The 223,646-nt window shown below is 45.0% G+C and overlaps 28 protein-coding genes and 2 long non-coding RNA genes across 37 annotated transcripts; 12 read left to right on the plus strand and 18 right to left on the minus strand.

The window, feature by feature from the left end:
- Positions 1 to 3,919: 3,919 nt before the first annotated feature.
- Positions 3,920 to 4,731, plus strand: LOC129582485 (uncharacterized). The gene is made up of 3 exons (XR_008689628.1): positions 3,920 to 4,020; positions 4,219 to 4,273; positions 4,352 to 4,731. It is a non-coding gene; the product is annotated as an uncharacterized LOC129582485 (long non-coding RNA).
- Positions 4,732 to 23,720: 18,989 nt separating this feature from the next.
- Positions 23,721 to 26,402, plus strand: LOC129582466 (uncharacterized). Its single transcript, XR_008689625.1, has 3 exons — positions 23,721 to 24,031; positions 24,112 to 24,267; positions 26,230 to 26,402. It is a non-coding gene; the product is annotated as an uncharacterized LOC129582466 (long non-coding RNA).
- A 529-nt stretch (positions 26,403 to 26,931) lies between these two features.
- Positions 26,932 to 27,823, minus strand: LOC129582210 (uncharacterized). Its single transcript, XM_055473661.1, has 3 exons — positions 27,358 to 27,823; positions 27,198 to 27,285; positions 26,932 to 27,122 (listed from the first exon to the last, which is right to left on the minus strand). Exons 1-3 carry the CDS (start codon positions 27,559 to 27,561, stop codon positions 27,073 to 27,075), a joined length of 342 nt encoding a protein of 113 aa, XP_055329636.1. The 5' UTR covers positions 27,562 to 27,823; the 3' UTR covers positions 26,932 to 27,072.
- Positions 27,824 to 28,074: 251 nt separating this feature from the next.
- On the minus strand, positions 28,075 to 33,677 carry LOC129582209 (uncharacterized). 3 transcript variants are annotated; one of them, XM_055473660.1, is made up of 7 exons: positions 33,089 to 33,677; positions 32,027 to 32,946; positions 29,676 to 29,914; positions 29,503 to 29,613; positions 29,177 to 29,354; positions 28,280 to 28,657; positions 28,075 to 28,204 (listed from the first exon to the last, which is right to left on the minus strand). In XM_055473660.1, exons 3-6 carry the CDS (start codon positions 29,771 to 29,773, stop codon positions 28,481 to 28,483), a joined length of 564 nt encoding a protein of 187 aa, XP_055329635.1. In that variant the 5' UTR covers positions 29,774 to 29,914; positions 32,027 to 32,946; positions 33,089 to 33,677; the 3' UTR covers positions 28,075 to 28,204; positions 28,280 to 28,480. The 3 variants fall into 3 exon arrangements, with proteins under 3 accessions (XP_055329635.1, XP_055329634.1, XP_055329632.1); XM_055473659.1 differs by lacking the exons at positions 28,075 to 28,204; positions 28,280 to 28,657; positions 29,177 to 29,354; positions 29,503 to 29,613; positions 29,676 to 29,914 and adding an exon at positions 30,599 to 31,625 and having other exon boundaries at positions 33,089 to 33,440; positions 33,534 to 33,677; XM_055473657.1 differs by lacking the exons at positions 28,075 to 28,204; positions 28,280 to 28,657; positions 29,177 to 29,354; positions 29,503 to 29,613; positions 29,676 to 29,914 and adding an exon at positions 30,599 to 31,625.
- A 5,917-nt stretch (positions 33,678 to 39,594) lies between these two features.
- Positions 39,595 to 41,606, minus strand: LOC129582426 (uncharacterized). Its single transcript, XM_055473939.1, has 8 exons — positions 41,423 to 41,606; positions 41,241 to 41,354; positions 40,829 to 41,006; positions 40,638 to 40,751; positions 40,440 to 40,485; positions 40,307 to 40,378; positions 39,732 to 39,940; positions 39,595 to 39,669 (listed from the first exon to the last, which is right to left on the minus strand). The coding sequence occupies exons 1-8, from the start codon at positions 41,524 to 41,526 to the stop codon at positions 39,595 to 39,597; spliced, it is 912 nt and encodes a 303-aa protein (XP_055329914.1). The 5' UTR covers positions 41,527 to 41,606.
- Positions 41,607 to 59,097: 17,491 nt separating this feature from the next.
- On the minus strand, positions 59,098 to 63,384 carry LOC129582427 (uncharacterized). The gene is made up of 6 exons (XM_055473940.1): positions 63,226 to 63,384; positions 62,741 to 63,000; positions 61,501 to 62,306; positions 60,020 to 61,421; positions 59,807 to 59,963; positions 59,098 to 59,742 (listed from the first exon to the last, which is right to left on the minus strand). The coding sequence occupies exons 1-6, from the start codon at positions 63,382 to 63,384 to the stop codon at positions 59,098 to 59,100; spliced, it is 3,429 nt and encodes a 1,142-aa protein (XP_055329915.1).
- Positions 63,385 to 84,535: 21,151 nt separating this feature from the next.
- On the minus strand, positions 84,536 to 85,993 carry LOC129582386 (uncharacterized). The gene is made up of 2 exons (XM_055473898.1): positions 85,705 to 85,993; positions 84,536 to 85,137 (listed from the first exon to the last, which is right to left on the minus strand). Exons 1-2 carry the CDS (start codon positions 85,834 to 85,836, stop codon positions 84,655 to 84,657), a joined length of 615 nt encoding a protein of 204 aa, XP_055329873.1. The 5' UTR covers positions 85,837 to 85,993; the 3' UTR covers positions 84,536 to 84,654.
- A 755-nt stretch (positions 85,994 to 86,748) lies between these two features.
- Positions 86,749 to 88,230, minus strand: LOC129582309 (probable glutathione S-transferase 9). The gene is made up of 2 exons (XM_055473810.1): positions 87,785 to 88,230; positions 86,749 to 87,156 (listed from the first exon to the last, which is right to left on the minus strand). Exons 1-2 carry the CDS (start codon positions 88,083 to 88,085, stop codon positions 86,822 to 86,824), a joined length of 636 nt encoding a protein of 211 aa, XP_055329785.1. The 5' UTR covers positions 88,086 to 88,230; the 3' UTR covers positions 86,749 to 86,821.
- A 1,160-nt stretch (positions 88,231 to 89,390) lies between these two features.
- LOC129582236 (synaptotagmin-16-like) lies at positions 89,391 to 99,884 on the minus strand. Its single transcript, XM_055473703.1, has 7 exons — positions 99,580 to 99,884; positions 97,024 to 97,367; positions 93,547 to 93,792; positions 92,403 to 92,749; positions 91,176 to 91,619; positions 90,234 to 90,548; positions 89,391 to 89,698 (listed from the first exon to the last, which is right to left on the minus strand). Exons 1-7 carry the CDS (start codon positions 99,606 to 99,608, stop codon positions 89,504 to 89,506), a joined length of 1,920 nt encoding a protein of 639 aa, XP_055329678.1. The 5' UTR covers positions 99,609 to 99,884; the 3' UTR covers positions 89,391 to 89,503.
- Positions 99,885 to 103,240: 3,356 nt separating this feature from the next.
- LOC129582312 (uncharacterized) lies at positions 103,241 to 105,905 on the minus strand. The gene is made up of 5 exons (XM_055473815.1): positions 105,625 to 105,905; positions 105,257 to 105,420; positions 104,906 to 105,053; positions 104,006 to 104,169; positions 103,241 to 103,663 (listed from the first exon to the last, which is right to left on the minus strand). Exons 1-5 carry the CDS (start codon positions 105,676 to 105,678, stop codon positions 103,594 to 103,596), a joined length of 600 nt encoding a protein of 199 aa, XP_055329790.1. The 5' UTR covers positions 105,679 to 105,905; the 3' UTR covers positions 103,241 to 103,593.
- A 2,366-nt stretch (positions 105,906 to 108,271) lies between these two features.
- Positions 108,272 to 110,958, minus strand: LOC129582205 (uncharacterized). The gene is made up of 2 exons (XM_055473653.1): positions 109,287 to 110,958; positions 108,272 to 108,411 (listed from the first exon to the last, which is right to left on the minus strand). The coding sequence occupies exon 1, from the start codon at positions 110,834 to 110,836 to the stop codon at positions 109,322 to 109,324; it is 1,515 nt and encodes a 504-aa protein (XP_055329628.1). The 5' UTR covers positions 110,837 to 110,958; the 3' UTR covers positions 108,272 to 108,411; positions 109,287 to 109,321.
- A 2,176-nt stretch (positions 110,959 to 113,134) lies between these two features.
- LOC129582494 (uncharacterized) lies at positions 113,135 to 116,229 on the minus strand. 2 transcript variants are annotated; one of them, XM_055474007.1, is made up of 5 exons: positions 116,138 to 116,229; positions 115,689 to 115,882; positions 115,414 to 115,540; positions 113,342 to 113,523; positions 113,135 to 113,256 (listed from the first exon to the last, which is right to left on the minus strand). In XM_055474007.1, exons 1-5 carry the CDS (start codon positions 116,195 to 116,197, stop codon positions 113,202 to 113,204), a joined length of 618 nt encoding a protein of 205 aa, XP_055329982.1. In that variant the 5' UTR covers positions 116,198 to 116,229; the 3' UTR covers positions 113,135 to 113,201. The 2 variants fall into 2 exon arrangements, with proteins under 2 accessions (XP_055329982.1, XP_055329981.1); XM_055474006.1 differs by having other exon boundaries at positions 115,414 to 115,552.
- A 2,345-nt stretch (positions 116,230 to 118,574) lies between these two features.
- LOC129582366 (uncharacterized) lies at positions 118,575 to 119,591 on the minus strand. Of its 2 annotated transcripts, none has more exons than XR_008689622.1 (2): positions 119,173 to 119,237; positions 118,575 to 119,036 (listed from the first exon to the last, which is right to left on the minus strand). XR_008689622.1 is itself a non-coding variant. In XM_055473880.1 (2 exons), the coding sequence occupies exons 1-2, from the start codon at positions 119,453 to 119,455 to the stop codon at positions 118,621 to 118,623; spliced, it is 435 nt and encodes a 144-aa protein (XP_055329855.1). In that variant the 5' UTR covers positions 119,456 to 119,591; the 3' UTR covers positions 118,575 to 118,620. The 2 variants fall into 2 exon arrangements, 1 of the variants encoding a protein (XP_055329855.1); XM_055473880.1 differs by lacking the exon at positions 119,173 to 119,237 and adding an exon at positions 119,437 to 119,591.
- A 443-nt stretch (positions 119,592 to 120,034) lies between these two features.
- On the plus strand, positions 120,035 to 122,379 carry LOC129582299 (ornithine decarboxylase-like). The gene is made up of 2 exons (XM_055473794.1): positions 120,035 to 120,885; positions 121,085 to 122,379. The coding sequence occupies exons 1-2, from the start codon at positions 120,681 to 120,683 to the stop codon at positions 122,128 to 122,130; spliced, it is 1,251 nt and encodes a 416-aa protein (XP_055329769.1). The 5' UTR covers positions 120,035 to 120,680; the 3' UTR covers positions 122,131 to 122,379.
- A 378-nt stretch (positions 122,380 to 122,757) lies between these two features.
- LOC129582187 (uncharacterized) lies at positions 122,758 to 126,042 on the minus strand. Of its 2 annotated transcripts, XR_008689599.1 has the most exons (3): positions 125,375 to 126,042; positions 123,789 to 124,723; positions 122,758 to 123,255 (listed from the first exon to the last, which is right to left on the minus strand). XR_008689599.1 is itself a non-coding variant. In XM_055473628.1 (2 exons), exons 1-2 carry the CDS (start codon positions 123,853 to 123,855, stop codon positions 123,017 to 123,019), a joined length of 306 nt encoding a protein of 101 aa, XP_055329603.1. In that variant the 5' UTR covers positions 123,856 to 123,980; the 3' UTR covers positions 122,760 to 123,016. The 2 variants fall into 2 exon arrangements, 1 of the variants encoding a protein (XP_055329603.1); XM_055473628.1 differs by lacking the exon at positions 125,375 to 126,042 and having other exon boundaries at positions 122,760 to 123,255; positions 123,789 to 123,980.
- LOC129582186 (bone morphogenetic protein 7-like) lies at positions 125,859 to 129,962 on the plus strand. The gene is made up of 7 exons (XM_055473627.1): positions 125,859 to 126,489; positions 126,659 to 126,867; positions 127,862 to 128,051; positions 128,282 to 128,430; positions 128,502 to 128,738; positions 128,858 to 128,934; positions 129,342 to 129,962. Exons 1-7 carry the CDS (start codon positions 126,320 to 126,322, stop codon positions 129,600 to 129,602), a joined length of 1,293 nt encoding a protein of 430 aa, XP_055329602.1. The 5' UTR covers positions 125,859 to 126,319; the 3' UTR covers positions 129,603 to 129,962.
- A 1,539-nt stretch (positions 129,963 to 131,501) lies between these two features.
- Positions 131,502 to 134,832, plus strand: LOC129582266 (uncharacterized). Its single transcript, XM_055473756.1, is given in 2 exon segments — positions 131,502 to 131,830; positions 132,313 to 134,832. Coding segments are annotated over 2 exon segments (1,263 nt in total). The 5' UTR covers positions 131,502 to 131,613; the 3' UTR covers positions 133,359 to 134,832.
- Positions 134,833 to 136,603: 1,771 nt separating this feature from the next.
- On the plus strand, positions 136,604 to 138,913 carry LOC129582429 (olfactory receptor 11A1-like). Its single transcript, XM_055473941.1, has 2 exons — positions 136,604 to 137,482; positions 138,740 to 138,913. Exons 1-2 carry the CDS (start codon positions 136,604 to 136,606, stop codon positions 138,911 to 138,913), a joined length of 1,053 nt encoding a protein of 350 aa, XP_055329916.1.
- A 9,580-nt stretch (positions 138,914 to 148,493) lies between these two features.
- Positions 148,494 to 151,463, plus strand: LOC129582376 (uncharacterized). Its single transcript, XM_055473889.1, has 5 exons — positions 148,494 to 148,591; positions 148,662 to 148,929; positions 149,243 to 149,346; positions 149,417 to 149,668; positions 151,243 to 151,463. The coding sequence occupies exons 1-5, from the start codon at positions 148,529 to 148,531 to the stop codon at positions 151,306 to 151,308; spliced, it is 753 nt and encodes a 250-aa protein (XP_055329864.1). The 5' UTR covers positions 148,494 to 148,528; the 3' UTR covers positions 151,309 to 151,463.
- Positions 151,464 to 153,413: 1,950 nt separating this feature from the next.
- On the plus strand, positions 153,414 to 155,610 carry LOC129582430 (octopamine receptor beta-2R-like). Its single transcript, XM_055473942.1, has 2 exons — positions 153,414 to 154,295; positions 155,368 to 155,610. Exons 1-2 carry the CDS (start codon positions 153,414 to 153,416, stop codon positions 155,608 to 155,610), a joined length of 1,125 nt encoding a protein of 374 aa, XP_055329917.1.
- A 1,028-nt stretch (positions 155,611 to 156,638) lies between these two features.
- Positions 156,639 to 160,670, minus strand: LOC129582431 (ornithine decarboxylase-like). Its single transcript, XM_055473943.1, is given in 6 exon segments — positions 156,639 to 157,237; positions 157,489 to 157,623; positions 157,982 to 158,074; positions 158,076 to 158,536; positions 159,810 to 159,985; positions 160,352 to 160,670. Coding segments are annotated over 6 exon segments (1,332 nt in total). The 5' UTR covers positions 160,471 to 160,670; the 3' UTR covers positions 156,639 to 156,889.
- Positions 160,671 to 162,647: 1,977 nt separating this feature from the next.
- LOC129582432 (galactosylceramide sulfotransferase-like) lies at positions 162,648 to 166,005 on the plus strand (the record flags this gene model as incomplete). Its single annotated transcript, XM_055473945.1, has 2 exons — positions 162,648 to 162,829; positions 164,842 to 166,005. Coding segments are annotated over 2 exons (1,002 nt in total), but the record flags the coding sequence as incomplete, so codon positions are not given.
- On the minus strand, positions 164,101 to 168,277 carry LOC129582433 (beta-1,3-galactosyltransferase 5-like). The gene is made up of 4 exons (XM_055473946.1): positions 167,841 to 168,277; positions 166,673 to 167,258; positions 166,371 to 166,582; positions 164,101 to 164,143 (listed from the first exon to the last, which is right to left on the minus strand). Exons 1-3 carry the CDS (start codon positions 168,229 to 168,231, stop codon positions 166,447 to 166,449), a joined length of 1,113 nt encoding a protein of 370 aa, XP_055329921.1. The 5' UTR covers positions 168,232 to 168,277; the 3' UTR covers positions 164,101 to 164,143; positions 166,371 to 166,446.
- A 2,432-nt stretch (positions 168,278 to 170,709) lies between these two features.
- On the plus strand, positions 170,710 to 171,855 carry LOC129582434 (galactosylceramide sulfotransferase-like). The gene is made up of 2 exons (XM_055473947.1): positions 170,710 to 170,946; positions 171,139 to 171,855. The coding sequence occupies exons 1-2, from the start codon at positions 170,710 to 170,712 to the stop codon at positions 171,853 to 171,855; spliced, it is 954 nt and encodes a 317-aa protein (XP_055329922.1).
- Positions 171,856 to 173,711: 1,856 nt separating this feature from the next.
- On the minus strand, positions 173,712 to 184,904 carry LOC129582486 (integrator complex subunit 2-like). The gene is made up of 16 exons (XM_055473998.1): positions 184,582 to 184,904; positions 184,348 to 184,507; positions 184,087 to 184,258; positions 183,366 to 183,480; positions 183,184 to 183,297; positions 182,402 to 182,532; positions 182,070 to 182,294; positions 180,494 to 180,958; positions 180,026 to 180,094; positions 179,173 to 179,307; positions 178,203 to 178,551; positions 177,394 to 177,627; positions 176,667 to 176,853; positions 176,456 to 176,578; positions 175,072 to 175,414; positions 173,712 to 174,500 (listed from the first exon to the last, which is right to left on the minus strand). The coding sequence occupies exons 1-16, from the start codon at positions 184,634 to 184,636 to the stop codon at positions 174,018 to 174,020; spliced, it is 3,360 nt and encodes a 1,119-aa protein (XP_055329973.1). The 5' UTR covers positions 184,637 to 184,904; the 3' UTR covers positions 173,712 to 174,017.
- A 243-nt stretch (positions 184,905 to 185,147) lies between these two features.
- On the plus strand, positions 185,148 to 188,491 carry LOC129582488 (probable serine--tRNA ligase, cytoplasmic). 2 transcript variants are annotated; one of them, XM_055474000.1, is made up of 10 exons: positions 185,148 to 185,541; positions 185,609 to 185,675; positions 185,780 to 185,902; positions 185,993 to 186,151; positions 186,219 to 186,359; positions 186,480 to 186,635; positions 186,773 to 187,124; positions 187,597 to 187,754; positions 187,834 to 187,963; positions 188,030 to 188,491. In XM_055474000.1, exons 1-10 carry the CDS (start codon positions 185,402 to 185,404, stop codon positions 188,104 to 188,106), a joined length of 1,503 nt encoding a protein of 500 aa, XP_055329975.1. In that variant the 5' UTR covers positions 185,148 to 185,401; the 3' UTR covers positions 188,107 to 188,491. The 2 variants fall into 2 exon arrangements, with proteins under 2 accessions (XP_055329975.1, XP_055329976.1); XM_055474001.1 differs by having other exon boundaries at positions 185,150 to 185,541; positions 185,786 to 185,902; positions 188,030 to 188,488.
- A 6,371-nt stretch (positions 188,492 to 194,862) lies between these two features.
- On the minus strand, positions 194,863 to 196,007 carry LOC129582435 (uncharacterized). The gene is made up of 2 exons (XM_055473948.1): positions 195,642 to 196,007; positions 194,863 to 195,600 (listed from the first exon to the last, which is right to left on the minus strand). Exons 1-2 carry the CDS (start codon positions 196,005 to 196,007, stop codon positions 194,863 to 194,865), a joined length of 1,104 nt encoding a protein of 367 aa, XP_055329923.1.
- Positions 196,008 to 197,286: 1,279 nt separating this feature from the next.
- Positions 197,287 to 200,868, minus strand: LOC129582436 (uncharacterized protein K02A2.6-like). Its single transcript, XM_055473949.1, has one exon. The coding sequence runs from the start codon at positions 200,866 to 200,868 to the stop codon at positions 197,287 to 197,289; it is 3,582 nt and encodes a 1,193-aa protein (XP_055329924.1).
- Positions 200,869 to 211,105: 10,237 nt separating this feature from the next.
- Positions 211,106 to 211,906, plus strand: LOC129582492 (uncharacterized). Its single transcript, XM_055474005.1, has 2 exons — positions 211,106 to 211,249; positions 211,325 to 211,906. The coding sequence occupies exons 1-2, from the start codon at positions 211,130 to 211,132 to the stop codon at positions 211,898 to 211,900; spliced, it is 696 nt and encodes a 231-aa protein (XP_055329980.1). The 5' UTR covers positions 211,106 to 211,129; the 3' UTR covers positions 211,901 to 211,906.
- A 6,501-nt stretch (positions 211,907 to 218,407) lies between these two features.
- On the minus strand, positions 218,408 to 221,609 carry LOC129582491 (uncharacterized). 2 transcript variants are annotated; one of them, XM_055474003.1, is made up of 3 exons: positions 221,320 to 221,609; positions 220,213 to 220,613; positions 218,408 to 219,289 (listed from the first exon to the last, which is right to left on the minus strand). In XM_055474003.1, the coding sequence occupies exons 2-3, from the start codon at positions 220,578 to 220,580 to the stop codon at positions 218,533 to 218,535; spliced, it is 1,125 nt and encodes a 374-aa protein (XP_055329978.1). In that variant the 5' UTR covers positions 220,581 to 220,613; positions 221,320 to 221,609; the 3' UTR covers positions 218,408 to 218,532. The 2 variants fall into 2 exon arrangements, with proteins under 2 accessions (XP_055329978.1, XP_055329977.1); XM_055474002.1 differs by having other exon boundaries at positions 221,311 to 221,609.
- Positions 221,610 to 223,646: the final 2,037 nt, after the last annotated feature.

A 223,646-nucleotide genomic window follows, 5' to 3' on the forward strand; every position in this document is an offset into this window, starting at 1 on the left:
CTCAACGCTCTCCCTGCACCAAGTCTCCATACATTCTTGCGTGACGATGAAGTAAGAATTGGCGTCGCATTACGGTTCGGACTTCCTGTGGTTGAAGAGCACGACTGTGTCAATTATGCTAGCCACGTGGAAACTAACGGCCAGCACGGGTTGTCATGTTCCAGTAGCAAAGGACGATGGTCCCGGCATCTCGAACTGAACAACATTGCTAAACGCAGCTGGGAAACGGCAGGCTTCCCCTGTCAGAATGAGCCATCGGGATTGTCAGACAAGGATAACAAGCGACCGGACGGCATGACACTGATACCCGTGCGTGACGGAAAGGCGGTAGTGTGGGAAGCCACCTGCTGGGACACCGTGGCTACCTCGCACGTAAAAGCCAGCTCAAAGAAGTCAGGTAACGTGGCACGGCTGGCGGAAGACTTCAAGCGCGGGAAGTACGGATTTTTGGAGGATATGGGGTACCTGTTCTACACCCTCGCAGTCGAAACTCTTGGAACTTTTGGTTCGAAATTTGCTGAGATGATACGTTTTGTCGGGAGGAAGATTCGCGAGAATGTCCAAGTTAGGACATTAGTGGTTCACTGGTTCTGAACCTAGAGAACCACCATAGAACCAAGAAGGCGACATGTAAACGCTTACTTGCCGACACATACTCACATAGTCTCGCTATTCATTCTATCCTGCAAACCAGGTGAACCTACAGAACCACACAGAACCACCATAGAACCACTATAGAACCACAGTGAACCAAGTCCACTGACAGTGGTTGACACGCTGCCGCATTACCCCTATCCTGCTTTAAACCGGTGAACCTATAGAACCACACAGAACCACCATAGAACCACTATAGAACCACAAGTGAACCAAGTCCACTGACAATGGTTGACACGCTGCCGCATTACCCCTATCCTGCTTTAAACCGGTGAACCTATAGAACCACACAGAACCACCATAGAACCACTATAGAACCACAAGTGAACCAAGTCCACTGACAATTGCTGACACGTTGCCGCATTACCCCTATCCTGCTTTAAACCGGTGAACCTATAGAACCACACAGAACCACCATAGAACCACTATAGAACCACAAGTGAACCAAGTCCACTGACAATGGTTGCCACGCTGCCGCATTACCCCTATCCTGCTTTAAACCGGTGAACCTATAGAACCACACAGAACCACCATAGAACCACTATAGAACCACAAGTGAACCAAGTCCACTGACAATTGCTGACACGCTGCCGCATTACCCCTATCCTGCTTTAAACCGGTGAACCTATAGAACCACACAGAACCACCATAGAACCACTATAGAACCACAAGTGAACTAAGTCCACTGACAATGGTTGACACGCTGCCGCATTACCCCTATCCTGCTTTAAACCGGTGAACCTATAGAACCACACAGAACCACCATAGAACCACTATAGAACCACAAGTGAACCAAGTCCACTGACAGTGGTTGACACGCTGCCGCATTACCCCTATCCTGCTTTAAACCGGTGAACCTATAGAACCACACAGAACCACCATAGAACCACTATAGAACCACAAGTGAACCAAGTCCACTGACAGTGGTTGACACGCTGCCGCATTACCCCTATCCTGCTTTAAACCGGTGAACCTATAGAACCACACAGAACCACCATAGAACCACTATAGAACCACAAGTGAACCAAGTCCACTGACAATGGTTGACACGCTGCCGCATTACCCCTATCCTGCTTTAAACCGGTGAACCTACAGAACCACACAGAACCACCATAGAACCACTATAGAACCACAAGTGAACCAAGTCCACTGACAGTGGTTGACACGCTGCCGCATTACCCCTATCCTGCTTTAAACCGGTGAACCTATAGAACCACACAGAACCACCATAGAACCACTATAGAACCACAAGTGAACCAAGTCCACTGACAGTGGTTGACACGCTGCCGCATTACCCCTATCCTGCTTTAAACCGGTGAACCTATAGAACCACACAGAACCACCATAGAACCACTATAGAACCACAAGTGAACCAAGTCCACTGACAGTGGTTGACACGCTGCCGCATTACCCCTATCCTGCTTTAAACCGGTGAACCTACAGAACCACACAGAACCACCATAGAACCACTATAGAACCACAAGTGAACCAAGTCCACTGACAATGGTTGACACGCTGCCGCATTACCCCTATCCTGCTTTAAACCGGTGAACCTACAGAACCACACAGAACCACCATAGAACCACTATAGAACCACAAGTGAACCAAGTCCACTGACAATGGTTGACACGCTGCCGCATTACCCCTCTCCTGCTTTAAACCGGTGAACCTATAGAACCACACAGAACCACCATAGAACCACTATAGAACCACAAGTGAACCAAGTCCACTGACAATTGCTGACACGCTGCCGCATTACCCCTATCCTGCTTTAAACCGGTGAACCCATAGAACCACACAGAACCACCATAGAACCACTATAGAACCACTCGTGTCCTGGTCTATAGGTTCATTCCCATAGAACCACTAATGTCCTAACTTGGACATTCTATGGCGATCTGACCGGGGAATCTCGATCTACGGCTTTCCTTAGACAACGTTTTAGTCTCGCTGTTGTTAAAGGAAATGCGGCTGCTGTCTTGGGTACATTAAACGCGCGACCGAAAGTTGGATGTGACAGTAATGACTTTGGTTGTTTTTTCAATGTGTAAATTCAAACTTTAGTGTCTTTCGGCGCAGGCTTTTTGTTACGTTCAATTGGCTATTGTCTGAATAAAAGCAGTAGTATATGAATTAAAGCTACAACAGTAAAAAGAATATGGATTCACCTAACTTTTGACTGGGTTACCAGCGAAATCCCCCACCAATGCCTAAGCCAAGGCTGGGTGCTTCGAACCAGAATAAAGGGAAAAACCCAGCGAAATGCTGCTGCTTAGGAAATTATTGACTGCTTCCATAACTGAAGCGGTACCGAATTCGGGGCAAAACTTCCGGACACTGCCGTTCCCAGCGCCGCTCCATAAGTCACCCCGTTAGAGAAGCCCCCGTTGAAGACGGATATACCCACACCCGCACTGTACAACAGTCCACGGTATTGGGCTTTTGATCGTTGGGACTCAAGGAAAAGTCGTACCCGAGCTACAACCAGTTGAACATTTTGCAACCGTACACGCTTGTTAAAATACGCTGCTGTAGGGAATGAGAGTCGCTTGTACAGAATGTACAGTACAGTACGAGTATCTTTAATGCAAAGAGTCGATGCAAGCCGTTTTACCGAACATTACAGCATGTCGAGAAGGCAATAAGAAAAACGTCGAAAAGATATTTTTGTAGCTGTCGTTTTACCTGAAGCGGCCGAGTGGTGCCGGTTGCCGTGGTTCCAGCAATATTGGCAGCAGCAGATTATTAGCAGCAAGCTGATAGATAGAGCACAGACTGGATAAAAGCGACGAGCGACAAGCAACTGCCACCAGAAGCGCGTTTGCGCAACGTCACAATTCTGAACTACACACGCTGTGTGCCTTATAAAAGTGACGTTATAAACACCTTTGGCTCTTTTGCAGCAAAAGCAAATCGACTAAACTTGCAAATGTGCAGGCTTAAGTTACTGGGCACTTTAACTTTATTTACTGGATAGGCATTCTCCGAGCACTGATGCAACCGATGTACAAGATGGACACCTGGGTTGCATCATGCGCGCGGTGTTTGCGGAGTGCCGCTTCTGTAGAGCCGGCTGTTTGCCGGGAAAATGCAAATACCGTATGTAAAGCAGCACAATGGAGCTATCTGTATTCTGTTTGTTCCGGTTTGATAGCTTTGTATTTTAGCGTGGCGCCATTTCGTGGTTGTTGTGGCGCGGCGACAGTCACATTCCAACGAGATAAGGAACTTCGCAAAAAGCTGCCGCAGTGCGGCCGTACTAGGGTAGGAATTCAACTGTCACCCAGTCGTCGGTCGGGTATACCGCCATGCCGGCTTGCCGACTGAATTTACCTTTTGATTAGTGTCGGACGATCTATGCAACAGGTATACTTTTCTGTGCAGTGTTGCAGTGCCTCACGCTATACTATACAAATGTACTTTTACTCTTATGCTTTTATAATTTTCTTGTTTGTACAGTATTTGACTATAACTTTAAATATGATTTCCATTACAGTTTCCGTTGTGTTGTAGTTAGTGCTAGTGCGTATGAGGCTTCCCTCAATTCGAATCCAATATTTACAGGGTACAGCGCTAGCTAGTGTGAGCGTTTGAACGGAAGCTTCTTCAGCAGCATTAGGTATCACTCCTTTATTTAAAAAAAACGATTTAGGCCGACCCCACTTAATCATCTTTGCTGGAAAATGTGTTGTTTTAGTCATCCGACGTTGCCCATATGGTGTCAGTCCATGTTTGGAAAGGAATGGTTCAGCGTTTGACCTCACAACAAATTGCTCTCCATAGAACGACCAAGTTAGGACATTAAGTGGTTCCATAGGAATGAACCAATAGACCAGGACAGGAGTGGTTCACCAGGTTCTGAACCAATGGAACCAAGTGAACTTGAGGGACCACGATGGAACCACCACGGAACCACAAGTGAACAAAGTGCGCACCCTCATGCCGAGCCCTATCACACTACCTCTGTACCCAGTTAACCAATCGAACCAATGCAACCACATGGAACCACAATGGAACCACTACCCGTAGTGAACCAAGCGTGCTCTCGCATGCCTACACGCTGTCACACTACCTCTGTACTCCCTGAACCTAACTTGCTGGCCGAAATTTTGCTAAAACTCTTTCTTCGATCGACAGCTCACTTGTCAGTCAACAAAATATCGGTAATCGACAAATCGCTGACCGACACATTGCAGAGGACACAATCTTGCTGATCGACAGTTTGCTTACCAGTTGAACATAACGAACTTTGCAAATCTCATTTCAAACAGAGAAGGAAGTCAACCCAATGCAAACAGTTTTCTTAGGTATTTTTTGGTATCTAAGGTTTCTTAGGTTCTTTAGGGTTCTTAGGTTTTTTAGGTTTCTCAGGTTTCTTAGGTTTCTTAGGTTTCTTAGGTTTTTCAGGTTTCTCAGGTTTCTTAGGTTTCTTAGGTTTCTTAGCTTCTTAGCTTTCTTAGGTTCAACTTCGGCTGAACGCTGAGGAATCAGCATAGAAACAGTCGGCTTTAGACACGATTAACTACGTGAAGATAAATCACAACAATTGCATAAACACTTGTTTACCAATGAACGCAACTGTACACGTACGTGACTTTACGTCACATAGCACTCCCTTATTGAGTTTGAGGCACTGCGAAAACCGAAACACTGCATCGCTTCGCAAAACAAAACAACAGAAAAACCATAGCAAATCGCGAGCAAAAATCAAAACAGACGTTATGGCACGGCAAGGTTACGGTCACGCATTCCGCTTGTATGGTCCCGGTACGAACGCTTTTGATCACGGTTTGGTCTGAATCCTCCACGATAGTACACTGCTAAAGAATTTGGGAAGGCGGAAACTGCTCCGTTGACCCCATTTCCAGTGAACGAACCATGAGAGGTGACGAGGCGTTGCACAGTTGGAAATCAATACCAATGGATACCGACATTTTCTATAGCGCACTTAACATGATGGCTTGTGGCAAACTGCGAAACAGCACAGTTTTCGATTTAACACGATCAGTAAATTTGGCTACTGTAGCCGCTAGATGAAGTGGCTCCACTTTTAGATCCGGCCGCTGCCTGCCTCTGGCCGGGCACTGAACACGAGCCTTCCTCCCACCGGGAGACGCACACTTTGCTTTTCGATATTAGTACTGTACTGTTGCCTGCCCCTGCCAGGGGCAACCCAAAAACCACAACAAACCAGGTTTATAAATTGAAAACTATCAGAGCTCTGACATTATGCTCTAACAATAATTATTGTCGTTGCTAAAAATAAGAAAACTCGGTAAAACATGTAGAACGTCAGCATCAGAGTCAAAATTGTTTGAAATCAAAAACAAGTCTGCACGGAGCAATGTGTGTATATTGGGCTTGCATTTTCCCGTATACCAGACTCTGTGGAGCCACTTCATCTAGCGGCTACAGTACGTTCAGCCCGACCTTCACCCACGCATTGTGGCCAGCAGGGAGTCTTAATTTGCAGCACGCAATACAGTTCCATGCAGTAAACGGCAGAGGTGGTGTGACAGTGTGACGGCATGTGAGAGCGCTCTTGGTTCACTCGTGATTCCATTGTGGTTCCATGTGGTTCCATTGGTTCAGGGAATACAGAGGTAGTGTGACAGCGTGTAGCATGCGAAAGCACGCTTGGTTCACTAGTGGTTCCATGGTGGTTCCATGTGGTTCACAACCAATCCACTAATGTCCTAACTTGGACATTCTCTCACAAATTGTCTTTGTGATTACGCAGCTGAATTGCTTGTGCCTAGTTTTAGTTTCGCGAACCTACAGTAGAACGCATCTCTTCAAATGAACCCGGCTGTGGCTAACAAGTGTTTTTCGGCATCTTGGATTTTACCAGTAAACCCAGCCGCACGCTCGCTTTTGTTGCTGCCGTTTCCTTGTATACTATCGCGTGCTTTCCAAAATACTGGAGGTATCACTGAGAATGATCATATAAACTTCCTGCAGAAATGAGCCAATCCCCGGCCAGACCAGTAGCGGTAGCGTCAATGATGCGATTTTTTTAGCGCTATGGTTATTTGCGGTAGGTACACAAGCAGTACAGTCATAAGTTTCGTATAAAGTAAAAATTTGTACTGAATACACAGCGATGCAATTATACTCGTAAATCCCGGCTCTTCAGAAGGCGATTGTTTATCCTGTTTTGATCAGACTCCTAGGTTAACCCTGAAAAATACGGTGACCTTATACCGTACTGTACAGCGGCATCGGATCGCTGCCGATTATGCGGATTACAAATTTAATTTCCGCAACGGTACTGTGTCGGTTAGCATGTGCTAACCGACACAGTACCGCTGCGGAAATTAAATGTGCACACAAAAGCAGATCAGCTAGTCGGTTTGTATCGTACGCTGCACAGTACGGTGTACGGTTCTATGAATACTTACAGTTTTTTTTCAGATTGGATTATTCACCATAACATAGGTTAAACGCAAAATTGCACAGTTCATCATTTCAACACGTAATACACTTCATCCAGTTTCTTACCGATACAAAACGTTTCCTGAACACACGCGGCATTTTCTCGCATTAAAGCAACACTGATTCTCTGCTTCAGAAACTGAGTGGACCGTTTCTCCTGTATCCGCTCAGAAAGCATCTTAGTGATCTTACCGAGCGTAGACATCTTACATTTCGATTCACTACTCCACACGCCCATTGTTACAAAAACCAAAGCAGAGCAATTGAAAGCAGCTTACAGTTTATAATACCGCGATAGGCGACTGCAGAATGCGTTACAAGTATAAATCCTGATTACAGTATGGCTTATACCACATCCGGTCATGGCAAGACAAAGCAAAACCTACAACTACCTTTCGACAGTAATATTATGGAATCGCTACAGCGATCGTTGTTGCAGGTACTGGATTATGTAATAATTCTGGTAGTTACGACAAGGGATCGAAAGATGTTTGATAGTTACGACATATGTAGGTACATCGAGCGGCACGCAGCAACAACTCGGAAGAATAATCTCTTGATGATATACAGTACATTTAAGCGCTTCCTTGTGCTTTATAAACAAAAGTACAAAACTGATATCTCTGCGTAATTAATGTCAAGGGCAACAATGATAACCGACCGAACTATTCTGCCCTTCCTCATAGTAGCGCTAGCACCGGTAAGGCGTCCGTCGCAACGAATGTGCTACCTAAGTAGGAAATATTCAGCTAACATGGTCCGTAACCGGTACCAGCATATTGCTACTAGTATAGAAGGTCGTAACCGCCCTTAGTGCAAGCGAGCGAGCGTGTAAATTTTTTTGTTGTAAAAGACTTGGCAGGGTGAGACAACAACCTAACCAAGTAGTTGAGAGTCTACCTAGCTTTTTGTATCTTTTGCATATGCCGAGTTATCAACAGATCTGCTCAGATATCAGTTTGTTTTTGCCACCGCTGCGATGCCGACGCGATACCATCATTTTTATGAGGTTTTACGGAATCATGCTGACACGGTATATTAATTTTAAAACGATTCCTTCAGCAACTACAGCGCGGGCACTGCTAATGCTTTACCGCACATGGCCGCCTATTCCGCTTGTTCTCCGCCGCACCAAATTCTTTACATTGGGATACTGGTCTTATTTCTTCAGTTTCTTATTCCCAGTATCGATATTTCATTCCCAAACCGATAAGACTTATGCCGGTCACCGCCAGAGCCAATTCAGTAGCTACGCTCAGCTTGTCCGTTTATACTGCTTGGGAAGCTTTCCAGCCTGTTCAAGAACCCCAGCCACGGCCATCGTCAGTTCAGATAAATCATTTTCACGATTGAAATTCGAAAACCACCGCTTGCAAAGGCAAAAACGATGAATTAATTACTGGAGAGATTTTTGAAAAGCACCTGCAATTTAGAGCAATTTTTTTGCTGCGGATGCATTTGCACAACGATTTACAAAAGAAGACTCGAATGCCGATGGAACCGCACTGGTTCTGAAACGCACCGGCGGAGATTTCAAATTTTTGTGTCCAATAATTTTCCACTAATTTGCTGCGGAAACGATTTATCGTTTCAGTACTTCATTCAGTGCTTAGTGGCAATAATCCAAGAATTGGAGTTTTACCAATTTTTTTTTCCGTGAAAAGTGACTATTAAATGCGACGCTTTCTGTAATAATAAAAACCCTTGACATGGATCTTTATTATTTTTTCTCAGTAAAGGAACAAAAATGTTTATCAATTAGGTTTATCTCATTAATTTTCAAAATAAACTGATATGCAATTCTATAAATGAGCTCATGTTAGAAGTTGAAAATAATGGTGTAGCACAAAATGAGCAACTTTGATCAATCACTCAAAAAATTCCCATTTTATTTGCAAGAATTCAGATTTGAACTTTGATAGAGTTATCTTTAAAATCTTGTTTTTTTTTAAAACAAAGGCTTAAAGAAAGCGAAAAGAAAAAAAAGTCGTTACGTTCTACTTGCAGCTTTGTTCGCTTCGCAGCGCTTAGTCTCTCTCGCGCTTACTTTTGCCGCTAGGCGTCGCTTCGGCCCCGCTTCCGATTTCTTTAGAAACAGTTACTTGCTACTGTACAGTATCATCACGAAAAGTAAACATTTAAACTGAACCGTAGACAAAACCGTTTCCGAAGCAAAGGATCAGACCTGGGCAGTTAATTTTAACTATTTAACTTAACGCAAGTTATTTTCGAGTTATTGAGTTATAACTTAACTCTTTAGCGTAACTCAGAAGAAAACGTAACTCTAACTTAACTCTCTTGAAAATATTATATAATGTCTATGGTAGCGTAACTCGTGCTGTAACTCGAAACTCGGTTTTCCTGCATAAATAATTTAACTCTAGGCGTAACTCGCACGCTCCCTGTAACTCTTAACTCTAACTGTGGGTCAGTTTTCTATAACTGCCCAGGTCTGCAAAGGATATAATAATCCTTTGGTTTTACTTGCTGCTCCGCTCGCTGCGCTGCGCTTGCTCACGCCGCAGCTCGGCGTCGCCTTCGGCTCCGCCTTCGATTTTCGTAGAAACGGTTATTTGCCTCTGTACCATCGCTGTAATGGAACGCTCGAAATACACCCTAAAAAATATTTTTGGAAGAAAGAAGAATCGAGCCGTTTGGTTTCACTTGTTGCTCCGCTTTCTACGCTGCGCTTGCTAAGGCCGCTGCTCGGCCATCGGCTACGCTTTCAGTTTCAACAGCAAGGGTGACGGCAACCCGCTAACAATAGTTGTTACGGTAGCCCTTACGGTGACATAAACTGAGATAGTTACGATAACATGTTATTGTTATGGTAAGGTAACATTTATTATTGGTAACGCTTTATTAGAGTGGTGAAAGCTGGTAACGCGTTACCATGAGTCATTACAAAACGAAGGCGGTTCAATTGGTCCTGTAAAGTCAGCGCTAATGAAGGTAAAATTGCTAACGATAGTGGCGGTAGTGACGGTTCCTGATTTCGATTAGCATGGTTTCCTACGTCATCCTTTCAAGGTAATGTTACTCGTTATGATCTTATGGTGACGTTTGGCTTGAATGACCGAACTCAACTCCACTGGTCTACAAAGTTATATATTGGTGGAGGACCTTCGAGTTTTTCCAACATTTGTTGAAGGCCTTATAATGTTGTGAATCATGTTACAAAGGTTCCCATCGCAGGAATGCGTTTCCCAGCCGTACCTCTACAATTACACACACAACATGCAGGCTTCGGTAGGGCGCAAGCCGCAAAATTCCCCTTTAATGAATACCGTGGTTGTACATTCAGTTAACTTTTTGGGTTTCGTATTACTTTTTAGAAACAAAATTTTTTAAAGCCAGCGAAAAGAAAACAAAAATATTTATAAAAAAGGAAAAACGAAGTGGTTCCGCTGTACTTACTGCGCCAGGTGCTTTGTTGCGCTTATTCATGTTCGGCGTCGCCATGAGCCCTTTCTTTAAAAACGGTCAATTCTTAAAGCAACAGCATTTTATCGCTGTATCTCCTTACGTTAACTGTAACAGTAACGGTAATACGTACGGTAAACCGTTACGGTAACGGTAACAGGTAACAGTATAGCGTATCAGGGTAACCGTCGAAACGGTTATCTGTTACGCTAGCAAAAAATCGTTACAACAATTTTGTAATGGTACTCCGTTGCGAATAGTGGTTGCCCGTTACAATGCACGGTAATCCGCGGCAACTGCAAATGTACTGCGGATGCGGTAGCGGTAGTGACTGAACCGCTACGGTAACAGCGATGAATAACTTTTAACGGTTACGATATTAGCTACAGTGTTTAGGTAATGATAATATAAATCCGTTACGCTAACTCTTATACTGAAAATGTACCGAGAGGGCCGGATAAAATTTCCGGACAGGGTCCTAAATACCTGACGCCCTATTCATATGTACGGAAGGTTCGACAAAACTGTCCCGGTGGCTTCCCGCATTTCGGTTCCTCAAAAACGATCATCCCGGGCCGCGCAAAATTCCCAGACCGGGCTCTAAAAAACGGACCCACCATGAAAAATGCCCCGGTGGTTCCCCGCATATCGGTTCCCCAAACACGCACCAAGCGGGGCGGGCAAAATTCCCGGACCGGGTTCTGAAAAACGGGCCCTCCATACTTTATGTATGGCGGGTTCGTGAAAAATGCCCCGGTGGTTCCCCGTATGTCGGTTCCCCAAAAACGCACCAACCGGGGCGGCCAAAATTCCCGGACCGGGTTTAAAAAACGGACCCACTATACTATATGTAAGGCGGGTTCGTGAAAAATGCCCCGGTGGGTCCCCGCATGTCGGTTCCCCAAAAACGCACCAAGCGGGGCGGGCAAAATTCCCGGACCGGGTTCTAAAAAACGGGCCCTCCATACTATATGTATGGCGGGTTCGTGAAAAATGCCCCGGTGGTTCCCCGCATGTCGGTTCCCCAAAAACGCACCAACCGGGGCGGGCAAAATTCCCGGACCGGTTTTAAAAAACGGACCCACTATACTATATGTAAGGCGGGTTCGTGAAAAATGCCCCGGTGGTTCCCCGCATGTCGGTTCCCCAAAAACGCACCAAGCGGGGCGGGCAAAATTCCCGGACCGGGTTCTAAAAAACGGGCCCTCCATACTATATGTATGGCGGGTTCGTGAAAAATGCCCCGGTGGTTCCCCGCATGTCGGTTCCCCAAAAACGCACCAACCGGGCGGGCAAAATTCCCGGACCGGGTCCAAAAAAACAGACCCTCCATACTATATGTATGGCGGGTTCGTGAAAAATGCACCGGTGGTTCCCCGCATGTCGGTTCTCCAAAAACGCTCCACCCGGGCCGGTCTGTATGAGTGTACCGGGTCCAAATTTACGATCTCCTTTGCATTTACTGCACCAGGTCCGTCAAAAATAACCCGGTTAGTTTTTCGATTTTTTTACTACCTTCTCAATTGCTTTCAGGGCGCAGCCCCCGCACCCCTACTATTGGGGCTCCGCCCCAAACCCCGGCCAGGGGCTTCGCCCCTGGACCCCGGCGACCCAGCTCTCCGCATGTCGCACCGCAGATTAAAAACGCTCGCTCGCTTCGCTCGCTCGCTTGACTATAGGGGGAAAATTGTGTCTAGCCGAACCAATCCCTTGTACTTCTGATGTAAGCCAGCTGGTGGTTTACGTTGTGGCTTGACAGTGTTTTATGTAAAGCGCTGCTATTAAGATTGGAGGTACTGATAACAGGTAAGCTGCACACGTACAACTGCAGGTAAACAGGCTAAAACTGTATTATAGCCCGGACCTGCCTGGTGCAGTTAATACCACATGTACCGTCAATGCCGCACAGCCTTAATAGCAGCGCTTTACATAAAACGCTGTGCAGCCACAACGTAAACCACCAGCTGGCTTATATCAGAAGTACAAGGGATTGGTTCGGCTAGACACATTTTTCCCCCTATATACAATTAATTTAGGAGGATGCGTTGACCCAACGTTACGACACCCAGTACCACGTGCAACCCGGCATGTACCTCTCTCCGTACGCCGGCTACGACAATCGGCCACCACCGCCCCGGAATCTGTATAAAACGCCTCAATACGAGCCGGACACGCCCAGTTATGAGGACAGCCCGGGCGCCGGCAAAGGCGTAGAATGCAGTGAATGGCGTAGAATGCAATGAATGCAGAATGCGGTTTGGCGTAATTAATTGTATGGCGTAGAATGCAGTTTGGCCTAATCCGTGAATTTGGATTTTTCACAACACTGTGCAACACAAAGTGTAAGAAATTACGGGACAGACTTGTGTGTACAAGTACGGGAACTTTCGTCTTCGCGCACTCCCAAACACTATTTTGCATTGTTTTTGGAAAAATTCGATAAAATTCCCCATGACCTGTCTACATCAGCGTCAAAGCCGTTTGTGCGCGCAACATTTGGTCGGGAAGTTATGGCTGACATAGAGTTAGGAAACGCTTAATTATGTATTAACCGATTTCACAGATATACGTAGACGCATATAAACACTGAAGAGAGGTGTTAAACCACACCGGGCGTCCAAAGAGTGTGTAAACAGACACACTTGTGCAGGCTGTATTTAACGGACACCGCTTCTATCTGTAGAACTGTAACGCCGATTACACAATTTATGCCGCATTTTTTTTAGGATTCGAGAAAGGAAAAAGCCGCTCTCCTTTTTTCAACAATGTTACGGAATCACTGCAACGATAGTTAGTGCCAGTAACTGTAATACTGTTCTATTTATGACTAATCGGTTTTGCTGGTTACGAGTACGAGTACCCAGATGCCGTATACGGAACGAACACTGTTCAGAAGATAGTGTACGCTCTTCTACGTGACAAAATAAAGTCAGTTACGAGCGTGCTCCCGACGCAGTCCCGAGGTATACCAACAGTTTATATCTTAATTGACGCAATTACTGTAATTCCAATACGAATAATGACAACTGTCCGCGCTTTACTGCTGTTCTTGGTTGGAGCGCTGACGGCGGTAAGTGTTTCTCACGGCCTGGGAGTTTTAAATACTGTCGATGTCGATATTTTTGCCTCAGACTTACTGCAGTGAGAGTGGTTGGATCACTTTTATGCGCACTGTGTTCGCTGTGCTAGGGGACGTAGTATTTGCTGTACATAAATTACATACACAGGGAACCAGGCAGGAAGGGGTCCGGACCGCTACGAAGGGGGAGGGAGGGGCGCAATTGCAGTTTTCTGGGTATGTAACTCACCGATGCCCCCTCACCCCCTACCGCTGCCCACTGATTTTAAAACTCTGAAGAGTTTTAAAATCAGTGGGAATGGACTGTAAGGGAAATTGTGAACGCACAGACCTGAAACAGTCTCATGCTCCGATAAGTCTGTGTACGAGCCACACTTTTTGTTTTTCCCGCTGGGTTAAAAATACTCAAGTAGGCTGTACTGGTACATGATGCATAACAGCACAATATTACATTGATTTAAATCGATTTAGGATGCCGTATTTGGCCAACGTTATGACAACGAATACCACGTGCAACCAGGCATGTACCTCCCTCCCTACGCCGTCTACAACGATCGGCCACCACCGCCGCGGAATCTTTATAAAGTACCGCAGTACGAGCCGGACGCGCATGACTATGAGGACAGCCCGGCGGCCGGTTACGGACCGAATTACTGGAAAGGTCAGCACATCCGGCCGACGCCCACCACCAGCACCTGCCCCTCCACCACGCCCGCGCCCTGCAACACCCTCCGGACCACGGTGACCGGGACGGTGGTGGGGGCGGTGTGCGCGCAGACCACCATTACCCTCTACGCCGGCGGCGTCATCGGGACGCCGGTGCGGTTTCGGCGGGCGGCGCCCCCTCAACCCACATCGGTGGTCGCAGTCACCACCACGGTCTACACCACCCGGACGACGATCCCCTGCTCGGCGGTGGACATTCGCACGCCGGAAACGAGCACACCAACGCCGACCGTCGTCCCCTGCTGTCCGTTGACGCTCTCAGAGACCAAGACCAAAACCTGCACGCTAGGGGTGCAGGTGACGTCCTACCGCGATGTGGAGAACCGCGGCGGGACCCTGTTCTCGGCCCTGGGCCAGTCCTACCCCCCCGTCACCGTGTCGTCCCGCTGCACGCTCCGTGGCTGGCAAGGGTAGCGACGTTCTTATCCAACGGCGACGGTTATGCCCAGCGTTTTTGGCCGATTGGCGGTGACCTTTACCAGACTTCCTCTATATTCTCCTGTTAGTGCTGCCAAAATTCGTTGCTGCGAAATTTCGAATTCCCGACCAAGTGATGCCGAAATCTGGGATGGTTAGCTTTCTTTGTAAAAAAAGACTACAGTAAGTGTACAGATTTCCTGTGCGTTAAAAGAACAACCCCAGTAAAGTAAAATAAACACGGAGAGTGCTTTTTAAATATTCTTCTGTACCGATTATAATATCATTCTTGTCAAAAACCCTGTACACCGTTTTAATTTTCGTGAAAATACGGCAGGGTGACAAGCATTTATTGTGTGCTCTCTACGCACAACCACAATATGACCAACTAAAAGTTTTGTGGTTTAAACTGCAGCGTTTCTTGGAAGCATGTGCCATGTGGCCCCATCCAAAATGACCCAACTGAACGACGGATCTGCAGAAGTAAAAAAGCTTTCAACATAATTCTTAATATTTTCACGTTAGAAATATTTGTCATCACACTGTACTGCACCTACTGTCTACAGATAGATTGTAGTGTGAGTATTGTCTATCCAACTTACGTTTCCCTCGTTCGCTGATCGCACGAAGCCGAGCGTACCGAAACAGGCCCATAACTTGCGCCGGACTGCCTCTCCTACTTCCGTTGCAGAGCGGGCGCACGCTTGACGGTTCGAGACGCTTCTGTGAACACCTGAAATGCGCAACGTAGTCCGCGGCGCTGAATATCGGTTGCTTTGCAGCAGAGGTTGCCCATTTCTGCTTTTTCCATATCCCATCCATACCCCATTTTCTTACAATTTTTCCCACCCATCTCCGCTCCATAATTTTTGGATGAGACCCATTTTCTTCCATCCCCATTTCAGCGTCCCATTTTTTAAAAATAAAATTACAACGTACAACCAAAAACTTGCTTGACGCCGGCTTACGGAATACCTTGTTGCCGTTGGCAAACAGCCATTCACGTAAAGCGTGAATTCAGCGCTGTTTTTGCCAAAATTTTCTCCATTCTAACGTGTAAAAATTATTGCGACCTTCGTAATCTTCGCGCGAAGCGCGAAGGTGTCGGGAGTTTTTGTGAATTTTGTCAACCAAAATACTTGTAGAAATGTATTAATTCGTCATTTTTATCCTATTTTCTAAATTTCCCATTTTCGCCCATTTCTTCGTTTTTCCCATCCATCTCCATCCATAAATACACTTTTCCCATCCATACCATTTTAGAATGGAAAAATGGTAAATGGGGAAAAAATGGGATCCATTTCCATAATAAAATGGAGATGGGCAACCTCTGCTTTGCAGCAAGCATAGCATCGGCAAAAGGGCACTTACTGTTTTCCTGAACTTTATTGGTCAAATCAAAATGCAATACACAAATTATTAGAAAAGACACGCAGACTACAACATAAAAATTTCGTTTAGTTTGTCCAGCCCTTCCATCGAGCACTGACGCCGCATTTCCCCGTTGAATTTCTGTAGACAAGCGCTGTCGTAGAAATTCATGCGAACGTAATTCTCCGGTGTAGTTGTTGCAGTCTTCTGCCCAGTTCTTTAACGAATGCGATCGCTGACAGACCCCACGTGCCCATCGTTTCGAAAGCGATCGCAATGAAAAGGTAGCGGCCGACCAAATAGGAGTACAATCTGGATTTCTTTTCCTCTGCTACAAGTACAAGTCCCAGGCCTTCTGGGACTTCCGAAATAAAGCTTCTGGGGGCTCCGGCTGGCGGGCTTTCAGCTTCCAGGACTCTACTGCATCTAGGACGTCAACAACACCGTAGTTTGGCAGTAATGCGGACAGCAAACCGGATACGGAATGAATCGAAGTTGGTGTAAAAACGATGTACATTACAATTTCTAAGGGGGTACCGGTTTCCTCACGTTCGAAATGCCACCCGGCCACGGACAACTTACTACTTACCGCTACAAGAAAACGAAGACGATAGGCAATAACAATGCAATAACAGCACCGACGACTGGCAATAACAACGCAGACATAAACAGTCGGAATTGACTTTACCGATACAGCCACTCGTCTGGCAGCATCATGCGTCTATTTACAATTGTCATGCAGAAAGTTCGATTATCGTTGTAAAAAACATTATGCGTGGGACATCAACAAAGACGAACAGGGAGGCGCTTGTTTTGCGCTACAACGAGGCAGGGAGTTATTCTTTATCATACGACGATTATGCATTAATGAACGGCGTCATGCTCATGCGAGCGGGTGCCATCGTCTGGAACGAAATTAATCAAGCTGCATAAAGTATTTATGTGTCTCGCTTATGATTCGTAAAGTAGGGGCCAGCTGCCAACCTCTGGGAAAACAAACCATTAGAACCCGGTAGGAAGCTGCATACTAATCGCCATTAAGTGGAAATCGAGGGGAATCCCATAACAGCGGAAAACGCTTCGGCGCGTCGGCGCGGGGACTATATTAACTGACCGTCCTAAATGCCACGTTACTGTCTCGAATTCCTCTTCTAACCATTTTCTCCAATAGCAGCAGCGCAGTCGCTGTCTTTAAGAAACTTTAGCGGTATAGTTGCTCGACTAGGGTCAATCATGCGCGTTTTCATGCTGGCGTTTTTGCTCGTGCTGTTGCTCAGCTACAGCGCCGGCCAGTTCATCGGCTTGTGCGCCAACCCGACACTGTGCAAACCCGGCAACCCGGCCTGCGACCGAGGCTCCGTGGAGTGCCTGGGCTGCGGATGTGGAGGCGGATCCGGAGGTGGAGTCCCAGCGTGCCGCTCGTGCTGTTTGTAATCCCTAAGCAGGTAACCGACAAATTCTGTGTACCGTTTTACAGTTTTAAAGTTTTACCACAGGTTTTCTGCATATACAGTGACGAATTCGGAAACCTAGACGCTTTTTAACGCCTGCGTAAACAAGAGCTTTTCGGTTAGAGTCACGTACTGGCGATTGCGCTCTGAATCCGCACTTTCCGTTGGCTAAATTTTCGATTTCGTTGTATCTGTGGCTTGCTGCTAAGCAACTTACCTTAGTCTATATTGTGTAGGTTCTAGCGGACAGCTATCGCGAAATCCACAGCTTTGTCACATCGGCCGACATTGTTCAATAAAGATTTGCGCATCGGGATTGCCAGCGTTAACTGCTTACTGTATTTTGCTGCTTTAACCGAGTGTGGGTGTGGACTGCTGTATATATTACTAGCCGACATTGTGACCTTGTAAAATTCCCAATGTATGTTAAACGATAATGATATGGATTTCAGTGTGGCTGTTCGTCATGAGTGGTAAAAAAAAAGTAGTCTTCACGGCAGCTGGGGCATTTCCATGTAATACGCAGTTCTGGAATTTAATGGCCAAAAAACAGAATCAAAACAAACATGAAACTGTTCCAGTTACCGGGTAACAATGCGCGATAAAATGCCCAAAAAGACGTTCGCCCGTCTAGGCACTGTATTAAAAAACACTTCAACCGTGATTAAAAAGCCTTGATGATGTATCGCGAAAATAAAGAACATTAGCATGAATTACGAGTACTCTTTTTTTAGGGAATTCTGGCAAAACTGTGGGTGATATTTTGCTGTGTGGTGAGCATCGAGCTAATAGCACAGATTATGTGCAATGTAGCGACACTACACCAGACCCAGACCCAAGCCAATGTCCAACAAATTCTTGGCAGCGAGGCCCTGGCCCAAAGCGAAAGCCGGATTGCCGGCATTGGCCGCCGCCAGCGGCTGTGTTTTTTAAGGTCACTGTTCAAATGAAAATCCTCTACAATTTTCGGTGTAGTTGTTAGGAAGAAAACAACCACATGACTGTACGATGCAATAAAATTCCACCCGCCTTCATCTGATGGCATTTACCATTCAGCATAATTGAGTTTTCTTCTGCACGTTCACCGCGCAGTCAGTATTCATTCTTATGTGACGGTGAAAACAAATGAAGGTGGAAGAACTTGTAAAAGTGACAGAATACGGCACACATGCACAGCAAAAACAAGACAATCAATCGCCTGCAACGTGGGCCAGCATCCTTCGAACCTAGGAATAACAAAAGCAGTTGAGAATTTCCAAGTCGTTAAAAATGGCATAACAGGTGAACAAGTAGTTGTAATACAACTGCTAGAATTTGACTGCATGAATGTAGTGCAACTAGAACGGTGCTTAATATCGGTTTAGTAAGTAAAAGTAAAAGTTTATACACGAACGGTTTCACATAACAAATAACCACTGAACTGCATCCGTCCCTAAATTAATAAACTGTTCATTCCGAAACTCCCAGCGGACGTCACTAGTGCAGTACGTTTACCGTAAAACGTGGTCGGGGACTACAAAGACAAAGCCTAACCCGAAAAGGAACCTTATCGGCAAATTTTGTAGCAGAGCAAATTACGCAGCTAATTCGTTGAACGGTATGATATATCGTTGATCGCTAATGCAGTAATGAGCAGTTCAGTTAGCGCGCGCACAAATTCAGGTGACCTTTCGAGTTTGCGGTGTTTTTCAGTTCGTGGTTATGAGGGCACAGCCAAAGACGCAATCCAACGCGATAAGCTTCCAAAAAAGCTGCTGCAGTGCGACCGTACCACCGAAATACCACCGGCGCTTGCTTGGGAATTACGAGCCAGTATCCCAGGTATCGGCACAAGAGCAGTTACTGCTACATAGTATAAAAACGATGCACATAAGAATGTCTAACGAATTTCGAAGGCGTACTGGTTTTCTCTCGTTCCGATTGACACCGTTCCGGCCACTTAACTGCTACAAGGCTACCGAGAACGACGTGCAACAACACAGCAATAACAACACAGACGATTGGCAATAACAACGCAGACATAAACAGTCGTAACTGACTTTAACGATCCACAGCAACTCGTCTGGCAGCATCATGCGTCTGTTTACCATTACCATGCAGAAAGTGTAATTATCGCCATAAAAATCATACCTCGGGCATGAGTAATAACGAACAGAGCAGAGCTTGTTTGCGCCAAATAGAGGCGTCGAGTTTTTTTCAGTTCTACATCGTACGCTAGTTATGCAGTAATGAACGGTGCGACGCTCATGCGAGCAGGCGCAATCGTCCGCAACGAATTATTCAGCTATCATGTGGCATAAGAGATTTATTTATCACTTGGAAATTCCTTGGACAGGGGCCACGCAACTTCTTGGAAACAACCGAACAAAAACCGGTACAGAAACGGCATACTAATCGTCGTTAAGCGGAAAACCGGGGACATTCCCAAATTAGCGTGAAACGCTTCGACGCGTCGGCGCGGGAACTATATTAACCGACCGTTAAAGCCGCGGAGTTACTGTCTTAAGTTCATCTTCTAACCAGTCTCTACATCAACAACAGCGCAGTCGCTGCCTTCAAGAAACTTTTGCGTACAGTTGCTCGATTATTGTTCATCATGCGCGTTTTCATGCTGACCTTTCTCCTGGTGTTGTTGGTCAGTTACAGCGCCGGCCAGTTTGTCGGCTTGTGCGCCCGTCCGGAAGTGTGCAAACCCGGCAATCCGTTGTGCGACAAGGGCTCCGTGGAGTGCCTGGGTTGCGGATGCGGCGGATCCGGAGGTGGCGTCCCTTCGTGCCGCACGTGTTGCTGAAGCCCGTAAAAAGGTAGCGCATATCTTCCTGTACCGTTGTGCAGTTTTACCACAGTTCTGCATATACCGTGCCGAATTAGGAAACCTAGACGCTTTGTTTTGACGCCTGCCTGCAAATCGAGACCTTTTCGGTTTGGGCTCAGTACTGGCGATGCGCGCTTTCCGTCGATTAAATTTTTCGATTGCGTTGTATGTTTGGCCATGACGCACTAAATTATGTTAATCTGCTTCGTGTAGGTTCAAGCTGCTCGGCCATCGCGAAAGCCACAGCTCTGTCACATGGGCCAAGATTGTACATTGAAGATTTATGCAACGGAATTGCCAGTGCTAATTGCTTAGTGCATTCTGCTGCTTTAACCAATTGTCGGTGTGGAACCACTGTACTGTATATTTTATTAGCCGGCACTGTGAGCTTCTAAAATTCCTACTATATATGAACGATATTGAAATGGATTTAGTGTGCCTGTTAGTTATGACGTTATGACTGCTAAATAAAAACGTAATCTTCACAACAGACTGTGGAAAATGCAAGTTCTGTGAATTTAATGGCGAGAAATAAAATCAAAACATACAGCAAACTCTTCCAGTTATCGGGTAACAATGCGCGATAAAATGCCCAAAAGGACGTTCGCCCGTCTAGGCACTGTAAAAACACCTCGACCTTGTTTAAAAAGCCTTGATGATGTAGCGCGGAAATTAAGAGACTTAGTATGAATTGCGAGTACTATCTTTCTTGAAGGAACTCTGGCAAAACTGTGCGTGATATTTTGTTGTGTGGTGAGCATCGCCCTGAAGAGCACAGATTATGTGCAATGTAGCGGCACTATACCAGACCCAGACCCAAACCGATGTCCAACAAATTCTTGACAGCAAGGCCGTGGCCCGAAGCGAAAGCCGGGTTGCCGGCATTCATCGCCGCCAGCGCCTGTGCGCGCCGGATGAGGATGTAGCGGCGACGCAGACCGCGGTCGGAAGGGTGCAGGCTCTGCCAGGGCCCGAAGGAGTTGAGGTACAGGGACTGCAGGCTGCGCTCCACGGGGGCCTCCGTCGTGGTTGTAGTGGGTGGGGTCGTCGTGGTGTTGGGCGGGGTTCGTGCGAGGAAATTCGCCAAGTGGGTTCGTGCGCGTTCCGAGTGCAGGCGAAGCATCGTGGCGGCCGGTGCCGGCCACATGCGAACGGTTGCGTGGGTTGCATTGGCCATAATTAGCAGATAAAACGCGACGGAGAGGATCATGTTGCGGCGTAAAGCTGCGTCTGATTGCTGCTGTGATTGTCGTTAGACGAAGAGATACCGTTTTAGATGTATTATTAATAGTTTATGGCATTCAGATGATGAGAGGTTACAATAACGGGATCAAGAGTCGCAACAGTAAAACCAGGCAGAACGGTTTCTGGCACAAGGTCAATCCGAAGGAATTATGTTACGGTTACGAGCATTCGTCAGCATATACATGTACACCGCTGGTTGAGCTGGCTAAACAAGAAACACGAAAATTCTGATCAGCCAGAATTAGTAGAACTATACTGCGTAGAACGAATATCCGAAATCTAAGAACGTGCCGAGTAGTGTAACTCGACCATAAGAAACTGAGCTTCAATTTCCGTAGAGTGAGAATGGATAAGCTGTCGTCCATGACCAGGGTTCAATCTGCGGTTATAAGACAGACAGTCGTAACCTTTTCTTTGAACCACAGTCAACATAATCTACGAAGCGCTTCATTATGCAATTAACGCTGACAAAGTAGACAAAGCGTACTTACGCAAATAGGCCCTGGAGACCAGACCCGTTTAGCTCTGCTTTTACTGGCATCGTGTGATGCCATTCACCGCCGCATCCTACGCTGTCAAAGTGGGCGGATTCCCGATATACCGGTTCACAAGGCGGTATTAAAACTCGGTTCATGGCGATGACGCGGCTCCTTTTCACCCGCGACCCACTCGCGACCCAGAGCGGCCCTCTTATTTTCTCTTGGTCAAGAACAAACCGTGTATCGCTAAAGTGTAATCATAGAAAAGAATACAAGTAGGGAAAAGCTTCGTGGAATCGGCGGTGTTCGTCACCGTACAACTACGTATTCGCACCCGGTTATTTGTTCAGTTTTTGTATTTTGTTTGTGGCTATTAAGATCTGAAACTGCGTATTACTTGGTACTTCTAGGTCGCCGTAAAGATTACTTTATTTAGCGAGCATAACGAACAGCATCACTGAAATTCATGTTATTACTGTATCGGTCATTATACAGCGGGAAGTTTCGGTTGGTGATACATGCAATAGTCAGTCACACACAGACGGGTTAAAGCAGCAAAATACAGTAAGCAATTAACAATTAATAGCAATCTCGAATAATTCCCGAAGCAAATTTTCCATATCTTGTCAATGTTGGTCGATGTGATACGGCTGTGGATTTCGCGACGGTTAAGCAGCTTCAACCTACAAACACGGTGGAGGTCACGTAATGTTACACAGGCGCTAATATATAACGCTAATAAGTATTGTACAATACATGTTTGCGTAGCAATCGTTACAACGAAGCATCTGACTTTACACTTTATGCGTATGAACTGTGGTAAAACTGCACAACGGTACAGGAATATATGCGCTACCTTTTTACGGGCTTCAGCAACACGTGCGGCACGAAGGGACGCCACCTCCGGATCCGCCGCATCCGCAGCCCAAGCACTCCACGGAGCCCTTGTCGCACAAGGGGTTGCCGGGTTTGCACACTTCCGGGCGGGCGCACAAGCCGACAAACTGACCGGCGCTGTAGCTGACCAACAGCACCAGCAAAAACGCATCGACAGCGATCGAACAAACGTAGTGATAAAGTTTCTGGAAGACAGCGACTACGCTGCTGCTGTTGTAGAAAATGGTTAGAAGAGGAATTCGAGACAGTAACGTGGCAGTTGGGACGGTCAGTTAATATAGTCCCCGCGCCGACGCGCCGAAGCGTTTTACGCTGTTCTGGGATTCCCCCCGGTTTCCGCTTATTATTAGTAAGCAATTTTCTACCGGTTTCTGTTTGGTTGTTTCCAAGAGGTTGCGTGGCCGCCATCCCAGCTATTTCCAAGCGGGAAATAAATATTTTTGCAACTTGACAGCTGAATAATTTCGTTCCGGACGATTGCGCCTGCTCACATGAGCGTGCATAATCATGTGTACGATGTCGATGTGGGACTTAAAAAACTGGTTGTTTCGATTTAGTGCAAACAAGACCTCCTCATGTTCGTTATTATTAATGCCCAGTACATAATTTTTATGACGGTGATTAACACTAAATGCATAGTTATCTTGACAGCTGCGTTGCTGTTGAAATCGGGTTGCTGTGGATCGGTAAAGACAGTTACGACTGTTTGTGTCTGTGTTGTTTTTGCAGGTCGATGTCGCTGCATGGTGCCGTTCGTGCCGTGCAGCAATAATTTCACCGAGATCAGAAGAAATTTTACCGCGACCTGATTTCTATCCGCGCAAGAGAAAATCGGCTGATTTTGGCAATACTTTGCACTCATTGGGACATTTCGAATCACGCTGCCTAGTACGACGGCGCTGAGGCAGCTTTCGCTGCGACCTAACAACCATACAGGGAAACGGAATAACTGGAAAGGTCACCGAATTCTCGTGCCCTATATTTAGCGCTTACTCTGCCAATGCCGCTGGGCAAAAATGTGTCAAAACCACTCAGTCTGGTAGGTTACGCAATACCTCGGCGTTTTTCCGTTTCGTGCGACGTGCAGCTGTAGTCTTTGACCATACTTTACATTTGTAGCACTACACTAACGAAGTTCGTGGGGAGGGATTGACGGAACCGTCTAGTATTTGGAACTCGTGTTAGTTGTGATTGTTTGCACTTCGCATGTGACCTTTTACTCGGTTAAAACTCGAAACCAAGAGGCATTTCAGTATCGCGTAATACAGTGTACAGGTACGTTGCAGGTTTTAACGTGGAAGTTCTTTAATGGGATTTTTAGTAGTACTGCTCCTTGTGGTCGCGAAATAAAATACTCTTTACGGCAACCGTAGTCCATGGGGAAGCTGCATTCCGTCAAGCACAGTTCTAGATTTTAATGGCAGCAAACAGAATCTAAACAAATAATATTGCCGTTAAAATTATCGGACTGAATTCTGATTTCTGCATCATGAAGCTTCCTGAACGACGACCATATTTTTACCGTTGTTGCAAAAGAAAGCTTAACGAGGTAGCAATGAAACGGGGCGAATTGTTCGTCTAACACGTACAGCAATATAAATAGCCATCTGCGACAGGGAAACGTAAATCCGTAATAGCTTTGTCACAATTTACTGCACGTGTAGCACTCAGGCTAAAAATACTTTCTGTAATTGTATTGTATAGTAAACAGTCGAGTATGGTGCAGTATGCAGTGCAGTGCAGTATGGTGATCACTTCTAAGAGAGTAACATAACTGGCAATGGTCAATGGTCAGCAAAAGTCATTAAGGAAGTTGTTGTTTGGTTCGTTTGTAATCTACATAGGTACTGGTCATCGGTGACCTGTACATAAAGCTCATACACACACAACGCAGTAGGTACACACACAGGTTATAGAACCCAGTCAACCACTACTGTTGTGACACTACCTGTTCAAAAAACTGATAGCCAAGGCTTAACACGAGGACGTAACATCGACACCGTTCAGGTAGAACGCGTATCCGCACCGATTACAAAAGTCATTACAACACACCGCCGACGGAATCTTCGGGCACGTCTGGCAGTCGCACGGCTCCCGAAAACACTGGAAGTAGGCCTGATTAACGGGACAGCTGGTAACCAGCGGGCAACCGGGTTTCGGTGGCAGAAGCGGAAAGCGAGGAGTATCGGTAACATTGCAGCCGACCTGGAACCATCCCGCGGTTTCGGTGGACTTGGCCAGAACATACCAGCGGACACTGCAGCTAGTTCACCATTTGGTTATGCAGTGGGCGGTGAGATAGGCCGGGCAGTCGTTGCTGTACGGCGGACAGAGATCCGGGCACTCCGGGATGGGATTCGGGAAGAGGGGACACAGTTGCGATAGGTCAGGTAACGCTGTAAAGAAAAGCAGTAAAAAGAGTGCACTGCAACCGCTGGAAAAGAGGACTACAGGGGGAAAAGACCTACTGCATTGTGCGTACTGCGATGGACTTTATTGGTGACATTCTCGACTCCAAACTCTCAGTTAAAAAGCAGCTTCAGACGCGAGACAGTCGCGCTTATATTCGCGGCAAATGCCAAACATTAAAGGTTTTCGAACATGGCAGAACATCCATTTCCGATTCTACCCGCCGATAGCACCTTCTGTGGCAAAACTGTACCAGCAAGCGAAGTCGACTTTTCATGTTGGACTGCGAAACTGTGGAATGAACTGAATTTTGATGTAACAGCGTATCGCTCGATACGGACCTTCCAGAAGGCCCTGGATGAAGTATCATGGGAAAATTTTGCTTGGATTAAGGAACAGCTGCCTCAAGATCAGTTTTAAAGATTGGTTTTCGATAACGCTTAATGTTTGCAAGTGTCTCTTAATTTCAGTGTTTTTATGTTGCTCTTTTAATTCTCCTTTTGCACTGATTGTCTGTAGATCACGATAACGAGTGATTCCTTGTATCTAGAGACGTTAAACAATAAACCTGAAACCTAAACCTGAAACCTGAAAGTTTCAGGAGCAGCAAAAGACTGAAGGCTGTCATTATAGCAGTCCTTACCTGGGCATATTTCCGATGATGAGTTTATGGTGGCATTCTGACCGGCAACCTGAACCATGCAGAACGTAGCTAAGGTTAAAACGGTGCCAACCAGTACTGCGAGCGCGCTCTGAGTCTGAGTAGCCATTGCGAAGAATTTTCGACGTATCTCCAAACTGTAAATCTAACTGTACTCTATGTTTTAGATATGATTGCGATGCTCTGTTTTGTCGGCAGCTCGACGTTAACTTGACTGTTCATTGACTTGGCGCACATGATGGACAAGATCGGTGGATGTGTTGCGAAAGAAAGCAGCGCCGGGCCGCTGTCTTCTTGACAAACGAACAATCGAATATATAACATGTACAGCTAGAGAAAAGCAAGAACAGTAGCTTATTATGACAGCCACTCGTGTTGCGTAACGAAGCGCGTTTGTGAACGATTCGTATTTTGTACAGCACCATCAAAAGCGGATGCCGTTTTGACCAAGCAAGCCCTCCGTCAAATGAGCAGAAAAATCCTTTCGGTGTCGTTTGTTAGAAGCAGCGGCAAGTAATGCTGATATCGAGATAATTAAAACGGTCTGTATACAATAATTACTGCTAGTCTGCTACTCGTAGTCGATATTATAAAAGTGAATAAAACACTTTAAAGCTGTAGCGTAGAACACCAGCCAAGACAAAACTGGTACGATGGTAGTAAGATACACTACAATTCCTTCATCAAACTCGTACGCTTCCATCCATGGATGAATTTAATAGCCATGTGTTGCTGCCCATCACAACTGCCCGCATTATCAACCGCGATCCACGAGTATGTGAAAACGTTTCTCAGTTAGGACGCCAGTCTAGCAGTCGGCAATAAAGGCCACATGTATCAAATGCTTAATTAGATAGCAGTTTCCCTGTTCCTTCACAGCCAATAAAATCCGGGATTTCTTTGCGTCCGTAGCAACCAGAACGCAGCGCTTCGGTTGCCGCCGCCGCGCTCCTTCTGGGCGCCGCTGTGTGAAGCGCCGGTCACGCCCACATATGCAGCGACATTCCCTATTATTCCTGCTTTATCAATGGCAATGGAGAACCGAAAACGCTCCGCATGCCTTGATCCAACGTCTGGCTTTATTATTTCAACAAACAAAAAATAACATTTACACAATTACTTTACGGAGGCATACTAGCGTTATTAGAACCATGGTTCATCGGTGTCAAAGCCGAACACTGGCAATGCCGCGTGTCCAGGGCGAATAACAGCTGGCACGCCGCCTAGAAAATGGTCCGTGCTCATTGAATTACTCAGCGATTAAACCATATTGGGTCGAAATACGTATGCCTGACCTTGCGTCGCAGGGCCATGCCGGGATGCAGACTGTCATCGTACAGATGGATGTGCTCTTTGGAGTCGTGGTACACGGTGTCCCACAGCACGATCCCGGCGTCCCGGGCCACCTCGGCCACGATCTGTCCCAGCTGCTCCGTCAGCGTCACCCCGTTGCTCCGGTGCGTCCTGCGGGAATCCGCACGTTGTGGCTCATCGTGCATCGGCACTGGCAATATAAATTGTGCGGTGATCCATCATTTTCGTCGACAGAAATTCGTCCAGTGTCACCAAGTCAATGTGGACACGGTGTCGACCCGTCACGAAGCCGAACTAGCGTTTTGCCAGCTCTTCTTTGTTTTTCAGGTTCCTTAGGTTATTCTTAGGTTTCTTTATTGTCTTAGTCGTCGCGCTCGGTAGCGGTCGACATCGTGTGGTCGACTATGTGACGGTGGACGAATTTGTTAGTCGACATAATCGATAGATTTCTTAGATTTCTTGGACTTAATAGATTTTCTAGTCTTACTTAGGTTCTCAGTTTCCTAGCTACAGTCTAGCTGTGTTATTTTCTAAACTTTCTTGGGTTCTTAGGTTTCTTAGCTTCCTTTGCCCGCGCCCCCGTGACAATCGACTTCCAACGGCTGATCGATTGTCGCTGGACATAGTATCGGTTAGCCGAATCGGGTGCCATAGCGGCCTTATAGAATAGAACACTACACTGGTCTGGTTTTTCGGACGTCATGGAAATGATGTCGTAAGTGGTCAGTCACGGTGTCACCAACTACACAACGTACGTGTTCGTATCCAGATGACCGTTGTGCGATTGCGCAGGGCGTTACAGTCCCTTAGCTACGGTGCTCAAGTTTCCTGCGTAAAGTATGACACCAGGCATTCATGAAACCGCAGTAAAAGGAAGTAAAGAAAACCGCTTGGTTCACTTACGGCGAAACTCAGGCAGGAAAGCGTCGCCGAGGTAATACATGGTCCACTGTAGATCGACAACATTAACACGGTTTCCAAAATTTGCAAGTGTCTGTTGTTTGTAGGCTGTTACTATCTGCCACCAGGCAGTGCGAAAAGTCCGAACATCGCAAAACTAATGGTGCTAATTACAGTGTTACGGCTGCGTTTTCTCGCGGTTAATTATAACGATAAGATTGCACAGCTAAGTACCGGAGTATTCGGGTACAGACTACAGATACATACGGCACCGGTTTCCATGATGACGTAATGCGGTATCCCGTTGACATTCGCGGAGACGCTCCACTCGTGCAACAGCGCACGCATCGCTTCATCTGGATAACGACGAATGTAATAAGCCTGCAAAACCGTTTCGCTTAACACATCTTCGACAAGCATTGTTTCCTACATACAATGTCTGTTTCCCTTTCTTAGTTATTAATTTTTCAAGAAATAATACTGACAGCGTTACAGCGTACTTTATACAATTTAACACGTTTGTGTCACTTCAAAAAATGTTTTGGTAGAACGATGCAAAGGAGAAACGGTGTGGTGTATGATTTGTCTGGCGTACAAGCCTGTCCGGTAAGTTCGGTCGTAAAGATCGCGAAGTTTGCGCTTAAAACGATGGCCACTTCACTACGTTTGGCGTAACACGTAAATTTGTATATTTCGCTGTTTCGAAACAGGCAGAAATTACCGGACATGCTTGTACGTCTTCGCCAAAAAGACAGCATCACATGTAAACAGCGGTAGTGCATGTGCATACATGTATAACTGCTTAAGAAAGTAATGTTTAAATATACATAGGTCAACGCGTTAACTATATGTGTTTATTTATTATTTATTTATTAAACAGTTTAAACTGTTACCGCTGACCAGTTGGATATTGCGCTGCGCATCCCAGTACAGCGTGCCGTTGAAGCCCAACCTGGACTTCTTAAGGATGACATAGCGACCGTCCACTAAACTGCGGACGTAGGCGAACAGGTAGCGAATCCGAGAATCACCGATCAACGCGATGGACTTGTTGCTCAATGATGCCGTCAGCTGGATTCTGCAGAAGACAAACATCACTTCATTACGACTACGTATACAGTACGTACGACTGCGTACTGTTACTGTATAGGTTAAAATAAGTAATGATATTATAAAATAAATATGATAATATTACTGTATGATTAAATTAATATTATAATGCTTACTGAAAATTCTGGTCGAGATTGTGCAGGGAACAGTGCTGACACGAATAACCGCGGGTCAAATGCAGTGCGCACAGCGGATTCCGCCAAGAAGACACCACAGCGTTGGCCAAGCTGCAACAGATGCTCAAAGCAGGCTGATTACACGAAAGCGATCTCGTCATACTTCGACTTACACGGGCGCAGCGCGATCCGTCGCGTACGGACCAAAAACCGCGATGGATATTATGGATACACCGATGACCGTGACAACGACAATTGTAGCGATCCTCATTTCCTTACGCACCGGACGTAAATCGGCATGGCACTGTTAAGATGCGCGCATGCGGCAAGTTGCGCAGATTAGTAATTACCTCACTCTAATGAGTGAATGCACAGACATACAGACGGTGGAACACAGCCAGTTGGGAAAAACCTAAGAAGATTACAACAGACGTTTAAAGAAACCAAAGAAACCGGTGTACTGCAAAAACCGTCAAAGCGTGACAGTGTGCAGTCATGCAAATGGTTGCTTAATTGCAGTCTGTATTATCTGCTATACGTTCAGTCAACGGTTGCTTGAATTACAGTTTGTGTTATCCGCTACACGTGCCGTCTCTACGCAATACATTGCGTTGACTCGTCGCAGTGTTGTCACCCTCTTGCGCCACTACCCGTCTTGTGCATCGTAACGCTTAGCCATTTAATTTTTATGTTGACAGAATTAGACGCATGTGAGTCCTTCCGCTTTAAATACTTAAACAAACAAACAAACAAAACCAGTTCAGCTCCGTACTGCAGCAATAAACATACTACTACTCGTCGTGCTTTGACCAACATACCACAACAAACCGAGTACATAGCTATAAACCGTTATACAATTCTGCGCCGCATTTTTAGTTGGCCCACAGAGAAAGCGTGCATCTTGCATTACGCCGTGATTGTCCCGCCGGCTTTACTTTGGCTTTGCCACTGAATGCATTATGTTCGCGCCAACTTGTATGTATAATTAGCTATGTATTCATCGCTCATTGAGGATGACCTGCCGGCTCGATTGAGCATATTTGTTATTTATTAAGACAAACATTTGAAGTTCAATTCAAACGAAATTTGCGCATAAACTCGCTCCGAATTTAATTTAGCTTTTTACACTATACATAGCAGGATACAAAAAAGAAAATTCACACATTTTACAGTGTGCTCCCAGGATCGGAAGGTTATCTCGTAAGCTGGCTTAAAGCACCGTTTTGTGAATTTAAAAGAGAGCGCTACAAAAGTAAACCGCGAGCAAAATTTTCAAATGACATGGCACAATTCCAGTACTGCGGGATACGGTGGAGCGGAAAATAGAGCGTGGACCCATTAAAAATACGGGACGCTGTCGGATACGGAGCGCACCGCCGTCCCGCATCGTTTCACGGATAACCACGCACGCGCACCGGGAACCGACGGGCCATATCGCCGATTTGATGCTCCGGGATGGTGGTGTCCTGCAGCTGACATAGGCTCGGTAGACGGGCCCAAAGCCTCCAGTGCTTCTAATACAGAACCCGAGGATAGTCTTCTCTCAACGTCGTGGCACAAACAACTTCTGATTATGCTGTGAAGTTCTTCATTTGCCGGCTGCAGTAAACGAGGTGCGAATCCTTCAGCTAGTTTGAAAATGATGGTTAATCCAGCCGTTGTATCAGTTCTGGAGTTTCTCCATGGTGTCGTTTTTGTCGAACCAGTGCTTATTGTTGCCAGAATGACTGTCGGCGAGATTGACCAGGATACATCCTAAGCTCCATACGTCCGTCTTCCTACCCGGCAGCGCAGTGTCTAATTGTAGAAAAAATCTGGCCATTTTCTGGTGACATGTACTTTGCCGTGCCTACCAATCGCTTATGGTCTTTATTAGTCGTTTGACTATGCTGCATGAACACACTGGTGTCCAAGTCGGCAATGTACAGGTCATATTCCTATTTCCTCTTGGCCAGTCTGTCGAAGGAGCAAATTTGATGGCTTGATATCAAAGTGTGCAACTTTGTTTGCATGAAGGTATGCGATGCCGCTTGCTGTTTGGTGTCCAAGGTGTACCACATTCTTGAAAGAAAGCCTTTGCCGCTGGGCCATTAACTGCTTCAGTACTCCCGCAAGGTCGCCACCTATTACACGATTGTCACTTGTGCTACATGCATCCCTTAAAACTTACCACGAAATAAAATACTAATGTGTCTCCTCACTCATTAGGGCCCGTCATCGGATATAAATACAAAAAAATTCATATTTTGCTAGAAGACAGAGTAACACTGGAATAGGCAACAAAAAATAATTTCATCTGCCATGGTCAATGGGCGTGGTCAGAATAAAATTGAAAGCTACATCCTCAACTGTGCTGTAAGTGTAGCCAATGGGCAGTGCAGCGCATCATACTATGTACCGTTACTGAACAGTATTTTTAGGTACTTGAAGTACTCGTTCAAAGATTTTATGTGTTACTCTCCCATGGTAATTGTTGGTCACCGTTTTACTTTTTTCCGAAGAAATGAGATGTAAGTGCACAAACCTGAGATGTAGTCCATCATTACTTCGATTATACTGCCATATTCTGCACTTTCAATGGTAATTTTGTGGTAACTAACGATATTTTTATGCGTGAACTGGAGCATTCGTCTCCACCGATTTAAGCTTTCGGTTCTTAGTGATTCGATTGATTCTTCCCGCAAATGGATTTGCTTGACCGCTGCTAAGTTAGGCCCTTCATAATCCTCTGGAACTGTTATAGTTGCTTTGTAAACAGTAGCAAAGCCGCCTTGACCAATCCAGTCAGCTTTATGATCATATTCGTAAGTGCAGGTACTTCCAAACCGTGGTTGTACCTCCAGCTGTGTAATCATCTGTAGAAATTCATCAGCAGATATCCTGCTAGCGGCGCTGTGCTGCAAACATCGGCGAATGCACTCCGATAACGGCTCAGGTATGTCATCATCAATGCAAGGAAGGTAACCGCGTATTATTCCTACGGCGTACCGTATCGCGGATAGTTCTTGCCCGGCGTCGAAAAACTCCCCATCCAGTTCGAGATGATCAGCGGTAATGCCCAAACAATATTCGGCTATCTCCAGAATGATACATCCCAAACTCCACATATCGGTTTTTCGTCCTGGCGTTTCTTTTTCCGATAAGATGAACTTTCTCAATATTTCTGGTGATATGTACCGCAAGGCACCACGGATAGTCGAAACATCCGCAGAGCAGGTGTGGTTCTCTTGCATCAGAAGCACACCGTCCAGATCACCGATGACAAGCCTAGCGCAATGATCCGGCAGAACTTTTGCAAGTATTTTTTTCGGTTGTAGATCTCCGTGTATTATGTTTTTATCGTGTAAAAATAACAATCCTGTTGTTATATCTGTCGCAAAGGCCAGGATGGTCTCAAATAACTATAATTCTTCTCCATGTCTTTCAAAAGAGTGGTAAGATTACCTGGAAATTTTTAATTACAAATCAATTGTGTACCATAATCAGACAATGTTAGTGAGCTGCTAATGCGAGGAAGCCAACACAAAAACTTTACCATTAAGTCATTAACTGCTTCTGACCGTGAGTAGAATAATTAGTTTCTTACAGTCATAGAAATCCATCATCGTTTCGAATGTCATTCCCTTTAGGTCAATGGTTACGCGAATCTGATGGTAGGTAACAATATGAGGATTAACCAGCTCGACTGCTCTACGTAGTTTTTTAAAAATTTTCTTATAATATTCTGCATTGCGCGATGGAATTATGGAAGGGTCGGCCAGATGTTTCACTTTGACAGCCACCATCTCTTCTCCGGTGTAGTTTACACGTTTTGTGACCAAGGCTTTGTAGACAGACGCCGATGATCCTGTTCCAATGATGGCCTCTTTTTTGTAATCATACTGGCAATTGCTGCCGAATACAATATCGGCTTCGTTGGAAACTAAGCTGCCCATGTCCTTAACCAAAAAAAGGAACAGTTGTGGAAGTGTTTGCCGAGCAGCAAGCATACAGTTACACAACGGAAATTTCGAAAACGTTTACCCATGTACCTGACGACTGGTTATAAAGCAAGGAGATTTCAGACTTCTGTACGCAGCCAAAGCGCGGTTAAATACAATACAGTAATATTACACCTTTCCGGCTCTCCCGGTCTTTGACCCTTACGCACTCTCTATCGGCATGGGAAAATGCAGCCTGTGTGATAAGTACTGTTAATACTGAATAATTAACGATTACAGTGCATACGCCGTTATACGGTTTCATAAAGTGCCCGAGTGCTTGAATTAGTTGAATAGTGAGCCATGCAAGAGCCCATCCATAAGGTAGCTTTATCGCTCATGTTAGGCAACAATAACAACATGACTTCCGAGATAACTATATTATTCCTCGTAACTGATAAAACTAAAACTAGGTGTACGTACGCTCTCTCTGTTGCGTAAAGCAGGCGTCGCGTGGAGGTAGCATTTTCGCAGTGACTAGCGCCGCGCCGATTATAGGGAGCTTATACGGGGCTTCGAAATGGTGTTAAGACATACCCGCCCCGACCGTACAATTGTACAATTGTACACATAGCTTTAACGACTGCTACGGTAGTGTCACCACTTTTATCAAGTTCACTGTGAGTTTAAGTCCACTTTTATTAAGTCTGTAACTATACCGGTCTGTTTGATTGTTACATAAAAGTAATAATCTTTGCAACAATTGTTGCAACTGCAGCTTTGCAAGTACTTTGAAATACAAACCCACGATGTGGTTGTATCTCGATAGCGGATACCAAAATGGTATCCGTGTAAACAAAATTACTGCAGTACTTCCCATCATGTGTGAATGGTTCACACTGAACCGCTTGGTTATATACGAAAAAGATGTAAATTGCTCATGATTACTTACTTCGGCCTACAGTCGGAAAGACAGCCGTTTAACTCGCTTTAATGCATGTAGGCGATGTTAATGACAGCCACCCGTCCATGTCCAGGATCCAATCCGCGGTTTTAAGACAGATAGTCCTGGACTAACCTTTCTTTCCCTGCACAAACAGACAATAATACAAAGAGCGCTTCATTATGCTATCAGCAAGAAACCGGGACGAAGCAGACAAAGCGTACTTACGCAAATGTTTTATGTGACCAGCAGTTGCCTGCTTCACTGCCGCATCCTACGCGGTCGAAGTGGGCGGATTGAAGTTGCCGGCTTCCAGATGTACCAGGAAGACTGTATTAAAGCCTGCTGCATTGTGAATGACGCAGCTCCTTTTCAGCAGCGAGCCACCCGGGACCCAGAGCGGCCCTCTTATTACCGCCCGGTCGAGACAAAAACAATGCAGCGCTAAAATGTAATTGTAGAAAAGGTCACGAGTAGGTGACAGCGTCATGGCTGTGCTTTATGTTCGACAATTCCGCAGAAGAATTATCACGCATTCTGATTAGCGTGAAAGAGAATTCCAAATTCGCTGTTCAGCACAGGCAGTATCATAATTTCGCCTGTTGTCATCCTGTGATTAAAGCTGAGTTGCTGATCCTGGTGTAATAGCGCGTGCTTTACTCATATTGTAGTGCCTGCCACTACGCGTACAGTAAATTGATTTCAGGGCGTCGGTGCCATCTGATTGTGACAGATTTATTAATTCTCCATCCGACACCACAAAGCTTTTGTCTAAGTTATTAATTAGTTTGGTTTGATTGATGCAGATAATACAGCGACAGCAGACGCAACAGTTTTGCAGTGAAACATGATTGGCACCACTCTGATACTGTTAATTGTGGCCTGGGGAACCCATGCAGCCGTTCGCATGTGGCCGGCACCAGCCGCCACGATGCTCCGCCTACACACGGAACGCGCGCGAACCAACTGGGCTGATTTTCTCGGCCGAATGCCGTTTAGCAACACGACGACACCGCCCACTACCACCACGACGGAGGTCTCCGTGGAGCGCAGCCTGCACCTCAACTCCTTCGGGCCCTGGCAGAGCCTCCAGCCCTCCGACCGCGAACTGCGGCGACGCTACATCCTCATCCGGCGGGCACAGGCGCGGGCGGCGATGAATGCCGGCAACCCGGCTTTCGCCTCGGGCCAGGGCCTCGTTGTCAAGAATCTGGTGAACATCGGCTTGGGTCTGGGTCTGGTGTAGTGCCGCTACATTGCACATAAATGACATAATTAATCTGTGGTGTTCCGGCTGATGCGCAGCACACAACGAATATCCTAGCAATGCAACCACCCTAGCAATGAATACTCGTAATTCTGTTATTTCCGCGATACATTATTAAAATGTTTTAAACCAGGTTTCTACAGTGCTTGGACGTGCGGTCGTCGTTTTGTGCATATCATCGCGCATTGTTACCCGGTAGCTTAAAGAGTAGGTGTATGTTTTGATTCTGTTTCTCGCCATTAAAATTCGGAACTGCGTTTTTTTGGGAATAACCCAGTTGCCGTGAAGATTTGTTTTACATTTTATTAGCAATCATAGTGAACAGCCACACGGAAATCCACTTAAATATCGTTCATTATATACATACCGACAATTTTAAAAGGCCACAATGTCGGCTAGTAGCCTAGTACATAATACGAGTACATAGTACCGTACGAGTACCTAGTATCTGTAGTATTCTGTAGATAGTACTCGTATATATAGTTGTCCCATATACAAACACACGGTTAAAGACTTAAAAGAAGCAATATCAAGCAGTAAACACTGGCAATCCCGATGCACAAATCTTTACCGGACAATGTCGGCCGATGTGACAAAGCTGTGGATTTCACGACGACTGAGCAGCTTGGACCTACACGATGCAGATACAATTTATTGAGAAAAGTGCGCACCCTGTGTCCAATCGCCAGCATTAGTTTGCGTAGGATGCGTTAAAACAAGGCGTCTACCTTTTCTAGTTGGACACTGTGTATGCCGAAGAACTGTGGTAAAACTGCACAACGGTACACGAAATGTGTTCGCTACCTTTTTACAGAATCAACAACACGTGCGGCACGCTGGGACTCCTCCTCCGGATCCGCCGCATGCGCAGCCCAAGCACTCCGCGGAGCCCTTGTCGCACAAGGGGTTGCCGGGTTTGCACACTTCGGGACGGGCGCACAAGCCGACAAACTGGCCGGCACTGTAGCTGACCAACAGTACGAGGGAAAAGGCCAACATGAACACGCGCATGATGGATAGTGTCAGAGCTACTGTGCCACGAAAGTTTCCTGAAGACAGCGACTGCGCTGCTGCTGCTGTAGATTGGTTAGAAGATGAAACTGAGATAGTAACATGGCAGCTGTGACGGTCAGTTAACATAGTCGCCGCGCAGACGCGCTGAAACCTTTTACACCGTTTTTGATTCCCCCCGGTTTCCACTTAATGGCTTTTAGTTAGCAGTTTTCTACCGGTTTCCGTTTGCTTGTTTGAAGGGGTCTTGTGGCCCCCTGCCCAATGAATTCCGAACACGGGACTCATAAACATTTTATACCACTTGATAGCTTCAGTTCCGGACGACTGTGCCTGCCCGCATGACCGTCGCGCCGTTCATTACTGCATAATCATCGTGCCTCGTTGTAACGCATATAGCGCAAACAGTGGTCGGGTGCTCGAACCAAAAACTGGCGGCTTGTGTGCACTCGATGTCTGTATTCTGTTACCCGTATCTTTACACGGCTACGTCTATGACCTTTTACGATATCCCGTAACAACGATGTTTAGTCGTTTAATACCGTAAGCTGTATTCTGCACAGATCGTAAAGTCAGAATGATTCCATCATTTCCGCCAGAAGCACACTACCACAAAATGAGACCGTCTGGCCACATGCCAATGCATTCAGTTCATAACATTTCCAAGGACCGTTATCAACATACCACCAAGACTATCGATACACTTCCCATGACAAATGAAAGTTAGTTATGCAACAGCATGAACAACAGGTGCACGCGCCGGTCATGCGCATCCACGCATCCACACGCGACTGGCAGCGCGTTGTTAGTATTAAGCGGTTCCCCTTGGGACGCGTTATCAGCGTTATACGGCTAGCATTTCCAGCGAAATGCACCAATAGATATCACATAACAGTATTTTATTATGTTGTTATTACTGCTCAGTGTAGTTATTACTGCTCAGTAATCACTTTCATGACAGTGATTAAACTTACTGCATGGTAATCTTGTCAACAGATGCATGCTGCTGCCAAACGAGCTGCTGTTGATCACTACGGTTAGTCTCGACATACGACATCTTTAATTGGAAATTGTTGTTGCTTTGTTTATTACATGGCGCATTTTCTGCCATGCAGCTTCTTTTGCCGAGGCCCGGTGTCTAACCAAGTGGGAGAAACCGGGACATCTGTTTGTGCATCGGATTTGCCGGTTCCTCTATTTTGCTGCTTGCCTTCTATAATTGCTTTTGAATGCTTTATTACCGTGCAGTGCTTACATTCGCAACGGTGGGCCTTCGTGACCTTTTAAAAGGAAAACCGGAGAAATGTCTGTTCGACGTTACCGGAAAACATAAATTCGTACTACGAGAACAACAATAACTTTTACATAATCTGTATTCTGCTCTCGTTAAAACATTGACCGAAAAGGCTTAGCACGAGGATGTAACATCGACACCGTTCAGGTAGAACGCGTATCCGCACCGATTACAAAAGTCATTACAACACACCGCCGACGGAATCTTCGGGCACGTCTGGCAGTCGCACGGCTCCCGAAAACACCGAAAGTAGGCCTGATTTACGGGACAGCTGGTAACCAGTGGGCAACCGGGTTTCGGTGGCAGAAGCGGAAAGCGAGGAGTATCGGTAACATTGCAGCCGACCTGGAACCATCCCGCGGTTTCGGTGGACTTGGCCAGAACATACCAGCGGACACTGCAGCTGCTACACCATTTGGTTATGCAGTGGGCGGTGGGATAGGCCGAGCAGTTGTGGCTGTACGGCGGACACAGATCCGGGCACTCCGGGATCGGGTTCGGGAAGATGGGGCACAGTTGCGACAAGACGGGTTCCGCTGCAACAAATGGTACATGTACACGCTTATCCCGTAATTCCTATCGAAAAGGTACGGATCACCCGAATTTAGCACGAAATTTGTGCTCTGAAAGAATATCCTTACACTGCGTCTACCACAACGACAATATTTAAAACATTATAAACGAGAAAAGTTAATATTTATCTTACATCAGTAGCTTACAATTTAGATGAATATATGGCATGCAATTTAGCTATACCAAAAGCATTAGGAGCGTAGTGTGGCGTAGCGCGCCGTAGTTTGGAATTTAGCGTTACCCGTAAATTTATATTTGCCGCTGTGTTAATGCGATAGTAATTACGGGACAGGCTTGTACTAAGAACTTATGGCCAGTTGGTCCACGTTTCGATCAGCGCTTGTTTTAGCGGATTGTAGGTTCCGGTAAACATTCACACAATCCTTACCTGGGCATCTTTCCGATACTGAGTCGATGGTGCCGTTTTGGCCGGCAACCATGCCGAACGCCGCTAAAGCAGAAACCGTAGCAAATAATACTGTGTCCGCAATACCCATTTTGAACCTTGAATTGAACTGTAATGTGCTGTGCGGGTTTAATAATGCCTCTGTCAGCTGCTCGTTAACTTTACGAAGTGTAGCATTTATTTCACTGTTAACGAAATCACAGCGAAGCTTCCAAAGAAAAACAACATCGGGCACGAGGTTTACTGTGCATTCACTTGCCCGATCGATCTGTTGCACAACAAGCCGCTTGTTGTGTGGTTCGGTGTTTTCTGGCGAACGGACAGACGGATGGATGCATGATACACGTAGCTTTACAAGCGAGCTAAAGTAAGCGCTACTGAATAGTGAATACCTCGTTTAATGCAGCAAATTGTACTACAGTGGGTACAAGTTTGTCGACAAATGCAGCATAGCGCTAATATCGCTCTATATGATAAGTACCTTTACATGCTCAATTTGTCGACAAGCTTGCACAGTGCTCCGCCGCACAGAAACACGCTCCACCGACCACCGTTAACCCGCTGTTGTGGAGGCTAATCTTGCGTTGTCTTATTTATCATTAATTTGTAAAAACAAGCATTACTGACAAGTGACCGCATCATTGTATGACAGCACACTCGCATCATTCGGCAAAAGGTTCAAAACGCCAACGGAGCAAAAGAGGAACACTGGCAGTGGCGCGGGTCCAGGGCATACAACAGCTGGCAAGCCGCCTAAAAAACAGACCAAATTGCGTTCCATCACGCAGCGTATGTTGGGTGGACAATATTTGGACCTTGCGTCGCAGAGCGAGGCCGGGGTGTAGGATGTCGTCGTACAGTTGGATGTGCTCCCTGGAGTCGGCATACACGGCGTCCCACAGCACGATCCCGGCTTCCCGGGCCACCTCCGCCACGAGCAAACCCAGCTGCTCCGTCAGCGCCACACCGTTGCGCCGGTGCGTCCATTTGGGGTCCACGCGCAGCCGTTCATCGTGCATCGGCACTGTGAACCAACGACAACTTGCTCGTTAATCTTGATATGTATGACAATAAGTACTATGTTATTATTGTTTAAAGAGTAACAACCATTAATTCTGTGTTCCTGCAAAGGCCAAAGCGTACGCATGTGAGACTAAATGCACAAAACGGCTTTCGGAGTGATGAATGAGAAAACCAGTGGTATTCTATGCGGGCGACGTGTGGGTCGGCACTATCGTTGATAGTTAGCCAGACTGTTAATGTGACGGTCAGGTCAAGAGAAGACAGATTAAGATTAGTACATCACATCAAGACAGATAGTGATGTCCTCAGGATGTAACTTGTACGTCAACAGCGAAGCTGCGAACTACATACTTATAGCGTAACGTACGTGTGCGTATCCAGATGATTGTGGTGCGGTTGCGCAGGGCGCTGCAATCCTTAGCTACAACGGTCAGATTTCCTGCAGTTGAACCCGGTTATGCGATACATATAAGAGTTACAAATACTCGGACTTTACTTACGACGGAACTCCGAAACGAATGCGTCGCCGCGAAAATACACGGTCCACTGCGTATTAAGAAATCAATGTATCATGTGGATATTGTAAAATTTTTTTACCTTTGTAAATGCAAGATTAATTGCGCGAACACTACAGGTAATTGTTAGCTGCGTTTGTGTAGAGCAAATTAACTACTCGCGTACTGCGCAACACTGCTTACCGCACCGGTTTCCATGATGACGTAATGCGGTATGCGGTTGGCGTCGGTTGCGTTGCGCCATTCGTGCAGCAGTGCACGCATCGCCTCATCTGGGTAGCGCCGTATGTAGTAGGCCTATAAAACCGGTTTATTGTCGACATTCTAATAAGTACTACAGATTTCCCATTTCGGACGTATGTCATCGGGCTCACCAGTTGGATATTACGCTGTGCATCCCGGTGCAGCGTGTCATTGAAGTTCTCCCTGGATTTCTTTAGTATAACCTGCCGTCCGTCCAGCATACTGCGCATGTAAGCGAACATGTAGCGAATGCGTGAATCACCGACCAGCGCGATGGATTTGTTGCTCAGCGTTTCCGTCAACTGGTTGCTGCAGACGACCATTTTTTAGCCTCTACTTTATGTCTTAATAGGGCAGTAGATTAAGATGTGCTAGTATCCAACACTATTCGCCGGATTCAGTTTTTATTGGATGAGTACTTAATTTCTACCCAAAATGGTACAAGTGTATCATATCCAAAATTTTCAATTTAATAAGAAGAATAATTCTCTACAAATTCCGTCAGCGCTGGGGATGGCCGGTGGTCAATGATTGCCTGCTTACTCGAAATTCCGGTGCAGATTGTCCATGGAACAGTGCTGACACGGCTGACCCCGGGTCAGATGCAGTGCGCACAACGGATTCCGCCAATTAGGCAGCAGTGGATTGGAAAGATTGCTGCACACAACCAGGCTCTGATTACACATTAATACATCATCAGATGATCGCAGTAAATCTTGACTTACATGAGTGCGGTCGTGTCATTCAGGTCCGTCGCGTCCGGGCCAATCACAACGAGGGATATCATGTAAACACCAATGCACGCGACAACGACAAGAATGACCCGCATTTCCGGACTAACAAGTGCTGGATTACATCGGCATGCTGTTTGTACCTTTGTACGATCACTTGAACAAATTAGATCAACCAGTGAAGGAAACTTATCGGAACAGTGATGAAAGAAACCTAAGAAACCAGTCCACGCTACAATAGCGTGCAGCGAGCAGTCATGCATACAGCATACTGTATATCAACAATCATGCTATACGTTGCGTACACGAACTATAGCCGCGTAGTCGTCAAACCAGCAACGGCGTCACTGCCCACACACCCAGTCAGGTGCATCGTAACGCTTGGTCAACTGACTGGGGCGGCGTTAGAACCAGAAGTACAGCTGCATTATGTAATGGTATGACGCTGGTTTCCCTTCGATGGTACGCTAGTTCAGCGTCATGCTGCAGTCATAAACCTCGTACTTTGACCAACATTCCGCAAAATGCCGGGTGTGAAATCGGGGTAGGTCAGCGTGTTTGCCAACGTCGAGCAGCAGTCAACGGCAGTCTTGCAAGTTGCAGATGGGCCACTACACAGTGAGTGCGCGTTCATGCCATCTTGCATACGAGTATAATTATTTCGCTGCTAGACGAATCTCGTTCGGTATTGTATATCCCTTGGTTGTTCCTGGAATAACCGTTACTACCGTGTGCTTGAAGACCACATGGAAATTATTTATGGTGAATTTGGTAAAAGATTTTCTTCGCAAAATGACGTACGAACATATACCAACCGGCAACCGTAATGCACGTACTGTCAAGAATTGCTGGAACTCCACACTAACGCGTACACACTGAGATATGAAAAAGCAACCGTGCAGCTATCAAAAATAATAACTGGATCTAGGAATTATCTGTATTTTGGCTTTTTTTATTCACATTCACACAATTCTAACACAATTCGTCACGCCAACTTGATGGCATGACTGGAGAAATAGTTTAATGGCCGAAAAGAGGAACACTGGCACTGGTGCGTATCCAGGGCCAGCAACAACTGGCATGCCGCCTAAAAAATCCCATTTTGTTCAGTTCGTAGTGACGGTCGTGCTGGTAGTCGGAAATACGGACCTTGCGTCGCAGAGCAAGACCGGGATGCAGGGCGTCGTTGTAGAGGGTGATGTGCTCCGCGGAGTCGGCATACACGGCGTCCCACACCACGATGCCGGCGTCCCGGGTCACCTCCGTCACAATCCGCCCCAACTGCTCCGTCAGCGCCGCGCCGTTCGGCCGGTGCGTCCAGCGGGGGTCCGTGCGCAGCCGCACAGGGTCCAGCGGAACTGAAGCGGACATTATTTTAGTCATTTTCAGTGGCGACAGTGGGGTGCCGTAATCACCTACGTGTTCGCATCCAGATGACCGTGGTGCTGTTGCGCAGAGCGCTACAATCCTTTGCTACAGCGGTCAGGTTGCCTGTTTAAGCGGTTCCCTGAATAAACAAATTTGCCAGAGGGTGCGAGTTGGTAAAGTGACGTACTGCGAAACTCCTCAAGGGCGGCCTCTCCGTGAAAAAGGGCGGTCCACTGTAACAGAAGAAAGAGTTTGTCGCCTGTTTTTTTTTCTTTTTTTTTGCTGGCCGCTGTTTTTCGTACATATCACCTTCACGTTCATTTTACCTCAAAGCGTTTATAGTGCTGCTATATGAAGCAACATGCGAATTACGAAGCAACCACGCGGGCCTGTCCACGCCCGCTATAATTATTAGGCGGGTACTTGCACAACACCACAAGACTGTTATTTGCATACTACTTACGGCACCGGTTTCCATGATGACGTAATGCGGTATTCGGCTGGTATCGGTTGCGTTGCTCCACTCATGCATCAGTGCGCGCATCGCGTCATCCGGATAGCGACGCACGTAGAAAGCCTGCATGCAACCAAAACCGGTTATCGGCATGCCAATACGCATTTACCAGTACAATACTTTGCATTCTTTCATATTAACCGAATAGTAACAATTTCGCTCGTGTATTTCCAATTATTAACTGTACTTCTGGAGAACCCATCAGATTTTAATAAAACATTTTGTCTCGACTGTAGACATTAACAAGGTACAGAACAGGCAGCTATTTCCAGAATAAGAAAAATTATAAATCAATATCACCGAATGGCATTGCAAGTATTTTTGCTTTATTTGTTTTATGGTTTTATACTGTAACATCATAGCCACTTACGACCTGGATGTGACGCTGCATGTCACGGTGCAGGGTGTCATTAAAAACCTTCCTGGATGGTTTGACTTGCCTGCTGTCTAGCATGCTGCGTAGGTATGCGAACAGATAACGCATGCGCGAATCACCGACCAGAGCGATGGACTTGTTGCGCAACGATGCCGTCAGCTGCTTTCTGCAACCACATCCATATCGTTCGTTAACGCCATTGTGGCGCTGGCTACGTCACGCTTACTGGAAATTCCTGTGCAAGCTGTCCAGGGAACAATGCTGGCACGGATGACCTGTGGTCAGATGCGCCACGCACAGCGGGTGCCGCCAGTGGCGACGCGGGTGGATGGAAGCGCCTCCGTGCAAAGATTGCTCCGAATCTGATTCATAGTTGTATGCGATGTACGAAAAGTCTACTTACACGAAAGCGGTGATCTGCGCCGTATGCTTCGGGATTATAATGAGGGATATTATAAAAATGCCGAGGCCCAGGACAGTGGCGAAAATCATACGCATTTCCTTACTGCGCGTTCTCCTTAACGCATCAGATTCACCTGTGCAGTCACTTCCACTGATTATCTAACGCATTTACTTGATTACTGTCCACTGCAAGCTGCCATGATACGGAAAGGTGGTGAAAGATACTGAAGAAACCAGCCTATGCGCAGCGGCCTGTCAAGCGAAGCAGTGCGCTCAAGCGTACTACGTAGCAGACCTGGGCAGTTATGGAATTCGGACTCATAGTTAGAGATAATAGTTAATCGCAGCTCGCGAGTTAAGTTACGAGTTGAGTTAGCGGCAATAACTCGAGTTAACTCGCGTTAAAATAAATAAATCGCTTTTCAATAAAAAAATTTTGCACTTTATTAACCATTTTCAACTAATCTTTTACGCGTACCAGTATCACTATTACCAGATTTGAAACACATTTCAGAATTAACTTTTTTCGAGCAAGTGTTTTCAAAACTCGCATCAGTGCAATTAGCTCGTCTGGGACCCAGGGAAGCGCCCGCAACGCTGGACTTTTACACTATGGTGTATTACTGTATGGTTCTCTGTACATGGCTGCCAAACATGGCGTTACACGGCTCGGACTGTTTTCCCAATGGACAAGTAGCAGAAACACACAGACAACAAATTCCCTTGTGGTTTTGCTGCAGAACATTGGTGTCCTCCTACCGTTGACCAAAGTTTGTTCCCTAAAAAACTCCCCGTCTGTTCTCTGCCCGCTGCTAGAGCCTGGACGTGCATTATGTTAATTAAGCTCAGATGATGTATCTGTAAACGACTACAATCACAGTCAGAATACACTGATTGCACTCCCCAATATTTACGTAGAAGGAGAGAAGCGTTTTGCTCGGACTGTTTCCCTCTATTGCTGCTGTCACCCGCCTGGATAGTGATGCGTTACCGCAGTACATCTGATTAAATCTGGCGCACTAAATAAGTGCCGTGTTTAGCTACAACGTAGAAACTCCAGCCAGGTGACGGCAGCAGTACAGGGAGACGGTCCGAGTGTAATGGTTTTCCCCTTATATTCATCTAGCCAATGCCTTGGGCGGTCGTACTGTTCGTCGGCACGAGCAGTTTTGAACATATCTTTATCGAAATTTATGCGATACACGGTTAGAATAATATTCTTTCTGATATTTCTGAAACTCAATTTCATTTTTAACATCAACTAAAATCTGCAGAGTTACGCTAAACTCGAGTTGCGCTAAATCATTTTTGAGTTGCGCTAGAGTTAAGTTTTCGTCCTCGCGAGTTAAGCTTCAGAGTTAAGTTATAACTCGTTAACTCGAAAAAAACTCGCGTTAAGTTAAATAGTTAAAATTAACTGCCCAGGTCTGCTACGTAGTATGCATATCAGCATATGTAACGATTTACCTGATTGAAGTTGAAGCTGTAGAATCGTTAGCCGGCTTTAACGTCACGCACCACACCATTATCACACACTGGCACCACAAAATTATCGCATTTTTGCTTCTTCCTCCATAATAAAGCCCCCCTTCGTAATTAAAATTGTAGTGTATGTGAGAGAGCGTAGTATGCATGTATTGTGTAATATGTATCTGCATTTATAGGGAAGTACGGATCTTACTGGACACTGGCGAATCGCAACTGAATTCATGACCCAGCAACCGTAGGAAGTACAAAATAGCGTTCATAGATGGGTAGTATCGCAGAATCTGGAGAACCTCATGATATGTACGTACCGTACGTACACCCGTACATCAGAAAATTCATTTCATCCGTTTTTTTCTAAATTAATTATTGTATAACGTTAGTTTGGCTAACTCAGACTGGGACTGCGATGTGCCGCTTCAGGAAGCTTATTAGATTACACTAAGTGGGTGGTCGTCGAAGAACAAGAAGAAATGTCACAGACTTTCGTAGGCATTTTATTAACCACTCATAAATAACTAAGAATAGCTCCTAAGTCATATTAGCTCGTACAGTCGACAGCTCGTAAATCGTTAGCTCCTACAATGTTCGTTTACAAAAACATAACATAGGTTTTTATACGAGTACATGAATCATAATAAATCAGATAATCAGTCAGTTTAAGCAGCGAATATCTATCCAAATACAACGTGGAAATGCAATATGTGTAATGGGAACAATCCCTGACCAGGATAGCATAGAGAAAGTGTTTCTGTTATACAATAAATTTTGTTATTGGTACTCAGTTTGTATCCGGAATGTGATACTTATTAAAGGTGAACAGAAAGTTAGTTTATTTCATCTAAATTTCACAGAATTTCATCTAAATCTGCGTCTGCTTCCACTGTTCCCAGCGCGGAATCAGGATTCCCTGGCTGAATTTCCATAGACAGGCGTTGGAGGAGAAACTCATGGGACCGAGCTTTACCCGTTTGCCGTGTAAGCCGCTTGCCGATTTCCTTCACTACGGTGGTGGCCGACGTACCCCATGGGGGGCGTGTTTCAAAATCTATTGGAACGCAGACGGATCTTCCCTCCAGATATGAACACAATCGCGCTTTCTCGTCCTCAGCTTGTGCGGCGTCCGACTGGGTAGGGAGTATCAGCTCTCCCACTGGCTCGCCGGGTTCCTCGACAAAGTGCTTCCGCGGTCGGCCTCTGGAACGTTTCTTTGCTGGCTCCTTGACTTCACCAGTTGATTTCGGTTCTGATTTTTGTGGGCTGCTGGTACCGGAATGTGATGCTTTCCGTTTGGCGCCTGTCTTCGGTGAAGTCGGCCGATTTCGTGAGTTTGTATCGGTTGTACATTTGGGTGACGATCTGGGGCTGCGACAGGGGGACGGTGTTGTCTGAGTGGACGTTAGGGGCCGTGGAAACGTTCCGGATCCATCCTTTACAGTTGCAATATAACTATTAATGTTCTGCTTCAAAATACGCTTTAAAAACAACACGTTAAACACACTGCAACGCGCTATGATTGTGACTGATACGTAAAATTACCTATGTCACTGACAATGCAGATTCAGAAAAACTTCGTGTGGTATGTACAGATCAAGAGATAACGGACAAACCTTCGCGCAGGCATTAGACAGGAAACGGCTCAAACCATCCATCAAATCCGGGTGACCTCCGAATAATTGACCAACTTCCTTATAAATGACCGTTTCTTCCAAAGGACGCTCTTCCGTAGCTCTCGATTTACATATGCAAAGTGGAGTCTTAATGCTGTTAAGAAAAACCGGGTTTTACAAGTAAAAAATATTCCTAGTCTTCCCACCTTTCCTTGAGAAGCACGCAAGCATATTTCGCGAAATCGCTTGTAACGAGCGGGCTCATCCTTAAATCGGTCCTAAAACAATAAATTTCTACCGAGCGTTATAAAACCGGCAAAACTAGATAAGTAGTACTGTAATAGTATAAGCTGTATAACTAACGCGCTATGTGTAGATTGCGTGTATTACGTACGTACGTGATAGGACGTACGTGTTGTCTGTTCTGTTACGTACGTCTTGCCGTTCTTAGACATCTAACAGATGATTGTAAACATTCTGGTTAAACTAATCAGTTCGCAGTTTTAAGTTCAACAAAAACTGCGAACTTGTTTCTAGCTGAAAGGTCGGTGTGACTTTAAGTGAGAAGGAAGTTGATTTTCGTAATGTTCTGTTCTGTTTCTTAGTTTGGTGATTAAACGTTCGGGAAGTTCCTGAGTGCTTTGGTTTGGGTAGCTTTCCTTAGGTCCGGCGATCCGCTTATACCTAGCGGAAGTAGATAATTGTGTGTACCATTCACGGAGTCACCGATTCAGTAGGTTTAGCCATCTAGTGCGCTTGTCGCGGTATGGCTTCCGCCTAGCATGTCACAACTGACCTTTATCTTTTTGTCGTAACTGACGGCGTAATCGAATTCCACATCCTTTGAGCCTGAGGGCACAGCTGACGCCCCTGATCCGGCTCATCCGCTGCCAGGCAGCAACGCGTTTGTCATCATAGCGCGCGCTTCAGTATCTTGTACGGAAAGTACAGGAATATCGGCTGCACGAGGTGGTCGTGCATTAAGAACTTCATCATCCATATCATCATCAAAATCCACTTCATCATCCAAAGGAATATCCATATCGTCGAAATCCGCAGACACTGTTGAAAGTTCGTCTTCCGAATGACTATCCATAACGTCGGAATCCGTAATCACTGTTGAACCGGGAGAGGACGACCTGGATGAATCCTGTGTAGCGGATGGGGGTTCAGGAGAGGATGGTGGTGAAACTTCCGAAGCACTGACAATCTGATTTCCAGGCACCGTCACACCAGCCTACATTTCGAACACCCATGCTGTGAGATTTAGAATGTTACATTCTATCCGGGACCGACAATTTAATAGCCAAGACCAACAGAAAATAAAACAGAAACACGACAAATATATCACAATTTCAGTTGCTAGACTCTAATTCCGAAACTCCTAGTCACCGCTGATAAAATCACTAGTAGAAGCACATGCGATTTTAAACTTCTTTACGACTTATTTACGACCGGCGGTGATAGGGAACAGGGAGAAGTAAAAAACTCTAAGTAAACAAACTTTTGATAGGGAATAGGGAGACGTAAAAAAACCTATGTACACACACCTGTGCAAACACATTCCACATTTTATTGCCGTACATTCCGTACTTTACGAGCACGCTGACCGGTAATAAAATCTTTCTCGAGACACAGAACAGAGAGAAGATCATTTTAAAATGTCATAACATAAATCGCAGAAGAGCGTAATTATCTTTTTCACAACCGTCATGATCAAAGAAGAGTAAAACTATAAAAAACTAACAAAAAAATCACAATTTCGTATGGCTTGCAGCGTTAAACAGAATACTGACTGTAATTTGGTCAACAGTTGAGATTCATAAAAGTAAAAATCTGTACATAAATCTTTTGTAAAAAAAACATCTACAATTCGTAAATGTTCTCATTACGGACGTGCATCTGCATCGTATCATCGGGTTCAGCAAGTCGCTCCAGAGCGGGGCCGTTCTGTTTCTTGGCACACTTTTTCACCACAAAGCAGGCACACGCGACGAAAGTTCCGACACACGCAACCGCACCAACACAGAAATACAAAATGTTAGTGGTACTCATCTCCGCGTCTTTATCCACAATTGTGCTCGTCTCTGACGGCAGAACACTCGCAGACGATCCAGCAGTTTCGGTGGTGGTGTAAAGGGCATGTGTAGTGGCTGGAATCGTCGGAGAACCAGTGCCAGCCGATCTGCCAGTTCCACAAACAGAGATGACACGAAATTTTACAAACGGTGGCGGAGTAACGCACTCGTCGATAGGATTTCCAGACAAATCAACAGATATGAGATCAGAAAAGTATACAGACAGTCCATAATAAGGGATGACACGAAGGGAATTGCCACTAAAGGCGATGTGGCGAATCCAGGCCTTCGGCTCGGTGGGATAAGGGATTGCTGACAGTTCTCTACCTGCACAGTTCACAGTCCCAGTATCATAACTGCACAGACATTTCCCGTAGCACTGGATCCATTTTCCACACTCCACACCACTGCATGAGCACAACAAAACAAAAACAACAGAAAGAAACGCCATTTTTGGTAGAAATCGGAAGATAATAAAGAACTGAAAAAAATCACCACTAGTCACCACACACTGTCAGTGCAAAGCTTTAGTCTGAACAGTCATTGCATGTGCTGTATGGTATCGGCGCTGCCGGAAATGTATTTCGCACATCGTACTGCTGCCTAGTGGTAGGCCAATGCACACAGACTGCGTTTAGCGTCAAAATGGTAATGTTAATTCAAGTCGATATCATGGCGTCAAAAATGGCGTCAAAACATAAATCGCATAAATAATACATATGGATACATTTCGTGCATTAGGCGTTGCACTATCATAGTCCACATTGATGACCATTTACAAAATTCGTGCATGCGGCTGCCATGACGATCATGATTATAAAAGGTGCCTATCACGGCATATACTCATGTATTTGCCATGGTATGCGCCTTTATAAACAGGAAAGCGAATAATCAAGCAGTGATGATGTCGTAAAAATAATTTAGCAATACCACTTGATATAACATCTAAGCGCACCGATGCTATAACCATGCATTCGGCGAACTGTACATAAGTATGCACAGGCCACGGAACGCAAGGCTATAGTCATGACGGTTAGTGATCATTAAAAAAGAAGTCAAGTGCATCGACGAAAGTAATGCATCCAAATTTAATCCATCTCGCGCACTGGTAGACTAAAATGTTGTTTCGAAAACTTATCTATCGGAAAGGTGCGAAGCGGTTGCTTTTGCCTGATCCCACGCCACTTATTGTCGCTGCTCTTATCCTAGCGGATCAAGAGGCGGGTATACCGGTCTACATTATTCTAACAAATGACCAGTAGCCAGTATGCGGTGCAAACCATTGGCTGCACTATGTAAACATGTCGCATTTATGTTCTGCCGCATAACCGGCTTTTCATTTCATTCTTTTTTCAACAATCATTTGAACTTTTTCTTCGATTGAATTTTTGAATATTTCACTTCAAAATGGCGTTCAGCGGCGTTGTTGGTGCTCTTTATCCAACGGGTCATGTTATGGGGTTCCCTGATGGAATTACGTATTTCATGCCTGCAACAGCAGCGGAGGATACCTACATCTGTGAAATTTATACTGCATTGAAGAATCGTTTTGCCCTTGCAGCTGAAGATTATCCGTTTTTGAACATGGCAGTTAGAGTGCAGTTTGAGCGTGTTTCGGAAATGCAACGCCTCGCCGAATTGGTTTTTAAATTTGTCAAGCCAGTGGAACAGCTCGCCGAGATTCAGCAGCGGTTTCCTGACCGTACGTTCAACAAGGTGGCTCTTGCGTCCTGGAAGTACATTGTCCGCGACTTAGCCCACGGCCGGATGCGTAACTATCTAAAGTGGAAACTGCGTAAGTGGGAAGGTGAAGTTGAAGAACGGAGGCTGCAGCATGTCCGCGTGTATATCAGCATTACAGCGGAAATGCCGGACAAGACTGGACTGAAGATCTACGCATCATGTGGCACGGATGACGAACAGCTGCAGTCGTACCAGAACATCGATTTCTATTACAACGTGTGCCAGGTACACGAAGCAATGATTCGTCTAAATCCTATCTACGGCTTTCCAACGCAGGACCCGGAGTACGAAGAGGAAGAGCCAACCAATTCGAACCGGGTGTGGCCACCAATGGACCCAGCTTGGGGTGATTACGGCATTCTGAACAACCACTGTCACTATATCAACAACAACAACGACTGCTGCCACTGCTGGTAAATATTTCATCAGTCATTTGTCATTTTGAATCGTACAAAAGAATCAATTTTTTCGTAGAATTTTTTGCCACAATGGATACACCGTTGCCACCAGTTTACGTGCCGGACGAACCTAATGGGCAGCCAAAGCCACATGGGATGCTGTTCTGGATGCTCTTTTACGTTGTGCCTTTTCTGTTTTCTCAAACAATGCGCATTATTACTGTTATCGCACTAAAAGTTACTAACCGCATTCCTTTAAAATCAGTTGTTATGCCGCTTGTTACTTTTTTATTTGACGGTACACGTCAGTTATTAGGATTTGGCAGCAACAATCTCAGCAATGGAGATCCTTCTACATAACGAATTTTTACATCCGACTTCGATGCTTATTTCTGGTAATTCTGGCTGCGGCAAATCAACGTTCGTGGCTAATTTGTTACGTTATAATAAATTCTCAGCAAAAGTTGATCGGGTTTATTGGTTCTACAAGCAGTACCAGACATTGTACGACGATTTACTTAGAGAAGGCGTACCTATTATTTTCATCGAAGGATTACCGGATGAAATTTCTGAACCAAGATATTTTGATAAAAATTTCGTTAATGTATGTATTATTGATGACCTACATCTTGAAGAGAAGACGAGTAAACACGTAGCCCAATTATTTTGCAATGGTGGACGTCATTCTAATACCACTGTCATTTTTCTGACTCAAAACCTTTTCTTCAAGAATGCTTATGCTCGTGACATCAGACTGAATGCCAAAATCATTATCTGTTTTAAAAATCCGCAAGATAGACAACAACTTCAAATTTTGGGAAGGCAATTATTCCTCAAAAGCAACAGTATTTTGAAGCAGCACTTGCCGGATGTTTAGATAGACCGTACGGCTACATTGTAATTGACTTACAGCACACAACGCCTGATAAATATCGGCTGCGTACGGCTATTTTTGGGGAAAACGAAGAAAAATTACCGGAAATTTACATTCCCTCATAATGGAGCGCAGTCACACTGTTTCAAATCTGGACTTACTATCATCTATTGCAAAAGGCAAACCAAAGCTGATCAAAGCAATCATCAAAAACTCTGAAGATACTCTCATTGATGCTATTTCTGAGTGTGCGTTACAAATTGTTGAAGGAGTAGTTCCTGTCACTGAAACAAGCAAATCTGCACGGCTTAAACGTGTGCTGCCGTATGTGAAATTATTATCAAAGCGCAACGTTTCTCGTCGCAAGAAAAGAAATTTCCTTCTAGCAAAAGGTGCCGCGTTATTATCTCTGATTTTACCTCCTGTTCTAAGCTTTGTTTTGGGAAAAATTTAAAACTAATATGGCTGCACGTAAAATGTTTCTACTTAACGCTGACCAGTTGGCACAACACAGAGATGCCCAAGCAACAAACCTCTTCAACTTTCCTTCAACACATGCGCATACGGATCGGTTCGCTCAACCATTATATAATGCATATGCGGATGGTAATAATGCTTTACATAATCCTAACTTAACCGCAAAAGAAAAACTAGCTGTGCACGATGATGCTTTTACACGCTATGGAAATATGTTATACCAAGCTACTGCAATGCCACCTGGAAAATTATCTATTCCACAGCCTGTCGACACCACAGACGCAAGCGAACACATTACGAGCAAAATTAAAGATTTATTGCCAAACAAGCAGCAAGGTAACGCTCAGAAGATTTTAAATCATCTTTTGGAACACACGAATTTGAGTGTTGCGGATAATTGGAATATAATTAACGATGGCATGGCGTTACCGGGGATCAATATCGTTGATCTTCTGCGCTGGGTGACAGCGCCAACAAATCCAACCAGCACTTACACACCAACTGGTTTAATGACGTTAATAAATGCGATGAAGTACTCAAACGTTCCAGCAAGTTTAATTTCTAACGCGCAACGGCGTCGACTGTATGAAACGGCTGATGGGGATGAATTTGAAGGTTCGGGAAGTGGAACCCGTAGTGGTCGCGGCAACGTAAACGCTACACCAAGTACATCATGGCGACGATACTAACTTTATTATGCTTATTGTGTTTGATATTTTGCTTACTATTTGCTAAATTTCCAACAGCAACATGAAAATATGTTTTTCACTTTATTACTTTGTACATCGGCAACGAATATTGCAATTTTTTCGGACGACGTTTCAAGCAACGTTCCGGATGTTTACATATGTGTAAAAATCGTCGTGCAAACTTATTTAATAAAACATCATTGCGCTTCAGATTTTTCGGATATTCAAGTTTATCAGTAATAGCACGCAACATAAGACCACGACAAGAATGATATAGAAAATAAATACAAAATAAACCACAAGTTTTAGAGTTAAGATCTTGAAGTTGTATATAATTCTCACGGTAATAGCCATTACATTCAGGGAAGCTATCAGACAAAAATTTGTCGATTTCCACGCCATAGAAGAGCGATGTTTTTCCAAAAGAGTCGAAAAATGTAACGTTGTTTCTGTTTTTTGCGAATATGGCAAGCCAGTGCTCTCCGGGCATGTTATATTTGTCCGAATTAACAATGAGTGCACAAGGAAACCTAGTTTGAATGCCGGATGGCAGTGTGTCCCGTGAATACACGCCTAAAAAGTGCTTCGACAGACAGGCGTCGTGTTGAATTATGTCCAGTATTTTGTAGTTATTCATTGTTTTTGTTAGGCACGCTTATAGGGGCAGTAAACATTCCGGCGAGAATCAATTTCTATCAGCGCGTTTCTGTTGTGGTAAATTAAAATTGAATAGGTCTCGGTTGTTGGTGTGGAAAATGTAATTGACAATCCTAAAATTCCTTTGCGAGGTGCATTAATGCATGAATGATCTCCGACATCCGGTTCTAAATTGAACCCGTAAATTGCGAACCCACGTCCCCAGTCGCCTTGCATAAAAGACAGGCACGAATTCTTAAACAGCATTCCGGTCGTTTCCATTAAGCTGAGATAACCATCGCGGTAATTGTGATCCCCTAATTCTAAAGGCTTCTCTGGGAACGGCTCCGAGTTGATATAAGTTACAATCTGACCAACTCCAGCAAGAACGAAATTATATGGGTTTCTTGTTAACACGCCGCCAACAGCTTGCGAATGTACAATACCGACAAGAATTTGTTTGGGAATTGTCCCGCGGAATAAATCGTCCCGCGACCAATGACTACTTCCGTTCGGGATAGTCATTTCCATAATGTTAGATTCAATGAATGGAATTAAGGCATTACGTTTTTGCAACATAATTTCATGAGCCAGCAAAAATTCTGGGTCCAACCTAATTTTTTTCAAACGTAGTGTTGCTCTCTGAATAACGATTTTTAAATCTAGGGCTGGAACGCTTGACATAAGAACAAATTTATCTTTAGCCCGTGTTAAAACAAGTTTCATGTCCACTTTAGTCGGAATCAGACGCTGCTGATTAGCCAAATCAGACGGAAATTTACAAAACAGACGCAGTGTGATTCCCGCTTTAAGAGCCAGATTTCGGACAACATACGCTTCGTTAACTTTCAAGTCATTATCATTTGGGTCGGGTACTGCTAGCAACAACGTGTCGAATTGACCCGGGGTTTCCGGAACCCATCCAGCATGTGACAGCTGCTCATGGCCATGCTCTCCATAATTAAATAAATTCTCAAAGTACGATGCGTAATGTGATAACGATGGTATCGATGAAACTGATTCGCCGTTAAATAAAAGTTCGTGTCCGCTAAATAAACTACGCGCTAAATTATTCACTGCACCAAAATTTAATGCATCCGCTGGTAGTGCGTTTCCTGAGGTTCGTACACAAACATCCAACAAAATTACACTGTGAGCCAAATCAATCATTTCATCGGGAGTCCCAGCGATTTCCCATGAAAGGGTATCAACATCAAGAGTATTCCCAATTGGGTTATAAGATACATATTTTGCAGATTCGATAGCCGTTTGGGTAGGCGGAAATGAAAAGTGGTCCAACTCAGACTTTAAACATAGAGGCGCTGATTGAAGATCCATGATTGCCACGTAGCTTTCTATGGAAATTATTTCTGATTCAGTAGATTACTCAGAGGAAAACGCAGCTTTTTCTTCTTCGAAGATTTTTTCACTTTTGATTTCTTGTGACGTTTAGCAGCTCGCTTTCTCGGTTTTGCTGGCTGCTTCTTTTTTCGATGGCGACGCTTCCGCTTCGTGATTGGCTTTTCTATATTTTTGACAACTTTTCTGGAGCGAGTTCTACGCTTTCTTCGCTTTCCGGACCCTCCCTGAATTTTACTAGCGATGTTTTGCATAGCTTCCACAGTATGATTCCGAGCCGAATCCAACAGAGGCGTCTTGTTATGAAGAACGTCGTTAACAACATTTTTCCCTAACCTTACGAGGTTTGGAAATATTATATTTTTAGCCGTCCTAGCCAAACTACCAAAAAAATTCCCAATAGCGCCATATCCAGTTTGTGCATGCCCTTCGCTGTGGCTATATGTTGGTGATAATAGCTGCACATAAACCTGAGCAGGTATGCTGAACGTTTGGATATCATCCATGATTATTTTTTCCGAAAATGTAACTGAAGTACAGTAGTAGCGCCTTTTTCAAATAACATGTTTTTGCCACTTGCATCCGTTATCGAAAATGAAATTCTGTCAAACTGATTGACGGCAATGTCAGTGTACGATCCACGTTTCGATGCGTTTCCGCCACATGCTTCCTTGACGGACAGCAAAGCTAATAGTGAAACTCTTGAATTATTTAAAATTTGACTTCTTATTAAATCAGAGTGCACAAAAAGGGTGGTTACATCAGAATTTATTGGCTTCGGACATTGTATAAACGTTAAAGCCATTTCATAATCTGACGAGAGTTGCATATAATCGGGTAAATACACGGTAAACTCAGAGGCAGTATTGCCGTTCAGCTTATCAGAAGTAGCAGTAATAGTAAAATCCATGATTGATTATTTAAACAAGCACAAGACCACGTTTAGCTAACTCGGAAACTGAAATCCATTCATCAAATTTTTTATTCCAACCAACATAATGAATAAGGACTTTGTTTCTCTTTTTTCCAATAACAGCGATTTCAGCGGATTCATTCGTTTCTTTCGCCACTTTTTGCAATTCTTCAAGGTAAAATTTTCCTTCTAATTGCTCACCTTTCAAATCTTCCACAAAAAATACTTCAACGCCGTCTTTCGTATCTTTGCTTTTTATTCTGTACACTTCAATGGTCCACCCAATCGTGTATCCCTTTTCATGGGAAGTTTTCTTTAAACTTAATCGAACGTAGTCTCCCACATTAATGTTGTTTTTCGAATTTCTTGTCAAAATATGATTAAGTTTCCACGTTTCTTTCATTATTTTCACGAACTCTGCTTCGCTTTCTTTGTTTACTTCTTTAGGCGTATGGTTCTTTAGTGAGCGATGTGGAGAGTTATTGTATGAATCCAAAATATCTTGTATAACATCAATCCATCTCTTTGATTTGTTAAATGTGAGATAGCGAAATAATTTTGTTGAAATTGTTCTGTTAAGACGTTCCACTAAACCGGCTTTAATTTCAGCGTTCTGAGTAGAAAAATGATCAATATTATACTCTTTTAACAAACCGGAAACATGTTGGTTGTAAAACTCTTTTCCCAGGTCCGTTTGCAGTCGCACTGGTTGAAAACCGCAACGTTGTAAAATTTTTTGAAGAGCATCCTTTACTTGAATACCAGACTTTTGCCGGAGAGGTTCCACCCACGCTTGACGTGAAAAACAATCGACTACCACAAGCAAATAGTTATATCCGTCATTGTGTACAGCTAATGAACTGTAGTCGATTAAATCGGCTTGGAGTTGTTCACCAAATGACATAACAACAAACGGTCGGCGAGCAAATTTTTTCTTGACAGGTTTATGCAAAGAGTAAGCTGGCTGAGCTGTGAGAAATTCACGCACATCATTTTCAGAAATCTTTTCACTTGATTCATTTCTTGCGGCATGAAGAAGTTTTCTGATGCCACCGAAACCCCCAGGTGATGCTGGGTTAAGATAAATTTTTTTCAACAAAGATTCCATGAATGATTTTAACCAATTTTTTGTCCAAACCTTTAGGAAGAGCGTTATCCAAAAACTGTTTACGCATCAGCGGTCTCCAGATAGTCAGGCATTTATAATATAAAATACAAGTGCAGATTTTATTCTTTTCGCCTGTATATTCCTCGAAAACCTGGTTGAAAATTCTTTTCAGCTTTCTTTTGTTGAGAGTGTTTAATAAAATATAAAAGACTGAAGACTTTAAATTACGATCATTGAGTCGGTTTTTGCATGAATGCTCCAGTGACACAGAATAACACCCCTTGCAGGCCAAACGCTCCGATTGCATGAACTGTTGGTTCATCAAATACGCAACGATAAATTTGAAAGCAGAGACACTGCGTTTATACAAAAGGGATTTTTGATCATGTACTGGTAAGCGAGAACTTCCGGAAGAACAAAGCCCTGACACAAGCTCGCTTTTCAAACGCCCATTATTTTCGGCTCTCAAATGCGACATTTTTAGGTTTAAAAATTGAACAAACCAACTGATGAGTGAAATGTCAAGCACGTGGCGTTGTATCTGTTGCGCGTCCATCTTGGCAACAATTTTTTATTTTTTCTTTCTGACCAATCGCGTGCGGCCTAAATAGTTGGGGCTGCCCACAAGTACACTGATGATAATCGGCTGTGTCCGGCTACCAACAAAAGATTGCAAATTTTAGATCTCTCCATTTGTATTTGATTTAGTAAGGGATTCTTATATTTTTTGCAATGGACGCAGCATTTGAAATTAGATATAAAGAGTACATTGAGGCTCTGAGGAATGAGTTTCGTGAAATCGGTAGTATTGATGGCGCGACAGTGTATTATTTAAATTGCAGTGTTATGGTGTTAGTGACTTGGTGTGACCGGAAGGTGAAAATGGTTACAACCCTTGAACCAAACGTTGTCGATTTGGACCTCATTGAAAAGAACGGCATCTGTCTACACGATCTAGAAATGGCACAGTTATTCCGAATTTTTGAAGATCGCTCGGTCATTGATAATATGCATCTGGCTCGTACGGTTGGTACTGCTCAAACGATCTCTTTCCGTGGAAAGCGAAAAACCACCGTGACGTGTTTTCCAACGCCACTTGAAACTAGTGTCGACAAAGAACAATGTATTCGGATTGCACAAGGGGTGAAGTCTATCGCTGGAACTTGGTCAACGTTGTGTTACTTACTTCACCGTTTGGAGAATGAACTAGGACAGGAATTGCCGCTGGGACATTTCAACAAGCCGGAAGCCTGGGATATGGAAATTTCTGCATTGCACATGGCAGAATGCATATTGGAATAATTTGTGTGCACTCATTGGTATTGCAAATTTCATCATTCTTGTTCGATCTTATTAGTTTGACATTATTTGTGTAGAAACGGAAAAGCAAATAATCTCTGTGTGCACTCAGTTTTGAATAATTGTAAATATTTCTGCGCTATCGCTTTTTGCTCGGCTTTACTTTGAAAGAAGACAATGTCCACCGATGTTTCACGTTTTTTAATACAATAAATGCAAAGAATATTCAGTTGTTCGACAGAAAAGTAGAAAATAAAAAGAACACAGTACACATTTTGACGCCGTTTTTGACGCCATAACACAAATAAAGATACGCAAACCAGAATTAGTAGAAATTATGCTAATCCACTAAGGATTCGAGAGCCACATCATCGTCAATGTTTTCATACAACATAGCAGGGGTGTATTTCTCAAGCAAATTAAATACGAGATCCATTTCCTTCGAGCCGATTTTAGGAAAGGGAATATTTTCATATCCGTGCGGGTACGTTACAAAATTTTCTCCGATCACCCTGCTGGTAAATGTGCATCCCACGCGCCGCTGCAAAGGCACAGTTTGGATGGTAAAGTCAGTGGTGTTCCGTTTGAACGTTATGTCATCGCATGCTTGGACAGTTGATGGGCCAGTGCTGAATAACATGTCCCGTAGCACCGATCCATGGAAACGATCCTTCAGCGCTTCGGTTTTTGGAATACCTTTGCATTTGATTCGTTCTTCTCCGGTAGACATCATTTGGCAGTACGTTTTCTTTGCCAGTGCCAACCATTCGACGAAATAATTACCACCCAGATCATCGGAAAACTCGCCCAACAGATCTCCAAGAGGCGGATCTGGCTTTTCCGGTTCACTAACAAACATAACGGAGTCCGTGTCGCAATAAAGAAGACTATCCTCAACTAGCCGTAGTTGTTGCAACAGCTTCAGTTGAGCCAAACCAGTAGTGAAAACACCAATGTACGGATTGCATCGTTTGTTTGGCGCAGCCTAAAAGAAATAAAATGCGGTGCTGAATAAAACTGACAAAATCAATCCGAAATAAATATAATACCCAGTTTTTCTTTTCCATATAGGTGACATCCAACGCTTTGCCGTTATTCACGATCCGAACATCTTTTGTTTCGAACGATGTATTGAAAACGATGTCCTTCATTTGCTTATAAGTAGTGCAGTATTTATGTTGCTGGTACAGCGCTTTCATAACAAATCTATAAAAATTTACTATAACAGCACCTTTTCAAAATATTAAATTTATTGTCTTTACCTGCCCCACACGGCGTTCACCCAAATTTTCGCACAGTACTTGGCGCCTGGATTTAGCTGCACTTCGTCAGGTTCAAAAACAATTCCTAGCTTTTCGGCGTAGTTGCGGCAGTACTCCCATTTCTCTTCCTCCGTCACGATGTGCGCCGGAAACCCGCTGTTCACAATTTTGCCACGGATTAAGTCGAGAATAAACTGAGCAAAAATTCCTCCGTCTTTGGTTTCAGGATTGAATTGCGATGTTTCTTCGAAATGGTGGATTTCAAAAATGTTGCTGATTTTATACCCGTCTGATACCGCTTGTTCCATCAAGGGAGTAATCCATGCACCTTCAAGTTCCCGTTGTTCATCTGTGTGCTCACACTGTTTGGCAATATTCACTTCTTCTGAACATGATCTGCATAACGTGTAGACGGTTCTTCCATCTTTCAGTCGCATTGGCAACGTCGGCACAAACAAATTCTTAGGGGGAAGTACACGACAGTAAATTACGCCATAATATTCCGATAAGTCGAACGGGTCGCCGAAGTTATTGTAAAGAATCGTAGGATGACCCACAGGATACTTTCCGTACACCATTATTGATGGGTACAGGGATATGAAATCGAAAGCTTTTCCTTTCAGCGGTGGCGGAATTTCTTTATACATGGCAAAAATTTCAGTCCTTCCGCCGAACAAGTGGTCACGAACGTTCAGTGGCGGTCGAAATTCTTTTTGCGGGATGATTTTTCCATTTTTAACCAATTCGTCGTACTCGCATTCCCAGATCCCCACAAAAAACCGGCCATAGCTCTCAATCCTCCTTTTAATTCTCAGTGTTTCCTCTCGCAATTCGCCATACGTACGCATTCTGACAGAGTTCATTTTCCGTTGGTCAGGAAAGCATTTCTTGCAACCGTGCCAAAAGCAACCGTAGAACTGATAGCACGTTCCGGTGGGTTCCCAAAATCCATCAACACATATTTTGTCGTCTAAGAACTTTTCGCCAGCAGCTGAACGAGCAGTCTGAAGGAATTCCCCGGGTTGTTTCTTTTGCAACTGTCTTTCGATATGCGACAACCACTGAAATCCTTTAAAACTTTGATTTTGTCGTCCGCCGTAACCACCTGGAGGAATTATCCCGATGGTGTTCGGTTTCAAGTAGTGAACTTGGAAAGCCAAAAGCACTGCTGAAGGATTTGTTACAGAATCGAATGGATCAATACCAGGGAACATATCCATGAAGTTTTTGCGAGTGATCCGGCAACATTCTCTTAAAACCAAAACATCGTTCACACAGTATTTCTTGCATTCCTCCAGGAGGTTGTAGTTACTCCCAAACGTATTAACCGATTCGTCATACCACTTTTCAAATTCCTCAAATTTCTTGCGTGACATCCTTGAGCAGTCGAAGTATTCTTTTCCTGAACAGAAACTTGAGTTCAACATTTGACGCCGTTTTTGACGCCATGAAAATAAAAAAAAATTTTATATTTTTGTTACCTGGCAACGGTCCATGATAATTTTGGTTTGCTGGTGTGTTGAACGCGTACGGAAAAAATCCTTTCAGTACTAAATGGTCAATTCCCAAATCCTTTGGAAGCTCGGAAAGAGAACGTGGCATAAAAGAGAGCGTGTCGATGAACTTGCACTTCAGCCCGGGAATTTTCAACATTGTAATACTGGAACCATCTTGAATTTTTTCAACGATGTGGCCTTCCTTTTCTAATCCACTAAGGATGAAAAAATTGTCGTATCGTTTTCCGTTGTGTGATAAAAAGGTGCACGATCGGCAGTTTTTAAAAATCCATTCAAGTAGCTCAGAAACACATCCGTATCCACTGAAACAAATCTCGAACGAATCATCGTCCAAGCACATCATGGCCACGACCATCGGCTGGTGATATCGACTGTTGTCGAGACATGTTTCAAAATCAAAAACAAATTTTTTGTTCTCGAAACGGGCTTGCTGTTTTCCGTCTGCTTTGGAAATCATAGATCCGAAATCTTCACACTCATCATCAGTGTCATCGCTAACGTCTTCCTTTGCATCATCGCAAAACTCTTCGCTAGCTGCGTCACTTTCCGCATCATCGTCCAAAAAATCCGACACGGCATCATCTTCAGATGCGAAAGTTTTACTTTCTGCAACCGCATGAGTCTTGGGTTTTGCTTTCTTGTTTTGCGCTTTCTCTCCGTTTAAAATATAGCACAAATGGTTAGGAAGAACAAATTCTTTACAATTCAGGCACAGCGTCGCATAGCAGACATGTGGGTCCGAGTACTTCCGGCCAGGCGGATTTATATACCTGAATAATTTAGCCTTTAACGTCGCAAAATAGAGTTCAATATAACTGTTATCAACTACGTAGAAGAGGGTTTTTATTAAAATTGTAATAATTACCTGTTACAGTCTTCACATTTTTTCCAGGCGTTGCAGATTGTCAGATCTTTCGTCCGGTGCGCAATTCTTTGTTTATGCTTTTCGAAGCACTCATCAGAAGAAAAATTCCGGTTGCAATCGTTACAAACTTTTTTAACATAATCATTAAGATGACAGTCGGACTGCATGCAACCGTAGCAAGGGCGAAAACACTTGTGATCTTTTTTCTCATGGTAAAAATTCCCGCAGGTGAGACATCTTCCTCTGAATCCGAGAATAACCCATGGCTTCGTCACGCAATCAAAATGTTGATTGTGGTAAAGAATGGCGACAAAGTTCTTTCGAAACGGCGTAGAGTACGTAACTTCAAACTGCACTTCAGCGTCGATCACAATTAACTGTGTGTCATAGCGGTCTAATAAAAGTTTGCCGAATTTTTCAATGGCATCGAAGTCCACCGGTCCATCAGGAACACCCGCTTCCACCCGCAGTTGCGCAGCTAGGTCATGCTGTTTGCGTTGATAGGACTTGTGGACGCTTTTAAATCCAGGAAGGCCAAGGGTTGTTGCCAACCCCACCACAATTGCTCGCGAGGCACACAATGTTCCTTCAGGATCATACTGTGTGTTGTTTTTTATGGAAACAATACTTTTCGAACGCTCAAGCAATTCATCGACTTTAAACATTAATCGACCTTTTTTGGCTGATAAGCGACCGTGTCCAAGAATATTACGGCAGAGCGTGAAAGTAATTCTTAAATCGTCGGTAAAAAGATAAAAATTTGCTCCGCTTTGCATGATGCGTAAGATTAATTGGATGATAAAATCAGGAGTTAGTTGACTCACCGGCATCACCGGCGTTGAGAATGCACGATTCGCTAATTCGGGGTGCTCAAAAACGAGACGCACTCTGTCATTGCCGTTCACTTGATGGTAAGCTAAAAGCTCCTCCAGAAGTTGACTGAAGAGTTCACGTACTTCCGCCGACACCGCCATCAGAGACATTGGTTGAGGATTGAGCCGAAATATGAGGGTAAAACTGTCTTCCGTGGTGCGAAAGTTATCTGCAGTCGTAATGCGCCGTGTGTTTTGGTTGATTTGGTACAGTTTTCTGTTTCTAAAATAAACTAAGATTTTATTGCGCTGTTGTTGCTGTTTGTGCTAGCGTGATATGCATACAGTTACAGATCTCCAAACAGTACAGTTTTATTTAATTTTATCTTGAGGCATAAATATAATGTCCAGCATATGTATCATGCATATACATGCATCGAGCCAAATATCAATATTCAACATATGAGAATAATAACACAATTAATGATAAACAGAAACAGCACACAGTTCTGAAACACACGCTGAATACAGATCATAAGCAGGTTAACATTGAGCAGTGAAACATGCATAAAAATCAAATATCCAGCATCAATATGTTTATACAGTTTCACATAAACCACAGAATTAATTTTAGCGGCTAGATCATAATATCGTACGGTCAGTATAAATAAAACGATAACAAGCAACTAAACATAATTATATCGCATAGATAATAACAGCGCTGAGGCAAAATAATTAGCGTCGCCGAAACTTACTGAGTTCCATTATTATTATTATTATCTCCGTTGACGACGCTTCCATGCCCATGATTGTCGTTCCCGTTATTATCGAAGCGATGCCCATTGTTGTTGTGGTTTCCGTTTCCGTTCAAACCGAAGCCGTGCCCATTGTTGGCATTCCCGACACCAAAACCGTGCATGATGTTCATCATCATGTCGTACTCCCGCTGATACGCATTCGGCTCATACCAGTGCCGAAATGGTTGTCCAAATCCTGGCATACCGGGATAGTATCCAGGCATAGCCGGGATATATCCTGGAACTCCCCACGGACGTACTAGCTGGAGGGGCACGTTCGGCCTTATCGTCATTTCGGCACGTGGAACTGCTGCTGCTATCTGCGAAGTGCTGGGGCGCGGTCCCGGCATGACCGGTGGACGCCTCAATCCGGGTATAGCCACAGGCGGCCACGGCCGCGGAGCAGGGGGAGCGCTAAGCACACCTCGAGGAAGTCCAGCTCCGTACTGTACGGGCGATGCTGGCATATTTGCGAAGCGCTCATGGATCGCCTTTCGTTTTTTGTACGGCGCCGGTGGCGCTTGCTTCCGGTTGCCAGGTGGAGCAACATACGTCTGCACAAGAGGCTTCCGTTTCTTAGCCTGAGATGATGAAACGATGACAATATCATCATCGTGCTCGTCGGCTTGATCAGGATTTTCCCATTGCGCTGAATACATATAAACATATTATACATGGCGTCAAAAACGGCGTCAAACTTTTTCTATGTGATATCAGAATTTATATGCGGCATAAGAAGTTGTACGTTGCGTTAAAAAACCGATACTGTACTAATTTATACTAAATATAATAATATTAAGTCAGTTTACTTACGGCTGTTGACCGGAATTCGACCGTTGGATGGCTCCCCGACCGGATCATCTACGAGAATGACATCGCTATCATCCGCTTTTAATTCCGGTCGGGTGTTCTCGCTCTCTAAAAACAGTACATGGTTGATAAATGTGTAAATGAATTTGAAAGAAAACATATGGTACCCGCAGAAGTGTTTGTCGAAGGCGTTGAATCACGGCTTCCGCGATGTTGCCCACTTGTACCGTCAATATTGGCCATGGCTACCAGATAAGCGAAATAAATTTTTGTTTCACCTAATTTTAATGTAGTATGCACGTACCAGCTTCAACTTCGGTGTTGGTAATTTCCGGCCATGCTTCTTTGGCCATAGCTGACAAAAACGTTCGGTCAAAAATAGCGCTTAGGTTTAAATCGTCCACGTCGATGTCGTTGGTACAGCCGGTATTCGGCGTGGAAGTTGCACGAGAATCCATGTCCAGATAAAAACTCAAAACTTACAACGGCTTTGAAAATCTAAACTGAAAGTGTGCCGTTTGTCGGCAAACTCACGTCTGGTCAACCATCTTACAAGATTGCAATTTGAAAATTTTATTGCATTTTGAATCAGTTTATTGGTTACGCTTTGCTTTGCGTACGCGCCATGCCTGGTCAAGAGCAAACAACGGTGCGATGTGGTGCACGTGTGGTGAAAGCCGATCAAAAGCTAAAACAAGTGTCAATTTCCCCTTGTAAATTTTATGACATCCAATGCAAAGAGAGCAATTGCTAACGAGTTCGTATGTCACACCTTAACTGGTTGTACTTGAGAACATAAATGATATGTGTGGACAGAAACTTTGTGTGTGAGCAGAAAAATTTGACTTAATATTTTCCGTGCGAGTGGTAGTACTAATTTATTGTTCGTTCATCGCATTTTTCGTTTTTAAATACCATGAAGTGAACATTTGTAAAATGAGGCAATGCAATACATGCGCTTGCAGATTTATATAAATGTACTTAAAAACGTGTGAAAATGGAACGTTGAAATTTATGCGTTGTTCAAAATTTACACTGGCATAAAACGTGGCATGACAATTGTAAAAACCACTTCCATGATACATAAAAATATGGAAGCATTAAGCAAAAACACTTCATGTAGCAGCAAACAAGTGCGAAAACAACAAAACAGGCAGTACGACATGAAAAACGTTTCATTCCTGGTTGATCCGTCCGTAATGCTTGCCATTGTGCTGGAGAATAATGCGTCCGCCCGGCGCGAACTTAATATAAGGACGTTGTGGTTCCGTCCGGTTAGCAGCTGCGTCAGGTTCATCGCGAGCAAAGTAGTCGCACGGATCGCGTGGATCATTGCCCAGTTGGCCTCTCACATGGCGCAAGCACTCCTGCCGGGCCTTGGAGATGGTTTCATGACAGAAGATGTGGACTGCGGATTTGTCGGTGGCCTCGTGATAACAGTAGCCGCATGAATAGCCGCCAACGTTCAGCACTTGTTCCATTTTTCGCTTAAGAGCAGCGCGCTTCTTCGCGTCGTCCTCACGCCACTTTGGCAGAAGGCGATCCGGATGGTCGGGAGCAGCCAACGGGATCTTACTGGCATCAAGATCCCCCAAGTCACACAGCTCCATCAAGAACCGGCCGTACCAACTGCCGGAAACAAAAATTCGTCCATTGGGACCAATGATCTTGACGGATTTGGTCAGATCAAAGTAGGCGACGGAATCATCGTACACCACGGTGGCGAGCTTGCCTTGAGTACGCTCCACCCCAGGACCGCTGGTACGAGCCCTCTTGGCGGGATTCTTCAGCTTTTCAACCTAGAAACAACAAGCACTCAAATTGACATACGGTGTGGAAATTTATATGTGGCGTCAAAATTTATATGTGGCGTCAAATTTTGCTTACCTGTTTTTCATAGTACGCGAACTTGCTGGGATCGTCAGAATCACCCGCGTCTTCTTCTTCTTCGGTGTCTTCTTCTTCCGAGTCTTCTTCCTCCTCCTCTTCATCATCCTCCACGGGTGCCACAGGCATTCGCTTGCCCACATTTACACGGTTTTTGATCCGTGGGTCATGCGGGGGACGTCGCCATGGAGCCTTCTAAACCAAGCAACAAAATGTATAACGCAATAAATAATTATAGCACGTATGAAACGTAGTTGTTGATCATACACAGCTAAATTTAATCATTTTAAACAGTTAAATTTGCGCAAGCTTCTTGTCATTGAGTACAGGTTGTTGCCAAATAAAAGTACAAGGCTAAATGTGCCAGCACGTACAAAAACCACAAAAAAATAAAAGTTTTAAATTTGTGTACCTGTACACCACTGGTCCCGGCGATCGGTGCTGAGGATGACGGCGGGGCCACAGGTGCTGCAGCAGAAGACGCTGGAGAATCATTGCCCGTAGAAGCGGAAGACGGCGGTTCAGCATTTGCAGGTGCGGCAGTTGATGGTGCTGTGGCCGCAGTTGTGGATGCCGATGGTGCAGACGGTGATGCGCGTGCAGCAATCTCCTGTATACGCGGGGATCGACGCTGGCCGTCAGATGCAGCTGCAGGTGTGTCCATGTTGCAGGCGAGAATGAGAACGGTAAAAAAAAACAACCAAATCACAGCCACACAAAAAAAGCACGACGAAATATCGCGAGGTCAGACTTCGCTAAAATGCAGGCCAAAAAGCAGACCGTGTGCAGATTTGCGGAAAATCAGAAATGCCAACGCTGATGAGTGGTGAAATGCAAATGAGCAGATCGGCAAATGCACGTGTATCTGTACAGTAATTAAGACTGGCAGCAGCAGCACATCCTGGTTCTGCGCTTATCAGATCGGCTGATCATCAGTGCCTTCTCTCTGTTCTGTGTCTCGAGAAAGATTTTATTACCGGTCAGTGTGCTCGTAAAGTACGGAATGTACGGCAATAAAATGTGGAATGTGTTTGCACAGGTGTGTGTACATAGTGTTTTTTACGTCTCCCTATTCCCTATCAAAAGTTTGTTTACTTAGAGTTTTTTACTTCTCCCTGTTCCCTATCACCGCCGGTCGTAAATAAGTCGTAAAGAAGTTTAAAATCGCATGTGCTTCTACCTCACTGTATCACTCACCCTTCCTTCGCTCCACCGAAATAATTCGCGCTATAAATTTGAAATTGTGACCGCTATGTAAAATTTTCTGATCGACAATGCTCTTTCAAACTTTTGCTGAAATTATATAGTACACGCACATCCAGAAATAACGACAAATCTTCGCCCTGGCATCCGACAGGAAACGGCTAAAATCATGCATCAAATCGGGGTGATCTCCGAATAATCGGTCAACTTCCTGATAGACGCGAGTTCCATCTTCTGTAGCTCTCTGTTTTACATATGCATAGCAGAATCTGAATGCTGTTATGGACAACCGAGTTTCACAAACTAGCAAATAAACCTAGTCTTCCCACCTTTCCGTGACAAGCCTGCCAGCATATTTCGCAAAATCGCTTATAACGAGCGGGCTCATCCTTGAATCGGACCTAAGAAACCCAACTTCTAACGAAACTTATAAAATCGGCAAAATTAGATAGTACAACTGCAGACCTTTATCTTGTTGACGTAATTGACGGCGTAATCGAATTTCACATCCTCTGACGGCACAGCAGTACACGCTCCTGATCCGGCTACTCCCTGTTAGGCTGTCACGCGTTGGCCGACACGGCACGCGCCTCAGCATCTTCTACAGGAAGTAAAGGAAGATCGACCGCACGAGGCGGTCGTGCATTAAGAAGTTCGTCATTTGCAGACACTGTTGAAGCGGCAGACTCCGACCTGGATGGATCATGTACAGGCTGTACAGCGGATGGGGATCCAGGAGATGATGGTAACACCTGCGTAATAGTAAGAACCTGATTTTCCGGCTCCGTCACACGAACCTACGTCTCGAAAAAACCTACACCGGGCTTCATAAAAATGCTACATTCGGCCATACAGTTCGGCCATACATACAATTGAATCTGGGTGAACGTTTGTGGTTTTTTAAAAGGGTTCAATCAAATATGTGAGCAATTATCACCCCGAGTCCCCGACCAAGTATAAAATGTCGAGATCAAGTGCAGCACCGGGTAAGGATTGCCTACTTACAATTCCGTCGTCGTCAGTGTCAATTATGTAGCCGTCAGGCAGGAAGGCACTAAATCCCACAATCAGATCACTCTGTCCCGTGAAAAGTCTGGCCACTCGTCCAATAACCCCCGGTATGTCGAGGCTTTGGGATTGATATTCCTGCATGATGTCCAGGAAGTCACTATACACCTTCGGCTCATGGCTGAAGGTAACGTTCACTAAATCCAGATAGTCCAGAGAGTCCATCGCTTTGGGACGCAGTGGCGCGGATGTCAGGCCGTGCGCCCACGCGGCCCCACGGGGCCTGCCGTTGATCACCCATGTCACTGCTGCTTGCCGATGCCGGTGGCATCGTGAAATCCCCCATTAAGCTGTTATCATTATTAGACTGTTATCATTTTACTGCACATATTAAATCAGTCAGTGGTTATACAACGGAAATGAACTTAAATTATTATCAGATTTTCTCCCGCTCTTCCTATCATATGCGGTGCAGCCGAGGCTTTGGCGCCTTATCATTGCGGGCCTTTTTGGCCACCCATCACTTCAGCTACTGGACATCTCCGCCGCCGCCGTCATCTCCACCGTCATATTAATATTACTCGTAGCAAGAAGTTTTAAAATCCTGCGAAAATCACAGAATTCAAAATATTTTAACCAGCTCAGAATAACCTGAAAAAGACCAAAGAAAGCCTATGAAATCTAGGAAAATAAGACAACTTAAGAAACCTAAGAATAAGCAAAGAAATCGTACTTCGAACGAATTTTGCTGATAGATACTAGAAACAGTGAGAGAAATCAAAAATGCGCCATACTGCTGGGATAAAGCGACTATCTTAAGGCCCGCGCTCAAGCTTGGACTTGGACTTGGACTACTGAAACTTGGACTCGGACCACACTTGGACTTCATAACTTGGAATTGGGCTTCCAAACTTGGACTTGGACTTCTCAACTTGCATTTCTAAATCGGACTTCTTAACTTGGACTTCGATATCAAAACTTGGACTTCTCCTCAGAAATAAACTAGTAAGCCTAAAAAGAAACCTGAAAAATCTAAGAATACCTAAGAAAACCTAAGAATAACCTAAGAAACCTCATAAACCTAAGAAAACTAAGAAGCCTAAGAAACCTAAGAACCCTCAAATACCTAAGAAACCCAAGAAAAGTCCAAGTTGAAGAACCCAAGTCCTAGTTTAGATCCAAGTTGTAAAAGTCCAAGTGAAAAGTCCAAGTTGAAGAGTCCAAGTTTAGAAGTCCAAGTTTAGAAGTCCAAGTGTGGTCCGAGTCCGAGTTTTAGTAGTCCAAGTCCGGGTTTGAGCATGGGCCCTATCTTAAGTACGACGTCGTGTTGTTCGGGAAAAATATCACTCGCAAGTCGCAAGTTCTAGGCTACAGCGCCTGGCACAAAAGCTGAACCTGAACTTCACAGCTTCTGTTGCACGGAGCGCAGCCGTTCAAGTCCGGCGTTTACCACTAACGCTTTTTCGAAATTACCTTCCAACGGTTGTCTAAGAGACGTGAGAAAAAAACCTAAGAAACCTAAGAAACGCCAAAGCGTAAGAAACCTAAGAAAACTAAAAAGTCAAATGTTTTATCCGGACGAGTCAGACTCTGACCTTCAGTCCTTCATATTCAGACTCAAAGTCATACTCAGACTCAGCCCTACAGCGACTATCATTGTCGCTTTAATGCTGCTGCGTTCGGTTTTCAATTTTAAACTTATGCTTAAATTTTCAACTTAAAATTGAAAATCGAACGCATTAACCAAATCTATGGTGCTGAATTGAGTGAGCACGGTGGCGGCACTCATTACAAAAAATAAAAAAAACTTACCGTGCAGAGATAGATGGCATTTACAAAACGCTTCGAAAGAAAAGAGCCGATAGAACGGAAAGACGCCTTGTTTGTGGGTTTAAATGGCGAAACTCACTTGTTGTTGTGTTCGGTTCCCGGTCCCGTTTCGAGCATGCCAGCCACCCTGAGAGTGTGCGCCGCGCCGAACGTCGCACAATCTGGCATGATCGATTCACCCACTACACTAGCCACCGTCATGCCTTGCGAGTAGACCGAAGGCATGGAGCTGGTACCAGGATGACTGGGAATCGCGGGTTCGAAAGCCGGCGGCATTCCCCCTTCCTTCACTGGAGACCAGTACGGGAACGGGCAACGGCAGGGGCTCGTCACTGTCAGGCGGTGCGATGCGCAGAGCACCGGCTGGCATGATGTAAGAGGAGAATCCTCTGTACCCACAGCAGCCGCCCATCCGCCGCCTACCTGGCTGGCTCAAGCTCAAGCACAAATATCTTGATCTTCGCCAACAGCGGCGATGGCACAGTGGCTGTGCTACGTGGATCTCACTCGGTAGCCAGCGGCGCGTGGGGAGGCGGGGCCATACTGCGCTTCTGCAGTAGGCAGTCTGGTACCGTCCGAGCCCACGCTGCTTGTTCTGCTACCATATCACAGAGGCAGCCATAAGTCGGCTGCCCGTGGTGATCTCAGCGAGGGAGGGCGGTCAGATGAAGTCCTGTCTGTTGAGGAAATTCCGAAAAATGACGATGGAGCGGAATCGAACCGCGTAAAAATCAACCCGTAGCGCAGAAATTCCAGGCGAATTTAGAATATTAAACAGCAAACAGCTTAAAATCCGCGCGGAGCGCGGAAATTTTTATTTTTTTTCTACTGAAAAGATGAATTTCCGTGAGTTTTTAGCTAAGAAAATCATGAAAATTTTAAAAATTTATTTAAAAATCGTTTTATTTGATCCCATCCCATCTTCCAACATTATCAGCCCATCCGCTGCTTGTCCTCATCCCATCCCCATTTCATCTAAAAAATGGGATGGGCTGGAAAAGATGGGGAAAATTTTCAGCCCAACCAAAAGATGGGCAAAGTCGACGATTCCATACTCCATACCGTTCGTAGACAGTCACTTTGAACTTCTGATAGGTTTTTTGGAGTAGGGGCATCCCTTGGGGATTGTCCGTCCGCAGCTGCCTCATCGTTATTCATGGTCAACTGAGGACCCGAGCAATCGAATTGCCAGTTCTTTCAATGCCGATATTACAACATGCTTTTGTAGTCGGCTTAGTGCGGAGTGAAATAAGTAATGGACACTAGTCACAATACGAGGAGGGAACAAGCATCTTCGGTAGCGCGTTCGAATAGTCAAGACACTTTGAACACTCGTATGGCTTGTAACGCCGCGCGTTCTCTGTGCACGTGTACTTGTGTACATACAGTACATATGCGCCTGCATAATATATCGGAAGTGGATCGATCGATTATCGCATCGATTACGTCTTCAAGGGCGCTATCCCACATATCCGCATATCCGCATGCATATTCCCTTATCTAATTAGGCCTAAGTGCCGATGTGAGAACTGTGTCATTAACCGTCACTTAGCGCGCATGTTCTATATGTACTCTATATATGAGTTACTACCGTCTTAATGGAAACTGGGTGTGTTTGTGCAAGTGTTGGCATTTTATGACTTTCCATTTTATCCTGTGTGTAGAATCGTGGATTTTCTCTTATAAGTCTAATGCTTTTCTCAGTTGTGAAGTCAGAAGAGTTTTCTCAAGTTTTGCTTTGGATGTGAGTTTAACATAATCGAATCTTTCTTGTTGTTGTCTTGTTAGTAAAGCTTACAAAAACCCCGTTGTCGCCGCCGTATCTAAGTGTACACGGTACACTGTAGATAGATAGTTACACAGAGTAATTATCGATCCATCTTTATTCTCCCATTTCCCTGCGTGGATAAACGTTATCCAGCAGTCAGCAATTACACACTGTATCCACCACGTGTAAAGACTTACAGGCTGCAAATCTGGCTTAACATTTAACCGCGGATGGCTGGCAGTCCACGTTTAACTTGGCCACTGTCAATCAGGCCCAGGGCACCCATTCACGGTTGACGGTGACATGCACGCAGATGGGTAGCACTCCACGGGCGGCTGTTAAGTGAATCATGCTGTCGCACACTTGACGCACAGTGTTCAAAGTGTCTTGAGTCTTGACTATTCGAACGCGCTACCGAAGATGCTTGTTCCCTCCTCGTACTGAAATATCTGTACAGAAACAAGAGTAAAACGGAATTTTCGAACCATTAATTTAAGTTAGCTGCACAAGACACATGTCTGAAATTTCGACTTGGAAAATTATTTGTTCTTGAAAAACTTTAAAACTGCGGCGACTTTCATCGGCGGCGACGGTTTCGTGACGCTGTTTATGGCTTCAGCTTCTGCCTTCAGGCGCCTTCAGCCAACGTCATAGTAGGTACTGTCACGGTGTACACTGTAACCGCCCCTGACGGTGGCAAGACAGAGAAATGCCCCTGCTAATGGATTTTTATCGGGATGATCTGAATTAGAGCCCTGCCGAGCCGAGCGGCTCGGCTCGGGGCAGGGTGTAAAAGGTGGCAGTGGCACCTGCCACTGGCACTTGCCACCGGCAGTGGCAAGTGGCATTTCGCGACTGGTAAGCGGTAAAACATGGCAATTTTTCGAAGTGCAGAAATAACTACGAATTTGCCGCCTAGAAAAGTGGAATATAAAGCAGAGTCGATTTCTATTAAATAGCCTTTCTCTACTCTGGGGCCAGCCAACGGCCTATACTCGGCCTACCAATGCAATGAGCGCTGCAACGCCGCAAAGTAATATTTATGTAGCACAAAATCTTCAAATTTTTAATTTCTTAAATTTCCAAAATTCCTTGAATTTCCTAAATTCCTCTTATTTCTTATATTTTTTTATGTTTCAGTACGTTTTTTTAGGATTCTTAGTTTTTCTTCTAATTTCTTGTGTTTTCTGTTTTGTTTACTTCATTGCATTGGCAGAACTACACTAGCAGATTACAGGTTCGGGTACTTAGCTTTGGCCGTACAAAAATGTGAAGGCACTGGTTTCCTAGGAATTCGCGTTTTTTCGGGCTCTGTTTGGCCTGAGGCCTCCCGACTTTTTGTTCAACGACATATCTATGGTCAACCCCAACCCGCAGACCGACAGAATACTGACCCACAAATCGCGTTTCTCATTTTTGTTTGCCCGAGGTGTTCAAAAACGTTTTTGTTGAACTACAGTTTGTTTTTCGGTCTGAGAAAACCTAATAAAAAAGTAAGAAATTCTAAGAAACCAAGAAGTAGCCGTTTGAAGTCAAAAAGTGAAGAAAACCGAACGACAGTGTTATAGAGTACTGTAGAGTAACCCTGCACTTGGCACTTTTTTCTGCAGCATCAGACAGACGTACGCTGTACGAGCGCATTCACCATTCACATATCCTGCCTGTGACTAGGCAGGCAGCACATGTGAGTGCAGCGCAGTCGGCTCTGAGCCAGTTGAACATTTAGCAGTTGTACAGTGTAGTACAGCTCATACCGTACAAAAAAGGTGCCAAGTGCAGGGTTACTCTACAGGTAAGGAAAACGGAAAAACACGAGAAAACATAAAACCTAAAAAAACATGAGAAAACTCAGAAAACAGAGAACGCAATAAAACATAAGAAAACAAAAATTCAAGAAATTCCAGAATGTTAAGAATTATGTGTGCTACCCATAAATTTTTTTTTGCGGCGTTGTAGCGCTCGCTGCGTTGGTAGGCGCGGTACAGGTAGTAAGCTGGCCGCTGAGTGTAGAAAGATCAATTATAGAAGTTCTTCGCATGAGGCCTTAAGTTTTCCCCTCAAACAGTACGGGAAATTTTGGTTTCCCCCGCACATGTGCCGCTTAGTCGCTTACACGCTTAAAACTGAATGCAGTTTAAAGCCGCGTGCGCTGCGGCAACAGTCCAGAGTTGCCCCATTTCTGAGTTTCCCATCCCCATTCCACTTTCCACTTTTTTTCTCAATTTACCCATTTTCCGCCCCATTTTTTATCAGCTATTACCATTTCTGGTTTGGAACATACAGAAACCCCATTCCGATTTCCGTTTTACTATTTTCGCAATTACACAGCAGACACGTAAACAGAAATTACGTTAGCTGTTTTTCGCGCGAAGCGCGAGGCTGACAAATGTTTTTCTCTTACAAACTCAAGAAATTCCATTGAAATAAATTTTAATTATAACTTTTACTTAAAATGTATTTTTGACAGACTGTTTCCGTCAGTTAAAACATTGTAATTAAAAAATTTCATTTGAACGGTTCCCATTTCCGCCCATTTGGCGTTTTCCTATTTTTTCCCATTTTGCAAATTTCCCATCCATAAATCAAAAATTCCCATCCATACTATTCACTCAAAATAAACGGACAATGGGGAAAAATGGGGACCATATGCATTCAAAAAGGAAATGGGACCACTCTGGGCAACACTTTTGCCGCTATCTGAGTTGTCTCTCTTGTTCAGTTGCGCAACTGGATATGCCGAGTTGGTCAGAAACCGGTTTTTAGCTGCAGCCAGCTTTAGGCTGCATTCGTGTATAGCGACTAAGCGGCACATGTGCGGGGGAAAACGAAATTTTTCCGTACTATATGAGGGGAAAACTTAAGGCCCCATGGAAAGTATAGCAAGTGATTTTGCGTTATAAATTTTTTTTCTTGATGGCAGACTGATTTCTAATCATTTCTGCATTTTTGAAAATTGCCACGTTTTACCGCTTGCCAGTCGCAAAATGGCACATGCCATTGCCGGTGGCAACTGCCAGTGGCAGGTGCCACTGCCACCTTTTACGCCCTGCCTCGGCTCGGCTCACGAGCGCTCGTGCTCGCGAGCGCTTCGAGCGAGCAGACGCCGTTTTTGGTTTATGCGAACGAGCTGAGCATCAGGAAAAAAATAGCGAGCGAGCCGAGCGAGCAGGATAGTCGGAGCCGAGCGAGCAGGATAGTCGGATGCGAGCGATCCCGAGCTGACCGCCTCATATTGGGCGATCAAAAGAAACTACTACAAAAACTTGCATAAACAGAGCTCCAAAAGCCTTAATCCACCGTCAGCTTCGCGCGATCACGTTTTCATTGTGGTTTTTGTTAACACGATGCTTGCGACAGCCAGGTATCTAACATACAAATACAACCTTACGGATCTTTCTGTGGTATCATTCCTAATGCTACTTAGATAAAGGTTATAGATGTTGAGTTTTTCGAACTAAAAGCATGTGAAATGGAATCTGATTTCGAATCCAAAAAGTTGTGTTGGCAAAAAAACTAAATCAACTTAAAATAGGAAGCCAGTGAGGAGGTTAAGTAGAAAAACCATAGACCGGCCACCGTAGTGCTCTTAGCTGAAAAGCAAAATTTGGTAAAAGGTAGTCGCCCACAAAAAAATTTTAATTTTGGTGTAAGTGCAATTTGTTTTGTCGAGCTTACGAACGGGTCGATTTTAAACTATAATAGATACGAGCGAGCTGGGACAATTGAAAGACGAGCGAGTTGAGCGAGCAGAGGTTGAGCGCGAGCGAGCTGAGCGAGCAGGAAACTCTGAAAAGCTCAAATGAGCGAGTCGAGCAGCACTTTAGCTGCTCGTGCAGGGCTCTAATCTGAATTTAGCCATTCTTATGTATTTTTTTCCATTTCTCCCCTTTTATGAGTAAAAGCTATTATTTAGTCACCCCATGCTTCCCCATATTATACGAGTAGATTTAATAGGATTTAGGTAGGACTACCTATGACAGTGCTGTACTTGCGGATGCGGAGTGATGGATGACTCATACTGAGTAATACTGTACACCAAAAAGGCGGTACCGTTATAATGAACAAAGCCATTCTTCTAAAGTTCTAACCGCCCCTGTCTGCTGGCTTCTTGGCGAATTTCTTCCGGGGTGTCTGCGTTTTACTACGGAATTGTTCTGGCCTAGAGTTTCTGGGTCAGCTTCTGAGCGTTTTGTCAACAGTGCGAGTATGTACGGTCCCTTATTGTAATTTGTGCTCACTTATCCGTTGTTGGTTGAGAATCCCATGTGCAAAATGTACAGCTGGGATACTCCAAGTTAGGGCGCCGTGCAAAATAAACTCTTCCGTTTTCCTGTGCGGTGGGTACGTGTTGGTTTGCATTCGCTCAGTGTAAGGTTTTATTGCACATCTATCAAAACCGGGATCTCTATAAATTAAACAGATGCCATCAAAAACCGAAACCCATCACCAGTAGCAGAACAGCTCAGAACGAGGACAAGCAGCTGTATATTGTACAATGGTTTGTCAATGGCACCCGTTGAGATGCAGGCGAACCAGCCGAGTCCCCTCAGAAACAGTAGGTGGGACACGAAGCGATGCATACTGGCTGCGTGCAGGCTGATGAGCCCCTGGGGCACGATACATCACAATGTCCACCCGGGTTTTCATTACCCGGATGGGGCGGATTGGGTAGGCTAGGCGCTGGAACAGCGGGCAGAGAGCCGCCCAGTAGACAGTTGGTGGGGCAGGACAGTACGCATGCGGAATTGGAGCACTGCGAGGAACCGCGCGGGCAACTGGTGTCGCAGAAATCAGCCCACAACCGGCCAGCGCCGGCGATAAGGCAAAGTGTAACTAAGACCAGCCGAGTGTGCATGACGGATGCTGGGTGGTCGTCGATAGAGGTAGCGTTGGCTACTGTGTAGGACGTGTGCTAGAGGAAGTCAAAGTACAGAATTAGACAACGAAAGCATCTTTGGCAGTGGCGTTTGTTTATATATTGCTCGGCGTTGGCTGCATTTCTACGTGGTGGAGACTGCGCGAAACCGTTCGGTATGCGCTTGGGATTGTCCCCGGATTCCGCTGTCATGTACCGGTTTATTGTGCTTTCCGCTTTTCAAACTTGCACAAACACTTTCTAGAATGGCCTACAATTAGAAGCCATTTTCCTGATGCCGCCGACTCCGTTGTTGCTGTTTGTGCAGACTGCAGACGACTTAATTCACGGAATGGCTTGCGGCACTGTGAACCAAAAGGTACAACTGTTTACGTTCTTTGTTAAGACATTATTGACAGCTACAAAGGGGTACCAAAAGTTTTTTCCTTATTTTTTAACTTCCCCCCCCCCCAAACTCACTTACTGTAGCCGCCCGCACAAGTTGCTCCACTGACGGCAGGCCGGCCGTTATCCGGATCCGGCCGTTGTCTTCACCCTGCACACACTACGCTGAACAGCGAGCAATGTGGGTGCAAATATCCGTATACCCCACTCTGTGGAGCAACTTGTGCGGGCGGGTACAGTAACCCTTTCCACCCATATTTTTACTCATGCAAATCATTAACTAATTAATGGAAATTGTAATTTAGGTTTTGCTCATTCCGGCTGGGGAAATTCGCCACAAAGACTGTTGGCGGCTTCTGGCAGCCCATTTTCTGGTCTCCTCGCAGCATTGTGCTGTTATTAAAATTCTTCTCGTTCATTCTTCGGGAAGCACAAAAAGCTTTTATGTACAGAATTCTTCCCTCTTGCAGTGCAAATCAAGAACGAAAAGAGTCAGCCCCTACTATTTAAAAAAAATTAAAACTGTTAGTTACCAGTTGTCATAAAAAGAAACTTGTCCATATCCAGATGGCAAAAACGTGAAAAATCTAGAATAAAAATTTGTGGTTTACAAACTCGCAATAAATTTGAAAATGGCTAGCATGCGCTGGAGTGGGCCAAGGGTAAAAGTTTTTATTGAGGAAAAGGATCCGAAGTTCGGAAGAGCAGGAAAGTGGAAAGTCAAAAAACTTGATGGACTATAGAATAAAATTATTATTTTAATTGGTGAAAGTTTAAAAACGTTTCATCAGCACGATAATAACTAGGGAATGGCAAGCTTTTAATATTAGAAATTATAGGCAAAAACGTTGAGAGGGAGAGAAGCGGCAATAAAACAAATGAATTTTTGGAAAGGGAGTGTTTGGCTGCCCAAAGCATCAACGACTAAATGATTTTTCGTCTGGTTCGTTCTTCATCGACAGCTAAAATTATTTTTTTCTTTCGATAACTTAGAGAACAGGTTATGCAACATAAAATATATCGTGGATGTATCACCTCATCTGAAAAGCGGACAAAATAGGGGAAAAAACTTTTGGTATGTCCTTTGTATTACTTTATGTCTCTTAACAGACAGCGGCCGATATGGAATAAGTCCCAACTAGAAAGCCGTTGGTTCTTGATCCCAGCCTTCCGAGTTCCGGCTTTCTACACTGCATGTCTTGGGGTTTTTGAAGTGCAATTTTGCAATTTGGAATCTTCATCCAACTTGTAAAAGCACCAATATTCGATAATAACTAACAGTTGCAGAGTATTGACATGCTATACGGAAGTTGCCCTCAACTACCGTACTCGATGACCAACCATACACAGTCGGTACAGTGGCAATACACTCTGGGCTCCGATGAGTGGTCGTACACAAACAAACTACTTCCGCTAGGTACAGCGGATGTGCCTAACGAAAGCTACCAAAACCCAAACACTCAGAAACTTCCCAAATGTTTAATCAACAGAACAGAACGCACTTCTACCAGAAGGTCACACCAACTTTCTAGTAAAAGCTAACTTCTTCGCAGTCTTCAGACTCTTCTCACTCGTCAAGCCAAAGACTCGAACACATTGAAACATGCAACGAGAATCGGTAATGGAATTAGTGATCAAATGCGTTAAATAAGAACAGCAGTCGTACGTAACAAAACAGATAACACGTACGTCACAGCACGTACGTACGTAATACACGCTTTCTACGCATAGCGTGTTAGTATATATGTACTGTACGTGAGTATATACGTAACAGCTGATATGTCGAAAGTCACTCCAGAATATTGTAACGATAGAAAGTTGTAGTACCGCCAAATGGGATTGTTAATTGCTTTTCTAGATCAGTTATTGGTTCATTCATTGCTTGTCTTCCTCATTAAGATCATGTGGATCCGCATCTCATTGTCTTACTGTTTACCGCTACATTCTCGATGCTCTTGACTTATACTTTGGCGCACTAGAACCATTCTTGGATTTGCTTCTTGCTAGCTAGCTAACCTTGCTTTTTGCCTTCTTGCCCAGTAAACTTGCTAATAAGAATCTTGCCGTGACTGCCATGTCTTGCGCTGTTTTTTTTTAATCACGTTGAGATGAATCGTCTCATCTCACACAGAGTAGTTCTGTAATTGCCACCTTACTTCCGGTCAGCATCTCGCCGACCGCGCCAGCCTTTTGCCTATTAGTTAGACTTTACAGCCGCTACATCGTGGTAAAGACTGATCGTCAACCCACTAGAACAGCAGCTTAACCGGCTGCTGTTGCAATATCACTCGGATGTCGTATTTATTATCTTAAGGTCATGTGCCTTAGATGCCTGTTGTCACTATCTAGAGCTGTTGTGGTTAGTGCGTGTTCCTGACGTACTCGTACGAGTTTAATCTTATTAAATCAGAAGGGTACTGTAGTCCTACTCTAGATGAAGTGGCTCCACAGAGTTGGTGTACGGGAAATTAGCATTGCAAATGTGTGAAATTAGCATTTGCAATTGCCTTTCCTATGCATTTGTGAATACGATCAGTACACCATTTTCCCGTACACCAACTCTATGGAGCCACATCATTCTGCAGCCACGGTACTGGTCGCCAGTTTGACTACAATGTACGACAAAAAGAGGTTGAACCGATCAGTCGGTCCGCGGTTCAAAATAACCTCGCAACGACACGCCACCACTAAAACTTGGATGCTTACTCACTACTTTCAGACGCTCGCGCTCCGTGAATATCAAAGTGCAGCTATACTAGTTGCATATCAAAAGGTGTAGAAAAAAATTTTAAACTTTTTGATACTAAACCTGTGGCTGTTTATGGCGAACAGCACAAATTCTAGCCATTTTGCTTTCCCATAGACTTAAGCATTGATTGCAAGCCAAACGGTTATGCGCACAGATCCTATGCTGTGCCTACGAGAAAGCAAAATGGCTAGAATTTGTGCTGTTCGCCATAAACATCCACAGGTTTAGTATCAAAAAGTTTAGAATTTTTTTCTACACCTTTTGATATGCAACTAGTATAGCTGCACTTTGATATTCACGGAGCGCGAGCGTCTGAAAGTAGTGAGTAAGCATCCAAGTTTTAGTGGTGGCGTGTCGTTGCGAGGTTATTTTGAACCGCGGACCGACTGATCGGTTCAACCTCTTTTTGTCGTACATTGTATAGTGGTAAATGTCACTAAATACCACAACAACGAAAGTGCGCAATCATGCTACCAGTTGCAGCTCTCACGTTGCTGCGTTATTTATATTTTCGACCCGGTATCCTTTGGTACCTTCTAATTTTTACACATTTTTACACTTCTTCAACCTTTTAACCTTTTTTTAAAAATTGTTTAAGTTTAAACTAGATGTACCCGCGCTCGCAGCTACTGCTATTTGGGTGGCTATTGCCTTTATATTCACATTTTTACACTTAAACACAGGAGCAGCTAGACAAAGTACAAAATCGACGTTTCTGGTTCCGGCAACACAAAATGGACGCTTTGGCAGCCTGGCGGGTAGAGAACGGCTGCTGGGTGGTGAACCACTGGGCCCAGTGTGTACATTTGTGCGGGCGACCTTTTCCCGGGGCAGGTGCGTTCCGCAGGAAGGGATTGCAAGCGGTTCCTCTTGACTGCCAAGTTCGTTTCTTCCAACCGCGCACATAGCCAGCGTAAACTGGACAAGTGCAAGCTGAACACGCTCTCTGGAGCAGTGTCCGTTTGCAACCCCGACCGTACCGATCTGTTGTCCTCGCTATACAGTGCATATTACGTACACTATACATACGTACGTACCGTACAGGAATACATGGACAGAAATAACGCAGTACACGCTCGTAAAGTTATACAACTGTCACAGGAATAGTCAGATAAATTTAAAATTGATAATCTTGCTTCTGGCAAACCTTCGGAAGTATTAATTTGGCTGCTAAGAATTTGGTGCTTCACGGTAGATTGCCTGACATTCACGGTAGATTACCATATATATGGCCTTTTTCCGGGTCCAAGTTATAAGCCGACATTTTTTGACATTTCGCCTTTAATGGCACACCACAAATGGGAAATTGGCAGCTTTCCTAAAATTGTCAATTTCCAATTTCTTAAAATTCGGTTCCTTGGCAGCGTGGCATACAGTATATCAACTCGATGACCTCAACAAAAGACTAGTCTGAAGATGCGACAGGGGAGCAATGGCATTGGCGCGTATCCAGGGCCAACAGCAACTGGCATGCCGCCTAAAAACAAATCCCGCTTTACGTTTAATGGAAACTGATGGGCGTCCATAGTCTCTTGGGGACCTTGCGTCGCAGAGCGGGACCGGGATGCAGGACATCGTTGTACAGTGTGATGTGCTCCCTGGAGTCGGCATACGCGGCGTCCCACACCACGATGCCGGCGTCCCGGGCCACCTCCGCCACGATCTGTCCTAGCTGCTCCATTAGCGCAGCGCCGTTGGGCCGGTGCGCCCATTTGCGGCTGGTGAGCAGCCGCTCACCGTTCACCGGGACTGCATTGAACAAAAACGGCAGATTTTACTATACAGGTGCTTCGGTTTTTCTCATATTTCGGTCACTTCAAGTATGCGTTCTCATGTTTGGTCTGCTGGTGTTCAAATTTTCTGTTAAACATAAATACCAGCAATGAATATAGTAAAAGCTCAGCTTATCCATTTCGAAGCATGAACTTTAAAAAATTCCATAAAAGAACCAAAGGAAGAACAGGAATTGGCCCGGTGCAGCGTAAAAGAACCGTTTTAATTGCGATAACAAATGTCAGAAATTTCAAATTTTAACACTTTCAATTTTGTTTAAATGACGACAGACCAGTGATAAACAGTAGGGGGCGATGGGGGGGGGGGTGACCGGTGACCACAATTTGAAACCGTAAACTTAATGTGACCGCCCACCTACGTGTTCGCATCCAGATGATCGTGGTGCGGTTGCGCAAGGCGATGCAGTCGCCGGCCAAAGCGGTTAAATTGCCTGGACAGAATGAACCGTTCACGGAATACCAGTACGCGAGGCTTTTCTGTGCCAGTAGATTGACGTACTGCGAAACTGCCCCAGGACGGCGTCACCGTGGAAAAGAGCGGTCCACTATAATAGAAAACTGGTTTTCTTCCGGCTTTCTTGCTGCGCCTACTTACATTGCAAGTTAGCAAGAACGCGAAGCATGCAGCGTGATGCCATAGGAAACTACCTTTACGCTTACAACGCAATATTACGCACTGGTACTTACGGCACCGGTTTCCATGATGACGTAATGCGGTATTCTGTTGGTAATGGTTGCGTCGCTCCACTTGTGCAGCAGCGCACGCATCGCATCATCCGGATAGTACCGCATGTAGTAAGCCTACATGACAGTAATACCGGTTATCGACCGGTTATTATAGAAGTATTTCGGCCGTTACAACCACCAAACTAATTTATTTTTAAAAATTTATAAACCGGTCGCCATTAAAATTAATGTTCATGCACGACACTATGGAGGTATCTAGTTTTTTTATTTAATTAATAATTGTCAGATTATGTAGCGGCTTACGAGTTGGATATGGCGCTGTACATCACGATGCAGCGTGTCGTTGACGATGGCCTTGGATTGCCTGAGGACACGCTGACGACCGTCCAGCATACCGCGCATGTAACCGAACAAGTAGCGCATTCGGGAATCGCCGACCAGGGCGATGGACTTGTTGCTCAGCGAATCCGTCTGCTGCCTTCTGCACACACCACAGAATCGTATAGTATATTGTAGTCTGGCAATACAGTTTCTGCGCTGGCTACGTAAATGGCGCCTTACTGGAAATTCCGGTGCAAACTGTCCAGAGAACAGTGCTGGCACGGATGACCTTTGGTTAAATGCGCCACGCACAACGGATGCCGCCAGGACAGACTGGGATTGATGAAGACGCCCCTACCTCGCCAACACAACATTGCCTTACAGCGACAAATTGTCCCGCAACCACCGCACACTATCTAGCTATCTCCACTTACACGATGGCGGCCATTCGAGGTACATGCTCCGCAATCAGGACGATGGATAATAATGAAATACCGATGCGGAGGAAAGCGGGCAAAAGCTTGTGCATTTCTTAAGTACTGTGCAGCCTTCTTACCGAAAACAAGAAACATTTACGATGTACAGATACACCTCTGCGCATAAGACCCATCCTTCGGATTAAATGACCTGATTAATGATTGCGCAATCAAGCTGCACCGGCGCGGAAGTTAAGTGCGCTGAAGAAACCTGAGAAACCTAAGAAAACCGGGTCTATACAGCGTCTATACAGTACTTCTGTATACGTACACAGTTGTTCAGCAGAGAAATATGCGGTCAAGCATATGATCATGCGTAACGATGATACGTAACGGTTGTGGCTGCGTCGTGAGCCGGTTTCGACGTCACTGACTGAATACATCACTTGTTTCGCCGTTTGGCGGCACTCCTGTTCAACATATCGCATTAACGTATGATGCAGATAGATCGTACACTATCAAGTTTAGTACTCTGCAGTTTTGATGATATATTTGGCAGCTCATGAAACAGATGATGCAGAGATAAGTTCCACTTCGGTAGTCAGCACGACAAACCGGTATTTTTGAATGCGAACACATGGAAAGTCAGCGGAGTCACAACACAGCCTCTCCATTCAGTTGACAAAAAAAATAGTACTGTATACATTTTTAATGTTACACACAAAAATAGGCAGACGTTAATTAAATAATTTAACAGCCGATTGAGTCGCGCGCTGGAATATTTAAGAAAACATCTAAGAAACAAAACATAAGAAAACACAAAAAAACCTACGAAAACTTGAGAAAATCAAAGAAAACATTAGAAAGTCTAAGAAAACGTAAAAAATGTCCAAACAGCGAATCCGACAAAGGTCACGTGCACAGCGTGCGGAAGATCCGGCGATCACAGTCTTTGCCGCGCGGCTTCAACTCCGTCGGGCCGAGCGGCGACGCCATGGCCGCCACGGAGAAACCGGCACCTTGGCCGTTCTCCACGGGACCACTTCCGCTATTCACCGGCATCGCGCAACTACAGGAATACGACACCACCAGGTGTTTTAGCCGGCCCGGACAGGGATTCCCGAACCAGGCGCTGCTGACAGCGATCTGGCACTGGCTGCGCGATTGCGCCGCACAGGACTGCCGGACAGGGGCGGTGGCGTCGGAGGACTGCAGGCACATGCCCAGGCAGTGCTCGAAGGTGTCGTTGCACAGCTCCCGGAAGTGGGCGTCGTAGATCTCTAAAACACAGCGGCCGCTGTCGCAGCCGATACGGCCGGTGAAATTCTCGGGGATGACGGTGAAGCGGACGGCCGGGGAGTAGAGATCGGGGAATTCCGGGTCCGGATAATCATCCTATCGAACAAAATTAATTCTGGCAATTTCATTACTTTATTTTAACTCCAAGAAATCTCGAGATAAATAAGGAAAATACAAAATAATGACGTATGCGTAAAAAATAATTTAAAATTATTAATTATATAAAAGTATGGACGTAGAATTTAATAATAAAAAATTATTTACTATTTTTTAATTGTTACTATTTCTGCAATTAGAAATATTTAGGGAAGAAAAGGAATTCGTTTTCTAAAAGCATTAATAGCTCAAAAATAATTTAATAAAAAAATCATTATTGTTTAAATTATATGTTTCTATCTAAGTTTTTTTTTATTTCGGCAGCAGCCAGTACATAGAACAATTACAAAATGCTCGCGCAGATTAAGACTAATTAAAATGATTAAATTCAAAACGTTAAAAATTTCAAACGTTCTATCTAAGTTATTATTATTTTTGTAATGGAGAACATTTAAAGAAAGCAGTTCGATAATTATATCGTTTAATTAACTAAATATTATAGCCGAAGTAAACAAAATATCCTAGATTATTCCGAAGATTAATTTATGGTTTTTCGACATGTTGTACCTGTGAATGAGAAAATGGCAGACATAAGAGCAACATAGTTGATAGTCCCAAGAAATAAATTGTGAAATGCGCCAGCATCGTGTACATGTAACATTCAAGTTCAAGTTTGAGCAATATTTTGTTTGCTGGCATTACGAGTGTCGATATCCGGCGAGTGTCGACGGCGTCCGGTTCGACCTAGTTATACGCGGGAAAACTGCCGACGCCGGTAACACCGTAACAATGCCGGCGCATGTATGCGGATCTGGTGTTACGCAAAGGTAAACAGTTTTGACGATGCGGTCGATACCAGACAATACAACGGCCGCTATATGTCGTTCACAGCGGTATCCTCTCGGGCCGGCATTTTACAGCGCCAGAGAATGTTCTTAGTTGTGCATTATTTGGGGATTAACATTGTGCGGGACATGCCAGGTTTCCGTAGAAATAAATGACTCATTTTTCCGCGGAATTTTATGGCTATGCAGCTTTTATATCAACGTACATTGTGCATTCGTCTAAGACGTTTTTAGTTTTGTTAAAATGATGTTATAAAACAGTAACAGTTTTCTTGTATACAAAGTATTTTTAATGAGATATTTTAATTTATTATTATATTTTATACTGTTTTAATTTTTTGCCTACCGCCATCATTACCTGAATTTTTTATGCGACGGCCGCTTTTTTAAATTTTTGTGCTTTTCCTTAAATTTTTTTAAATTTATTTGTTATTTATTTGTCATTTTTTGATTTATTTTACTTTTCATTTTTTATTTATTAATTTTTTTATTTATTTTTTATTTATTATTTTTATTTTTTTTATTTATTTTTATTTATTATTTTTATTTTTTTTTATTTATTTTTTATTTATTATTTTATTTTTTTTATTTATTTTTTATTTATTATTTTTATTTTTATTATTTATTTTTTATTTATTATTTTTATTTATTTTTTTATTTATTTTTTATTTATTATTTTTTGTTTATTTTTCCTTTAGTTTTTATTTGGCAACTTCTTATATATCGTTTTAATTTTTTTTCTTTAATAGATTTTTTACGTGTTCTATGCAGTGAAGGTCCCATTTTCCGCGCAAAGGTCACGCTAATAATTATTACAAAAATTCGCCACTTTGTGTAAATTAATAGGCCGTTGGTGGACGGCGCTCCAGCCAGTGTGCCACGCCCTTCAGCCCGCAGACCCGGGCAAAGTAGGCCTCCAGCACCGGGCGCATCTCCAGGAAATCCGTGTCGACCGTCTGGAGGTTCTCCAGGAAACTGCCCAGCACAAAGTCCGTCCAGCTGGGCTCCCGGCCCATCAGGAATCTGTCGCCGCCAGAATTCTTCAGCAGGATGCCCTCCAGCTGGCGCACGGGTGCCGCAACATTGCTAATCAGCACTTCCGGTGCCGGGTCACCTTGCGCCGGCTTTCCCAGGATGCGCCGATCGATCCATGCGTACAGCGGCCGGGCGGTTTCTGTGAATTAATTATTTATGCGGCGACTGTTTTCTTATATATGCCGATGTACTTGTTTAGTGCACGTATTTTATCGGCACGAAACGATAAACTACAATAAAACGTTTATATAATCTTGACAAATTTGTAAAAATACAACATAAAGCGCTAAAAAATACGTAATATAAGCATACCGACATAGAAATAAAAAATAAAAAATTACAATCAGTAAACAAATAAATTACTTAACAAATATTAAGCAACAACCAATACAAATACGAGTACATAAATGCCCGCGCTAATAGACGTTAATTAAAAGGATTCAAATTTAATTACGTAGGATTCAAACATTGGAAAAACAGCCAAAATCGTTATGCATAAATTAGATTGAGTATAAGAGCATAATTCATAATTTTTGTGATTTCTGTTTAAGAAAATAATTTCTGTTTAAGAAAATTAATATTAATTACTAGTAGTGCCTTTCTAATCTTGGGCTTGTAAAATATATCAGCTGTCATATAGCGCTAAATAAAATGAAATTAATTAGCAACAGAGTTAAGTTAATTAAGGCTACGAGCAAATTAAATTACGTAAAATGAATTATATAAAACTAATAGCGTAAAAATCTATTAAAAAAATACCGGTGTACCGTGTATAAATTCTACGACCGAGTCCATCTGCGCCGCTTGCCAGGCGTCTTTCCCGGTAAGTCCCAGTCCGAATTGGTGGGCCAGGTGGCGACAGATCGCGGCCACATCGCCCAACGGTCGCCGGTCCACCTCCAGATACGGGACCCCGCCCAGCGGCGCCTGCGCACACGCCCGTCCCAACTGCCCGGCCGGCAGGCGTACATCCTCCCAGTCCTGCCCGGCATACGCGAATAACCAGCGGATACTCTCGGCGCGCCCGCGGGCGTCCCAATAAACCAGTTTGTAATGACGCGATGCCATCGCTTTCAATTAAAGTTCCTGGTTGAATCAGTGTTGTTTTAATGCCAGGTAATGCTGCTTGCGTTCAGGAAACGTTCCGTATTTTATTAGGCAGCTGGATGAAGTGTATTACAGTATGTGCTGAAATGATGTACTGCGTGACTGGGGAACAATCTGGTAACACTCGGATTGCTTTACGTTCGATTTACGTCGCAGTTTTCTATGCGTTTGCTTCCAAACGACAGATTTAAAACTTAGAAATGTTTTTTGTAATTTATTATAGATTTCTTAATAGTAACGGTGAAGAGAGAATAATTTTTCATGGAGAAAATCAAAAAGAAAATAAATGAGAATTTTTAGAAAATTTCAAGATAAAATTCGCATTATGCTGCCACATTGGGCGGTTGCAATTGCTTCAGGCGCCGGCAGTTTCTAAATTTCCTTCATCTTAAATTTTCAGCTTAGAGGTTTTCGTGAAACATAAATTATGTTCGACAGGAAAGTGATTTCTACATGAACAAAGTTTACTCTGAGGGAAGTCGCTCATGTCCGTTAGCGGCTGTATATGCGTCTAGCAGCGCAGTGTTAAATCACGCGTACATCACTTGGCAACTGCATCCGTTTGCGAATAAGTAATTCCGTGCGTAAACGCCTTTTGTTTCTGGTTTGTTTACGTGTTCACAGCGCCGCTGAAGAGGCGCGATAATACTGTAAAAGGTCACGTTTGTCGCTGCGGGAAAAGCCGGTGCAGCCGAGCGGCGATTGTAGCGTGTATGACATGAAATTGTGCATTCACGTGCGCCCACTCAGCTGTGCGGCAAGTGGCGCCCGATGACGTCAACTGTATTGTATCGTTGCGCGTCGACACGTGTCACAACAACCGGATGCCACAATACTTAAAAGGAAGGCACTTAAGCCCGACAGCCAGGTGGACAACACTCTGACGTCAGCGCCGTGACGCCCGTCCGGGCCTTCGCGTGTCGCCGCACGTGTCTTTCTCGTTTGCGTTTGCCCGCATTTGTACGTTTCAAGACATGGTGAAAAAATTCTGGAAGATGAAAAAATTCTGGAAGAACCTGAGATTTGGCTAACAAATGTGTTTGTAAGGGAGTGGGTGTACTGAGTTGTGGTGTCTAAATACGCTACTGTATTCTGGTTTAAAGCTTGATCTGAAATACTGTGTATTCTGGAGAATTGTTGTTGTTGTGAGTTCTACTGCCTCGAATTGGGCTCTCGCCCTGAATGTGTGCGGACGTTAAAACATTAAACCTTAAACCTTTATCGCTTTTATTGTGTAATCCGTCTAGCAATTCATTTCAGTAGAGAATACTCGGGGTTTAATACAGGTTTCTCGGGGAATGCGTGTGCGAAAGCCGTGTGAATAAAAAACAGTGATTAGCACGATTATCAAGAGAAAGGGGGTGTTTTTGATTGAAAGGTCAGGAGGTGGTCAGCGCGTGCCAGCGGCACACTTGGTCGTGGGTCAGCTGGAAATCCCGCCAGTGAGCGTTGCCGTCGCGCGACGTGTTGTTGTAGCCCATGGCCAGCCAGCCCAGCAGCTGTTTGCGCTTCATACTGCGCCGCATGTACACACTGCAGAGCAGCGTCACATCCGACAACTGGAACAGGGCCACCTAAAACAGATTTAATGCATATACAGGTACCTGCTCACTGATTCTTAGGTTTCTTAGATTTCTTAGGTTTCTCAGATTAAGTAATGCGGTACCTCAACGTTCCCATTATTTTAAATTCGACCAAAATAATTAAATCGTGTTTCGATTCATATAAGATGAATAACAGCCGTACTTTGCGATTGCTTTATTCGGCTAGTTGTTTCGGAAACGGCTCGGTTTACCGTTTACATAAGTACTCATTACTCAGCAATGCATTAATTAGTTGATCTAATGTAAATTTTAATGAGATAAATTTATAATATAAGATAAACTGATTAATATACATAATATAAATTTGTACAAGATGAATAATTTCGCGATATGTGTTATGGGTACAATCCCCGAGCAGGATAGCATTGAAGAAGTGTTTTTGCTTTAAAATTCGTTTGTTTTAGTACTCATTTTGGACTTACATGTGATACCCATTAAAGGTCAATGGGAAAAATAATTTTTTTTCCGATTATAGGCATTTAAACGGTAGCTGAATAGCGCTTACCGGGAAAAGAAAGGTCTCCCGGAAAATCGGGTTAGGCTGGGCACGGCGGACGGAGGTCTTGGCGCGGGAGATCTCCTGGCCGTTGGAGGAGAGCAGACTCAGTTTGATATAGGTGTCCACGGGACGGTTGACGCTGGGACTGCGGAACCGCGAGCCCTTGATGACCTCCACTTTCAGGTGGCCGGTGATGTCGTTGAAGGACAGTCCCAGCAGAAGCTCCGGCGCCGACGAGCTCAACGGCATGGACTGCGCCGATAGGGTGCTGTCGCTGCGAGATAGACTGCGCAGTTCACTGCCGGTCGATGACGAGTCGAACTGTATTAAGGAGAGAGGAGATTTCATTAGCCGGTTCAATGGAGATATAATGCCGGTAGAATACGTGGTTATGATTAAATCATTTATTGGAAGCCGGCTTAATCAGTGTCGTATGACGGATTGTGTGTTTCGTTAGGGATATAAACGGGAAATTAAGGGGTATATTAGTGTATTAGTATATTGGTATATATGCGGTCTTTCCACTCGAGCGTATGGCGATTACGTCCGCCCGACTGCCTCACCAAAGCGCCTTATACGTACAGTCCATACATAGAATACATTATACCATTATATATATTCGTATGTATATACCAGCTCCATACATATGTTTTCGTATGTATTCGTATATAGACTATTCGTATATACATTCGTATATATTCGCCTTAAATATGTACACATTCGTATGTATAGTGTATGTATATATGTACGTATCATGTATTCGTACACCTTGTATGTACACATTCGTATGCGATGTTCCCTTATATCGGTATACACTTTCTATAAGCGGAGTACGTGCTTCGTTGCGGATGTAAGCGGGAAATGAATGAGGGATTACATTGGTGTCTTAGTATATATGCGGTCTTCCCACTCGAGCGTATGGCGATTACATCCGCCCGACTGCCTCACCAAGAGCGCTTTCCGCGGCTCCAACGTCAGCCACATCATGGTGTCCAGGTCAAGATTGATGCTGCCCAGCGCCACGATGGACTCCCCAATCAGCTGGCCGCGCACCAGCTTCTCGTACATGTACAGGCGGATGCGCAGCGCCATGCCGTGGACGTCGTCCGGCGGGATGTTCTTCATGTGGAAGCATTCGTGGAATTTAGGCTGCTTGCCGGGGCGCACTTTGGTCTTGAAGCGGAGCCGTTTGGCCGGCAGCAGGCACAGTTTGATCTGCAGGCCGGCATGCGCCACACTGCCCACATTGGCCGCCTGCACCACCGTGACGAAGAGCGTCTTCTTCAGGGGGTCGTAGAAGAAGGACACCTCCACGCTGCCGCACACCGGCACCATCTGCGGTCCGCTGCCGGCGCTCAGCTGGCTCAGGCCGCTTGCCGAATAAGGCATATCCTAGATACACACACTCTATAATTACAGGTATGCATAATATTCAGTACATGTAACGAAAGTTATAGCTTCACAGTTTACAAAGGTCAGCGATAGGAATATTTCAGGCAAATACATAATGTTATTTTTATTTATTATTTTAATTTTTAAGAGCGTAAACATGTAGCCAGAGTTGTGCCACTGCCAAAGCAACTAAACTCCGCTTTACTGATTTAGTAAATATCAAAACATTAGAAGTTTTTACAAATTAACGCAATCTGAAAGTTAGAGAAACATGGGTTACAGAACAAATTTACGATTGATTCGGAATAATTTTTAAAAATTATTTAAAAATTGCAGTAATCGGTGGAATATTAAAAGTCACAATTTTGTTAATAATTATATATGTAAGAAATTTAGATAATAATTTAATATGTTCGTTATAGTGTAAAAGAAGTTCTGTACTCGTAACAGAAGATGTAAGTAACAACAGTCTGTTTCGGATTAGGCTGTAAAAAAAACTACTCTAGCGTGTATAGCAGATATTTGTGATTCAGCGAATCTGGGTGATGAAGCCCACCAAAAGCAAAGCTATCACGCGCCACTGGATAGCGCTTAAACCGATCAGCAGTTTAAAGCGTTGAAAAAACAAGCCTAAATCGCTAGAAAACGACGGCAATTATAAATCTATCGATTACGCCGCGCCGGCATCGTATTGAGCAATCGCGTCGAGTCAACATGATCAGCCCGCTATAGAAAACCGCCGGCGCGATGATAAACATCGGCCATGTATACAAGCCCACTCACACTACTTCCTTCCGCAAAGGAAATGGAGAAATCGGACGGTAATGGATGATCATTGAGGAGCGTGTGCGCCTGCCGCTGCTCCTCCACGAAGCGGCGCTGGCGGCGCTCGCGACTGCTGTTGGGCGGCGGAGGGGCTGCCGTGGCGGCGGCACTGCTGCCGACGGCCTCCAGATCCTCCTCTTCGACGACGTAGTTCTGGCTGGACATGGCGTCGTAGTCCTGCTCCTGCTCGTCGCTCTGGATGGGCGACGGGATGTCCAGGGCGGAGGCGTTGCTGCTGCCCACCGTCTCTTGGCGCTGCAGTCGCGGCCGCTCCGTCGGCAGCGTGCCGTTCCGCATCTTCCGCTCTGAAAGGTCAAGAATGTAGCCAAAGTTGTGTTACTGCCAAAGCACCTAAACTCCGCTTAACTGATTTAGTAAAATTTACAACAGCAACGCCGATAATCATGATGTAAGCGCGGGTGATGTGACTTGCTAGAAAAAAAGCCGGTAATCGAAATCTTTGTACTAACAATAAAAAAATAAAGATAAATAAAAAATAAATATAAATATAGTATAAATATAAAATATAAAAAAATAAAAAATATAAATAAAAATAATATAAATATAAAAATTAATATAATAAAAAAATTAAATAAATATAAATATAAATAAATAATATAAATATAAATATTAAGAAGCATCAATATGTCTACATGCATATATAAATGTACAGATATATACGAGTACAACACAAAAATATGTTGTACGGATAGATGTCTATGAATAAATTTGTTAGTGTACGTGCTACAAGCGCATATAAGTACGTCTGCTTTGAAATTTTTACAATGAGCCAAAATCAAGACCGTCAAAGCCACCAAGCTCTGGTTTACTGATTTAGTAAAAATGGACGGAAGTAGTGATATTTCACGGTAGGGCGGTAGTGAACTAGTGATATTTTACTGCCGCACTGCTGCTCCCACTTATGACGGAACTCTCGTGCCTTATGTACCGTATATAGAAAACACAAGTATAGCTGTTGTAGGTGTAGCTGTACTTACGTAGATATAAATATGCTTGTATACTTCTACATAATAATTATATGAGTGTAATAATAACGCGATGCCAGCGTCTGGATCGATAACGATAGTTAAATAATCCTTACCGGTACGATGGCGCTGGTCCTTGTGCTTGGAGCGCCACTTGGAGCGGCGCAGCCGCGGACTCTTAAGGCCGCCCATCTCGCCGGTCCCATCGGCCGTGCCCGGGTCTCCTCCTCCGCCACCGCCGCCCGGTGAGTGCTCCTCCTGGTGCGACTGCAGACAGCGCACGATGAGATTGTGCGGGTCGGCGTTGTCGCTGTCGCTGGAGGAGTTGGAGGCGTCCTGGCTGTGGTAGGAGAAGGCCTTTCCTAATCAACCCATTCAAGCATTCCACTTAAAGCGCTCAATACGATAGTACTTACGTGCCACAGATGTTCCCCATTCGGCATATACAGATAAATGCGCAATACATTCACTACAAATTTCACTGCCGATGGTTATTCAAATATTTTACCGCATCGTAGAATAAAAACCGGCGCGTAATTAAGTGCGAGCGCTGCTGAATTATGGTTCAGAATTTAACTAGCACAAAAACACGATTAAATGAATTACCGTACTTTGCAAACCGAACCTTGTCATCTGAATAATAAACTGCTAAGTATCTAAACCGAACCGTTTTCGAAAGAACTACTCGTAGCCGAATAAAGCAATCGCAAAGTACGACTTTGATTTTATTCAAGTAAAATACAGCCAGACTTCGAAGCATGGTTATTATACTCGCAAACTGCGCCGTTTCGCTAAAAAGCTGCGCAGATAAATTGGATAAAATCTTCATTAAATTAGCCAGCGCTGTTTGATCGGGAAATGCCATTTTCTAAATTTAATTAAATTTTCTAATTTCGCTGTTTATGAGAATTATTGCGGTTTTAATTGGGAGCCCTGCTAAACAAGGAATTCGCAGCAATCAAAAGGCACCTACATCCATGTCATGCGCCGGAATTTCCGGTTAATTAGCCACATGTTATATAAGCCCGCCGTCATCATGTCTCCCTTATAAATTTATTTCCGAAATCAGCCTAATATTAATTTAATGTCTGGTTTATATAACAAATTGAAATTTTCTCCACATCCAGTTTGTTCCTATGCTTATTCAACACTGCGCGAAATGCGCAATTGGTCTAACGCGATCTTATGAAGAAATTAACACTGCGGCAGATTCTACCGAGAATTTTAACCAAAGGTGAACAGACGGTAATTACTCGGTTATTTTTGGCTTGGAGAATTAATTACGAATTCGCTATTGGAATTTTGAATCATTTTAATTAGCTTCTACCAGCGCCGGCTTGTTGTTATGTGAACTGGCTATGGCCGAATAAAACCATTTTTTCAGGAATTAAATCTGCATTCGGGAGTGAAATTAACGCACACTACAGCGGTTATGTATACATAGGTAATAAAATGTGCGCTGGAGCGCGCATAATCGGCATCCGGGCGCGCATGGGGATCGGCCCCGGTCGTGGTGGAAAAAGCCCGGCTTGACGGGCCGCCATTAGGGCCCCGCTGCGGCCTCCTGATCGGCCGGGATTACCCGGCATATACGTGTATCCACCCGTGCAGCACGGCCGGGAGAGTGGGTAATTAGCGGGCCGGAAATGTCACAATAGCAGCTAACGCGGCGCCACGGTCCCCCCGATTCGCCATTAATCGCGGCAGTGGCGCTGACAGGTTAACGCGGCTAATCACTCAAACACCCGCCACGCAACGCCAGGTTATGGCCCGGGTTGGAACTATAGAGTAAGCGTTGAAGCATCGATTGGCACTTGGCCCGGGTCCGCGGCCACTTTGCAGCCCACTTGGCCGAGGCCGAATGGGCGCTCTTCGAGGCCTCGATAAAATAATTAACGCGCCGCGATCGATGCCGGTATTGATCGCGAAAGGTCACTGGTCAACAGGCGCTCGCGGACGCTGATTAAAAAAAAACTAGAAGTTTCGTTTTAACGCATACTGCGCAAAACAAACACTTCTCTGTTCGAGCCCAGTGCCGGCGATTTTTACGCATCAGATGGGTTCTAATAAACTCAATTTTGTTATTAACTCTTCGCATTTTGCGACTAGGCCTGGGAGCGCAGACGCGTTGGGAACGGATGCAGCCTCACTACAGACAGAAATACAGACATAAATGCACTTCACCGGTCAGTTTCGCTTCCGAAGCCACATTGCAAAAGTTAACGCTAGCTCGAACCGGCAAACCTACTATTTTGTCTCGACGGGGTATTTAAAAATGCAACGTAAATCGAACATGAAAATGTAATATTAATATTATTGATATTAATTATTAAAAAATTGATTTAATGTTATTTTTTTAAACCGCGCGGACACACTGGCCGATTTCCAGATTTTTGTTAGCCCTAAAATTGTATGACGTGAGATGGATGGGCAGGCGGGGTGTAATGGCCGGCCGGGGGCGGTCGCCGGGTCGGGTGGCGATTTGTCACTTGTCAGGCGTTTCCGCTGCGTGTCAGCGCGCGTCGTTCCCCCTTTTGGTGACAATAGCCCACCGTTGCTGGCGTTTAACCGGAAAGGCCCATTAAATCTTGCCAGATTCTTGGCGCGGGCGGCACTCATTCAGCCAGGCAGTCAGCTGAGGCTAGGCCCGGCGCACTTTTCACCTATAGTTGTTGCAATTTCGCCGTATATATGCACTGCGAACTGTGCCCTTCCCTGCACGCGCGCGTGATCGATGGGAAGGTTGCCGGCGTAATCAGTGCAATTAGTTCAGGCCGGGCTATTGTGTTCCGCGGCCGCGATGAATGCTTATGCAATCACAGCCGGCCTATCCATTAAAAATAACGAGCCGCCTACCTTGCCGAAGAAAGTCCCGCAATAAAAGAAAATTAATGGGGTCTTTTATTTCCACCGTTAAACATTTCGAATGTGCCTTTTTTAATCGCCGCAAATTCCTGCTCCATGTTTTTCCGGTAAAACCATAAATAAAGAGCCAGTTTGAATTTAAATTGCGCAGTCAGGAGCTCCAGGAAAATATTCTTAAGTTGAACTACAGATAGAAGTATAGAAACAGGGAACCGTAATTAGTTGAGAACTGTATTGATTTACGGGCTTTTTAGTTGGCGTGCCGTACCGGCTTTTACATACACATCCTCACAGATTTATTTGCCTAACAATTACTGGAAATTACTTATTATCGACCGTAGCCGGTTTCGATTTGAAGGTTCGTCTAGCGGTGTAAATATTCGCCGGTTCGGTTATCCGTCGTATATATAGCGTATGAAAATTGCGGAGAATGCGTGCAGAGGTTCATGTAAATTTGCAAAAGATATCATTATTATTATTTAACTTATTCGGCAAAAGGTTAATTCAACGAACACGCCTGCGCTGGTTTTGCACTACTTAAAATGATTTGAATTTAAACATTGAAAAAACAACCAAAATCGTTTGCAGTGTCCGACGTCGTAAAAACAAAATGAAAAATTGACCAGAAAAATATTTTAGTGGTCTGATACCTGGAGTAATGGAGTTTGGATACTGTAGTTCGATAATAATAATAATGATAATAATAATAATAATTAAGACGGACTTACCCCATCGAGGCTTGGGTACGGCAAGGCACTGTAGCGCCCCGGAGGCGGTTGGCACGGCCACGACGGCGGTATCGCTGGCGGACGCCGCCGGCAGCACTCCGGCCGGCGGCAGCGGGGACGGGGGCGCGGCGCCTGGGCCGTCCGGGGCCGGTGGGGGCGGGGCCGCGACATCCGGAAAGTAGAAGACACGCTCGGACAGCAAGACAAAGACGATGGTGGCCACCACCAGCACCACCAGACTCCAGAAGACGCCGTTGACCAGCAGGAAGTACAGCTGCCACACGAGCCACAACACCAGCTGCAACATGGAGGGCGGACAACGCGGGGACGATGGCGCCGTCAGCCTGTGTGATGAGATAACAACGTGATCATGACGGCGTGGAGGCATTTAGCCGGAAACGCATAACAGCGGCTATAACGCCCAATTAATGGCCCATGTAATGCCCATCAACTGCCATTTCCGCTCGGGGCCCATTTAGCTACACCCGGCGTCTGACCACGGCCGGGACGCCGGTCCGCCGCAGATGCCCGATCCCCGGCGCTCCATCAAGCCCACAGTAAATGAGCAATTTATCGATCGGTGCCGGCAGGCAGCGCGGCTGATTGTATATATACAGTATAGTCGCATATACAGTGTAGGACTAAAAAAAGTCGATGCTTCGTTTTAACGCATACTGCGCAAACAAACGCTTCTCTGTTCGAACCCAGTGCCGGCGATTTATGCGCATTGAACGTGTTCTTGTTGCACACTGTTTGCTGTTTTATTATTCAATTTTGGAACCGCGAACCGACCGGCCGAATTTCCACTTTTTTAAGGGAAACGGCCCGGTACGTGGCGTCAAAAATGGGATACAAACACTAAAACTTTCGCTTTCGCGCCATTTTCCTTAAAACATTAATCAACTTTTTTCCCGTTTTACCCATAAAACCGGTTCGCATGGAAAACCCGGTCTCCCCTGTGTGCGCTTTGTTTGAACACAGAATCACTTGGTTGCGCTTGAAGTGAAAACTTTCTGCCGGAAACAGAATATTGTCCTGATTTGTACCCGGCATCGATCGTTATATACGCATGTCTATCGGCATTTTGATTAGTATACACGGCACAACCGTTCTTTGTTGCCCGGTTAGCATAATCTCCACTCCTGACCTCATCGCTGATCTGTTGCGCTTGTTTAGACAACAACCGGCGCAATTGTGTATCAATGGAAACGATACAACATGACTCTGACAATCGCCAGTGTAATTGGAGATGATCGGGCCAGTGTGTGTATGCGCGATGAGGCTAAGCGCCAGCTCGACACACAGGACGAACGACAAGCGCCGGGGTCATGTTTGTTGATTTATGATGCTTTATTTAATTATGCGTGATACAACGTATCGACCCGGCTGGGGCTGCCTCTTCTCCCATCGTTTTGTCCCTGTACAATAACACAAACTCCCAATGTAAACGTATGGACAGATAGGCCGGCAACGCGCACGACGGAAAATCAATGCCGCATGAAGAAAACGGATCTATATACGTATATGCGGGAGAGTTGTTAGTGGCGTGTTTAAGGGAGAAAAAACCGGTCGCTATTACTTAGGCGGCGAGTGGAAGATGAACGGCTAATTCCGGCGCCCGGATCCCCGTGCTCCGAACCGTCTCATTAATCCCCGATAAAAAGCAATTTCTCCATGTTGCCGCGCCGCCGGCGGACGACGGCGTACAGAGGCAGTGTTGTACAGTTGAGCCAGCGTAAGTACGTTTGCCGGCCTTTTAGCCTGTGCAAACAAGAGGGGGCATTTAAGAGACGGCACGTGCCCCGCATAACCAATGCCGGGACGGCCGCACTGGGAGCGTTTTATATTGGCGCGGCCTCGCCTCTCTCCCGTTCGATCGCGGCCCATTACGCCGGGCGATATTCGATCGCGGGCGCTGTGAGCGATATTGCCGGCTATTAGCGCCGGGATGATTATGCGTCCGCCGGCTGTCGCTCGCGCTTGGGATCTAAGAAACCTAAGAAATCTAAGAAATCCCCGGGATAAACGTCGCGACATGGTCCTTTTTTATCGATTAACACCGGCCACTGCTTATGTATTCGCCGTTTGTCCCTCTAAGAAATTTATAAGAAACTCTAGGGAAAAATGTACTTTTTATCGTCTAGAAATATATTCCCCGGCTGGCTTTCAAGGAAATCTGCGAAATCTCCGCGAAAACGTTCGCGGCTTTGTCGCATACATCGAAAATTGATCAGGGATTTTTATCGCCTGTTTATGTATTCGCCGGTTGTCCCTCTAAGAAATCCGAGAAACCCCGGGAAAAAAGTCGCGGTGTAGTCGTACATATCGGAAATTGATCGGGCTTCTTTATCGCCTGATGACACTTTCACCGGTTGTCGCTCTAAGAAATCTAAGAAACCTAAGAAGTCTAAGAAATCCCCGGGACAAATGTCTATAGATCGGCAAGCGATCAGCGTGATTGCGGTATGGATATATCGATTGCACACACACACTCGGTGTGTGTATATGTATTTAAGACACAAGATAATGTTACCAACGTGGGCCGATGCGTCTTACCTGGTGAATATCGTAAGATGGAGGTTCATTTGCACAGTCGAATCCGATGACAATCCGCAAACATGATCACGGCATCGCGCGTAGCCACAAATTCCCGCCGCATCATAACATCATTAACTACCAAGCTTGTATAGAGGAGAGAGAAAACTATATCTTCCCCGTTTTTCTTCAACTTAATCGGCCGTGGTGATGGAGCATTGTGGCAATTGTGCCGGTTAACGCGAATATAGACAGTGTACGTCGCGATGCCTGTGTATACATGTACAGCGCGATCAGGGAATGTCTGTAAGGGAATGCGTTCTTTAAGAGCGGATATGGCATCTTAAAGAGCGGCTGCACGAGCAGCTGGTCGAACCCGCAGCCGCAGTGAACGGGAAGGGCCTGATCCGGCCCCCCGTGTGCACCGCATCGACCGGCAACGTACGCTACTGTACAGGCTTGTCCCGTAATTTCTAACGCATCAACACAGCGACAGTATACAAATTCACGGGTTGCGCCAAACTCCACACTAGTTACGCTCTATATGCATTTGGTACGGACGATGCCTGCCAAATTTATCGATCTAAATTATAAACTATACTCTGTAAATTACATTTTATATAAATTACATATGCTATATATCCATACAAATTATGAAACACAAACTTTAAATCTTGAGAGGAGTAAATTTGTCGTTGTTTTCGACGCAGTGTACTGAAATGCGGTTAATGCGTCTTCTTGATAAAATTCTTGCTGTTAACCCTAACATTCTCGAAGCCAGTTCTGTATCTGCTTTCAAATTTCTACTCAGATCTGTCGATCTGTCCTAAATGTTTTTATAGCAGAAAATTGTTTTCGTTCAACCAGACTTGAATTCCCTTTGAGGTTGTCTGCTCTTGTGCCGCAATAATAATAATGATAATAATAATAATAATAATCGTGCAGATCGCAAAATGCGCGCAAAACACGTGCTCTCTGTACCGATACGTTAGATATTACGGGACAGGCTTGTACACACCACTGTATTACAGCGCCTAATGATCTTGGCATGCCATTTGATTGACTGCAGTGGTGCATGTTGTTGAATTGCCATCTCGGGCGCTCCTGTCGTGCCCGGCGCAGGGCCGTACACTGGCTGCTGCTCCCCACAGGAAGAAGTCCCGCTGCTGCTGTTGCGGCCGTCCAATAAGCGCCCCGGTTGCGGGCATAAGCTGTGTAGTACACAGATGCTGATCCACTCGCCAGCGCCGGGCTGTTTAATTATTCACGCCGCGACTGCTAGCGGTACACATTCGTATATAGACAACCGCGCTGTACAGGTGCTGTATTCGCTTATCACGGAGCGGTGTAGCGCGGCTGCGCGCGCTGACTGTCCTGGATCGGGATCAGCCTAATCGGCCACTTTATCTCAATTTAGAGCCCTTTTTTACACAGACAATCACGGTAAAGTGGCAGTTAAATGCGCACAGATTGCTCAACAGCACGATTATAGCCCTTAACTGCATATAAAACGTTTAATATACGAGCGTCTTATTAGCCTTTATTACAATATAAAATTACATATAGTGTAATGTATATATTCTATTTTATTGAAACATTTTTATTTGTCAGTTAAATATATTGTTTATTATAGTTTATTACAATACAAACTGGTCATTTATATATATGTCTTTTTTGTTAAAATACTGTTATTTATTATCGATTAAATTTATTGTCAATTATATTTTTATCAAAATATTATTATTTATTAATTAAACTGGTTCTTTTTTAGTACATCCATCGCATCACTGAGAAAGCATAAGAAAGCATAAGAAAACATAAGACAACTCTACAGCATTTAATGCGCGGAAGAAAGGTTACCTTCCTTTCGGGAAAAACATTAACGCTTGTTACGCAACACTTGTCAGCGTTGTTGGCATATATGTCATGCCGCAACACACCGTACAATACATGTGCGTGTATCCGCCGAGATTTGTTGCAGCGGGAAGAAAGGGAGCCGGGGCGGGATGAAAAACGGGACGCGGTTGGGCCGCTGCTTAGTGCGGCGCCCGCGGCACTGTATTCCCCTACACAAACGTTGTATATCCCGGCGATTTAAACGGCCATGCACGCGCCACCACCCGGCACCGACAATTACCGTCCGCGCTGTAGACATGGGGGCGCAATCAGAGCGTGCTCGTACAATATATACCGTGTTGCACAGTGTTATGTGATATTTTCTACTGGTATGTATGCAGCTGCTGCTGCGGATATTGGAGAAACAACAGCCCGAACCAACCGGCATGTAGAGCGATCAGCTGAGGGAGTTTGGTTAAATGTTGTCAGTTTAAACACCCGCACGGTTTGCGGAGGTAGAGTGGGGAAGGGAAAGGGATGCTGGATCGATATGTGCGTATAGTGGCCGTGCCGGCGGGGAAGCAGTGCGCATCGCTTTGTATATGTACGTCGACTTTTCTCAACAACCGATCACTTGCGCTATACTATACTGTGAGCCATGAAACAAAAAACAAGTGGAGCGGCTCTTTTTGTTTCAACGTTTAAGTTTGGAGATTATGCGTGGTAATGCTGTGAGTGTTGTGCACAGTCTCTTCCCATGTTAACTGGGACAAATTCTTCATTTGATCATATTTGTTGTGCGATGCTCGCCTTGGACATACATATATATTGTATTGAGAAATAAAGTACTTGTGAGCCATTATTCACCCCACGTATTCTGACTTCCGGAAGGTACAAAAACTTTCAAAAAACATTTTTTTACACTACTTTGTATATGACCTTTACACGTAAATGCGTCAAGCACAACTAACTAATCTCAGAGTCTGACACTCAGACTGAAAGTAAAAATGAAATTAATTAAAATCAAATACTGTAAAAGCTGTGTAATGAAGCTCTGACCGGTTGCCAGACGCATGTAAGTGAAAACCTGCTCGGATTGAATTATATACAGATTCAAGCGTTTCACATTTCAAGCTCCAAATCAATTCATTTAAAAAAAAACGAGGCTTTAAGAATCTGAAACGACGCATTTCTTTTTCCAGATTTTTATATACTGTAAGTCTGTAGGTAATTTAAAAATTTATCAAATTAAATGCCGATTTTAAGAGATTTATTTACGAAAATTGTGCACCTTCCGGAAACTGGAATACATGGGTGATTGACTGTTCTGAAAATACAGCGGTTGGGATTGGTTGTTGATAAACATGGAACTATACGACCGGGATGGAGATGCGAGCGTTATAAGCGAGCAGCAGCACAGAACACAGGGAAATCGCGGCCAGTGTGTAGCAGTGCCGTGTGTGTGCGCAGTGTAAGGTATACAAGACCGATTAATTGCCGGCTTTTATTGTATTTGCATTACATTTCCGCTGCACACACAGCCACACTCCCGTGCGTACAGAGATCCGCCCCCGCAGATCATCGTCCCGCAGCAGCGGGGTTTCCGCAACGGTCACGTGATGCTGTATTGTTTTTCCGCGAACCGGTGATTACAGTTGCCGGTTAAAGGGCTTGTGCCTGGAAACATTTCTTAATTCGTTTTTTATTGGATTTATTTGACTACGCTGCTTTTATTTCGGGCTAATATTAATCAAATACATGTGTTCCAGCGCAAAGAAATAAAATATATCCGAGCGCCGTTTTACTGCGTGTAAGGGAAATATTATTAAGGATATATATTTTTAGCGTTACATTTATTTATCGAGATTTATTTATTTTTGTCCCTCGTGCAAAATTATTTTTACCGGATGAGAAAAACAGATCGACCCGGTGACTGTATATATCAAGGTATCAAGGGATACATAAGCTCGGTGTGCGGATAAATTAATATGTGTACATATGATGCAGCTAAGAATAACAATTTTCTATGAATTTGTATAGGCTTGATACGCTGTGCATTGATTGCATGGCATTCATAGTTAATTAAAAATATACCGAGTAGGTTGTCATAATTAAACGGTACGATGTGTTGGAAGAGGTCATGTTGCCTGCGAAATGGGGAATACTAGGATACAGTTGAGAAGAGGCCATCAAGAATTATTAAGCTGGCACCGTTTCCTGTCCGCATTGCTCCGGCGTTATGGGAATCACCCTCCATTTAAACCGTAAACTGCAATTACAAAATCACACCGGTTAGTGTGCTGTCGCGTAAAAAAAACTCGGGTTTTTTATTGGGTTACATAAATGAACCTTGGTTATTCGTTAAATCACGCAGTACATTATTTCAGAACATAACTGCGGTAAAAACGCCTTGAATATCTATATATTATTATATCCTTTACTTTATATATCAACCGAAAGACGAGAGATTACTGTATGAACTGATTTTTTTAGAAAAAATAAGTTTAAAAATTATGCAGCAAAATTCTCGCGGAGAATTTCAGTTGTAATGCGCGGGTAATAACTGTCAATTAAATTCAGTGGTGTATTGCAGTGGACGCCGGTAACTCGCCTGATATCTAAGGGATGAAAGCGCGCTTTACACGGCCGCTCCTCGGACCAGGCGTAGTCGCCTTCCCAGCTGGCGCGGAAGACGAAGCTGCAATTAAATTCCTCCATAATATCGTGCCCGGTGAAGTAGTCGTGGTCCCGCGCGTCCACCCGCGCCGTCACGTCCTGCAGCAATTTTCTTATGCACACAACGGGCTATTGGACACATGTTTCAGATACATGTGTTATGCAAGTATATCTATATACGTGATGTATATACATCACGCATATAAGGGGAAAAATGTGTCTAGCCGAACCAGTTCCTTGTACTTCTGATGTAAGCCAGCGGTGGTTTACGTTGTGGCTGCACAGCGTTTTATGTAAAGCGCTGCTATTAAGGCTTTGCGGCATTGACGGTACATGTGGTATAGCTGCACCAGGCAGGGCCGGGCTATAACACAGTTTTAGCCTGTTTACCTGCAGTTGTACGAGTGCTGCTTACCTGTTATCAGTACCTGCAATCTTAATGGCAGCGCTTTACATAAAACACTGTCAAGCCACAACGTAAACCACCAGCTGGCTTACATCAGAAGTACAAGGGATTGGTTCGGCTAGACACATTTTTCCCCCTATATACATGTGTTACATGTATGTATAGACATATACGTGTACAATGTATTACATGTATAGATATATACAATACATGTACATGTATATACGTGTATTTATTCATGATTTACGTGATGTATATATGCATGTATTTTACAATAATCCTTAGCGCAATTACTTGTTATCTTCAATAATTATATAAACGTCCTTTTATATATAGTAGTATGAATCGGTCACCTATACTGTTCGGTAAATCGATGATTATTTTCCCGATGGAATTGGATAGAGACAAATGTATTTATCTGTACTGTACCGTGGGTAAGGCTTGGGAAGAGCTGCCGCAGATGGTCTTGGATAGACTGCGGTTGATGGTCAGTGTGTCGCTGTTGTACTGACTTGTCAGCACCGTGAAGTCCTCCTGCGAGCGGGCGCCCCCCGGGAACGTCTCCCGCGGCTTCTGCCTGTGGGAACACATACACTGTTTATTTTTTTCCACTGTACAGTTACACATACACTGTACAATTTTCTCGTATAATTTCCAGCGCAGAAAGTATATCGGCTTTTATACAATTTTCCGGTGATGTTGTTTGCTGGACTCGATGTCCCGCCTTATTACAACAATTATGCGAACAATTCAACAACGTTACCGCAGCGGTGCACTCACGTGTCGATGTAGACGTAGAGCAGGGGATCGCAGGCCGTGAAGACGTCGCAGCGCTTCCCGTTGTGGATGAGGGATTTGGGGTTGTGCAGCTCCGTCAGCATGACGTCGATGCGGTAGTAGTGCCCGGACAGCGCTCCGCACCGACACACCAGCGACGCGCAGCACTACGGTACAATCAAATTATCTGTGTGTTATTTGCACTTTGAATTTTCTCAACAACCGCTACACTTCGGGGTTTTTTCCTTTCCGGACATTATTGTCACAAGATGGCTTCGCGTACCGGATACCCGAGACACGTACGGTATTCTCCGCGTTGTTTCACATTAGAAAACTTGGATACATTTTTTATTAACCTTGGGTACACTTACGAGCAAGAACCAGCACAGTGCACTGCTCCGTCGACAGAGTCGTGAGTGGATCATTCTGAACTGACTATCCACGAAGCCGGGATAAATTAATAAACGTCGAACTGCTATATAATTATGTACAATTTATTATAATACACCGGGATCACAGTAATTAACAGTCTGGCCAGTGAACTCGATAAACAGCAAGCACACTCTAGATAATTTTTAATGGAATTGCTAAATCAACTGCAGTTCTTTTACTAAAACAGTATTATACTACAAGTGCATCGTTTCTTCCAGTCACGTTGACCGCGTGCGAAATGCGCAGGCAGCACGCTGCAGCTAGCGTCGATCCGGGCTTGCAACCGTGCACACCTACGTACATACACATACTGTCACACACTGGCACCGGAGCAAAGGTCACTGCCGGGTAGGCTTTCGTGGAAACCCATACAGATCATAAATGTGATAAATACGTGTATTAGTTAAGCGTATTGTACTGCTGCAGTCTTAATTAACTGCAGTATTATTTATACCTTCCAATTAATTTCAGGTAAGTACCCACTGTAAGTAAGTGTTTACCAAAGAGATTTTCCGCGAAGGGAGCAGCATTATGTCTGCAGCGCATAACGTGCCTTCATTACTAATCGGCTGTATACGATGCGTATTATTTGTATTTAATTATCCTAAAAATTCAAGATACGTTATTTCTGTTGTACTTGACTGTCGTTAAAAATAATATTTTTGTTTTTAATTACCGATAAAAATAATATTTTTATTTCTGTTTAATTAGTAATATTTTTTTTACATCACTTATTTTTTTACATCTCTTTTAGTAATATTTTTTTTACATCTCTTTCTTATCTTTTTTTACATCTTTTTTTTTACATCTCATATTGTTTCATTACGAAAATCTTATTTTATTCCGTTGTAGCTACTTGTACAAGCTGCCACTGAGCGATATTATTATATATAGGATAAGGATAATGTACGAGGTAATTACGTCTTCTGATACGCAGCGGCAATTTATCTCCACCGATCGGTGAACTGAGAATGCGTACAACTGCAAGTCAGTTCAATTTATGGTCCGATACAATCAGCATCGCGATAAAAATTCCACTTTCGTACAAATGCACCCATACATACAGCAAAGTGCGTCATCGATGATGGCGACTTGCGCAATTAACTGGCTAATTAAAACAAGCAACTTCCGGCACAATCGTCAGGCAAATGCGAGTCAACACTTTGCAACAGCAACATAGGTAAAAATCCATAAGAGACAGACCGGCGGCGCCGTGCAATGCGAAGTTGAATTAAGGAAAGGGCAGCGCCGTAGTGGTCGGCGCTTGGGTCGTGGTGGTCACCGTCTTCGGGTCGCCGCCGCACACCTCCACGTCCACGGGGAACACGCGCCAACGGTAGAATAACCTGCCGAATAAACATACATAAATAAAACCACAAATATGTAGAGAAATTAAAAAAAAAGAAATATAAAGAAAAATTAATATTAAAATTATAAAAACGGAAATGTAAACATAATAGTCAAAAATAAACAAAATTTATTACAAATAAATATATAAAAAATATAAAGAGATAATAATTAAAAACATCCAGACAGAATTTAGTTAGCAGTATAAATTAAACATTATTACAAATAAAACTATAAAAAACAAAATTATAAAATACAAATAATAACAGAAAAAATTGTAAAAAACTGTGGCCAACCGGATTTTGGTGGGGAGGTGCTTGGCGGCGCACTCCTCCATGGGGGACCAGCTGCGGAAGGCGTCGCGCTCGGCCTCGTCCTGGTTGGTGGCCGTGTCGGCTACCGGCGGGAAGAACTTGCACTCGAACTGCTCGATCAGGTCGTACTTGCCCAGAAAGTCCTCGTCCATCACCTCCACGCGCACGTTCACGTTCTGCAACCGGCGCAATTAATTATTTACACGTTTGTTAATTAACGCTTTATATACGCGTATATGTAATGTTGCAAATAATGATCGGAAATAAATCTTAAAAATGGAAAATAAATTAACAACAACTGTACGAGTATAATAAATTGCAGTTAATGGAAAATAAATGGTATTAATTACATACACTGAGGCCGCCGCCGCAGATGTCCTTGTGGATGGTTTGGTTGACATCGTAGGAGTTGACGTTGCGCCGCCAAGTCAGCATCGTCAGGTCGCGGTCCGCGCGGACGGCCTGGGCCCACGGCGCCGACGGCCTCTCACTGACAAAGCGAAACGGAAATCAGAACACCATGTTCTAAAATCTAAACCCTAGGGTACTACAAATGCCTCTACACTAGTAATTCCACCGAAACATTACACAATATAATGTAAGAAATTTTGTAAACTTTTTCACTGGTAAATGAGGTACAACATATTTATTGCAGCGCAAAATGTGAAACTAGCGAATTAAAATAAATAATTATTAGTAATAAGGCGCTGAATTTAGGACATAAGAATACAAAAAAATTTAAGAACGAATAAATTTGCGAGTGAATAAATTAAAGAAAATTGTTTGGAATAAATTTTCCCATTAATTTTCAAATTTAAAAATGCGGATATTCTGCCTGCTGTTTAACACGCCGCTGAAAAATTCTGACGGAAGACCGGAAGGGGCTTACACGTCGATGTAGGTGTAGATGATGGGGTCGCAGGGCGTGACCTCGTCGCAGCTCTGCGTGTTGTGCAGATGGCCGTTGATGTTCTCGTACTTGCCGAATTCCACCTCGATGCGGTAGAAGCCCGTCACGCTCGTCGTCTGCAGGCCCCGCACACTGCCGCCGCATCCCCATAACACCTAAGATAATCACACCAATAACAACCATTTGGGAACACGTAAATATAAATAATAATTTTGTAATTTCTGGATAAATTTCGGCTTTACCGTTAATACGGCTAAGTATACCGACATCATTTTTATTTAAAAGTGATAATATTTATTGCAAGAATTAGCGATGGAGGTGGAAAATGGTGAAGCCAGGAGAAACTTTAACACGACTGAGTTCTCTCGTGCATCTGCGAGCGCACACTGAATTTAGCGACAGCGTTCCGACATGGAGCAGGCTGGTGTATTTAATTACACACAGGAATTTCGGCGAATATCACTGCCATCTCCGATGCCTATCGCGATTCGCCACACTGTCTCGTAACACTCACACGGGTGCGTCGGCCCTGACTCAGCAACACTGTGAAATTCCTCTCTACCCGCAACTTTCTGTGCAGTCTGTCTTGCCTTCTGTTGTATTGCTTATTAACAAATTAATTATCCGTTAATTAAAACCTAAAATAGTCGAAGCAGATTGTATATAGTGAAGGTGACCTTTGTCGGAAACAGAGTCAATGTCTAAATCGACAAAAAAATTAAAGATACCGATGACCTTTCCAAATTAATTACTAATCTAATTAAATTTGGCTGGCCCATATATACATAAATACTTAAACGTGACCTTTAGCGACGACACTGTTAAATAAATTGGTCACGAAAATTAAAACTACTCTTGCAAATGAAAGCGGATCATATTTACGTATGACTTTCTTAATTCTTGCTTGTTTATATCCTAGTTAAAGGTGACCTTTAACGGAACTGAATTTAGTTGACAAGAATTTAGTAAACAGATTAACTATGTAATTTAAAACATTTGTATGACAACGGTGACCTTTTCTCGAACTTACCCTTCATTACCGGCAACGCCGAGAAACCAACGTCGTCACTGCACATCTTCCCGCTGCAGTTTACTGCACTCGTTAAAAAAATCCCGGTTGTTCTGCATGAGCCGGTCGACCTTGTCGGCCACCTCCTTGACATCCTCCACCAACACCCGGAACTCCTCCTCCATCCCCGCCACCTCCCGATCCACCGGCCGCGCCGCAGCGGCCTCATCCAGTCCGGACAAAAAGCTCACGGATTCCTCCCGCTTCTGCAGCCACGCCCGCCACGTCGCCAGCGGCGCGGTCGGGAACTTCTCCGCCGAGCGCAGCCGCGGCACCGGCCCCAGAAGCCACTGCAGCTGCTGCTCGGTGACGAAGGGGACCAGCGCCAGCCCGTGCTCCACGGTCAGCTCCGCCCGCGCGCTCGCCAGGGCGTCCTCGATCCCGGCGCGTTCCGCCAGCGGCCCGACGGCCTCCGGGTCCGCCAGGACGCGCGTCAGCATCAGGCGCTCCTGGGCTTCGAGAGCCTCCAGGCGGTCGGTGATGGCGGTGAAGCGCCGGCGGACGGCTTCGTTTTCCTCGCGGGCGGACTGGTAGAAGCCGAAGGGGAGGTTTGCGGCCTCGGAGGTGCTGGCGATGCTGCTGGAGTCCGGCGGGGGGTCATCGGCCGGTTGACCTTTCCGCCGGATGGCGGTCAGGGACTCCTCGATGCTACGCAGCGTCCGGAGGTCGGCGTCGATCAGCTCGAACGGGTTAGTGTGGGAAAGGGTCACGGCGCCGGACTCTTCGGGGTCTTCCGGTTGGAGGAGCTCATCCAGCCGGGACTCCTCCTCCGGTGTGTAGTACTTCCCGGCGCACTGAATATTCCGCTTAACATGGTCGATTTTCGGAAGCGTCGCTTCAAAATTGAAGGAAAACGCCGGAGATTTTACAGCCTCGTTAACAGGAGCTCCGGGATCTGGGAGATCATCCGCCAGGACCTCCGCGTCCGGTTCTTCCGCTTCCTGGAGGTCATCCCCCTCCGGCACCGGGACCAACGGCCAATCCTTCTCACAATCCTCCAAATCGGAGTCGGTGATCCGCCGGGGAACCGAAAGCGACCCCTCCGACCGCGAGCCTCCAAACAAACTCGTCCCGGCCGACGCCGGCGTCTCCAGCCCCCCGAGGACTTCCTCCTGGAGCGCGGTGGCCGACAGAAACTTCCGGGTGTTGTCGACCTCCGAGCGGTCCTCCTGCCGGAGACTCTCCGGCACCGGGTACTCGGACAGCGTCTGACGGAGGGTGTGCAGCTGTTGTTTGCGCTGGTGGCGGATGCGGGCTTCGCGGTGGAAGCGCTCCTCCAGGAGGATGTCCAGCTGGCGCATGTCGGCCAGGGCGTGCTGCAGGAACTGCGGGTCGCCGGTGTCGTAGCGCTGCAGGGCGCCGGTGGCGGCGGCGTCGTCCTCGTCGGAGTCGAGGAGCTGCGCGACGTAGGCGTCCATGTCCGGGCCGTCCTCGAAGCCGTCGCCGTCGTCGGCCGGATGTTTCTGGAAGCCCTCCTTCGGGAAGTCCCGACAGGTCGGCGTTTTATCCATTTGTAGCGAGAGGGACGGATTTAGCGGACCGTTGTTGGCGGCGTACTACTATTTCGCCTTGTATTAAGCGAAGAAATAATGCTATATAATTATTCGAGTACTTTGAATAAAATTGATTTAATACTGACTAATTGCTTTGTTGTACCATACGAGTCGTATTTCTGCGTCAGCTGATGCTGGATGGTGTCATGGATACGAAAAGTATCTCGTACGTATTTTCACAGTACTGTACTTATACCATAATTATTAACGTGGTATTGCTCGTACAATCAGTGCGCTTTCGGTACTTTGTTATGTTACAGTAAATCATTATTATTATTAAAATAAATTATTATTAATTTGAATTTGTCAAATACAGTATTACTTTAATAGGAAATTTTGCGACCACATTACTGTGAATATTACTATTATACAAGTATCGGTCGCGCTAGCGCGCGACCAGTTGTGTTCGAGGTATGGAAGAATTAAAAAAAACACAAAATACACATCGTACAGCAATAAAAATGATTTGAGAAATATATCTATATTTCAATTATGGAACCCCCAGCGAGGCCAGCTACGAAAATATTTTAACATGTAGAAATGAGGACAGTTTTCAAGCTTTCCGGTTAAATTCGACCACTGGTATAAAAACTGTGAAAGCCTCCGCAATTTTTCTTTTTGTTTGCATTTTTCACGGTTCTTTTTCACGTTTTTAATAGTTTTTAATATTGAAAATTCCATTGAAAAAATGGGCGTAAATCAAATTAATGGCGCATTTTGTATTTTGTCACGAGCGGCAGATTGTCATCGCACGCACTCTAATGTAACTTTATATTGCCGATCTAACGAACTGAAAACTTGAATTTTTTTGTACGACCGATAATAATTATTTAAACGGTGATTAAATGAATAGAGTGGGATCATTTACACGATGCCCACAAAAACCATTCAACCGATATTTTAGCGCAGAATAACGGTTGCCCAAGGTGACCTGGGAGGCTGCATCTTTAGCTACTAATTGTAAGATTTTCAGCCATTCAGTCAAGCTCTTGAGTATTTATAAAAATAAAATAAATACATATTTAATAAATTTTGAGGTTAGTGAATACCCAAGCTACCGCCAGTATTACAGAGCAACGTAGGACTTAGTGAATACCCAAGCTACCAGTATCACAGAGCCGCTATGTGAGTGAATACGGTAAACGGGCCGCGGGCTGGCTTTTAGATATTTAGAAATTACATATAAATCAGACAATTTAGACCGTGAGATATTGAGGTACTTAGATTTCTAGATATTTTTAAATTTCGAAAGTTTGGAGGCTCAAAAAATTAGAGGTAACGGCCCCGCTGCGCGGGGCCGAGTCGAAATATTTAGAAATTCTTGAAATGTAAAAGCTTTGGAGCCGACTTTCAAAACATTTATAGTTATTTTGAGGTATTCAAACAGATTTAAAAACATCTTAAAGGTTTCAAGAATTTAAAAAAATTGTAAGTTTGATAGGATTGTCAATTTCAAATAACTATAGTTTAGGTTGCTAAGTTGCGAAACCTGTATTTGCTCATTCGAGACGTTTGTAGAATTTACTGGAAATTTCTATGAACTTTAAACGCTAAGTACGGAAAGTTTGAAAGGGTTTTTGAAAACGTTCCGGAAACCAAAATTTGTTTCGAAGCAGCAGATAGGAAGCTTTAGAAGATGCTGGATTTTATAAAATAATCAAAAGCTTCACCAATGGAATCTCGAATTAGGAGATAATTTACAAAACTAACAACCTTTAAGTACTAACAACCTTTAAGTACTACAGCTTCTAAAAATTTTGTTAGACCTTCTCCAAAACTTGAGATTTTTTTAAAGATAAAGGTAGGAACGTTTGCGCGATGCTCTATTTTACAAAATTATCACCTTATTAAAAAAATCAATCTTGATTTAGAAGATAATTTCCAAAAAATAAGGACGTAAGGATATATGAATCTATTGATATACTGCATACTTTTTGATTTTGGCGATAATTAATTTTAATATCACTAATAAAACCGAAGTTGTGTGAAACAAAATCACAGAATGATCCGTTATAATATTAATTAATGGCTGTTTTATTTACTTACGTATTTCGCATATAATAGTTAGTGTTTCTTGCGCCACTAGCAAGATGCAGATACGCTGTCATTTTAATTCAGTTAAGACTTATTAAGTACACAGTACATACTGCAGACGACAGTGATATCTCGCATTTTTTAAATATATTTCCAAATTTTTATATTCAGTTGATGTGCAATTTCGTTGTCATGATGTATGAACAAGACACGAACAACATGGAACAGCACCCACAAGAAAACATACAAGAATGTTACGGCTCGTAATTAGCGCTAATCCCGCGAATTATTACAGGCACAACGTCGTCGGTTTGGCCTGGAAGTAGCGGTAGCGAAAGGTCAACCTGCCGAATAAATTAAAATTAACCCTGACCTTTGAAATCAAACGCTGAGAATTTAGAATGTAAGTGTTTTGCGGCAGCGACCGACCTGACTTTGCTGAGCGGATGCACTTTGCCGACGCAGTGCAGATCCTCCGACCACACGGCGTTCTCCTCTTCCACATCCGCCACCGGGAAGGCGTGCTCGGGGATCAGACAGCTGAAGCGCTCGATGCTGTCGTCGCGCGTCAGCACGTCGCTGTCGTCCACTTTCACGCGCAGATTCAACATCTACACAACGTAGGCCGGTAATTTAATATCCTATAGTCCTTTTTTTAATATCCTGTATTATTATTTTTAATATCCTATCAAGGAAAAGATCTATATTACAACGGAAAACCCCGTACGATCTGGTCAGAACAAACCGATAAATTAATCGAAAAACTGCTAACGCCATTCGATTCAGCATGTCTGGAAACTGTGTCACATGCATTTTCTTTTGGTAATTATCCGCTCCGGCTCCCGTGCACAGACGCCGGTGCCGGTAGAGCTGAAAGCTCAAGGTGACCTTGAAAAAATTTCATAGCCCGGTTGCATGGAGCAAAAAATCAGTAAATTCAAACTGGTACCTATTTAGATCAGCAAATTAAAAAGGTTTTAACTTTACTCCTATAAAACTAAAAATAGCCGGTTAGCAGTAACACGAACGAGGCTGCTAGCGGATGGCTTCGTTTCCAATAGATCGTTAACAATTCAAAGCGTTCAAAAACATGACTTATGAAGCAGAGCGCTCGTTTAAAGTTATTTGAAGGAAGCTGTAAAAGAAATTGACCATAGTAATCGTTTAAACGGGCTGACCATTCACTACAGTCCGAGCAGTACTAAGGACAGACAGGACAGTGATTAATCAGCATACTTCTGTAGAAAATGCCAAACCAATTAAACTGCTCAGAACGAAAAATTCATATTCTTATAAGAAAACACCAGAAAAATAAACGGCATACTCGTCGCAATGACTTACAAAGGATAACTTCGTAATATTAATGATCACAATCAATGCAAAAAGGCGTGTTCACATTGGAAATAACCATACAAAAAATTTTACTAATTACATGAATTTCGAAAAGTGTTACCGCTACCATGTATGTGCATCGTCTCAAAGAACAGTTTAGAAAAATAAAAATTGCTTCATAAACAACTATCATTCCTAAAAAAACGAGTATTAATTTGGCGGCTACGGTCACACAGGTTCGGATGAGCGAGTTACCGAACTATTACCACTATTTAGTGTATCGATTGAGTTGTTCGAATTACTCTGTACTAGCGCGATAGAATGGGTGAGCAACCGCACTACCGCTACTCTCCAGTGCACAGAGCTCGCTAGGTGATGGAGTAATCAAACGAGTGGTGAAGAACGAGTGAACTGCGCTACCACCACTGAAAATGAGACTGAACATATGCATTATTCTCGTGGGCAGAGCCCGGCAAGTGAGTGGGCGACCGACTACTGAAGAGAACCATAGCGCACCGCTCGTTTTGGTGGGTACGTAACGAAACGAGTGGTAATGGGTAACTGATGTACAGTACCACTAATGTTCACTGCACATAGTGTATGACCAATTTCCACTACTGTCCAATGCGCAGAGCCGACTGTGAGAATGAGTAACCAAATTACCCTTATCGTCTGGAGCGCAGATCGTGATAGATGGTAAAAGAACTGAAGTAACACTACGAGTACTGTTTAGTGTATAGTATTACTATATTTGCGATCACTAAGTGATCGCAAATATAGTAATACTAAATTAACGAAAATCAGTCGAGAATTCCAACCGTAGACCACAAGAAGCGCGGAGGCAAAGCCGAAGCCGTTTCTTGTATCCTATATTATTAGTAATAAAATATTCAAAAAATATACGCAATTATGAAGCTACATGTACTGTACTTATTATAAAAAATGTGTATAACAATACAGTACGGTACGCGAATGCAGAAAAAATATATGTATAAAAATTTATATATATAAATATTATATACCTATAAAAAGTGAATTATATACAAAAAATGATCTTGTATATATAAAAAATTTAAGCAAAAATAAATGTAAAGGTTACTCACCTAATAAATGTAAAAGTAAAAATATATATAAAAATTTAAAGTAAAATAAATCTCAAGATCACTCACTGGAATCTGGGCCGACTTGGCGCACACCGAATAATTAAGGATCTTGTCGATCGTGAAGAGATTATTATTGGCGCTCTGATGCACCAGCTGCAGGTTGCTCTTATTGGCGGATCCCGGCCAGACGGCGCTGGCGTTCTTCCTGCACCAGGAAGCAACTAGTCATTCATGCAATACTGATGCAAAACATTCATACAACATTTCTTTATATATAAAGGTCAGTTATCTTGAAGAAGAACTATGTCTGGGTATTTAAAATAAAAGAGCGGAAAACTCACGCGTCAAGGTAGGCGTAAAAGGTCACATCGCACTGCGTGGCCAGATCGCAGCGGCGGCCGTCAATATCGATGCCCTGGTCGTTGGAGAAATTGCGCAGATTGATCTGCAGCGTGATGGTGGTGCCGTTGACGGGGATCACCGCCAGACCGCCCGGGGCGCCAGCATCCTGCGGTATCGTCACAATTGCCGCGCTCTACCAGTAAAAAATGTGTATCAATTATTTCCGTGCCTGGATCATCGCGGAATCATAATACGCGGAATTAGCCATATAATAACTTTAAAATAATGCGAACTGCATAAAGCAAAATTTAGAAAAATAGCAAAAAATATTTATATATACAAATTAAATAAAAATATGCTAAAAAATAAAATGTTTATAGAATAAATTTATTAGGGAAATAAAAATAATGATAATTATGTTGTTTAGTTGTAATAGCAAATTACGTACCAAAAAGGTCAACTTAATCAGCGCGCCGATGATGGTGAACACGTTGTGAAGAATCGGCATTTTCGTGATTATAAGAAAAACGGGAAAATAGAGTAACTGAACATGCAGTGAAGTGGGCTTTATACTGAGCGACTGACGTTAATATCCAAAATTTATCTGCAAACACTGAGCGACATGAAAGCAGATGAATAGTGGAAAAATCTGCTTTCCAGTGCCAGAACTAACCGGTCAGCGAGAATCGCCCGTGTGCCAGTTTCCATCCAGCACTTTCTCTGAACACCGGCACAATCCTCGCAGACATGTGGCGTTTTGTTTGCTAGACGCCTTTTATTCTACAGGTAGATCAAACGGTGTCTAGACTGGAATCGCGATGTTATGGGGTGTCGTTTCTGCGTGAATATCTTTGTAGTTTGCAAGAAGACGAAAGAGAGAAATACAGGAGATTCCGGGCTCAGTAAAATTGAGGGGCGGGGCATGCCCGCTCACCAGGCCAGTTTCTTTGTATCCCTACTGCGATATACTTTGAAGAAATTTTTGATTTTATTAATAAACCGAACTGATTTAATTTTTGTATTTACAAATATATTAATAATTAATTTAATATTAAAAAATACTGTTGCTTAAATTAATTTGCTTTACTATTACTTGTTCTAAGAATTCAAATTGGTTAAAAATTGTTTACTGTTCTTTATAGTTTAGCGTGTTTTTTCTGGTATTTGTGTATTGCGTTTTTGATTGGGACAATAAAGTGCGAGATAATTGGGTTACCGGTTACAAACAGCGATCCACAATCCGGGCTAATTAATATACGTACAAGCCCAGCACGGATGAATAATGTCTTAGCATTTCGAGCAGTAAAACGGTTAACTGCATATGTATTAAATAATGGAACGATGTTTATTACATTAAGGAGGCACGAACAAAATAAACAGGCGTGAGCAGAACCTGTTATTTTTGCTAATTCGCAGTTCGCTAATTTCAATGACAATTCGATATAATAACACATAGTAACAATCTGGGGATTTACAAACAGCCCATGTTAAGCTAATGGCCACCATGGTAACAAGCTTTTGAGTGACCACTGGACTGTGGGAATTGGGCTTTTCAGAAATTTGAAGATGCAGGATTACTCTCGACACAAAATCAAATAACGTAAACGTAATGTCGTTCGATACAGTTCGATTAATTATTTTTATTATTTAAAATGCCGAATAAATGCCGTATGCTGCTGTGAAATTATGGAAACGCCACTTATACCGGTCCGAAACGCGCCATGTTGACGTGTCCGAAGGATCCCGTAATTCGCGCAACATGGGAATCCACGATACCCCGCGCGCGTAATACATTCCCAAAAAAGATCTCCTGTTGCGAAATTCACTTTTCCCCCGACGAACTCATGCGAGAGGATGTTTGCCAGGATGGTTTAGGAAACAGCGTGGTCCGTAGAATCGACCCACCCCGACCGGTATTGCGGACCACGGTACCCACGCGGTTCCCCGGGTTCCCGGCGTATTTCCAGAAATCATCTGCTACTCGACTCGATCCGGAAGTTAAACGAGCGAGGCGAGCGGAACGAGCGTTCCAAGAACAGTTGGCAGCAGTGGAAGTGGAGAAGCAGGCGGACTGTATTCGCTGCGCGAAGGGCTTTGAATTGAGCGGGTTCGTGGGTATTTCCGCTCGCGAAACACATTGCGGGAATCCGAATCGTCGAACAGTGGCCACTTCCACCGGGTGAACAACGAGCAGCTGTTTATGTACGGGAAACGTTCTGTATCGGCAAAGGTTCTGTATCGTTCTGTATCAGTTTCTCTGGATCTGGTCAAACACATTGCTGGCGATTTATGCGCATTAGAGGCTTCCCTGTTGCACACTGTTTGCTGATATTCTTATTCACTTTTAAATCGCGAACCGATTGGCCTCGTTGTACTGTACTCAATTTTCAGCTGGCCATGGAACACTTTCGGATCAGGATAAAAGCTTTCAAACTACCTAAATTTCTGTTGCAGGTATCCCAGTGTCATTATCCGCAACGGTCACGCAGCCGCGGCGCACATCCACGCTTGCCGGGTGACGGTGGCTCCGATACAGTTCACTGCATGGTCCCAGTTTTGCCAGTATATGTGCAAGATTGGCGAGAAAGGGGAAACGTGGGCATTGAGCACGCCGTTCTACATACCCTCTGTAAAACTCTAGCGTCGGCACTTCGCTGACCACTGACCTCTTACTTATATTAAAGTGGATGAATGTTGACTAAGCGGTTCAACATGTTGTGGTTACCTGTTCTGCCTGTTTAATTACTATAGCGTAACATACAGCGCAGATTTAAATACTTCATTAACAGAAACTATAATTTTTTATATCTTTTCTATATGATAATTTTATATGCTATAAGATTACACTAGTATTTTATAAACAGAAACTATCATTTTTTCGGTTCCTCACGTAATTGTACAAGTTCGATATTGAGTAAAACTCTCAGGTAATCAATGTTGCAAGGTCCGTCGTCGATTGTCCATCTTCTGTGGTTCCCCCGGGAGGCGGGGACGAGGCGCAGGGCGTTGGCAGGTATCCATATCGTACACGGACACGCCGCACACCATACAGTCGGCCAGACACACGCAGCTGCCGGCTGGTAGGTGGCTGCAGTTGAGGTGGGGGTTTAGCGCCGTCAACTCGTCGACGCGCGCTCCGTGGCGGTCGGCTAGCGACTGGCAGGTGTCGTTGGGCAGCGCACGGGTGGCGGTTACGCAGGCGACCGGACGAACACGGGCGGCTGCCGTGTGCGACAGCGGTAGTAAAATGCTGATTATCGACACCCACAAATAGGAGAGCATGGTCGGTCTTCCGGGTTGATGCTTCCACGTTAGCTTCCTCAACAGCGTCTTCATCTTCCGGGTAACTAATAAAGACGAATTTCTAGTCAAATAACAATTACTATATTCACGCGTTGTAAATGTAAAGTGATCACTGATCACGCAACACAAATCTAAAACGACAGTATTTACAAGGAAATTGTAGCAAAAATTACCGCTTACTTTACGATTGCTGTACTCGGCTGGTTGTTTTCGAAAACGGCTCGGTTTACATACTCAGCAATGCATTAGTCAGGTGACAGACCGATCAAGCATACGGTAGCTCGACTTGGTAATCTCGTGGGCGACCATAAGGAATTTTTTATGGAACACGCCTATCTGAATCACTTACGTGTACGAATTGTGTACATTTTGAAAAGTTTTTCCAACTTTTTGGACTGCTTACATTTACGATTTACGAGCATTATGCTCATGTGATCTCTTTACCTCGAAAAAGAACAAACATGAGACGCCGGTAAATTATTCTGTCGGCAGCGATGCACGCAGTGACTTATTGTTGCTTTCTAATAAAATTAAAGCCAGCCTTATATCCGCCCTTGTGAAAAAAAAAAACAACACAGCCGTACTTTGCGATTGCTTTATTCGGCTGGTTGTTTCGAAAATGAAATTATTGTACTCGTACACTAGTTGTGTTTATGTAGTGCGCAATATACTGGTAAACAACTGCTTAATGCTGCACAGATATTTATTGCAACTGATCTGGGTGTGGCAGCCTATATACCCTTCCACAAGTAACGAACAGTAATAATTAAAGACGCCGCTTTATACATAAATCAAGCACGTCGTACCGCTTTTGGCTAACTGTGTTGTACTTGGCAAATAGACAAATGTACACTTGTCAGAACACATACAAGCAGGTGGAACATTCGGAGTGATTAATGGATTTCTTTATCGTTTTCTGCTGCGTCTCGCTAATTTTATTGCCGTATTTCCTGGCAGCTGTATTTTACGCAACATATAGGCTACCCGTATTTTACGCAACATCTCACTATAATACGAAAATCACTTGAAGAACCATGTTATTTTATTGTTAATTCGTCATAGCGGCTTTCCAATTAGCGCCAGATGCATAATTTACCAGGAAAAGCTGAAAATCTGCACAAAATTTACGTCTCTTCGAAGCGTACCCATTTATTTGCGAAAAGCAGCGTTTTTACAAGAGGGAAATTATTAAAAAACTAACGTTGTCGCGGCCTTTAACGCCAAGACAGTAAAAACCGGCACGTGAAGGTCGGCCGAACGAAGATGCGATATAGCGAACGTCGTCGCGCGGTGGGTGTTTAATTAATCAGAAAATCCAGCTACAGTCGAGGCTTCTGTTGTATCTGTTGCCCTATGATTAATACCAACTACTTCATTAATAACTGTTTCTGTCACAGCGGCTCGCATGGTTCCCCGAAATGGAAGCTGTGTGCAGGGAAAAACGTGATGTATTTGCCTCGCGGCGCTTTTGCTCAGTCGCGGTCGCCGATATAAATGTTCAACGGACAACTTCATTAACCTGCAATGCATCTTAATCTCAACCGTCTTATAATTCTGTCTCGTTTTTAATTTTTAACTATCAAATTCTGGAACCGGATATGCATTTCGTGTTGCCAGATTGATTGCATGTTGATTAATAAACAAGCGTTATACAAAAAGATCTGGACGATTTATTTTTGATTGGCACAATGACCTTTAATACGTTAAGCGGTCCGCCGCTGGAGGTCGTCGTTACCGATGAGAAGATGACGCGCGCCGATATTGTGCGGGCGGCTATTGCCAGCAAATGGGAAGAGTATTCCGATGATTCTTTTTTCCTCTTGAATCTCGACAGGATAATCGAGAATGTCGCCAACTGGAAACGGCATTTGCCACGCGTCGATTTATTTTATGGTAATTAATCCCGATCAGACACGTACGCGAAAATTAAAAATAAATAATTAGGATAATAATTCAATAATTTATTTTACTGTTATAATTTTTATTTACTATCATTCATAGTATTATTAATTTGTTAATTTTTAATTTAATTTAGATAATAATTATTATTAAAAGCACTAAATTATGGTTCTTAATTATGGCTCCGTTGTAGCGGTGAAATGTGATTCCAATCCGGTTATCCTCCGTTTACTCTCCGCCCTGGGCTGCGGCTTCGACGTGGCCACCAAATCCGAGATCCAGTTGACCTTTCCCTACGTCCTCAACCCCGACCGCCTGGTCTACTCCAACACCTGCAAATCCGTCTCCAACCTCCTCCACTCCGCCCACCACAACATCCGCCTGACTGTCTTCGACAGCGAAGACGAACTCGTGAAACTCCAAACCTACCACCCGACGGCCCAGTTGATGGTACGCCTCCGCTACGACAACCCACACGCCAAGATCCAGATGCACGGCCGTTTCGGCGTGTACGAAGCCACCGCCCGCACGCTGATCCAGAGCGCCTGGGACCGCGGCCTGGACGTCGTGGGCGTGGCCTTCCACGTCGGGGTGGGCGTCAGCGGGACGGCCGACGCCCACGTCGGCGCCGTGGAGGTCGCCAAGCGGCTCTTCGACTTCGCCGCCGCCCACGGGCGGCCCTTCTCCATCCTGGACATTGGCGGCGGCTTCCGCGGCGACTGGAGCGACGCGCCGGTGACCTTTCCCCACTTCTGCGCAGCCCTCAACGCCGGCCTGGACCGGCACTTCCCGCCCGCCTCCGGGGTGCGGATCATCGCCGAGCCCGGGCAGTTCGTGGTGACCACGGCGCAGTCGTTGTTCGTGCCGGTGATCGGCGTGAAAGCGCTGGAAGAGGAGCAGCGCCAGCCCGGTTATATATTGTCCGACGGGGTTTACGGTTCGTGCCGGAACATCGAGATCTTCAAGCCGAAATTAAAGGTGCGTGTACATCCGGTCGATGGGCCTTCGTATTGCTGCAGCGAGAAGCCGGGTCAACCGTCAACGCTCTACGGACCGACGTGCAGTCCTTTGGATGTTATCGCACAGGATTTGCATCTACCGGCATTGGTCAGCGGAACGTGGTTGGAGATTGAGAATATGGGTAACTACGCGAAGGAACTGTCGTCCGGGTTCAACGGCGTCCCTAAGGCGGAGATTATCGTGTGTATATCATCGGATTATCTGCATTTGCTGCGGTGACCTTCGAGTTTTTTTTTGTAATGTGGGACAAATTGGTTTTTTTGCGCTTCGGCGTTGGCTGTGTATCTAGCGGTGTATATCGAACAGTACTGTGACAAGAGGAGGTGCAACATGGCTGCTCTCCTTAGGAGTTGGACGCAAGTGACCTTTATGGAGCGAGCGTTTAGTATTAGCGGGAAACTGACTTCCTATAAAGAGTTTATGGCACTGTTAATATGAGATAATTCATCAAACTTTGGCCAAATAAAATGGGTGAAGCACGGATGCCGGTACTGTATACATGTATAACCTAATAGAAACTTCGTATAGCTAGCGCTGCACCAGAATTTTTATTCTCCCGCACTAAAAAGCGCTTAGATACGTATGTAAAAAGGCCAGTATACAGACTTGTACAGTACATATCAATGACACCTGCGCAATAATTTTAAACATTGAAGGAACCATCGATTAAAATCGTTAGGACCGTTCGTAATCTCAGCACGTGCGTTAAATACATACTTCAACGGTCTACGCATAACAGCTGCTGCATTTAATATGACCTTTTTCTGTGATTTCTATCATGGTTTCCTCCGTGTTTGACAACAACGACTATACTACGGCTACAAACTTTAATTAAACCAAAACCATTCCCTTCCTCAAATTTACTTTTTATTTTATTTTGGCTGTGGGCTTCTATTTGTTAAGCATCATGCTGTCATGATGTCATCTATTGGCGACAGTAGTTGCGTATACTTGGTTAAATGCAGCATTTAACAAAAGCAGCAAACACATTTCTTAAAGCACAAAACAGGTAAGTAGTTGGGTAAACACTCCGATAACACACAACGCGGTCAGTGTTATCTGGCCGAAAACCCGGCGCAACACCCGCTAATAGAGACGATGGAGTTTATCTGGAAAGGGGCCGGCAGGTGCGCACGTCGTGGACAGGCATGGCACACTGCATACAGTCGCGCAGACACACACAGGTAGCCGGACTCAGCAGGCGGTCGGCCGCGCAGTCGGGGATCTGCGGGTTGATCTGCACCAGCTTCGACACGGAGAGGCCGTTGGCCCGGGCCACGTCGCTGCAGCGGTCGCCTTTGCCGGTGCGGGTGACCCTCACGCAGTACACCGGTCGTACCGCGTCTACCGAGTGCCCAAGACCAAGTTACGATTCTGCTTCATCATGCACCTCCTTATGTTACAGTGCTTACTTTAACTTAATCAAGATAAATCGCGCACTGCGAATAAATATTTTTCCTGCACCTGTAAGTGTTTGTACATACTTACAACCGTGTACACGAGATTAATTTGTGAAATTATCAATCTTTCTAATACAGTATCACTTAATACGCATTGTTTAATTATAAAAAGTTTCTTCGATGGCTTAGCTGAACACTGGTACATATAACAAGTCCAAAACTCATACATCGACGAGAAAATTGTAAGTATGACGTATAAAAACTTGGAAATAAATAGTACCCGGTACAGGCGAAATGCCGTTGAATTAAAAGCACCAAATCTGATCAGTTACTGTGTAAGTATCCGCGCGCTAACCGACTAATATTATGTCTAAGCGCTTCTTTATCATAATCATAGAAGTAAAGGGTTTCTAGTCGAAAACATTTTAAAAAAGCACCGAAATACGCTTCAATGCGGTATGTTAACGGTAAACTGACCTGTTGGGAAAAACATCACCAGGAGACAGCCTCCGATCAAGCAGAAGAGCAGTGTTCTGTTGACCATTTTGCCTGCCGTGCTATGGCCAAATTATGACGATTATTAGTGCAGTAATACCGCGGATCAGATTGTCTGCTGAACGAATGGAGTGTTTGTTTATTTAAGTACTTGTATTTTATGCCGATGGTATGCAGCAAACAACCAGAAGTGCGCATGACACACCGTTAACCAGCGGGACAAGACGTACGTTCTTAGTAATATCACGATCGGTATCACAATGACCTTACCGTATCGAGAAGATCAACCAGGCCTTTTGCGAATCGGCTTGCAGGATTTACGTTTTTTCGACTTGTTCGAGGAAACTGTACACACGTACAGATTTCTACTGTACAAACTTGTCCGGTAATTTCTGACGAATCAATACAGCAAAATATATGTACAATTTTAAGTGTTACACTAAGCTCCATACTACGACGCGCCACTCACTCCACTGGAATCGAGAGGTACCAGGTCTATTTAATTTTTGTATAATGTCGACACGTTACGTAAGAAGCAAACAAAACTAAAGTCAGGTCTAGAAACAGCCGACCCAGCTTCCGGTAATGGTGCCCTTATACCTAGTATGCTGGTCAGAATATATTGTTCAGAACATGGTGGCCCGCTTAGACAACATTCAGTATCCGCAGTGATGCCGTTTATCCGGAAAGGGGTTGGCACGTCCGCATGTTGTAGACAGGCATGGCACACTGGGGACAGTCGCGCAGACACACACAGGTTGCCGGGCTCAGCAGGCGGTCGGCCGCGCAGCCCGCGATCTGCGGGTTGATCTGCACCAGCTCCGACACGGAGATGCCGTTGGCCCGGGCCACGTCGCTGCACCGGTCGCCTTTCCCGGTCTGGGTAACTTCCACGCAGGACACCGGCCGTACCGCGTCTACCGATTAGCGAAGAGCGAGTTACGATCTATCTAGTACGGATCCACACTTCTTTACAGTACTTTAATACTGTAATTCTTCAAGATAAATCGATGCACCTAAAGGCCGGACTGCGAAAACACCATGCATGCTTCGACGGTTTTCGCTTTCCGGACACTTTTACAATGCAGATTGGCATACCGGACAACACAGACACAGTATGCAAATACTCGATGCTTCGCTCAACCTTGATAATTTTATAAACTTGATAAGTTTTTTTTATTAAACTCGTGAAACTTTTATAAATAAAAACACTAAGTACATATCACGTATACGTTGTTCCACATGACAAAAACTCTTCAAAAACTGTTTACGTAATCAACTTCTGAAGTTTTTTTCATGTGGAACAACACGGAGATTACCGTGTCTCGGTTCGCGGATCCATATTGTCATGACAATAATGTCCGAAATGCGCAAAACGTCTGTGTGCTATTATTATTATCTGCACTGCGTTTATTATTTAGCTGGTGCATTTTAGCGTTTATTATTTATTATTTTAGCGTTTCTACTAGGAACTGTCTGGTGCAAGTAAAATGGTTTTACTGTACGTTCCGAGGAATAACATTACGGGGATTAATTCACTCTACTGTACGTGTAAGTGGAAAACTGACCTGTTGGCATAAGCATCGCCAGGAGACAGCCTCCGATCAGGCAGAGGAACAGTGTTCTGTTGGCCATTTTAATTGCGAAATGGTTGCCGATAAATGGACCGAATACCAGTAATACGGTATCAGTACTGCTCAAGCACTACCTTGATAAAACCGCCGTCGTGATTTAATCTGTAGTAATACTGCCGAACGAATGGAAATGTGTGTGTGTGCTTATTATGTACAAGCTGGTCCATGTGCTGCGGTATGCAGCAACCGGAAGTGCATGACACACACACTTCAACTAGCGCAAAAAAACGTGAGTTCCGGTGACAATCTTTATCAGAATAATTATCTGATGTATTCTTACCCTATCAATCAGGCACACAGGCTTTCTTCGAACAGGTTTTTATAAGTAGATTCCGTTCCGCTTTTTCATTCCTTCCTTCTCTTCACTTATAATGAATACGGAACGGGGATAAAACGGGACGGTTCAAGTGCCGACTACAGATTTACTGTTGATGGCGTCGAAAAAAACATCCGTACTTTACAATTGCTTCATTTGACTAGCTCTTTCGATATTTCCGGTGAATACCTGTACTCGATATTACTTGATACTGTGCTATTGCCCAGTCAGTCGTCTCGTGTAACACCAGAAGCACACTAAACTAATAAGAGAATTCTCAACAGGCAGACAGACTGCTCAATTGCTAATGCTCTCTTCTTAGTGGAGTAGCCAGGCGCCGCACTGGCTGCCACATGAGCGCCTCCGGGCATCACGGAGACAAGCCTGCCTGTCTTCTCTCACACACCTGTTGCCATTCCACTCCATCGAACGCAATGTGCAGCACGTGCATGTGGAGTTATTACGATATATGCGCATGGTAAATTTTACGAGATTATGATGATCGAACTGTTCCACAAAAATTGGCCCGGAATATCTGGTTACCGATAAAGCCTATAGGGATCATGTTGGTTGTGCAACTGATTTTATCGAGTATCGTGGCGGTGGGCGCCAGCGACATCAGTGGATTTTACGCCGATAATGGCATCGATCAGACGGTGCTGTATGCGCCGTTGAAGCGCGAGAAGAAAGTTCTCCAGCACGAGATGTTGGGGCTGCTGGGACTACACTCCAGGTGACCACCATTACTATATACAAAAATTTAAATGCCTCGGCTTACAGTGTACTGCGCAAACGAGCGCTTCTCTGTTCGAACCCAGTGCTGGCGATTTATGCGCAATGTATTCCTGTTGCACGCTGTTTGTTGATTTTATTATTCAATTTTTCAACCGCGAGTTTTGCAGGCCACGGCCGCCCGCGCACGAAACAGGCCAGGCCGCGCCGACCTTCATGAAGAATTTATACGAGTCCTTCGTGGACGAGGACACGGGCGTGCTGAAGGTGGACAACGAGAAGCTCCTGGCCAAAGTCCACGATCTCACCTGGACGGAGAATAATTCCACGCTGAATTCGGTGAATGATGCCGACGTCATTATGAGTTTTGTCAACCAAGGTGCGAATATTACTGCTACAACATCCGGCATATATTTGCAGGAGGGGTGCTGAGAAATAATGCGCCCGTTGCAAAATTTTGTTAAGTATTAATTTTGTGTTGATTTTATTTCCTTATAATATTATCATAGCCCGATGTTGCGCGCACTGTACGATTTTCAGGCCTGTGTATACGAATCATTTGGCTACACAATGTCATAAAACAATACACCGGCATTTTAAAAATATTTTTTTATACGAGTATGTACCAGAATATTTAAAAAATAGAATACAGGGGGAAAAATGTGTCTAGCCGAACCAGTCCCTTGTACTTCTGATGCAAGCCAGCTGGTGGTTTACGTTGTGGCTGCACAGCGTTTTATGTAAAGCGCTGCTACTGATAAATAAAATCGGCTTTAATCGGCTGTGCGGCATTGACGATACATGTGGTCTTTGCTGCACCAGGCAGGTCCGGGCTATAATGCAGTTTTAGCCTGTTTACCTGCAGTTGTACGAGTGCAGCTTACCTGTTATCAGTACCTGCAATCTTAATAGCAGCGCTTTACATAAAACACTGTCAAGCCACAACGTAAACCACCAGCTGGCTTACATCAGAAGTACAAGGGATTGGTTCGGCTAGACACATTTTTCCCCCTATATAGAAAACTTGAAATCACTTTGCATATATAGGGGGCAAAAGTAAACGTGTTCCACCGTTCCCCTGTACTGCTGCCGTCACCCGCCTGGAGTTTGACGTTGTGGCTGAACATGGCGCTTATGTACCGCGCCAGATTTAACCACATGTATTGCCGTAACGTCACACTCCAGGCGGGTGACGGCAGCAGTACAGGGGAACGGTGGAACGCGTTTACTTTCGCCCCTTATATGTGCATATATATGTATATCCATGTATCTGTATGCATCGGCAGTTTAAAAATGTTATGCATGTACATATGTACCGGAATAAACGAAAAAAATTTTCGCAGAATGATTACGTTTATGGTATGATTTTACAGCGCAGCGGCACAGTCTGCATCTGCGACAGGAACGGGACCGGCGCTTCCTCTTTGACCTGTCGGAAGTGTCGGCCGATCACGCCGTCATCGGGGCGGAACTTCGATTATTCAAAGCCTACAGTTGGCAGCAGGATCCGCTGGAGAATTTCACCATTTATGTCTACATGATCAAGCGAGGACAGGATGCAGAGTACGGACATAGCAGATCAATATTCCTTTAAAATTTAAATTGCAGACATACGATTCTCTTAGGCTAAATAAAATTTTCATCGCATAAAATCAAATCAGGAAAAATAAAGAGATTTTTCAAATCAGCCAATAAACTTTTCCAATAGCCTGGAAAGGTATCTCCGTTACGAGTTTGGTTGCTGCAGTGCGATAATAATAATAGTAATAATAATAACAATTTTGTCGCTGTAGAGACCGGGATATTGAGCTGCTGGACGAGCAGCAGACGTACACCGTCTTCGAAGGCTGGATCATCTTCAACGTTACGCGAGCGGTGGAGGCGTGGCTAGCCTCGCCCAGCACCAACTACGGCCTCTTCATCGACATCCTGTCGGCGACCAGTATGCATACCACAGACCGGGGTTTGCCTCACCATCCAGATATTTATTCCCGGTGTTTCTTGACCCTGTAGATGAGACCATACGGCCATCGCAGATCTTCATCGCCGGCGACCGGCTGGATGATGACGATGACAAAGAGGGATTTATGGTGGGCTTCTTTAAGCAGCGCAGCGAGGAGTCGCTCTTCCGAGTCCGGCGCTCCCCGGACCCCGGACAGACGCCGCGTCGCTCGCGCAAAAAGCAGGCGCAGTCGTCCACGCATGATTTTGATAGCCGGTTGTCGCCGTCGCAGTGGAATCCGTTTGCCGGTGCGTCGCCGATAATCCCGTATATTTTTATATGTAATCCAAAAACTGCCATGAAATTTTCCCAAGAAGTACTGGAAAAATATTTATCCATTTTGATAGTGACGTTGTACTGTGTTTAGGATACGACGCCGGGTATTCCAGCCGCACGTGTCAGAAGCGAACTCTTTACGTCAGTTTCAAGCTCCTTGGTTGGCAGGTCAGTATTGCGTTTTGAGCATAAAAAGTATTCCATTTTAAGCTATAAGAAGATACATTAGTAGAACCACTGCACTGACTGCAGGAAAAAAGTAAATAAAAATATAGAAATAAAAACTCGTGGATTTCAATTCGGCATCAGCCAGTACGTCATAACATTCTAAACACAGAAAAGGATGTACGTGCGAAATCGTTAATGTCATTCGCGCGTTAGACTTAAACCGGCTGTCTTCAAAAAGCCGTAGCGAGGTTCGCCGGTCAGTTCGCGTAGGACCCTTGCCGAAACCGGGCCGGCAATAAATTAATCAAATAAAATCGAAATAAAGAAACAATTATTGAATAAATATGGTTTATATAAAAGTATAATAAAATAAAGGTCATAGATTAATTTGTGCTCCCGGGGTGTAGGACTGGATCATCGCGCCGGACGGGTACGCGGCGTACTTCTGCCACGGCGAGTGCTCCTTCCCGTTGAACGCGCACATGAACGCCACTAACCACGCCATCGTGCAGACCCTGGTGCACCTCTTCAACCCCTTCATCGTGCCCAAGGCCCTCTGCGCCCCCACCAAACTCAGCGCCATCTCCGTGCTGTACTTTGACGACAACTCCAACGTGGTCCTCAAGAAGTATCGCAACATGGTGGCCAAGGGCTGCGGCTGCCACTAACCGTCGTTTGTAGTCGAAACGAAATGTCGTAACTTCGGACCATGGTGTTCCCGGGCGGGAAACTGGCCACTCGATTAGCGATCTCATAGAAATGTTTCTCTGCGCAGCTACTGTAATAAAAAAAAACAATTCCGTCGTGCCAGTGTATTTTTGCGACCGGCCGGAAAAATCACTGCATCACCGTATTCTTATCAATATTTGTATACCAGGATCACATTGTTTTTGTGAAGATTTTAAATTGCGCCTTTATGCAGAAGTCTGATTCGTCTGAAAAGTCACGACATTCTCAGCAGGAAAAAATGCGCCGGGCCTAACGGTATCCCTCATAAACTCTTGCAGGAGATTTATCCACTGCTGGTGGAGCCTATGACTCACCTGATCAATCAGTGCTTTATCAAAAAAATATTTCCGGACATTTTCAAAAAAGCTAAAGTAATCGCCCTGCCGAAGTGCGGTCAGCCAAAATCGGTAGATCAAGTGCGGCCGATATCCTTATTATCAAGCAGACAAAATAACCGCTGTGCTTCCAATAATTTGTGAGTGGTTTGAACTGAACCGCTTGGTTGTCAATGAAAAGAAGTCTAAGCTGCTCATGATCGCTTCAGCGTACAGTCGGGACAAAAGCATGGTGTCGGTCGATTTGAATGGGCATAAGCTTGAACCGGAAAAATCAGTGAAGCACTTGGGGGTGATAATTGACGAGCATTTGAAATGGACCGACCAAATTAAAAAGGTTCAAAAAAGTGCTTATCATGGAGTCGCCCTAATAAACAGTGTGAAAGATGCACTGCCAGTCGCCCACCGCGTTGGACTTTACCACGCATTCGTCCAGTCTCACCTGGACCGTTGCTCCATTGTATGGAGCGGTGCGCCTGTGTCCACGCTGGAGCCATTGGCCGTCGTGCAACGAAAAGCTGTTCGAGCTATTGCTAATTATGCCGAAACATCCGCTACCCAGTTGATGCAACAATACGGGATTACGCCACTATCTGAACGATGGAAACACCAGGAAATAACTTGGCTTTACAAAATTCTGCACCCGGAGAAGTTCCAAGTGCCCCGTTACCTCACCGAAATGATCGTCGTAAAACACGATTCCAAACCGTACAGCCTTCGAAGCGGAAACAGGACCTTCATCGAAGGACAGGGAAGGACAAGGACGGGGAAGTCCACGTTGGCGTGGAGGCTGGACAACGTTATGAGCCAGCTAACCGAGGCCGGAAGCGACATTCTTAATAGCAGTTCGCTTGCTGTTTTTCGTAATGCACTGAAGCATGTTACCATTAATTGATGCCTTTCTAGTTTTCTTAGTACTTCTCTTGTTTTGTGGCTTTTGCTCTAATTTCATTATGAATCCTGTTATTTAGCCAGGTTTAAATTCCCAGGCTAGATCTCGATCCTAGCCTTTTAATGGGTTACCTGCCTGCCGTACAATAAACAATGATTCGGCGTACGAATAATACGATCTTAATATCTACGGAGTACGTGCGTTTTCGTGCAGAATTTGATGATCGGTATTAAACTGATAATACCGCACCGGGACGTATGTACGTGTATTTAAGCCTCAATCTGCCAAAATTTAATATAAATATATCGGCAGATTGAAGCGGCAGCGCTGTTATTACAGTAGCATGACAATTGCCGGTGCAAGTGAAATCCATAACCGTGCCCTCGAAAGCGGCGGAAATTAATTACTGCCAAGCAAGTTGTAGGTTGAGTTTCCTGAAATACTAAAACAATGTAAACATCTGTTCAGTGTCTAAGCCGAGAATGATTAACAACCGCGTAATTGCTCACCACCGCGGGCTGTTTATGTATCACTTCTTTAACGACTTTGTGCAATGAAACGTTAAATATTCGTTTTATTGGCGTGATGTTGACTTTGATCATAAATGCGTAAATCGTCATTCTGCATTAGTTTTTTGCAGACGAAGCTGAGCAGACGCATTCCCATTCAACTGACCGTCGTGTAGCATCAGTATTTCTTAATTAATTCTAATTTCTGGTGAAGATGGCTATTTGCACGCGGTATACGCATTGCCCCGGATCCACCATGGATCTCTTCGTTAAGGACGAGAAACTGACGCGTGACACGTTGATTCAGACGGCCATCGCCCACAAGTACGACCAGTACTGCGATGCGTCCTTTTTCTTCTTCGACGTCGACCGGATGATCGAGAATGTCTTGCTGTGGAAGCGCCATCTGCCGCGTGTGGCACTGTACTACGGTCAGCCGGCAATTTGTACATGTTTTTATTTATCGATAAATTTATTAAAATTCTGATTAAAAGCAACCTCAAGATTATACTAAAATATTAAATGAATAATATTAATACAAATTTATATACTGCGTATGTGTGTAATAACATTATTCTCTTAAGTAAAATATTTATTAATTAAATGGCTTTTAACTGGGTTATACAGATTTACATTGATTAGACGCTAAATCACGGAGTACATTATTTCAGCACAGAATACGTTTTATCCAGCCTTTACCGATACAGAACGTTTGATAAATATTTTATGAATAAAAAAATTGTATATATATATAAATTTATTTTAAAAGATATTTTTAACCCTTTTTTGTACATATCAATATATATAAAAAAATTGTATATATATAAATTTATTTTAAAAGATATTTTTAACCCTTTTTTGTACATATCAATATATGTACAAAAAAAGGGTTAAAAAATATCTTTTACTGTAGCTGTCAAATGCGATCCCGACCCGCTAATCCTCCGCATCCTAACCGCCCTGGGCTGCGGCTTCGAAGTGGCCACCCGCTACGAGATCGAGCAGACGGCCCTGCACGGCGTCGCCCCCGAGCGGGTGGTCTATTCCAACACCTGCAAGGCCCCCTCCAACATCATCGCCGCCGCCCACCACAACGTCCGCCTGACCGTGTTCGACAGCCACGACGAGCTGGTCAAGCTCCAGGAGTACCAGCCCAACGCCCAGCTGATGGTGCGCCTGCGCTAAGACAACCCGCACGCCAAGATCCAGATGCACGGCCGCTTCGGCGTGTACGAAGCCACCGCCCGCACGCTGATCCAGAGCGCCTGGGACCGCGGGCTGGACGTCATGGGCGTGGCCTTCCACGTCGGGGTGGGCGTCAGCGGAACGGCCGACGCCCACGTCGGCGCCGTGGAGGTCGCCAAGCGGCTCTTCGACTTCGCCGCCGCCCACGGGCGGCCCTTCTCCGTCCTGGACGTCGGCGGCGGCTTCCGCGGCGACTGGAGCGACGCGCCTGTGACCTTTCCCCACTTCTGCCACGCCCTCAACGCCGGCCTGGACCGGCACTTCCCGCCCGCCTCCGGGGTGCGGATCATCGCCGAGCCGGGGCAGTTCGTGGTGACCACGACACAGTCGTTGTTCGTCTACGTCATCGGCATTAAAACCGTGGAGGAGGAGCAGCGCCAGCCGGGCTATGTCCTGTCGGACGGGCTGTACGGTGCGTGCCGGAACATCGAGATCTTCAAGCCGAAACTGAAGATCCGGGTGCACCCGTTGAACGCGCCGTCGTTCGATTCGGCCGACCGCCCCGGGACGCCGTCGACGCTGTTCGGACCGACGTGCAGTCCGCTGGACATCATCGCCGAGGACTTCTCGTTGCCGGCGCTGGAGAAGAACACGTGGCTGGAGATCCAGAATATGGGGAATTACGCCAAGGAATTGTCCTCCAATTTCAACGGTGTCCCCACCGCCGGGACGGTCGCCTGCATCTCACCGGAGCATCTGCATTTGTTAAAATAAAATACCGGCGCTGAGGTGTACAAGAATATTGCCGGTTACCGGTGTGTTTATGCCATCTAACGTAATTAAACCTATCAATAGATTCATATATCCTTACGTCCTTATTTTTTGGAAATTATCTTCTAAATCAAGATCGATTTTTTCAGTAAGTTGATAATTTTATAAAACAGAGCATTGCAGAAACGTTCCTACCTTTATCTTCAAAAAAATTTTGAGTTTTGGAGAAGGTCTAAAAAAATTTTTAGAGGTTGTAGTACTTAACGATAGTTAGTACTTAAAGGTTGTTACTTTTGGAAATCATCTCCTAAATCAACTTTGATTTTTCCATTAAGTTGTTAATTTTATAAAATAGAGCACCATTCAAAGCTTCCTACCTGCAGCTTGGAAAAAAATTTTGGTTTCCGAAACGTTTTCAAAAACCCTTTCAAACTTCCTGTACTTAGCGTTTCGGGTTCATAGAAATTTGGCAGTAAATTCTGGAAACGTATCGAATAAGGAAAAACAAGTTTCGCAGCTTAGCAACCTAAACTACAGACTGTATAGTTATTTAAACTGTCAATTCCATCAAAATTCTAATTTTTTTAAATTCTTGAAACCTTTAAGGTGCTTTTAAAACACGTTCGGATACCGCAAAATACTTAACTATAAATTTTTCCATCAAAGTCGCATCCAAAGCTTTTACATTTCAAGAATTTCTAAACATTTCTAAATATTTCGACTCGGCCCCGCGCAGCGGGGCCGTTACCTCTAATTTTTTGAGCCTCCAGAGTTTCAACATTTTAAAAATGTCTAGGAATGTCTGAGTACCTCAATATCTCACGGTCTTAATTGTCTAATTTATATGTAATTTCTAAATATCTAAATGCCGGTTCGCGGTCTGTTTTTGTATTCACTCTCGTACGGCTCTGTGATACTGGTGACAGCTTGGGCATACACTAACCTCGAAATCTGCTAAATATGTATTTATTTTATTTTGATAAATACTGAAGAGCTTGACTGATGGCTGAAAAATCTTACAATTACAGTAGTAGCAAATGAGGTCACCTTGGGTGTGATGTGAGGTCACCTTGGGCGACCGTTAACTGTTCCCCACAAGTTTCCATTAATTCTGCGCTGAAAAATGGTTTTTTATGGGCATCGTTTAAATGATCCCACTCTACCATTTTATCGCTGTTTAAATATTATCTGTCGTACCAAAAATTCAAGTTTTCAGTACTTTAGATCGGCAGTATAAAGTTACATTAAAAACGTTAAAAAGAACCATGAAAAAAAGAATTACGGAGGCTTTCACAGTTTCATAAAACTGGTCGAATTTAACCGGACAGCTTGAAAACCAATAAACTTCCCACATTTCTACATGTTTAAAATATTTTCGTAGCTGGCCTCGCAGAGGTTTTATATTTGAAATATTTCTCAAAATTTTTTTTACTGCTGTTACGAAGTACGAGTATATTTTGTATTTTTTTCATTCTTCCACACCTCAAACACAGCTGGTCGCGCGCTAGCGCGACCGACACTTGTATATCTGTACGAGTACGTAATCAAGCTTATTAAGGTAATTAAACTTATTAACAGTTTGTCTACCGAGCCTGCTTTCGGTTTTTTTATATACAGTACAGTACAGTACAGTATATCTGTATGTACTTGGTCGTTTTTCGCATTTCGGACATTTTCACAATATGGATTCGCGTAGCGGACGCAAGAGGCAAGGTATTCTCCGCGGTGTTGCACATTAGAAATCTGATAATTTTTCATTAATCTCGTGTGCAAGCTTGTATAAAAACATTAATTATCGCGTAAACAATTTTTGAACAGTTTTTGTCATGTGGAACAACATAGGGAATACCGTGTCTCTGGTGCGCGGTGCGTGGATCTATATTGTGAAAATGTCCGGAAGGCGAGAAACGTGGAAGTATTCAAGTATACGAGGATGGTCAGATTCCCTTTACAGTCGCAAAGAGACAGAATAAAAACACTTCGAATTTTATTTTCCGCATTTATTCCTCGAAAGTGCTGTGCGCCAGGAAAATTCCTGGCGCACAGTCAGTTTGCTATGTATAGCCTATAGCCTGTAGGCTATGTATGAAGCCATACCCCTTTATCCTTATTTTCTCCTCCGAAACAAAAATTAGGAAATGGACGGTATAATTTCCGGTTGGTGTACTTGCTTGAGTATACACAACAGCTAAAAATGCGCGATGTACAAAAATGCTATGGCTAAGCAATCCCGCGGGTAATCAATCAAATGCAGGTAACGGCCGGAACCTGGACGATCTCAGAAACATGCGAGATACCCGAACCAACAACCGTATGAACAATTAAAGAGGTTAATTACGATATTACTGCCAAGACCGGAAAGTAACGGGCGGACGGCAGGTGATACGCTGTATCATGATCATCCCCGCGGCCCCGCCCATATGCTGCCGGGAAGCTGCTGCTGCCACAATACACACATGAAATAATCAACCGGATTAATCAAATCAGAAATCTGATGCTCGCCCGGGATACCTGTCCCGAATAGAATTATCATTTCCTTTTCCATCCAGAATCTGCAATGTTGTCAGGCAAAGATCATAACACTGCAAATTTCTTGCATTTTCAGTTTTGCAGTGTTCGACTGTAGCAAGTGGACATATTAGGCATATAAGCACTGCACTGTGCGAACCCGATGCCGGCGAACTGCGCGCAGCTGTCTTCGTGTTTCTGTTGCACACTGTTTGTTGATTTTATTATTCTTTTTTAAACCGCGGACCGATCAGCTATTATCTTAGTTTTTAGTGCTACCTCGTAGTCTGGTTAATTTCCGATACCGGACGAAACTCTAGCCTGCCAAACAGCCAACTGATTTACAAAAAAAAGCAATAATAAGTCCCGGCGATTTTGTTCTTGTTGCAAACTGTGAATTTTATTATTCAATTTTTCAACCGCGAACCGGCTGACCGATTCCAGTTTTTTAGTTCAGCACTGTTGGATTGAAAAAGTCGATGCGTCGTTTTAACGCATACTGCGCAAACCGGCGCTTCACTGTTCGAACGCAGTGCCGGCGATTTATGCGCATTGAATGTGTTCCTGCTGCACACTGTTTGTTAACTTTATCCTTCAGTTTCTGAACCGCGAAACGGCTGACCGATTTCCAGTGTTTTACTCCCCTGTGCTGACCTTTCTGAAGGCCTTAGTAATTCCAGTTTATCGAGCCTTTCGGAAGATACTTGCGGATCCCGTTGGGTTCCTTATCAGTACAAAGAATGACCTTTAACCGCACCAATATCACCATCAGCCCGGGCATGCTGATTTTCCTCCAGTACCGCACCGAGCAGCTGATCTGGTACGGCGTAATGGCCACCAGCTGCATCGTCGGCACCACGGGCAGCATCTTCCTCACCGGCGCCATCCTCTCCACCCGCCACTCCCGCCGTGGCATCGGCATCCTCATGGTCAACCTCCTAATCATGGTGACCCTCCAGTGCGGCGTGGCCTTCCCCTTCCTCATCCAGTCCTACCCCGGTGTGCCGCTCTCCATCGCCGACGACCCCAATTTCTGCCGGCGCGCCCACTTTTTATACAACGCATTACTCCCGTCCATCGACTACGCCGACCTGATGATCGGGATCAACCGCTGCGTGGCCGTCTGCTTCCCGCACCACTACCCGGCCTGGGTGCGCCCCCGCGCCCTCTACGGAATGGTGACCTTTAGCTGGGTGACCTGGCTGTTCTTCGCCGTCGTGCCGCAGTTGCCGGGCCAGGCGGTGATGCGCAGTCTGGAGCCGTGGTACTCCTGCGGCGTGGTGTACGGGGCCGCGTGGTCGGTGACCTTTTCCACCGGAGGGATTGCGCTGCCGGTGGCGCTGCTGTTCGCGCTGTACTTGACGGTGTTCCTCGTGGTGCTGATGCGGAAGACGGTGCTGCGGCGGCGGATCGCTCCGGCGGAGGATAGCCAGCTGCAGCGGACGATGCAGCGGCGGTTCCGGAGTACGCTGGTGTTCTTCGCCGTGTTCGTCTGCTACGCATGTTGTATGACGCCGGCACCACTTGTGGCGCCACTGTTTCCCACGCTGTATTTTCGCTATCCGTTTATGCGGCAGGTGTTGCGCGGGCTGATGACGGTGGGGACGGCCAGTATTCCGGTAAGGAAATCGCTGCAATTTTAGGCGAATTATCCCAGTAATTTGTCCCGTAGCCTGTCCCGTAATTTCTAACGTAAAGGTACAGATATCACGGATTTAGCGGGAAGTTTGCGCTATGAAAGATTACCACTACGCGACGCCCACCGCAATGAAATGTCTATTCCTCTCAAAACTTAAGGTTATCATAAAGAAGAAAAGTTAACATTTTGCAATTTTAAATTTATAGTTTATTAACTAGATCGATATTTAGCAGTATCGGCCATGCCTAATGCAGGTTAAAGGAAGTGGCGCTGTACATGGCACCAGATTCGTATACATGCACGAAAACCTTCACTTTTGCGCACTCTCAAACACTTTTTTGCTCTGTTTTAATGACATTCTGTCGCCAGACGATTTGTATATACAGATGTGAAAACCGTTTGTGAGCATAACATCTGGTTCGGGAGTTACGGCAGTAAACTAACTTAATAACAGTTAATTTAACTTTTTAAATTCCAAATTTAACTTTTAAAATTTTTTTTACCAGTAATTACAGTAATTTAACTTTTTAAATTCCAAAAAGTTTAAATGCATTCAGGTGTACCAAAAGTCTCACTATCGACCGATTTCTTTTAAGTTTTGAATGCAGACGAACATATCTACAGATATGCGGATTCTTTTTACACCGAATCAGAGTTGCAATATTATTTTCAAATTTTAAAATGGATTTAAAAAATTTTAATATTCATTTTTAATTTACGGTGGATGGTGCAGCGCAATGTATACAAATCTGGCTACAGAATGTTCCCCAAAATGACAATACTTTCTGTAGAGATGCGCGAAAGTGCAGATTTTGGTGGATGTGTACAAGCCCGTCCGGGTAATGAGCACGTAAAGGTACAGCTAATGCATATTAAGCGCGATGTTAGCGCTTTGCACGATGGCCACTGCACTACGTTTGCCACAATGCGTGAATGCGCTCCGCAGTTTGATTGTCCCTTACTGCACGCACCGACCGTTTTGTGGCCACCTTCCGCCAGGCAACTACGATTATTCCCATTGAAATGCATGGCGTGCACCAGGCCACCAGCCAGCCAAACGCATGTTACGTGGTTGAACAGTGTGGCGCGGTGTTGCGCAGTATCTTGTTTGGCGTAACCCATGAATTTACATTTTTTGCTGTTCTCTATCGTGCTCATCATCCGGACGGGCTTGTACATACGAATTAACACTGAGTCTACTCAAAAGTACGTTGTTTAAATGTCCGCACTTCGGCAGGTGTTGTACATGATGCTGAATACACAATACCGTCGCCAGCTGTTGTGCTGCTGGAAGTGCCGGGAAAAGTCCAGCCCACCGGAAGTGATGTCGACCGTTGGACGCAGCCGCGGATCACGCGGGCGCACCACGTCCAATGCCGGCGTCATCGGCCAACGGAACGTGTCCGGTTAAGCCAAGCGGAAGTGTCATGGTAAACCGCACATGCTCTGTCAGACACCGGCAACAGTTAGCTGAATGCTCCTCTAATCTGGCTAAAATATTCTGATCTTCACCAATCAAGTACGGAATGCAAAAATTATATTCTACAGGATCAAGAAAGCACGTGCGTATGCAGGCACAGTGTGAAGAAGATCGGTTCATACTGAGACTTTTGGTACACCTGAATGCATTTAGACTTTTTGGATTTGTGATTTACCCATAACTTTCCATCCGGATGTTCTGCGCGATGTAAATGGAATTCACGCCTTGGAATGCAAATCCACTGGCTACAATATATTAAAAACCAATTCACAAAATTGTTTGGGAGTGCGCGGCAGCGAAAATTCCCGTGGATATACATGCATTTTATCCTATGTACCGGGCCAAATCCTTTAAGAAGACACAGATATTTCTTCACAGAACCACAACCAAAAAATTCGGTGCCATTACTTTTTCCACCACCAGTTATTTTATCAAACAAAGCCTTCAGCCCCATCGCTAGGGTAGTCTTTTTAATGCGTGACATTGATTTGTAGGACAAAAAAAATACGCTCAAAATTCCACATAATCCGATCTGCACAAATGAAAAAACATTCGACGAGTACAATTAATTTTATATTTATTTATACATAATATGTGCCGGTCGTGCCGATAACAGCAGGATGATCTCGTTGAAAAGCTAAAAAAATTCTTTTGGAATTCGTTGCTGGGTATTAATTATAATATGCCTGCAGCTGTACCTTAACGCCACAGCAAACCATCTTTTGACCATATTTCTCGTAACAGTGTTTACATTCTTACAATTCATCAAAAACACGATGAGCACATCTGATATACTGGGACGTTACGGCAAGGATCTGTATCATCCTCTGAGTAAATTAAATACAACACCGGCTAATTTGCCAGGCTGTTCGAGCGTCTTTAATTTGTTTCACCGGTGAAATTATTAAGCAAAATGTCTGCCCGCAAAAATTATTATGCCGTGGAGAAAATCAGCATGTGCAATTTTTAAAATTCCGCGAACAGCGCAGGTATGCGGCCCGTGTGTAACCCTTCTCTGCGCCAGACACGACCAATTTATTGACTTTAGTATGTACGGAAGTACGTGGCGCTTTTAACTGTCCGGATGCATTATTACGACACATTATTACGAAACATCTGATTAGGCGATCCTCCTTTTTGGCATATCCAGCCTTGTTAGTAACCACATCGTCGGCGCTGCAGCTGCCCGAGGCGATTCCCTTGGCGCCGGTTACGGTAATTATTCGCCGACAAAAAACACCGGCTGTCCGACATGCGCTACCTGTGCGCCGCCCTGTGCGGCCACCACACCGACACCGGCCACGCCCACCTGCAGCGACAATCCTGCTACTTTCCCTCACTGCCCTGTGCCTGCTCCCCTAGCAGTGCGCCGATTTTATTAGCAAATCCGGCGGTAAGTGGTGTCCCGGTGTCCACTACAACCGCCTAAGGCGGCGGCCGGATACTGAAATGCCCCCGTTCATGGTTTTTGCGCTGGAATATTGGTGTTTCTGATCTTCATTAATCCAGTTTTATATATTTTCTTCCATTTATCCCTTTTTATGAATAAGTGCTATTATTTAGGGACTCCACATGTTTCCCGTATTTGCAGATTTATAGGTACAGGTAGCACTACCTATGCCATCTGCAACGTAGCCAGCTGGCTCATTTATAGCACAACGGGGCTTTTATCCCTAGTTTAATTTTGAAGCAGTAGTGTCTGGTTAATGCCATGTTATGTACGAATTGAAATAAAAAGAGTCTATAATTTCTCTTACTAATACAACGCACTGTGCAAAAAGTCCAAAAACATATCTGAAATACGAATTTTCTCGTGCCTGCTAATTTATATTAACGAACTTTTGAACTGGCGTCAGAAAACGGCAAGGCGCAGATCGTCAACCTGCCGGCGGAGCTGTGCGTGACCACCTGCCAGCTGGAGACGTGGAGTGCCGAGGGTGGCTTCCTGCTGTATCGCTTCGGTGTAAGCCCACACCGGTTCATATAGGTTTCTGATTCTGGTGCAAGCCTGTTATCATTCGGTAGCCACTAATGACGTTGTTTGTGCAGGCCTGCGCGCGCTACAACGACCAGGCAGTTCAGATCCGCGACACGATCGGCGCCGGTGTGGAGGACGACGCCGTCTACCCGACGTTGACCTGCGGGAACGACCCCTGCTTCGTGGCCTATGTCGACAACATCCTGTATACAGGTACAGTTATTGGCCAGCAGATTGAGTACACCCAGGACACCGTGCTGCAGTGCACGCTGACCCTCAAGAACAAACAACGCAACGATGAGCTGCTGGCCACAACGCAGTTTCGGGTAAGTGACCGCGACATCGGCCGTCCCAAATGTCCGCTACAAGTTCCCGGAACCGCCGAAACATCCGCCTTAATTTTTGCTCACCCAGTTTTCTTGGCGTTTCGGAACAATCATCAAAGACATTAGTGAAAAAATAGTAATCCTGGGCCTTATGGCCTGAGCATGTAAATAATTTAAATTCATATCGGACGTTTAGAAACTATTGTAATTTACCACCTATGCCAACACGTCCGGAAAGGTTTTTCCGCTCTGGCTGTTTCTGTTCGCATAGGTACTGAGTGAGCAAAATTCACGGCGTCGCTTTGCCTGCGCTTATAGTGTACAGAACTGTATAGTGTTGGCTAAGCCGGTATGCATTCGCCATGCATGTAACGGTCCGCGGAACTGTTTATCGGCTATTGTTATTTAGGTGAAAATCACGTACGTAGATCCTGCTGAATGTGGCTATATCGAAGAGGTTGGAAATACAACCGCATGAAACTAACAATCCGAAGATTTTCATCAACATTATCAACATGCAGCGCTGAGTCTAATAATGCCTGCAATTCTGAGCCGTGCTGTATCTTGATTATGCCTTCTGTAGCGGAGTTTGATAATGAGTGTGTGTTGTGTTCCGGTGGGATGAAATTCCCATGCTATATATGTGCAACACAGCAGGTTTATGGGTTACCTGCTACCTTCAGTAATGTGATGAAAACTCTCAAACCATGTTCGTGGACGCGTAGGTACGTGCATTTGTATATACCTAAGTTCCACCAACTCCGTTATAATGTTGCTGGTGTAAATCCGAAAGAGTTTCGAGTTGTTTTGTATTATTCTCGAATATTCTCGTTTCCTCACAGTAAAGAACTACTTATTGTCCACTAGAAGGCAGGTGAACATAAAACACCACAATTCAATACACCCACTCCCTTACAAACATATTTGTTGGCCAGATCTCAGGTTCCAGATTATTTTTCCGATTTCTTCCCTGACAGTGCAAACCACACCAGCGATAGGCTTCGTTACAGAAAACAGGTGGAAACTACCCCGAAACGCAACGCCGGCTGGCTGGCTTAAGCACGAAACTGCACGGGCATTAGGGGTGACCTTTGAACAATACCTGTCTAATATGGACGCTTTTTCGTGTTACACAAGTTATGCTGATTATATAATAAAACAAGAGTCATCTTCGGCTTCGCCTCAGATGCTCTTGTGGTCTATAATCAATTCCTTGAAAAATAATTCTTGTTCATTTATTTTTGAAGCCTGGTTTGTGTGTATGTTTTTACATTTTATGATTAGGCGCTGTTCGTTGCTTCAGTTAGCTTGATCTAATCAGGAAACATCATTATATAGCTGATCGGTTCATTTTATGTGAAGCAAAATAGTTAGTAGCACGACTAATAATCGGAGAGCGGTCAGCGGTGCTAAGTTTCTAATAATTCTGCTTCACTACTTCTTAATAACTGGTATGTGGAAACATCGAGGACAATAATATCCTTTGTTCAGTAATCAGATTATCAGCAGGCTTGATCGGTAGATACAGTAGTGTGAATTTTTGGATAATTCGATTCATTCAGTCAGCAGCAGGAGTGTGCAGTGATAACGAGCAACAGAGATCACGTTGTCCTAATCACCGAACATTAATAACAGCAATGGCGGGTCCTGTAATTTCCGTTTACGCAGCAGCCCTGATTAGTGTTCCCTAAACACTGGTATGACCTGTGGGTTAGCTCTTTCTGAATTTGATTGTTTCCGGATAACTGTTTTCAAAAAAGGTTTTGACAGAGATTTTAAGCATCTAATGCCGTTTGCATTTACACGGGATGTCGTTCTACCCGGTACTAGGTAGTTAAAATTTCTTGTTTATTGGCAATAGTCACCAACAAAACAAAAACTAGCCCTCGCGGTCACTCTGTTTGTGGTAAGGGGTGGTACGGCCGGTGGTAAATTGAGGATATCGGACCATGGCGACCGTTCCTTTTATTTAGTAGGATTGGTCGGTGGATAGACATGCCAGCTTTTGGACAGTTCTGTTCGTTTGACAGCTGGAGCATTAGCGTTCTGCTGGACAATGATAACGGTTCTGCTCTTATCTGGTCTAAGCCAGTAACGCTAAGATGAATTCATAATTCATTTCGTTTAAGTACAAACTAAGTACCAGAAAACATAAGTTTGATGATGCATACGAGACAGCGGCAACTACTGCTCCTTAGGGGTGAACTGCCATTCACGCACCCCAATGTTAGGGGCCAGTTGTCTGCCGTGAACATTTTTTCAGACTCACTGGCGTAAGAACCAACACGTGCGAACAAACTATTCTTACGACCCTTTTTAGCAGAATAAATGGAGACAAATCTAACAGAGATCCCAATGGATTCGATTGTTGCCTTCAGATCCTTGCTGTAGTCATCAGGGGTCTGGTGCTCTGTCTGCTCCAGCGGGGGGATGCCGTGTAGACAGAAGTCCCTTTTCTCTCTTTCCTTGTAACGCTAAGATAATATCCCTTCCCTGAAACTTGAGCTTCCGTTCACTCTACAGGCCTGATCGACGGTCAGTATGTTTCCTGTAACTCAGTAGGTCTGGTTAGTGGATAGTGTAACCTTTGTGCGGTTCTGTTCATTCGACAGCTCAAGAACTTTATTAACATCGAACAGTGGGTACTGGGCAAGGGTTCCGTTGGGTTCCGTTCTCATATGCCGGTCTGGTCCGTGAGTTTTTCATTGTATATGAAAACTCACGGTCAGTAAACTTTCGCTTGCAAACTATGGTTAGGTAAATAGGAATAATCCCCAATATCCTAAATTTGCATGTACACGCGTGAGTATATATAGTATGAGTACTAAGATCGTTTTACACCGAACCAAACAACTTTTTTGGTACTAAAGTTAATTTTAAATTTTATGGTTATTGGTTTGTAGATCTAAGTGTTTTGTAATGCACAGAGAACAATGTATGCGTATGCGGAAAAGCTAAAAAGATCCAGTGCAAAAGCGTTTTCCGGTTCCGAAAACCAAAAGAAAATTTCTTCGCTTTAGAGCATTTTGTTGAAAAGTGACAAAGTTGAAACATTTTTCGAAGTTTAATTGAAAGTACGGTTACACAAAGTACAGTTTCGAAGTTTATTACACTAAATATTCTGCATTCGAATATTAGCTGCTCCACGCAACAGTGTTTTTTTTTATGTAAAAGGTCTTTCAAGGTCACCTGAACTGATGCCTGTACCGGTACCGGCATCCGAGCGATGGTCCATGGCAGATATTTTTGAAAACAAAATGCATGTGGGGCCCTTTTGGGACATGCTGAGTTTAATGGTGAAATCGGTTTTTTAATTTGCTTAGCGGTTTTTTCAAGCCAAGTTCCACGGGGCGGCCGATCATAATAGAGATCTATTTCCTTGATAATCACAGCTGAATTCTCAGCGAATTGTTTAGCGTCAGTTCCAGTAAGAAACGGTATCTTGTTAAGGAAAATGACCCGGTACATGGTGTCCAAATGGGATACATACATTAAAACTTTCACTTTGGCGCACTCCGAATCAATTTTTTTGTAATTCATTATTCATTCTAGAGCTAAATGATTTGTACACATTGTTCCGTCTGAAAACCGTTTGCGCGCCCAACATCCGGTTGCCGAACTAATGCGTACTAAAATGAGGGAAAAGCTTGAATGCATTGTTGTGTACCAAAAGTCCTCGCGCATCCGCGCTCGGCACTTAAATACTGGAAATTATGAATATTTTTAAAGGATACATAAGCATGCGGGAAATGATAAAACTTATTGAAAATTAGGAAAGTATGGAAAATGTGATTTGTTTTAGATTAAGACTGAAATCGCATCTACGCTTTCGCAGTCGGGTTCTATAAGGAGTATTACCGTTCCAAGGTTTTAATTTTTTACATTCTGACGTTCTGATGTTACACGTTTTGATTTTCTGATGTTCTGATCTTCAGGCGGTTTTAACTTCTGACGTTCTTACGTTCTGATGTTTTCTTATTTTTCACATTCCGACATCCTGATGTTCTGACGTTCTAACTTTCTGATATTCTGACATTCTGACGTTTTGATGTTTTTAATTTTTCACGTTCTGACGTTCTGATCTTTTGACGTTCTAACGTTCTGATATTCTGGCGTTCTAATGTTCGGACTTTTTCTTATTTTTTACATTCTGACATTCTGATGTTCTGACGTTCTAACGTTCTAACGTACGTTCTGATATACGTTTTTAATTCACCTTCTGACATTCTGATGTTCTAACATTCTTACGTTCTGATATTCAGACGTTCTGAATTTCTGACGTTTTTGATTTTTCACGTTCGGATTACCTGACGTTCTGCCTTTTGACGTCCTAACTTCTGATGTTTTTACGTTCCGACGTATAGATACTGTACAGGCGACATACTGGGCGATGTACTTTACCTTTTATGGACGTTTACGTAATTTGCTGCTCACATAATAATTTTTCATCTACAGTGCATTAAAAAAGAAGTATTTATGTATCCGCTATAGTCTCCGTGGTTACAGTCATTGTGTTAAGGACTTTTTATAACTGTGCTGTGAATACAGTACTTACTTCTTCGAGTGCTCTTTACGTTTCCTATACTTAAGACCTGGTGAAACCATCTTCTGACCACTGGTTAATAAAAACAAACAAAAATCTGTTGGCACACCTATGGAAAATATGGAATTTTTTAACCTCAAGCTGGACTTAAACTGACCACGCGTTGACGAGCTTATTGAAACGGCGCAAAAATACGCTTTGGTCGGTAAGCTTGTATGAATACAAGGTAGCCTCGCGCATCCGCGCTCGGCACTTAAGTACTGGACAGTATTGGCATTGTTTTGGAAAGGTCATTAAAAATATATGAAGGCTGACGTTCGGAATTTCTGACGTTCTGACAATTTTAATTTTTCACGTTCTGAAGTTCTGATGCTCTGACGTTCTAACGTTTGACGGTCTTACGTTCTAACGTTCTTACTTTATGACGTTTTGCCCTTCTGACGTTATGACGTTCTGACGTTCTGACGTTCTAACGTTCTAACGTTCTGACGTTCTAACGTTCTGACGTTCTAACGTTATAACGTTCTGATTTTATGACGTTCGGACGTTCTAACGTCTAACGTTCTCATGTTGTTACTTTATGACGTTCTGACGTTCTGGCTTTCTGACGTTCTAACGTTCTGACGTTCTAACGTTATAACGTTCTGATTTTATGACGTTCTGACGTTCTAACGTTCTGACGTTCTGGCGTTCTGACGTTCTGGCTTTCTGACGTTCTAACGTTCTAACGTTATAACGTTCTGATTTTATGACGTTCTAACGTTCTGACGTTCTAACGTTATGACGTTCTGACGTTCTGGCGTTCTAACTTTCTGACGTTCTAACGTCATAACGTTCTGATTTTATGACGTTCTAACGTTCTGACGTTCTAACGTTATAACGTTCTGATTTTATGACGTTCTGACGTTCTGGCTTTCCGACGTTCTAACGTTCTGACGTTCTAATATTATAACGTTCTGATTTTATGACGTTCTGACGTTTTAACGTTATAACGTTCTGATTTTATGACGTTCTAACGTTCTGACGTTCTAACGTTATGACGTTCTGGCTTTCTGACGTTCTAACGTTCTGACGTTCTAACGTTATAACGTTAGAACGTCTAACGTTCCGATGTTTTTACTGTATGACGTTCTGACGGTGTTACATTCTGACGTTCATACGTATTGAATTTCTGACGTTTTGACGCTCTGAAATACGTATGGACTTTGCATGACGTAATAATATATAATTCTACCTAAAGAGCAAGTATTTATGCATCCGCTATAGTCTCCGTGGTTACAGTACATTATTGTGTTATTGGCTTTTCATAACTGTGCAGTGAATACAGTACTTACTTCTTCGAGTGCTCTTTACGTTTCCTATACTTAAGACCTGGTGAAACCATCTTCTGACCACTGGTTAATAAAAACAAACAAAAATCTGTTGGCACACCTATGGAAAATATGGAATTTTTTAAGACCAAGCTGGACTTAAACTGACCACGCGTTGACGAGCCTATTAAAACGGCGCATAAATACGATTTGGTCGGTAAGCTTGTATGAATATAAAGAAAAGATATAAAGATAAAGACCTGATCTTCTTCCTTTGCTATAAAAGGCACATAGCCACTGCACAACGGTGCAAAGTGTTGACTATCTTTGAGTGACTTGTCGCTGTACGTGAGCTCCGCATCAGGTCTTACAGTAGTAATGCGGACGAAGCCGCTGTTTAATCTGCTGTAATCCCTGGTGGTGAAAAAAACCATGGCACTGAAATTATGGGTTACTAACGTGACGTTTCGATGGAAGTCAGCCATCATATCTGTGTTGGTTTCTCAGAGATCCCTAAACTCGAGTTCTTTATCTGAGGGTGTTCTGACTTTCGAAGAAAATAGCTGAATTTCTAAGGATTCCAGTGTTACCAAGTGTATGCTGATCCGAAGCGGACGTGTTCGGGTATCTCCCTCGTAAATAAATCCGATCAGTTACTGGCTAATTAAGGAACATCTGTTTTAATTTTAACCCACCAATCTCTTGTAATGTTCTTTGTTCTTGACACTTGCACGTTATACCGACCAGACGTGTAAGGTTTGTCTACTCAAATGAACAACCTAAAATAAACACGTGCTCTGCGAAATGATCGGGGAAAAACGCAAAGATGTTCTGTATTACAGCCTTTTAATATTACACAAATCTGTCTAATTATGCCGGTCAAATGTTAAAAAAAGAGTTATGAATAAATCAAATCACTACTGTCGTCGTTATAAATTCGCAACCCTGCTACCTCAAATCTTTATCATCTTTTTCATTAAAATAATATCCACACCACAACGTGCCCGCAAGAAGGGCTGATTGTCGACAAAATGGGGTTGATATGGAAATCAATATAACTTACAAAGCGTATACTGCAGGATTACTCAACCGCGATGGGTGATAAGGGACTGGGTGGGCAGCTGCTGCAAATATTGGTTGTTCTATCCTGTACATTAGTGTTACCATAATTCATCGGCTTTTTCGTGTTTCGTAACAGTAGTGTTGAATGCCGAAATATCAGCTAGAAAAAACGATGCGCGCGCATCTGATACTAGGTTAGTGTACTCTGTAATAGTGTTACAGACTTACAGCGTTACATGATGAATGATTTCATCATTTCTGAGCTTAATCCAGTACATGCTAATTGTCCAGCAGGCGGCAGCTAATGTTTGTTATCTACCGCTTAAAATGTTTTCCTTGTCTGCGAGCAAAATGTTTACCCGCGAGAAAAGAATTCTGCAGAACATAAAGGTACACGTTTAGTTCTTTTTCTGACTGTGCTGCTTTAGTTGTCGAGAACTGTAATATCAATTTTGATTAGGTGGTCCATTTGATATGTCTGTTCAGCCTGGTTACCCACACTTGCCACTCCTCGGCCGCGTCAAGCAGTTCCCTGTACGGCTACGGTAACTACACACAGGCACGCGCTGGAGGAAACTGTCTGGCATGCGCCACCTGTGCGCCGCCCTGTGCGGCTGCCACACCAGCGGCGGCCACGCCCACCTGCAGCAACAATCCCTGTTACTTCCGCTCCCTGCCCTTTGCCTGCTCCGCGGAGCAGTGCGCCGATTATGTCAGCCAATCGGGCGGTGAGTGGCAACGAGGTTTAAAGGTTTGTAGGTGTACCTCAACTTCCCCATGGGAATTTTCCATAGGGAATTTTTTCTCTTATCAAATTACGCCTTGTCTCCGTAATTAAGTCCCCCATAATACAACCATCTTTACACGGATTCCCCCCTTTTCATATAAATTCCCTTCCTGATGGTCTTGTGAACGTGGCAACCTGGTTATACGCTAATGGGTAAAAGCAGGTTCTCCGAAAAACAGAGGCTGGCAATCTTTACGAAACATGACTAAACCAGATGGGATGAAAATTCATACGGCATTTCCCTGTTTTGTCAGAGAACGGGAAGGCGCTGATTGTCAACCTGCCTGCGGAGTTGTGCGTGACCACGTGCCAGTTGGAGGCGTGGAGTAGCGAGGGGACACCGTTGTACCGTTTCGGTGTAAGGCGTTTGCGTCTTGTGTAATAACAAAATATTTCCCTGACAGTTTTCGCAAGAATATTCTGTATAGGCCTGCTCGCGCTACGACGATCTGGCGGTGCAGATCCGCGACTCGATCAGCGCCGGTGTGGAGGACGCCGTCTACCCGACGCTAACCTGCGCGAACGACCCGTGTTTCGTGGCCTACGTCGACACCATCCTGTATACCGCTGCAGCTATGGTCCCGCCGATTGAGTACAACCAGGACACCGTGCTGCAGTGTACGTTGACCCTCAAGGACAAACAGCGCAACGACGTGCTGCTGGCCACGACGCAGTTTCGGGTGAGTGACCTTCATCGGCTGGTGCTTAAGGGAAGTGGGCCGGTACGTGGTACCAAATTCGTGTACATGCACGAAAACGTTAACTTTTGCGCACTCCCAAATACATTTTTGTTTCGGTTTATGACATTCTGCAGCCAGAAGGTTTGTATACACTAGCGGGAAAACCGTTTGTGCGCGCAACATCCGGTTCGGAAATTATGGCAGTTAGAAAATTCCAAAAAGTTTAAATGCATTCAGGTGTACCAAAAGTCTCATTATGGACCGATCTCTCTCAAATTTTGCATGGAAATGCACATAGCCACGAAGAACGTTTTACACCGATTTAATGTTCTAGCATGTTTTCCAAGTTTTAAAATGAATTTCAAAACTTAAAAAATTATTTTTTAAATTTGAAAAAAATCGTGGATGTCTGGATCGGTGTAAAAACGATCTTCATGGCCATCTGCATTTACGTGCAAAATTTGAGGGAGATCGGTCCATCAGGCTTTTGGTATACTTGAATGCGTTTAAATTTTTGGAATTTTCTGACAGCCATAACTCTCGAAATGGATGTTGCGCGCACAAACGGTTTTCAGACCAGTGTGTACAAGTCGTCTGGCTACAGAATGTCATAAACCGAAACAAAAATGTATTTAGAAGTGCGCAAAAGGTAAAGTTTTCGTGCATGTACACGAATTTGGTACCATGCGCCGGCCCACTTCTCTTAAAGCGAAGTGGCCCGGTGCATGCCCACTATCCCCATCATGTACAAGCACGGAAGCTTTCGCTTCCGTGCCTTCTTTAACAACCTTCTGTAGCTAAATAATTTGGATACCTAAAGAAAAATATATCTGAGAACATTTTTTGTACTTTTGCCATCTCGCTTTGGGGATGTGCCAAGATGTGCCAGTATGTTACTATGTAAGCCTTCTCTAAAGTTTGCACGAAAACACATATACGTACCTGAGTATGAAGATCGTTCTTCCAGTGAACCATGGAGTTAGAAGTTCTTCAAATTCTAAAATAAATTTCGAAAAGTTTACGTTTATATTCTTTACAAAATGAAAAAAGTTGGGTCCCTGCTCCAGAACTGTATGCGGTTTTTGAAGACAGCTGGTTTAAATTGAAATTCTTTGGCCCAGCGGACTGCGTTTAAGCTTTTCGGAATCTTTTTTGTCGATATAACTCTTCAACAGAATGTTGCGCGCACAGATTAACGCCAATGGACACTAATCATTGATTCATTGGTTGCAGAAAGGCATAAGACAATACAGAATAAGTGTTTGGGAGTGCTCAAAAGAGAGATCTCGCATGTACACGAATTTACAATTACAGTAACAAAGTGACGTACCGGATAACTTCCCTTACGCTTGTTGCTAGTCCTGTCTCCCGAAATAACGAAGAACCATTGTGGCGTGCTGCCGTAGATTCTTGTTCGGGACGATATTGGGAATGCTGTTAGTTCCTTTATAGACGATACTGCGGTTCTGTGGTGCCTCACTGTCGTGCAGCACCCGGCTGCTGATTTGGTGCCACTGCCGTCACGCTTCTTGCGGTCATCAATAATCCAGTACAAACCGTTGTCGTTGTTGCAGATGAACATCCAGTATGTTGATCCTGCCGATTGTGGTTATTACGAAGAAGAAGGCACATGGAAGTAATCCGGAGAAAACGGCGGGATGTTCTCTAGTGACCGTATAATTTTTCTAGTTTATTTATCTGACGTAGAAGTTGATCAAGGCATTGGGTTTGTCTGCGACATGGCATGAACGATGCCCGTTCTGTACCGGCTACTCAAGTTAACTCAACTATGCTGCTCTGTCTGACGTCTCCGGTCATTAATTATACCGGTAATCAACATTGAACGGCTATAATGGTCTTAATAGTTATAATGCACAACGAGGCCTTATGGTGCATAATCTTCAGATCTTTTTGTATTGCGCCTGTAATTAATGTTAGTACTTGCATATGATTGGTATGCTCAATGGATAAACTGAACCCGAACATATGTTCAGCCAAATCAGGAAAAACGCAAAGATGTCCTGCACTGCTATCGCACAACGAAATCCTTTAAGTCCAATTAAATATCGTATTAAAGGGTTATGAGAAAAGGCAGTGCCGAATATGTAGGTAGGTAAAAACGAGAAATAGCGTCTGATACAGCGTCTGTTCCTGTATGAACCGTTATCCCGGTTTGGCTGTCCTAACCTGTGTCACTGTATTTGCTTAATTAACCTTACCGTCTGACTTTTTCCAGTCTGGATACGGTATAAAGATACTGAGTGAGTTCTTGCCGTTTCACTGAACGAATATATATATATATATATATATATATATATATATATATATATATATATATATATATATATATATATATATATATTCTTGTCGTTTCTGCTCCTTGCATTCTTGCTTGCAGTGTATAATGAAAATAAAATACCGTTAGTACACATCCTACTGAGTATATTAGGACAAATGTTGTCTGCACCGTTGTCTGCATGTTGTCTGCATGTTGTTGGACAAATGTTATATTAGGACAAATGTTGTCTGCATGTTGTCTGCACCGGGTCGTTATCAGTTGGCCTTTCCCTTTTCCCAAGCACTCCGCCGACATCAATCCGCCATTCGTGAAATTGCACGTGTGCCAACTGGATTCCGCTTGTAACGCTTTTAGCACTTTCATTATATATATTTACATTACCCAGTAATTTATTGTCTGCTGCCAGCAAACTACCCAGCAGACAAAGAATCTCGCGTTTCATTCGGCGTCTGCGTACGGCAGACGCACAGAGAAACAGCCATTCTCTGTTGCCCCTTGCCCGTAAGACGCAGCACAAGAACGTTCAAGTCATCTTGTGCGTTGTATCATTCCCAAATTCGCCGGCGGTTTATTCCGTGCAAACGCCACCCACACCGGCCAAAGGCTTCCTTACAGAAAACAGACGGAAACTTCACGGAAACGACGGCTGGCTCGCCTATCCACAAAACTACAAGGATATCAGCGGTGACCTTTGGACAATACCTGCTTAAGATAGGCGCTTTTTCGTGTAACACATATTATGATTATTATATAATAAAATAAGCATTGTCAGCGATTGCTGTAGCGTCTGTTCCTGTAAGAAACGTTATCCGGATGGCAAGAAGAATAAGAGCAGTATCAAAGGGATTTGGTAATGCAAGCAGCGAGCACGCGGGCTGCTTCCCCAGGCGTGAAGCGTCGCATCCAAGGCTCCGATTTGCCGGCACACCAATGTACGCAGCCATCACGCTACGGCCGCCCACGCCGTGCCGGTAATAACAGGCGGAAACAGGAGCATAAGGTACATCTGTGTATTGTCTAGGGAGGAATTATCCGCCGCCAGGCGATTATAATGACATTCCTTATAAAGATCGCAAATGTCATACGATCGTAGCACAACCGGCAGTTGCATTTTCTTAAAGATGCACTGCCGTTTCCAGCAAACAAAGAGACCTTCGTTTTACCATATACTGTGCGTAACAAACATTTCCCTCTTCGAACCCAGTGCCGGTGATTTATGCTAATTGGATGAGCCCATGTTGCACGCGGTTTGTTGATTTTATTATTCAATTTTCGAACCGCGGACCGACTGGCCGATTTCCGCTTTTTTTATTCCGAAATTGTAGTCTGGTTAATTCCGATAACGGACAAAACTCTAGCCTGCTAAACAGCCAGCTGATTTACAGCGTAAAAAAGTGCCGGCAATTTCCGTTTTGTTAATTATATAGACAGTGTAATTGTCAAGCGATGGACAACAGTAGTATAAATCGCACTGCACCTGTGCCGGTGTGGATTACCTACGAGAAGACGATGCTAGCATGGACGGTGGTGATGGTAATGTTGGGCATCGTCAGCGCCCTGTTAAGCATCTCCCTAATCCTCTCCATCCTCCTGCGCCGCCACGTCCTGGCCGGCTCCCAGTGCCTCGTGGTCCACCTCCTCTTCATCGAGCTCCTAGTCGGCGGGGGCGTGGTCCCGGCCCTGGCCCTCTCCACCGCCGTCCCCAGCCTCCGTCCCTCCTCCGCCTCCTGCGCGCTCTTCTACCTGGCCGTCTCCTGGATCGTCCAGGCCGAGCACTGGTCGGCGCTCTGCCTCTCCATCAACCGCCTGACCGCCATTCTCCTCCCGCACCACTACCCGGCCTGGACCTCCCGCCCGGCCATCTTCATCATGACCACCTTGAGCTGGCTGATCCCCCTGACCACCACCCTCCCGCAGATGCTGGGCGTGGTCGGCCGCTTCGACGCCCTGCCGCCCTGGCAGTCGTGCGGGGTGGTGATGGCCGTGGGGCCGCAGCGACCCACGCAGGTGTTCCTGTTGGCGCTGGGGTCGTACTTCCCGATGGCTGGGACTTTCGCCAACTACCTGGTCATCTTTCTCACCCTGCAGATGTGGCGGGTGCGCCGTCAGACCGATGGAAAGGAGGGAGGGAGAAGCGCACGGGTGCTGGAGAAGAGCCGGAAGCGGCTAAGGATGGCCAAGATGCTCTTCGCCTCGTCGCTGTGGTTCATGATCTGCTATTTGCCGTTTACCATTACGCTGGTGTACTTCAGCCGGCTGTACGTGGCTATGCCGGCCATGCATCTGTGGATGCGGATGCTCTACTACGCCGGATTAACCGGCAGTCCGGTAAGACTTATTATAAAGGTCACCACGTCCCTGATAGCGCGCGTATAGGGTTCCTTCAAGGAATATAGCGCCTAAGGCATATAAGTAATTTCCTTCAGGTAACTTATTTTCCTGTGAAAATCACTTTCCTAAAGACACCCTCAGCGACCATGTGCTGGTTCTTTTAAAGCCAAGTCTGACCACGTATTAATAATCAGCGAATTTTTCTGATCTAGAAACCATTTTTTACAGATTTTGTATGTTCCCGTTTGGCATAATTTATGTTTCGCGAAAACCTTGTAAGCTGCAAATTTCCAATATTTTTAATGAAGGAAATTTTGCAGCTTTCGGCGCTCGAATCAGCTGCAACCGCTCGGTGTGGCAGCATAATGCGAATTTTATTTTCGGAATTCCCGTCTTTTTTCCCTTTGATTTGAGACGCAAATTATTTTGTCGCACATTCCGTAAAACCAAAGAATAAAATTAACCACAAGAAAGCATTAAGTTGTAAATGCGTCGTTTGCAACCATTATCAATGCAAAACCTGCGGTATTAAATGGCAGCGAATTAACCGACGACACGGCTCAGCCGCGGCTTCTTCTAAAGGTCACTAGTCATTAGCGTATCTTTAAGTACGGTATTTTCGTGGAGATGATTGGTCACGCGCCAGTGTGATTACCGATCAGGCAGCACAACAAGGAACGGGCTTAGGCATTCGCGTGTGTAGCGTACCAGATGATACGTTAAGTCGACGCATATACGCATCGCTACACCTCATTTTGTTTAAGCACCCATTATTGAGGAATGTTATACAGTCTGCGCAGTGATGCGACAGAATTTACTGTTCAATTAATCATTCAGTGCTAAAACGAGCGCTTCTTTGTAAAGGTAATTCGGTTCCGGGAAATTTCAGTATGCCCTTGTATTTCGATCATGTGTTCGCATTGAAAACGCTTCCGCTCTAGGATTCTGCTTAAGAAACATCTAACAGATGTCGGCGCTTTTTCCGTATTCTAAATTTAATTTCTTTTTATTTTATGCTAACTCAGTAATACTTTCCAGTGTTATGTTAACGCTCGTGTGGTGTTGACAGGTGATTTTTCTGCTACTGTCGCGCGACTACCGCCTGCGGGTGCGGCTCCTCATGGTGCAGCTGCTGCGGATGTGGCAGCTGAAGCGGCTCTTCAAATCGGACATTGTCCCGCTGAGCAATCTCAGCAGCGGCAACGGCACGACGCGGCCGGCGCCCGGGGGCGGCAGTCTGCGCCCGGCTGAGGACGCCTCCTCCCATCCGTATCCCGTGCCGCGCATCTGTATTTCTCATCCAGTAATCTAGATTATACGCTTTTTGTAATCACGCTACTGTGTAATATTCACAACAGTGCCGGTGCTAGAATGTTGTTGTACATGATAATTAACGGAATTTCGTTAAGGCTTACGCGATTATTATACAGTAGCAATTGTACATAATTGTACATACGGCAAAAGGTAATTATAAAAACCGGGATTGGCTGATTTTGTTAATAAGCTGTGGAAGTGATTTGCGCGCTTTTTCTTCGTCCTACATTGTTTGCTGATGATGTTAGACTGTTCGCGTTACAGTACAGAATAAAATGACACTGTTCAACGGGAAACAAGAAAACCAGGCAAAAACGTTAATCCGTAAGCGCAGTAGTAATCCAGCTCAGCGGCTGGCCTGTCGATAGCTTCCGGTGCACGATGCTCTCCAAAAATCTTTCTGCCCGATCACGCGACGCTTTATGGAGCTGTAAGGTTCCTCCGTCACGATCACGTTAATCTCGTACACAGCCAAAGAAAGCCCGCTGCTAACGGGATCATCCGCCACCATACGGCGACATGTCGGAGCGATGCGTGGACGGGTCGGGAATCCTTCGGCACGTGCACGTAAGCGTAGATTGTCGTTGTATTGAGGTATTAACCGGTCAAGCTGGATTCGGCCAGCCTCATTAATTCACAGATTTGAATCGTTTTAATTAGCGTCCATTAGCGGAGGCATATACTGTATATATATCGGTATTGGCTGTTGTTTAATAAAAATTTATCTCCCGATTGCCGTAATCCACACAGAAACTTGTTAACTACCCATTTCAGGCAGAACTTCATGTAGCCAAATGCAGCCAAATACAGAGTATATGGGATTGAAATTATGCAATAAGCTCGGCATGATTTGTATACATGGGCGTGAAAACCGTGTGGGCGCGCAATATTCAGATGCCAGAGAAGTGGCGAATTTAACGGGACAAACCGTGCTTTTAAAATGGACAAAACACGGTCGTTTTAACAAGCGTAGCACGGAACTTTCACGAAGGATCGGCGGGCTCAACAGCGAATGTTTTTGCGGATGTACATGAACTGTTGCCATTTATGAAGCCATTTTCTTTACTAGTAGGCGGAACAACGCCCAATTAAACGCCCACATGCGCTACTACCCACAACAGTTTATCTGACAATCTGTAGGCGTGTATTCTCCGCCCTTGGAGCGCGGCGTACATTGCGTGGCAACATTAATGTTCTGCAGTAATTCAACACACAGCTACATTTGGCAGCAGAATAACATAGATAACAATAAATTCTAAAAAAGCTGAACTAGGCATTTAAGTGGGTATTAATGACAAGTGACCTTTGGACACGAGGACGACGGTCTTGGGCTGGGGGAAGCCGTTGAAGCCGCTGGCCAGCTCGTTGGTGTAGGCGCCCATATTGCGCAACTCCAGCCAGTCACCGGTGTGCGCTTCCGGCATGGAGAAGTCGCTGACCAGCTTGTCCAGACTGTCGCACGTCGGTCCGCACAACGTGACCTTGACCTTTTTCGGCTCGCTGGCGGGTGGGTGTGCCGGATGCACGCGGATGGTCGGCTGCAGGTGGAAGGTGGCGATGTCGCGGCAGGCGCCGTACAGGCCGTCGCTGAGGATGTACGTGTCTTGTTCTTGACCGTCGGCTTCCTATAATAAACATTTTTTATCTTTTTCTATAAATTACTTTTTTTTTAATTTTTGGAGTTCACTTATTTTTGATCATACATAGTTGTTTAGCTTTTCTTTAGATTTTTATTTTTATGGTATTTAAATTTCCAGTTTCTGTAGAGCTTTTCATTCATATATTTTTTTTCTTTACATATTTTTTATTTACTTACTTTTAAACGTTTTCGGTATGATTAATTCATCTTCTACACGAAATAACGTTATTAACGTACGGATTTGACTCCGATGACTGAAGTGAATAAGGACTGGGCGGTGGTCACCAAGTACTGTCCCGGTTCCGCCATAATTTCCACTCCGCTTTCCGGTGGGAAATGCTCGTCCAACGCTTTATTAATGGGCGCACAAAACTGGGAAAAATAAAGCTGAATATACATACGAGTAGAAGTACTGTCATTAACTTGTTATGTCTTGAATCAAAATATGAACCTTTAATTATTATCAATTCTGAAGTAGGTATAAACGCGTTCAATAAAATAAAAAATAACAACATACACGTATAAATAAACTGAAAGAAGTACTGTAAATAAACGTATTTTATAAAAAAAATATTAATCCTAAATTTTATAGAAACATTTTACGGAACTTTTTGTTCGTTTAAATAATAAAAAACAATTTAAAATACGATGAACATTGAACATACTTTAATTTAACAATGATATACTTTATGTAACGAATATCTTTTCCAGCATAAGAGCATGGTCTTACTTCGGGGAACGACATGGCCACCTTGCTAAGGACCCCCGGGAACCCTCCGCCAATATCCAGCACCCGCATCGGCTTCCCGACCTCTCCGCGCATAATCAAACACCTTCCGGCTCTCGGCGACGGCCTGGACGTAGGCGGCGGGATCACTGCTGCCACACCCCACATGGAACGCCACGCCCACCACCTCCAGGCCCAGCTGCCATGCGACACCGAGTAGCCGGCGCGCCGTGGCGGTGTCCACGCCGAAGCGGCCGCTCATGGGGATGGCGGCCGCCGGGTCACCGTAGCGCAGGCGCACCATCACCTGGGCGCCGGGGAAGAGGCGGTGCAGTTTGCGCAGCTCGTCCTCGCTGTCGAAGACGGTCAGGCGGAGGGCGTGGCGGCGGGCGTGGACGAGGTGGGAGGCGGCTTTGCAGGTGTTGGAGTAGACCAGGCGGGAGGATGGGACGCCGGTGGATAAGGCTTTCTGCATCTCGGATTTGCTGGCCACGTCGAAGCCGCAGCCGGCGGCGGCGACGACGCGCAGGATCGCCGCGCTGGAGTTGCATTTTACCGCTGTAGGAAAAAGATATATGGCTATCCTGTGGAGTTTATTAATCTTTATTTATCAATGTTTAAATTTCAATAACTGTACACCTGCGCAAGCATATATGTCTGTCAGTCTGTGTATTGCCTTTAGCTGGATAAAAATCCTTATTAAGTTTGATTTGTATTACTGTATACAGAGTACATAGACGTTTTCGCATTCCGGACGCTTTCACAATATTTGATTCGCGTACCGGGCAGCAGCGACACGTTCACCTCTGCGTCGTTCCACATAACAAATAAAAAAATTGATTACATGATAATTAGTGTTTTTAACTTTTTTTTCAAGCTTGTGAACGAGATTAATAAAAAATTTGGAAGATTTCTAACTATGTCGAACAGCGCAGAGAATACCGAGTGTCTGGTGCCTAGCACGCGAATCCATATTAATGTAAAAGTGCCCGGAATGTGAGTAATGTCCAAATATTAAATTAAATAAATTAACCAAGAAAAACGTTGTGCATACGACTACGTATGCACAAAATACGACACAATTTATTCAGTAAATTTGGTTATAATAATATACAAAGATAAACTATACAGAAACGTCAGGAAACAATGTCTGCAATATGCGCTGCAATAAGTAGAACTAGTCCGCCCATAATTAACTTAAGCAATTACGTAACGTAAATTAACGTAAAAAGTATTAATTTGTTAATTATAAAAAAATTATAACGTAAATTCTGGCAGCCGTTTTGCTGCTTGTACGATGAATCAGAAAACATGTTTCATAAGTCAGAAAGAGCCTCGTTCAGTTTTGAAAACATCAGATGCAGTATGCAAGTGACCTGCTGAAAGGTCACCGCAGCAAAACGTGCGGAATAATAATATTATTCGTTTGTTAACCGATTTGTATTTACAGCAGTGCCGTAATATACGGTATTGTACACATAATGATCGCTTAAAATACGTAATCTTCAAATTACTTTTAACAATGAAAAGCAGAAACATAATTACCAGCGTTACGTAATTGATAGTCTGCATTTAGAGGTGGTGAAAAAATCGCTGCGTTCTCTTTAACAATTATTAAATATTGCCTGGATTTTATCGCTCCTTTAAAAAATTTCAAAACCTTAATGTTAAAGTTGTTTATTATTATTTATTGTTTATTGTACGGCAGGCAGGTAACCCATTAAAGTGTAGAATGTTTTATAAAAATACTCTCTAAAAATAAATAATCTTATGTCAGTAGCATATACGTATATAGCATTTTTTCTACTGTATGAGTGATGCGGTCAACTACCGTAAAATAGTCCGACACGCGGCATACAGCGCTTCCACTGGTTGATCTTCTCCAGCACATCATCCAGATCCAGCACGTAGAACGACTCATCCAGCCGGCGCCGAATGCGCTCGTTGAGAATATCCGCGACAATATCCTGCTTCTTCACGCCTTCCTCCACCACGACCACCTCCATACTATACACACAAAGGTCACGCGTTATTTCTCAGCGACAGCCGTTCTCTTAACTAGGCGAGTATGCTGCATTAATATTCTTATGTACGTAACCGCCGCTATATATGCCACAGTGAATGTTAAGCTGAATAACCGTAACGATGATAATTCGTTTTTTCTTAATTATTTTTTGTAGTGGAGACGCCGGAGGCGACGCGCGCCACTTGACACACGGCCATTGTCGACACTGTCCATCAGTATTGTCAGCGATAAAGCGATGCTGACAGGAGCCCCGTGTAATTACCGGGCGCAGTTGTTTGTCCATTTAAGCGGCTGTTGTTTATAAAAAATTAATTATGTTTCCATGTCTTCATTGATCAACAACTCACGTGCGATAATTAAGCGGCCGCAGCTGGTCACTCTGCCGTTTTCGGGGACGCAGCATGACTGGCACGTATGAGTTAGGGATTAGCCGATACTTCCGGTTACAGGGGAGTTTATTCTCCATTGAACAATCGTTTAGATACGCAACAGGCGGCGAACTGCAGGGTGCCGGGCTAATTAACCGTGTCACTCAATCCGAACGATATCGCTGCTTCACGCTGAAGTGCACTTCATACTAATAAACATGTCAACCGTCAAGAATATTATTTGGCAATAATTACAATAAGAAACCTAAGAAGTCTAAGAAAACTTCACGCTCGATTTTCTGGCTGTATATACGTATTATACTCATATTACTGCACTGGCATCTTGAGCATTTATACGAATTTCAGTCCGGCTGGTATCGTTAATATTGCCCTGCCGGCACTGACAGTCTGTTAAGTAGCCGGACAAGAATTAACACCGGGTCGGTAATTAATGGTTTCTAATGGGTATGGTGATTTTCCCAATGAGCTAATCATAAACAGTAATTTGTTATTTGTTTTCTCCCGACACCATGTCTCTCATCACTGTAACGAACGATTAACGAGCGTGTCTACGGTCGGATCCTACTAGGCTGTTACTATAGTCATATTAATTTGTTATCTTGCCCATGGGAAGCAAATTAACGGGAAGTCCAATAAGTGTTTACTATTTTTCAGAAAACAAATTGCATTATGGGCCGATCTTCTTCAAATTATTTTGCATGTAAACGCAAATATGCAACACCAAGACTTTCGGTACGAGATATGCAACACCAAGACTCGTACACCGAATTGCGTTTAAACTTTTAGAGTTTCCTTAACAGCCAAGATTGGCCCAAGCAGGTTTTTGAGTTACGGTTGTAAGAAAATTCCAAAAAATTTAAATGCATTCAGGTGTACCAAACGTCTCAATATGGACCGATCTCATATAAATTTTGCATGTAGTCGCACATGTCCATGAAGATCGTTTTTACGCCGAACCAGAGTTGCACCTTGTTTTCTGAAATTTTAAAATGATTCCAACAAATGTTAATGTTCATCCTAATATTAGAAAGAATTTGTAGAACTAAAGTGGTAGAATGGTAAAGTGGTAGAATGGGAATTTGGTACCATGTACCGGGCCACTTCCTTTCAAAGTAAAAGGACAAGCTACGGTTGTTGTGAGCTCCGTACCTTTTCAACCGAAAACATTGCGGCTGTTTTTCTATGTATAATTTGTAATTATATAAAGGTCACCCCGGCGCATCAGCGCACACTGCCCGCAAATGCTGGATATACTGGTGTGTTCGTTCACCAGCAAGGGAATTAATCACTTACACCTACCGATGTAGATTCTGTGTAAAGTGTACATACGAGTACGCAGTGAACCGATACCGTTTCTTTCTTTGGTACCGCATTCAGATGCGCACTGCGATGGTGCGGTGACGTATATACAAGCGTAACTTCAACGCAGCACAAAGTGATTACTGATCACGCTGTTTAATTAGGCCACACTGAACAGCTGAACTGCTGTAGAGAGTAATTAAACCGTTTTAATCGTCAGCGGATGATACGCTGCATGAACACACCCCGGCTGCCGTGTGCGTGCACAAAGAAACACGAGAAAGGTTTCGTTGGCAGTTAACAGTACGTCTGACGTAGAACGCCCAGTTTCTGCTAAAATTTCCACTGGTAACCGGCTAGCGCTGCGCGTAACGCCCGGTTGGCCAGTGCGATTAACTGTTGCCGAAGCGGTTTTTCCTGCTGGCGTCGTTAATTATTCGCGGTATACGTAGATGAACACTAGCGCGGCTACACGTGCACCATATAAGAATTGCGTCACTGTTCATGCGTTTGATTGGCAAGAATTAGGACGCTTATTTATTCACCTAAATTATTATACAAAACAGTACTGTGAGGAGATAAGCGGCTCATGTACAGATACAGCGACTAAGTCTTTCAAAGGATTTCAACGTATCGCGCCGTGGTGCAGTGGTACTGCCTACGCGGATCTAACGACGTAGCCGGGCTTCGATTCCCCATCGGTGCATTTTTCAGCCGTTTCTCGGTTTCCAGTGGATGGCGCCCTGCTTAGAGTACCACACAACTACCTAAGCCACTAACGTACATCTGATCTACCTAAGCCACTGTTCGACCTTGGGGTTGCCTGCTTTTCTCCTGTAATAATAACAACAAAATGGTAAATACAGCCGGAATTCAGAGTCCCGGTCGGATATGAGTATCGTGCGCCGCTGGATCCTCACACTGACCACGGTCTTTCACCTAACGGCCCTGTCCGTGCTCCTCACCCATCACCACCCGTCAGCGGAGACGTCGCCCTCGTCAACCGCCGTCCACCACTGCACGCCCCGCCGCAACATGGTTCCTCCTGAAGACGCACAAATGCGCCAGCAGCGCTGTGCAGAATATCTTCCTTCGCTACGGCCACACCCACAACCTGACCTTTGCCCTACCCTACCGGTATGTTTCTACTACGTATTTACAACTTTGTCCAGTAATATCCATCGTAAAGGTACAGATAGCATGTATTTACAAGCTGGTCCGGAGATAGAGCACGATAGAGAACAGCGAACAATGTAAATTCATGGGTTACGCCAAACAACATACTACGCCACGACAAGCCACACTCTTTAAACACGTAACATGCTTTTGGCTGGCTGGTGGCTTGGTACATGCCATATATTTTAATGAGTATAATCGTAATTGCCTGTGACCAGAAAACAGTCGATGCAGTAAGGGACAATCTAACTGCGGAGCGCATTTACGCATTGTGGTAGACGTAGTGTAGTGGCGTTAACAGGCGTGCTAGGCGTTAACATCGCGCTTATTATGCGCTAGCTGTTCTGTATCGTGCTCTAACTCCGGACCGGCTTGTAGCGCGCAAGTTGCGTTATGAACGATTGTCATTACACTACGTCTGCCAGAAAGACACAGTGTTATTCTAATATCGCATAGGTAATTATCGCATTACAGTAGCCAGCTTTTAATGGAAGATATCTCACCAGTCTACCGGAAATGTTTTGGTTAATTCAGAAAATTTTTTATTTTTTTGTTTGATTTTATGAGATAAACCTTGCCACACCTAGACTACAAATCTCCTTAATAATCTTCTTAATAATGTCATTCTCCTTAATAATTATTTTTTATTGTCCTCTTACCGTCTTTGCGCCGGTCGCCTCCGGGTATGGCGATTACGGAGAATCAGTTATCAACCAAAAAAATTTTCCAATAGCCTGGTAAGATATTTCCGTTGATAAAGTCTGGCTACTGTAGAGTGATAATGATAATAATAACAATGAATCTCACACGGAACTCTCTAACTGAAGTTTAATCCGAATAACACCCGGCACAAAGATGCTGCCGGCCGCGCCGATGACCTTTTATAAAACTCCCTTATATATAATAATTATTGGCTGATCCGCATAGGAAACGTACAGTATTTTAGCATGGATGAGAGCAGAATCGGGTCGATCTAATTTCCATATAATCATTTTCCGTGGATTTTACGTAGAATTTGTAATTGTAACAATACCGCTACACACGAAGGAGAAACGGTATGCCACGAGAAATTATAATGCAATCAGCTATCAATGATACATGTTGCTCATCCATTATCTATTACAAGCACGTACCGGTATATCCCAGCGTGCGCCTGTTTTGTTTCCAGTCCGCGGTTCTTCTCTTATGCCGCAACAATCAGCAACCATAACGGTTGAGATCAATGGAGAATTGCGTGCATGTTTCGACTGCCAATTAATCTGGAAGCGCAATTTCCTGCGAATAGTAATTAACATTATCGAAAATATTATTAATATTTTTATTAAATTATTAATAATACATATAATTTAATAAATATTATATATATTTCTGTTAATTTTATTCATAAATGCATGCAGTGTATATGGTATAAATGAGTACCGTAATTATCGAATCTGAAGCCCCCCCCGTAATTCGAGCCCACCTAAGGTCGTTTGAAAGTTATAAGCCCCCCCCCCCCGAAATAGAGGCCCATGGGCTTAATTAAATACCGTAAAGCCCATGTTAAGAAATGCCAAAAAGCTGGTTTGAAAAATTGAAGCCCCGCCCCCTCAAATACAAGCCCATGCCCGTAATTGGAGCCCATGGGTCGTCTGAAATATTTGTAACCCTGGGCTTCTAATTCGATAATTACGGTATGTCACCAGCACGTACCACGTACCGTCAAAATTATCAGTTTTTTAGTGCAATAAACCCTGATAATATGCAAGCTTCTATGAAAACACTAATTATCACGAAATCAATTGTATGAAAAGTTTTTGCCATGTGGACCAACAGAACAACAAAAGGATAGCGTGTTTCTGGTGTCCGGTACGCCAATTTCTATTGTGAAAATGTCCAGGCACAGAGGTCGAAGTATTAATATGTTAGAACCGTTAACTGTCAGTGTTTTACTGCTGGCTGGAAATGATGCGCATGTCGAATACCGTTTACAGGCGGCAGATAAACTATTTCCACCCGCTGGAGGCCTTCCATCCTGCCATGGCACTACCACTGGAAGCACCCTCCTCTTCCTACAATATCCTGTGCCATCACACCCGCTACTCCCCGGCCCTCGCCGCCTTCATGCCGCCGGACACCGTCTACATCACCATCCTCCGAAAACCAGCCGCCTTGTTCGAGTCCGCCTACAGCTTCTTCAACCTGGCCAAACGCTTCGGCGCCAATCTCACCACCTTCCTCCAGCACCCCCGAAAATACTACACCTTCCGCACGAACACCATCTGGAGCCGGTTCGGCCGCAATCCCGCCATGTACGACGCCGGGTTGGAGGTCCGCCACTTCGACAACGACACGGCCATTGCAGCGAAGATCCGGGAAATGGACGAGCGGTTCGACCTGGTAATGCTGGCGGAGGAGATGGAGGCGTCGCTGGTGCTGCTGCGGGAGCTCCTCTGCTGGGAGTGGCAGGACGTTGCGACCTTTCGGGTCAACGCCCGTCCACCGGCCATGCTCACCGCACTGACCGAAACGGAGGTGGAGAAGATTAACGAGTGGAACCACGCCGATACGTTGCTGTATGAGCACTTCCGCCGGAAGTTCCAGGAGCGGAAGGTGCGGTTTGGGGCGGAGCGGTTGGCCGCGGAAGTGAAGATCTTGAAAAGCGTCACCGATTACTGGCGGAGTGAATGTCGGGGAGCATTGGTCAGTAGGGATGAGAAGGCCGTGACCACGTGCCTGAACCTCCAGCGACACGAAATAATCTACACGGATCTGTTGCGCGCTCGGCAGCATCCACTCCGACATCGCCATTAACATACGCTGCCGGTAGCGCGTTTTTCTGCGGAAGCCGTCACAAGTCGTCACTGCATGCAGCAATCAGATCGTATCATACCGAAGCGGCCACCACTGACACCATTGCGGCTGCATTTAAAAATGGGATAATCAGAGAAATGTACGAGTATAAATGTATTTGTGATGTTTTGGGTGCTAGTATTAACCATGACTGTGCTAGTATTAATTACCAGTGATGTTTATGTGATGTTTTGTTCGTGTTTGGTTTTTAAAATAATGTTAAGTAGTGTTCCGCGAATACACCCTACTCTCCCCAGTATTGTTTTTACTAATACGGCCAAATAAATGGCAGTATAAGAGCTGTTTAACGCATTCGATCACTATGTAATTACATTAACAATCCTGGTTGCTGGTTGCATACATTAATCTACTGAGTCTCGCTTTGGGAGATGAAGTTAGAGATACAGTTTATATCTATATCTGTGCAAGAGATTGGGTGTGACTAGCTTTAAGCTAAGAGAAAGTTCGTTCTGTTTTGTTGATTAAACATTTGGGAATTTCCTGAGTGCGTCTAGGTTGCGGTAAATTTCGTTAGGGTACAGACCGTGTAGTATACGTTTGCGCCTATCGGAAACAGGAGTTTGTGTATTGTCGTGATGTGTGTGTATGATGATTCATACACAGCGCTTTTCATACTTATCCTTAACACGCTACTAAGTATTGTACTAACATCTGTTGAATAGTACAGGTAGTTTGTACATGTGTCCGTGTTGTATGTAATACACAGATACGTATCCGGAATATCACTATAACCGCTCGGCGCTCATGGACTCCAGAGCGTTTCCCACTCCCGCAACTGCGGACCGGTTGGTCATCCGGTGTGTTGTCGCGACAGCGATTCCCGCATAGTATATCAGTACACGGCGTTTTTTCACCCCTAAACTGTATAAAACGAAGACCCATGCAAACATATTAACACATCAGTTGCAGGTACTGCGGGAACCTGAACACTCCGCGTTCCATAGAACGTACAGATCCTTCTGTCCCATTTTGTGTATGGCTGTATACTTGTCCTTTAAGCACGACTGTGCTACCGCCATCGTTTTCGTCTTCTGCGTTATCCCGGTGATATGCCGCAACGGAATCCCACTGGAGTTCGCCACTAATCCGGTGACGTAGACATCGTCAAGAAAACTATAAGGAATAACTAGGCTGGCGTATAAGACCTTCCCCAATAACCGTGTCGGCGCGATTATCAAGAATCCCCAAATGTACACGGGATACCGGTCCTGGCGGTACTCTTCCCGCGGCGAATAGTACTTCCCATTGGGGTTCCGCTGCGGGAACCACGCATCGTTGAGGATCTCCTGCGCGTACACATGTCCGTAGAACGCATCAGGCGATTGGTTCTTCAGGGTGTCGTACAGTTTGGGAATGTTGAGATACGCATCGTCATCCACCCGGGCCACGAACGTGGAGGACGGGCAGTAGGCCGCGCACCACTGGTACATGTGCAGCGTCTGAAGTGTTACATGGTACCAAGTTCGGGTACATCCACGAAACCTTTCGCTTTCTGTAAGGTCTTTAATACCACTTCTTGCTAGCGCACTTTGGCGCACTCCTCAGCACTTTTTGCATTGTATTATGACATTCTGTAGCCAAATGATATGTATACACCAGCGTAAAAACCGTTTGTGCGCGCAACATTCGGGTTAGAAAGTTTCGGCTAAACACCTACAGGGGTTTCAGGAGCCTCATTATGGACCGATCTTCTTTCGAACTTTGCAAATAAACGCATATTACGATGTAAGGTCATCCTTACCCCGAACCCTGGTTACACTACCTTTCAAATTTTAAAAGGACTTCCACAATATTTCCTCAATTTTTGGAATTCATTTTGAAACTTGTACACAGTTACAGAACCCTGGTTCGTGAGCAAGACCGATCTGCATACGCATGCGCATTTTCATGCAGAATTGGAAAAAGACCGGCTCACAGAGAGACTTTTGGTACACCTGATTGCATTTAAACTTTTTAGAATTAATGCAGCCATAATTCCCGAACTGTTTTCTAGCCAATATACTGTAAACAAACATTTGGCTACGAATTGTCACAAAAACATGCAAAAAAGTGTTTGAGAGTGCGGAAAAGCGAAATTTCCCGAGCATGCACAAGAATTTGGTACCATGTACCGAGTCACTTGCCTTGATTGTCGAACTGCGGAAGGTATCATCGAACTGGTTGGATTGCAAAAGGTCACCATGCTCCCGGGCTTCTTCGTCCAGATGCTGTTGCGTGCTGTGGGAATGCACCCGTCCCAGCATGAACAACAGACGGGTGCGGCACGCCGCTCCGGCCAGGGACCCCCAGGTGCGCCGGATCATGGCCCGGACGCCGGCGTTCCGCGGCGCCGTGATCACCGCGACCACGAGGAACGTGTCCGGCGCACAGGGTTGCGGAGAACTCTTATACTGCTGCTGCACAGATCCGGGGTCCACAGCGAATATTCCGGGATCGGCAAGAGCCGGGTTCTGGGTTCTCCGGTTTTCAACGAGAACCACATAGTGTCTCTGCGAATCCAGCAATAGCATACAGGATACGAGGAACGCGAGCAACAGTGTAATGCATAAGGACCACTTGGAATTCTTTCGGGTACTCCACACTGTGGGTCGCCGCACACGCCACATGACGTTCTCATGATGAAGAAAAGCTAGCGCTCTTTGAGCGCAAGAACTATTTAAACAGTTGGATTACATGGAAAACGTTTCTTCGTGCCCTCAAACAGGTTATGGTTACCGCCTTGCGTTGATACCTTGATACGCCTTCGTTGTCTGAACGGTGCCAATGTTGTCGGTGGTCGGTTACGCCTACTGATTATACGAGTGTAGGAGCACAGAAAACAGCAGCCTAAACTCGCGTGACGGGTGTAGCGGCCACACATTTGTGACATCACTAGCATGACCCGTTGACACGAAAAACAAAGGGTAATTGGCTATGTGCGTAATGTGCCTTGTCGGATCTGTAATTAGTCATGGGTGAGTAATCATACGAGCAAACTGCGTCTCTTGATGACGTTGAAACAATACTAACTACCTACAAATCAGGATACAGTGCTTAGCTAACGTAATTATCGATATGAAATCCCGGGATCATAGATATGTGAAATGTCTCTCTGGAGACGGGGCTGCTGTTCTTCGAAATGATTTTATTGGCATGGACTACTGAATTTTGCATAATGAGGAATGCATCTGTTAAGTAGTTGCGTGTTTTACACAATTCTCATATCTGGACTCCATGGTTGTAGACGTTTTGGAGAAGGTTTCAGTCAGATTGGTGAGGACGAAAGTACTGCGCGGGATGGTGATTTTACGATTAATCCGTTACCTTTCCAAAAGTCTAAAACTGTGTTACCGCACTAACGTAATCAAGGCAAAAAACACGAATCATTACTCCTGGTTAACCGTGAATACTCTGTAATGAGACACCACGAGGACGTTGTTGTAGCCTCTGGATTGGCCGGGAATGATCAGTGTCCGATGTTGTTTTTCTTGGCAGTTGGCAATGTTACTCTAACCAGGCTAGCGTCACAGGCCCCTCTCTCAGAAAAACTTCATTTTTTGCAGGATTGCAGAGTAACACTAGGGTATGCTTAAAAAAACAATTTCATCTGCCATGGTCAGCAGGGCGTACAAACAGAATTTAGAAGTTACAAACTTGTTATGTTATAGCCTATGGCCAATGCATTGCTTCGTACTTTAAGCACATTTACGAATTAATACGAACCACTTGAATGCGCTATCGTACGAGGCCTATGTGTGTCCAATATTCCCCGTTAACCGTTTTTGTTTCTGAAGCGGCCTGTACGTGGTACTTAACAATATTTTGTAATTTTATAAGTACCACGTACAGGCCGCTTCAGTTATTTTGTAATAATTTAGTAATAATTTATTTGTGGTTTGTATTAAATCGTAAATGTGCTTAAAGTACGAAGCAATGCATTGGCCATAGGCTATAACATAGCAAATTTTAAACTTCTAAATTCTGTTTGGCCACGCCCTACTGACCATGGCAGATGAAACTATTTTTTTAAGCATACCCTAGTGTTACTCTGCAACCCTGCAAAAAATGAAATTTTTCTGAGAGGGGGGCCGGTGACGCTGCCCTGGTAAGCTGTTCTTGTATGACTTACCAGTGAGAATACTCGTACTGTTTTTAGCAGAGAATGATTTGGTAATTAAATTCCGAATAATACGCTTTAATGGCAAAGAGCGCCATTAGGAAAATGTCACCACTGATGTTCGGCGTATGACACACCGCTGCCGGATCCGGCATGCGTGACATTTTGGGCCAGGCTCAGTACAGACGTGTCCGGTGTGGGGACAAGATCATCCGCGGCTGTAGATTCCCTGCTTTAACAGCATCCGCGGCTTCTCTCGTGGTATGCTCTGGCGACTGCTTGAACTGAGTGCAACTGTGACGTATTAACAAGCGTAATCCACACACACAGAACGTGGTATAGAACGCGGGCTAAGTAGACCACATCAACGCATGAGCAGTGTAGTGAGCAACTGCGTTGTTTAAGCGTCAACCGGTGTTGTTACGCAACTTACGCTGCATGGACACACACACACACACACACACCCCGGCTCTGACGCAGCTGCAAGTGTACGTGCGTAGCTCCGAGATGCATCGGTACACCCGTACACAGAAAGATTTCGTGAGCACCCATTCAGCATACACGTAGTATACAGTTTCTGCCCAGGGTGTTATTGACACAGAGCGTGACACACCTGACTAATCAGTGAGATTAACGACCACCCGAGCGGTTTCTCCGGTTCGCGGTCTTAATTACACGTTAATCAGTATAAGACATTGAAAGGCTAACCGAGTATGCGCATCAGCCGACATGCAACTGCGTCACACTTTTATACGTTCTAATGCAGTGGATTTAATCGGTTGGAAGGTTTTAATTAAGCTCTTATATTTTTTTTACATCTAAATGTCTTACCCGGCCGGCCGCACGGTAAGCACAGCTGGAAGCGCGTGTTCCAGAGCGCGGTTTGGTGATAATGCGCCGTTATGCCTTCTCGCTGACCACGGTCTTTTACCTAACGGCGCTGTCCCTCCTCTTCGTCTACCATCAGCACCACCCTTCAACGGTTGCACCGACCGCCCACCACTGCACGCCCCGGCGCAACATCGTCCTCCTGAAGACGCACAAATGCGCCAGCAGCGCTGTGCAGAATATCTTCCTCCGCTACGGACACACCCACAACTTGACCTTTGCCCTACCCTACCGGATACCGGTATGTAATATATACATACTACACTAAAAGCAAATGTACGGCGGACGCATTTTTGCACCGGCGGACAGTTTGTCCGGCTTAACGACAAAAGCGTTGGGAGGACGGTTTTGCCGGTAACGCGTGTGCTTGTAACGGTTAATGCCTTGACGACCCCATAAAGCATGCATTTACACGTTTGTACGCTACAGGCAGCGCGTCAACTATTTCCACCCACTGGAAGCCTTCCATCCCTCCATGGCACTACCACTGGACGCCCCCTCCTCGGCCTACAACATCCTGTGCCACCACACCCGCTTCTCCCCGGCCCTTGCCGCCCTCATGCCGCCGGACACCGTCTTCGTCACCATCCTCCGCCAACCGTCCGCCCTCTTCGAATCCGCCTTCAGCTTCTTCAACCTGCCTAAGCGCTTCGGCGCCAACCTCACCACCTTCCTCCAGGATCCTGAGCGCTACTTCACCTTCCGCCCCACCATCGTCTGGAGCCGGTTCGGCCGTAACCCCGCCATGTATGATGCCGGGTTGGAGGTCACCGACTACGACAACGACACGGCCATCGCAGCGAAGATCCGGGAACTGGACGCGCGGTTCGATCTGGTGATGCTGGCGGAGGAGATGGAGGCGTCGCTGGTGCTGCTGCGGGAGCTCCTGTGCTGGGAGTGGCAGGACGTCGTGACCTTTCGGGTCAACGCCCGTCCGCCCGCCATGGTCACCGCCTTGACGGAAACGGAGGTGGAGAAGATTAACGAGTGGAATCACGCCGATACGTTGCTGTATGAGCACTTCCGCCGGAAGTTCCAGGAGCGGAAGGCACGGTTTGGAGCTGAACGGTTAGACGCGGAAGTGAAGACGTTAAAAGGTCACCGAACATTGGCGGAAAATGTGTCGGGGACCATTGGGCAACTTGGATGAGGAGACTGTAACAACGTGCCTGAATCTGCAGCGAAACGAACTCATCTACACGGATTTGTTGCGTGGCCGGCAACATCCTGACAAACATCCCTATTTTGCGAGGCAGTTGCCGGGTGCCGTCAAAAATATTGTGTTATAGTTTTTGACATTAGAAACACAATTTAAAAGGTTGTGGTGTGTGGAGTTAGGAAAGTTGCGTGATTTGGGCAAAGCGGAATAAAATAAAAGGTCACAATGTGGCCAAATCTGAAGCTCGAGTATGCCAGTGTACCTGTATCGGGACGCCAGAAACAAGAGGTTATGAAGATCGAATAAAGATATTTTTATTACATTTAAGCATATAGTGTCCCCTTAGTTTCTAAAAGGAAACACAAACTGGTCATTTTTTCCCCGGCGGTATCGTTACTTTACTCAGTACACAAAAAGAGAGTGATCAATGAATTGCAGCTGAAATTATTATTTTCAGTTCTCTTCGCTTAATCATCTTTCGTTTGTTCTCGATAAGATCCGCCCTACAACGATTACGCAAAGTCGTTATAGCATTACGATTCAGGATCGCTATATGGCTGGATCCCTGTACGCCACGACCCCAATCCAACCGTATCGGCCACAGAACTACCGCTTTCTTAAAACAGCGCATGCATTAGTCTTGCGATAATGAAGGGAAACGCTGCCGCAGTTTTAGGCACTTTGCCGGGCAGAAGTAAAATTGCGGAAGGGAGTGATTTTGGTTGTTTTTGGAACTTGTAACCGTAGTATGTAATCATTGTTGTTAAACACGAAGGAGACCAATTAAACATTACACGTGTGACGTATCGGCCACTGTTATCGCGGATCGAGGTCTCCGCTCGCCCCGCTCATTCGCCGCAGCGGAAGTTATGCAAGGGTGCCTCGACGTTCAACTCAGAGACCGTCCTTAATAACTTCCGCTGTGGCTCGAACCCCTGATCGATTCTCAAGGTATCGCGCGCATACCGGCTGTCGATAACACATCCCACGATCGACACCGCTTCGCCGACAATCCCAACCCAGATACAACACACATGGGTGGGTGCTGATTGCGGTTACAACTGAAAGCGCTGGTGTTCGACTTAATCCAGCAGGATAACGGCAAAAGTTTCAATGCAGAGGCCGAACTTTCAATATCGATTATTGTGGCGAACGTTTAATTGTGAAAATGACCGGACAACTGCTAAATGAACTCAAGACCTGAAGGCTACAGCCGCCAGCTCTGTCAAGCAAAGTGCAAACTGAACAATCATCGGAGCAGACAATTATGTATACGATAAGAATTATTATTAGGAATGGAATCAGAGTGAGCGATCGAATCGGTGTTGCAAAGCAGCGGTATATACGAGGCAACAACAACAACAACTCGTATAAGCAGCAAGTGACGAGCCAGACAAGGCATATCAGATGGAATGAGCGGGCATATATCGCCCTTATCACTCAGTAGCGAGCGAGGATATCGCATGCACATCAGAGCAACCGTGGCTACCGGGGGTATCGGGGCAAAAATCTTCTATGAGAGGAACCATAATTTGTGCTACTATATTACAAGTCGCATCCGGACAACTGGGTTTGCTGCACTGAAATTTGACATGCGACATTCCGCCGCGAAGACACCACGCTGCAGAAAATAGTGGCACCTCCGTCTGGGACATATGGCTTGAGACATTTGACCTTTGCCACACTTCGCCGCAAAACGAACACCACGCTCTTCGCTTTCACAGTTTTTTGTTTCTTTTTTTTCAAACGCTTCTTAGGTTTTCTTAGGTTTCTTACAATTTTCTTAGGTTTCTTAGGTTTCTTAGGTTTCTTAGGTTTCCAGAGTTTCAGTTTCTCCGAGGCTTTTTACTATTTCAAGACGCCTATCACGCTAATGACGCTATGCGTCAGATAGACGAAATACATAAATCAACAATAATATTCTCTGCACTGTTTTTATGACATCCTGTAGCCAGATGATTAGTATATATTGGCGAGAAAACGCTTCGCGCGTGCAACATCCGGTCGCTCAAATAAGCCAAAGAAATATCGGTCCTGTACAAAATCATCAGCAACATAACACGACGCCCATCAACGGCTACAACTCAATTCTCTGCACAAAATACCACAAAAAACCCCGAAAAAACTTCTACACAGTAGACCACCCCGCCCCCTCAACTGCGGAGGGGCGGCACCCCCCTTGCACACTTCAACGCCGCCTTCACCCCGTTGCCCTTCTCCGACCGCCCCGCCCCGCCCCCAACCAATCTCCTGGCCGCCCCCCGCCACGCACCCCCCGCGGTCTCCGCCGCCCGCTCCGCCTCGCCCATCTGCTCCAGCAGCCCCACGCACGCCTCCCGCAGGGGCGGGAAGATGTTCCCCAGACGCGCCAACACCCGCGCCCCCGTCCGGACCACCTCGCGGCGCACCTCGCGGGGATAGGCGGTCAGGAGGGTGGCCAGGACGTCCACGGCGAGACGCGCCACCGCCACGCTGCGGGCGATACGGAATTTGACGCACAGACAGCTGGTTAGCTCCAGGATGAAGAGCTTCTTGGTGACGGACGGGAGGGCCATGGCCTCGTGCAGGTAGTCCAGGCAGATGTGCAGGGATTCCACGCCGCGGACGACTAGCGGGATACGCGCCGGCGGGAAGGTCTGCAAAAATTTATTCCATTTTTATTGAACTTTAATTTTTATTGCTATTTTCTTATCATTTTTCTTATTTGAATTACTTCTTATTATTTTTCTTAGGTTTTTAAATATGATTTTTAGTACATTTTCTATATATTATTATAAATTTTTATTTATCTGTTTATTTTAAGCCATTTTTACGTTGGAATTTATTTTAATTTCTACTATTTCGTAATTTATTCTGCGAGGGCTAATAACACAAAATTTTAAGATTTTAATTGGCAAAGTAAAAACCATCTGAAAATTAAAACCGCGTCGCGTGTTTGAAATGAATTAAAAATGAGCAATTAATTTTTTAATTACTAAAAAAAAATTTGGTTAAAATCATTCCCAGTGGATTTTTGACAGAGTTTTAAAATTAAAAGAAAATTCTCTTGATTTTCAACCACTGTAGCGGATTACACCGAAAATCTTTCCAACAAAATTACAAAATATTTAATTTTTCAAATCTCGATTCTATTGAAACCGAAATTTCTCATCTGATAATTTCACAGCAAAAAAAGGTTGAAAAGTGTTTAAAAAATCCCAGTCTGACCTGGAAGACGACCAGCTTGGCCAGGGTGGGATTGCTGATGATCAGCTGGTGGATGAAGATGCAGACGGCGTTCTGCGGGGCCGTCAGGCGTTCCGGCAGGTCCAGATCGTCGGACACCTCCTGATGGCCGGCGTCCAGCTGCTCAATCAAGATCTGCACGGCGGCGCTCTCCTGCAGCATGAACATGCAGCGCTTCCGCTCCTCCCGCAGCGGATCCACGGCGCCCTCGGTCACCAGCATCTGCTGCTGGTCGATCACGTCCAGCTGCTGGTTCAGGTAGCTCCGCGACAGCGTCAGGAACGAGGAGAACGTCCGCAATAAAATCCGCGTTAAGAAGACTTTTCTGCAAGACAATTTCCGTCGCGTCAATTTTATTTATTTTATTCACATTATTTTCTATTTGCGTCAAGTTTATTCTTTCCCATACGTTACACGTATCAATTCTTCCACTTCATCAATTTATTTATAATGTATTTATTTCAGCATGATAATTTTTATATAATTTTTTATTTTTTTTTTTTTTCGACGTTTATGGTCACCACGGACTGTCATGCTCCTTCTCTGCAGGTAGACACGCTCGCCATGGCGGGCTAAACAGTATTGTCTGCCGATCATTAGTTTCGGCGGGCATCCCAGCGAAGCTCGAGCCCCGCGGCACATCCCACACGTCCGATCGTCGCCCGGACGGGTGCACGACGTTCGCCTGGAAACGTGGCATGTGTTTAGCCTGGGACGTCACTTGCGTCGACACTGTTGCCCCATCGCATATCAAGTCCACTTCGGCATCCGCGGGATCCGCCGCCTGGCCGAAGACAGGAAGACCAGTCTGTACGCGTACCTCGATGGTAGATACATTTTCGCGCCGTTAGCCTTCGAAACACTCGGACCATGGGGCAAGTCGGCATCCGCTCTAGTGAAGGAAATCGGCAAGCGACTGCAGCAGCACACTGGTGAACCTCGATCACATGAATTTCTACGCCAGCGTCTGTCTATCGAAATTCAACGGGGAAATGCGGTGTCCGTTTTTGGAACTATGGATGTAACGGACAACTTAAGAGAAATTTTTCTGTTATAATTATTCTTGGTTTATTAACAAAATTTGCAGTGTGACTGGCTTGTGCTAATAAAGACACATTTTTTATTGCGTCAATTTTATTTATTTTTGATTTCTGAATTATGTTTTTGAATTTTTGAATTATTATTTTTATTTAACTTTCCATTGCGCTAATTTTATGTGCTTATAATGTATGTATTTTTCGAATATTATCTTGGTTTATTCTTCCAACGCGTCAATTGTATTTAATTTCAATTTTTTCTTTTTCAATACTTCTACTGCTTAAGATATTTTTGCATTGCGTGAAATTATAAACGAATAACAACGAACCGGAAGACGATGGGATCACAGCGCAGGATATGCAACGGCTCCAGGCAGAGCTCCTCGAATGTAATCGACGAGATGGATTTGTCTTTGTGCTGCAGCAAGGCCAGCGTGGTCGCCAACAAAACCCTAAGAAATTTAACGAATTTATTTAATTAAAAATTAAGTAAATTTTTTCTGGGCATCTTTAACGAAAATTCGGGACGCTGCGACTGACGTGTTGGTGTCAACGTCCATCAGCTGCTCCCAGACGCGCTCGAAGGCATCCTGCGCCGACTCGGGCAGCTCCTCGGTCAGGACGCGCGGCAGCAGGCGCAGAAAGCTGTCCAGACACGCGCCGATCCGCTCCGGAGGACAGCGCGTCAGGACGTCCAGAAAACGCGTCAGATCATCTCCGTCCGCCGCTGTACAACGTCGGCATGGTTTCTTAATGCAATTAATTTATTGAATCTTTCTATTTAATGCCTTATCTGCTATTCACAATTCAAATACTTACTGATAATAATTCTTATACGTCAATTACGATACCAAATTTTAGCGCAAATGTACGAGTATTTTGAATTTATTCACAGATTTACTGAAATCATTATCCCATCATCTAAGGCAGTTTTTACACTGGATTAATTTTTAACACCAGTTCCTTCTTTGTTAAATTATTTAATAAAACCGACTTAATATTTTTTTACTAGATTTCGATTTATTATAAGGCAGTTTTTACCTGGAAACATCCAACTTCTTAATTTTTAACAAAAATTTCTTCTTTATGTAATGAAATAGAATTTATTTCTCCTCAGGATTTTTCGGTTTATTATAACTTTATAAGGCAATTTTTACACTGGCTTAATTTCAAAATAGAAATTCCTTCTTTATTTATTCATTAAATAAAACTGATGGAATATAGTTTTTCCTGGATTTTTCGGTTTAATTCATTGGTGAGTACTGACGCGGTCGGGGCAGGGCCAGCGCCAAATGCCGGTCGCCATGACTGGCTTCGGCCTTGATTTCATCGTAGACGGTGCGCATATGCGGCAGATGCTGCAGCATCAGCCGGCCCAGCGCGTCGCCCAAGGGATCGAACAGATCCTGGAACTGGTACGTCAGCGTCAGGTAGTGCTTGAAGGGGATCCGCTCCAGCACCTCCGTGCCGTACATCCGGCAATCCAACACCTTCGCCGTCACTGCAAAACACCCGCCGAATCCTCCGTCAAATCCGCAAAAAAATCACATCATCGCGCTATTTTCAAAACTATGTTTAGTCTAATTAATTTCAAGTCCGCTTTACCTTTTCACTTTAATTTCATTTTAATTTCTGTTCTATTTAATCAATACTAACTTTCAATTTTTCATTCACGGGGAATAAAAAATCACATTTATTGTTAATAATTTTGAAATAATTACTGTTATAATTGTTAAATTTTCAGTTAATTTTCTTTTTCATTGGAATAATATTATAAATTTGTTTATTTTTCGGTATGGAAACAAAGCAGGATAAATTGCTGATATTATTTTTATCAATTTTACTTGTACGTTTACTGTAAATAGTTTTAAATAATTAATTGTACTTAATTAATACTTAATTAAATAATTAATTGTGTAAATAATTTTTTTTCTAATTTTTTAATCTCGATTGATTTTATAGTCGTTTTCATTTCAGTAATGCTAAGTTTTTTTTTATTTTTCTGGTATGGAAATAAAATCGGATAAATTGCTATTATTATTTTTTTAAATTACTAAATTAATATGGTCGTCTTACTGAAGGTCTTGAGGTTGTTCATATAAAAATCATTGAACAGCAACACATAGAACGCCATGAGGACCTTCCCGACGTTCCTGTAGGGATCGCTGACATCCTGGCGTTGAAACAAGTCCACGGTGCGCAGCTTCTTCATGTCCAGCGCGCTGAGCGCCGCCGGCGGCCGGTCGTAGATGAGCCCCAGGACGTCGGCGGGCGTGAAGGGCTTCTGCAGGGCGGTGTAGTCGTCCGGGCCGTCGGAGATGCGGCGCAGCACCGGCAGCGTGGTCTGCACGAACACCGTCAGCAGGTGCACCATCATCGGGTGCACCGGCAGCCAGCATTTGCTCATCTGATGGGCGATCCATTCCTGGCCAAATTCAAACCGTTTTTAAAATTATTTCCAAAAAAATTACATTAAATTTTGAAAATTCTTTTTCCGAGTGTTTTTCCTGTTATACATAAACAAAAAAACTAATGAAATATTAACCGGCATTTATTAATATTATTTTCATATTTAATTTAATATTTAATACTACATCGCAGTTAACTTAATATTTTCACCAGTTATCCAAATTCTATTTTATTAAACCGGCATTTAATTTGATCAATTTCTGCATTTTCATCTGTCTCAATTATACTTTTGTAAAAAAAAACTTTGTTCAAACCAGCTCGAATTCTCGGCGGTGGGTTTGATTTGGAACCGATCTGATTTGAAATCTGAACTGCGAAACGTTTGCCGTTGTGATTTTTTCAACGGTCGTAAAAAAAGCCACCGCAAAAAACCGTTTAACTTGTGTATGAAATATTGTAGTGGAGTGGCAAAACTTCCACCACGCAGTGGGTCGTTAAGGCTGAACGATAAGCGACGGTGTCAATTTACTCGTAGATTAGAAATTCTTTTTCCGTCTCCTACGGCAATTATTGTTCAGTTTTTCAGTAGGGAAAAATACCGAGAAAATTTTCAAGAAAATTCCGGTATCATGCTCACCTTGACGGAGATGTTGTAGACGGCGTAGGACTTGTTGTGGAGGATATTGTAGATGCAGTGCACCGGCAGGGCGTGGGTTAGGGCGGCGTTGAGCTTCTCCGTCGGCGGGATGCGCAGGGAATACCGCCACAACGCCTACGACAAGCAGCATCCCGTACATGGCGTATTTTTATTATTTAGGATTTCTTCGTGCAGCAGGCAGCCCATTTCCGGATTTTTTATTACTTATTTATTAGCTTATTTAGTAGCTTTATTTCATAATTTATTATATAGGATTCTCATGGCTAAAACCAACAAACTACTGTTTAAGGGAAATAAATTAAGGAATAACACCAAAGCAGCCCGTGAATCGCACTAAGAGACTGGTGGAATTTCGTAGTGAAGTGACTGTTCAGATAGATGGCCAATCGATTTGAAATTAAACTAAAGCAGTCACAACTTAATCCGGTCCGTTTTTTTCAATTTTCAGACAATTTTTCCCACCATAAAGATCATTTTTATTATTTTTTGATGGGTAAATTATTGAATGTTATTGAATAAATAATATAACCGATTCCGAATAAATAACGGAACAAATTCAGGAATCAAATTCAACCAAAATAACAGATTAAAAATCAAACTCTATCACAAATAAACCTTACCTAAATTGATGAAAGTTTAGGTAAGTTGCAGTGAATTTTTTACCACTAATGGCTAAAGTAGCTGTTCTTTATGATCCCAACAGGAAAAATAAATAGTCTACTTGTCCGCACGCTTGGCGAGAAATTGTCATTACAGATACTAAATCAAGCAGTTGTTGAAGCAGTTTTGGCGACTCTGTCTCATCCACTGCACTACGACCACCGACACTTACTTCGTCGCGAAAGACTTCAGCGTTAATGAGCAGTTTCAAACGCACCACCATCTGCGGCTTGATATTGACCTGCAACACCATCCCGTCCGATCAGAAAAGACAACGTGATTATAAATCCAGCAAAAACATCCGTAATTTTGTGCAAAATATGTTGATTACAATTTAACAAAAAAAACCCATTCAATTTTAAAGAGCAAAATAAATTTTATTAAAATTATTGCAATCAAATTTCATTAAATTGCTAGAGCTAATTTATTTTAAAATCAACTGTAAAAAACAACTCAATAAATCAATCAAAAATTAAATGTCTTAAATTACGAAGGACAGTTGAAGTACCGTGCTCGTACTAAATTTGAATAACTACAATATGAATAAAAACATTTATAACAGTTAGAAATAAAATGCACCACTTCATTTAATAGCATAATATTATTTAAAATAAAACGTATTGAAATAAAACAAACGTACCTTGGTGAGGAGATATCCGCTGATGACGGCCGACACCTCCTTCCACTCATTGGCCCGCAGATGCGCCACAATGAGCAGCAGCGCCTCCAGACACGTCCCACCACCCGTCAGCCCGCTGAAGTCCAGCTCCAGGATCCACTTCATCCAGGCGACAATCTCCTGCTCCACGGTGCGCTCGCTGAGGAGTTCCGGGAAGGACACCAGACAGCACACGCCCAGGATGATGAAGGCGTTGCCGCTGCCCGTCAGCTTGACGCGGCTGGTCACCAGTTTGGATAAGATGCGGTACTCGTCGTTGGTCAGCGTCAGGTTGGCCGCTTCCTTCAGTGTCGCGTAGAGGTAGATCAGACGCGAGGCGGACTGGAGGGAGGCGTCGGGGAGGAAGAGGCCGGGTTTCTCCGGGAGGAGTTTGTGGGCGTGGGTCAGTAACTGCAGTCGGCATTCCACGAAATGCGCATTCTGCCGCTGCAATTTATTATTACAAAATTATACTTAGCGGATAAAAAAATCCGAAAAAATCGAAACATCTATAAAAGGAGTGAAAAATAACAAATGTTCATAAAAAAATTCCACAAATTATTTTAAAATAAGTTAAAAACTCTGAAAAATCAAACCACAACAGTAGATAAAGAAAATGGCGGACAAATAAACAAAACCATAAATTAAATTAATTGCATTGTAAATGGCACGCATGGGCAGCAATAAATCGAACAAAAACGAAGAATTTAATATTTATTTTTATTTATTTAAGAGTTTGAGGGCGTGGATCCGCAGTTGCAGCCGGCATTCCACGAAATGCGCATTCTGTCTCTGTAATTTATTATTACCAACATATATGAAATAGGATAAGAAACAGAAAAAATTTAAACAGCTTTTAAAGATATAAAAAATGGCAAATATTCGAATAACAATTACACAAACTAGTTTCAACATAAATCAGAATGTCTGAAAAATTAAATAACAAAAATAGGTAAAGAAAATTAAATAAAAACCACTCAAAGTAAATTAGTAAATGTATATGGCAGTATGAAATCAAACAAAATTGTAAAAATTTTATTAACACGAATTGATGAAAAAACCTTGAAACACTGTAAAAATAGATCATAAAGAAATTAAATGAAAACAACGCAAAATAAATTAATTAATTAAATGGCAGTATTAAATCAAACAATAATTAAAAAAGTTTATTATCACGAATTGACGAAAACATCTTGAAAAATTGTAGAAACAGATACTGAAGGTATGAAATTTAGGAATTAGAATCTTGTGAGATTTCGTAGTGCAGTGACAATGATCCCAGGCTTCCAGCTACGGGCCAGTGTTAAACAAGGGAAAAATATACAGATAAAGTACGATACACGACCCCGTAAATTTTGCGATAAATCTTTTTTCAGTTGTAAGAAACTGATTACGAATGGATAAAGCAATTCGACAAAATCTAAACGGTAAAAAAAACACACACAAAATACGTACTCGTACGCAAACTGAATGATCAATTATCTAAAATGAAAATTAAACCCAGAAGATCATAAAAATTACAAGAAAAATAGAAATACAAAACGGAAATGCCACTTACCGCTCCGGCGAGGCCGACACACTTGACGGCCCACTGGCGCGTCTCGCCGCGCGGCGCCACCAGCAGCTGGTAGAAGAGGAGGGCCACGGCGTCGGCCAGGATGAACTTGGGGGCCAGCGCGTAGTCCGTGTGCTGGATGACGCCGGTGCGCGGCGGCGGACGCGCCTGCCGGCCCTTCTCCAGCACCAACGACAGAATCAGCACGAAGAAACGCTGCTGTCCCACCTACACACATTTATCACAATTAATTCAGCCAGCGCTGAATTTTTTGAATTTTATTTCTATTTTTATTTATTTTTTTTGAATTTTTGATTGTGAAGAAATGCACGTACGGCCATGTAGTGGAGATGGCTGGCGGTTTTGGGGAACTGGCGAGTGAGGTGCAGGAGGATTTCCCCGTAGAATCCGCTGGCCGGATCGTCCAGATCCTCGCCATTGCACTGCGCCATCAAATGCTCGTACACTGCATAAAATATGATAAAAATTAGGAAAAATTTCTCACGTCAAAGTAAATCGTGATCTCTTAATTATTACACCTTTAAAAACACGTGGTTTACACAATTAGTATTTTAAAAAAATTTTGGTACCCAAAATTGTAAAACAATTTATAATTTATCAAGAAAATTATAGTATTAAAAGCACTAATTATTTAAAACTTACATTGAGTCTGATTGAAAATTACTAAAAAGATAAATTATTTTCAAGAATTGTCAGAAAATCTACATTATCAAATACTAATACTAACAAAAATGTTTTGATTTGTTGCTGGTGTTTTTATGACGCTGTCCACTACACCCACGGTTCATAAACCAACAAAATTTGAAATTTAAAAAACAAATGGTAGAAAAAAATTTAACTGCTGAAATTCAAAACAGAGAATAGCTATTTAACTAGCTATTAATATTTTCTATTAATAGCTTTTAACATTTTCGAGAATAGCTGTAAATATTTCAAGAATTACTGAAACACATGCGTATTTTCTAATATTTCTAATACAAAAATTAAGATTACAAAAAATGAAAAAAATGAGTATTAAAAATTTAACAACATTAAAAAAATCAGTAATTTAAAAAAGTGTCCAGCTAATTAAAGCACGAGTAACATGGACTCTAACCGGTGAGAATTCGCTTGGGATTATGCAGTAGAATCCGATCGAGGATCCACAGTCCGTGCGGGAGATGCAGGACGGTGTGGCAGAGCTCCACGAAGGGAATGACATTCTCCAAACCTAGACAAATGTCCTGTGTGATCGACGGCAGCAAAAAAACAGCAGCCAGAATCAGGGAATACGCGTACCGGTGGCCAGGATCGCCAGGATGCGGGCGACGGGCTCCAGGCAGGAGGAGGCCGAGAAGATCTCCGAGGGGAAGACGGTCAGCTGCCACTTGGACGGGCGCTGCGCCGGGGCCACCTACCCACACAAATCCCCATCAGTAATTCGTCTTCCTTCGATTTTAAATTTAATTCAGAAAAATAGATCTTTAAATTTCTTTGTGAAAATGATATTTTATTGTGGAAATTCCACACCCAACCAGCGCAAATGAAGTAATCTTTCCAGAAATCGTGGTAAAAAATACGAAAAATAAGCCAAGGGTTTTTTATACAAATTTCCGAAAATTTTAAACTGAAAAGCAAAAAACCGAAAATTAAAATAATTCAACGAACAAAAAATTAATATAAAGTAAAGAGCATAATTAATTTATTAAAACACAGAGCAAAACAACTTGGCGAAAATACGAAAAACAGCCAAAATACGTATTTAAAAACCATCAAACTGAAACAGAAAAGTGGAAAAACATAACTAAATAAAAAAAATTTATCAAAATAAAGGAACAAATTGCGTGGTACGAAAAATCACGAAAAACTTTAAAACAGGCAGCAGTAATTTTTAACAAAACAAATGAGAAAATTAAATAAAAAAATGCGAAAAATAATTACAATTAAAGGAAGAAAATAAGAAGAAATATACAGGAAATTTAATAAAAAGAAGGCCAACGAAAGCAACGGAATTACGTACCGCTAACAGATGCTGGCAGCGCAGGACCTCGTTGAGCAACATCCGCAGCTTATCACTCAGCTCCACCTGCGTGAAGACCGCGGCCACCTTCTCCTTCACCTCCAGGACGCCGCGCACCAGCGCCCCCACCTCCCACTGCTCCATGGGCAGCGCCTCCGTGCCCAGCTTCTTCCTGCACCCCACACCACCGTTAAACTATCACTTTCGAGATAAACTAACGCCAAAGCAGCAAGACAACCTAGGTTGTTGCCTCTGCCTCACCGCATGTTGATGTCGGTCTGCGCGTCCCGCTTGATGGGTCCCAGGTCCACCTCCAGGAGTTTCTTGTAGCCCAGGGTCTCGTCCGTGTCGCGCCCCGTGGAACGGCTGCGGGCGTGCGCGGGACGGACGGGGGAGCGCCGTGAACGTCCGTCGCGAAGACCTGCAGGAACAGAGAGTGCGTCAATCGAGACTCGCTGTTTTGCTGCGATCTGCTCGAGCCCACATGCAAAGTACCGGGAAAGAGCGGTTTTTCCATCAGCAAACGGTCCAGTAAAATTTCGCGCGCCATGACTGAAATGAGTCCTTGCAGAATCTGGCAAACGGTAGATTAACAGGAAGGCTTTGCAACGGTATTTTCCAAATTACTCGTAAATTATTCAGCTCGCATATTTTGTCATGAAAAAGCCAAGATCGAAAACATCACAGCGTTATTCGGATTTGTCTTCCACATTTTTATTGTCACGATCTTCAATCTTCAAAAATTCACTGGCAAAAAATGAATCTGAAACCCTGGAAAATGAGGGAAACTTCGAAAATGAAAAACTGGAAACAGTGGAAACTCGGAAAAATTCACGTTCAGACGTGAAATGTGTCGAAGAAAATCCCATGCTGCACACTGCGCAGCCGCCTACGGGCGGTCAACCGCTATGTCGAGCGACCGCCTGTGGGCGGTGGCAACAGGCTCAGCGCGTTGACTCAGCGTTGACTAAACAGCGGCGTCTGTGGATGATGCAAGAATGCATGCAGATTGTGGCGGAAATTTATGATTAATTTCGGTCATGCTATTGATAACGGCCGTCGTTTGTGCTCGATAATCGTTTGTTTTCTTTCATCAGCCAAGTGTCGAGGAAAGACACTTGATAAAATTACCAGTACACGTGCCGTTTTTCCCTCGCTAGAATTAGCATCTGTACCAGTACCGTCTTCGATCGATGCTGGACAAATTCATACAGCGAGCGCAAATTTACCCATTTTTTACCTTTTACATCCTTTCCATTCTGATTTTGTTCTGTGGATTGGTTGGTGTATCGTGCGATCGCGGCAGTGCGGGAAAATGGTGCTGGACGTGAATCTGTTCCGTGAGGAGAAAGACGGGAAGGTGCAGGCTATCCGCGCCAGTGAAGGGAAACGTTTCCGTGATGGAGCGCTGGTCGATCAGGTCATCCATAGCGATGTTGAGTGGCGTAAAGCCAGGTACGTAGTTTCTTGATAGCTTTGCAGTCTGACGCAACAATACCAGGTTTTCTCAAATTTTTATTAGATTTTGTGTGGACGAGTGGAACAAGTGGAAACGATGTGTCAGCAAAGAAATCGGTCAGCACAAGAAGGTATCTCTGTCAATGTACAACCAATATCTGTAATTTGATAGCTACTAGATTAGTAATTCAGTATTAATTCGAAATTACGAGTTTTGGATTTATAAAACTTGCAGTTTCAGGCCGGCTCCAGTGCGGATTTTCAGGGCGAGAAAACCGCCGTTTTGTTAGACGGAGATGTAACTATTGCGCCAGCACAACTCCCGCCTCTGGAGTCCATGTCCGCCGATATTCTAAAGGTCACTTTTGTTTTAGGCTTTCTGTTTTATTTGCAGACTTATGAAGTAATCAGTTTTTGGCTATCCATACGAAATTCTTCTCTTGTACAGGGTCTGCAAATGGCTCAATTAAAGCAGTTAGCCGGCTTGATGGACCAGGAGATAAATCGGTACACTGATCTGATGACAACGCTGGAAGAACAACGGGATAAGGCGCTCAGAGAAATCGGCAACTTGGTGCACGACACCTGCATCGTCAGCAACGACGAGGTAGCGTTTGCTTTCCGTGAAAAACGTTGACTTAGTTAATTAGTTATGTAATCTTTGTTGCAAACAGGAAGAGAACGGCGTGGAGAGGGTCTTCGGGGACGTAGCATCCCGGAAAAAATGGTCGCATATTGATCTCATCGCCATGATCGGCGGTTGTGATACCCGTCGGGGGGCGGCTGTCGCCGGTGGGCGGGGCTATTATTTGCTAGTACGAAAACCACTCCCATGTTTTATTCTGATTAATTTCTTCTTATTTATTCGAATCTATTGAAAACATTTTATTTTGAAATTTCGTATTTTGACAATAATTATTTATTTTTACGTACAGGGTCCCGTTGTGTATCTGGAACAAGCGCTCATCCAGCTATCCCTGCAGATTCTGGAAGACAAAGGCTTCACGCCCATGTACACGCCCTTCTTCATGCGCAAGGACGTTATGAAGGAAGTTGCGCAACTGTCGCAGTTCGACGAGGAACTGTACAAAGTACGCTGCATAAGAAATCTTCAGAAAACATAAGACAGCCTAAGAAAACCTAAGAAACCCAGAGAAAGCCTGAGAAAACCTAAGAAAACATAGGAAATCATTCCTTTCGAATGGTCAAGGTCAGCGCTGATATCTAGGTGATCGGACGCGGCAGCGAGGACGCGGCGGACATTAGCACCGACGAGAAGTACCTGATCGCCACCTCCGAGCAGCCCATCGCCGCCTTCCACCGCGGGGAGTGGCTGCCGGCGGAGCAGCTGCCGTTGCGCTACGCCGGCGTGTCCACCTGCTTCCGCCAGGAGGTCGGCTCCAACGGTCGCGACACCACCGGCATCTTCCGCGTGCACCAGTTCGAGAAGGTGGAGCAGTTCTGTATTACCTCGCCGCATGATGATGAATCATGGCGCATGATGGAGGAGATGATCGGCAATGCGGAGTTGTTCTGCCGGACGCTGGGCATTCCCTATCGCGTTGTCAATATCGTTTCCGGTAGGTACTTGCGTACCCTTAATATGGTAATTTATCTTGCGCGCCGCTTTTTCCATATCAGAATCGCAAATAATCAGAACTATTAGCAATTTACAAGCAAAAATAATTGTAAGCGTTGAAAAAAAAGATATTTTGAAGCTACAACAGTTTCTCTATGTATTTTAACAACAGATAATAGACAAGCTTACCTGAGAAAAGCAGCAAACACGCTTCTCCAGTTCAACCCCGAAGTTTACTACGTAATCACTTCTTATTACTTTACTCAGTACTTCTACAAACGTCTGCATCTGCCCAGATAATAAGCAGATATAAAAAAGTTTCTGAATTATTTAAAATCAGTACTCGTGGGTACTGACTGCACTGAGCCTTGGCTATGATTTTGAGTAACACTAATCAAGTTTTGATATTTTAATTTTTTAGCAATATTTTTTTCAGTTCTTCGCGTAATTAATATCGCGGTTTTTCCATCCAGGAGCGCTGAATAATGCCGCCTCGAAAAAGTACGATTTGGAAGCCTGGTTCCCCGGAAGCGGTGCCTTCCGGGAGCTAGTGTCCTGCTCCAACTGCACCGACTACCAGTCGCGCCGGTTAGGCATCCGTTACGGACAGACCAAGAAACAACGCGATAAGGTCAGTATTTACGGCCAATCTTTGCACGGTCGTTACATTTTACCGTTAAAACAAATGTTGTCGCTTTGGCGCGTCGTAGGTGGAGTTCGTGCACATGCTGAACGCGACCATGTGCGCGACGACCCGCGTGATCTGTGCACTGCTAGAGAACGGGCAAACGGCGACCGGCATCACGGTACCGGAAGCGCTGCGCCCGTTCATGCCGACAAGTGAGGACGTGTTAAATTCACACTAGCTGCTATGTTGGCACTGTCATATTTTGTCTTCCTTTCCAGAGTACAAAGAGCAGATTCCGTTTGTTAAGAACGCCATTCTTGCGATGGATAATGCCGTTAAAGGTCACAAGCAATAATTCGATAAGTAACCAGAAGAGGGCGCTGGCTGCACTGTTTCTCCCGAGCTGCGCTGAAGTTGGGTTGTTGACAGCGAAATACAACTGCTGACTGCTGAGTACTCTGTTTTTTCCAATACAAAGATGATTAAACTGTAAAGACTTGAAAAGAACGAAGCCTTCAAGTGTTGTGTATACATGTGGCTGTAACTTTCCGGGATGGTAGCAACAGAGGAAGACTGCACTAACCAACTTCTCGTACCAAAACAGTACTTAATTTAGTGGCCACTTTTTTTCCGAAAAAAAGTTTTCCGGGTAGCGCCGCGCAATGAACTACGAGTATTTTACTGCAGTGCTATACTTAAATACTGAATATGTAACTGGCGCGTCGGATTAACGCGGATAGAAAAGAAGCACCGAGTTAAAGGCAACTACTCGTACAATCAATTTGGGCGTCGTTATTATCAATCAACACACTGTACTTTAGCGAAAGGAAGAAACGGAGTCCACGCTGTCTTAAACGAAGCAACCAAGCGGGCGCTGAGTTCGGCAAAAGTGCCATCGTCCTAGAGCCGGCGGGCTTAGATAGAGGCGATGGGAAGCGGCCGGATGGCGTGACAGCTTTCCCTTGGAAAAACGGAAAGCCGCTGGTATGGGATGTAACCGTGGCGGACACATTTGCTCAAACATACATCGCCCGTACGTCCAGGGTGCCGGGAAGTGCAGCAGAAATGCGGGAAAACCGGAAGTTAGGAAAATATAGCGGGTTGGCATCCCGTTACATAGTCCAGCCGTTGGCGTTTGAAACCACTGGAACATCCGGACCGCTGACGCAGAAATTATTTAAAGAGCTGGTGAGAAAGATTGTTGACAGTACAGCCAACCCTCGTTCCGGGGAGTTTTTGCGCCAAAGAATTGGGATCGAGATTCAACGAGGAAATGCAGTTTCTGTACTCGGTACATTTAGCGACAAGATAGAGAAAGAAGATGTGTACTTTGCCTTTCACCTAGCTGAACGGAGATGATGTTATGGATAGTTGTTATTGTTAACCCACTTTTGTACCGCATTTTTCGCTACGTACTGATCAATAAAAAGCATACATTCCCTGTATTTTATTGGGTTATTCAAATCAACTTTGGTCACGTATTATATACAGTTTTATATACATCATATTAATGCCAGCACATAATACACTTCATCCAGTCCCGTACCGAGACAGAACGTTTCCTCAACAAGCAGCATTACCCCGCATTAAAGCAACACTAATTCCTTGCATCAGGAATCGAAGGGTCCGCTTCTTCTACGAACGAACTCAAAACAGGGAACTACCCCAATGTTTGGGAAATTCTTTTTCGTGTGTGCGCCAGCTAACATGCCTCGCAGTCATTGTCCGTGTAATGCGTTTGGGCCACCCGCGGGGGACGGAGCGCTAATGGGCTGGGCGGCCGGTGGGAAGATGTCGCGCTTGGTACGGCCGCGTTTACACTTGACGGGCGCGGGCATAGCGACGCTGGGTGCCGTTATAGGAGGTGTGGCGGGTGCCGGCGGTGTTGGCTCGATAGTCTTGGTGGACGTGGCCTTGTCGTTGGACAAATTTTTTGGTCGATTCCATAAAAACGAGCAGAATCGATAGCGTCCTGTAGAGGTCTGCACGATTTTGCCGTGAACCGTCAGATAAGCCAGGGCCTGGTCTATCAGCTCTCGCAGAGTCGGAATACCCACGCTACGAAGAAATCCAAGCTAATTCCGTACTATGGAGCGGCGTGAAGCTGATCTGCTCATATATTGTTACTTTCTTTTGAAGTACGTTTGTACGCTGTGGGGTGCGGTACTGCATAGCCGACATTAAAATGTTCAGCCGATTCGCTGTGTACCCGCTTCAATCGTGAATGCGCTCGTACAAGTGAGCGTGGCAGCACTGTTCAAATTTTGTTCAGGTGCAGGGCTAGAGTTTAGTGCTCAGGTTTGTGTCATGTTTTCGAAGCGATTCTAGTTACGATACAGCAGCGCCCGTTCTACTTACGTAAAGGACAAGCGGATACACTGCTCAATCTCCTCCTGCGACGATCCCTGCGGATTGCCCATCTCCCGCACGGCGGCCTTCACCGCCTGCTGCACACGGCCCCAAACGGAGTGCGTTGATCCCTTAATGCCGTGGATGCCGTTGGTGTCGATGCTGTACCGGCGCATATCCCGCAGACTGTCGGGGTCCTTGTAGCTCTGGAGTCCCTTGGTGTAGACGATGAGCAAGCGGCCGCTGCTGACGGCCAGATCCAACTGCCGGCGCACCTCCATGGCGTCGTGCACCTCGTGGTGTGTTCTTAGTGACTTCAGAATGCGGTGGATATCCGGCCGCTGCCTAATCTTTTTAATGCGCCGGATGGCCTCCTTGAACAGCGGCAGCAGCGAACAGTCCGCGGGTTGCGGGGACCCCGTGGAGGCCCAGCGACTGCCGGCCGGAGAATGTGCTACGGAGTGGGTTGTACTGCCGTCCATCGCGCGCGCGGAAAAACCGAACCAGCAAACTTCCAATTTTATGACCTTATGGAACCCTGACTGAAAATTAATAGAGCTATCTGTACTACGATATCGTCCGCAAGCTCGTCAAGTTTACTGTTTATTGTACTGGTCAGCAGTGTGATCACCATGGATTGCAAAATTGACTGAACAAAGACCAATATAGCCGCTAAAGCCGTTTGCGCAACTTTAACACTGGACCGACCTGGCGGATAAGTTGCGCAAGCGGCTTTAGCGACTGTTTTGTACTACTTTCACAGTCCATTGTAGGTATGCAACGCGCCGCATGAGGCGCTGGTGATCAAAGGGCTGACCGGCACAGCGACCATTAAATTAATGGTAACGGGCACAGCGACCATTAAATTAATGGTCACTAGTACTACTCGAAACGCACTTTAAATTCGTTCTGTAAGATACAGAGCCGGAAGTTCTGTAATTTTTCGATCACACCCCCCTACCTCTGATTGGACGACCGAGTTAAAGTGTTCTGTATCTAAAAGGAACTCTCCTGCTCCGTTACGATACAGAACTCGCATTTTTCACCACAAGTGCAGGTCGATCTCACCAAGTGTATGCAATAACAAAATATTTTCCCTTGCTAGTTGCTACTTGCTACCCTTGAACCCGAACATCTTTTTAGTGCTTTTCTGGTTTTTACCTAGTTTCTAATTGCCTTTGTCTAACTTTCTTTAAATCACTACGAGTAACGCCTGGCCCAACGCGTTCCGCGCTCTAGGCAACCACAGTCTTCGGATGATACAAGTCCGGCCTTTAAACATACAAGTCTATCAGTCTATGAGTGATACTTCTAGCGCTGATTGTTCCAGTTTTGAAATCACTGATCCGCAATAAAACGTTACACTAGCTAAAATTAAAATAAACAACGCCTATATCGACCATCTATTTGTGAATAATCATTCTGTGATGTGAGTGTGAAACTCGCTGTACGCTGAAAGTTTCGACCACATAACTGGAAAATTTTGAGTTGTGGTCTCGTTGCTCTGTAACGCTTTGTAAGATTAAGCGCTGTGCCATCAGTAGATTCACTTTTACAGAACTCCCGGCTCTGTATCTTACAGAACGCATTTAAAGTGCGTTTCGAGTAGTACTACTTTCGCTGGTTGCGGATGATATCGTAGTATGGCTTAAAAACTGTTCCTATTACTGTACAATATCTTTCAGTTAAATACTGCCAATTTCATTGCGCCGAGTAAATTCCATTATTATCATCACACCAAGTGCGTCAACATAAACACTCGGTAAGATGCTTTTTGAGAGGACACAGGAGAAACGGTCCACTCAGTTTCTGAAGCAGAGAATCAGTGTTGCTTTAATGCGAGGTAACGCTGCGTGTGTTCAGGAAACGTTTTGTACTGGCAGAAACGTTTTGTACTTGAAGAAAATATCCTGAAAGTGAAAGTATCCCAGTCGAAGATATCCTGAAAGTATCCCAGTCGAAGATTGACTATATGTTATGCCGACTAGCTAGTGCATACTTGCCGTGTCTTCCAACAGACATCGATATCTCTGATCACAGAATATGTAAAACGGTCGCAGCTTTTCCTGTAAAGAAGCCGCAACACCACTCGGTAACTTTTCGAGACTGGAAGAATACGAGCATGGACGATTTTAAAAGCAAAGTTTCTGAGCTTACTCGACGTTATGTTAACTATGTCAATTACAACGACTTTGATGCTGAAGTCACGAATTTTGTTTGCTCTTTGTTCAAAATTGTTGATGAATGTTTTCCTATGCGTTCTAAGCGGGTTTCCCAAAAAAGTGCTCCTTGGATGAACGAAAAAATTAAAAAGCTTCTTAAAGAAAAAGATCTCGCATACAAACGTAAAAAGTTGTCGAAAAATACCCTCGACTACGAGGGTAATAATCGTCAATTTAAACGTTTGAAACGTGATGTAATTCTTAACATTAAAGAAGCTAAAAGACAGTATTTCGATCGGAATGCCAAAAATGGTGCGGTTATTTGGCGGGAAATGAACCGAATGTTGAACCGAAACAAACCGAACGTTGTACCGAATATTGATCCCAATGATTTGAACCGCGAGTTTGCTAAAATGGGCGAACATGGCAGTCGGCACCCGCCGGCGGTTATTCCTGTTCCTACAGAACCTACGTCACCGGTGTTTGAATTCGAGCAAGTAACTGCTGTTACCGTAGCGGAAGCTTTTTCCAGCATACTGAGCAAGAGAAAATGCGCAGGGCCTAACGGCATCCTACATAAACTCTTGCACGAAATATTTCCTTTATTGATCGAACCCATGACGCACTTGATTAATCAGTGCTTTAAGAAAAATATCTTTCCAGATATTTTCAAAAAGGCGGATGTGATAGCTCTGCCCAAGTGCGCTCAACCAAAATCGGCAGATCAACTGCGGCCGATATCATTGTTATGTAATTTGTCGAAAGTATTTGAAAAAGTTGCTCAGTTACAAATCGCCAAATTCTTGAAACGTTTTGACATTTTGTCCCAAAATCAGTCTGGTTTTCGTAACGGTCATTCGTGGAAACGTTGCTTTTAAAAGTAACGGAAACATGGAAGAAGGCTGTGGACTCCAGAAAAGCTGTTGCTTGTGTCTTTCTCGATTTAAAAAGTGCTTTTCCTTCGGTGTGTCATGAATTATTGCTAACGAAGCTGCGTGAGTTGGGGTTTAGCAAAGACGCGCTTACATGGATGCACTCATAACTTACTGGCAGAATGCAGCGTGTACGTATCGGAGAACGGTGGTCAGAATGGGAACGCGTTTTCACAGGTGTACCACAGGGTTCGATTCTTGGTCCTTTACTTTTCATAATTTATTTAAACGAGCTGCTGAAAATCGAATTTCATTGCCCAGATGTGCAATTAGAAAGTTTTGCTGATGATACGATCTGCTACGCGATAGCAGACACGAAGTCGGAAGCAGCAGACAAAATAACTGCAGTACTCCCAATAATATGCGAGTGGCTTCATTTGAACCGTTTGTTTGTCAACGAAAAAAAGTCGAAACTGCTAATGGTCACTTCTGCGTACAGTCGTGATAAGAGTATCGTGTCGGTTGATTTGAACGGGCATAAGCTTGAACCGGAAAAGTCAGTCAAACACTTGGGAGTGATAATTTGAAATGGACTGACCAAATTAAAAAGGTCCAAAAAAGTGCTTACCATGGAATCGCTCTCATAAACAGTGTTAAGAGCGGACTGCCGCTGCCCCAACGCGTTGGACTTTATCACGCATTTGTCCAGTCTCACCTGGACCGTTGCTTCACTGTGTGGAGCGGTGCGCCTGCGTCCATGCTAGTGCCGCTGGCTGTTGCGCAAAGTAAAGCTATTCGAGCTATCGCTAACTATGCCGAAGTATCTGCCACCAGCCTGATGAAACAATACGGGATTACGCCACTGTCTGAACGATGGAAACACCAGGAAGCAACATGGCTTTACAAAATTCTGCACCCGGAGAAGTTCCAAGTGCCCCGTTACCTCACCGAAATGATCGTCATAAAGCAACAATCGAAACCGTACAGTCTTCGAAGCGGAAACAGGACCTTCATCGAAGCGGACGCGGCCACAAGGACGGGGAAGTCTACGTTGGCGTGGAGACTGAACAACATCAGAAACCGACTAACCGAAGCCGGAAACGACATTCTTTGTAGCAGTTCGCTTGCTGTTTTTCGTAATGCACTGAAGCATGTTACCATTGCCTGACTGCCTTCCTTTCTTAGTAATTCTCTTGTATTAATGGCTTTCATACTGTTGTCTGTCATTTAGCTAGGTTTAAATTCCCACGCTAGATTCGATCCTAGCTTTCAATGGGTTACCTGCCTGCCGTACAATAAACAATAAACGAACAATAGACTGGATGAAGTGTACTATGTGTTGAAATGATGATTACTGCGTGATTTTGAGTTTAACCACTGTCAATGTGATTTTGAAGTGATTTTCATTTTAACTATAAAGCAGTTTGCCCGCGCTTGCACTTTTTGTTGTTTTGGCGGCTATTGGCCAGTAAACAGTAAGATAAATAAGTAAATAGAAAATAAATAAATTAAAAAATAAAAAAGGATACGGCAGTTAACTCAACTCGCGATAGTTAACTCGGATTCAGTTGTCAAGAGGCAAAAAACACAAGGTCAATGTCATCAGTAATATAAGGCAAAACCCAAGAACCAACAACCAAACTGCGAAGTTCCTAACAATATCGCTATTCAGCCACCAGATGGTCAAATGCCCTGCGGGGCAGCAAGCAGGAGGAAACTGATTTGCGCTCATGGCAGCTGTGCCGCTGCAGATGCTGCGTCATCTTCCCCACGTCCTTGGTGAGGAAGCGGCTCGTGTTTCACCATCGTGCTGGTGACCTTTTCGCGGTGCTCCTGACTGGTGATGTGCTGCAGCAGCGCCGGTTTGCAGAGGGTGAGGGAATTACACGCCGCGCATTCATAATTCGTGTAGCGTCGTTGGACAGCACGGTTGACCGACACCGGCGCTATTTTCACGGGAGGTGCTGCAGCGGACGGGATGAGGGCGCGCTCAGGCCAACCGCGTTCCCGCTTGATCGGCGCAGATTTGACGACGCTGGGCGGTCGCGGCAGTGAAACCATTTCCACGGGAGGTGGCGATGCGGAAGGGGTGGGAAAACGCTTGGGACGGCCGCGTTTCCGCTTGATTTGCGTGGGCATTACGACGCCGGGTGGTCTCAGCAGTGAAACCGTTTCCACGGGGACACTGGGCGGTCTCAGTAGTGAAACCATTTCCACGGGTGGTGGTGCGGACGGGATGAGAGCGCGCTTGGGACGGCCGCGCTTCCGCTGTTTCAGCGCGGGCAGAACGACGCTGGGCAGTCTCAACACCGGAACCATCTCCACGGGAGGTGGCGACGCGGACGGGGTAAGGAAGCGCTTGGGGCGGCCGGCTTTCCGCTTCATGGGCGGGGACGTAACGACGCTGGGCGATCCCAGCACTGGAACCATTTCCACGGGAGGTTGTGCGGGCGGGATGGGGAAGCGCTTGGGACGGCCGCGTTTGCGTTTAATCGGCGTGGACATACGACGCTTGGCGGTCTCAGCACCGGGGCCATCTTCACGGGAGGTGGCGATGCCGACGGGGTGTTGGGAAGGAAGCGCTTGGGACGGCCGTGTCTGAGTTCAATCGGCCCGGGCATGACGACGCTGGGCGATCGCATCACCGAAGCCATTTCCACGGGTGGCGGTGCGGACGGGGTGAGGATGCGCTTGGGACGGCCGCGTTTCCGCTTGATTTGTGTGGGCATTACGACGCTGGGCGGTCCCAGCACCGGAACGGTCTCCACGGGAGGTGGCGATGCGGAGGGGGTGAGGAAGCGCCTGAGACGGAAGCGTCTGCGTTTAATTGGCTTGGGCATGACGACGGGTGGTGGTATCAGCACCGGAACCATCACTGCGGGAGGTGATAGGATGATGCGCCTGAGACGACCGCGTTTCCGTTTGATCGGCGTGGATATAACGACGCTGGCGGTCCAAACACCGGAACCATATGTACGGGAGATGATAGCTAGATGCGCCTGGGGAGGCCCAACACCGGCCTCTCTTCCACGGGAGGTGGTGGTGCGGACGAGATGGTGTCACAGATGGTAGATGGTCGGGCGGAGGCCGGCGGCGGGATGAATTTGTTGGGACGGCCGCGTTTGCGCTTGAGCGGCGCTGGTTCAGATATGGTCGTAGATGGTCGGGCGGAGGCCGGCGGTGGGATAAACTTCTTGGGACGGCCGCGCTTGCGCTTAACCAATGCGGGCAAGACGACGCTGGGCGGCGCGGTGGTCGGTGGGGCGGGATCGGATAGCGGTGGCGCAATGGTTGTGCTGAGTGTGGCCAGGCTCTCGGAGGAATCGTTCAACTGTTTCGACAATCGGACACTTGGCAATGAGCAGTGTCGGTAGCGCTGTGCAGAGGTCTTGACGAGTTGGCCCTTACGAACCAGGTACGCCAAGGCCTGGCCTATCAGCTCTCCCAGCGGGTAAGTGCCCACGCTACAAACAAATCCCAGCTGAATCGTGCACCGTTTTTGTAAAGTCTTTAATACCACTTCTCGCTAGCGCGCTGCATGACTGACTGATCTTACAGTCATAACAAAACAACAACAACAATCCGTTGCCATGGCGTATACCACAGTCGTCCCCCAGTTAATGAGTAGACGAATTAACTATTTTCCGTCAGAGAACCAACCATAGCGATTTGGTGCTACACCGAAGTTAGATCTAGCAGAACTTCTAAGAGGTTGAATTTCCGCTGGTTTTTCGGTAGTCTGACTTTCGCTACTTCGGGTCTCGTTTCTTGTCTGGGAGGAACCATCCACTGACTGGCTACGTGCGTTCATGCGTGGTAACTCCTGCGGTGGTTCTGCAACACTGCGTTGACGCACATTATCAGGATGTTGCACTGCGGGCGTGACATCCTCCAACTCATCATCTTTCCAACCGCGCTTCCTTAACTGATTCGCATGGCGATGCCAAATTTCCTCACCCACTTGCACTTCCCAATCAGTGTGACCTTTCCGACGTAATAGCTGTCCGGGCACCCATTTCGTCTGCGCATTGCGACGGAAATCTTTCGCCAGGACAAGTTGGTCAGGGTGGAATGCCTTTTCCGTAGTATGACGGTCAAAATTCTGCTTTTGGGTCTGCCGTGACCTTTCTGTTTTGTTGGAATACGATGGATTTAGCAGATCCAGCACGGTGCGCATCTTCCTTTTAAGGAAAAGTTCTCCGGGAGCGATGCCAGTGTCGCATGTGGAGTTGTGCGATATCGGTAGAGGAATAGCCGAATCGCATTCCGCTCGTCACCACCGCTGTCGGCCGCTTTCTTCAGGGCTCGTTTAAACGTGTCAACGTACCTTTCCGCTTGCCCGTTTGACTGTGGATGGTACGGAGCGGTGGTAGTATGTCGTATGCCGTTGATCTGGCAGAACTCCTTGAACTTGTCGGCGGTAAACTGTGGCCCGTTGTCGGATACGATTTCTTCACACAGTCCGTATCGACAGAAAAGGTTTGATAGCGCATCGATGACCTGCTCCACCGTGGTGCTGCGCATGTGGATCACTTCAAACCACTTTGAATGGGCGTCCACCACCAGGAAGTACATTTCCCCTTTCACTGGGCCAGCGAAGTCGATGTGGAGGCGTTTCCACGGATGTTCACTGGCCGTCCACTGCTGCAGTGGCACTTTGGCGGTGTTCTTCGCGTTCATCGAGCACATGCGACAGTTCGAAGCCAGCTCTTCGATATCGCTGTCGATGTTTGGCCACCACATGTGTCCCCGTGCTTCCGCCTTCATTCGCACGATTCCAGCATGCGTCTCGTGCAGGTACTGCAGCAGCTGGCTGCGCAGTGGCGGTGGAATGACGGTGCGTAATCCGACCAGGATGCAGCCGTTCACGACGCTCATCTCCAGCCTGCGCCTGTGGTATGGCAGATGTTGCTCGTCCACCCGGTTGGGCCATCCGATCTGCACAAACCGTGCCACTTCCGCCAGCACCTTGTCCTTGGCAGTAGCTGCAGCAACCGATTCGGCGGTGACAGGTAGACGGTTAAGCGTCTCTATTTGCAGTGCGTATACGGTACCGCCGATGCCCATATCTTTCGTGTCGAATAGGTCGGCAGAATGCAATGGCAGCCTGCTCAGGCCGTCAGCTTGGCCAAACTCTTCGGTTTTCCGGTACTCAATGGTGAATTGATATCCCATGAGTATTATGGCCCATCGCTGGAGTCGGTTGGCGGTTACTGCTGGAATGCCACGCTTGCTGCCGAATATCGTCACAAGTGGTTTGTGATCGGTTAGAAGCGTGAATTCCCGCCCGGCCAGGTACTGCTGGAACTTGCTAACGCCGTACACGAGAGCCAGGGCTTCCTTCTCGATTTGCCCGTAGTTTTGCTCGGCAGATGTCAGCGTCTTGGACACATGGGCGATCGGCCGCTCGGTGTCATCCGGATAGCGGTGTGTCAGTACCGCGCCCACTCCGGTCGGCGAAGCATCTGCGGCCAGGATGAGCGGAAGGCTGGGATCGAAATGCGTCAGGTACGTGGCGTTTGACAGCGCTTCCTTCAGCTCTTCAAACCGCTGCTGGCACTGTGCGTCCCAATTCCACTCGCGTTCCTTCTTCAGCAGATCGTAGAAGATACCGCATCGGTCCGACAGATTCGGTATGAACCGTGCGTAGTGGTTCATCATGCCCAGAAATGAGCGGATCTGGCCGATATTCTGCGGTGCAGGCATCTTGATGATCGCTTCCGTTTTGCTAGATGCGATATGACGGCCATCTTTGTCAATGATGAAGCCCAGGTATTCGACTGATTCGACATTGAACTGACACTTTGACATCTTGACAGTAAACCCGTTCGCATCCAGCCGTTCTAGTACACCGTCCAGGTTGCGGTTGTGTTCCGTTTCGTTTTTCCCCTTCACAATGATGTCGTCGAGGAAGACCGCGTAACCGGAACAACCTTGAAGGACTATTTCCATCTTTTGTTGGAAGATGGACGGCGCTGACGCGACACCAAAGGGCAGGCGATTGTACTGGAAAAGCCCCTTGTGCGTATTGATTACCACAAGGCGACGGCTCTCTTCATCCAGTGGAATCTGCATGTACGCGTCCTTGAGGTCGATTTTCGAGAAACGCGTGCCGCCGTTCAGTGCAGCGAAGAGCTCGTCTGGATGCGGCAGCGGATAACGGTGCAGGTCCAATGCATCATTGAGACCTGTGCTCAGGTCAGCGCAGGTGCGCACATCGCCGGTGACCTTTTTCAGCACGGACACGATAGGAGCCGCCCATACGGCGTGATCGACAGGACTGATGACGCCAAGGAACTGCAGTCGCTCCAGCTCCTTCTCGACGGCCTCGCGCAGGGCGAACGGGACTGTCCGGGCTTTGCAGAAACGCGGTCGAGTGTCCGGTTTAAGGTACAAGTGCGCCTCGAAGTCCTTGCAGCAACCGAGTTCGTCGCGAAATACATTCGCGTGTCGCTGCAGTATAACCGCCACTTCCGGTGATGCCGCCGGCACGGTGACAGCGTTGACCTGCAGCATTCGGAGTGTTTCCAGAGACATCTGGTGCATGCCGAGGTTGTGGATCCAGTCCCTGCCCAAAATGTTGCAGCCTCGGTCGGAAACCAGTGCACGCAGTCTTCTCGCGGGTCCGTCCGCGCACCGCACTTCCACCAGCGTCGATCCCCGCAACGGAATGCTATGGCCAGTGAAGCTGCGCACGGTTACGGGTGTAGACTCCAGCGGTGGTGATCCGATGGCAGCCCACGTATCCGCGCTGACAATGGTCACCGGTGAACCAGTGTCGAACTCCAACGTGGCGCTGTGTCCGTCGATCGATAGCGGCACCAAGAACGACTCGGAATTCTGTCCTGTGGACGTGTGCAGTACGTCGTAGGATTCCTCCACGTAGTTGGTGCGTCGCTGCTGATTGACTGGCTTGGTATCCCCGGCCGAGCGGCACACCTTTGCCAGGTGACCTTTCTTGCCGCACTTTCGACAAACGGTGCTCAGATGTGGGCATTCTGCGCGAACGTGGCCTCCACCACAACCGGCACATCCGCCATTCCGTGGCTCCGGTTTACTGTTTTTCGGTCGGCGGTCGTCCTTCCGGAACGGTTTTCGGCCTTGCTGAAACGGCCTGGCGGTCGTGGTCTGCTTCACGTACTCATGCACCAGGTTATTGTTGCGCTTTGCTTCCTGTTGGCCCGTCTCAAACTTCCGTGCTGTGTTCAGCGTCTTGTCAAACGAGTCCAGTTCCTGAGACATCAGGTGACGGCGGGTAGTGTCACTTTCTACCCCCGCAACAAACACGGAACTGAGCAGGTCGTCCAGGATGGTCGCCGGGAAGTTGCACGTGATTATGCGGTCCCGCAAAGCGTTCGCAAATTCCACCAGTGACTGGCCCGATTTCTGGCGGGACACCCAGAAGTTTGCCCACTCCGTTATTTTGTATGTATAACGGGTGTACGCCACGTCGAGCTTTGCCAGGAGATCGTCCTGCGTCAGTTCTTGTGGCTCTTGCGGGCGACACATAGAGATCAGGATCTGAAAAGCCTTCGTCTCCAGCGAGTCTATGAGTAACTCGCGATGTTTGACGCTGGGAACGTCCATCAGCTTGATATAGTTCTTATACCTGACCTTCCAGCTGGTCCAGTCCATGATATCAGGGTCAAACTTGGTGATCCCATGTTGGACGTTCTGGAAAGGGAGGGCAGCAGCCGCGGACACTGTGGATGTGGTCGAGTCGGTAGTAGGCATGATTAGTTAGTATTACACTATTCACTCGAATCTTCACGCCACTGTAAAGTCTTTAATACCACTGTAAAGTCTTTTCTCTGACGGAAAATAGTTAATTCGTCTACTCATTAACTGGGGGACGACTGTGGTATACGCCATGGCAACGGATTGTTGTTGTTGTTTTGTTATGACTGTAAGATCAGTCAGTCATGCAGCGCGCTAGCGAGAAGTGGTATTAAAGACTTTACAGTTTTAGGCAAGCACTATAACTTAAGAAACCCCAAAGCGAAACCAGAAAATATTGTGCTGATCAAGCTAAAGATAAAGCCAATATGGCGTCCTGGTCGATTATACTTTGTAATCCGCAAAATCCATTTGTGAGCTTAGCATCCCCTTGGGAAGTTATGGGCGAAATAAATTTTTAAAACGTTTAAACTTTTGGGATGTACCAAAAGACTCATTATAAATCGACTTTCTTCAAATCTTCCACGTACATGTAGATGCGCACCAGTGAAAAAATCGTTCAAACACGGAACTACATTCCTTTAATTTTTTTCAAATTATAAATTGCATTTTATTTGAAATTCATTTAAATTTTCAAAAAAGTGCTGCAATCTTGGGTTCGGTGTAAGAACGATCTTCGTTCTAATGTGTGTTTACATCCAAAATTTTAAGCAGATCGGTTGATAATCAGACTTTTGGTACAACTTCCAAAGATCAACGTTCTGGAATTTCATTTCGCTCATAACTTCCCAGCCAGATGTGCCGCGCACGAATGGTCTTAATGTCCGTGTGTACAAATCATGTGGCACAGAATAGCATAAAAACAAAAAAAAAATTTTTGGGAGTGCGAGAAAACGAAAATTCGCGTGAAAGTACGTACACGCATCTTGTGCTATGTATGGGTCACTTCCCACAACCAGCATGCTAGGAAAATGCACCGATTGGTTCATTGGCAGACCCGAGGCTCCGGAGCGCACGCAGCTTTGCTTTTTCAGGTGGCTTAGCAGCGCGCCTCAGTTTTGGCTTGTTACATAATTTTTCGCATTTTTTTGCTTAAAAAATAAGGTGTACAGATAGATTAAAACGGATTGCTTTGTGAATCGCTTTAAATAGCAGTCAGGCTTTTAAAGTTTTTTTGAAATTTCTGAAATACGAATAAATAAAATTAATTTGATTGCTGTTTGGAATATTTATACTCCAAACCATAAGAAAACGCAGCCGTAGTTTGCGACTGCTTTATTCGCGAAAACGGCTCGGTTTGCATGCACAGCAATGCGCTAACCAGTGGAGACAACATTTGTGCAAAGTACGGTAATTCATTCACGCAGAGTTAATTATGTATAACTTCACCCTTCAACACCGTCACAGCGCTCCTGCTACTTACGTAAATGACAAACGGACGTAGTGCTCAATTTCCTCCAGTGACGATCCCCGCGGATGGCCCATCTCCCGCACGGCGACCTTCACCGCCCGCATCACTCGGCCCCAAATGGAGCTCTTTGACTGCTTGTTGCCACGGGTGCCGTTGGTGTCGAGGTCGTAAGTGCGCAGGTCCCGCAAACTGTCGGGGTCTTTGTAGCACTGCAGGCCGTTGGTGTAGACGATGAGCAGGTGGCCACTGCTGACGGCCAGGTCCAGCTGCCGGCGTACCTCCTTGTCAGCTTGTGCACCGTGCACCGCGTAGTGTGTTCGAAGTGTCTGCAGCATACGGTCGATATCCGGTCGCTGCTTAAGGGTTTTGATGCGCCGGATGGCATCTTTGAACAGCGGCAGCAGCGAACAGTCCTCTGGTTGCGGGGGTCGGCCTACTTTACCTTTGCCGCCCCTTTGCCGTTTCACTTTGCCTTTTACAACTTTACCTTTACCTTTGTCAAGGTCTAGTTGCGGTTGCGGCGGCTCCGTGGGGACCAAGCGGCCGGCACCCGGAGAGGGCGGTACGGGCTGTTCTTTTCCCACGCGCATCTATCAAATGAGTTTAAAAACATCCGACCGAAGTAATGGCATGCAATTACACATTTAAACCTTTATGTGATTTTACTAATAGATCATAATCATGTTGCAAAAAGTGCTTCAACGGAAATTTACTTTTATTTTATAAAATTTCTAACGTCGGCTTCATACGAAAATTATTTTTTCCAATAACTTTTAACATGAGACAGCATCGCTTCTGGCAGTTAAGTTTCTCCAGAGATTTGGAATTATTTCTACTTTTTTTAAAAGGAATTTTAAATTTTCTCCATCGGTCGCTGCCCGTTGGCTTCGCGCAGAACCTAGCTTACGCTGTGTATTTTGACTCCGAGCCTTGCGTAGGCGCTAATGGGACCAGTTTAATTACAAATAAATTGAAATGTTTAACAGTTTTTACAGCAAGGTTCTCTAATAAATCTCTTTACCGTTTTTTTTATTCCTGGATTCCTAATCTCGCTCCCGCCAATTCGGCCATGATAACGCACCTGCGCTTTGAGAAGAAATTTCTCCAGTTGCTGGGACCAATGCGCGCACAAGTCCCGTTCAGACAGCAACGAGATTCTCGATCGATGGGATCACAGACCTAATTACCAGATTCTGACTGACGAGGCGCTTCGCACAACCTTATTTGTTGGCCGACGGCCGCATTAAAAAAATGAAAAATCAAGTCAGAAAACAACACAACACCACTAAACGATTAACAACAACAACAATAGGAACAACAAAACGACAATTAAAAACATGTAAACGATTAATAACACGCATTGTGCAATTTTCATAACGGCGTGCCAACGGCCAAACCAAATCCGACCAGTCTGAATTCGTAGCCGTTGGGCGTCCGCTAGACAGACTGATAACCATGCAGATGCACGTGCAGCCGGTCAGAAGACAGGAGGCCGGAGTAACAGGCATCGCGCGACTAGCGCCGCTTACTTTGATTCCGGCATCAGCCTTACCTTACGGCAAAATGGCCGCTTTCGCTTCGTTTGCTACTCGTCTCGTAGCATACAAATAGTGCGCAAATATGCGCTGTACTGTACTGATATATTCAGCCTTTTATTGATTAATTGATCGTTTGATCCTTTAATTGGCAATAGCCACCAAGATAACAATAGTCTCAGTCAATTCTCAACTCTCTGCACGGGTTTGCAACTCCGTGGAGCTCACTGGCCCCGCCTTGCGCCGTGATTAGTCGCTGTGCTCCACGGAGTTGCAACTACAATACGATCTACGGCGTAGACCAGCTAACTAGCTGGTGTAGCTTCACCGTGGACGCACCCCGACCAAAGTGATCAAACAAACTTTTATTTTTACTTCTGACGTCATTTGGCAAGTACAAATTTATTTTTCATCCATTTCCAGCTTATCTCAGCTATCCAAAAAAGTGACTTTTCAAAAGTTATTTTTTATGTTGTTCTCATCCTTTCGCGCAAATTTGTACGCAATACGGTCTTAAAATTTATCAAATGAAATGTTGGCAGACCAACTGATGATTCTTTTAAACCTATGTTAAATACTCCGCAAACGAAGAACTCTAACCGCGCAATGCGCGAAAACTTCGAAAACGCACTCAATCTTCGTTTTCAACGTGAGTTGAGAGACGTCTTCTAATTCGCTGCTTTAAACACTCCCCTTCTCCACGGGGTTGCCAGCCCGTGCAGAGAGTTGAGGATTGACTGAGACTAATGATTGCAAACGCCGGTACACTACTTGATCGTTAAAATTTAAACATTGAAAAAACAACCAAAACCCCTGTCTTCTCTGGGGATAAAAGGTAACGGGCTCAAGACAGCCGTAGCATTTCCTTCCACAACGGCCGGACTAAAACGCTGCTTAAGACAAGCAGAACGCGCTTCTCCAGTTAGGTCTCGGCTTTTACGGCTCATAAAATGCAGCAGTTAACTTAGAGCGGGGCCAAACACTCCCAGCGTCTCAATCACTAAGGGATGAAAAAGGTATCCATTTTCCAAAAACGAATGTCAGGGCGGGCTTATGATTCAGCCCTTCTCTCATTGGTTGGTTTTGGGTTTTTTCCTGTCTGGGCATTTGCATGCGTTTTGATGGCTCTATAAGGCAGCTGCGCTGCCTACAGAGACCAGTTGGTTTTTGGCTTGCGCGCGCAAGCGCGGTGTGTGTTCAGATTTCGGCATTAAAGCCTACATCCGGGTTCGTTTTGCTCCTCCGTCGATGGACGATGCGCGCTTAACCAGCGCCATCTGATACGAATATGTTCGGCGTTTGGAACTTTCTGCTAGCTGGGCCACGCTTCCGGGTTTCCTCGAGCTGTCGGCGACATGAGAGTCGCGACTGTACACCACCTGGTTACAACATCCCACGCCAGCGGTTTTCCTTGGCGAACAGGTACCAGCGTCATCCCGTCGGGCATTTTTCCGTCCTTACTTGATAAGCCAGTCGGTTCCAGTTGGCAAGGAAAACCAGCGCTTTCACAACAATTTTTGGTGGTACTGTTCATTTCCTTATGCCGCGCTCATTGTCCTTTGGTAGGCTTATAGCAAGATGGCTTTTCCGTACACCAGACTCTGAGGTGCCATTTCATCTGACATCTAGCGGCTACAGTATTATTAACATTTACAAAACGTCAACAATTTCGCGCCGGAAAGAAGGGCAGGCAGCCTCGCCTGCCTGCACATCACAAAGAGGCCAACATAAGAAAGAAACGAAAATCTTCCTGAAACCTCTGCCCATTCCGCCGTTAGTTGTTTTAAAAGAAATGAATATTATCCGGGCAAGTTCTCGATCTACGGGCTTTCCCTGATATAAAATTGGTTTTTGTCGGTTTCTTCTGGTTCGCTGGCCCTGTCAGTCTTGTAATCTGTACTAGAATATTAACACGCTATGCGTAGAAAGCGTGTATCACGTACGTACGTGCGGTGACGTACGTGTTATCTGTTCTGTTACGTATGATTTGCTCATTTTGCTGTTCTTATCTAACGCATTTGATCACTAATTCCATTAGCGATTCTCGTTGCATGTTTCAGTGTGTTCGAGATGAGTCTGAAGACTGTGAAGTTAGCTTTCACTAGAAAGTTGGTGTGACCTTCTGGTAAAAGTGTGTTCTGTTCTGTTGATTAAAAATTTGGGAAGTTCCTGGGTATTTGTGTTTCGGTAGCTTTCGTTAGGCACATCCGCGGAAGTAGTTTGTTTGTGTACGACCACTCATCAGAGTCCAGAGCGTATCCCACTGTACCGACTGTGTGTGGTTGGTCATCGAGTACGGTAGTCGGTGCGACTTCCGTATAGCATGTCAATATCTTTATATTCATATTGCATGCACAAACTTCACAAAAATTAATCACGTGATGATTAGTGTTCTATACAATCTCGCATACGAGATTATCAGAAAATTATCAAGTTTTCTAATGTGGAACAACACAGAGAATACCATATCTCTGGTGTCCGGTGCGCGAATCCATATTGTGAAAATGTCCGGAATGCGGTAAGCGTCGAACTAGCGAACGTCAAGCGACTACCCTGCATATTATAAGAAAATAATAATTCGTTTTGTGCACAAGACTTGCTGCTTTTTAGGAGTGCTGAATAATGCCGCCACCGAAGAAATCCGACTTGGAGGCCTGGTATCCCGGGAGCTGCGCTTTCCGCGAGCTGATGTCCTGCTCCAACTGCACCGACTACCACCCGCGCCGGTTAGGCATCCGTTACGGACCGACCAAGAAACAGCGCGACATGGTTCGCTATTTACAAGTTACATTCAATCTTGTTTCTTACAAATTTGCACGATAAATGATTAATGTCGGCTTGGTGCATTATAGGTCGAATTCGTTCATATGCTGAACGGGATCATATGCGCCACAACCCGCGTGATCTGTGCACTGCTGGAGAACGTAAAAATGTAGAAAACTTGAAAAGAATGAAACCTTCAAGTGCCTATAACATTCCTTATAAAATATATAAGCACTTATTGCCGGTGTAGACAAAAAGGTGCTTCGAAACGCTGAATGAAAAACTCGATTTGTTAGGCCTCATTTAATAAGAACGTCCCGTGCTAACGAAAGAAGAACCAAACTCAAATCAGGTTTAGAAATAGAATAGGCAGATCGACAGCCACAAACCGAACCGTGGCGAACCGCTGCGACACATTCAGCCGCTTTAATGCAGAATACAGAGCTAGCCGGCGCAGCCGGACTGCATGCCACTAAAGAAACCCAGGTTAAATTCGTCCATTCAGTTCTCAAGAGAAAAAGGCCGAGAAGGCCACTGTCACCACCAAATAAAAGAACCCAAGAACCAACCATCACCTACGGAAAGTCCCTCACAGCATCGCTACTTAGCCACCAGATGGTCGGATGCACTGCGAGACAGCAAGCAGGAGGGAACAGATTGGCCATCATCGCAGTCGTGACGCTACGGGTGCTCCGCCATCTTCCCCACGTCCTTGGCGCGGAAGCGGCACGTATCGCACTGCACCATCCTCCCGGTGACCTTTCTGCGATGCTCCTGGCTGGCGACGTGCTGCAGCAGCGCGGGGACGGCTGATCTTCTTGGGACGGCTGCCTTTGCGCTTGATCGGTGCGGTCAAGACGACGCTGAGTGGGGCGTTGGTCGGTGGGGCGGGATGCGATAGTGGCGGCGCAGTTGTTGGGCTGAGTGTGGCCAGACTCTCGGAGGAATCATTCCACTGATTCGACGATTTGACTTTTGGCAATGAGCAGTGTCGATAGCGCTGTGCAGAGGTCTGGGTCAGTTTGCCGGTACAAACCAGGTACGCCAGGGCCCTGCCAATCTGCTCTCGCAGTGTGGTGATTCCCACGCTGCGAACAATTCCCAGCTGAATCACAATTATATGATACGAAATGGGCTGCTCATATACGAGTGCGTGACGTTACATTACCGCATTACTGTACTTATATAATTATTTGTCCTTTGGCCTTCTGTGCACGCTCCTATGGTCGGATGATTATAGTCCATGTTTTTGCCTTTCTCATGCACCTGATGCCCAGAGGCACTGATAGTGAGTGGCTGTCTGATATGAGGTCGATTTCTTGATGTCCTGTTATTTCCGGCCTGTTAGGTCGTTATTTAAATTCGTGCTTGTTTGTTATTTATTCTTAGCTGAGTTTTAATAAAGTGGCTAAAACCCGATATTTTATTATTTGCTTCTATGAATAGTGTTGATGTTAAAGTACTCTGTATAGTAATCTGTATGTTTTTCAATGTTTAAAATTGAATCGTTTTATTCAGTTTAAATTTGCGCAGGCTTCTTGTGATAGAGTACAGGCTGTTGCCGAATAAAAATGAGCTCTGTATATATACGAATAGTCGAATACGTAAGGACTAAGGAGTGGCTCTCAAGTGGCGGAGCGCTACATGTAGGTGTCTTAAATATCTACAACATGGGGAAACATGGAGTGACGCTGACTAGTAGCAATTATTCATAAAAGGGATAAACCCGGAAAAATAAACATAACAGTTAATGAAAAGGACAGCTTGCCCAGTCACAATCGAAGAACCCTACCACATCCACGAACCATCCTACACTGGCGATGAAATCACAGTCTTACGCTTCAGTTATCAAGAAGGCACCGAAGGTTGTGCGTGGCACGCGTACTGGAACGAGTGAGGGACCCTCGAGAGAACTGACAGAAACACTACAAGCCAAGCACCAGCCCCATGCGGACTTTTGTGTGAGAGGTATACCACGGGTCGAGGATTCGAAGTTTGACAGTGTTAAGGACTATAATGCGTTCATTGCCAAACAGCTGGAAGATGTAGGGATTCCTACAAGATTTGTGAGTGTGTACGTTCCTGCTCGTGGAGATAGACGATCTTCCACGTTTGCCCGCATTGGTACGTTTAAAGACATGGCGAAAAAAATTTTGGAACCTGAGATTTGGCCGACAAATGTGTTTGTGAGGGAGTGGGTATACTGAGTTGTGGTGTTTAAATACGCTGATGTATCCTTGTTTAAAAAGCTGCTGTATTATTGTTTAAAGCTTGATCTGAAATACTGTGTATTCTGGAGAATTGTTGTTGTTGTGAGTGTCTGCTGCCCGAATTGGGATTTTTCCCTGAATGTGTGCGGACGTTAAACCATTAAACTTAAATGGAATAAGGGAAGTGACCCGGATACACAGCCCTAAACCCGAGTACATAGACGAGAACTTTAACTTTTGCGCACTCGAAAATACGGAACTAACGGAAGCGCTTTTTTCAGTGTTTTATGACATTCTGTAAGCAAGTGATCTGTATTCGCTTGACTAAAATTGGTTGAGGAGTTACGGGCGGAATAAAATTCCAAAATGTTTGAATGCGTTGAGGTACACGAGTATAGAAAGTCTTATTATAAACCGATTTTCTTCAAATTTTGCACCTAATAGCGCACCACTATATAAGCAGATAGTAGATAGGTAGGTCTCGGTCAGCCGAGGAGGTATTGGCATACGTCGTGCGGAGGAATTAGCACTTCCAGCCTACTTGGCTTCGATTCACTCTGCTTCTGATTTGTTATTGTCAATGCTTCCTCACTTTCCGGCACTGGACGCCTCGGAAGCGGTGGAGTTATGGAAAACCAAAGCCCGTCAAGCAGAAGTTCCAGAAGTTGGCTTCCGAAAGCTCCAAAAAACATGGGACTTACCGTTCTGCAACGTGTCGATTTCTGTTTTATTGGACTTGTTTCGCGGCGACGCTGTTAACATCTTCGTAAACGAGTGGCTCAGATGTTTCAAAATGGGCGGACCAAGGACATTGTTAAATTCCTTTCATCGGAAGAAACAATAGCGGAAATGAATGATGAAACCATAGCTGCTCCTAGAGATAAACATCCCAAACGGTCGCCTGATGAAAATTTTCCACCTCGTGCTGCAGAGCCTTTAGCAGTACCGCGTGTCTCTCCAGCTGAGTTACTGGACGCTGCATTCAGCATCCCCGCCGGATCTGCCGGAGGTTTCTCGGGAATGAAACCCCAACACTTGAAAGACATGCTGAACCGCCGAGATGACGTAGAAAGTGAGCTTTGTCTGGCCATGACAGGCCTAATGGATATTGTTCTCAATGGCAAAGTTCCTGCTGAAGTTCTTCCCTTTTTATTTGGAGCAAATTTAATTCCTTTAAAAAAACCTACTGGAGGGATCCGGCCTATTGCAGTCGGTGAAGTACTACGCAGGATAGCGTCGAAGATTGTCAGTGCAAGGTGTCAGGAACAACTGGGCGCACTTTTCCGCCCTGTTCAACTGGGATACGGAACGAAAGGAGGCGCTGAAGCTATCGTACACGCTGCTCGAACGTACTTGGAAACAGATCACGGAGGCACACGAGTAATGGTCAAACTGGACTTTAAAAACGCTTTCAACATGATCAGCAGAAGCGCAGTTTTGGAAGCAGTTCAGTCCGTTATCCCTGTGTACTACCCCCATTTCGATCAGGCGTATGCACCTGTATCCCATCTGGCCTGTCAAGACACCGTCATAGCATTGGAAAGTGGTGTGCAGCAAGGCGATCCTGGGGGGCCGTTAACCTACTGCCTGGGAACTTTTCCATTGCTGAGGAGACTACAAAGCCAATTTAAAGCCGGTTTCCTGGATGATGTAACCCTGGCGGGGCTGATTGAAGAAGTAATGGCAGACATTCGAACAATTGAAGAAGAAGGGAAGAAGATAGGCCTCGTACTAAATTATGGCAAATGTGAAGCATATTTTTGTTCGGTGGAAGCGAGGAAGAGCAAGCGGCCGCTAAGCATCGCTTGGTTTGGGAGTGGCCGGAATTCGAGATTCTCAACAGCGAAACACTTACGTTATTAGGAGCACCAGTTAACGTGATCGCAGTGCCCTCCTTTTTGAGAGGCAAAATTCTCGAAATCGAGAGACTGGTGGAAAGGCTGAAACTGCTGCCATCTCAACAATCACAGTATCTCCTCAGAAACTGTCTCAGCGTGCCGAAGTTAATGCATACCCTACGCAGCAGCCAGTGTCACGATCACCCTGAAGTCCTTCGTGAATTCGACAGCTTAATGCGTGTTGCTGTCACATCAATCGCTAATGCCCACATTGAAGACAAGAATTGGACACAAATGACCATGCCGGTCGGCCGGGGCGGTCTGGGAATACGGCGAGCAGAGGAGCTAGCTTTGTCGGCGTTCATCGCTTCGGCGTCCTCGGTTCTGCCAGTGTGCCTGGAAATGCTTCCGGTCGATCGGTTATCTGGTCTGGAGCAGGCGATGGACAAGTAGGTACAGCAGTATCAGTGCGAAATGCCGTCTGAAAATTTAAGGAAATTTCAAAAGAGTTGGGATTGGCCAGTCGTGGAGCGAGCATACTCACAGCTGCGTCTATCAGCGATGGCCAATGGTAAGCCGCAAGAGATGGCAGCACTATTAGCGGGGTCCGAGAAAGAATCAGCGGCATGGTTGCACGCGTTACCGGCTGCAAGCTTGGGAACGATGGTGAATGACGAACATGTAAGAATTGCCGTGGGATTACGATTTGGTTTGCCAGTAGTGGCACCGCATGAATGCGCGGGTTGTGGCTTCCAGGTAACTTCAGATGGCCACCACGGATTGTCCTGCCTGTATAGCAAAGGTAGATGGAGCCAGCATTTGGAACTGAACAGTATACTGGAAAGGGGATGTGTAGCAGCGGGTATACCTTGCGAGTTGGAACCGAAAGGAATATTCAGGGACAACGGGAAGCGTCCAGACGGATTGACATTGGTGCCAGTGCGAGACGGAAAGCAGCTTGTATGGGACGCCACTTTTGCGGACACGCTAGCACAGTCGTACGTTAAACGGTCAGCAAAAGCAGCGGGCGCAGCGGCACACCAAGCAGAATGTCGGAAGCGATACAACTATCGGCAGCTGGGCGAAGAATACTGGTTTTATCCTTTTGCCGTGGAAACCCTGGGAGTGCTCGGCGAAGGAGCCAGAGAAATGGTCAGTTTTCTTGGACGGAAAACGAAGGAGAGGTCCGGGGAATGCAGATCCACGGCTTTTTTAAAGCAGCGTATTAGCCTCGCAATTATTAAAGGCAATGCGGCTGCCGTTTTAGGAACTTTACCGGGCAAGAATAAACTGATGGATAATACTGATTTCGGTTGTTTTTTTAATTCTTAATTGTGTATTGTTGGCCGTAGTGATATGAATTACGACTGTTATGTCGCGATAAGAACATAAACTATAAAGTCAAAAAAAAAAGTTTAAATGAAGTTTTGCTGCTTTGAATAGTACTGCGTGATTCCTTTCCTTACCAGAAATGTGCGCTGATTATTAATAAAAAGAATCGTTAGTCTCCAAAACGTAACTACAACAGCACCACTTCGTCAATACTAAATAAACATATATTTTTTATAAATATTATTTTGTTTTCTCTCTTCCGAAGTGAGTAAACCTTTGCCCTTTTAATACCGTCACAGCGCCCGTGCCACTTACGTAAAGGACAAACGGACGTAATGCTCAATCTCCTCCTGCGACGAGCCCTGTGGATGGCCCATCTCCCGCACAGCGGCCTTCACCGCCCGCTTCACACGGCCCCAGATGGAGTCCTTGTCCCTGGTGCTGTTGGTGTCGAGGTCGTAAGTGCGCAGGTCCCGCAGACTGTCGGGGTCCTTGTAACACAGCAGGCCCTGCGTGTGGACGGTGAGTAAAAGGCCGCTGCTGACGACCAGGTCCAGCTGCCGGCGCACCTCCGTGGCGTCGTGCACCTCGTGGTGCGTCTTCAGCGTCTGCAGCATGCGGTCGAAGCCGGGGCGCTGCTTCTGCTCTTTGATGCGCCGGATGGCATCCTTGAACAGCGGCAGCAGCGAACAGTCCTCTGGTTGCGGCGGCTCCGTGGGGGCCAAGCGGCCGCCACCCGGAGAGGGCGGTACCGGTACGGGCTGGCCTTTTCCTACCCGCATCTATCAAATGCATTTAAAATATCCGACAGAAATAACGGCATAATCTTTATTCAATTTTATAAATAAATTGTGATCATGTTGCAAAACGTGCTTCATCGGAAATTTGTTAATTTACTATTTAATTTGTTAAGTTGTTAGTTTACTATTATCTGATGGAATTTTTAGCGTCGGCTTCATACGAAAATTTATTTTTTCATTAAATATTTAACCCGTTCCACACGAAGCGTGTTAGGCCGACATGGTGGAGGACTTAAATTCTGTAGCTTTTTTGAACGCGATTAAGTCACTTTCATTGGTTTTATTACATAAAGCAGATGTTACATGACAGTTAAAAAAATACCACAATCCCAGACAACAGCGCAGTGACACACAGAGAGAGCCTAAAGTTGGTCAAACCAGAGCTGACGGAGTCCGTGGAGGTCTTCATGGTCTACACACTTTCAGAGTCTTCAGATAATTCCGTAAAACATATCACGCGTAATTCCTATAGAGTTAAACTTAAAAAAATGGAAGTAAAGGAAAAAGCAATAGCCAGTGGCCTTCGGTGGTCATCGAAACTTTTCGTGTCGAGTTTGACATGGATGGGCATTGAGCTCTCAGACAAACAGGGAAAAAATGAGAAGCGCTAAGTTAATTAGCTATCGAACTTTGGCGATATCCTCCAACGAGATATTGGCTTCCCCGTACTGCAATGGTCTTAATTTTAGGAAAAAACGTTTGATAATTCAAGAAACCTACACGGGAAGCATAAAACTGCGAACTCACGTCTTTGTGCTCGTTGTTGTCGGGGAATACCTTCCCAATGGCGACCACCAATTCAATCGGATATACAACAGTCTGAATGTACAAATATCCCAATTTGTTGGCATTCTGCATTCGTAGAAAAATTATAAAATTGGACTACGGATTTGTAAGATATCCAAATCGTAATAAAATATTGATAAAAAAACAGCAGCTTCTCCACACCTTGAGCTTCCAGTAAATCGCACGATATATCTCGCTGCGGGCTTTCTTCCCACCGTGACCAAGGTCCAGCTGTTTCTGAACAGCTGACTCAAGCCATTTTGGCAAAACCAATCCATTTTTAACAAATAATTCACTGACAGGCTCCATTACGACAGAAATTGATATTTGCGAGTGAGATGGCAATAATATCATAAAGCTTCTGGAATATGTGGCATCACGATGAGCACATGAATAATTATGAAAATGAGATTGTGCATAGTGCATACTTAGAGCACCAGATCAGTGGTGGACGGCTGGGAGCGCAAACTTTTCCACTGGTAATTTCATTGTCTCATAGTCCCTTATGCGATACCACCGCTAAAAATTTTTGCTGGCGCGCATCGTTTCTTTGTTTTTTGGCTAAATCGCCTACTTATTTGCGCGGTATTCATTTTTCATTTCGCACGAACATTTTTCTAAAACGGTTGGAAGAAATATTTTAAAATGCCTCAAACACGAGCAAGAACGTTGCGTGAAGCCCAAGACATCTTGGAAGATTTGGCAACTATACCACATGGCGAAGTTGACACTGTTTGCCTGCCACCGGATGTTGCTAGTTGCTCCGACGAAGAGGACATCCATGACAACGACCTGAGCCCGCAGCTTCCAACCGATGTTTCGGGAGAGCTTGAAGTCTGCTACGACAGCGATACCGACGACCAGCCATGTGGCACCGAACAGCCGTCTAAGAAGCGAAAAGGTACGTCACCAGTAAATTTTCACGACAGTTTGGCGATATTTCAGATAAGATTTAACAGGTGCGGGCCGTGGCCGGCCCGAAGTACCATGGGCGAACGGGGAGACGAACTTTCTGCCAATGTACAATGATCCCAACAACGTTCCCGTCAAACTGGCGAATGCACATCCTGAGCTTATTTCAGCTACACCTCTGGAGCTGTTCAACATGTATTTTGATGGAGAAGTTTCGGAATGAATCATTAGAGAGTCTGAACGCTACGCTGCATAGAAGAACGCCAACTTTACCTTGTCGCCGGAAGAGCTACGCATTTTTGTGGGAACCCTGATTTACAGCGGCATTGTGAAGTTGCCATCACAGCGACATTATTGGATGCGGTCAGCATTGTTTGAATTCCCCTGCGTTTCGACAAAGATATCCCGAACCCGCTTTGAGGTATGTCCAGTTGAAAAAATTGACTTTTCCCCCAGGGGGTTTTCCTAAATATCTCCGTAACGAGCCAGAATTCGTACTTCCGGTCCAGCAAACAATTTGTTGCTAAAAATAGGAGGAATTTAAATCAAAAGAAAATTTTGCGAAACACTTAGTATTTTGGCAGTGGTGGCGTTTTCCCCCAAGGGGGAAACTTTCTAAAAATTAAAAATTGAGTATATGATTCAATATTAGTCACTACACTCTCATTGTAGGAAATCAAGAAATTCTTGCATCTGGCTGACAACAATAACTTGTTGCAAGGGGATAAGCTGGCAAAGGTCAACCCGTTCTTGGCGATTTTGAAGAAGAAGTTACTGCAGTTTGAATGGTTTGAATCGAAACTCAGCGTGGACGAACAAATGATCCCATACTTCGGACACCACTCATGCAAGATGTTCATGCGGGGAAAGCCGTGCCGGTTCGGATATAAGCTGTGGGTGATTTGCGGAGCAAGTGGCTATCCATTCTTCTTTATGGCATACACCGGAAAGGAAGGTACACCTAACCTGAAGCCTCTTGGCTCAAGAGTGGTTCTGTCTTTGATCGAGAAAGTTGACCATCCTGAATTCCGTACACTGTACTTCGATAACTTCTTCACTTCGTACAACTTGCTTGATGAATTACGACAACTGAATTTCAAGGCTACCGGCACCGTACGCGAAAATCGTCTGCTGTGATGCCCATTTCCGGATAACAAAGGATTTAAAAAGACCGTGCGTGGCCATCACGCAACGTTTTCTACACTGGATGTGGTCACCGTCAAGTGGCACGACAATACCCCAGTTTGTTTGGCTTCAAACTGCGAGACTGTCGCGCCACTAGGAAAAGCAAGACAATGGAACGCATCACTGAAAAAGCACGTCAATATTGACCAGCCAAAAATGATCGGCAGCTCTAACAAGTACATGGGCGGTGTGGATTTATTCGACAGGTTCATCAGTGATTACCGGCCGATGATTCGAACGAAGAAGTGGTGGTGGCCATTCTTTGCCAACTCAATTTCTCTGATGACTGTAGCAGCGTGGCGTATCCACAGAGAGGCAGGAGGAAACCTGACACAGATCCAGTTTTTATCGGAAGTTGTCGAAGGGTTGCTTCTGTCGGGACTGCAAAAGCCGGCTCGTCTTGGACCTTCAACACCAGTGACCAGCACTGTTCGGTTTGACGGGATCAATCACATTGTGGAGAGATGCAAGCGAGGCCACTGCAAATACTGCCGGCGTAGTTCAGCGTGGCAGAAGTGCAATGTCCGCTTGCACAAGGCCTGCTTCCCGTTATACCACAAACGTTAACTACGAAACTTGTTTGTCTTCCCTGGAAAAGGCTTTCCAAATTTTTTGCCATTTTTTCTCATTTTCTACTGACTGTGTGTGTGATGAAACGACTGTGCCGGCTGCGATCTGTATTTCTGCAATTTTTATTTTTTTCTTGACCACTGGTCATCTCGATGACCATCACAATGCTCTTGTTTTTAAGTACTCGTTGAGATCTGTTGTTTGAGCTATTGTCGTATCCTGTGCGATTTTTGTAACTATTGTTATAAACGTAATTAGATAACATGTCGGCCCAACATGGTTCCCATGCGTGTTATTTCGACATGGTCATCTCCCGCTTGACCTATGGTCGGTAAAATTTTGAAAAAAATATTTTTCTCTTAATTGAATTTTTTTATCCCAGAATGCAAATTTTCAAAACCGTAGTCCTATCCCTTCTAGTACCCGGTTTTCCTGGGTTAAAATGAAACGGTATCGCTTCTTGCAATTAAATTTTCTTAGAGATTTGTAATTATTTCTACTGTTTTTAATGGAAAATCTAAATTTCTCCAGAGCTCGCCGCCCGCTGGCTTCTCGCAGAACCTAGCATACGATGTGAATTTTCACTCTGAACCTTGTTTACGCGCAAACGGAACCAGTTTAATTTAAAAATAAATTGACGAAATGTCTAACAGTTTTTACAGCAAGGTTCTCGAAGGATTCTCTTCCTTTTTTTTATTCCTGGATTCTCAATCCCACTCCCGCCAATTCGGCCATGATTACGCACCTGCACTTTGAGAAGAAAGTTTTCCTATTTCTGGAACCAAAGCACGCACAAGTCCCGTTGAGAAAGCAGCAGGGTTCTCGTCCTTATATGACGATAAGATCACCGACTTTATTAATTTAAGTATCAGATTCTACGAAGGCGTTCTGCACAACCTTACTAGTTGGCCGACGGCCGCGTTAAAAAAAGTTTATGTCGGAACACCACAACAACAAAACAACTAAAACGACTAACAAACAATAACAGCAACAAAACAGCAACAGAAAACTATTAAACGATTAGTAGCATGTGTTATGCAATTTGCATAACGGTCTGTTCTTCATGCCAACGGTCAAAGATACTGAATTCATAACCGTTGGGCGTCCACCACGCTACCTATCGTGACAGACCGACAACCGATCCGAATACAGATGCACAGGCAGCCAGTCAGAAGACAAAGAGGCCAGAGAAACGGGCATCGCGCGGCTCCCGCCATTTGGTTTCATCATTCCGCCACCAACCTCACTCTACGGTGAAATGGGCGCTTCCGCCTCATTTTCTAACAAACGAATAGAGCGCAATATGTGCATATACTGTATGTACAGATTCAGTCTTTATTGTTATTTAGTTGGTACAATATCTTCGACAGTTCACCGCTTGCCGCAGATTATCAAAGCAAATAACATTGGCAAAAAATCAACATTTTGACACGTCACAAAGGGGCCAAGAAAAAGAGTGAAAGCAAAATCTTATTGAAAACCCCACCCACTGAATAATTAATTGTCTAAGGGCACGGCTATGAGATGACTTTCCATATAAATGCGCGTTCAGTCTAAAGTTCTAAACATCACCTTGTAGGAAATTCTTCCAGGCTTCCAGATAATTTTGGTTCGATTCTTTTAATTAATTTAGTACCCGTGTAGCGGCGGTGCCGCTTACGTGTGTTCAAGTGCAGTTGTATGAGACGTACGGGTAGTACAGAATACCCAGTGTGAGCGGAGAAGCGGCTCACGTACAGCGACAAAATCTTTCAAAGGATTTCAACGTATTGCGCCGTGGTGCAGTGGTACTGCATACGCAGATCTAACGACGTAGCCGGGGTTCCCCATCCCCCAGCCGATTCCCCCATCGGCGCCTTTTTCAGCCGTTTCTCGGTTTCCTTCGGATTGCGCCCTGCTTAGACCAGTTTAGGCTATTTAAGCGCAGCGACGGCTAATGGGATGAGGTCATTCTCTGGCTTTCTTAGATTTCGGTCTTGAGTTAAAGAGAATGTGGCCCGCAGTCGGGATTCTGTATCCTAGTTCTAATAGAATGTAAGGAAGTAGGGACCCGTTTATCCCACTACGCTACACCCGTCTAGTCCCTACCATTTCGCCTTTTTATTCGAGAGACCAAGAGGGTATCAAAAAACGCGAAAAATTCAATTATACAGTTGCTATGCACAAAACTACAAAAGCGTTCATTTCCGGCTTGACTACTGTATTAGCCGGCGACGTCGAACTGGAACGAACATAAGTTATCATAGAAGCATCTGATCATTTTGGCCGGAAAAGAACATAAGACAGTCACTGTCAATAAAAAAAATTTAGAAACCGAAGAACCAATTAACCGCCACGGAGACGCCGCGGCGCGAACGGATCCTGACATCTGCAGGATGCTTATTTAGCCAGCAGATCGCCGGATGCGCTGGAGCGCAGCAGACAGGAGGGAACGGATTTCCCCGCGTGGCAGCCGTGCCGCTGCAGATGCTCCGTCATCTTGTCCACGCTGCGGGTGCGGAAGTGGCAGGTGCTGCACTGCACCATCTTGCTGGCGACGCTCCGGCGGTGCTGCGGGCCGGCGACGTGCAGCAGCAACGCGGAGTGGTCGGTGACGTAGAAGCGGCACGGCGCACACTGGTACTCCTTAAAATAACGCGGGGAGCGGCGGATCCCCACCGGCGATACTTTCTCCTCCGGGATGGGTGGAGCTGCGGCCGGGAGAACGGGAAGCGCCGGCAGGACCTCTGCGGGTGGTGGAGGGCTGACGGGCGGCGCAAGGAGGGACGCCGGTGGGACTTCCACGAGTGCCGGTGCCGGCGGGTTGATGGTGGGCGTGAAACCGCGTTTGCGCTTAACCGGCGCCGGTGAGTCGGTGCTCGGCGACGGCGGGGCGGGGTCCGGCAGGGGAATCACCCGCTTGGGAAGGCCGCGCGGACGGGGCGCGGGTATGGACGGTACAGCGAAGACTGGTGGAAGCGGAATGGTTTCGGTGGTGTCGCTGGAGGTGGCCAGCTGCTTAGCAGCAGCATTATCCGGCAGCTTACCAGCAGAGCAGAACCGGTAGCGCTCCGGTGCAGGCTGGTCGAGAGTGCCCTTGCGAAGCAGCTCTCCAAGGGCCTCGTTCATTTGCTCCCGTAGAGTGGGAGTGCTCACGCTACACACATAACAAGCGCAACTAAGAGACGATGCAAAAATATGAAGGTAATGCTGTGCATTAAAATTTAACGTAACCGCTTTCGTGGTTAACCACCCGTATCCTGAACGTATCCCATATGTATTTGGTATCTCCTATTTTATCGCTTACAAATGAAACGACTCCTCTCGCTCGTCTGAATCCCTTACTAATCCTCGATGTATGCTTGAAAGTTTTGCTGTTGTACTCGTATTTGTTAGAATTTTTTCGCTGTTGTACATTCCACTGAAAAACACGAGAAAACCTAAGAAATTAACGAGACCGAAGGAATTAAACAGAATACGTTAGAGATCAGAAGCGACACATTACTTACATCATTTCAACACATAATACACTTAAGAAGTGTATTATGTGTTGAAATGATGAACTGCGTAATTTTGCTTTTAGCCTATGTTAATGTGAACAACTTACTGAAAAAAGTTCTAACAAATACGAGTACAACAGCAAAACTTTTAAGCATACATCGAGGATTAGTAAGGGATTCAGACGAGCGAGAGGAGTCGTTTCATTTGTTCTAGCTTTCGGGTATTTGAGTCTAAGTTTTTAAAGGGCATTTGCTTGTACAATGTTGAAATAAAATAACGTTCTAGTAAGGGATAGTGCCACGACACAGATGCAATTAAAAAAATGCCCCGAAAAATTTGATCCTACCCCAGGTTTAGAGCATTGTTAGCATGTTGTTAGCAATTAGAGAACAATGTTGTTAGCATGTTGTTAGAGCACTGTTAGCAATGTTGCGATGCTCGTAAAAATTTGACCGTAACCCAGGTTTAGGGTGAACCACTGAACACTTTCTATTCCTCTTATCCTGTTGCCCTGTTACATCCACCAGCGGTCCATTGGCTGGCTGTTCTGTTAACATTACGATGTAAGCCTGCACTTACATAAACGACACGCGGACGTAGTTCTCGATCTCCTCCAACGACGAACCCTGCGGATCGCCAATGGCCCGCACGGCGAACTTCACCGCCTGCTGCACACGCTGCAGGTTGTCCACCTTGAAGCGGCGCAGATCCCGCAGACAGTCGGGATCCTTGTAGCACTGCAGGCCGTTGATGTAGACGGCGATGAGGTGGCCGCTGCGTACGGCCAGCTCCAGTTGACGGCGCACCGCCTCGGCGTCGCGCACCTGGTGGTGCGTCTTGAGCGTCTGCACGATGCGGTCCACACCCGGCCGCTCCCTCTGGTCTTTCAGGCGCCGGATGGCCTCCTTGAAGAGTGGCAGCAACGGACAGTCCATCGACTCCGTCATTCTCGCCAAGGAGTCTGTCCTGTCAGTGCGTACCTACGTTCAAGCCAAAAAACAAGGTTCACGTCTCCTTAGCGTACTGGTGTTTAACGAGTTGCGGTGACTTGGCTAGCCTAGGAATGGATGCTCGTCAACAGATAAGGATATGTGAGAGTGCTGGTTTACGAGCTCGGCTACTCGAAAATAAATCAAAATCAAATAGAGAGTCGCCAAAAGTGCGCACTGCCAACAGCCATTGCTACGTTGTCCAACATGAACAATCAAATTTCGTTTTCCAATCTAATACCGCAGATGCTAAATTCAGTAATTTCTGTTAGAGTATATATTCCAGAAAGGCAAAAACCACTTCGTTAAAGTGTTGTTAACGAAAGCGCGATTTGGATTTGTGCAACCCAGCAAACAGATTCGAAGTTTAAAGCGTTTGGTAAGTTGAGGGAACCCTCTGGTTCTTTTAAGGTACAGAACATCCATAACTTTGCACGCAGTCATTAACCACAAGCTGAGAAAAAACTCTCTTGTAAAGTTCACCATTATCGCGCATGTCGCGCACATATAGTTTTCTTTAGCTGCTATAACACAGGTTTGGGTCTGAAAACCCAAAAACTTTAAGACTAAGTTCCCGAATCTAAGTAGTACTGTACTTACGAATCTCGTACTGCAGTTTAATTTGAAAAGCTTTTCCCTGGAAGTTGTAGTCACAACTCACATATACGCAGCTACTTTAAGCACTTACGTGACTTACCTTTTCTCCGATTCCGAAACAGATCCACGAATCCCTTTGGGACAACAATGAGGTCCTATGTGATGCAGAGATAAAAGTTGCGAACCTATAGAACTAGAGACGGCGGTGAGATCAACATGGAGTCACGTTAGTCAAACAAGCAGCTATCAGTTTTAACAGGCTGCTTACGGCCGCACTTGCCAAAACTAACTGTCAACGCAGACACTGCGAGGTTGCACGATCAGATTCTAAATCTTCAAATCGAGCCCGAAAATTGACACGATGGAAACAAAAATTGTGTCTCGTTTTCATCCGACGGCATCTATCGAAGCGTGCTTCCTGTACGATATACGGATATAGCAAATCTGTAGTCTGTAAGTGCTTATTTCGACGCACAAACGCACATTGCACAAGGCCGCACTAAATCCGGCTCTGAGTCTGACTGTTAGCGCCTGAGTCTGCGTCTCACAGCCGATAGCTTTGTAGCCTTTTCCACATGAAAAGAACTTTCTATAAATAGATTATGTGATGAATCATGAATGGCACTGGTTTTATACAAGCTTGTGCACGAGATTAACAAAAAAACAGCTAGTATCAACATTAATACGAATCCGAAAATACATGGACGTAGCTGTACAGTATGTACAGAGTGCTTGTACTCGTACTTGTCATTGTGCCCAGGTAATAATCGGTATCCTTTTCAGTTTTCACCCACATTTTCATCCGCAACAGTTCATTTAGAGCAGGGTCAAAAACTGGCTTCGACCGGTTCAGTTCTAGCTGATGGTAATCAACAAAGTGTTTGTTTGGTTATCACGTCTACTGTATAGAAAAGAAATTGTTCAAGTGGTATAGGGTATCCTGAATGTATCCCATGTCCTCTGTTTCGGCAGTTCTTAACGGTAACTTAAAGGAAACGCTGCCTGCTTGCCGAGGAAAACAAACTCTTATTTCACTTATAACAGCTGCAATACATCCGAACTACAGAGGCATTCATGGCCGGTTTAGATACAATTTCAGCCGGCAACGTCAGACTGGAAGAAAATCAACCGAAACGCATCTCATGCAGGCAAAAAAGCAAGACCATCTTTGTCATCACCAATAATAAGCCAAAACCCAACAACCATAACGGGCGCCATAGCGCTTATTCGACCAGCAGATCGTTGGATGTGCTACGGGACAACATGCTGGAGGGAACGGACTTCCCCGCGTGGCAGCCATGCCGCTGCAGATGCTCCGCCAACTTGTCCACGTTCCGGCTGCGGAAGCGGCACGTGTCGCATTGCACCATCTTCCCGCTGACGATCGCGCGATGTTCCCGGCTCGTGACGTGCTGCAGCAGAGCGGATTTGCGCGCGGTGTGCACGTGACACGCCCCGCACACATACTCCTGGTCACGGCGTCCGGCGCGGCGGACCACCACCGGCGCTACTGCCGCGCCGGACTTGGCCGGGACTGGCGGAGCTTCCCCGGTGGGTGGAGCGCTGGCAGGTGGCGGGGTGATGCGTTTCGGACGGCCGGGTTTGCGCTTAGGAGGCACGGGGAGGAGGGTGGGCGTGGAGGTGGACGGGGCCGGCGGTGTGGTCACCGGGGTGTCGCTGGGGGCGGTTAGGTGGTGGGCGTCATTCGGCAACGAGCTGCCCGTACAGAAACTGAAGCGATTCGGTGAGGGTTGGTTAAGAACGCCCTTACGGACCAGCTTACTAAGTGCCTGCTGCATCCTCTCCCGCAGGTCAGAAATCCTAATGCTGCACATACAACAAACCGAATTTAGAGGCGACATATACCGAATGTATCCCATTAAAGCAATGCCATATTGCCATCTAAGTAATGAGATGGTATAATGGCATTGTTGGCAAGAGCAGTGCCATCTAATTACGAAGTAATTAACTGCGAAGTATGTAAACCGAGCCATTTTCGAAAGAACTACCCGAATAAAACAATCGCAAAGTACAGCTGTTTTTGGTATACCGGCAAAGGTTATCTTACGTAAAGGTTAAGCGGACGTAACGTTCAACGTCCTCCAGCGAGGACCCCTCCGGATCGCCGATCTCCCGAACGGCGGCCTGCACCGCTGCTTGAACACGCAGATCACTGTCCATTTTGGTTCTGCGCAGACCACGCCGACTGTCGGGGTCCATGTAGCACAGCAAGCCCTTGGTGTGAACGGTGAGTAACAGGTCGCTGCTGACGGCCAGGTCCAGCTGCCGGCGCACCTCCGTGGCGTCGTGCACATCGTGGTAGGTCTTCAGCGTCACCAGCATGCGGTCGAAGCCGGGGCGCTGCTTCTGGTCTTTGATGCGCCGGATGGCCTCCTTGAACAGCGGCAACAGCTCAGGCCCCGCGGT

Source organism: Paramacrobiotus metropolitanus, unplaced genomic scaffold (assembly GCF_019649055.1).
Source record: "Paramacrobiotus metropolitanus isolate TYO unplaced genomic scaffold, Prichtersi_v1.0 Parri_scaffold0000007, whole genome shotgun sequence".
Classification (NCBI taxonomy): domain Eukaryota; kingdom Metazoa; phylum Tardigrada; class Eutardigrada; order Parachela; family Macrobiotidae; genus Paramacrobiotus; species Paramacrobiotus metropolitanus.

What these genes read in the sequence shown, in the direction of transcription:
- LOC129582210 (XM_055473661.1), bottom strand. Translation starts at nt 27,561, where the DNA reads ATGCACGATGAGCCACAACGTGCGGATTCCCGCAGGACGCACCGGAGC. An exon ending in GCATGGCCCTGCGACGCAAG is followed by an intron (nt 27,286 to 27,357) that starts GTCAGGCATACG and finishes ACCATTTTCTAG; the next exon opens with GCGGCGTGCCAGCTGTTATT. An exon ending in CCATGGTTCTAATAACGCTA is followed by an intron (nt 27,123 to 27,197) that starts GTATGCCTCCGT and finishes CGTTGGATCAAG; the next exon opens with GCATGCGGAGCGTTTTCGGT.
- LOC129582209 (XM_055473659.1), bottom strand. Translation starts at nt 32,735, where the DNA reads ATGCAAGAGAACCACACCTGCTCTGCGGATGTTTCGACTATCCGTGGT. An exon ending in AATGATGGACTACATCTCAG is followed by an intron (nt 31,626 to 32,026) that starts GTTTGTGCACTT and finishes ATCGTGTAATAG; the next exon opens with GTGGCGACCTTGCGGGAGTA.
- LOC129582426 (XM_055473939.1), bottom strand. Translation starts at nt 41,526, where the DNA reads ATGCGGGTCATTCTTGTCGTTGTCGCGTGCATTGGTGTTTACATGATA. An exon ending in CACAGCGTAATATCCAACTG is followed by an intron (nt 40,752 to 40,828) that starts GTGAGCCCGATG and finishes CCGGTTTTATAG; the next exon opens with GCCTACTACATACGGCGCTA. An exon ending in TCATCATGGAAACCGGTGCG is followed by an intron (nt 40,486 to 40,637) that starts GTAAGCAGTGTT and finishes CTTAATACGCAG; the next exon opens with TGGACCGTGTATTTTCGCGG.
- LOC129582427 (XM_055473940.1), bottom strand. Translation starts at nt 63,384, where the DNA reads ATGTCTCTGATGGCGGTGTCGGCGGAAGTACGTGAACTCTTCAGTCAA. An exon ending in TTATCATGGACCGTTGCCAG is followed by an intron (nt 61,422 to 61,500) that starts GTAACAAAAATA and finishes GTTTCTGTTCAG; the next exon opens with GAAAAGAATACTTCGACTGC. An exon ending in ATATGGAAAAGAAAAACTGG is followed by an intron (nt 59,743 to 59,806) that starts GTATTATATTTA and finishes TATTTCTTTTAG; the next exon opens with GCTGCGCCAAACAAACGATG.
- LOC129582386 (XM_055473898.1), bottom strand. Translation starts at nt 85,836, where the DNA reads ATGCCAGCAAACAAAATATTGCTCAAACTTGAACTTGAATGTTACATG. An exon ending in TGCCATTTTCTCATTCACAG is followed by an intron (nt 85,138 to 85,704) that starts GTACAACATGTC and finishes TTTGTTCGATAG; the next exon opens with GATGATTATCCGGACCCGGA.
- LOC129582309 (XM_055473810.1), bottom strand. Translation starts at nt 88,085, where the DNA reads ATGGCATCGCGTCATTACAAACTGGTTTATTGGGACGCCCGCGGGCGC. An exon ending in GGTCGTAGAATTTATACACG is followed by an intron (nt 87,157 to 87,784) that starts GTACACCGGTAT and finishes ATTAATTCACAG; the next exon opens with AAACCGCCCGGCCGCTGTAC.
- LOC129582236 (XM_055473703.1), bottom strand. Translation starts at nt 99,608, where the DNA reads ATGAACCTCCATCTTACGATATTCACCAG. An exon ending in CATCTTACGATATTCACCAG is followed by an intron (nt 97,368 to 99,579) that starts GTAAGACGCATC and finishes CTCATCACACAG; the next exon opens with GCTGACGGCGCCATCGTCCC. An exon ending in AGCCGCGGAAAGCGCTCTTG is followed by an intron (nt 90,549 to 91,175) that starts GTGAGGCAGTCG and finishes TCCTTAATACAG; the next exon opens with TTCGACTCGTCATCGACCGG.
- LOC129582312 (XM_055473815.1), bottom strand. Translation starts at nt 105,678, where the DNA reads ATGATCCACTCACGACTCTGTCGACGGAGCAGTGCACTGTGCTGGTTC. An exon ending in CTTCCCAAGCCTTACCCACG is followed by an intron (nt 104,170 to 104,905) that starts GTACAGTACAGA and finishes AAATTGCTGCAG; the next exon opens with GACGTGACGGCGCGGGTGGA. An exon ending in TTTCATCCCTTAGATATCAG is followed by an intron (nt 103,664 to 104,005) that starts GCGAGTTACCGG and finishes TTGTAATTGCAG; the next exon opens with TTTACGGTTTAAATGGAGGG.
- LOC129582205 (XM_055473653.1), bottom strand. Translation starts at nt 110,836, where the DNA reads ATGGATAAAACGCCGACCTGTCGGGACTTCCCGAAGGAGGGCTTCCAG.
- LOC129582494 (XM_055474006.1), bottom strand. Translation starts at nt 116,197, where the DNA reads ATGCCGATTCTTCACAACGTGTTCACCATCATCGGCGCGCTGATTAAG. An exon ending in TGATTAAGTTGACCTTTTTG is followed by an intron (nt 115,883 to 116,137) that starts GTACGTAATTTG and finishes TTTTACTGGTAG; the next exon opens with AGCGCGGCAATTGTGACGAT. An exon ending in TTTTACGCCTACCTTGACGC is followed by an intron (nt 115,553 to 115,688) that starts GTGAGTTTTCCG and finishes TTCCTGGTGCAG; the next exon opens with GAAGAACGCCAGCGCCGTCT.
- LOC129582299 (XM_055473794.1), top strand. Translation starts at nt 120,681, where the DNA reads ATGACCTTTAATACGTTAAGCGGTCCGCCGCTGGAGGTCGTCGTTACC. An exon ending in ACGCGTCGATTTATTTTATG is followed by an intron (nt 120,886 to 121,084) that starts GTAATTAATCCC and finishes GCTCCGTTGTAG; the next exon opens with CGGTGAAATGTGATTCCAAT.
- LOC129582187 (XM_055473628.1), bottom strand. Translation starts at nt 123,855, where the DNA reads ATGGTCAACAGAACACTGCTCTTCTGCTTGATCGGAGGCTGTCTCCTG. An exon ending in GGTGATGTTTTTCCCAACAG is followed by an intron (nt 123,256 to 123,788) that starts GTCAGTTTACCG and finishes GGCACTCGGTAG; the next exon opens with ACGCGGTACGACCGGTGTAC.
- LOC129582186 (XM_055473627.1), top strand. Translation starts at nt 126,320, where the DNA reads ATGTTGGTTGTGCAACTGATTTTATCGAGTATCGTGGCGGTGGGCGCC. An exon ending in CGACATCCTGTCGGCGACCA is followed by an intron (nt 128,431 to 128,501) that starts GTATGCATACCA and finishes TTGACCCTGTAG; the next exon opens with ATGAGACCATACGGCCATCG. An exon ending in GCAGTGGAATCCGTTTGCCG is followed by an intron (nt 128,739 to 128,857) that starts GTGCGTCGCCGA and finishes TACTGTGTTTAG; the next exon opens with GATACGACGCCGGGTATTCC.
- LOC129582429 (XM_055473941.1), top strand. Translation starts at nt 136,604, where the DNA reads ATGACCTTTAACCGCACCAATATCACCATCAGCCCGGGCATGCTGATT. An exon ending in TGGGGACGGCCAGTATTCCG is followed by an intron (nt 137,483 to 138,739) that starts GTAAGGAAATCG and finishes GCACTTCGGCAG; the next exon opens with GTGTTGTACATGATGCTGAA.
- LOC129582376 (XM_055473889.1), top strand. Translation starts at nt 148,529, where the DNA reads ATGTTTTCCTTGTCTGCGAGCAAAATGTTTACCCGCGAGAAAAGAATT. An exon ending in GAATTCTGCAGAACATAAAG is followed by an intron (nt 148,592 to 148,661) that starts GTACACGTTTAG and finishes AATTTTGATTAG; the next exon opens with GTGGTCCATTTGATATGTCT. An exon ending in TTATGTCAGCCAATCGGGCG is followed by an intron (nt 148,930 to 149,242) that starts GTGAGTGGCAAC and finishes CTGTTTTGTCAG; the next exon opens with AGAACGGGAAGGCGCTGATT.
- LOC129582430 (XM_055473942.1), top strand. Translation starts at nt 153,414, where the DNA reads ATGGACAACAGTAGTATAAATCGCACTGCACCTGTGCCGGTGTGGATT. An exon ending in CCGGATTAACCGGCAGTCCG is followed by an intron (nt 154,296 to 155,367) that starts GTAAGACTTATT and finishes TGGTGTTGACAG; the next exon opens with GTGATTTTTCTGCTACTGTC.
- LOC129582433 (XM_055473946.1), bottom strand. Translation starts at nt 168,231, where the DNA reads ATGCTATTGCTGGATTCGCAGAGACACTATGTGGTTCTCGTTGAAAAC. An exon ending in CAGTTCGACAATCAAGGCAA is followed by an intron (nt 167,259 to 167,840) that starts GTGACTCGGTAC and finishes AGTGCTGAGGAG; the next exon opens with TGCGCCAAAGTGCGCTAGCA. An exon ending in AAAATGGGACAGAAGGATCT is followed by an intron (nt 166,583 to 166,672) that starts GTACGTTCTATG and finishes CGTTTTATACAG; the next exon opens with TTTAGGGGTGAAAAAACGCC.
- LOC129582434 (XM_055473947.1), top strand. Translation starts at nt 170,710, where the DNA reads ATGCGCCGTTATGCCTTCTCGCTGACCACGGTCTTTTACCTAACGGCG. An exon ending in CCCTACCCTACCGGATACCG is followed by an intron (nt 170,947 to 171,138) that starts GTATGTAATATA and finishes CGCTACAGGCAG; the next exon opens with CGCGTCAACTATTTCCACCC.
- LOC129582486 (XM_055473998.1), bottom strand. Translation starts at nt 184,636, where the DNA reads ATGGCGCGCGAAATTTTACTGGACCGTTTGCTGATGGAAAAACCGCTC. An exon ending in GCTGCCAGCATCTGTTAGCG is followed by an intron (nt 183,481 to 184,086) that starts GTACGTAATTCC and finishes TTGTGTGGGTAG; the next exon opens with GTGGCCCCGGCGCAGCGCCC. An exon ending in TCCCAAGCGAATTCTCACCG is followed by an intron (nt 182,533 to 183,183) that starts GTTAGAGTCCAT and finishes TATTTTATGCAG; the next exon opens with TGTACGAGCATTTGATGGCG.
- LOC129582488 (XM_055474000.1), top strand. Translation starts at nt 185,402, where the DNA reads ATGGTGCTGGACGTGAATCTGTTCCGTGAGGAGAAAGACGGGAAGGTG. An exon ending in AAATCGGTCAGCACAAGAAG is followed by an intron (nt 185,676 to 185,779) that starts GTATCTCTGTCA and finishes TAAAACTTGCAG; the next exon opens with TTTCAGGCCGGCTCCAGTGC. An exon ending in CCAAGAAACAACGCGATAAG is followed by an intron (nt 187,755 to 187,833) that starts GTCAGTATTTAC and finishes GGCGCGTCGTAG; the next exon opens with GTGGAGTTCGTGCACATGCT.
- LOC129582435 (XM_055473948.1), bottom strand. Translation starts at nt 196,007, where the DNA reads ATGGTTCCGGTGCTGATACCACCACCCGTCGTCATGCCCAAGCCAATT. An exon ending in TGCTGAGACCGCCAAGCGTC is followed by an intron (nt 195,601 to 195,641) that starts GTATGTCCACGC and finishes GGCCGTCCCAAG; the next exon opens with CGCTTCCCCATCCCGCCCGC.
- LOC129582436 (XM_055473949.1), bottom strand. Translation starts at nt 200,868, where the DNA reads ATGCCTACTACCGACTCGACCACATCCACAGTGTCCGCGGCTGCTGCC.
- LOC129582492 (XM_055474005.1), top strand. Translation starts at nt 211,130, where the DNA reads ATGGCCAATGGTAAGCCGCAAGAGATGGCAGCACTATTAGCGGGGTCC. An exon ending in CGATGGTGAATGACGAACAT is followed by an intron (nt 211,250 to 211,324) that starts GTAAGAATTGCC and finishes TGTGGCTTCCAG; the next exon opens with GTAACTTCAGATGGCCACCA.
- LOC129582491 (XM_055474003.1), bottom strand. Translation starts at nt 220,580, where the DNA reads ATGACGGAGTCGATGGACTGTCCGTTGCTGCCACTCTTCAAGGAGGCC. An exon ending in TACGTCCGCGTGTCGTTTAT is followed by an intron (nt 219,290 to 220,212) that starts GTAAGTGCAGGC and finishes TTATGTGTGTAG; the next exon opens with CGTGAGCACTCCCACTCTAC.